Source organism: Lutjanus erythropterus, chromosome 20 (assembly GCF_056507025.1).
Source record: "Lutjanus erythropterus isolate fLutEry1 chromosome 20, fLutEry1.hap2, whole genome shotgun sequence".
Classification (NCBI taxonomy): domain Eukaryota; kingdom Metazoa; phylum Chordata; class Actinopteri; order Lutjaniformes; family Lutjanidae; genus Lutjanus; species Lutjanus erythropterus.
The window spans coordinates 18,292,691-18,581,048 of record NC_139336.1 but is presented as its reverse complement, the minus strand read 5'-3'; the positions used below and the strand labels follow the sequence as shown (position 1 = coordinate 18,581,048).

At 38.8% G+C, this 288,358-nt stretch overlaps 9 protein-coding genes and 1 non-coding gene across 13 annotated transcripts; 5 read left to right on the top strand and 5 right to left on the bottom strand.

Annotated features, from left to right (window-relative positions):
* Nucleotides 1-4,492: 4,492 nt before the first annotated feature.
* Nucleotides 4,493-10,878, bottom strand: oaz1b (ornithine decarboxylase antizyme 1b). Its single transcript, XM_084746104.1, is given in 6 exon segments — nucleotides 4,493-5,628; nucleotides 5,752-5,837; nucleotides 6,863-7,035; nucleotides 7,493-7,579; nucleotides 7,581-7,632; nucleotides 10,677-10,878. Coding segments are annotated over 6 exon segments (654 nt in total). The 5' UTR covers nucleotides 10,802-10,878; the 3' UTR covers nucleotides 4,493-5,497.
* Nucleotides 10,879-14,845: 3,967 nt separating this feature from the next.
* ermp1 (endoplasmic reticulum metallopeptidase 1) lies at nucleotides 14,846-44,276 on the top strand. Its single transcript, XM_084746130.1, has 15 exons — nucleotides 14,846-15,171; nucleotides 19,061-19,365; nucleotides 23,368-23,495; nucleotides 23,648-23,753; nucleotides 25,500-25,646; nucleotides 25,746-25,838; nucleotides 29,608-29,820; nucleotides 30,042-30,262; nucleotides 35,635-35,809; nucleotides 36,846-37,036; nucleotides 37,284-37,436; nucleotides 37,668-37,870; nucleotides 37,988-38,103; nucleotides 39,561-39,724; nucleotides 41,982-44,276. Exons 1-15 carry the CDS (start codon nucleotides 14,897-14,899, stop codon nucleotides 42,156-42,158), a joined length of 2,667 nt encoding a protein of 888 aa, XP_084602256.1. The 5' UTR covers nucleotides 14,846-14,896; the 3' UTR covers nucleotides 42,159-44,276.
* A 7,828-nt stretch (nucleotides 44,277-52,104) lies between these two features.
* ric1 (RIC1 homolog, RAB6A GEF complex partner 1) lies at nucleotides 52,105-95,500 on the bottom strand. Its single transcript, XM_084746195.1, has 27 exons — nucleotides 94,850-95,500; nucleotides 87,623-87,730; nucleotides 73,444-73,523; nucleotides 70,989-71,096; nucleotides 68,116-68,261; nucleotides 67,764-67,900; nucleotides 66,558-66,649; nucleotides 64,957-65,045; nucleotides 63,734-63,878; nucleotides 63,533-63,581; nucleotides 62,710-62,886; nucleotides 62,399-62,611; nucleotides 61,296-61,334; nucleotides 60,714-60,824; nucleotides 60,541-60,630; nucleotides 60,261-60,421; nucleotides 58,541-58,679; nucleotides 58,302-58,418; nucleotides 56,638-57,045; nucleotides 56,166-56,477; nucleotides 55,844-56,002; nucleotides 54,925-55,061; nucleotides 54,513-54,793; nucleotides 53,922-54,134; nucleotides 53,638-53,815; nucleotides 52,760-52,948; nucleotides 52,105-52,535 (listed from the first exon to the last, which is right to left on the bottom strand). The coding sequence occupies exons 1-27, from the start codon at nucleotides 94,988-94,990 to the stop codon at nucleotides 52,217-52,219; spliced, it is 4,338 nt and encodes a 1,445-aa protein (XP_084602321.1). The 5' UTR covers nucleotides 94,991-95,500; the 3' UTR covers nucleotides 52,105-52,216.
* Nucleotides 95,501-96,916: 1,416 nt separating this feature from the next.
* On the top strand, nucleotides 96,917-101,322 carry exosc2 (exosome component 2). The gene is made up of 9 exons (XM_084745810.1): nucleotides 96,917-97,148; nucleotides 98,135-98,236; nucleotides 98,381-98,426; nucleotides 98,994-99,083; nucleotides 99,186-99,251; nucleotides 99,344-99,412; nucleotides 99,578-99,754; nucleotides 100,020-100,148; nucleotides 100,914-101,322. The coding sequence occupies exons 1-9, from the start codon at nucleotides 97,027-97,029 to the stop codon at nucleotides 100,992-100,994; spliced, it is 882 nt and encodes a 293-aa protein (XP_084601936.1). The 5' UTR covers nucleotides 96,917-97,026; the 3' UTR covers nucleotides 100,995-101,322.
* A 507-nt stretch (nucleotides 101,323-101,829) lies between these two features.
* Nucleotides 101,830-148,249, top strand: abl1 (abl oncogene 1, non-receptor tyrosine kinase). Of its 4 annotated transcripts, none has more exons than XM_084745417.1 (12): nucleotides 101,830-103,271; nucleotides 105,633-106,016; nucleotides 134,876-135,040; nucleotides 136,868-137,163; nucleotides 141,201-141,473; nucleotides 142,434-142,518; nucleotides 142,955-143,132; nucleotides 144,097-144,281; nucleotides 144,510-144,662; nucleotides 144,758-144,847; nucleotides 145,082-145,210; nucleotides 146,081-148,249. In XM_084745417.1, the coding sequence occupies exons 2-12, from the start codon at nucleotides 105,890-105,892 to the stop codon at nucleotides 147,763-147,765; spliced, it is 3,366 nt and encodes a 1,121-aa protein (XP_084601543.1). In that variant the 5' UTR covers nucleotides 101,830-103,271; nucleotides 105,633-105,889; the 3' UTR covers nucleotides 147,766-148,249. The 4 variants fall into 4 exon arrangements, with proteins under 4 accessions (XP_084601543.1, XP_084601542.1, XP_084601544.1 ...); XM_084745416.1 differs by having other exon boundaries at nucleotides 141,183-141,473; XM_084745418.1 differs by lacking the exons at nucleotides 101,830-103,271; nucleotides 105,633-106,016 and adding an exon at nucleotides 125,968-126,624 and having other exon boundaries at nucleotides 141,183-141,473.
* A 3,426-nt stretch (nucleotides 148,250-151,675) lies between these two features.
* Nucleotides 151,676-169,564, bottom strand: rab14l (RAB14, member RAS oncogene family, like). Its single transcript, XM_084745667.1, has 8 exons — nucleotides 169,416-169,564; nucleotides 163,123-163,181; nucleotides 161,010-161,063; nucleotides 159,330-159,507; nucleotides 157,420-157,486; nucleotides 155,258-155,345; nucleotides 154,298-154,328; nucleotides 151,676-154,174 (listed from the first exon to the last, which is right to left on the bottom strand). Exons 2-8 carry the CDS (start codon nucleotides 163,172-163,174, stop codon nucleotides 153,997-153,999), a joined length of 648 nt encoding a protein of 215 aa, XP_084601793.1. The 5' UTR covers nucleotides 163,175-163,181; nucleotides 169,416-169,564; the 3' UTR covers nucleotides 151,676-153,996.
* Nucleotides 169,565-171,427: 1,863 nt separating this feature from the next.
* On the bottom strand, nucleotides 171,428-181,074 carry LOC146308359 (uncharacterized). The gene is made up of 3 exons (XM_084746174.1): nucleotides 180,074-181,074; nucleotides 175,542-175,682; nucleotides 171,428-172,233 (listed from the first exon to the last, which is right to left on the bottom strand). Exons 1-3 carry the CDS (start codon nucleotides 180,141-180,143, stop codon nucleotides 172,046-172,048), a joined length of 399 nt encoding a protein of 132 aa, XP_084602300.1. The 5' UTR covers nucleotides 180,144-181,074; the 3' UTR covers nucleotides 171,428-172,045.
* A 12,141-nt stretch (nucleotides 181,075-193,215) lies between these two features.
* ddx54 (DEAD (Asp-Glu-Ala-Asp) box polypeptide 54) lies at nucleotides 193,216-203,016 on the top strand. Its single transcript, XM_084746158.1, has 20 exons — nucleotides 193,216-193,483; nucleotides 194,681-194,807; nucleotides 194,962-195,032; nucleotides 195,127-195,315; nucleotides 195,422-195,471; nucleotides 195,552-195,593; nucleotides 195,690-195,785; nucleotides 195,875-195,996; nucleotides 196,139-196,200; nucleotides 196,742-196,873; nucleotides 197,003-197,213; nucleotides 197,328-197,459; nucleotides 197,565-197,786; nucleotides 197,875-197,948; nucleotides 198,044-198,241; nucleotides 200,029-200,177; nucleotides 200,272-200,385; nucleotides 200,497-200,613; nucleotides 200,732-200,823; nucleotides 202,391-203,016. Exons 1-20 carry the CDS (start codon nucleotides 193,361-193,363, stop codon nucleotides 202,678-202,680), a joined length of 2,613 nt encoding a protein of 870 aa, XP_084602284.1. The 5' UTR covers nucleotides 193,216-193,360; the 3' UTR covers nucleotides 202,681-203,016.
* On the top strand, nucleotides 193,615-193,686 carry trnac-gca (transfer RNA cysteine (anticodon GCA)). The gene has a single exon. It is a non-coding gene; the product is annotated as a tRNA-Cys (tRNA).
* A 47,250-nt stretch (nucleotides 203,017-250,266) lies between the features above and the next one.
* Nucleotides 250,267-275,817, bottom strand: tbx5a (T-box transcription factor 5a). Its single transcript, XM_084745698.1, has 9 exons — nucleotides 275,368-275,817; nucleotides 274,071-274,255; nucleotides 273,001-273,095; nucleotides 271,108-271,227; nucleotides 269,790-269,937; nucleotides 259,250-259,402; nucleotides 254,555-254,646; nucleotides 252,498-252,730; nucleotides 250,267-251,512 (listed from the first exon to the last, which is right to left on the bottom strand). The coding sequence occupies exons 2-9, from the start codon at nucleotides 274,212-274,214 to the stop codon at nucleotides 250,920-250,922; spliced, it is 1,578 nt and encodes a 525-aa protein (XP_084601824.1). The 5' UTR covers nucleotides 274,215-274,255; nucleotides 275,368-275,817; the 3' UTR covers nucleotides 250,267-250,919.
* Nucleotides 275,818-288,358: the final 12,541 nt, after the last annotated feature.

Below are 288,358 nucleotides of genomic sequence, written 5' to 3'. Positions count from 1 at the left end.
CATACATTAGCAGGCTAATTTGCCTAGTCTTTACAGGTATTTAAATTGCAGTGGCAATGCAGAGGACAACACACAGGAAGTATTTTGTCATTCCTTGACAAGTAGTTTCTGGGACTAAAAGGTACTTTTGCATGGAAACGTAGCTATATTCTTGCAGAATACGACTGCATCATTTATTCTTCACACTTTTTCTACAAGACCTTTGTTATATATTGTTCCCTAGATAGTTTTATGATCTTGAGACTTTTTTTTGGATATTTTTTAAGTTTTATCGCTACCTTGTAGTGATGCATACTGTACCCATATGTGTTCAGTTGTCTTCCTGTTTCTTATGTTAGATCTAACACATCATCACATATAAAATTAAGCCTGAGTAAATTCATTTTTCAAGAGTTTAAAATGTTTTTTTCTTTTTTCTATCCTGAGCAGCTGACAGGGATTTGCATCTTTTCCAGTGCTGATATGGTACTTTAAAATGTCCAGGGTTGGCAGGTCTGATAGGAACTAAAACGAAAACGTCCCACGGAGCAAATTCCTCTGCACTGATCTGGTGCTGAATTTCAGAGGATTTATCTGAAACAGTTTCAACTCTGTCTTGAGTTGGTTTTGTGGGAAAATGTAGCCCCTCGTTCACTGACATCATCACGCTCATCTGTAACACCCTTTGGGACACAGCCATGTTCAGTGTAGAGCTGAGCTGAGACAACATGCTGCTGCAGTAGACATCACTTTCTTACTGCTCTGTTCAGGTCAGAAGTGAAAGCCGTCTGGCTGACCTCCCCACCACGGTTGTTACCATCACTTCCTCCCCTCTCATTGGCCGGCTGTTTGTTTGTTTGTGGTGATGTCCTTGTTTCTCTTCAATCATTCAGGATTTTTCTTTTTTTTTTTTTTGTTACTCTACAACATGCAAGTACAAATGCTACTATGGTCTTTAAAGCTAACTGTGATGTGCATTACTTCCACTGTTGCTCAATCTTGTTCAAGGATTATTTTCTTTCCTGCATTGACTGGCGAGCTAATAGCCCTTGTTTCTTTCTCTGCTGTGACCTTCCGCACCCTCTCCTCTCCTCTCCGCTGTCTTCTGCCCTCCGTGAACCTACAGTACTAACAATTTTTAGACGTCTTGTGGACGCTTGGCTTCAGTGCTGTGTTGTTTTTTATTTTTATTGCACTCTATTGAAGAAAAAAGTTTGAAAAGTCGCATTTAATTTTTTTCCTAGAATGCTTACTATTATCTATGTCTGTACGCCATTTTTTCTACCATTTTAGTTGCTTCTCTTCTATTTTAATCATTAGTCATTTTTATGTGGCGACCTCAAACATTTGCAGCATTATGCCAGTCTGAGGAGTTTCATTGCTTCATATTGTGATCTGAAATTTTATACATGTCATAATAATACTTGATATGTACCTATTAAATATTTGGATTCCAGAAAACAGATGCTTCTCTTCTTTTTGTCCTGTATTTGACAGATTTCATGACGCTAATGACTTATTATAGCGAGTGACGCTAATGTCTGCACCATGAAATTAATATCTAAAGTGCTCAAGCGAACCAGTTCCACTCCCCAATTAATTTACAGTGATGTTAATCACAGCTCCCTAACATTAAGGTCAACTAATTAAGTGATGTATATTTTAAGATTTTTTTTTTATGTTTTGGCAGTGGATACTTTGTTCTGACGGTCATTTTTCAGGATAGTTTCAGGATTTTTTTCTTGATACAAATGATGGTGGTTCATTTTCATTGTTTCATTGCTAAATTGAAAATGTGTGAATTTTTAGGCCTTTTTTTAAAATGAGCATTTCATCACTTATCCTTAGTAAGTAAATAGTATAAATAACATTTCAAATAAAGCAACTTTATCCTGCTAGATTCAATCCAGTCTGTGCCAATTAAAGGGGTATAGTACACAAATGTTTTTTGACTGAAACTGAAATATTACTGTAATGTGATAAAACACAGCACAGTACCAAATTCATAAAAATCCAGATGACCTGAACCTTTCAAAGTCAATACTTATATGAGTCGACTGTTTGGGATTAATTTACATCCTGAAATTTAGATATTAAAAAACATCAGAGGTGGGTGTCCCACCTCAAGCAACCCCTGCCTCTGTCCTCAGTCGAAATCGCAATTGCCATTTTATAACAATAGACATTTGAAAAGCATAGGTGGCTGAGTTCCATTTAGTTGCTCCAGTTTTAAGGTCCTGTTGTGCATGCTGGCTCACTATCATGACTTTGTTGGAACCCTACATAGAACAGAGTGATCGTTAACGTTAACCTGTGCTTTCCCTGTGACAAACAAAAATGGCTGCTGACGGGGAAAAGGGCCTGTAAATGGAACAGTTTCATCCAATCAGCTGAACTAGGTGTTACCTCTGCACCCTCACAGGTGCTCTGAGTTATACCTCTTGATTAGACCTCTGCTCAGGGTGAAGGTCGGCAGAGCCATGCTGGAAAAATCAGGGTCCTTCCTATGTTCCCCAGATTTATACGGCATATAATGAGAGGTCCTTTTAGGTCCTGGTATAGAATTTCAGACCCTAGGAAGACAGATGCACTCTCAAAAAATAATTGCAGACTACTGTACTAATCATAAATATTTAAGTTAGTTGAGTAGATACACCCTGCCTGTTCAATTACTTCTTTAGAATGGACAGATTTGAAAAAAGTAAAGTACCAAGAGGGCAGATGTTTAGATTTCCTGTTACACAATTCACTTTTTTTGTTTTTCTTTCTCCGCTTTATTAGTTTTCACAATTGAAAAAAAAAAAAACATGTACAAAAGTGAATGGACCTTTGTAATCCTCACTTAGAAGTAGGTTGTTGTTTTGACTTTGACTCTCCTTTGCTTAAACAGCCTGAGTTAGAGTTTTTCAAATTAAGTGTCTCAGTTCTTAACAACAGACAAAACCAATGAATGGGCTCATTGGCCTACTAATAAAATGATGATCTACTAATAAACAATGTGAACACCTCTAAAATTAGAATGTCAGCTGCTTTTTTTAAAAAAATCACAAAGATATATTTTTTCGTTGTATTTATAAATGATCAATTGTTAACAACAATTGGTTGTTAAAGGGCCAAATTCAGCCCATGGATCATCGATTGAATAGGTCTGAGTTAGGGTGAAGTGTTAGATATAGAACACAGGACCCTAGGAACACACATGCACTCCAGAAAAATCATAAGGTCACCAAGCTACTGTACTAATTATAAGGATTTATACTGGTAGAGCAGGTAGACCATCTATCAAGTCTGACACAGTCTGTGCACATCCAAAAAGGTCTAATAAGCAAAATTGAGTGAAATCATCTGTGTGGGTGCACTATGACCCTGAGCTCATGGTAATAAATTGCACAGTTAGCAGTTGTTCCACAGGATCCCTCTCTGGTGTATCAATGTATTATTATTATTGTTATATTACATTACATTACCAAATTGGGTAACACTTTACACTTCACTTAAGTTATGCTTAACAAATGCATGATTCATGATGATTTAATACATGAATTAATGCAGGATGTATCATCGAATTCTGCAGATCACCACTAACAAATGATCAAGTCACTATGAAATTATGTGCTATCAAATTGGCTGGATTACAATTACATAAATCCTTATTTCAGATCCGTGTATTTACTCAGCTTGTTCTTCATAGAAATATGAAGCATTGTTTTTAATCAAACTGGTTGTCAGATGCAAAAATGTAGTAATTAGCAAATACTCTTACATTAACTTTGAATTAACTTCTGCAACTGAGAATTTACACCACCTGAGTGTGAACTAATTATAAGTCATAATGACTTGATCATTTGTTATTGGTGAGCAGCAGGATTTCATGATACATTCATGCATTAGTTAAGCATTACTTAAATATTTGATTTATACCCTTATTGTAAAGTGTTATTCTGCACATCACACAGTATAGTGATGTATGCTGCAAATGTCACTTTAAAATTAGCTGTTGCATAGGTCATGTGTAGTTCAGTGTCCTGTGGAGCCTCCTGGTGGTATGAAGACACAGGACAGCAGGGCTCTGGATTTCTGCCCTGCTGCTCTTTTGTAACTGACCTGATTTTCTGCTGTTTGTGCAGACTGAGCAGCACAGATAACATGATGTTCAAGTATGACCAGGCACCATTAAATATGCTTTATATTGTACACTGATAGGTAATAAGAATGCATATAAATAACACTTTTTTAAAAAAAAAATCCATGATTATGTTTAACATAGATTTTATTATAATAAATGCATGCTCTATTCCAACTACCATGTAGAAGTGTATTATTTACTGCACCTCCAGCTGTTACATCAGGCAGAAAAATGAACAACCCCAGGCTTCCATCAGGATACTAAATTAAAAAAAGAAAAAAGAAAAACCTCTGCGAATGGAGCTATTAATAATGTATTTACTAACCCAAAGTAAATACGATTTTGTTTAATTGTGCTGGTGAACAAATAGACCCAACAAGCTCAGGCTTGTTTTTGTTTATTTTATTATCACAGAAGCACAACAGGTACCACTATGCAGGTGAACAACAAACTCAATACTATCATGAAAAAAAAGTTAAAAGGAATGCTAATCCAGAAAAAAAAAAACAATCATAACATCACAGCATTTTTTCAACCTCCAGAACAAAATACTACAATACAGTCAGATATACATGGCATAAAGAAGCAAAAGCACTTTGGATTATTCACTTTCCTTTCACTTTTGTACCAATTCACTCATTGTAGGATCTTTAACTTTAAACCGAAGCACCTACATCAGACATGCACTCATCTTTTCTTGTCACTCCGGCTCTAAACTAAATAAATGGATTCACTATTCGGCTATTAAGTACCACTTCTTGGGGCTGTCGCTCAAAAGTAACGTTTTTAAATAATCCTAATACTTTTAAGAAGATATTAGTGCTACAAAATAAACCTGGTCCCACTGAAATGTCAATTGTAATTTAATTCAGTCAAGAAATAAAATATGGGACAAATTTAAAGTCATTTAGCCAATTCAAAATAGAGCTAGAATACCCAAGTGTAAACCTGATGACCTTTTTTATTTATTGTACATTCAAGAAATGAAGAATCCTCCACCTTAAATCTATCATAAAAGGAAATATCAATAAAAACAAAGACTTAACAGGAAATGGAAACTTAACTTAATGCTATGACAACTGACTGCAATATGATTTTAAGTCCAAAAAACACAAAGGTTCCCTCCTTTTTAGGTGACAACACCGATTAATCTTTAATGAAAACAGTAGAATAAAACACACAATGACAGATTGTGGAAACAGGAGATGCACATCTGACTTACTTATTCCCTTGAACACAAAAGCATGGGGAAATGAACGCATACAGAGAGCTACCGCCGAAGGTTGAACACAGAAGACGGTGGTGTGTATGAGTACGCTGGGTCAGGATGGACAAACATACAATGGGAAGAAAAGGGGGAGTAAGCAGAGGGCGGAGGGGCTGTCCAGAGGGCTACTCCTCATCCGAGGAGTCCCTGTCAAAATTGTAGGCCATGAAGAAAACGTCGGGGCGAGGCGGGACGAGGGCATGGCCCGGTTTCACAATCTCAAAGCCCAGGAAACTGAATGTACGAACCAGTTTAGCTGCAAGAAGAATAATGTTAAGACTCAGAACAGTCAGAACACAGAAGGCAAAATAATTATGCAATCAGAGTTGTCTGAATGAAAAAGGTGTGCTGGGAAAAAAACAGGGCTGTTAGCACATACCACGATCATCTCTGTTCTTGTAAAAGCAGACAAACACGCTAACAACTTTCAGATGTTCTTCAGCATACTCCAAGAGAGCCGCAAAACTGGGGGGAGAACAGAGGGAAGTTTATGTTAGAAAACAACCTCCTGACATGCAAACACAAAAACGCAACTGGCTGAATCGCATGCAAATCCTATAAAAATAGGAGTGTGTGTTTATTCATTATTTTAAAGGCTCGACTGCGGGCTGTCTTTCATTGGGACCGATTAAAAAACTGAGGGGAATCTATGGTAACTGGTGGTCCCGTCAGTTGCACCAAGGGGGAAAGATCACCTTAAACCATATAAAAGATGAAGTAATCTTTAGCCAAATAATCACAAACTCACTACAGGGAAATCATTGAAGTAAAAAATTTTTTTTTAATAAATCCACAAGGGAGAGAGAAGCTCAAACAAACTGAATTCTGAAGGAAACAGTGAGAGAAGCTCAAAACTGCCTGCTCTGCACGCCACACCTGACTGTCTGTGCACAGTGCAGGAGGAAGAAGAGACCCTGACACAGTTGCCATGCGTGGGAATTACATAATATCTGAATATATTTCTTGCCTTTTCCCTGATGGTTTGAATAAGTCCCTAATTTGTCTCTTGTTGCTAAGAGGGTCTGAAATATTGCTAAACATAGGGAGAAATTTGCCAGGATGGCAACACTGAGTCCAATAATTATGATGAGGTTGATAATAGGGTAAACAAAAAAAAAAAGATGGACTGATACTAAGGAGGATGAAGGACATGCAAATTACTAAAACTATCTTTATCAGCCAGCTCCAGTGCTTTGTATTGTTAGCTGACCTCCACTGTTTACATGAAAAGTGACTACATGGTTGGCATCTCTGTTCATCTTTTCTCTCCATGCGCTTATGAATGCATACTCTATATGTTTTTGAAAATGAAATTATCTTAAACAGGCTATGTCTCATTATCATTAACAAATGAAAAGAAGAAGGTCTAACATCACCACTGATTTTTTTCTTGTTTTATTTTGTGTAACATGGCTCCTATGTGCCACTGTAAAGATCTCAGGCTATAATCCACTTGAGGTCTTGTCCTGATGCTAACAGTCTGGCCTCACCTCTCTTTGCTGCCTTCAGGAAGAGGGTCAAGAGGTATCTCCACATAGAGTGCGCTGCTGCTCAGGACAGCATCCCACTGTATTGTCTTGGTAACGGTGGGACGACTTTGGAAGTGGAGTATCCTGGGGCGACCATTCCCTGCTGGCTCCTCTGTTACAGTCAACTTTCGGTCCTAGAAACACAAATACTAGTAAGGCATCTGAAAACAGCAATGGAGAACATTAAATATGTCAAGTAGATAGTATATTTCTCTCTAATGTCCAATAACCATTTAACAAGTGGGGCCAAAGCAATTGCACACACATGGGCCTTGTTATGCTGACTGCAACTGAGCCTATAAATAAACTGAACTCTAAGGGAAATAGAAATTAAATGAAATGTCACTGCTGAACGTGGATGATTGAATCAAGTAAACCCTGGTGTGCCTTCTTCTGCTGTGTAAACAGACCGACACTGCATCATGTGACAGGAAATTTTACAGAGAGAAGGAGCTCCTATTCTTGACACATTTCTTCCTGTGAAAAAAAAAATGCTTTGCCTCTGATGACATTTCAGCCATTAGACTGTGTGTGTGTGTGTGTGTGTGTGTGTGTGTGTGTGTGTGTGTGTGTGTGTTTTTCTAGACTTACTGAGTAGAGTGGCCGAGCTGAAGGAGTGTGATCCCGTGTGCCATTCCCTCGCCCACCTGGGATCTTCAGGGGTGGGAGAGGGGCATCAGGAGCACCACAGAGGCCCTGGGCCGCGGGTACTACTACAGTGCAGGGACAGACTGGATGGGAGGACAGACAGGGGACATAATCAAAACGCTGTCACACAAAAATCACAATCCACGATGCAAATATTACAGGGTTTATGTAATTCCATGTGTTGCTTATATATTGTTTTCATATCATCTTATGTAACTACAATCTCAAAGACATGTCATGGGACTCAAACACAGACAAATATGGGCTTTAACCAAGTTTGCCAAGAAGAACTGCAGCAATTTAATTTCACAAGTAACTACAGGCTCTTTATTCCTACAATTAAATTATGGAGGATGTTTGCGTCACACACTGCGCACAAGTAAAGTGATCAGAGCTCCTTTGCCAAAAAACAACACACAAACTTGCAAGGTCAAACACTTTTAGCATTATGATACTGTTCTAAAATAATGTTATCTAGACAAAAGGTATGCTCCCCTTTTCTGATACTGTTTTACATGCAGCTCACTGTAATGTTTTGAACAGCTTTCAACTGAGTCTGTGCATTTTCAGACTACACCTTGACAATCCACACTACCACTTACATCTGGTTTCTGATCACATTTTCAATTGCGCCTCCACATTATGGCCTAGCTTTTGTTCCTATCAGGGTTGAAATCACTTGACACTATGGATAAAAGCACTTACAAATGCAGCCTAATGCAATGCAATATTAACTTTAAAAAAAACCCAACATCTTTGGAAATAGAAATGTTACACGTTTTACGTTTGGTGTTATTCGCAATCAATGTAACATTATCCAATACTGATAATCAAAATTTGTTTTTGAACGTTATCAGCTGAGTTTAAGTGCTCAACCCACCACAACATGTGTTACACAAGCAGGCCTCGATGTTCTTTCAAACCATTTGCAGTTTGTGTTCCCCAAAACAATGGCACTGTGTTTACAGTGTTGTTAACATAACTTTTTAAGAGTGGTGTGCCAACACAGCAGGATGCGGTGGGAGTCAACAAACCAAAAATATTTGTTGCTTAAAAACCCAAACCCAGACTCAACTCAAATTTCAGTGTGGTTAGCTGAAACAGTCAACGTGAGTTAAGATGTTATCAGAGTCCCTAACATCTACTGAACGTCCACAAACAAAATCTTTGTTATGCCAGAGTTTACCAAACTGCTGTGTAAATATGTAAGTATCTTGTGACTTCTGCACAGTTAAAAACATGGTAGTGGCAGAGCTGGACATCTATTGTCTCAATTAATGGATTATTTGTTAAGTACATAAAATGACAATGAAAATGTGAAAAAATACCCATAAAATTTTCCTAATGTCCTGTCATTGACCCAGTCTTACAGACATTGTGTACCGTCTCATATGACAAGAAGAAAAGCAGCCAATCCTCACAAGCGATAAATCAAAATGTTTGGCATTTTTTCATAAATGATTTGAACCCTAACCCATTGTCAAAATTAGAACTACAACTAATTATAATTATTTTCAGCATTGGCATTTCCAATAATTTTCTTTTTACTTCTGTCTAGAATATGTCAGATAATAGTGAAAATTTCATTGAAATTTTATGCAGTTTTAATGCAACTAAGACTTCTCAACCCAAACATATTCAGTCTAGCATTATATCTGATGAAGAAAAGCATCAAATCCTAATGTCTAAGAACCAGGAAATAAGCAACAAAAATATAAATTAAATAATCGGTTTGATTGATAATTAATTTTCTGTTGATCGCTAAATCAATTAATGGACACATTTGCTCTACTTGTGGATGATAATGACTAATTAATGATCAACTGATCATTACATTCACTGGACTGACTGATGTCAAAGTCACCAATGACTGATTAGTGCTTACGAATTGCAACCATAGCTCCGGTTCATATACAATAAAAAACAAACGGCATCAGGCTCAAATTATCTTTCTTGTTTTTTCCTGTTGTTGTTGTTGTTGTATTTTTCAATTAAACCACAGCAAATGTGACTTTATTACTGGGTTATAAATGACTATTAATGACTCTTTAGTCTATATTACAACATAGATCTTTCAAATGATAAGGCCTTCTGTAAATTAATTCACCTCTAATACCTTTGCTGTGTAAAGGTTATAAAACTATATACCACTGTAAAAGCAATAAATCAACTACAATAGTCTGTTCCTTCCCGATGGCGATTTATCCCTTCACATGTACCACTGCAACGCCTTGTACATAAACTTGGTCCTGCCGTCAGTAGGCTACTGCAGTCAGCTGTCAGTTGCGTAATTGTCAACCTGACTCCACTGTCAGCTCACGAGATCAACGTGGCCTGAAACATGTGTTCACCTGACGACTTAACACGCAGATATTCAGCCTCAAGTCATCTGTCTCCTGTCTTTCCTGATACCACCAAATTTTATAACCTTAGGGTTAAGTAATAACAGGAGCTAAGTCTAAGTTGTTCCCTCCTGAACGTTATGTGGTAAATCCGTATATTGTTTAACAGGGTTTTCGGCAGTAAATTACCATTATCAATTATTAGACGTCATATTCGTTATCAACAGTTGCTGACCGTAAACTGTATTTTTCTAGCACGTCGAAGTCGGGTAGATTTTTGAATAACATTAGGCTAAAGTGAGAAGTCTGACGGTCTTCTTAAATCCCTTGTCGGTTAACTTTCTACAATGCCTTACACGACAAATTAAACCATTAGCTAATATTATTCCCTAGAAAGACAATTAACTTATTGTTAACAGCATCAAAATTTTGATGCTAATTTGTTAGCTAGCTGTCGCAGTTCCCTACAGTGACGTACCTAAGTTCGACGGTAGCTAACATTAGCTAATGCTAATCAAGTTCTCTCGGCCAGCAAGCGAATGTCCGTACTGTGCGGCAATTTTAAAAAGACAAAATTTAAAATAACGATATAACTACAACTGCCATAAAATGTAACACTGGGATATTTGTGGTGTTGTGTGTATTAAGTACAAACTGGACATTTAAAAGTTAAACGCATTCTACTTCCGCCTTCCGTGGATGCTATCTAGGTTAGCTTAGCTACCCCTCCCCCACTGTACGGTTAGCAGTTCGCTAGGTGAGGTATTTCTCATCGTTTTACTTACTTCCCAATCATGTCACAGATACCGCTACTCAAGTCCGCCATGGTAGTAATAGACTGCTGTTTTCCTTCTTTCTCGCGAGCAAAGCAATGACTGTTTAGGATCCGCTGGAGGTTGGATTTTACCATCCGGCCTCGGGTAGAGACACGACGGGCTGACTGCTCTCGGCTATGCTCAGCTGGGTAGTGAACGGACGGAGAGTCGCGAGCTAGTAGAAAAGACAACTGTCAAATCACCTGCAACAAAAACGAGACATTTCCGTTTGAGTTTTTCTTCAACTTCAAAATAAAAGTCGACTGGCTCGGAATTTGTCATACACGGTTAGAAGTGTACATTTCGAATCACTAACATATATCATATTAATAACATTAGAAAAATTGCAAAAGATTTTTCATGATCAATTATATCATCAGTACCTATGGCTGCATTAACCAAAAATGCTTATACAATTCAACCATTCTATCTATTCTAAAGCTTTTCTGTTTATAAGGAAAATAATTAGGTTTATAGATAATATGGATTTAATAAACCCCAGGAGTAAAATGTAAACATATTTCTTGGGGAAAAAAATACTGCTCATAAAATATTTACCAAATGGTATATTTTTAATTGTGGACTGTAAACTTCCTTGGGTTGATAAAATTCTCAAATTCAGGCAATGCTCATAAATCATATGAAACAAAATTGTTTGTTAGTGTGGTTATACCACAGCTTAGTTGTATTGCTTAAATGTCATACAATGTTTTGACAAAATAATCTTAACTACTAACGGTCTTCATCAACAGATAGAGTTTGCTAAGAAGGCCTTGAGATGAGATTGAAAGATACGAAGAAGATAGTAAGTGGACTGAGTTAAGATGATTTTGTTGTATACTGAATTACTTTCCAAGGTCAAAAAATGCCCCAGTGATACAGCGTGTTTTCTAGTGACATAATATTATTTATCTTTCTGAAGTTCGCAACTTTTCAAAACTAGAAAGAGCAGTTTCTTTTTATAACCTTCTGTTTAATTTCGCTTAAATTATTACGACAACGAAGCGTCAATCGTTGTATTTTCCCGTTAACAAAAGAATAAAAATCCAGACTTTTATTTTGACATAGGAAGACATGGTCACATCTAAGCTATCTGATCGAGATTCACACACCTGCTAACAAGCTAGCGCTAAACAGAAATGCTAAACGCTAAAAGATGCTAGTGTAGAACATGACCGTAACTTCACCTGGCCCTGACCTGTGACAACTGTTAAAATGGCTATAAAATATCGGATATTATCGCAAGTGTCCTTGCGAAAATGTGTTTGACGTAATTAAATTTAATGTTAAAACTAAGTTCGTGTCCTGATTATTCTTCTCTTTAGTGAGCCGATGCCGAGCTGAGAAAACAAATACGTACGTTGTGTTAGCTACTGCTAGCTGCCGTTAGGCTAGCGGCTATGTATTTACATGGGAGCGTCTAATGGAAAAGTACCAAGGACAGAGGAAAACTTAAAACAAAAATACCAAAGGCGGTTGATTTTCATATAGCTATTTAACAACCTCTGTCGATAGATTATACCTCATTTTGTCACTTCGGTCGGAAAAACGGGTTGTTAATTACTTTAGAGGAGCCTATGTACTTGGGTGTATAGCAGAGGAAAGTACATTAAGTACTCCACCTAAGTACAATTTTGAAATATTTGCACTTTAATTTATTATTTCCATTTTATCCTACTTACATACAAACTTATACTCCACTTCATTTCAAAGGAAAATATTGTGCATAATATTACATTTATTCGACACTATATAATTAGTTACCTTGCTGATTAATCATTAAACAACACATCAGTGTGTGACGCAATCCAGCTGAACTTCACCTTGACCCACTCCAACATTAAAGTACTGTATAAGTGCTATTGCACCAATAAAGTCATATAATAATTAACACAGTGTGCAGCTGCCTTGGGATGAACTGGATGCTGTACAGTGAAATCATCTTGTCTGTTAGTCCCATGTCGCCCACACGATGGCGACAAAGCAGCAGCAGAGGCCAACCATGTAAAATCACATCATTCTCTCAGTTTAGCACCAATAAAATTACTCCGTGCCAATTAGATAATAAATAATTCCATTGTTACATTGTATAATACTGATTAATTATCAGATAAAAGTTAGGGAAATGTTTATAAGAAATTTTAACAGTAAAATGTGCGTTTACATCCCCATATTTTATTTCTTATTTTATTTCTTATGTGGCTAAGGCCAGTCTACTCACTGAATCAGCATATTAACTCAGTACTTTTATTAATAAGTGCACTTTTTAAAACAAAAAAGTGCACCCCGTGGTTGCTAAAAATTTAACATGTGGAAAAGGTATTTCTAATAATTTTTTGGCAACATAATATAAACACCTTTCAACAAAATGTACCACACAGCTACACACAGAGTGCAGCAAAAAAGAAAAAAAAAAAGTCTGTAGGGTAGTTGAGAATCATCTCCTCCAAAATAAAAAGGTTATAATGTGATATGTCAAGTATGTTATTACAGTGCTGTAATAACTTCTGAGGGTACTTGTTTTTAACTTGTGTATTTCCATTCATGTACTTCACATCACTACAGTTGAAAATAGAAGTATTTCTTTGACAGCTACAGTTATTACTTTACAGATAAATATTTTAGACGCAGAACATACACTAGTGAGCTACAACCAGCATTAAAATGTTGCTTATATGGTAATAACTGTGACAATAATGCAGTAATATAATTTAAACCACTGCTCTAACCACCTATTTGAACCATTCCGCTAAGGTAAAAGACAAACACAATGATTTTTATTTTCAAGGGATTAAACACTAATGAAAATATGCATATGAATATTATATTCCATTACTGCCATACTCTGCCAATAAATCCCCCCTAAATCTTCTTACACACATCCTACACACTGGTCCTTTAAGTAAATAATCTAAATACTGGTTATAAGTCTTAGAAATGTAGGATTTATAGCAGGGCTTTTCTGTTGGATTGTATTACATATAAGGGGGTTCATTGAGTTCATATTAAAGGAACAGTTCATCATTTTGGTAGGTGCGTTTATGTAATAATAACACTACTACTACTGATATAATAATAATAATAATAATAATAATAATAATAATAATAATAATTTATGTATTTATTTATTCACTGTTAAGGACCACCCCAGGGTTCAGCATTAATTTGCCTGGTCAGGCAAGCTCAAAGTCAATTTTTACTTGCCCCTGTTCAAACTATTGTATTTATTAGAGGTCCTCAAATAATTGCCATGTTTAATCTAGGAGCTAAGTGCCTATAAAATGTCAGAAAATAGTGAATGTCCATCCAAGTTTTTCAGACTCTAAGGAGATGTCTTTAAATGTCTCGTTTTGTCAGTCTAAAACCATACATATTCAGTTTAATATGATCATTAATGAAGGAAAGTGGGGCATCTATGCATGAAGAATCTCTTTGTTGATTCATCAAGTACCAAATAGTTTAACAGCTTGATCAGCTGCCCTAGCCTAACATGGCATTTAATTTGCTCTAGGCAATTCTTATTATTGAGCCCTGCACTCTGATAAAGCAAATATTTTCCAAAATATTAGGAAAAAACAGTGATTCATATTAAATATTAATACAATTTATTCAAATGCTTTTGAGCAATTTCTGTTTTTTCTCTGTTTTATATCATTATAATTTGAATATCTTTGGGTTGTGGGCACTTTGGGCGAAAACAAGCAATTTAAAGAAATCAACTTGGACTCTGAAAACTTGCAATCGGCATTTCTTACTATCTTCTGTCAATTTCTGGATTAAATAATTAGTTAGGCTAAAAAAATCCCCTATGACAACAACAACAACAACAACAACAACAACAACAACAACAACAACAAAAACAACAATATGATAAATCTAACAACAAAATATAATATAGTATAATATAATATAATCATAAATGTTGAACCGTTCAAGTTAAGTGTTTACAAAATCTGCCAGTATTTTGCTGACATATTAGCTCGTTAATTTTGTCTTATTTTCTTGTGGGAGTTGTTATGTCATTCTGTTTAATCCCCTCTCCTCCCCTGCTTCTCATTTTTCAACCGCCTCTGCTGCCCGCCCTCTTAGAACCAAGTTTGTCCCTCAGCGCGCTCCGTCGGTCGACTAGAGCAGAAAAAAAAGCGACGCCTGAGAGCGACGCTTGCAGCTGATGTACCGCTGGCTCAAAAATGGAGAGCGACACCACTGTCCGGAGAATAAAACCCTTCGGGACACAGAATTATGTAGCGGTAGATAACGACGGTCGCCGGGAGCGGTGCGGGAATAACGGCTACAGCGGTGACCCGAAGAGGAAGCCCGAAGTGAGCCTGTACTTGCTGCGGGAAGGGCTGGCAGCTTCTCTGGTCTCTGTGTTTATTTTGGTGCTGTGGGGACTCGTTCATTTGTCGTTACAGCAGCTCGTCATTGGAAAGCCGAGCGGCGACTTCAACGCAGTCAGAGCCAGGTGAGTTTTGTCCCGTTGTTTAATACAACACTCTCATCTTTTGTCTTGAAATGTGGGCTAGCGGTCTCGAAGCAGCAGAGCCTGTGCTAACCTTTCCTCTAGTTTGGCAACAGACCCGCCTAGAAACCACTACCGGGTGTCCCCTCCTCCTCCCCTCCACCTCCACCTTTACCTCCACCTCCAAGGTAGACAGACAGGTGTTTTTTAACGGCGTCTAACGGTTAGATCAGGTGACAAGCCTCTAGGACTGATCTTTCAAATGATAAAGCCTCCAACAGTCAAGATCTCATGCTCTGAAAATGACCAGAGATAATAACACAGGAATATTTCAGAATCCAGACATACAAACTTGTAAAAGGCTTAAAAGTAGACGTTTTGTCATGTAAGATGACACTTGACAAGTTTGTTTGTATACCACATCTCACACATCTCTCACACACAGGAATAGGTATCAGGAAGTTACTAATACTGATCCTGGAACTGATACTGCTTATTGATGATGATACTTATTGATTTATTAATACTACTCGCCATTTTTTGGTGCAAAATTAATGACGTGACAAAAATGCGAAAAATATTCATCAGTAATTTTATTATCACTTTCGTAGAAGTAACAAGTTAAATTGTTTCCTGAGTTAATGGATTGTGCTGCTTTTTCATTAAATTTAATGAAGTGAGCCCACACTATTGAATATTTTGCCCTGGTGGCTTATGCTTATTTATGCTTAAAGTACTAGGAAGATACAGGGCAAATCCCTACAGTTTCTTCTTTAAAATAAAACGTTTCATAAAAGATGGCAGTTTCGTTTGTCCGAGGACTTGTCAGTGTTTCAGAATTGACCATCCAGGAACCACTACCATTTTACTACTCGTTCTTGATATCTACCCATAGTCCCTGACATGATGCATAAATAGAGCATGAAACATTGAAACTGACATGTAGAAGTGGGCAAAATCGTTTGAGTCATTTCATATAAATAAAATTATAAAGATGTACTAAAGGCTCCATATAAACATTGCAGTTACATCCACATACAGTCATTTCATAATGTCATTAGTCATTTCATTTTAATATCACACAAAAAATCAATGTTTGTGGGCAATTTCTGTTTACTTCTGTTTTACATCATTGTAATTGGAGTATCTCTGGGTTATCTGCCCTTTAGTTGTGGAAAAAAATAGGGCTACAACTAATAATTATTTTCATTATTGATTTATCATGAAAATAATTGTCAGTATTCTTACAATTAAACATTTAGTCTATAAAATGTCAAAAAATTGTAAGCAATACTTGGCCAACAACATCTTAAAATTGCTTCTTTTATACATATCTGGGTATCAGACCCTGAAGTGGGCAAAAACGAGCAATTTGAAGACATGAACTTGTGATGAGCATTTCTTAGGGTCTTATGACATTTTATAGACTGAATGATTAATCAGTTATTTAAAAAAAATCACCATATCAGTCGAATAATTGATGATTGAATTTAGTGGCAATAAAATGTGACAATTATGAAAATCCATTATTGTATAAAAGCTAAATTAGGACATCACAAATGGTGAGAAAAGTAGGGTTGAACCAACACCAGAATCGGAAATGCTTAGGAGCAGTAGACTATAGTTTACTCACTTCTGCATTTGCGCAGTATTTATTAAAAACCTCATTTTTGTGTTTCATATAATTGTCACTTGAATGCCTTTTGGTTTTTTACAAATGTTTTTCTGAAGTACTTTTCATCCCTGACATTTTGTAGAACATGAATATGAACAAACAAAAAAAACAATCTGACAAATATTGGACAGATTCATCAACAATCAAACACAGCCTGAGTGACTATAGAAAACATTACAGGCAACATCCTGTTCATTTCCAGATAAAACGATCTCCTGAGTTTCACAGTGCAGCAGCTTTTATCAGATTTTCAGTCCCTGAGAGAAGCAGAGACAGGGATTATGGCAGTGAGTCTGAGGTCCGCAGGGCTGCGGTTGAGCTCTTGAAAGTGCTGGGCGACGGGATTTGCCATCATTTGGCTGGTCTATGCTGCTCTATAAATGAGTCAGGCGTGCTGCATTTGAACTGATTAGGGCTCTGAGCTTCTTTGGTCACAATCATGGCTTTCACATGAGTCCATGCCCTGCCAATCCAGATTTGAATTGTGAGCCTGACCATAAAGCACTGCCTCAGAGGCCGCTATAAAAATTAAATTAAATCTTTAATGTCACTTGGTGCCACTTTCTTACTGCAAGAAAGCTGCATGGAGCAAAATAAAAGGATAAACAAACATCTGTTATATTTGATACATGCTTGTAACATCTGGACAACAACACATGGCTTCACCCACTATGCTTACATGACCGATTATTTTTGGGTGGCTGTGAGCATCAGCCAGCACAGCATCACCTCTGCTGGTGTGGGCAGCGAAGCTAACATTGGCCTTTCTGGAACAGCTGCAGCAAACAGCAGCACCATCAGCAACAGCTTTTTAAAAGAAAAACACAAGGAAACACATCTGTTTTTCTTTTATTCTGTACAGTATGAGTTGCTTGGCTTCATTTCCTGCTTTCATCTCCTGGGGGAGTCTGTGCAATGACAAGGAAGACCAGGTCAAAGTAATACAGATGCATGGCATACTGTAACCTGACTGAGTCAGGGCAGTGGTCCAAACTCAGGACTCAGCTGACATAACAAAGATAAGCTAAACCCTGTTTGGTTTATAAAATGAATGAAAAATAATTTTATTTTAGTTCCAGGTAGGGATGCACAATATTGGATTTCTGCCGATATCCTTTATGCTGATATTTTCCAACTCATTTTGTTTGAATGCTGATGCTGATATATTTTTTTCCAGCTGATTGCAGAGAACATTAAGTCTCTCTTGTAGTGACATTGACATTATAATGCTCACTCTTATCATAATGGCCCAATGGCAGATGCAGAAATAAAATATAACGCTTTTCAACATGTACACATTCACTGGGAAAAATAAGAAAAGTACTCCTGACAGGTTTTTCTGCGTGTGCCTGATTGTCTTTGTTCTTTACAATTCATTGTGCTGATTGGGATGGTGGCTCTTATGGGCAATTAAATTTGTATCATTGAAAGAATGCGTTTTGACTCCTCCTCGTATTACTGACACTGACTAATCATTGCAAATAGTAACCTTGCTATCTGTTTTGGATACTCCAAAAAACCTCCACACTGCAGACACAGCTGCATCATAGGGACATAATGAAAGCATTATCTTTGTCATTTATCGGCTTGTCGTATTGGAAGAAATGTTAATTTCAATATTTCAGATATTTCCTTTTAAAGCCTTTACTGGCCCATAACAGTGACACGTCAGTATTATCATGCATCCCTAGTTTCAGGCCTTTCTTGTGTGTGATCACCTTTATCATATATTGGTTCTGTCACATCAGTTTTGCGCTCACTAAATGTTGTGTGGTTATTTGTGGTCAGACCACAACAGTGGTTAACAATCACGGCTGTTGTTTGAAAGTGCAAGCCAACACTATTTGGGTAAAATACAGTCATCACCTTCATTGTCCGATGGAAATGAATATAAGAAGTGTGTATTTTTTCCTCTGAAATGAGTCTGTAGAGAGATATCTGAACTTGGACCTGGTTTCACTTCAGCTAATCATGTAAGTGTCAGCAAGTAGTGACCATTTTCGAATGCGTCAACTCTCCTGCCTGGTGCATCTGTAATATTTAGAAGAGGAGTTTCTCTCACAAACACACTCATACAAACTGTGTGTGTGTGTGAGCTGCAGGAAATTAATGAAATGTGTTGTACTGTTGTGAATGAACAAATAAGCTTGGTTTATTGCCCCAGCACCACAATATTCTCTTTATCTCTCTTCACTCTTCCTTCACCTTACTGTCTAGACGGCACTTGGAGCAGATCACCAGTGTCGGCCCTCGGCCAGTGGGCAGCCAGGAGAATGAAATCCTGACAGTGGACTACCTGTTGGAGCAGATTGAGAACATCCGGGCTGAGACCGCTGCAGGCCCTCATCAGCTCACAGTGGATGTGCAGCGCCCCACTGGCACTTTCTCCATTGACTTTCTTGGAGGTTTCACTAGTTTCTATGACCGTGTCACCAACATTGCTGTCAGGTTGGAGCCTAAGGGTGGAACACAACATTTTATGCTAGCTAACTGCCACTTTGACACAGTGGCCAACAGTCCAGGTATGAAAACACTCCTCCTTCTTGAACTTTAGATGAACACGTTAGCACAAAGCTTGCATGCAGGCACATGCAGAATAACACACATCTTTGTGATAAACTAGAATTACAGGAAGGGAAAGGAATGCCAAAAATCAATCTTTGAATAAATGTAAAATCTGTACTCTGTATATGTGATCACATCATCTCAATTCCAACTTCTTGTGACTGATTTAAAGAGCACTTTAAAGCAAATTCTTTAATGTTTTTTCATATTATTTTCATATTTTAATTGTAATATATCTGCATGGTTTTAAGGATGGCAGTGTCTGCCTAGGGGCCGGTCCATCGCTTTGGGCCAGACTGAAATATCTCAACAAGTATTAACAAAATTGCACAGACATTCATGTTCCCCAGAGGATGAAGCATACTGATTTGGTGAACCTCTGACTTTTCCTGTAGTGCCACCATGAGGTTCTCATTAGTGGCTCAGAATGAAATATTTTGACAAGTGGGTGGGTTGCAATGAAATTCCTGCTCCCCGGAAAATGATCTTGATGAACTTTGATTCCCTCACTTTACATCTAACACCATCATTAGCTCAACATTTCAAGTTGTCCAGTACTTTGGCATTGCAAAGTAATGACCCTCTCAGAGGCCTCAGTTGTGCCATGTGTTTAGTGCTAATTAGCATGCTACACACTAAGCTGGTGAATATGGTGAACTTTTGAATTAGCAGGCTAAACACAGTTACAGATGAAGATAAAATTATTAGCCCCCCATGAATTTTTAACACAGCTTTTCCAAACATCATAGTTTTATTTTGGATGCTTACATTATTTTACTTTGTACACAGAAACAAAATTATTTCACAAAAACCAAAAACTACTGGGGTCAAAATTATTATTATTATTATAATATTGACCGTCGTAATTTTTGTTTTTTTCTGATATAATTCTGTTATTGTATGCAAATAGAAATAATTTATGCTTTCTAAAGAAAACTAGTGCGTTTAGAAATGCTATGTTGAAAATTTCTTGCTCTGTTGAAAAAGTACTTGGGAATATTATGAAAAAAAACTTTAAATTTCATAGGGGAGCTAATAATTTTGTCCACAACTGTACTATCAATTATGCTAATTAAGTTCCCATTCCATTCAGGTCAAACAGAGTCAGAATGCTAACTATCAACATATCAGCACTATCATTCTTAGCATATTAGCATGCTTATGTGTGCAATTAGCTTTAAACAGTGATTTAGGTATCTGTCATCCTGGACTGTATTTTTCTACATTTTGTGTCTAAGTGACTAATGGGAGTGGCGATTTTTGAAGCTGGTCCAGTATTGAGGGAGAGCGCTGCAGCTGGCAGAAGCAAAAATGAGCTGCAATGCAATCCCACACAACAACATACCATCAAATTACATGCACTAGATTATTATTGTCTGTGGTAAAAAAAAACACTTTTAGTGGATTTACTTTGTCACTGCACAGTTGCCCAGAGGGATTACAGTACAGCTTAATTTCGCCTCTGCCAGGTGCAGTGGGCTCTTTCGATACTGGACCAATTTAAAAAATTGTTGTTCTCATTAGTCCGTTAGATTAAAAAACATAGGACAATAGACAGAAAAATGCAGAAGGTAACCTTTAATCATCTCTTTGCCACAGTCCAGCTTCACAGAGCCTGTAGCACGGCTGTGGATGTCAAATTTCTGCAGCTCTTTTCCTCATAGTATGTACATGCCATAGGACTCCAGCATTCAAGTCCTCTTTTTTATGATGATAATTGCCTCATTTATGTTCCAGGTTTTGTACTGTAGTCATGTGGAAATTTAGACAGCCGTAGCAAGCAGTCCAGAAAATTTGGATTGGCATACTTCCTGTAAATTACTCCAAACAGCCATATGATGCTTCAGGAGGAAACTGCTTGAAACAATCAGAGGATATCATATCTAGACCACACAATAAGAATAACAGTTTTTGTTAATGATAGGGAAGCTCATAGGTACTGTATGTAGCCATTCTTTGTCTTGCTTCACTTGAGGAATTTTCACTGTTTCACTCCACACCCTTTAGACTGTTGGAGAGACATGTTTTCCTACTGAACACGTACACGCACAGCTTCACGGGCAAAAGGAAATTGATCCAAGAGGTGTGGACCAGGAAGATACACATACATTTTCATGGCCACTGCTGCCTGCCAAGCCTTTGATATCTTGGAATTCTAAACACTTGTCCATACAAAAAATAAAAATTGGAAAAAAAAGATTTCAGAGGCTGTGCTTTGTCTGGTACACATATATATATATGTGTATATATACCATACTTTTTTCCACTTTAAATGTTCACAGGTGGACTACAACCCCAGTTCCAAAAAAGTAGATGAGTGGATGTTGTGTAAAACATGAATAAAACCAACATTGAATGTATGTGACCTTTGACCCTGCAAGCAGCACTATATTAAAAACTGCATTAGAAACCCATATTATTGTGTAAAGGATACTACATTGGCTCAGAAACACGTCAGCAAACCCTTGTCAGTAAACAGAGTTTGTCGCTGCATCTATAAATAAAGTTAAGACTTTAATATGCAAAGTGAAAGCCATATATCAACAACAGAAACTGCGCCAGCACCATCTGTAATGGATACAGTGGGAAAGTGTGCTGTGGCCTGACAAGTCCAGATTTTAGATTAGAAATCATGTGACCTCCAGTCTAAAGAGAAAAAAGACCATCCAGATTATGACTAGCAGTAACTTCAAAAGCCAGCGTCTGTGATGGTATGAGGCTGCCTGTGGCATCATGGGTAACTTGCACATCTGTGAAGGCCCTATAGATCCTGAAAAACAGTTTTTGAGCAACATATGCTACCATCCAGAAAATTTCTTTTTCAGAGACACTCATGCTTATTTCAGCAAGACAATGCCAAGACACATTCTGCATGTGTTACAGCAGCGGGGCTTCATAGAAAAAGAGTATGGGCACTAGACTGACCTTCCTCCCACTGAAAATTTGTGGTTCATTATGAAGCAAAAAATATGATAACAGAGACCCTGGACTACTGAGCACCTGTAACTGTAACAAGCAACAATTAGTGTCCTCAGTTCCCAAATGCTTACTGGTATTGTTGCAAGAAAAGGTGACAGTGGTAAACATGCCCCTGTACCAACTGTCTTGCAACATATTACAGGCGTCACGTTCAGAATTAATAAATTAAAAAATAAAAATTTTTCAGTTTGAACATTGAATATTTTGTCTTTGCACAGTGCTTAATTGAATATAGGCTGAAAATATTTACAAATCCTTGCAATATGGTTTTATTTATGTTTTACACAGGGTTCCAATTGGATTTGTACTCAGACTTTGCTTTGTACTGTACTTGCCATCTGCTGAGCACTTTCATGACTTTTAAGGACAAGGATTAATATGTACCTGACACAAGTGGCAGCGACAGAGGCCTGAAGGGTACACAGATAGACAGCGAAAAGGCTCATACACCTTCCTCACTCCAGAAAGCCAGAGCACATGATGTCTCACTTTAACTCTCTGATCTTTGGACATTTTCCCCCCTTTTTTCACATTTATTCTCAGTAAATCACCACTAACATGTCTAATCTTTATGCGTCACATGCCCTGTTCACATGGTCTTTTCTTCTCATTATTACCCCTTTTTCTTTGTGCTCTCGCCATTATACAAGCAGTGGGAGCTGGGTTTTTTTTACCAGCTTGCTGCATTCTTCACATGTTTGCACACAGAGCCTACACCCTTCTATTCTCATGTGTTTGTGAATCTGTGTTATTCCGATGCACTTCAAAGTTAAAATCATCTGTATGTGTCCTAAAGCAAAACTGACCCCCTGTGTCAGGACTGTTGGGTGATCTGGGTGAACAATTGCTTGACTCAGTGTGTACATGCCAGGCCAAGCTTCTGTTGTCTAATACAAATGCAAAAGGCAAGACGGAGCTCCCATTACCCTGTGCAGCTTTTTAGTATTTTTGACACACACACACTGGTTTCCTTGTCTTAGGTGCCAGTGATGACGCAGTGAGCTGTGCAGTGATGTTGGAAGTCCTCCATTCGCTGGCCAACCAGTCTACCCCTCTTCATCATGGAGTTATCTTCCTCTTTAATGGTGCAGAGGAAAATATCTTGCAGGTAAAATAAAGTGACACAGACACATATTTTACACTTTGGACGTCAGAGCTAGCTTTTAAAATTGTCTTCTCTCTTTCTGTCTTTCTGAATGTCTCAGTTACTTCTTACTTTTCTCTCACTTTTTCTTCATTTCTCTTTTTTCTCTCCATCAGGCCAGTCACGGTTTCATTACTCAGCATCCATGGGCCAAGCAGGTGCGGGCCTTCATTAACTTGGAGGCTGCAGGTGTTGGGGGCAAGGAGGTTGTTTTTCAGACAGGTGCTGTACCATTGGTCTAGTTTGTTTAAGGGCATGTTTTTTTCTGTTTGTTTTGCATGTTTGTGCGCTCAGTAATTGTGACAGCTTGCAAATAAATGCAATCCTGTTTTTGCTGTTATAGAGGTATGGAGTGTAGAGGCCATTTCGCAGATGCAGTCCATGCCTGAAATGTTCAGAAACATTTCCTGCAGGAATCGCGTGAATGTATGAGAGAACGGATTGATACTCAGGGAAAATCTGTACCACCAATTTCCCACCTCAAGGCTGAGTAATGTTTTAGGGAAAATGCCAGTGCGGCTGTTTTGTGAATGGAAGCAGTAACATTACAGGGACAAGCGTGTAAGGGGGTGCATCTCTCTGACAAAAGACGCTTTACATAGAGTGAGCAAACAAATCACAAGACTCCAACAACGAATAGAGTCACAGTGACTCCAGACATCCAATGCTCTTTTTAAGTCTTTGTAAAGCAATAATAAATGAGCTCTGAATTTGTCACACCACAGAAGAATGTGTTCTTAACCACCCAGCCAAATTTGAGTTATTAAAAATTCATTAAAGATCCAAAATTAGGATTCAAAATCGTGAAAAATTAACAGTTTTATTTGTTCTGAAATGCTGGGCAGGTGGCCACTGTCTCAAGTGTCAAAAAATGGATGCTCTGTCCACTTTATTAAACATGTACATATGTTATCAGAGCCAGGAGACAGTGACCTACCCCTACCTACTTCTCAATCTGCAACAAGATGGTACTTTTTAAAATTCCGAGTCAGGTCGTTGGAACAGACGTGAGCAGTAACTGTCATTAAAGTGTTGTGTTAACGAATCCTTGTCACTTACACAATGCCAAATGCTGATGCACTTTAGTTTATATAGTGTTAGGAGACTATGACTTTGTTGTATCATCAAGCTCTGATTTCAGGCTCAGCACTACATATTTCTCAGTCTGTTCATTTGTTATCAGCAGTTTTTTAACATGTATGATGTGTTTACAAGAAAATCTCTGAATTTCCTTTACACAGACATCAATGTGCCTTTTAATGTATCAAGTGTGTGTTTCTGATTAAAGTAGATCACACAAAAGCATTGCTTGTCTTGCAAACTTATTGATTATTAAGTACATTACAAAATCACTGGACAAAATGGCCCCTCGCTCGCTCTCAAAAGAAAAAAAAATCTTTCACGACATGCAAATATGTCTAGCCTAGCCCCACCTTCTTCTGTTGCAGCATTAAAATTGGATGTGGGAAAAGGCACAAAATGGAAATGTTCCTGAATGTAGTTGCATGTGAGAATAGTGAAAATCACCAGCAGTGCCTGAAGGTTTATCCCAGTAATTTACCTGGAACTACGTGTGAAAAAGGTCTAGTTTTGTATTTCATACTGGACCTGCAGTATGCCATACAGTATATGTTTGCTTGTTACATCCTTTTACCTTCTGGCAGCTGCCACTGTTCCATACTTGTATGGATTAGTACCTGATTATGGTTCCTGAGGTGGCTGCAACACTACATTTATAATTTAGATATTATCTGATGCACTTATTCTGCACAACTGATATGTGCTATACATTTAAATGCCTATGGCACTAAAACAACTGCTGGTAAAGAGTCCAAGGGGCAATGTTTAAAAGCCCTGCTGATATACCCTTTCTACAGAATGATTATTCTTCATGCCAAAATGTAGAAAAGTAAGATAACTTTATAATATTAAATATCCTGGAAACTTTCTTTTGTTCCTCCTCAAAAGGTCCAGAGAACCCGTGGCTGGTACAGGCCTACGTTCATGCGGCCAAACACCCGTTTGCCTCTGTGGTCGGCCAGGAAGTGTTTCAGAGTGGCATCATTCCCTCTGACACCGACTTCCGCATCTACAGGGACTTTGGTAACATCCCAGGTAATGTTGAATGATCCTCAGAGTGAAGTGTAGAAATTAGTCATGTATCGTTAGTGTATTTTTAAAATCATATTCTGTATGTTTATTTCATTTTTTCAGGTATTGACCTGGCTTTCATTGAAAACGGTTTCATCTACCACACCAAGTATGACACTGCTGACAGGATCTTGACAGACTCAATACAGAGAGCCGGTAAGCAAATGAACTCACATGCATCCAGGTATACCAACAGTTAATCTGACTCACTGGATGCACACTGCAAGTATGGAGCCTGTCATTGGTTGCTTGGTTTCAGTTGGCATTGCGGCATTCACTATCTACATTTTCAAAGTCCCCAGGAAGCAACAACAAGAGATAGACAGAAGATAGAAACCTACATGCTGAAAATGGTTAATTAGCACCTGGGTTGCTAATGGAACAAATGTAAATAGGCTAGCAGCTGTTACCTATTCTTTTGTGGGATTCACTGCCCTATGTGCAAATGTTTCACCAAAACAAATTTCCCTTGGCACTGTTTTGCAGGGAAACTGGTAGCTGCACCCTTGGCTTAGCTCTGCCCAACTTGTCTGTGATTGGTTTGAGAAATACAAACAAGGTTTTTTTCCTTATAGCAGAATATCAATGTGTGGAGCCTGACCTTTGTTCAGCGCTGAGGGCTGCGGAGAGAGGTCTGGCTATGCGGGACTAACCTACTGTACATTAGGGGTGGATGGTATAAATAGTATAAAAAAATACTACCCTATGAATTTGCCCTGTGGTATGATTTTTTTCTTATAATGTGTCAACCGTAGAGTCCTCACTTTGATTGACTAATTATCAGCTAATTATCTGGAAAGAGTGAGAGCCCATGCTGCTTTGTTTTGAAATAAGGAAACGGCTTAACATGCTGTAAAGTCAAGTTAGCGTGCTATGCTTGTGTGAAACAAAGCACCAGTGTTTACCTCTACTATACGTCTACTATGTTATGTGAAATATGTTGTAGTAGTATTCCTAAGAGTCCAGTACTACTATAGCAGTGCTTGTCCCCTTCAGAAGCATTTGTATTGAAATTTTTAGAAAAAGAAATATTTGTGGTGATTTATACTGTGATATGAATTTCAGGCCATACTCCCCAGCCCTATGCAAAACCTTCTGCCTGTCTATCTGCTCCGCTAAGTCTCTCCCACCAAACCCACAAGTTTGAATTGCAATAGGAGTCAGTTGCCTTGCGAAAACAGCCAATAGGAACGCCCTCTGTCTAAAATGACATATGATTGGTCAAAGTCTCCTGTCACAAGTTAGATTAGACCACTTTAATTCCAATTTGCTGAACCGTTATTATGGAATTTTGCCAAATTATGCCAAAAATAAACTTCCTACCCCAGGCTTAACAAATAGATTCAGCTGGTGGGTGTGTATGTCCGTCTCTGAAGGAGAAATCGGTCACTGCTGCAGTAGGCTGGTGTGATAAAAAACAGCTGCTAACATTGTTTTTCTGTCGCAGACTCAAATGCACGCTGTCCAGTTGTGCTTTATCCCCCGGTTTCAGAATGGTCAGCACTCTGCTGACCTCATTATTTCTCCGAGAACTAAGAAATGCATGCATACATCGCAGACACAGACATCTACTGTTGCACTTGCCCTCGTTTATCTTGGGCATCTGTGTTGGTGAATTATTTTGCTTTGCTTAGCAGAGAATCCAGTCATTCAGCACTAAAAACCTGGGACAGTTGGCATCTTTCCTCTCTCCCTCAGCAGCTACTGGACATCTCCCTCCTCTTCTTCTGTGTACAGTAACTCACCGTGAAAGGCATGAATTATTAGAGAGAGAAAGTGAGATTTCAGAGGGAGGTAGAAGGTATTTTTAGTCTGTAGAGATGAACAGTTTTGTAAGGTGGAGAGTAGGTACAGCACAGGGGCAGTGGATACAGATGCACCAGTAGCTCTGCTCTGTTGGTGCCTGTGATGATGAACAGCAGATTTTTTGGCCTCCTTCACATCTCTTACTTCACATATCTGCCTTTGAGCAAATTGGGGGAAAGGTGCAAGGCTAGCATTGCTCAGTTTTGTTCAAATGTAGCCTGGATCTGTTTGCAAAGATGACGTTATGTAGATTTATTTAACAAGAGCATGGCAATATACCTCTAATAAATGTGGAATAAAATGATTGCATATGTTTTTTCCGTATGATCTTATCATTACTTATGTTTCGTCATAATTAAGTTCAGACAAGTTGTGGATGAATCACAAACTGGCTCTATGTAGCTAAGTGGTGAAGCCAACATGAACAAGTAGATATTGTACACTCACATAGTTGTTTACACTTTTAGGCCACAGTGAGCCTACCAGGCGGAAGAACAATGGAGCTTTGTCTCGTCTGTGTGTTTGTGTGTGCGCTGTGCAGACAAGCGGGCAGCAGTACATAGAGCAGCAGCAGCAGATAAAAGAAACTTAGCCTCAGGCTGCAGCACCCAACACGGTGACCTCTTACCGATCCTTCATGTTGCCAGATTTCTCATCTACATTCAACATCATGATTGTAGCCAAATTCATGGAAAGCCCTGTACATGTCCTATATAAAGACATTAAACAGTTGTGTAACTACAAGAGGCCCTTAGGTCATAAATTACACTTGCCCTCACACACATATTCACCACCATACTCTTTTATACACACACACGCTTGGGACATGAATTATATTTGCTCACACACATCATAGTATTTCACAAGTACCATTGCTCACTGGTAGTGCTGTATGTAAGAAAGAACAGTGTGTGTGTGGATGAGATTGTGCATCTTCTCTGACATGTCCTGTCATGCAAAAAGCTTGGTATAATACAATTATAAACCTGTTTCCACCACAAGAATTTTTCCCAGGGTCAAGGAACTCTTTGGAAGAACTCAGTGCAATCCGACCACAGAGACCAGTGTCTGAATTAAGTTACAGGGACATTATTTATCCCCTAAAAAGTCCCTGCTTTGGGGTTTATTAAGCTGCATTTTCTCCAAAAGAACATTCTCAAGGGTCTAGGAGCTTTTGGAAGACCTCAGTGTATTCCCACTGCAGGGATCAGGGTCTGAATTATGTTCCTGAAAGTTACTTTCCTCTCAATAAAGTCCCTGCTTGGGGGGTACTACTTCCAAATAGTAGGGGCAGGGTTTGCAGTGCTGCTTGATTAAGAAATTGCAGAATTTAATTCCAGCCACCATTTTATAATGCATCTTTGTTGTATAGTCTTGTGCAAAAAATACTTGCAAAAACAACTGTCACCTTTTCATAAATTGAAAGAAGAAAGCATATACCAGATACGGTCACTTTTTCATATGTCACTTGACTAATTTGCCTAATCTTTGGGTCTTTAGACTGCAGTGGGAACGCAAATAACAACAAGCTGAAGAAGACTTTTCAGTTCCTGGGACTAAAGTTTCTGGGTGCTTTGGCTTCAGTTGTGTGTTGGAGTGTATGTAGTTTGCAGGATAATGCTGTTTTTTTAAAGCAAGTATAATTTGCAGCACAAACCATTATGTAACTGATAAAGCAGTGATTGTATTGTTCAGTACACATTAACAGGCTACTATCAAATTTGTTTAATTACTGACAAGGCGTTGATATGCACACAGTTTTATTGCTGCAGAAAATACTGTCTGGGTGGACTGACAGCATAGCCTGTCCCTGCTGGTCAGATGGTCATACTGAGTCATCAATAAACTCCACCTGCTGCATATGATGTGTCAGCTCTATAAAAGATGATCCTTTTTGTCATATGATAGTGAATTTAACACTTTCACATTGAGTTATGTGAACCATTTTCTTCCTCTAATTGTGGGCATAGAATTACAAATACTGGAAACTGAAAACCACAACAGAATAAACTCTCTAGTTTGTCCATTTCCAAGAATTCACATGGTTTAACTTAAAAGAGTTTGTTGTGTTGCACTTCAGCTTTGAACTTCTTCACCTTGATACACTTCCTGTTTTCAGGTGACAACATCCTGGCTGTCCTGAGGTACCTGGTCATGTCCGAGAAGTTGGCAGATTCCTCCGAGTATCGGCATGGCAACATGGTATTTTTTGACCTGTTGGGCGTAGTTGTGGTGGCTTACCCTGCCCGTGTTGGCACCATCCTCAACTACATGGTAGCCACAGCCACATTCCTCTATCTGGCCAAGAAAGCTTCACTGCCAGGCAATGGAGGTAGGTCGCCGTTTCCTTTGGTGGGTGTATGTTACGTCATTTCCTGTGCTGGCTGTGGGATGTGTGTTTTCCTCTTTGTGGCTTATTCAAGTGTTTTTCTTGTGGCATGTGAGTTAAGAGTTAAATACACCCAAATTGTGGGGCCAAATACAAATTTTTAAACTAATTTGATTTTAGTGGAGAAGAGTCGGATGTTTACCATTTGTCTCCATCTCTGTCAGGTGGTCGCTATGTTCGAGATCTGGCCTGTGCCACAGGTGTAGCGGTCCTGAGCTGGTTCGTCACCCTGCTGTCAGTGCTGATTGTAGCTCTGATTGTCACTCTCCTGGGCTGCTCCATGTTTTGGTACAACCACTTCTATGCCTCCATCTGCCTGTATGGGACTGCTGCTACGGGCAAGATGATCCTTATTCACACACTCGCCAAGAACCTGTACTTTGGAGTGAGTGGAATTTTTAATGTTAGAATTCCTTTAATGGTGTAGCTCGACATTTTGAGAAATGCATTTTAGGATTGGGCAATATGTTAGCACAAGTGTATTTTTCAGTCAAGAAAAATATAACCATACACCTTCCCAGTTCAAGTTCCTTGCTTTTACCAAACTAGCTTAATTGCCTTGGTAACTCATCGTAAAGCCTACGTCACTCAAATGCGACAGAAACAGAACAAAACTCACCAGTGTTGTCTTGGTTAGTCTTTCCACTTTCACCACACTGATTTGATCAAAATAAACCCTTAATACACCAAGTTAGATGTGAAAATATTCTGGCTCTACACAGTTTTTCCCTGCTGCCCCTTTCTTTATTTTTTATGTCTTGTTTTGTGCTACTGGGTTGACTTGCTGAATTAGACACTCACTTGTTCTTCAGAAGCAGACCATTAAAAATTAGCAAAATAAATAACCCAACCTTAATGCTTGTATTTGCTTTCTTGCAACCAAATTGTTTTACTGCCACTTAGGGTGTTGCTGCTTTCAGTGTTTATGCTAAGCTAAGCTAGCCATCTCCTGGCTGCAGCTTCATATTGAAGGGACAGCTATGAGAATGACATTAATCATCTCATCTAAGCAAAAAAAGCAAATAAGTGTATTTCCCAATTTAACTGTCCAAATTTGGAAAGTGACTTTAAAGGTCAGACTGTGTGTACGTGCATAATTTTAAATACAGCCAACAGTAAATGGGTACAAAATGCTTTGTAATTTTGCACATTAAAATGAAAATATATCAAGGGCACTATCTACCAGAGGTGGGACCAAGTCAGTATTTTGCAGGTCACAAGTATGTCTTAAGTCTTTGCACTCAAGTCCCAAGTCCTGCATCAAAACAAACAAGAACCAAGTCAAGTCCCAAGCCCTAAACTTTGAGTTTCAAGTTCTAAACAAGTCATGATGTGTTTTTCACCAAATATTGTCATTTTAACAACAGAACCTCAACTTGCTGTTCTTTGTGCAGCGTCAAATATCGAATGAAGTTGGAAATTGTTGCCTTTGGTCTAATTTTTTTCAGTGCCCCTTCAGAAACTTTGGGATGGGAATTTAAGCGATTTTGGCTCACAAGTTAAGTCATGAGTCATTGCAGTTAAAGTCTAAGTCGTGTTTTAAGTTTTTATTTTCTTGAGTTCAAGTCCACATGTCTGCGGTTAACTTGATGGCTTTCCACCTGGGTTTCATAGTAATGTATTTTTGAGTTTAGTTTGAGCTTTGAGTCCAAATTATAGACTACTTTGTAAACAGCACAAACAACATTATGCAGCACTTTAGACAATGTCACTTCTTTCTAAAACACAGTTGTACTGCAAAGTTGAATGAGAAAATGATGTTTATCACAAGTCTAGGCTAAGGCTGCTGTTGAAAATTTTTCTCAGTTGAAGCTGAAAGAATGTTAACCAGCTTGACTTAGATTGATATCTTTAACGATATGTCACGTACAGTGAGGTCAAATTCTGCTCCAACTCCACTCCTCAGTGCAGTTTTACGTACTGTTTTATATAAAGAGGAGGTCACATTATTTCCTAGAATATCTCATGATGAGTGGCTGACCTCACTTTTAACTGAGACTAAAGTGCGGAGAGGAGAAGCCAGACAGTTCCTCTTCCTCCATGGTGATTACAGGACAGCAGATCTTTGTGTGCGTTTGGGTGTGTGTCATGAAACCGTAGAGGTGTCAGAGTGGCACTCAGCTGTCGTACTCATTCACTTAAGTATTGTCTACTGCTGAGAGACAATTGACCTGTCTCACTGTGGTTTTTGAGGAGGGAGTATCTCATGACTTTCCAGCTATCAAATGTTAGCATGTCTGCCTGCTAATAGCAAAGCCTAATCTTGTATTTCCAGCGGCAGCAGAGACTTGGTACACACAGCTAGTTGCAGTGCAACTTTTTATGTCTGACATTTTGTAAATTTTCAGAAAATTTTTATCACAGAAAATTGTTTTTTTATCTGGAGCTAATCACTTTACGAACTTGAGCTTCTCATGACCACCACACAGACAAACCACTTAAGGCTTCATCTCGAAAATCTCACTTTATATGGGACCTTCTTTGATAGAACAGTCTAGATATGTCTGGCAAGTTTCATTTAACAGAGCAAACAGAAATTATTCAAGTAAATGAAATGAACAATGCCTGTATAACAACTCTACAAATTGCTACAAAATTCTTTGCCCCAGATAATTTGATATTCTGGTTCAGTGGGAGACTTTTTTCTTTTTTATTTATATTCATTTATTTGGTTGTTATTATTCTTATTCATGTATAAGTACTGAAGTTGAATCATTTTAATAGATTTTTTTATAAACAGACTTTGTTATTTTTTATTGCCTCAGATACACTACCGGTCAAAAGTTTTAGATCACCCCAATTTTTCCAGGTTTTTATTGAGAATTATGCAATTTAATGTCTCATTGTACTCTGAAATGAAAGCAGAGAACAAATAAACAATTGAAGTTAAAAAATAAATCATGGAATCAATTTATAAACCAAAATGTATTCTAAACTTTTGATTCATCAAAGTAGCCACCTTTGGCAGATATAACAGCTGAACGCGCTCGTGGCATTTTTTTCTACAATGGAAATCAAAGTTCTTCCCAACTCTGTTGCAGAAGTTCCCATAAATGTGTGGCACTTGTAGGTTTCTTTGCTTTCACTCTTCTGTCCAGTTCATCCCAAACCAGCTCGATGGGGTTTAAGTCTGAAGACTGTGTTGGCCACTCCATGTTTTCAGGCTTACCATCTTGTTCTTTTTTCCTAAGGTAGTTCTGGTATAGCTTGGACTTGTGTTTTGGGTCATTATCTTGCTGTAGGATGAATTCCTGACCAACTAGGTGCATACCAGAGAGTACTGCATAGCGCTGCAGAATGCTGTGGTAGCCGTTTTGGTTCAGGGTGCCTCTCACTCTGTACAAGTCACCGACCCTGGATCCAGCAAAACAGCCCCAGACCATCACGCTTCCTCCTCCATGTTCAACAGTTGAGGAACACTGATGAACCATCCTTTTCGCCTACTTGACGGCGTACAAAAATCCTGTGTGATGAACCAAAGATTTAAAATTTTGATTCATCAGTCCATAACACCTTCTTCCAGTCTTCAGTAGTCCAGTGTTTCATGGCCCAGGCAAGCCTCTTTTTCTTATTCTGACGTCATAACAATGGCTTTCTTGCTGCAACTTGACCTGTCAACCTGCAACCCGAAGTCTTCTCTTCACAGTTGAAACTGAGTCTTGTTTACTGACCACTATTAAGCCGTGCTTGAAGCCGTTGTCCTGTGAGCTGCCTATCAAACAAACTTGACTCTCAGAAACTTGTCTTCTGATTCTGTTGTGGCTTTGGGGTCTGCCAGACCTCTTCCTGTGAGAGTTTCCTGGAAACTGTACTCACTGACACCTTGACTGTCTTCGCTATTTCTCTGTAGGAATGACCTACATTTTTAAGTGTTATGATGGTCTGTCTCTCTGCCATTGTTAATTGCCTTTTTCTCGCCATTTTTATAGCAACACACTACTTTCTGCAGTACAATACTGTTCAAATAATGCTCATGAGGGTATGGTACCATAGTGTGTTCAAATACTACTTTTATGCAGACAGAGTGAGTTGTAAGGAATCAAGAAAAGTTGGGACACCTGTAGGAATTGGTAGCACCAGCTTTCAAGGCTTGATCAACCTCCATTGCTGCAGAACACCTTTCAGTTGTTCACCCATTTCTTGTTCCCTGAAAACGGTCTTATTGTATAATTCTGAAATGTACATTATTTTTCAGTTTTGGGTAGCCTTACCATTTTTTTTTACCTCTGGCAGTTCACCACTTACCATTCAAGCTATTCATTGGACTTGAACTGCTTGAATTTCAATAAAAAACTGGGGTGCTCTAAAACTTTTGACCGGTAGTGTATGTTCAGATTTAATGTATCCACCAGGTTCTCACCCTGTGTACCCAACTCCTGTATAGATAGGAGAAAATGTAAGCGCCAGTGTTTTCAGACAAACAGTTTATTTTGTGGCATGTGTCGAGAACACAGAATAACGGAGTCAGATCTATCTAGATAAAATATGATGATGGGAGTGTACTCACATTAGGGCTCATCTCAACTTAATTCAGCTTAAACTTTATTTGTCCCTTTAGGGCAATTGGTTATGCAGCTAGGCATAAGTAAAACTCACAATAGCAGGAGTATGTGATAATGTAAAAATCAATCACAACTCTGCTCCTTGGGACCAACTTGGTTTTGTTGTGCCTTTGAGACTTGGAAATAAAACCCAATTCACATAGAACTGCGTTGTTCAGGTGTTATAGCTGACTCTATATAGATATTTTCTTTTATAATTAAAACATAAATTATATTTTTTCATATTAGCTATTCCACAGTATTTCCACAGACTCCTTGGCAATTACTGAAATATTTCCTAAGGTACAAGTACCCCTGTTTGGGAGTCACTGTTTTGGTTTAACCAGAAGGTAGCACTTAAATCTTAAGCTTTTGCCTACAAAAGTACATGAAGAGAGATTTGGCTTAGTAATGATGATCTCTGTGTGGCTGTATTCCCATATGAATCAATCCCAGAATCTGTTGTACAAAGGTCCCTGTAGACACTGAGGCTTCATTTATGTGGTGTTGATGGGAGACCAAACACTGCTGTATAGATTTGTTATGTGTAAGTCTGTGTGTGTGGATTCAACTGAAAGCCAATGTGAGAAAAGAGCTGGGTGAGTGTCTCTCAGTGAAGCCGTGATCTTGATGTTCATTTTGATCGAACAATACTGCCTTCTGTACTTGTGTGCAACCCTCTCAATCATCCTACAGTAATGCATAGTAAATCAGGTCAGTGAATTCTTCCTGCAATAGAAGAGTTTTTCTCAAAAACTATTTTCATTGGTTTTGTGTTCATTTTTTGCTGTATAGTTTGAGTTTCAGGGTATGACAGTGGTCGTTGTGAAGAGTTCCTCTTGAACTGGGAAGTTCCAAATCATATCATCGATTATTTGTTCCTGTTTAGAGTTTGTCCAAAACAGTCACGAGATTGTCTTATTACTGTGATACACTGGTTATTTTTGTCTACATTATGATTATAAAAGCTAAGAAATAAAACGGAAACCCTTTGTTCAAAAAATATTATACATTATTTTGTACTGAAATCTGAAATAAACACAAATAAACATGGATCTGTCAGCAAAATTGTATATAGAGAAAAATCTGTTCTTATGAAGATGATGAAATATTTGCATCACATCAAGATAAATGACGACAGTAATCTGGCCAGTCTCTGAGAGAGCCTTGATCTTCTTTCATGTATGTTGAGCTGCTGTGTGTGTTTTCCATGCAGGGTGTGCGTTTGGTGGAGCTGGGTGATCTCTACTTTGACGTGAGCTTGTTGCTGTGGTGCTGCAGCCTGGTGTGGTTGACCCAGCAGGGCCTGTGTTCAGCCTATGTGCCCATGCTAATGGTGGCCTTCCCCCTCGCCACCAGACTACTGCTGGCAAAAGAATTTAAAAACAGAGGTAAATACTCAACATCAGCTCAACTTTATTCACAATGAATGTTTGAAGGTGATAGTAAGGACTTGGTAGATGGATGCTTTGGTTAATTATGAATGCCTTCTGGTATAGCTAACGACAAGAGATAAAAGTATTGCTATTCCAAAACCTGCTTCATGAAATGCTCTTAGCATTAAGATTTAAGTAGGTCAGTGTAAGCCATTGTTAGATAATCTTATTGAGGCTTCATTAGTTTAAGAAACTGGTGCTTGCTCAGTACAAGAGTAATAGTTAAGTATTTTCTCTAACTACAGTAATTGCTGGTAGAAAACAGAGGTTAACCTACTGTTGTTTGCTATGGCTAGTTTCTGTTGTCCACTTGACCAAAGGCCCCAGTATGCTTCAAACAATGTAAATGTCAGATCTGAAAACCCCTTTCCAGCTGAAATCAGGGGAGCTGTGTCTGACAGGTTTTGTAACTGTCCAAAGCAGGTGATCCACCAATCAAGCCCACTTTATTCAGTATTTGCCCAAGTGTACAGAAACATAAGAATAGGCAGGCTTTTTTCTGAAAGTCAAATTGAACTGAAAATGCCTTTTTGATTCTGTCAGATCACATTCTGATTCAAATTGTGCATTTAACAATATAATAAAAGATCGATTTCTTTGTATTCTTACATCAAAATCCAGTCATGTTTTCTTCCTGTAAAAAAAAGTATGACATGGGCTTATTCAGACTTGGAACCAACCAGATTCAACCAATAATATCATGACGTCCATCCATCACTCAGTGTTCAACTTTTAGCAGCACAGACCTCAAGGTTCATTAGTTAGCTAGCCAGCAACAGCATGGGTACATCGTTGTGTCAAATCAAACTCATCCCAGCCTTATTTCCAGCCTGCCTATCCTGTTTCACCTGGAAATATGTCATGATATTGGAAGCTACAAGCTCTCAAAATGCAGTTTAATCTCCTATCCCCATAGTTATTGAAGAGAGATCAGGGAGGTCATGGGGTGCAGTTTGATCTGACTAACAGTAACCTCTCCGTCTTTCTGCAGGAGCATCAGTCAAGTACAGTGTGCTCTATCTGTTGGGCCTCGCCTTGCCATATGTCCACTTCATGTTCCTCATCTGGGTGGTGTTTGAGATTTTCACGCCCATCATGGGTCGCAGTGGCACAGAGATACCTCCTGAGGTGGTGCTGGCCTCCTTGGTCACCCTGGCAACCATCTTTCTCTCCTCCTTTTTTGTGAGTATTTCTATGTTATGTACAGCAATGAACAACAAATCTAGATTGTATGTAGGTCAGCAGAATTACCTTGACACATTGGGTGTGAAGATGCAGTTTTATGGTTTTGGTCAATCAGTTTTGTTTGAGTAGTTTATTGACATTATCTATTTGACTTCAGATCAGTAAAACAACCAAAATCTAATGTAAAACTCTAGATTGTGCAGATTGTTTATCCAGTAACATTATATTTTTCTGTCTGTCTCAGCTGCATTTCATCTACTTGGTGCGCAGCACTAAGTGGATCCTGGCTGGTCTGGGCTCAGTCTTTGTCGTCATGTTGCTGTTGGTGTCCTGTGGCCTCTTCTTCCCCTATTCAGGCAGTCCAGACAGCCCACGGCCAAAAAGAGTCTTCCTGCAGGTTCAAAGTCACAACACACACACACAAGCACAAATATGTACACACATACACAAAGCACAAAGCACCACATTTTTGCCAGTCCTTCACTTCACAAGAAAAAATTCTGTTCATTTGTCTTTTCCACTTCATGAGTCTGTCCACTGAATGAGAAATGTCCTTAAGCATTAGTTTTAAAATTATGATTTAAACCAAATTGCTTTTTTTTTCTTTTTTTTTTCCATCACCCTGCAGCACACGACACGGACCTTCCACAATCTCCAGGGCCAGGTGGAGAGCCGGGACTCGGGTCTGTGGATCAACAGTTTCGATTACACGGCAATACAGCACATCACTCCTCACGTCCCTGAGATCAACGACAGTGTTCGCACCCACTGTCGTGAGGACCGACCCTTCTGTGGTTACCCCTGGTTCCTGCCTGTGAAGTTCCTCAGCAAGTCAGTAACACGGCCCCCGTAGATTTGTTTTCATTTGTTTAATGTTACTGACTTAATGTGTATGTTTTTCATACTCTGTATTCTTCCTCACCTAAAGTATTATGCTGTATGCTGCAGGAAGAACTGGTACCTTCCTGCTCCAGAAGTGTCCCCCAGCTCTCCAGTTGAGTTCAGCCTGGTGTCCAAAGAGGAGACCAGCTGGGGGACGATCAAGATGACCTTCAGAGTAAAAGGTCAGGAGCACTTCATGTGGCCAACACAAATCTAGATAAGTTATCTGCCAAAGGGTTATATGCAGAGATAAGAGACCAAATAATAAAAAAAAGATTAACCTAGACTTAAACACCATGTGACCAATACAGGAGAATCTTGGCTGCATGTTCACTGATAGAACAGCAGGCCAAGCTGATTGGATAATAAAGAAAATATTCAGCTTACAGTCAGCACTTTATGACTGGAGTGATTTTTGAGTTTTTGAAACAACATTAAACGCTTGCTTCATTTTTGATCTTGAAAACATTAATGGACAAAATATCCCTACCACGAGGTCAGTTTGGTAGCTGTTCAGAAGCTTTCAAGGCCTCAAACGCAGTCGGATGCATATGTTTTGAAGTGCGCCTCTTGTTTTCGATGGCTGAACGCACACCAAAAGTATGACGCAGGTCAGACTGCCTTGACACCCCTACTCTGACCTTGTCTCGATTTTGGAACATCAGATGAGGGTCATGATAGATGGCTATGGACAGAAGAGTCATTGTAATGTAAAAACTTGTTTTGATCGTCAATCCTAATTTTATTGTACAGTCCTGTGGTTTATCAGTGAAGTATGAACTACAGTGCAGACTGGAGTCTCTATTCCAGTGACACAGACAGATCTGCATTTTATATGCTTGTCTCTTCTATGAAATGTTCGTCACTGTGCAGCATTATTATGAACTATGATAACTGTCCAGATGCTGTCTCTCCCTCTTCACCTCCTTGTTATATTTTCATGTTCAAGTTTGCTGTCTGCTGTAGTGCAAAACATTTGAAGTTCAGAATAGCTTCTTTGCTGAGGCTGCGAGTCTTGTCAATTCATCTTCTGCACTCCACCATAAACAAGAGTTTATTTATGACTTATTATTTATTCAAAGATTGAAAAAGGCAGAGAACAAAGGATGTGAAGGTCCCCATGCCCGTGTTTGCCTTAGGCGCCAAAATGACTAAATCTGTTCCGGCTCTGTGGTGGTGGAATTTCAAATCTGATGCAGTGCACCGTAGGAGCATCAATTGACGTGCGACAGTCATCGCTTTCACTGTGTTTTGTCTTTCAATCATATCAGATGATCATCCAGAGCAGGAGTTTGTTCAGTTGTCACAAGAATGTAGATGTTCAAGTTTTTGAGCACTGTAATAATATCTTAACTCTTTTGTATTGGCTTAAGAAAATCTGAAAAAAAAAAGGAAATTCGAACAATGCGTCAACAATGAATCTGCAATTCCATCACAGCTGGACATACTTCATCTGCTGAGGAAAACCATGTGATGCTCAGAAAGAACCGCTACATCAATCTTACATTTCTTGCACATATTACACAGAAAAATGTCCAAATTTTTAAAGAAGATGTTTATTATGGTGTATTAAGTTTCTGTTAGAATGTCAGCACATTCAGTTTTGGGTCGTCTCCTGTCTTGTCCTTGACCTCTTCAGGTCCCAGCCACATGTCTCTGTATCTGATGCCTCACCGGGGAGCCAGCCTCTCCACCTGGTCCTTCGGTGACGGGACGCCTCAGTTCGACCTGAGTGGAGAATATTTCATCTTCTATTCCCATGGGCTTGACGCCCCCACATGGACCTTCTGGTTTGAAATACAGGTACTGTGTGCAGCTAAAGGAGCAGTCTGTATCTTTTGTACGTATTAACATTTCATATCTCAGCTGCTCTGTTGTGTATTTTTTTTTTTTTTTGTGAATTATTCAAACTGCCTTCTGTTTTCAGTGAGAGGAGGTAATGTGTGAAAGCATCAGTGTTAGTCATTGTCACCTGGAAGACAAACTATGATGGGAAAAAAACTTTTGAAAGTGGTTGTTTATTTACAAACCTTTAGTCAATATAAAATGTTGAAAGTGTCACTCAGTGATGAAGATTTGTGCATTTAGATCTACGTTTTTGGAAATATACTTATTCACTAACGTGTAAATTAGTAGCAGTGTTTTCCATCCAAATTGAATTTCAAGTAAATCAGCAAAAGAAAACTCAAATGAATGCCTGCTTCCATCCACTACCGTTATGTGATTATTAGAAGGTGATTCATTGAGGTAAACAATAGGTGCCGCCAGTTCTCGTATCGAAAAAACATTATGCCATTGCAGAAGAAGAGGGTGCAACAAGATGACAAAATTAAGAGTGCCAGTTGAACCTTAAATGGCGATAGACAATGTAGAAAACAGGATGTTACATTTCTGTTTGTTTCATGTATTAATGCAATGAAAGTTACATCAGATCTGTGTGGACCAATCATGGATGTATTATAGAGTAGGGCTGTACCCAAATGTTGAAGATTCAAATCATTAGTTGGAGACCCCTCAGTTGACTGCAATTCTTCCAGTTGAACATTTGTTTTTTTTTTCCTTCCTTCCTCTGTCAGCCAGTGTGCATTACAATAACAGGATAAAACAAATAAAGGCTTACAAAAAAGCACAAGAGACCATTTCAATGAGGAACAAAGAGAAATCAGAAATATATTTTTATATTTGCTGTTGCACTTTTTAAAAACATCTGACCAGGTGACAATGCATTGTGGCTGCAATGCTGCTGCAGCCTGGAGAGAAAGGCTCCGCAGGTCCACTGATTTTATGACTGAACTATAGGAGGATGCACACTTTTACTTTGTCTGACTCTCACAGATGATGAAGACAAAACACACAAGTAAATCACAAGTCTTACTGGTAAAACATACTCATGTAGGCTGATATAGGAATTTAGTGTGGCACACTGAACTGAAAAAAAAAGACCAAATCGTTCAGTATTTGTATTGTGCAGCTAAATCTGATTAAACTGAAAAAAATCTTGGTTGTGTATTGCCCTATTGTAGAGTCATGTGACCAATGAGGAGACAGAAACAGCTGATCAGTCATGTGAGTCAAATGTTTGCAAGTCGAAACTTATTTTGAAAAAGTATGTTCATCTCCCATTAAGTGAATTAATTATTTTTCAAAAAAAGCAAACACCAAAACTGAGGATGTTTTTCCAATTTTTCTGTTTCCTTCAAACTTTTGTGATAAAAAAAAAAAAAGTTTGTAGCTTTAGGGATGGTGATAGGTGAATTGTACTGTTTACCTCTATTTTTACATCTATTATTTATTTTTCATATACACACATATATATATATTTTTGGACCTTTATGCCTTTAATCACAGGACAGCTGAAGATATGACAGGAAATGGGGAGAGAGACTGAGGGAATGCAGCAAAGGGCCATAGGCGGGAATCATACCCACAGCCACTGCACGCGACTCACAGCCTCACTACATGGGGCAAATGCTCTACCAACTGAGCTACCAGGCCACCTCTATTTCCAGTCTTTCTGCTAAGATAAGCTAAGCTAACAGCTATCTTTGCTCCAACTTCATATTTAACATACAGACACGAGAGCAGTATCAATCTTCTTACATAAATCTTGGCAAGAAAGCAAATAAGCACGTTCCCCAGCATGTCGAATTATTCCTTTTTGTCCTTGCCCATAATGTTGTATAAATCATAAGGTACTGCTGCACCATTGACAGCCTGAAATCCATCACAGATGATCTTTTTTTTTTCTGTGTCATTCTTTTCATTCCTCACATTTCTAGATTTCTGCCAAACACTACTTCAGGGCCCCAGTCAGTGATTGTTTGCAGGAGATAAGCTCCTGCTAGGACACAGTTGTACTGTGTCATGTGAAAACCTTTTAACTCCAATTATGGAGATTAAAATTTTTTGAATGGCATTAACAACTTCATGGGTTTACACCAACTCTGTGACCTTTTAAAATTCATTGCATAAGCTAAAACACATGCAGCATGATCAAGCTATAGATGAGGTGATTTTTCTCTCCTTCTCATGCTTTTCTTTCTTTCTGTCCCTCTGCTAGCCTCCTAGAGACCCGGACCCATCAGGCCCCGAGGGGATGATCTCCGTCGCCATCTCCACTCACTATTTCTTCGGGCAAGACCAGAGGACTGCTCAGCTGGAGGAAATCCTCCGCAGGTTCCCCACATGGGCCTTTCCTTCGTCTTGGGTCAGCACCTACGACATGTACCGTTACTGAGGACGCTGCACATCACTACAGAGGCTGACGCTGAGAGGAGCCGAGGGCTGCAGGGAGCCCCATGAGACAGACAGAGGATTTCAAGGAACGATACTGAGGAGCAGTCTTGCTGCCTTTTCACTCTGACACAAAAACACACAGTCTAACACACACTCACGCTCCCTCCCAGCCTGCCTGAGAGACCCCCATCACTGTGTCAGTAGGCTTTAGTAGCTAACCAAGCAGGATGAGACACGCCGAGACACGCCAGAGGTAAGCTGGGTGGACAGCTTACGGCCTGACTAACTCACCGTCCGACGCACTGGCCGCCACAAGCCTCGTGCTCCCTCCTGGGTTAGTGAAATGAAGGGGTTAAGATTTTTTTTTTTTTTTTTTTGTACTCAAACTGTCGTGCCTTTGCTTTTACTCACGCCATCTCCGTCCTGCTCACTTCCTCCCGTTCTTTGTCTCCCGTGCAAACACTCCTCCTGAATGAATACTGTCGCATGGCTGCCTCCCCTGCTCTCTCTTTATCAACAAACCACTCGAGTAGACGCGTCTCTGACTTCCTCTGCAAAAATAACACCACTCCTGTCTCCACTGTAGGTGTAGTAACATACTGATGGATCTGTTTGGGAAGAGCTGTCTTTGTTTGACCCCTCTTGGGACTTTAACTGGAAGCTTTGATATTTTAAAAAGTCTCTTTTCATCAACATGCACTTGTTTTATTACGAGCGAATAGCTTTTGTATTAGCTAATCAGTTAACTCATGATCATTCCTCACTAACGCCACTGATTTGCAGCAAGTCGTAACACTGCGTTTCATTGAGGAATGCCAACAATCTGCTTTAATTGTCAGAGAATCTGACATGCAGATGCAGAAAACTGTGCCTGTTAAATGAAAACAGCTGGCTAAAATCAAAATGTCAAGGTGTCCTTTAAAAGTAGTAGCCTTTCTGAAGATTTTGCATCAAGGGCACATGTTGAGGTTTTGGCCCCGATTTGTTCGCGCAAAGGTGTACTTTAGATTTTGATGAGAGCAGAACTCATGGGGAAACAAGGACTTGTGGGAGACAGAGTAAATGTCCTGTGATTTATTCCCCGAGTCTTGTGGGTGACTGGGTGAAAAACCAGCAATGCAACTCCACACTCATTAACATCATCATTGTCAGTTGGCTTGTTTCATGTCTCATGTGGGAGTGTTGATTATTTCCATCTGCCGTTACTGTAGTAGTGTTTTTCAAACTTGACTTTGGCTCTGTGCTACAAGCTGTCTCCAGCAGCAGCACTGAATATCTATTGGCAATGTAGAAAAGCTGCAACGATTAGTTGGTCAATCAACCAGTCGAATGAAAGACTGCAGCTGGTTTGTTGATCAAATAATAGTTTGAATTATTTTTCAAGCAAAAATACCAGACATATGCTGGTTCCAGTTCATCAAACATGAAGCTTTGCTGCTTTTCTTTGTCATATATGACAGCAAAAGAAATATCTTTTACAAAACTCTTTTGTAAAAGACTTGATTCTGGGAAGCTGGATGGGTGTTTCTTTTACTCCTTACTGTCATTTCATAGTCTGAACCATTAACAAGAAAATAATTGTAAGCTTACTTGATATTGAAAATTATCATTAGTTGCCGCCCTTAAAGAAAATGATCTAGTAACTGTACATATTGGATGCAGATGAGATGTTGACACATCTTTAGTGAATTGAACCACTAAAATCAAATAAAAACAAAACATGGCATTGTGTAACTTCATTTGAATCCACTTAAATACCACAACTGTGCAGATTTTCAGAAAATGAATCAGTATACCAGTCTAACACATTAAAATGAGTGATGCTTTGTTTTATGGGTCTGTAATTTCTGAATAATTTAATGCATTTTCTGTAAAGAACAGAAACACTGTTCAGTAGGTATACTTCCAATATGTTGCTAATTTAATGTAAGAAAATTCAATCAGTCTGCAAGCAAGCAGATATGAAGGATTCCAGTAATAAAATAAAAAGACCTATAAAATAAAGTATTAATCGTTACCAAAAGCAGTTTTATACAGACAGTTTTAGGTAAAGTTAAATTCAGTTACCATAAATAATCTCTGCTGTACAGAGACAAGAAAGAAATATAACAATGTGAGAGATGTCCGGCTGATTCTTGACCTCATGAGGAGTTGCACTGAGCTAAAATGTTAATTTGATTTCTCTCTTCTTTAAGTTGTGCTGAAATTTGTCCAAGAAATGTATAATGTGTACATTGGTGTTTCTGCAGACAGCTCTTTGTGTTATCCAACTGTTCTCCACTCATTTTTGTGGTTTGTGCAGCTAATATTTCACTCGTCTCATGAGGAGCTGCATCTTTTTTTTTCTGTCTAGAGCCGAAGTATCACAACCTCAGTCTAGTTACTGTGACCTGTTTCACACATTGTCTGCTTCACGTGGACCCCATCTGACAGTCAGGCCCCCGGTTACGCTAGAAACAAAGCTGTTCGTTTCACAAGTAGTTTGGGGAGACTCCGAATCATTAAAATACAGGGATAACAGCGCGTATTTTCAGACAGGTGGGCATTTATGGCGTGAAGAGGGTGTGAATGTTGGATTGCCGGTTTTTGGGAAGTTACCGAAGTCAAAGGTTGGAAGGTGTCGGGGAGAGGGGCTTTTTAAGTCCCCACTGTCTCCACAATGATGAAAATCTAGTTTTCGACACCGAGATAACAGTTACTAATGTTCTCGTTAAGACTGGTTGGGATGTTTTGTAACTGGAGATTTGAGATTGAGAGGTTTATCTGAAGAGGTCTGTTTCCATTGTGTTTTGATCTTTGAATCACACTCCTGTGTTATCAAAAAAATCAGAGCGACTGTCCCGTACCTGCCTTCAGTCCCACACCTTGATGAAATTTGTTAAAACACAGACAAATGTCACATAGTTGCTGTTGGCAGTTCGACTCCTCTGAAATGTAATCACAGGTGGAATCAGCTTGTAAAGACTTGGGAGATCGTCTTTTTCTTTTTGCACTCTGGAGATCAGCTGAGCAAAACTCGTCTTTTGTCCACTTTTTACACGTTTTACACCCAGTGATGACGTGTCGTTGTGATCCATGTTGTCTTGTTTGGCTTCACTCAATCTAAGTAATGCTGACATGAAGGAGGCCTTAATATTTTGCTTCCAAAGACGCACAAAATGTTTACTGTTGTGGACACAAACGTCTCAGTGGTCTTAAAAGCTATCAGGTGCTGCACTGTACAGTTTTTATGTTGTCTGTCGGAAAGTTTTTAAACCCATCACAGCCTTTTATCAGCACTTGGCAAGTTGAAAACAGATTGTCCTACTATGCTTCTTTCATTTATGCACAATCTCATAACAACATCCACCCAGTAGCTATTCCAGAGCTTTTGATCGATCATCTGGAGCTTTGAATTGAGCAACGCGATCTTCCCCAGCAGATGGAGTTTGCTCGGTTATCATGGAAATGTAGATATTCACATTTTTGTCCCTTCTCGTCCACGTTGGCTTAAAAGTTGAGAGTACATTCTTTCAGCTGAGTGAACTTTCAGTCTCAACTTTTAAGCCCCACAAGAACAAGAACTCCATCTGCTGAGGAAGATGGTGTGATGCAGCTGAACACTGCAGAGCAAAGCTACTGATATCACATCTGTCAGACATCTGCTGTGACGAGTTTGACTTGGACTGTAAAGAAGAATTGCATTTGATTGGCTGGTGAAATTGTTGGTCAACAATGTAGAGGTTTTACACTTTTTTGGGTAACACTTTATAATAATCACCATTAATAAATGGCAAATTGATAGTTTAGCAGTAAATGAATTACTAACTAAATTCAATGACAAATAATAAATAATGTGTACCAAGTATTAGCAATGCTTTAATTTCTGCTGTTTTATCTGCTGTTTGTGTAATAGAAAATAAAAATAATATTTTGTATTACAGTTGATAGGAGACAAAAACAGTAATTCTAATTACATTAGTAAAATATTTTATTGTTGCACACATAACAAAAACATTATTCCAATTATAGCATTACTAATATTTCGTAAGCATTAAATATTATGTTAAAATTTAATAACTAAAGTTTAATTAACTCTCAATTTACCATTAATTAATGATAGTTATTATAAAGTGTTACCATTATTTGTTCTCCATAAAGAACCATATTGTGTTTTTTGTATGTTTTAGCCATTTGCGACAGATATCCTCGACATAACCCTACTGTAACTTTACTGTTCATATAAAGACTGTAAAATAACGGCCTGTGATGTAAATGTGCTAAAACGAGGAGAAGAAACACCACTATGGTTCATTTTGAATATACTGAACAGACGCTGTCGCATTAACTCTTAGTAATGGAGTCAGCGTGAGCCGTAGCAGAAACAGAAACACTAACTGACTGATCAGATGTGTCTCCTTCACTCTGCACAGCTGGCCAGGTGTGTCCTGAACTGTGATCAATCAATCACTCTCTGAGGTTTCAGCTCACATTGTATTTAAGCTGTGTAGTCTGTCAGTCTGTAATGGTTAATCAACTATGAATGTGCTTTTTTTTTTTTTTTTTTTTCTCACAAAACGAGTTTTACTGTGGACACCGAAAAGCAACCAGGGCTTCTGAAATAGCTCTTTATCTTCTTGTCTTTTTTTTTTTTTGACTTAACATCTAATGATGAGAACCTGCAAATAACAAACTGACACTAGAGTTCAGTGATTGCAGCTGAAGTAAGCCATGTGTTTGAATGAACACACACTGCTCGTCGGTGTGTAGATGTCTGTCAGTGCTGTGCAGCGACACAGACACGCAGAAGATCTAAATCTGTTTCATTGCAAGTGTTGAAGTCATACCTGTGGGAGAAAAAGCTTTATTAACAATGTAAATGAATATTTTTCTAGAAATCTGTTGTAAAGTGGCAGAGTGTTTGGTTTTTGTCTGAGGCTGAAGGAAAGCATGGAAACAGAGATTAAATATATTCAGCTTGTTCATATTTCTGACCACCAACAGTTTGTTAGTTCCTGATTATTTCAAGTTGTGGCAGAAATCAGAGCTTTGTTGGAGTTGTAAGATTATATGGGCTGGTGAATAAGAAGAGTTTTGGTTTTCTAAAAGCAAGAACACATGGGAGGAACTGCTGTAAATGTGGGATGGAGCCGCGAGATGTTTAAACGCTGTGAATTGGCTCATCCGACGCCGTTGGTGCTCCCACTGTCAGACTAAAGCTCACACCGAGCGCTGCTAGAGAGCTTAACATAGAAAAAAATATATAGGATTAAGTGAATTTAAATAGTCACTTTGCGACAGAATCTAATGTATTAATGTGACAAAGCGCTGCACAGTGTGTTTTTGTTGTTCAGTGTAAACTCACACTTGGATGTAGCTTTATCTTCATCACATGTAACAGTCGAGGAAAATCTAACACAAATGTTCATATCTGTTTAAGTGAAATCTATTCTGGGATACATGTTAAAATGTCTTAATGCCTGTTGTTGAAGGATGTCCTGTATTTTTTTTATGTTTAATATGTTAACGGTTTTGTTATCGTTACCTGAACTGTGTTTTTTTTTTTTGTCCAACATCTTGACCTTTCACTATGCCTATTTCTCTAACTTTTCAGTTTTTGTTCTGAAAGTTAAATTAAGATTAGTTTTTTATTAAACAAGACTGATCATTTTATTCTTTTTTTTGTGATTGATTTGACACTTTAAATAACTGTAACAGTTACATTTCTCCTTTGAACTGCTGTTTTGCTTTTTTTTAAATTGCATATTTGTCTGTTAGTTGGAATTCAGTGATCGATACGACTGTTTGCGATTGGGATTATTGGGATTGATCTGGTTACAGGGTATCCATCTGTTGGATGGAGGGGATGATTTTACATTATGCAAAAAGCTTGAATTAAATTAGCACTTGTACAGTAATTAAAATGCTTATTACGTTCATGTTTATTGTGTTATCCTCTATTTACAACATTGGTGTCATTTCACTACATGTACACACAAGGGGAGAGTATTAGGGCCAGGGATAAGGGGAGGAAGAATTTTTAGACAAGAAAGAATTTATTTTGCATTTTAAGAATAAAATGGAAAGGCCAACAATTTTAGGGCCACGCGTAAGAAAAAATAAAAAAGAAGCGGAAGTTGAAATGTTGTGAATCTCAAGTGCAGTTTTGACTTTTTTCTCAAAATCTGGCGTTAAAAACAACATTGATTTTATTCTTAAAAATGCAAGATTAAAAAAAAAAGATTTGAACTTAATTCTTGACATTTCGGCCTTTATTCTCTACATTTCAAGCTCATTTTCAACATTTTGACTTGATTCTCTCTCTGTTCTTAGGCCTGCACTAATAATGAAAGTTCAACTTTGACATTTCAACTTTCCTCTTGACATTCTGACTTTGTCCTCAACATTTCTACTTTATTCTCAGCGTTTTGACTTTTTTCTCAATATTTCTAGTTTATTCTCATAATGCAAAATTTGAAACAAAAAAATCCTCCTCGCTGATTGATTTTTTCTCCCTCATGCCTGGCACTAATGACGAAAGTTAGATTTTATTCTTCACATTTACACTTTATTCATATTCCATGTTCTCCTTAACATTTCCCCTTTGGCCTCACCATTTCGAGTTTGTGCTCAACATTTGGATTTTACACTTTTCAAATCATTCTCTTGGCCCTAATACTTCTCCATCACACACAAACCAGCTGATCACATTATAATTCAAAATAAAGTGAAAAACAGTAACAGCTGTACTCAATGAAGCAAACTACGCAGTTTTAAAAATAATTTATTGGTCTGTATGTACAAGGAAAAAATGAAGTAGAAAACCAAACATGAGTAGAAAAGGCAAATGTACAAGAGAGTATCTTTACACTGCATTGAGGATGTTTGCTGCTCCTGCGCCAGACAAAAAAACTTTACTCTGAGTCAGGAAACAGACAATACTTTTACAACTGTACACAGGAGGGAGGGAGCGCTGACACACCTGACCGACCGACCGCTCCTCGCCCGCAGAGAAGGAAACCAGAAAAGATCTGCAATATTCATTTCCGTAGGAAATTGTCTTGTATGCTGTCAGCATTAGTTTAGTTTGGAGCATCAGCGGTTATATTTCTGATGAGAGGGATGGGGTATGGATGTGTGTGTTTGTGTGTGAGGTTTTTTTTTCCCTCTGCATAATGCTTGATCGAAGCAACCAGTTAAAACAGAAGGCCTCTGGACGTTAAGTCTTTGGTTCATCATGTTTTCCATTTTCAAGTCAAGTAAAGCTTACAGCGCAGCAGCGTAGTGTAGCTGTAGGCTTGTTCAGAGTGGAGGGTGCAACAGGATTCATGTTGACAGTAAATCAGCGACAGCAACACTTTGTTGTGTAGTCATTTTTGCCCTTTTCATGAATAGTGTTCTAACTATACAGGCAATTCATAAAACAGAAACTGCTGAAGAGTCTTAATTTTCAACACACCCAACTCGTCTTGTACCGACAAGAGAGCAAAAATGAATCCGAAAAATATGATTTGGTCTATCATGAAAAGTAAAAGCAAACAGTTGGGGAGAAAAAAAACAACAACAAAATAAGTAGAGAACACAAAAAATAAAGCTGAGTAACATTTCAATACATTGCACAATATAATACTGACATATCTGTGATGAACCTTTTAGTGCTTGTGGTAGAGAGCCAATACACGACTTTGATTAACTAAAAGGTGGGGAAACGTCTTGTTATCAGTCATAAAAACAAACCGAGCATCAAGTCAGCAATTACCACTCAGCTACAATGCCAATAAATAATGTAATAATGCAGACTAATACAATTAAAATAAATTGCATGTGATTAAAGTCACCAAACATGTCAATACAATGTGGTACACACACTCAGAAATCCAAAGAAGACCACACAATATCATTGTCTCAAGCGGTTCAGGGATGTGATATGCATGTTGAACTGGACGAAATATATAAGTCCTTATCAGAAGATGAGGGTCACATTACACAACCAGCGAAGAAATCTCATCCTCACTTTCAAATGATACTGACGCGTCACTGTTAACACTACTGACGAGGGAATCAAATTATGCTCTTTCGACAAAGTATAGGTACAAAATCTACAGAGTAGGATGGCTTTAATAACACAATATGAAATTATCTGCCTCGCTGATGATAGGAAACACATTTTGACACCCAAATGTGTGTTTAAAAGCTGGATAAAGCATCACATAATTTGGTTTTTATAGCGTCTGTTTTGCCCAAGCCCCTCACTGCACTACAGTCTTAAATCTGCTCGCTGCTCTGGCTGGTTGTCTAAAATCTGGGCCACATTAAAGAAAAGCAGACGGCTGATTCTCGAGCATTTTGGGCCTGGACTTGAGCAAAGTCGGGAGCGTCGGCGCATGAAAAATACATGAATAAGAGGTACTGATAAGTGGTAAGAAACTAGTCTGCACTCGCAACAGTGGATTCTTCTCAGAGATCATTTTCTTAGAAATCTTTAAAGGTCGTCACTTCTCAAGAATTACATAGAATTCATACCATGAGCGTTTTTTTTTTTCTTTTCTTGTACAGGGAGACTCAAGTGGGACAAGGTGTAGTTGATAGAAAAATAATGTTATCTTGTACACTGTTACATTATTGAAAAAGGTATCACAAAATATTTTAAAATCATATGAGGTATGAAAGTATGAAACACCTCTTTCTGCACAAACAGACCTGCACACTTACTGTCGGCTCAGACACACTTCGGTGCATCTTGTAAATGGTTCATGACTAGAGCTTTGTTCTACATTTCTACATTTAGCGACGTAGCATGATGTTGTGATACATGATCAAAATGTTTTGCTCTGTTTGTATTTATGGGACAGTGTAGATCATTTGTTGAGGTGGGGCTGTATGTGGTTCTTATCAATAGTCAGTGTATTAGTTACAATAGATGGTGGTCAGCACATCCCCAGTTCCCAGTTTAGGGAAGCAGAGATGATTACCAGCATGGAACCAACCAGTTACATAAACCGAATATTGCTCTCTCCAAATTAACCAGACTCCACTAATTTTACCTCACAGAACCCAGGAGTTGATGGTGTACTGCTGACTCAATGTGTTAGTTATAGTGTTATTGTGTGACTTTGGTGTTTTAAAAGGACAGTTCAGATTCACCGAGTCACACAATCACACAAATAAACTTACAGAGTGAGGCAGCGGTAGACCAGCAACTCGCATCTCTGCAAGGTTAAATGACGGATTTCTCCTGTGGAGTTTGGTTGGTTTGGAGACAGTGATATTTGGCGTATTTATGTATAAACTGATATTGATTTTTTTAGGTGGCTACAATACATTTGCAGCACATCCTGTCCACAGCCTGACCTCAGTGGTGGTACTCCTCTCTGCTTCCCTAAACTGGAGGCATGCTGACCACCATCTACTGTAGCTAATGCTCTCTACTATAAGCGCCTCATAGGACCCCACTTCAAATAACCCAAACTATTCCTTGAAACCAAAGGAAACAATGGAGCTTTTTGTCTGGACAGGGGAAAAAAAAACATTTCAAAGTCTCTAGTTGCACTTGATTGAGTGCCAAAGAAAAGCTACACACACAAAACATCTGTCTCAGAATTAAAAAAAAAAAAAATCCTGGTGCTTTCCTGTGCTGGTCTACAGCTTCCAAACACCACAACCTGATGTAGAAACACACTAACTGACACACGTGGCTTCTTGTCGAACAGCACATTTTGGTAAAACGAGACCGGTTAGAAATTAACCATCAGACTGAACCCTGTCTATGGTTGTGCTGTGACACGTTTGTGCCAGTCAGGCTGTCTGTCGCTCTGTCTGTTAGCTCAGTATCCACAGGGAGTCTAGTTGAGATGAAGGGCAAATCTGAAGAGTGGATAATACTGACTGACGTAAGAACCTGCAGGAGAGGTACTTTCTGTGCACACACACACACATGCACACAGACACACAGACACACAGGGACACACGCATACGCGCACACACACACACACAAAAGTCTGTTCAAGCCACTGCTGCTCCCTCCTCTTTCCCTCCGGGGTCTAAAGTTCACAGGTTAGAGTTCAGAGGAGGCTCCTGGCTTCAGGACAACGTGCAGTCGTAGGCTCCCTCCTCGTCCCCCTGCTCCTCTGTCTGTTCAGGAGGACAGTCCTCAGAAGGGGGACGGGAAAAGCCTCCTGCAGGTTCGAGGGAGGTCAGGGCCAGGCCCAGCGGAGCCGCTACTCCTCTACTGTCCTCCGCCCGTGGCACCGCAGCGCCTCCGAGACCTTCTGGGCCGCCGAGCTTGGAGCTCTGGCTGGAGGGCTGGAAGGCCTCAGGCTGCACCTGCTCACCTGCTGCTGAATCCATCAGCCGCTGCAGCTGCGGCTGGATCAGGTTGAGAAATGGTTTGTATCCCAGGCTGGAAAAAAGATGAGAGGAGGAGAGATCAGACTATAAATTCTAATTCTGATAATTTGCTAATCCTTTTTGAGTCAATTTAAAACAGTTCAAATATATTTAATGTTTTTTAGCATTTCATAGACCAAACAATTAATCTATTAATCGAGAAAATTATCAACAGATGAATCTATAATGAAAGTAACTGTTAGTTGCAGCAGTAATAAATGCACATGCTCTACCCACCAGTCGCTGGAGGCCCACGTGTCAACAGCCAATAAGCCGCTTCGGACACTCTGCACAGTTTCTTGAGGAACCTCGGGGCTGTCCAGGAAGCCGATCACCTGCTTTATGACGTTCGCATCCCGCAGGATCAGACCGATCACGATGCACCACTCCAGACAGCCCGCCTCCATGAACACATGAAGGAGATACCTGAGGGACACAGACAGACATTCTGTTTTACATCATAGACCTTTGTCTTCTTTATTCTTTACTCATATTTTTATGTTTATGCAAATATATAAGCACAAATAAAGAGAAAAGCAAACCTAAATATTCAAACCAAAGTAAAAGACAAAAGCAAACAATACAAAAGAAACAAACAAACAAACAAAAAAAATCACTTGACAAACACAAAACCTTCACATTATTTGATTTCCTTTAAATGCCAATGGTAGGGAAATAATTTAGTCCACTGTTTACACCCGAAAAGTTATAAAATAAAATAAAAATCTGCTCACTTCAAGCTTTAAAAAAAAGGTCAATTTCTCCATTAATATATAAGATAAATATCCTGCATAATCCTGCCAGGCGGGTCTGGCTGTAACCATTTTCTAGTTAGTTTTCTTACTTTCAGCTAAAATGTTTAATTATTTAAAGTCATGTTTTCAGGTAATTATATCAGTCTTCAATGCACTCTTAATACAAAGTACGTTAAACTTATGTAGTCCCAAAAAATATGAGAAAGATAAGCATTCGCAAAACCACATTGCCTCCAGCACCATGAGTCCTGTAAGAAAATTTATTTTTTTCGTTTTAATTGGAGCTGGTCTCATGAAAAAGCGTTTCACATTCTTCCTGTCAAAAGACAGACAGTTGTTTGCCTAATGAGAGTATCTCACCTGAGCTGCACCTGTGACTTGTGCGGGCCTTTGTTGGCCAGCTCCATGGAGATGTGCTCCAACTCCGCCTGGCTCAGGCTCAGAGTGGACGAGTTCTCGTCAACCATCGTCCAGTCACCATCCACCACCGAGCTGGTCTCTGTCAGATCTGTGGCCGAGCCGACGCTGTACTCCTCCACTAGAGGGGCGAGAAGTAAGAGAATGTTTAAACAGGAACAACGGAGAAAAAGACGAGGTTAGAATGTTAATAAGTAGACAGGGGTTTACTGTTTAAGCTTTATTACCTTTGTTGGTGAGCAGGGACAGGAATGCATCATGTGTCTGTGGTGAGTGTTGATTGGAGTGAGCAGACGAGGCCGTGTCCATGTCTTTGGCCCTCTGCCCGATCCCGTCCAGCCAGGTGTGGTTGGTGGGAGCCGCCTGAGGAGGTGCTGTGTCCATGTCGCTGTTCAACAGGCTGTCAGCTGACTGCGACTTCAACAGCCGTGTGCTCAGCACTGTGAGTAACAACAACAACAACAAAAACAACAACAGCAGCATGAAATACTGGGACAGAGACAAAATTATTGAAACTTAAACCTGCACATTCCTGCAGAAACTGTGCGGCACTTTCATTTAAATAAAGTATTTTTTGTACATACTTTCCTCTACTGTTTTTACGTTTTTTTTCATGTTACTGCCAATTTTCTATTTTCTATTTATACATACTGACTTTCAGTACTTGCTTTAATCTTAATTTATATTTTTCTTGTACTGTTTATTGTTATGCACCAACATACCACAGTAATTTCCTTGTATGTGAAAACCTACTTGACAATTAATCCAGATTCTGATTCTGAAATTGAATTATGTGAGATTTGGTCAGTGTCGCTCACCATTGCGACACCGTCCATTCTTCAGCGGCGAGCTGAGGCTTCCCACAGGGATGACAGGAAAAGGCCAGAGAAAATCCTTATGGAGTCTCTTCAACGCCGAAACAAAGTCATCAACACGGGCCACGCGGTTTCGTTCGCGACACAACCAGCCGATGAGCTCGAAGCCCAGCTGCGCAGAGAAGCATCCCAGGTCGCGGAGGCGTACCTGCTCCAGCAGGTGGCGGGCGTGGCGCCAGAGCATCATGTCAATATACATGTTCTCTGCACACTCCACATCCCGACTGACAGAAATGAATGCAGGAGAGAAAGTGGAAACATTTAGATGTTAGAGTGAGAACATTTTGAACAAAACATAATGAAATTATTCACAATGCATGTTACTGTACTTGTGTGTTTGTGTGAGTGTGCATACCCTTTAACAGAGGGTCCAGAGGGCATACTGAAGGTCTTCTGCAGGTTGAACTTTCCTGTACTGATGGAGTCTGCAGACTGTGACAAACTGATGCTGCGATTTCTGAAGAACTCAAAACCTCCAGTTGAGCTGGGTTCCTAGAGACGGACATACACAGGCCATCATTTCATGTTTACAGTTTAATGTTTGTATAAAGTACAAAAGTCATCTCTTTATGCCAATCATCAATTACACACATTGTTTGGTCTCACAGAAGGAATTTTCACTTCAAATAGATCAGTTTTTCTCACTCCAACTCACACGCACAAAAGTGACACAACTGAGGTAAATAAACAAAACAATGAATAGTTGTCTGAAAATGTTCATACAAATATATTTAAATTAAGTATTAATTTAGTTTGTGTCATGTCTCACATACATATTTTTCCGGTTATTTTTAAAACTATTCTCTCTCAGCTTGCTTACTTAATATTTCTAAGACACATCATAAGGCAAGTATTCGGGATTCCATATCTCCAAAAATAGTTTCAACTGCTTGATGCTTCCACAGATCTTCCAACAGTGTTGTTGTGCTGCTCTTCAAATGGATAACAAATAAATGACTGATTTTGTACCATATTATTTACTTACATGCCCATTTTTGGTCAATTTTGGCCCTCATCCACACTAAGCCACCAAAAGCAGATAGTCTGAAAACACTCCAATGTTGATATATTTGAAAATGCCAGTCATTTATGATGGTGTGGACAGGAAGAAAGGAAAAATAGAAACACTGATCGTTTCATTTAACAATAATGAAAGAATTATTCCACCTTCATGGCCTGAAATTTGAGACCCTTTGCCTGTAACTTTTCCTTGACTGATATCTGCAGATTAAATGTGTATAGAAATTATTTCTTTACTTTCTGTCCTTCTTTACCTGAGTGGTGGGTGTTGGGGGCGGAGTTTCCATTTCCCCAGAGCCAATGGCTTTGAGGAATCGGATCATGTGCCGGCAGAGGTCCCACTTGCCCTGCTCAAGCGCCGTGTTGAAGAGTAGAGTGGCGTGCTGCCTGCTCACCGCTGGAACCTCCATGTTCTTTACAGAGAGGAACGAAAACAGAAGAACAGACAGATTTAAACAAATTTAGTGTGGAATCCACAGTGAAACCTGGTTTTAAATCTATTTGTCTTTGATCATCTCTGCATTATGTTAGGAAAAGATAACTGAACATGTGCCTTTGGTGTCAGCGTGTCCCCACCTGCAGTATGATCAGATAGGACGCTGCTGTGTCCAGGTCTTGAGCCATTAGACACTCCTCAAACAGATCTTTGGGGTTTCCCACAGCGGCGAACAGGTAGTTCCACAGGGCGTACTCTGTCTTCCTGGCACAGTGGACGATGGTCTGGAGGAAGAGGGGGAACTCGGTGATGAACTTGGCCACAGTGGGCAGCAGAGGGTCTGGGATGGGCTCCCGTGATGTTGCCTCCTCTTCCAGCACGACGTGCACCATCAGCTCCATGACGTGGGGGAAGTAGGGGAGAGAGGCACATGACTGAGCCAGCATCAAAGCCTGCAGTGAGATAAAGAGGAAAGGAGAGGAAAGAACAAATGGGAGTCATCATGATATCGAACTGTTTGTATTATCATGTACATGCTCTGTAGAATGCCAACATTAAGACTAAAGTTTGTCTGAATAAAGCGTATTTGTGTTGATTTTTTAGGCCACATACCTGTTCACCCAGGTTGCGAACCAGCAGCTGCCTCAGGATGTGATGGAGGTAGATCTGGGAGGTCCTCTCTACGGTGCAGAAGGGGAACAGTGCCTCCAGTGGCTCAGAGGATCCCTGCAGCCCATCATAGAGGACGGTCTCATTGGTTGCCCCGAGTACCAGGGCATCCTCGAACAGCACAGCCAGAGGGTAGATATTGATGTGGAAGGGTAGCATGATGCGCCTGGAGAGGAAGGAGTGGGGCTTGCGGTGGTCCCGGGGAAACAGCGGCAGCCAGACTTTCATGCCCGCTTCACCGCAGGACAACCACAGGGCTTCCAGCAGGTGGCGCTTCTTCCTGTTGGAGCGACAGGTGGTCCACACGTTTTCCACACACTGAGCCAGCACCACCGGTGGACAAAATGGTAGCTAGGGGAGAATGAAAAAGTGTTAGTTAGATAGACAGATGTACTTCATTTATCCCAAGCTGGGACATTCTTATGTTACAGCAGCAAGTTATCAGCCATTGCTCAGGGATAGTAACACAGAGTAAACATACATGTCGACACTAAAAGAGAGTATATAAGAAGTATAAATATAGTAAAAACGTATTAAATGATTATGTGTACTTTTTGCAGGGACCTGTGTTTTCTTAAGTCTGTAGAATATGAGGTGTAGGACAGGAAATTTTCGCAAATTATATTTAATTTGAAATGGTATTTCGACACATATTTAGCCTTTAAAAAACTGTGCTTCCCATCATTTGAAAATTGCAGTAGGCTATATTGCAATGTCGCTAAAATTTCAGCCCCATCCTCAGGTCACATTATCTTTTTTAAAAAAAACTGATCTCCGGTTACTGCTTAAACATTACCAACTTTTTAGTCAACAATATGAAGAGCCACACATGATTTACTAGTGTCTGAGATTGTTATAAAGTTGTAGAACTAATAAAACTGGCACCTCCAGTTAAGATCATTTGCCAGCAATAAGATCACCTGCCAACCATTGCTAAATACACCAGTGATGCTGTTCATAAAACTGATATAAACGCTAGTGAGCTGTAAGCAAATTGTACACATAAGCTGGGCAGCTTGCATACAGAGTAAAATGTATTATCGGTATCAGTCACTCCTTTTTCCTGCATTTTGGTGTTGCAAAATCACAGGAAAAAAACCAACATCAAGCTCTTGGTGCACTGGTTCAGAACACATACTGTAAGTAACTTTGAATCACTGCATTGCTTATTAAATTACATTCATGACTAAATATGTACCAAATCCACAAAACTAATTAAAATGTCATTACTGATTATTTGTATGAACATTATAGAATCTGCTGCAAAGCAAGGGATAAAATTTTACTTGTAATCATAAGTTTCTACACACAGATCCACGCAGCAGGAAGCTTCCACTGCAAGGATTTTTTTTTTTGCAAGGAAGCACCAAGGCTCTTCCTCAGACTTCTGAGAGCCTGGGTGCTTGAAGCGTTTCTTAATGTGCATGATAAATCCTTGTAACAAGAGCATCTTGGTGTGCGGATCTGTTTCTTTCAACGTTTGATATGCTTTTTGATCCGGCACCCATCCAAGCAGATTTAAGGATGTGTGTGTCTTTTTCAACATTTTCTTTTTTGTTTTTGACATATATATTTCATGGAAAGTTCAGTGAGGTGATTGGACTCACCAGCTTCTTGTTGTTGGCAGGTGTCTCCTTCTCTCGTACCTGTGGTCCTGACCGGTCCCTCTGCAGCATGATCAACTGACCAGCCAGATTCAACATGATGCTCTCTGCCATGCAGGCCTGACACGCACACACACACACACACACACACACACACACATAAAACATGAATGCACATGAAGCTATAGAGACAGTACAGATCAGTACGTGTGTGTGTGAGCATGTTACTGTGTTTTTGTTACCTGCTGCGGGGCTTTCAATGTGATGCCAGTCTCTGTACGCACAGAGGTGAGGGTGACAGAGACCACAAGGGCGGGGTGAGGGATGTAGCGAGACATTGATACCTCCTGCAACAACTCCACGCTGGCTGTTGGGTGTGGACTGGAACATCAAATAGAAATAAACATATTCATAATGTATACTCGTAACTTCCAGGTAAAAACGAATGCAAACGAAAAAAGACAAGGACTTAAAGGACTTTAACTCTTCAGTATTTGAAAAAACTTTCAGTATAGAAGGTGACAGCATTTGAATGAACAAACTCTCATTTTCTTTGAATGTCTTCCAAGCCAACTGACAAAGAACTTGATGCAGCACACTGAAATATTTTATTCAGGTAGCTTCCCTGATTAAATTTACATAATGTCACTGAAAGAAACAAAAAGTCACAAAAATATTTATGGAAGAAGAAATCTTCCCAATTCTTACATAGGGTTGTGAGGCTGGTCGAACACTGTTCAATAAAAACAATGTGTAGCCTCAGACAGACATAAAGCTGAGGCCAGGTTCTGTCATGTGATGGGTTTTAGGTCAATAGCTTTTACTGAAAGCCTCTTTTCCCGAGGGAAAATGTGGCTGAATAACACAATTACCTAACACTATTATGACTGGTGCCAGGGATTTCCCTGCTGCTGGAGTGTGTGAAAGGAAGAGACTGTTGAACATTAAGAACAGTGTCCAGATGCTGTTACAACTTCTGTTGACAGGTAATGTTAAATTACATCCAGGTTCTGCCACTGTTCTCTGTGACTGCCCTACTTGATTCTGCAACAGGTGGTGAAGATGTTTTGACAGCATTTCAATATGCTGCTGCAAGAAATAATGACTGTGCTTAAGATCAAAACAAACACCCTCTTCATCATACAGCACATGGGTATTAATTTCACTGAAATACTGCTGCAAATTATCATTTGTAATAAGCCTAGAATTAGACTGAGTAAACCGAAGTACTTCATCAAGGCTAAAGTTCAGCTGTTCTACCCTTCAGAAGAACTCAATGGTTCTTCAACTTCTCTTCCACACAATAATAACTCATTTTCTCATACAGCAATTTATTCTCTCTCACGCTTAAACAGTCCTTCAGCATCTCTTACTTAAATTCGTTTCATCGTGCAACTGTCTTTGGTCCAGTTCACACGCTTAGTACTTGAATTTGTTTGCACTGTTCAGAATTTGCTTTTGTGATGTGAAAAATTTTGGGCAAATCTCACTTAAGCGATCAGGCACATCATCCCTACTGTTACAAGGAAAAAAAACCAAATGTGTTCAACATAAAAACTACAGGATAAAGTTGGACAAAGACAGGCCTGACTGAATGGGAAAACAATTAGATGATCATTGGGATAAGATTAACGTCAGATATGCTTTTGCTGTAACCTTCTGAAGTTAAGAATTTTTGCTACATAATGTTGGTATGACTATTATAAAATACTAACACAAGACATTTGATTAATAATCATCAGTAATGTGGATATAATTACTAAGTATGTAAAGGCAAATAAACGAACAGCAAGAATAGTCTGGTAAGGTCAGAATATTGCATAACTTGATCCTTGAAATCCCAGAAGAGCTAACACATATGTCATACCACGATGTTAATAATGATATCTGAAATCTAAGATATCTATTCTCATCTCATAATTTGCTGCACTGGATTTGTAACATATGTACAGACGAGCCCACCTGTCGCTCCTCCTCTCTATGCTGTAGAGGCAGATGGAGCAGTCAGCTCTGAACAGGATGACCATGTCTCTGAAGACGTTGAGCAGCAGAGTGTCTGAGTGCAGCTTGGTGACAGATGCAAAGGCGTTGTCCAGGTTGGTTGAGCGTTGATAGAGCCTCAACTAGTGTCAACAGAGGAAAATGTCATGAAGAGACTAACATAACTAGAATCACAATAAATAGAAGGAAACAGTGGGAATCTTAATCAAATATGGTGTCGTGAGCAGTACGTCAGCCTCACCTGCTCTTGCTGGTCTATGAAATTGTAACAGGCCACCACCACAAAGTCATTCCACCAAGCCAGACCTCCTGTCACTGTCATGTTCTGCTCCTACAGAGAAAAAACACTTTCCAGTCACCACTTGTTTGCTGCCGATTACACTTATTTATCTTCCAGTCTACAATGACACGTACCTGAGTGATATTTCCAAACAGCTTCCATTTCCTTGTGAATAAGGAGTAGTGTGCAAAGCCCCGCCTCCCTGCTACAGCCATGCACTGGCCTGCTGTGTCTATGGCTGCAAACTGTACACACATACACAGCCGACCATAAGGCAAACTATATAACATGAAGTGTTGACAGAATACAAACACACATACAAAACTAAACAGTTTTAGAGACATTTTTGCTGACTACTAGTGCACCGACATATTAACAAGTCAAGTATGTTTGTATACAGAAGCCATCTATAATCAAAATAGGGTGGGAGTCAGAAAAAAAACTTGTATAACAATAATTCTTCTTATGCACACACAATTATGACAGCAGCGTAATTTGTTTATTTTGTTAGCATTACTGCTTTGCAAATTAAAAAATATCAAAGCCTGTAGAGTCTGAGAACACATGTGGCCTGAGGAAAATGTGGCACCAGATGCCTCTGTGTCCCTCACATAACACCACATTCGAAGCCAGAAGGTTCAGATGTCAAAATACTTCAAAGGTGATTTAATACACGTTTTTGTGAAAATTACAAACACACACATTCCCACACTTACCCGTATGGGCCAGTTGCTCTCTAGGTATGTGCTGTGAATCTAGAGGAATACAAAAATAGAAATTCAAGAAGATCAACTTAACTTCACATCCACTGAACTGTGCATACTGCCGCTATCCAATAAAAAACACTCATCAAAAAATGTTAACTTTTCTTGAACTAAGACCAGACATGTTTTCAGCTTTATGGTCATGCTCTTTTCAGATAACCCAGTTTATTAACAGCTTACAAACATCTTGACAGTCTTAACAAAGGTACTTGTTTCATAAATCTCCCTGGTGGTGTGAGTAGTGTCAGCATTATAAGCTGTTAACAGTATTTACTGTTGCTTTGTATCTGTTAGCATCATCATGAGGTTCTCCCTTTTTTCTTTGTCTTTTATGATCCAGAAAAGACAACTATGATATGGAGAAAATTAATCACCAACTTGATGAATCATTGAACAACAATGCCAAACAAGACATTTGGTGACATCATTATGGGCTGTATGAAAAAAGGTGCATCTTATTACGTGTTGTGTTAACCAACTGACTAATCACTTAATAAAAAAATAAATAAATTGGCAAACACTGGTGACATTTTGGACACTCGAATACCAAGACATATTTTAAAAGACTGGCCCCTCTTTGACCTCACACAGGTTTTCACACTGGAATCAATACTGCAGTATTGAGGCACATATATACATATATTTTTTTTTTTACATACTTCTTCTATCTATTTCCTTATCATATTTCTGTTCTTATATATATGGTACCAGTCAAAACTTTGGACACACTTCTCACGTTGCTTTTTCTTTTTTTTTATAGTGTGCAAAGCTGTCATCAAAGCAAAATGTGGCTACTATGAAGAATCTAAAATATTAAAGAGCAACAAAATTTTGCACACTTGTAGGTCAACTGGTGTGTAGGAGAAACAAAAAGCGAAAAGACACAGCAGAAGCATATGGTCTTCTGCACTTGTAATCACAGATTAAATAACAATGATGTTATTAAACCTCTGATTACAAGTGCAGAAGACATGTGCGTAAGTCTTTTAGATTCTTAAAAGCCAAAAACTTCTTTTGCCTTCTGATAACCAGGTGTGATGACTGTGTGTCCTTACCTGGACCACGTGCCAGTGCTTGTGTCCCAGTAAAGTGCTGAGTCCCTGAGAGAGAGAGGAGTCGGGGTTGGGGGGGTGGTGCAGTGGGCTGCCATCGCGCGGGTGTAAGTGTGTGTGCGGGTGTGTGTCAGAGGTGCTGTTGACCTGCGTGGGGTCACCACAGGTCAGGTAGAGGCGGTCTTCACCGTGGAGCAACACCTGCTCCTGGTTACTCTGTGCAGCCGAGAGAGGAGGAAACAGAACATGAATGTTAAATGTTTGTGTGTATGTGAGCGTACGTATTCATAAAACTTTATTATGTTTCCTCTCACCGTGCAGGGGTTGACTGTGAGGGCACTCTTGATGAAGTGGAACTGCAGAATGCCGGCCTGCAGGGAGGAGGGAGGAGGTGTGACCATCTCCTCCTCCTCCTGCTGCTGCTCCTCCTGCCGTCTCCTCTCCTGTTTGTTAGGGAGCACCCACAGGTGATAGCCCTCTGCTCCCCAGCTCTGGAAAGGATGAGTTGGTCAGTGTGCACAGTGGGTGTAAAAACAAATTTTATATGCAAAAGACAAACTTTGGGTTAACTGATGGTCACTCAGCCTGTGTGTTACTTCTGTTCCACTTCAATGAATAGAAAACTGCTTGTAAATAACAGTGTTAAATAGGTGCTGAATCTTAACTTAACCATAACATATGTGATTTTCACTGGAGCCTGACAGATATATCATCCAACCAATATTATCAACCAGGTATTGACCTATCACGTCTATCTAGGTCTATATTGGTATCATATTTATGTTTTCTGATATGAAAACGTTACATATCTTTGTCATGTGTTTCAGAAAGACTTTTAAGAGAATTGTTGCAAAAAAGTGTCTTAAGACTATCGGCTGAAACATCACCAGAGTTATTTTACTCCTAAAATCGGTATTGACAGCAGCCACAAAAGTCCAGTAACTGTCGGGCTCCACTCTTTACTTTACTAACCAATTCTCTGTCATTATTTCTAATTTTTTCAATTAGTTTAATAATCTCGGTTACTTTAAATCTCTTAAATATTTGTCACAAAGGAAGAGTATTAGTTTTATATTTCCTTTTTATGTTAAAATGTAGGAGTTGGGACTACTGGGAGCACGAAATGAATTCACTTACCATAGAGCTGATTTTAATAGGGTCCTTCTTGGTACCATCAGAACGATACCTGAGGGGAAGACACAAAAAGACAATGATATAAAAAAAAGGTTGCTAGTACGTCGCATTAAATGAAGTGTGAAGGGTGTATGACTGCACACAGTGTGTGTGTGTATGTGTGTATGTGTGTGTGTGTGTGTGTGTGTGTGTGTGTCCACCTACGCAAAGTCCTCTCCCAGAGTGCAGATGAGGTGAGCACCAAACACACTCCACAGTGATAGGCCGCCACACTCCCATGTAACCATGGCAACGCTGTAGTCAGGTGACCAGCAGATCAGCTTGACTGGGCCCGTCTTGTTATAAATGTCTGAACAGGCAAAGAATGAAGAGAAGATAAAATGGTTCAGAAGGCTTTATTTATAGCTTTTATTCATTTTCTTTTTATACTTTGGTAAAAAGTGCATTTTAAGTATTAGACACTGAACCATATTATAATACTATACTCATCTTCTTTACAGGATAACTATTGGATTAATTGTGAAACATTTAATCTATGTTTAATATTGTCTTCTTCATTGGTACTGAGCTTATTAATTTTTGGTCGTGGTTTTTATCAGCAGTAAAAAGTCTGAATGAAAGCAAATTAGAAGAAAACTCAGTAGCAGTAGAGAGCAAAGGTAAAATGTACAAATGTACAACAGAAAACCAGAAAGGATAATATGGCCTCAAATTATTTATTATTCTAGCAAAATTTTTCATAATTCTCAGCAATGTTCTTATAAGTAAAATCAAATGATGTAATTAATTAAATCAATACAACATGAACCTGGACAAGCAGCAGGAAATGGATGGATGGAATAAACAGTTCCAAACAGTTTCCGCTTAAATCAGCACTAGCCCATTCTGAGACGATGAGCTTCCTAGCTATTATAACTTGTAGGAGCTGCCAGCAGTGTTTGCTAAATGTCTGAAGAGTGAAACTAACGTCTCCTGACATCCCACAATAAGTTAGAAAAACATTTAACAAACATTACAGCATACAGAAGGCAAGAGAACATATTTCAGACTTTCATAAATTAAATTTAAGTCTAAGGACATGTTTGACAAAATAAATTCAGTGCTTTAAATATTATTCAAGACCTACAGATACACTGTAAACAGGCAGATTAATTGTGCAAGTGGCAATAGGCCTACATGGCAGTTCCCCCACTAGGGGGAGCTGTGGCCTTAGACAGACTACAGGAGTCTGACTCGAACAGATGTGCACTGAGGGGAAACACAGGCATGTGCACCCAAGAGAGAGACAGCTGAAAGAATGCAAGTTATCTTAACAATGAAATTGTGTTGCCAGGGTATGACGCAGATGAAGAGGAGAAAAGAGAGAGAGAGAGAGGCGAAGACAAGGGAAGGAGGAAAGAGACAGACAGGGAACATATGGGTGATACCTGGGTAGTGTTTTGGGGTGAGCTCCAGTTTGTGAGAGAGCTGCATGGATCCTGTTGTGGTGTCTATCATGTATACCAGCACTGAGCCGCTGTAGAGAGAGAGAGAAAAAAAAAAACTTTAACAGCCATAACTTGTTGAGTGTGGAAGAATGAGAAGTGTAGTAACACACATCATCAGAAAGAAACAGAACCTTTAAAGATCAGAACTCTTTTTCAGTGCAGGTCACCTCTAGCCATAACTTTTAAGAAACAGCTCCAAGCTACACTACTATGCTTTGAACTACTCCTAGTCTGCATGTCTGTGCAGGTGACTGCACGTTCATATGAACATACACATACCTCTATGACAACAACACAATCAAGGTCATTATTTGTCTTGTGTGTGACTGCAATTGATTTCTTACAGATGCTTAATGGGATAATTTGTTTTTTTTGAAGTGAGGTTGAATGGGGTTTGTCAGTGTATTACCTATAGTAGAGCAAAGCAATATACTGCTGTGGACAGCGTCAGCGGCAAAATGTATTTTAGCCACTTACAAAAGGTCCAGCTAACAAAAGAAATCAATGTAAGTTTAAATGTGCGCTGTATTTAGAACACTGTCACTATTTTACCTTGCTGTCAGAAAGGCTTTTCCAATGTTTGTTGGTTACAAAAAACAAATATTGCTCTCTTCAAACCAACCTTCCCCTTTTTGCAAGGACAATAATTTTACTTGCAGAACATAAGAACTGCTGGTCTACTGCTGCCTCGGTGAGTTTAGTTCGGTTGTTGTTGAGTGACCAAAGACACAAGATAAAGCAAAAATAATCTAAATATAGCGTACACTTAAACTAATACTGATTATTTTAGGAGACCTTTTGAAGTGGCTATAATACATTCTGCTGCTGACCCTGTCCGATGCAGTATATTACTTAGCTTCCTATAGTTATACTCCTGCTGCACCTTCAAACTAGGGGCATACCAGCGACCATCTGTTGTAGGCAGATGGTGACTAATACCTCATACAATCCAACTTATAATAAATAAAATATTTTAAGTTAATACAAAATAATTCAAACTTCCAAATTGTCATTTTAAATCTGCCTACTGACATGTTAGTTAAGTTCTTGCTTAAAATCTCCAAAATCTACATCAGAGTGACAAACACTTTCCAACAATGTTCAAAACACTCAATTTTACATGTTTTTTAACATGGTTAATGAGTTTTACACAATTTTACAGCCAGGGAGTCTGATTTTAGGCTCTTCTTTCTCTACTTTATCTGCAAAGGGCTGTTTAAACAATAATTACATAAAGAACTGTGACACTGTGTGTGTGTGTGTGTCCATGTTTGTCAGTGAGGTACAACCAGAAAAAGAAGATAAAGGAGAGTAGGGAGCAACAACGAAAAGAAATTCCTGCCAACCTGGCAGATTGCACAAGCAAACACTACGTTGGCCTTGGCAAACACAAACTGACAGATTCTCACACTGGACACACACACCACACATGGACAACAATCAATCTCTGTAACACATGGACGCAAACAAACACACACCTGGGTCTTCTTCCCATTACTGCTTGTAAAGATTTGGTCAGAGAGACAGTTGCAGACACATACCTGGCACAGCCAAAGGCCATCAGTCTGTACTTGTTGTTGACAGCCACGCAGGTACCATCAGTCACGTCTGCTGCCCAGACGCCCTGCAGCTGCTACACACACACACACACACACACAGACACACAGACACACACACACACACACACACACACACACACACACACACACACACACACACACACACACACACACACACACACACACAACCTTTATGAATCATGAATAAATTATGTGTGTTTTAACTGCTGTTTTCTTTACATAAATCACTTTTTTGAAAAGTCTAAATGAGACTCTACAGCAGAGAATGTTATTGTATATTATCGGCAGACGGCTTGGTCACGATTTTAACATTTTATATCTGGACACATTTATATCTTGATGATGACCTCAACACCCACTTTCCAATTACAAGAAGATCATTTCTAGCCAAAATCTAGTCATTGCTGTTTAAACCCTGCCAAGATAAAGTATTAGCTGCAAGCCCTGTATTGATTTAAATTATCATGATATTATTAAAAAAAATACTGTGCTGCCCTATTTATAAAATCTCCAAACCTGCTGACCTGAACATGCTGCATCACTGGTTTGGATAATTGTTCTCTAAAGAGTGCTGTGCATCTTTGTGTCTGGTTTGAGAAAATGGAGAAAACTGTTGCTCGTTAACAGCAGCTCTCTCACTCATCTTAAAACTTATTTAACACTCACAGAAAACTGTTCGCTTCTATTGCTCTACTACTTATACTGTAAGCCTTTATAGCTCTTCCTTAATTGATACCCAAAGAGATTTTTCTTTGTGCAAATATCCTACAATATGAATAGATAATGGATTTCATTATCTGCTCAAAAGCTGAGCAGAGCATTTAGTTTCTTTGCAGGAACAGCCAATACCTGCACTTTCAAGGCAGATCAACCTGCTCTCTAAATATCAGCACAGAAAAACCCATATAAGAGGACCACTAGTGATCAGTTTATAATTGGGGGATTTTTCAGATTTAAATAAGTCATAGTGGTTCCCCTATCATGGGGTCAGATGATGTCATATGATCATTTGCATACTGATGGCATAAAGACTTTCATCAGATTTTCAGTGACACAGCTAATAAACATCTTTCATATTCTAGGTTTGGATCCTGTTTTTGTCCTTTAGTAAACTATGTGCCTGTGTTTTTCAGTCAGCAGTGTGTGTCTGACTATGAGTATTCTTACATCTGCAGTGATTGTGTTGCTGAGCGGTGTGATAAAGCCCAGGCGTCCGTCACTCAGTACCACAGCGAAGCCATCCAGGGTCACACAGTACTCCATACAACGGATATACACTCCCTCCAGGTCCAGGGAAGGACCACCTACACACACAAATGAAGAGGTTCAAATATTCTAGCCAACAAAAAGAATGAATCCAGAATTGAATTAAGCAAAACATGGGACAAGATGTGAAATCACTGTGGCCAAATAGTGTTTTTATGAGTGATTTTTTAAAAAGGATTTTTCCCCCATATTAGAAAGTGATTGGAAACTTCTGTTTACAGCCAACTAGAATCGCTAGAAAGTCTCGTCTAACCTCGAGCAGACTGCAGGTCTAGCGAGAAGGGGATTGTAGTGAGGCAGATGGCCTTGCGTCCGTTGCTGCCTAGCCCGTCCCAGTGCAGCACATGGAGGTAGCCGTCTGCAGTGCACACCAATATATCCTCTTGGAGAGACTGCAGACTGGTGAGAAGGAGAAATGCCAATATGAGTATCAAGGTTCAAACCAAAAAAACAGAGGAGGTAGTAAAAGAAAACAGGCAAGGGCGGTAGGTAGGAAGGGTGGGAACAAGATAACAAACGGCAGAGTGTTAGAACAGTGGACTAGTCATCATCCAGCTGTGTCCTCTGGGTGAAGCCTGAAACTTTCACTGGCCAGCTGTGATGAGGTCACATAGCTGCCAGTGCCAAGTCTCATTGTCATCTAATACACAAGGAGACAAAGTGTGTTTGCGTTTTTGTATGTGTGTGTGTGTGTGTGTGTGTGTGTGTGTGTGTGTGTGTGTGTGTGTAAAGTGCTTCATTGTCTTGTCTAAAAAGTACGAGAGGTCTAAGACTGAGGATAACACAATGGGACAATCAGAAGCAGAAAAGAGTCAGAAAGAGAGAAATAAATGGAAGTTAAGCACAGTAGACTTTAGTTGTGGAGGTGGCGACGACTTCTACTGTAGTTTCACAGCAGGAGACGCCCACTCATCTCCTGCACAATCAAGCTGCGCCTGTGAAATGCCAGTGGAGCGCTCTCATTCAGATGACTACCCTGTAATCTCTGTTGAGTGCAGACAGTGGAGGAGATGTGACAGATGAACACAAGGACATGAAAGACGCAGACAATACAAACACAAGATAAACAAAAATATGAACCAAAAGAGTCGAGCAGGAGACTGGTGGAGTGACAGTTCTGATCACTCAGCAAACAAAGACGTCAAGCTGGAGGATGTGGAGGAGATAATGGGGAAGGTGAAAAACTAGAAGAGGGAAGAAACTAAAAAAGAACTGAAATCAGCAAAGACTGAAGCACCACCCAGGAGAAAACAAGGAGGTAGCAGACACTGGCTTTTATCTATCAAACTCTAGTGTTTGTTCCTTTTTGCCTGTGGTTTTTGAAATCTAAACCACCACCTTATATGGTGACAATGAACAAGGGATCTTTTGGTCATGTTTTTACAGGGCACATTAAATAGACAGTTCATCCCTCTTACCTGTAGTGTTATTTATCCATCTAGGTTGTTTTTGTGTGAGTTGCAGAGTTTTAGAGATGCAGGATGTAGAGGTGTCTGTCTTATCTCATATATAATGAAACTAGATGGCACTTGGCTTGTGGTGCTTAAACCCTCAACAGCAGTAACACTTTCCACAAATAATGACCCTGTTACTCAAGGTAATTGTTGTGAGCAGTTTCATGTAGGAACCATTTTCTTTCTACTGAACTACACTTGCAAACCAAATCACCGTGCAGTAGAAAGCATGCATCTGCTCATGGAAGAGAAGCTCATACTCATAGGATGTACACATTAATGGCATCCTCCTTGGCTGAGCAGTAATCATGAGTAGATGCATGCTTGCATCTGCACCATGATTTGGTTGGTGTGTGTAGTTCAGTAGAAGGAAAACAGTTCCTACATGGAAATGCTCACTACAAAGTCTGTGGATTATCTTGTCTGTGGAAATGCATTTTGCCGCTTTGAGCACCACAAACTGCGTCCATCTAGTTCTATTATATTTGAGAGAAGGCAGATATCTCTACGACTGTTATCTCCAGAACTCAGCAACTCATACCAAAACAATCCAGATGGATTAATAGCTCTACAGGCCAGAGGAAAAAGACATACTTCTGATTTTGTGGTGAACAGTATTAATTTGCTCTCTGAAGAAACTTCATGTTTAAAATCTGGACCACCCAAAGAAGAGCAGACAGCTGATTCTGAAAATGAAAATATGTCTTTTTAATATTGGGGTGGAGCATAAAATGACTCTACATGAAAATAAGATTTTTCACTGTCTTTCACTGTCTTCATACAGATGATACCGATTTAAAAATGAAAATGAAAATGGTGACAAGCCTTTTCAGAAAAAGTAAAGGAGCAAATTTATTTCAAACACCTTATTTAGAATGTGTGACAAGCAAGCATAGTTATGAGACAGCGTGACAAGCAATCAATCTCATTAAACTGATAACTGAGATGGACATAGAGTGATGGAATCTGGTCAGGAATTCTAAATACCCCAAATGCCTTGTTAGCATGTGAATACTGTCCACAAAACATATGAGGCATATTTGAATGCTTCAGGTAACACCCAGTTCCATCCAGCAAACACTGAAATCAGAAATGTTCCTTCTGTCATCCTTTCATCAATCATCACTAAACCCTTCCACCCACCTCTATTCATCTGTCCATCACTCTCCTCTCTCAACACACCCCTCCATCTCTGCAGATTCATGCATTTCTCTCTGTAGGCCTCTCTGTTTACAACTGACACAGTGGAGGAGCTCACTGCCAATGCTGACTTTCCATGAGAGGAAGAAGAGAATTTTTCAGGCCACTACTCTGAGCCAAATGCCCTTCACAGACGCACAAAGAGCAGGGCAGAGTTTTAACAGCTACAGCAATGGTGGATATTCTTTAAATATCCACAAAAACAACAAAAATGTAGTTTAAATCACAAGGTCAGTGTTGGCTACATACAAAATGTATAAATCCACAACTGTTATTATTATTTTAAAAGAGAAACCTTTTGTGCATGAAAATGTACATAGTAGTGAAGTTATGCACAAGGAGAGAAGGAAAAAAACAAAAAACAAAACCACTGTGTGAATATGAGCTGGAGTCTACATGAGGGAGAGATAGACAAGCAGACACAACAAAGAGAAACACAAAGAGATAAAAGGAGAATAAGACTCCGTCCTACCTGGTGATGGGGGCCTCCAGATCCACAGGCTTTTTCATCTCTAAAGACAGAGCAGGGGCACATTGCTCCTCCTTATAACCTGGGGTCACTTTCACGCGAGTACTTCCTCTGGGCAAACAAATACATAATTACAGATATTTATGTCAGTGTTACTAAGGCATGTGGAAAACTCCCAAAATGGGAATACTCTAACTCAGAACTGAAAAAGATCATTTGAAACAGGCCCTGACTTGCCCTGACCTCTGCTGGTAGGCTCTCAAGAATGTGAAACACACAGACACACACAGACACACACACACAACAGATGCTTGATACAAAGCACAGAAGCGGAAGGATTTGTAAAGGAGGGGAGAAAAGCATGCAGACACCCCTGTGATTTTCGACATGGGCTGTTTGCAAAGATGTCCCAGAGGAGTGGAGGCTGTGCCTGAGGTTTTGGAATCAGGCATTCACACAACACATAGCGAGGTATAGTCCCTCCCCTTCCAGTGGACCATCACGGGACCGCATTTCAGAGAAAATGCATATGGTAGTTAGCGACTACTAGTTTTGCAAGTCAAGAAACTTGCAGTTTGTCATAGACTGCACACCCCAGAAGTTGCCGCAGTGTCATCATAACCTTGTAGAGCTGGTCCTGCATGCTAGCTCTTACAGAACCAGCTAACTCTCCTTTCACAAAGCAGCAGCTCTCAACATGGCCAGACTTGCAGTGATTTTCACCTCTTTTAATACTTTTTCCCTTATTTTGGAAGAATAACCATGTTGGTGTGGGTGATGTATATTGTGCAAGATGAGAGATGGAACTTTTTGTGGTGATATAAACTGACAAACATCATTTGCGTAGTTGATATCACAATTCAAATGGAATCAAAAAATGTATTTGTCTCTTGCTGTTGACTACCATACATATTTTTTTTTTCCTGAAATAAGGTCCCATATATCAGACGGACACTTCACCATAATGTCATGGTCATGCCCCCTGTTGGGGGATAGAAACCTGAAGATCACATCGACAACAATCTAAATTTATATGTTTTTGAAATAAAGTTTTAGAAGGTTTGTATGAATTCATGGCAATTTAAACAAACCTTTGTTTTCAAGACATGTCTAATAATTATCTCATGACCTTGCCTGAACCTGTATAGTATTTGCAATACCTTAATAAAATAATGTTTATTAGTCAGCAGCCATGCTCCTTAAAGCTTCCCTGATCCAAGTGGATCAATGAGCTAACAGCGGCCAGACACTGATTATGTTGAATTAGCAGGTATCGTTGGCTAATTGTTATCCATAAATGACAAAACCTATTCAAAGATAACTTTAGGATTTAGTTAGAGGCAACAGTTCAATGCTGCTGTACTGTAAAGTTATGTTATGAGTGAACTGAACAGCAGCACTCAAGCTACCATTATCTCTCCATCAGCGATAACTGTCACCAACATAGTTTAGCTTTTGACCATACTGAAAGAATATCCATGTATCTTATGTACCTGAAAGCCACAGTTAATAAAACAGTTGTTTCCACTTTCATATTCAGCATAAATTAGCTGATTGGTATTCACAACATAGAATTTCTGTTCTCTAGAGGCTTAAACATTTTTACTACTCTCTTTTTGTAATCCCTTTCCTTTACAGAAAGGATGTGGAACCAGATATCATGATTGATCCGTATGTTTAGTTGTTTTACAACCTGCTACACAACAGCTTTTTGGCATTTTCTTATCTCTCCCATCACATGAAGTTGTGATCATTCCTGCAGAAGGGGGTGTGGCCTTAGTGATAGGGGCTCGATGACATATTGTTGGTCTAATGTATGGGTGTTATTGTTGGGGTGTCCACATACTTATGGCCATGCAGTGCATTTGTCACATTAAAAGTAGTAGTGATACCTGCAGAAAGTATCAGCTAAAATTTCACTACCATAAACCACAGCAAATTATTCTGTATAACATGTTTGGCAATGAGCAAACACAACATTACATAAGAGGATTTAATAGTAAAGCACTCATGCATTCCTACTAGTATTGTTTGCCAGCTGCGCTGACAGACAGCTGCTGGCTACTTGCTAACAAGACTCAGCTGGTTTCACACTATAACGAGGACCTGACACTCTTCTTTTAAGACAAACTACAGCAAGCAAATAATGCCAAAAGGAAAAAAAAATAGTTGAAACATAGAATAAGCATATTAGCAGGGCTAATATTGGCATATCCACTATTTGAACAATCAAACAGCATTTGTATATGCAATATTGTAATTTCACAGCAGACACGGGTGACATTCAAGACTGATATAACATGGATAAATATGTTGGTTAAATAGTTCTTCAAGGGACAAATGGTTAGTTGATGGTGTAGCCTCTGCAAGCTGCAGTCTGGCACTTTCTGCTGACTTTCCCTAAACATGTGTATGTTAATGTGTGTGAGAGTTTGTACAGTATGTGCACTGAACTCACCTTGGGTAGACAGGCTCATAGAGGTACTTGTCATCCCCTCCTCCCAGTACATCAAACAAGAGGATGTAGCCTTGGGCAGTCTGAAAACAGAAAGAAAAGACTGTCATTAAACACACACACACACACACACACACACACACACACACACACACACACACACACACACACACTCAGAAAGTGAAGAGAAACTGTAAAAATGGACAAGGAATGTGAATTTAAAAGTAAAATGTGTCATTATTTGAATGTCATCACAAAGTCACACAATGTCTTTTTAGGCAGCAAGAAAGGGGAATTACGTGAGGACAGGAGGGAAGAAAATAGGTTTATCAGTAAACAAAAACATCGTCTGCTGCCATCACAGAGAAGACAGGGAGACTGAGAGTGAGCTTATGGCCGCATATGGTGTAGCATTCAGACTGAAAATAGCACTTAAATATGCACTTACACGTAAACATTTGGCCAGCCAGATGCATATGTAGGTCTAAACTACTGATGCTGTTACTTCAGTTGATTATAGGTGGTGCAGGTTTGACTGAAGCTGCAGGTCCAGATCTCCAGGTCTGAAACTGCAGTCACTTTAATTTGCTTATATTTGTCTTAAGCTTCAGATCAATTAGACTACAGTTAAAACCGGACCTTCTAATCTGATCTAATGCTGATTATCTCAAGAAAACAAAATCCACACCTATGTCATTTGATGTAGAGGTGTCTGCCATGGCTGAGTCCATATGAATCATTTCATAAGCAATTGCTGTGAGCCCAGGATTATTTGTGTTTATGTTTTTCCTATATTACCTTGAAACAAGCTAAAAAAGACAATATTTGCAACAGAACTACTGTCATAGTTACACAGGAAATTATGCTTATTATTCTCCTGCAGTTGATCATTTTGGAAACTGAAATTACATAGGCTACAAAAATGCATTTATACATGTCTATTTAGCCTATTATTGTGTGCCAACATCAGCTCATTTACTATTTATGCAGGTCTAAACCGCTGCTGTTACTGATAGTGGCACTCAAAAACTAATTTGTCAGCATTTTAAAACAGTTGAAACACACATGCTCCAGGCTCTATTCTGTAGAGAAGCTAGCACCATCTATAAAAGTCAAAATATGATTATACTGTATATTACTGTGTGAGTACAATATCGCAACAGAGCTTTTTCCACAACTACACACTCACACATGCAGACACAGTGCTGTCAGGGAAACTGCTGAAATTGAGCCTGTAGACTGAAACACAACACGAAACCTGATCTGAACTCCACTGTCAGCAGCAATGTGCCATGGGTTTGTAATGAGTGTGCATAAAAACATGTACTACAGAACCACCTAGAACCAGAATGCGTTCACAACACAAACCATGATTCTACTATTTATACTGTTTTTATACTGTTCATTATTGGTGGCTACGCACTGAAGTCACCCTTGACTTTTCGAGAGTGGCAACAGTGTTGTATTAGCAGGCCAATAAATCACCATAGCAATGAGAAAACCCAAACCAGAGCGAGGGTTAAGCCAGCAGCAACATGAAGCTTGACGAGAAAAGAGCAGCCACAGCCAGAGAGACAACAGAGCCAAACTGAGGCCTGCTAAACCCATCAACAGCCTCAGAGCTCCACAAAGCCGCTGATAAGCTACAAAAGAAAAACTGCTGAACAACAACACAATGTCAGCTGTCAATGAGGAGTGCAGACTTTGAACATAAAGCTGCTTAAATGGACTTTTGAGCCTTCAAATACAGCATTCTGAATGTGAAAAGAAACACTTAAAATCTTAAAACTCCTAACAATCTACATAGTGTAAAATGAAATAAAAACAGAATGCAATGATTTACAAACCTTTTTTGAACTTTTTAGGCATCAACGAATACAAGTTAAGACTCATACCATACAACGCCAAATCAAGGATTGAATGCAGCTATAATTTGACTGGAGAAAGTTTGATGCAACTCAGAACTGGCTTACTTCAATTGATGCTTTAAAATGATTCAAGTAGCATTACCTAGACATAATTGTGGCACAAGATTTGAAGCTTCTTCCAACACAAAACTTTTATGCAAACATTGCTGTTCAAATGTTTGTTGAGGCATGATGACAGGGTCAACATATATCAGCCAACCATCCGCCGTTCAGGCCCAGATATGATGAATGACATTGACTTGACGTCAAACGACATGAAGTTATCTAGATTTACAGTGGAAAGTGTACAATTACAAAAATGCACAAAAGATTCCATGTTATTTTTCAACTGATAAACAACACACACAACACACACATACACAAAATCACCATCTATGAATTACATTATTATATAATTACAAAAAAAGATGTTTGCAAAGATGTCTGTGACACAAACCACTGATTACAATCTGCCCGTATCATGACTTTTAAAGAGTTCAATTTACTATGTAAAAGTGAGAGAGGACTTTGAGGAGACACATTCAATGTTATACTGACTTTAGTTTGTTAAGAAAAGTCATTGTGTGCGCACTGAGACAAAATAGCAACTTCATCACATTTGTGTTCAGCACTATATATAGTTTAAGATGATCACAGTAGGACACAGTCTCATTACAATGACCTAGTTAGTTTTTATAGCCCAACATGCTGATGACGTCCACGTACAAATACGAGTGCACATTAAGAGAGCAAGTTCCTCCACCATGGCTCTGAATTTGCCATTTCAATAACAGGAAATGTTTCGGATATTTTACACTTCATGTGGTTCCAGTTCTGCATCAAAAGAGACATTGCGACATATTTAGACACAAAATCTCTTACAGATGTACGGACATTTGCACAACAAACAATAAAACTAAATATAGACATTAAAACTATGAAATTTAGTAGAATTAGGATACAACAATGTTTTTACTCCTCTCTGATGGGCTGCAACAAGGATGGAATCTAAAAAGTTATACTGCAAAATTTATCTCCATTGTTTAATTGTAGTGGGCAAAGAAGTACCAACACAACAATGCAGAATACTCCATTCAAAGTAAGTCCTGCATTCAAAAACCCTGCTTAGGCAAAGATACAGAAGTAGCGAATGAGCAAAATATACTTAAAGTATCAAAAATAAAATCATTGGTCCAGAAAAAAATGTGCTGTTACTAATTTATTGTTATATATGACATGAGATAGTTAATAATTATTCAACAATGTGTGAGTAGCATTTTACTCTTGTAGCAGTGAAACAGTTTAGTTTATCTTCTTTTGATACACTTTATAGAGGAGAGGAAAGAACAAAAAAACAAACGTCTTGCTACACAAATCTGTTTTCCTATTCTTTGTTGTTTTTTGAGAAATATCAGGTGGTTTTACCAGGTGAGCCAGAGCCACCTGAGAAGTTTAGAGGCAAAATCACATTTCTATCATTGTTTTTAATGTAGAATCTTAATCCCTAACTAGTTACTATATCTCTCAAAAAAATGCAGTGCTGTAAAAAGTTCAATATTCTGAAATATAATGTAGAGTATAAGTAGAGAAGAGTATAAAGTAACATGAAATGGGTATACTCAAGTAAAAAAAACAAAAGAACCTCACAATTTTACTTAGACCAGCACAGTTCTTAGATAAATCTACATATACTTTCCACCACTATTTAATTGTCAAAGATTGTCAACACTGTGTGGACTTTTGCCCCCGTCTTTTAACAGAAATTAAATAGTAAAAGCATCAGAGCATATGCCTGCTGATATACTGTATCTTGCATATATCCAGTTGTAACAGGGATTTAAAGTTCACATTGTAACTTTTAAGTCCTGTCAGTGTAAAGTTTAAATTCCCAGGAGCTCCCATTCAACAAATGTATTCACAAATTCAGACAAGGCTTCTTTCCCAAGGGGGGTGGCCACGTGGGCTCAGAAAGGAAGTGTGAGTGTGACAGGACTGCTACTGTACTTCAAAAGCACATCAATTACAGGAGGCAGGGAATCTCAGTGAAGTATCAAAGATGGGAGGGGGAGGGGCAGGAAAACTATTTGGCAACCTACGACTAACTTCAGCAGTGTCTCCCACTCTCAACATCTCACCCCTTTCATCTGTAGCTTGATCACACGAGTTACATGAAAGCATTCACTCAGCCATTCATCTTTTCATGGGACTATGATTAGGTCTGCTTCAGCTCATCTCATCAGATACGTGAAAACTGTGGATGAAAGGGATGGGAGAAAAAGCTAATAAGACGACAGCTGAGTGTGTCTCCAGGGACTCTTGCTGCTCTTGATACCTTCTCATATGGAGAGATAATGATGCAGGAAGAGACAGGACAGGTCATTGTCAACTGAAGACTCAATAAATGTGCAGACACTGAGATTCAAAAGGCATAATACACCCAGTGGCTCAGTGTGTGCAGCTACTGAACCAGTTGCTGGTGCTCCCAAGAGTCTTTCATGAGCCTGCATCTACAAATAAGTGATGTCTGGACCAGCACAGTTTCGACTGCAGATACAGGACTATAACATCAATCAGACTTTCCCAAACTGTAAAAGGCCTATACAAGTGCTTAATTCACTGATTTATGTCTGTCTCCTCCTCATAGTGTCAACATTAGAAAGACAACACATGCGCACAGTAAAGAAGCACTCTCAGAACATCCTGTTCTCTCAGTAGTCAAAAGACTGACAGAGTAACTCTAATTCCTAAAAAGTTGGGATGCTGTGTAAAATATTAATAAAAACAGAATGCAATGATTTGCAGATCTTTTCCAACCTATAATTAATTGAATACAATACAAAGACAAGATATTTAATGTTCAAACTGATAAACTTTATTATTTTTTGTAAATACATAGAACTGAAGAAAGGGCTTCAGATTTTGTCATGTATCACTTCCCCTTTTCAGTTGGCACTTTTCACTATTGAAACCAACTATTTTGATGTGATGAATGCATTTGAAAAAGGGGAACATGAAAGGATTGATTTAATGCTGCTGTAAAGATGCAAACAAATAGAGATGAAGAGGAACAAGCTGACTTCATAACTATTCTAGTTCAGGCTTGCAAGTAGAATGAAGATGGTGGTTTTTGCAGAGAAGGTGGCAAGTCAGCAAAAAACTGCACACCATGTAATAGTGTACTAAGGCCTCTCCTCTTCATGTTTAAACAAGCTCCAGAGGTCCATACACTCACACAGGCTTGTGGATATCTGCAGCGGTTCACTTAACTTAGGTGCACTTTAAAAAAAAAAAAAAGAAATGTGACCACTCACACAATTCAGATGTTAGATGTCAGTGGCTGTCATTGAAATTCATCCTAAATAGAAACATGCAAAATTCCTCACTGAACATACAGCAGGTCTGACCTGTTTTGCTGAGGAACAGTAGCTACAAGCATGGACTTTACACTAATATAAACACTGCGCAAGCAAGCAATAGAACACGCAGATGTGTGCATCTGTAACTGCAGTTTAATCAAATGTGGCTTGAAAGCACACAGCTGTTAGACAGTCCTAAAGACTAAAGACATCTGATCCATCTATCCATCAGTTTATTCTTCTTTACAGTTGATAACTGTCCAAGGAACCAGATGAATCTGTCAAGCTCATGTTTTCATTTGTTCTGGCATTTTAAATTTTGTGAAGTAGCCAGATGCCAGACTAGTTGATTACAGGAGTGGAGTGGAGAGGAGAGCAACAGTTAAATCACTCACTAGTGTGCCATTATTATTATATGCTGTATCTTTCCAAACAGGGAAGAAATTATGTTTAATTAATAGCCAACTCTTGTTCATCCCTGAGTAAATTGGTATATCATTGGGAAGCATATGGCCAAAATAAACGTTTAAAAAACTATATTATAGTCAGGGCACAAAATAAGCATTAGCCACCAGCCAAATGCTAATAAAACATGCAAGCGGCTGGTAGAGTTGCTTCTCTCACAAGCCAAAAAACACATTATTAAATCTAATTGTAAAAGACCATTGTAGTCAAGAATACTTAGAGCTGCAATAACTCTATTCATCGATGAGGTGTCAAAAATAAACTTCTCAAATGTGAATATGTTGTGGTATCTCTACTCCTCTCTATGACACTAAATGGAATATCTTTGGGTTCTGGACATTTGACAATGTCACCTTGGGCTTTGGGAAACAGTGATCAACATCTTTCACCATTTTCTAGCATTTTATGGACCAAACAACTACTTAATTAATGGAGAAAATCATCAAAACATTATACCATACTTAAAATAATCTTTGGCTGCAGCACTAGAACATTCACTAGTCGTTTGACCGGCGGACAAAAAAAAATCAAGTTTGTAGTACTGAAAAACATAACAAAGGATGGTAATACAACATGTACTGGACCTTCAAACTTCAGATGGAATTAAAACTAATATTTTCTTCTTTAGGCAATAAGCACAGAAATTTTAAATCTTCCAAAACCAGATCAACTCATCAGATAAAACATTACTGTCCCTTTCCAAATAAACAGAATTCAGCAACTCTGTGTGATCAAGGAGGGGATACCGTAAAGAAAACACCTAAACCAGTACAACGACAACACACCTCTCTGATACACTCTCAACAAAATGATGTCTATGGCAGAGCTAATGTATGCTCCTGTTATTCTATCCACATCCTGAAAGTGTGTGTACAGTATGTACTAGACATATGAAAGGAATTTGAGGGTTGCATTTGTTTAAAAATACATAAATTGCTGCAGCAAATCTGTCTAGTCCTTACTTTTGAATGTACTTTCACCCTGTTGACTCCTACTGAACCATAGCTAAGTACAAGCAAAAGTACCAGTTAAGTATCTGAAAACCTTCATTTTTTATTAATTTACCTTAAACCTTTTTCTATTTCTCTTACAATTCTTGTGTGTAGTTGCGTACATGTGGAAATATATCTGTGCCATTGAAAAACACACCAAGTAAATCTTCGGTGGAAACACTTCCCTGAGCACTGACCAAGAGTCTAAAAACAGAGAGGGAACATTTTGGCCTCGGACAGATCCCAAAACACACACGAGAGGAGCTAAATGCTAAAAAGTATTTCCCCTGTTTGAAGAACTTCATCCTTTCTCTACTCCTGCCACATGAGAAAAGTCCATCCCTCTCACTCTGTAAATTGCTTTAGCTGGTTTTCTCGCACTCTCGCCCTCATACACACTGGCACACACACATACACAGGCACACACACACACAAACACACACTAAGCTAAAGATAGTCCTAGCCATGGTTTAGGAGGGCGATTACGTTAGCCTCGAGGTCTGCAGGGTGTGTGAGCAGCCAAACATCTGGGAAACAGCTGGTAGTTGAATTGAGGACTACTGGCTGGGCAATGCTGGCCTTTATTGTTTTGCAGCCCCCAACTTCTCCAAGTCTGCCTACCCTGTAATTAAACTACAATACTTATAAGGGTGAGAAAAGTTACGGCTTGCTGAGATAAAAGCTAGTTAAGACACCACATAGCCTGTGGATAAGTGTATATGTCATCATAACCTTCTGTGTGCTTGGATGGAAAATGAAAAACATTTCAGCAAAAATTAATAATAGCCAACAATTATTACCTTGTCACCAGCTTGCCTGGTTAACATTATTGTGGGTATGTTCAGTTTAATTATTCAGTGTCTATGTTCATTCAGTGATGAACATGTGATTTGGTGGTTGCACTGGCACTGTGTTTTGGAGCCACAAACAAAATCTTGTTTAGGGCCACCAAAATCCTAGGGCTGGCCCTGCTCATTTCAGTGTGGAATACTGTACTGCTTTGTCACTCAATGTGTTTTCTTAAGAGATAAATGAAAAATTGAAATGGCTGGTCTACAACACAACACCTCAAGTTACTTCTTGGCACAGATGTTGACCTCAATTTCATTTTCAGGAAGTTTGACAGGAGCAGTTTCTAGGCAGTAGATCTCATTATGACTCGACTTCCACTGAGTTACAGCCACTTGCATCTAAACTGTTGCTTAACAGTTAGAAAGCACTTGCCCTGAACATTTCCTGTTTGTCTGTGCAAATGCAAGTGGCAACAAGAATAAACCAGAAAAAAGGAAGGTGAAAAGGCCACACAAAATAAAAATGCCATGCCAAATGAAATGATTAAAGTTGATTTAATCACCAGGGACTTAAGTATAACGAGAGTAGGAAAGCTTCATTACAATCAGCTCATATTTAGGGAGCAACACTGTTGACATTAAAGAGGGATTTCTGTTGCAAATTACACACAGTTCGTGGTTATGTGGTCGTGACTGTGATTTGACATTTTTCACCTGTCATCAAACTGTTTGGTTGAGGAGCCTAGGAAGTGAGTGAACGAGTATGCCCTGGTATTTTTAACTCCCCCACCTGCTCCCTGTTGTGTTTGGCTGGGTGGTCATGGTTGGGACTGAGCCTGACTTACTGTTTTCCCAGACACATTCACAGCATTCATTCATGTGTACTTTGGCTTCAGCAAAAGAGGCAGTGATAGAAGGAAACATTGAGAGAAAGGGGGGCAGAGATGGACACCTAGAGGTCTAAAGGTCATTGTGCTAATATTTTCTAACAAGTTATGTTATGCCTTCAATGTTTTAAATCAATCTTACATTTCCTTGCTAAAGCATTTACATGACACCATTACCTCTTCATTGACATTTTTTTTAGTTGGTTCTCTGCTTTAAGACTGAAACATTCAGTTTAACAATAAACCACTTGGTGTGTGTGAGTGTGTGAGTAACGCCTGATACAGTGTGTTCAGCAGAGTAACTTCAAGGACAAGTGCTGGTGTTATGGGAAAACATGCACTGTCCTCTGCCACACTGACTCGAAAACAGCCACTTGGGGCCTTGACAGTGTTTCTAGGCAGTGTTTAAAAAAGATGCAGGATTAGCTGAACTTGGAAACAGAGCTACAACAATTAATTTACATCAATTTATATTGTTTTGTTTTTTAAAGCTTAGATTACTTTATTTTATTGATTTTGAAGGTCCCTGTAGTGTTACCACAGTAACAACTATAACCCATAACTTCAAAAATAACATTATCCAAATAAAAATTTCCTCCTGCTTCTTTTTAACTGGCTTACATACTACTCACTGTAACTCTCCTTGGGAAAATTTTAATACAGGCTTACTTCATCTGATTTCACGTAAAATCCAACCTATTGGCAGACATTAAGAAACACAAAAATGCTCAATCTTCTTGGTGATGCAGATTTGCTTACGTAGGTCATATAAAGGCATGAGTAATAAAATTAAGACCATTTCATAGCCAGTTAAAACTCCTTGAAGTGGCTAAATCATATGATACATCTCCAACTGAGTGTATGAGGAACTAAAAAGAAACCAAATATGATGTCTCGTCTGTAGTGACATTGCTAAATCATAGAACACAAACATTTATACAGGATATATCCTGGTCCTGAAATGAGGATGACTGCAATACTAAACCCCACATTACTTGAGAAAGATTATCCCGCTAATTAGACAGTGATGATTACTTGGTGAGGATTGCGATGTATTATTTTGTTATTAATCACAGCAAAACTACTATTCTCAGATGATAGCATACACAAGTTTAAATCCTAACAGAGCTGCATTCATTTGTTAAAGTTGTACTTTGGTTAAAATTATGCTTTTCGAAAAATGGAAGTTTTCTAACACTTTTATACCCCAGGCCACACACTCAGTTGTACGGATGAATACAAGCACAAACACAAAGCAGCACATTTATCCAGTGGGCACTAATGATTCTAATGAATCAATTCTGTGTGCGGTTTGTTTTGATGCCGTCTGCTTCTTGGCGGCCGTCCTTGTGTATTGCTGATCACATGGCCTTTGGACACCAATTGAGTCATCTGCTGACTCGGGCACTCGCCTTGTGTGAGATTACTCAACAAGACACTTCCTTCACAGAGCTACCTTCTCTGCAGAGCGCTCAGCTAACAATCATAAGTGATGAGTAATGGTAACAAGAACAGAAAATGTCAGAGAATGATAGATCTTGAAATTCAGTCCAAATTTCATAAGTGGAGCTTGCTGGTTTTTCCATTGTATTACACTGATATACATCTAGTTTTCATTATCAGTGCCTGACACTGTCAAAATACTCTTTCTCAGATAATTTTCAACAAGACAGCAAGATTCGAGTGTAACGTAAATGCTGAGCTGCTTCTGTTTTATTGAAACTAGATGATAATCATTATGGGAAACATTGTCAAACAAAGGCATGGGACCACAAGCAACACCAACCAGCAGAATTGGTGCTTCTATCACACACTTATCCTTGTAAGCTCCCTGTTTATTTACATGACCATCCTCAGATAAATCGTCTGATTCCACTACCACTGCTCAGATTTCTTTGTCTGCTTAAATGTTTGACACAGCAGATGCAGCATCCGTCTGTTCAGTTGATGAATTCACAGTACGTATCAAGACGTTAGTTCAACACAGACAGGGCTCATTATCGGGGATTATAAGAGGGACTAACAAGCCATCCTGAAAATAAAAAACAACTCAATAAATCCAGCTGACCCATGACCCATGATGCAGTCTGTTGCCTTAAGGAACACTCTGCTCTCTGAGGGTATCAAAATCTGTTGTGTCTCTGAAAAACAAGGCCATTGTTTGTGCCATCTAATGTCTAAACTATACCTAGTTTTGCTCTTGACATCAATGAAGCCTGTGTTGTAAAGAGTAACCACAACAGGGCAAGTGCAGCTGTCAAGTACTTTATGCTTCAAAGCAATGAAAGTATGTTGATTTTCAGTCAGTGCTGCTTCAAAAAAGGCATAAAACCAGCTGACTGAAAATTATAATAATGGTTATCTTACATAAGATGCACATAAACTTAGTAATGAACAAATAATATTGATGGTCAAGGAACTGAGCTGCAAAACATTTGATGATCCTACTGGAGGCATGACAGTGGAGGAAAGGTCTAGCTAAACCCAACATCAGTGAGCTTGTGTGTGGGCTTACATACAGAAACATGCTGGCAAGAACAAAGTCATTTCATCTCCATGGAAATGAGCATATGAATTTTTAAAATCACGTCTTTTAAGCTTTGTGGGCTGATAATTTGCATATTTTTTGTTTTTGTGGGTTGTTCTCCAGAGTTTACCTTAGGTAGGGCTTTAATGACGGGAAGGAAGATCCCAAGGGAGATATTTCATGATTATTTCAACAGATTAAAAAGCAGGCTGACACAAGCTGTGTATCCTCCTCTCATCAGATTGAGCATACAGGTAAATTTGTATTGACTGGCAAAACACACAAAAATTGAGGCCCTCTTCATCCCCCAAAACAGCTGAGGTAGGCAGATCCTTTTAGACAGCGATAATTTGTTCCCAGTATAGAGCGAGCCTCACCCACAAGCCTGACCTGTTAAGAATGAGAGCAAGATTCAAGGGCAAAGTTGATTGATGCCCACCTTATAATCAAAGAACAGATCAAAAGAGACTCTCCAGTTGCTGTAATAATAATGTTAATACATGAAAGTTGAAATGCAAACATTTGTGATCAATAAACTACAGAGCAACAGCTCATTTCATAGAGAACTCCTGTTTGGCTTTGATAGAGATTAAACTACTGTTTCACTTTAAGTTGATTAACTTACAGTCAGATAGAAAGTACAGTGATCAGCACAGGACAAAGTATGACAACACCGTACTTCAGATAGAGGGCAAAGTGTAACTGAAGCACTCAAATATTATCTCAAAATGTTAAAGGCCAGTTTGTTCAGTGATCATTATCTACTACAGATAATTTCAGGATGTTACTGTCAAATCCCTTTATTTTACTTGAATCCTCTTCATCCCCTGTGGGACATAAGGAGACAGTGAGTTTCCTCCATCATTCCCAACTTCATCTTGACTGGCTTGTTTGTCACAGTTCGGCACAAAGTCATTTTCCTTATGCCTGGAGGAGTCTCTTGTTGAACTCTAACTGGCAGTAAGTTAAAAAGCCTGCAGTACACCTTCAAATATTGAAGTAATCACCTAATGCACCACATGTGAGGCTTTAATTGTTTCTGCAAGTGGCCACTTATATTGTGGAGGCATTAAGCCTGAAACTATTTACAGCCTTAAGTGATGAACATCAGAATCAAAGTGTGTCTAGTCTCAGTAATAATACATGCACATTTCTTTTCTTACACACCTAAAACATTATGCTTTCTTTTTCTTATCTTCGTAAGAGTGCTCTTGACCACTGGTAAGATTTTCTCTTATTAAAGAGAAGAGCAAAAGTAAGAAAACACTGGAGAATCCCAGAAATCACACGGTACTGACAAAATAAGAACAAATCATGGAAACAACAAAAATAAGAGAAAATCTGTTAATATATTGCTTCCTGCACAAGGCCCAAAGTTTCCCAGATTTCAAACTTTTTCTGCATATTCAAAAAATGCACTACAGAGTTATTTCCTTGGAGTATATATGGGTATATGCATATAAATAACTATATATATTGCTTTGAATTTATTTTATATTTTCTCCTATTCTACTGTACAAGTAATTATCTGTACATATTTTCTGTCTGTCAACTATAACATGCATTTTGCTGTAAAACCCTGTGTTGTGTAAAAAATAAATTTCCTTGATAACTTGATAAATAAAACACACAGCAAATGCAAGGAATCGTTGTAAAATACTGCTTAACCAGTGTGCCTAGTGTTCATTAATAGTCAGATCATATGGCCACCACTTACTTCAAGTTGCTCATGTTCCTCCCACATGACAGTGACACTGTGAATTTACAAGATTTTTTGTGCTGAATCAGTTGAGAATTCTCTCTCATCTTATTCTCTGACATTTTGTTATTTTCCTTTACTTTTCATTACCTGTACAGCTATTTTGTGGCACCTAAAAATCCTACCATCACTCGAATGTAACACCATTGTGTGATGTGTGTGGGTGATTGAAGTTAAGTTGAAACATGATGAGCTCAGGGAGTGTGTTCAGTTCCGCTCTCACTGCCATGGGAATACCTTCCTTGTATCTGGAACTCAGCATAACAGCAAAAAAATAGGACAAACTCTGCCGTTTAGCGCAGCCACACTTTCATTTTCCTCTTTCTAGCATTTGTCATGTTCATTCTACTGTGGATCCCAACAGTTACAATGAAGCAGCTTCTGTGTTTTTCTTGGACAGAGGGATCCTGATAACATCCTATTGTCGGTGATCGATTACTGAAGCATCTTCAGACTACTGACTGAAACTTTATATGCAATAAATCAAAGTGTTATCAAACAATAGAAGGCATAAAAAACACCAAACAGGTAAGACAGAGGAGAGTATGAGAATAGAAGAGAATAAGAGGTGATTACAGGTGACAGCCGACCACACATGGCCCAACAGCACCTGATGACCCACTTTACAGAGGCAGCTTGTTATGCAGCTGTTTACATTTCAACTGCACTGAGGGCTGCAGCTGCTTTGGGGATGGTATGGATGTGGGTTGTTCATGTTTTTCCCCCAGTATACAGCGTGTGGATAACAAGGACAATGACAATCCATCATTTTAACAGTGAAGTGATGGCACCACAGCTCAAGTTTCATAGGCAGAAATTCTCATAACTGTTCAGTTGTCCAAGAACGTATTAAAAATGGGTGCAATTAGAGATGGGACTGATCTAATCCAAAATCAGTATCGGGGCTAATACTACTACTACTACTACTACTACTACTACTATTACTACTACTAATAATAATAATAATATATCATGAACATAAAGAAAAAAGAGCGCCATATTGGTATCTGCAGATATCCCAATTCACATATCTGAATTAGATCGGAACTGAAAAAAAGTGGATTGGTACATCTCTACGTGCACTGTTTAATGTAATAATTTTATCCATCATGATTTTGACTTAACAAAAACAAGACATTTTACTCCCGGGCAATTTTGAGAATCATCTAACATTAACATTGCAATTACATGACACATAATCATGGTAATCATTTGATGGTTTAATCAGGATATAATGTTGAAATTCTATTGATGTATAATAATTGAGAGCAGAATTTCTCAACATATGTGTCAGCACTTCATGTGGAGTGAACAACAAAGTGACACTCTTACTGAAATCCAGAGAATAGCAGCCAAATCTCCAGTCATAAGTTTCCTATTTTTACAGTGCTATTTTTGTAGTAAGTATGTTAGATACAAGGACATGATGCCAAACATGGACCAGTGGGGATCTATCAAACTGCAAATATGAGATGAGATGGTGGAGAGGTGTACTTACTGCCACAGCTATCATGGAGTCGTCTGGTTTCCATTCTGCTTTCTGGTAGAAGCCAAACTGGGCCGCCGCCTTTGCAGACTCGATATAGCTGACTATCAAAACACTGGGCTGTGGTTGGGGAAAAGGGATATGGGAAAGAAAATGAGCACTTTAATCCCGCATGTCCCAGACATCTGATATAGACATATGATAACCAAAAACAACAAAAAAATCCACACAACAGACGAGAGTATGTAGTTTGATTACTAAAAATGTCAAACCAAGGTTTGAGGCCTGAATGTAAGTGTGACAACTGTTTATTAATCCAGCTCAGATGTGAGAAAAAACAGCATGGTGAAAACACAGATCTATAATCGGACATCTTCAGTGACTTTGTCTCACATTTAAAGAACGTGGATCACTACTTGTTTTCCTATAGTGCTGCAATGATAATCAATTTTCAAATGTGATTAACTGCAACTTTTTTTAACATTATAGCAAACATAATATATTTGGTTTTGAACGTTTAGTTAAACAAAACAAGATATAATGACATGAGCTTAGATTCTGAAAAAAATATCAGGGGCGTTTTTTGATTTTCTTTGGGCTCTCATTTAAACTGTAATCTTACATAAAACCAAAAAATATAACTAAAAGCCACTAATTGCTCTAATAATAGGCTATTAAAAGAAGGACTGAATGATATAGCTGAAAATTTGAAACAAATAAAAACAGCTGCCATACTGGTAAGTTGACTTTTCCTCTTCTATTATCAACTTCTTCACCTTCCTCATTTTTTCACTCTTACCGTTTCTGTTTTTGTATCACATGTCAATGGTGAAACCAAACAACACACCTGTTAAATGATTGGCTATTTACATATCACTCATAACTTACTCCATTATCAGGAAGTGAAGTATCTATTGATGGTACATATCAATATTGTTTTTAGGCCTAAATGAGAGCAAACTGAAAGCAATTAGACAGAAACCCAGCTGAATTATATCTTTAACATGTAGAAATCACAATAACGTTTTCAATGATTTGTTGCCATTTCTTTTATTGCCACAAAATTTGAGTTTTATGCAAAGAAGCAATACAGATACAACTCTGTCCTCTAAGATTTGTATGGCTATGACACCTCACACCCTACCTTGTTTGGCTCAATTCATCTTAAAAATAATTTTCAGCCCAGTAAACAAATGCACGCTCAGGCTACTGTTTATACCATGCAACACAGACAGACATTGCTAGAGGCTGTTGCCCTTAATTTGCCTCTACCCATGAATCACTACAGCAGATATCTGTCTGGATTACAGAATAATCATCGCTAGCAGTGCATTCCAATACCCTAATATAACACCACAAACAATGCAAATGGTACCTACAGTCAAATGGAAACATTGAGTAACTTATGATTTATCAATGTGTAACATCAACCAACAAATCAAGTGAAGAGGAGCACTGGTACTGAAGTCAGGTTCAAACACCTGGCAAACCTTAATTCAGTCACAGGCATTATTTAACAACCAGTGGAAACCCTCTGTAGATAATTTATAGATCATTCATGTTACAAACCTGTATAGCTTTACTTAATACAGCCTAATGGCATAGATGAAACTGAATCTGCATCAATACTGAGCCATGCTGTAAATGTAACTGAAGGAGTTATATGACTCCTCATTTATTTTTTAGCATAGTAGCATTGCCAGTGAAACTGGTAAACATGTTTTTAGCCAGTGCTGCTACCTCTTTTGATTCAGACGATCCTGTATCATTCCAGACACAGAAATAGGAAGTAAGAAATTAGAAACTACAGCATCAAAAATACATGGTGGCCCTGTAACTTATAAAGTAAGGCAGCTAATTCTGTTTCCAGGGAGACACGTAACAGTCCATGCACAGGAAAATCAGGACACTGTACACTGAATGGGGATAGTCACTTAACAAAAGCTTGTGACATTAGACTTCCTACCCAGTCATGGTAATGAGAGAGAGAAGGTTTTAAGTATTTCCAAGATACAGTGTCCCTTTCATAATATGAAATCTAAATAGTGCCAGCGATACCTGTGCTGGTGAAGCTTGCTCAGTGGGAAACAGAACCAGGCACCTCTCTCCTCATTAGGAGGAGAGAGGTGTTGCAATAATAGGAGTTGCAATAATATCAGATCACAATCAGAACAAACTCATTAGGTGCTCTGCAATCTAAAGGGGAGAAAAAAATCACACTAGATGTAGCCTGTGTGATTACATTTGGGACCTGGGGATGAAAACAGTCCAACATTATGGCAGCTCAATGGAATCACATGTGGTGCAGTCTGTAGCCTAAGAAAAATTCTGCATCTGTGCTCCAGTCCTCCAAAATAAATTACATTACATTCATGTGGTGATTTTTTTTACAATTTTTACTGTATCTGATAAACTGCAGAAACATCTAACCTCACATGGAGATGCTTCACTGGACAATACACTTTTTTTTTTTTTACTTTTCAAGATATTGTTCAAGTTTGGAAAAGGCACTCATAGTATCACCCAGGCCTGCAGGTAGGGAAGTATACTGCGTACTAACACACAGGCAGACCTGCCAAAATTAGAAACTGGCCCTGAAGGACCTGAGTTTGCATGACAACATCCAAAACAACAAGTATACAATATTCTGCCTGCGCTACAGCTGAAAGTTTGTAAAGTAGTTGTGACTTGAGCTTCTCCTGCATTGCCATTTCCCATGTTCCACCACAATTACATGCAGCTAGTAGTTGTAATTGAAGAAATCCCAGGGGAGCATAAAGGTTTACACACACACACACACACACACACACACACACACACACACACACACACACACACACACACACACACACACACACACACACACCATGAAAACCATACGTGTGCAGCGTGGCATCCAAAGACAACTATGGTGCCAGTATTGCATAACAGTGGTGCCACACCGACAAACCCCATCCCTCTATTCCTAGACATCCTGAGCAGTACCATACAGCTGTAGCAGGGTGGTAGAACAGAACGACTACAAGGCTAAGCTACTGTGCTACACACGGATTAAGTAATAGTGCCTCGAATAAGCTAGTCAGGCTCAGGCTGCACTGACCGGGGTCGAGGATAGATGGGATTAAAGAGAATAGGCTTGGTGGCAAAATGAGGCGGAGAGCAATCCCAATCTGGGAGGTGAAAGGGCAGATTTACAATCACCTTGATTCCCCAAATAACCTGAGCAATGTACTAAATTGTTTATGAAATGAAACAAGCAGCAGAACATAGTATATGTATTAGGGTTGCAAAGTGTAAGCAGAGTTTTTCCTCCCTCAATCAAGACTTTATTTCCGCAACAACATGCTGCACAGTCTCTAATAGCCGGTGTTTTGCCTTCAATTCTTATAACTCCATTTTTTTAAACATATTTTATTGTTCTTAGTATACCTGATTTTGCCTTTTGCTACCGCTTTACTTTTATCATTTACGATCAAATGCTATACAAATAATAAAGTCAATTATTATGTTCAAAAACATTTCTATGTTAAGAGTAGGCCTGCAAAATTAACTGCAATCAAAATCACAATATGGCCGGGTGCAATATTCAAATCACAGAACCAGAGCCAAATCACTATTTTTTTGAAAAAGTAAATATGGGTAAAAAACAGCATTATAATAAAATACTGCAGAGATGCATAGGCATAATATTGTTGTCCAGATGAAAGAAAACATGTTTGTTTGATACACACCCCAACAAATATCACGTCATCATGAATGAATTTAATTTATGATACTTTTTTCAGTAAAAATTAACTTGTCATATCGCAATTTCAGTCAATATACTCGCAATATCACTTTTTTACCTACTCGTGCAGCCCTAGTTTATAGATTTTAATAATATACATTTTTTTCACCATTACAGTCAGCAACAAAAGTCAAATAAACTAAGAAATGTGTATCACCTAACTGTAACAGATAGGATTGGTAGAGGACATTATGCAAGCTAATTTAATATTAGAAACCTGATATTATCTTGATAAACAAGTTTGCCATATGTGTTTGCTTTAAGAAATGTATTTAAATTCATTTAGAAAATATAGCACTCGAGAAAATTGTGTAAACAAAACCTTCCCTGTGTGTGGAGTTGGGCTACATAAACAAATGAAATGTTATAATGGACAAAACAGATGTGAAAGGTGCATGTCAAAAGGAAGAGGTTGCTCCAATCGACATTCCTGACACGATCCTTTTCCTGGACGCCTCATTGATACTCACAGGCAGTCAAACTTCTTGAGAAAGAGGGGAAGGAAAACATGGTCACATCCTGTGGGGGACTCAGGAAATCAACAGTGACCCTGATCCATTGTTGCTATAACTCAATAATGTACAAACTGTGTGGAACACTGATTGCTGCAAACAATGTGAATATCAGAATATCAGAATGGCAAAATCTGATGTATACAAACAAGCAAGGAGAGGATAGAGTTTACACTGCTCACAGCACAGGGCTTCAAGGGACTTTTCGACTACTTCAGTTACTGATGCTGGGATTTGAACCAGTGCTTAAGGAGGAAATCACCTAACATTTCATGGGTCATTTGGCATTTCAGTTAAACTTTAAGCTGAACTTTAACTTTAAGTGGACTTTGGTACAAAAATTCCCTTGTAACAAACAGTGTTGTCTTCAACTTAAAATATGCTGTGAGCAAATTAATAAATAGACAATAGAGAAAGTAGGATCCCATCTGTGGTAGCTGCTGCAGCCTCGCACATCACCTCAATGCCCAAGACAGTGCTTAAAAAAGGATCAAGATTCAGTAAGGAGACTGGTTTTATTTTTTTAAATTTTTTGGAAGCTACTATGCCTTTAATTTAGAGGACAGCTGAAAATATGTCAGGAGAGGAGAAGAGAGAGTGGGGGAATGAAATGCAGCAAAGGGCCGTAGGCGGGAGTGGAACCCACGGCTGCTGCAGAGGACTCACAGACTCAGTACATGGAAGGAACACTCTACCAGCTGAGCTACCAGGCCAGCAGGACTATTTCTTGTGATGACATATCTGTTAAAATCATGACTCACATTCTACTGATAGAAGCTTTGGCTCAAGATTACCTTTACAAACCTACATTCTTGCTGAAAGGACTGTCAAATAAATACAAAAAGAGTGCAAGCCCACATTGGCCTTCAACTACACAGAGGCTATTTAGAAAAATATAACCCATCAGTACACAAGATGTCACTGACAACTTTATTTTCAAGCCACTATGAAATGTTCTTTCTGTATTATGCTGCTGTGCAGGAAAAAATGAAGAGTAGAAGAGTCAAATTATGTGCTGACATGATTGTTTATATTACACATTTAAGTCTGGCAGCCTAAAAGATGTTGGATTAATGTTGAGCTGCTGCAGACAGAACATACTGCAACATGTGGTTAAGTGAGTGTTTGTTTTGAGCACTATCGGAAATCCCAGGCTGATAATACTTTAAAGGGACAGTTCACTCAAAAAACAATTCATATTTCCCCTCCTACCTATAGTCTTATTTATCCATCTAGACTGTTTTGGTAGGACTTGTGGAGTTTTGGAGATATGTACTGAAAAAAAGTCTACTTTCTCTCAAATATAATAGAACTCGATAGCACTCTACTTGTGGTGCTCAAAGCACCACAAAATATTCCTTTGAAAAACTCAGCAATGGAACTATTTGCTTTCTACCAAACTATGCCCACCAACCATATCACAGTGCAGAAGGGAGCAAGCATCTACTTATGGACATCAGCTGTGGAAAATTACATTAATGTTTACATGCCTTGCTGTCACTAGCAGGAGTCCATGAGTTGATCCATTCTGCGTGGTGATACAGTTGGCAGACAGCAGAAAGAAAATAGTTCTTTCATGAAACTATTCACTACAAGGTCTGTGAATTATCTTGAGTAACCGGAACGTGATTTCTGGAAAGAGACATTGCTGTTTAGTATTTAAAATGCATTTTTTGGCACTATGAGCACCACAAGTCAACTGCCATCTATTTTCTTTTAGGACATGACTGATAATGGATTTTTGGAGGAGTAAAAAAAGAAGCATATACATATACATAAACAGACATTTTTGCAATGATCCCCTAAAGGAGACTATACTTGACAAAGATATGTAATGGAGAGAGAATATTATATATTATATATTATAATATTAAATTATATCAGGGAACTGAAACAGGATACTTTCACCAGTATTCATAAATAACTATAAATATGAAAACACAATAGAGCAAAAATATGTATATATTAAGCTTGACTTAAGAAAATGATCAAATATATACAGAATGCTCTCTATAAAGCTGACAAATAAAAACAATCTGCATTATGCTTTGTTGATAAAAAAAATACATATTGGCACATATCAGACAACATATATGGTTATACATATATAGACCAATGTCAGGCTGGTAATATCAGTTGACCAATATCTCAGTCAGGCTCTGCTTCAATTATATTTGAGAGAAAGCAAACATCTCTATGGCCCATATGTCTAAAATTAAGTAACTAAGACCAAAACAATCCAGATGAATAAACATCACTACAGGTGGAGGGAAAAAAATATTATATTTAATTTTGGTGTGAACGGTGTCATTAAACTTTGAACTCGAATAGCCTTTGAGGCAGGTGATAAAAATAGGTAATTCAACCAAAAGTGCTGAATGTACCCGAGAAACTCAGCCAGTTTACTGCCCTCTGCCTGACACAAAGCATTCATCAGGTAAAGCGTTCAGTTCCTGAGGCTGGGAGGATGAAAAGCCACTATGCCTTTGTCATGAATGAGTAAATGAGCACGTGAAAAAAGCCACACAGGTACAACGTGGTGATAAACTGTACTGGTATGCCTTCGAAAGTGTCACACGTATGCGGATATACTCACACGGTTATGATGTGCAATAATGTCACCTGTCATTTATGTAATGGGTAAGTAGGTGGCACCGATTATCATGCATTAAGGCGAATACCACCAGATCACACAGCACTATCTACAACACTCTTACTGCCCATGTTTGTGAAGTATCATTTTAAGAAACATGAAGGGCAGACAGCCAGATTGCCACGCAGCACTGCAGATTTTGCTTGAAAATAAAAGATAGCACGGGTAATCCCGTATATTGTGTGCAACATGCGCACATTATCCGAAATGTCAGGAGCATCACACGCATTGTTTTTGTCCGGAGTCAGCTGAGTTCATGAGCCTGACTGAACCGGGCTTTAACTTACCCGACTGAACCAGATGCTGAGCTGAGTCTCTGACAGCACGGCGAAGTAAAACCTCTGGGAGCTGGGCTGGATGTGGAAGGGCTCCTCTTCACTTCTCAGCGGACAAAGCAGCCTCCGGGGCCAGCCGGTGAGAAAATACATGACGGCAAACTCACTCCGGTTCGACACTCCAAACAGTATCGCAATGCCAGATCGTCGGTGCCCCGTATTCCTCCCACAGTGCTTTTAATCCAACTGAGTCATGGGTGCGATTTCCGAAAATAAAAATAGAACTTTAAGTATGCAGTCCAGCGTAAACACTGGTCAGGCTATCAATCTACGGACGCCGTAGAGGAAGATCCCAGCAGCCGATGGGGCTACACAGCTAGCCGTGGGCTAGCATTGGCTCTCCAACTTGAAGCTAATGAGCTGTCCAAAGCAACGACAAACCGAAAACAAAAGCAGCCAGGCCCGCAGGGACACCATTCAGCACCGAACAGCGCACTGCGGCTGACAAACGGGTCGATTAACTGTCGTTCCCGCCGCCGTGTCAATTCCAACGGTGTCTGGACCAGCGGTGTTTAATAACGGTTAAGCGTCTACTTTTCACTCCTCTGTGCTTCGTCGTCGCCATCTTTACAAGAATCTGCCCGTCTCAAAGCTGATTGGCGAGGATGGAGACGTTTGCGTAGTGTTGACATCTGACGTCACCCCTCCGTTATGTGAAACCATTGGTTGAAACGTAGCTGCGTTGAAGGCAACATGGCTCGATGCTGACATCTGGTGGTAGAAAGCAAACCCTGCAGGAAAAACACGTATGAGCAATATCCACTATCACAGTACGCATCCAAACTGCAAGCAGTGCAACTGATCGTGAAAAGAAATAAATAAATTAACTGATTAAAATAAATCAAATTTAAAATAATAGTAATCATTCATTTATGTAACATTTTTCAAAATAGAGTTACAAAGTGCTGTACATACACAAAACAGAGCAAAGAAATAAAATAATATAAAAAGAAAGTGTTAGTTTGCAAGGCAGGCACTACAGGGTCAACTTCAAATGTAAAATAAAACAAAAACTAAAAGTAAAAATCTAAAATCTAAAAACTTAACTAAAAAAAGCACCCTACTTAGTCAGCAGAACCTCATGATTAAGTTGGACATAACAGAAATTGATGTGCAAATTCTCTTTAATAAATGGCATTAAATTTACACTGACTGGCACCATTTAAAAATATATTTATTCCTGCCACCACTGACAGATTATGAGACAACATGCCCTTGGCACAGACATGTGAAAGACCCCCTCACTCCACATTTAAGAGGAGCACACTCATATTGAAAGAGACACGGTGTCTCTTTGTAGTTGTGTGATTGATTTTCACAAAGAAATGTTAACTGTCACTTCAAACAGATGCTCTGGCCCTCTGACACCTTGGGCCCCCTGGGCCTGTGCTAAGTAGGCCCCATCAGTAATCCCTCCATGCATGTCACACAAACCATGTTCTGGATAAATAGCTAAAATTATCAAAACAAGCTGTCTAAGAACTAGTGCACATATGTGAACTCGGTGATGTTTTCCTCTTAACGTTTGCAGAATTGTTCTAATGATCCTTCATTTCCAAACCACACTACTATTAGTGTTAAGAGAAAGATGAGGTCATTGTTACAAATTAATGTTTTCCAATGCAACATCCAAGACAGTCACGAGAAATTAAGGATTAAAGACCAGAATTAACCATTCTGTACTGTCTTAGGTATCATGAATTGTCACACGTTATCTTTTTTTTTTTTTTTTTAATAATTGTATTTATTCATTATTTTAGAAGTGAAAAACTAGATAAGAGTGATAGGATGCTGGAATCTGTGGTACACTTTTCAGACCAGCAGGTGGCGGCACTACCGTTAGAAACCAAGAAGAGAAAAACGTAGAAGAAGAAAAAAAAAAATCATTTGTACCGAGTAGAGCAAACTAGCCGATCAATGCTGGAGCACTACACCAGTGTTGTATTCCCCATTTCATACAGGTTGATAGATTTATTAAGTTGTTCTAAAACTACCGGTAACGTTATTTAGGAAAAAAAATAAAAATAAACTCATACTTCAGTAGGTGGCGGTACAACACGTATAGTTTGGTAACTGCCAGAGAGGGAAGTGGAAGAAGAAGAAAAACACGAAGCAGCACCAGCAGAAGCATGGCCGCTGACATGAGATTACCAACTATTCGAAAAGCAGTATCTCTATCCGGTTCTGCTTTTGACCGAAAAGATCTGGTGGTTCCCGGCGATGTTATCACTTCAGACACTGGTTTCATGAGGTGAGTAGTGGCTGTTTGACCGGTGCTGTGATCAGCTGCTGTCTGTGGTGGCCTCACCATGTTGGAAGGAAATCAATGAAAAGGGTCCTGATGATCAGTGGTATTGGTTCTTGTATTGCTATATTGCCTTTAAAGCTTATTGTTAAAAGTTACTCCCAGTTACAGTTAATGCCCAGTAAAAAAAAAAAAGAGAAATAATCACTTGGGGAAAAATCAATAGATAGCTCAATAGATAGATGGTGACATGACCATAGTCAGCAGAGGCACCAAATCAAATCAAATGGCTTTGTTGGCATGAACAAAAATATGTTGTTGCCAAAGCAGTTTACACAAAATTCCATATTACATGCATATAAACAAATATTGCACTAACTTTAAGTTGCCTCCCTAAGAGGGCATTTGATTGTTCTCCCAAATTAACCTAATAGTGTTTGTTTAACTGTACCATTTATGTAGATTTAGACCCTGTTGAGGCTGACATAAAATATCTAATGTAAGTGAAATTTTTATAGGAACTCTGAACAGGAGCAAAATTATAATTGTTTCGTCACTATTATCATAATTGCAGAAATACCCTGTCTGTCATGATTTTATTGTAGGGGCATATCGCCCATCCTTAATTCTCATTTTATCATTTTCATTGAAAAACATACCGAAATGATTATGGTGTGATTTTTGCATTTACCTGTACCAAACAAAGATCTTTCTTAAGTATGTAGAATATGATGGGATGGCCAGAAATCAATGCAGTACAACAATATTTAATTTAAAATGGTATTTTCACACACTTCTAGCCTTTAACAAACATTGCGCCTCCTGCAGTTTTAAAAATGCAGTAGGACATGTTGCGATTTCGATTAATAGTTCAACCCAACTGTGTTGTCTGTGAACACTTTCTGGTGGGTCATAGTTAAGTCAGCTTTTTCTGCTGTGTTGCTGTTTGGCTGTGTTCCTCATTGTCACTGCTATACACCAATTATCCTCAGGGGTCATGGTACCTATGTTGATGAAGACAAACTGACGGCTTCAGTTGCTGGAGAGGTGCAGAGAGTAGACAAGCTGATCTGTGTTAGACCGCTTAAGACCAGGTACGTAATTAAATTGAATTTCCTTAACATTTACAGTCAAAGTCAAGTGGGCATGGAAGTGCTGAACTGACGTGTGCACAGAGGTTAATGGGTTTATGTGCTCTTGTTTTTGAGTAAATTATAATCGTTGTTGTTGAATTGCAGGTTCAACGGTGAGGTTGGAGACGTGGTCGTTGGCAGAATCACAGAGGTAAGGCACTGACTTTTTAATATGTGATGTCTGACATTTTAAACGTATACCAAAACTATATGGTTACAATAGGTGTTGGGAAGGTTAGTTTTGAAATGTAATAGATTACTAGTTACTCTGTTAAAACTTACATTTAAACCAGGCAGTTTAAACTTAACAACTTTATTTTATGTGACATGTTTTGGTTACATTAACTTACCTGTAGATGTTGCCACAGGTTTGACATCAGGCATTTCAAACAATCTATTTTTACACTGTACAGTAATGTTCAGTAATGTCAGAGTGTTGGGGAGAATAGTGTTCTACTGAAATTTGTCCCAATGGCTTTTCTGACCCACATTGTCCACACCTGCATGGCAAAAAGATGTAAAGCAACAAAATGTTAAATTCTCTATATTAAGCTTTTTACTGAAAATAATATATTTGCATGTAATGCCTTTGTAATCATCAGCATTTTGATGAGTAACTAAGAGATTGCAGTTTATTTACAGGCAGGTAGTTACTCCTGAGCTCTGATTACTGTTGTCATTTTTGATAGGAAGAAAGTTTTCCTTTTACTGTGTGTAGGTTCAGCAGAAACGGTGGAAAGTGGAGACAAACTCTCGGCTGGACTCTGTCCTTTTATTGTCTTCAGTCAATCTGCCTGGAGGAGAGCTGGTATGTATGAAACTGATAGCTGAACTAGTATTATCCCATAGGATGGGGAAGTTTGTTAAAATCCAACTTTTATTTATTGCTTAAAGTGGTTTCTATTTTTAGAGGAGACGATCAGCAGAAGACGAGCTCACCATGAGAGAATACCTTCAGGAGGGCGATCTCATCAGTGTAAGTCACAGTTTATTATAACCTTTCATTGGCTGCTCTGTCTTATTATTCTCACTTATGATGTTGTTGTTGCTCTTTCCCTGTGCTTCCAGGCAGAGGTGCAGTCCGTCTTCTCGGATGGAGCCCTATCACTTCACACCCGAAGTTTAAAGTATGGAAAGGTAAGTTATGCCAGTGTACACAAGTAGTGATTTTACTCCTTGATAATAACATTACATTCTTGCTTTACATGATGCAGCTTCAATTATGTCACAGAACAAAGTAATACTTTATTGTCTTTCCTTATTTGACTATCTTAACTTGTTTCTATTTTCTCTGACCATCAGTTGGGTCAAGGAGTGCTGGTACAGCTTTCTCCATCTCTGATCAAGAGGCAGAAAACACATTTCCACAACCTGCCATGTGGTGCATCCATCATCCTCGGGAATAACGGCTTTGTGTGGTTGTATCCCACACCGGAAAGACAGGAGGAGGAGGCTGGGGGTTTCTACACCAGCCTAGAGGTGGGAACAGAACCCACAAAGAGCAGAAGACACACTTTATATGAAGAAGTTAACAGTGAAGTTTGGATGTAGGAATAGAAATGTTATTAAAATACTGACATCCTCAGTTTGTCTCAGAAATGCACCTGTGTCGTTCAATATCCAAGCAATCTGCAAAGAGGGCTAATGTGGTTTTAGTTGACTGGAATCTACTGTACCTAAATTGTATGTCTATGTGTACATGTTGAACTCACTTGTTTGTGCGTCTTTGTCTCTTCCCTTTCAGCCTGTCAGTCTGGCAGATCGAGAGGTGATTTCCCGGTTGAGAAACTGCCTTCTGGCTTTGGCTGCACACAAGGTCCTTTTGTACGACACCAGCGTTCTCTATTGCTATGAATCTTCGGTTCAACACCAGGTAGGAAGCAGACAGATAAAAATGTCATGCACTGTAAAAAACAAACAAACACTTATGTCAGTTTTCTGCAGCAAGTGATTGTTTTTGAATTGCACTCACTGTCTCACAAATGGCAATGAAAAGATAAAAAAAGTGTCTGAGATGTATTGTGCCATCTGGTGGCCATATTGAAAACCTACAGAAGTGATTGATTGCAGCTCACAACTTTGTAACACAGTGTGGAACACACATAGTTGATTTCATTGCTCTTTTGGGCGGGGAACTGATGACTTAATCACTAATGCTTCTCATAAATACGGCTTATATAATATTGGTATATTAGCTCATATGCTATTAATATATTGCTGTTAACACATCTACGTGGCACACTTCATTGTTTGTGTGGATCTTAATTTCCAAATGTTTTTCTCTTGCTAATAACTCGAGGTAACCAAACCCAACCCAGCTGTTTTATGGGTTACTGAGCAGTCTGCTCTTAAGCTGCAACTTGTCGTACACTGAAGCAGACATTATTGCTAAAAACTGTGTCTATGGTTTGACTTAGTAACAAAAAACAAAAGTATATTCACTATTAATGCTAAAATAATCCGAAAGTGTGAGAGCAAATCTACATTATGCGTCGTTCTGCTGGTTTGTTTTTATTGAGGAATTTATGCCAGTAAAACTTTTAATATATAAATATTGTTTATCCATGCAATATTTGTGGTGTTTAAGTCAGACATTTTTCACTGATATATAATTATCTGCTTTTTGTTGTCTCTTTAGGTCAAGGACATCCTGAAACCAGAAGTGATGGAGGAGATTATAATGTTGACGCAACAGAAGCTGTTGGAACAGGAAGGTTAAAGAGCACAAAGCCTAACTGTGACCGCGTCGCAAAAGCGAGATCCCATCAAGCGGCGATGTCAGGGACTGACCACCTGTATCAGAGGACTGAACCGGCCTTTTTTCAAAGCACCCTCCCTACTGTGACAGTCTGTTGAACAGCTCTAGGTGTATTTTATCTAACATAATGACTGATTATTGTTGGGTAACTTTTTGAATTGTGTAACATTCAGACATCACAAGAGCAGCTGTTGTTAATCTTTACAGAGGATAGAGGTATAATGTATGGTGTTATACAAAAACTGTTTTATATAATACATTTTCTATCATTTTTGGTACTTCTCAGTGTGGCGTGTCTTGTTGAATAATGATGAAACAAAGAAAAAACATGTCTGGAAACGTATGTCTTCATAAAGGGTTTTAGTTCATATGTTAAAGCAATCCTTTCCAATCAGAAATAACTATATTGCAGAATTGTGGCACATCATCCAAATGTTTATTTTTGTGAGAGACTGTCAACACTTATTAAATACTGAATGAACTAATCTGGTGAAATTGGTAAGTCCAACCAGAATATTTTTTTAATACATTGATTATATCAGTTTGTTATCTGTGGATGCCTGTATGAATAAAAAGATCTTGTAAGTCATGAAAATGTGAAACATTCTCAAGATAATGAGTTAAGTATTTGAAAATAATGTGCTAGTATCTCAAAATAATGACTTGGGGGGTCTGACTTACTGATATTATGAAGCAAAAAAAAATCCAGTATTTATTGATGGATTTATTCCTATATATGTGTGTGTGTGTGTGTGTGTGTGTGTGTGTGTGTGTGTGTGTGTGTGTGTGTGTGTACAAAAATTCAAAAAGACACCAGGGCTATAAATAATAGCTAACAAAACACACAAATAGAAGAACTTGAATTAAGAAAGGAATCTAATATACATGAAGTGCCTATGAAATGTAAAACAGATGCATTATCTTCTGTAAGAACAATATCAGACAACATATAGGGCCAATACAGATATAGACCAATATAGCCATGCTAGGCCAATATTTGGCTGATGATTGGCCGACCGGTATATTGGTCTAGCTCTGCTTAGTAGCTTGACAAACTGTATCAAAAATAATAACTTAGTATCTCAAAATAATGACTTTAACAAAGTTTGTCATGTTGAAGCACTTGTTATTTTGACATATTCAATATTTTGAGAAAGGTTCTTATTATCTTGATATACCAGGTCATTATTTTGAGATACTAACTCATTCTGAAACAGTAAGTCATTATTTGAGAAAGTTTCACATTATAATGACTTACAGACTTTACTTAAATATCACACCGGCGTCCATAGTTGTTAGTGTACATAATGAAAAAAGGCCCTCAGTATACTTTACAGTATCATCATCGTATTACATATGATTCCCACATTTTTTTTTTTACAAGATGTGAGGTGGGGGTCCAGAGAACAAAATGAAGCTTTTTCACCCTTTCTAAACACTATCATTTTGTATTTAGTTACCTTTAATAACAGCCAGCAGACAGTAAAAACAAGTAAATCCTGTGAATTGAAAAAGCATGTAGTGTTGTTGTGTTTTCCAGTTATCTTTCCCTCACTGTGTAGTTGCAGTAACTCTGTCCTCCTGCTCTCCCAGCATAATAAAACCTTTGCTCTGGTCCCCTGTATGTACTAGCCCACGCACGCACGTGACGTCACACGTCGCCCCACCCACATATTTCTGTAAACCACCTTGCGTATGGAAGTATGGCGGCACCAGCGACACTACTACTACCACTCGGCCAAAGTTTATTGCTGAGATTTTCACGTGAAAGCGATGAATAAGTACGCGAACCGAGGGGTCGCTAACGAAGAGCTCGCAGACTGCAAACAGAGGAGAGTGTCCGCAGAAAGAGTCGTCGCTGTCCGGCCGGCTGAGTTTCCTCGATCTCTCTTCACCTCCTTGATTGAAGTGCCTTTAGTTCGGGTACCACAGGGGAAGAAACTCCGCAAGACGGGAAGAGTGGACACGGAAGTTTGAAACTAACTCTTGGCTTTGGAAAGACTACCTGCACGACATTAAATCGTGGTGACAAGGGATGTTTTTTCGAGACAGTTAAGTGCACTTGTCCGAACGTGTGAACAGCGACCCAGCAAGATCCAACTGTTGAGTGCTCGATGTGCATTTAAGGGTCTAGCGCTGCTGCATACCACCAGCTAACGTTAGTTAGCTTCCATGGCTACCTCCAACGTTAGCTTGAGGTCGCCTGCTAACCAACAACATACTTGTTTCTATGGCCGTGTAAGTTTCCACGTACACTTGTCTTTTCTCTATAAGTTTGTAACTACAGTGCAAGTTTGGGAAATGTGGTCGAAGTCTGCCATTTTCACTTTAGTGCTTGTTGGTGATGGTTTAAAGGGACAGTTCACCCCCAAATCAAAAGTGCATTTTTTTTCCTCTGGCTTGTAGTGCTATTTTTCCAGTTTGATTTGGTGTGAGATGCTGAGATTTCGAGAGGTAGAGCTGCAGAGCAGTCTACCCTCTCTTGAATATAAGGGAACAAGATGGCACTTGGCTTGTGGTGCTCAAAGTGCCAAAAAATATATTTAAAAAGGTCAGCATTAATGTCTTTCTCCAGAGAGCATGACCTGGTTATACTCAATATAATCCACAGACTGTGGCTGCATCCAAAATGTCATACCAACATATTATTTCTGCTAAAACAGTAAGCAGTTTTTAGTTTGTATGAAACCAATAGTATGCAAGCTGCATACTGTTTCAGAGGAAATATTACTGTATGCAAGCACTGGACACTGCATTGGCATAAATGTCTTGCAATGCAATTGTGAGGACAACAATAGTAACATAACAGGCAAAGACAGACAGTGAACAAGACATCTCTGGTATCATGTTAGAATGGCTTCAATTTAAATTTAGGTAAGGTTTAATTTGCTATGCAGAATATTTTATATCAGTTAGTTTATTGTGGGCATGGGTTGCCACGGTTACGCATCTCCACCTGGCAAGGAGGCTCTCAGGAAGTGATGTGACATGAAAAAAATATGCTACTGTTTATTTATGCAAAAGTATGTTCAATAGTAGACATTTTGGGTATGTAGTATATAGTATTTGATTTCATACGCAGCCCTTGTTGTGAGCAGTTTCTTGTAGGAACTAGGTTCTCTCTATGTTGTAAAGGCTAGTTCCATTATACCGGAAAGAAGGCAGGCATCTATGGGTGATATCTCCAAAAATCAGCTACTTGCACCAAAACAAACTAGACGGATAAATAGCTCTACAGGCTAGAGTAGAAATATGCATTTTGATTTTGGGGTGAACTGTCCCTTTAATGTTTTTGACATTGTGTTAGTAATACAAATAAATTGTCTTGGGACAATAAGATTCATTATAACAGTAATGCTCTGCTGCACCCACAATTTTGTATGTGTTCAAAGTAATTTGTTTTTGTATCAAGCACTTTGTTGTTTATATGCTGTTTAGTTATAACAGGGGAATTGGGTTGTATACAGAAGGAAGCTCAGGGAATGCGGGTATACTGACAATATAGTTAAAGGGCCAGTTCACCACAAAATCAGAAATACATATTTTTTCTCTTACTTGCCATGCTTTTTATCCATCTAAATTGTTTTAATGGGAGTTGCAGTGGTTTAGAGATGTCTAATTTCTATTGCTACAATAGTAGTATAATATTGTATATATTAATCCACAGACCTTGTTGTGAGCAATTTGATGTAGGAACTACTTTCTTTTTATCGAATGCCGGCCATATTACAACACAGAAGGGAGCATGTATCTATTCATGGAGGAGAGGTTACAGCTAAGTCCAGAGATATACTTGCTGTTTAACCATGTGTTTGTGTTTGCGTATGCATACCGTTAATTTCTGAGGACGCGCACAACCATCGCTCCAAATGGACGCAGGATACGGGAGGCAGCCATGAAGCGTAGGGATGCATCAGGGTGCGTATGTGAACGCATAGTTAAAAGCAAGTATATTTCCAGCTTAAGGCAAGGAGGATGCTATTATTGGTTACATCCCATACTGACACAAGCATGGGCATCTTGTCCGTGGGTAGAATCACTTCCTCGGGATATCGCTGTTGAGATGGTGTTTTTTGGTGCACCACAAGCAGAGTCCCATCTAGGTCCATAATATTCAAGAAAATTCAAACATCTCTACAACTGATAACTCCAAAACTCAGAAACTCACACCAAAACAATTTAGATAGATGAAGAGCACTAGGGATATGAGGGAAAATAAGTATATTTGATTTTGGGGTCAAGTGTGTTCAGAAGTGTTATGTGGACTAAAATACTAAACTTGACCCTAAGTCGACATGAGGGGGAGTAGATAATGACTGAATTTTCATTTTTGATTGAACTATCCCTTTAAATCAAACAAGAGCATACTTTTAGCATGTTTAGCACATAGAGAGCTGTTTGTCACAGAAACTTATCAGACATGTTTCAACTCAAGGATGGACATGTTTAACTCATCTCTACTTCATTGTGAGTGTGTTGCAGTCAAAGTGCAGGCCACAATCATTTGTACACTTTTTAAGGTGTCTGAATGCAGTTTTTCCATTTGAAAGAACCAGATTGCACTTAATGAATTGATACTTGATGTTTTTTTCTCTCTAGGTTACTTTGAAATCCCCTTTCATTGACCTGTGAAGCACTCAGGTTCCATTAATGCACGATAAAAGGAGACATTTTGGAGTAAAACGGATCTGCATAGGTGGCCTGCATCATCCATACCCCAGGAGAGGACAGACTGAGGCAGGGAAAGGGACTCCTGTCTTCTCCCAATCCCTTCCCTGCCTGGTGGCCCACTGTTGGACAGTGAGCAACTGAGTCCAGTTTGGAGAGTCCCGGCTGCGGCCTGGCACCCTGCCCTTATGGGGCAGCAGCCGGGGAAGTTTGTAGGGGAACAGAGGAGACCCAGTCTGCCGGCCTTCATCAAAGGTGGGAAGAGAGAGTCTTCACGCCATGGAACGCAGCCCTGTAATGTTTTTGCTGTGCACGGTAAGAATCAATGGTTCTGATAAGAGCTTTGTAAGGTTGGTTTTCATCGACAGCAGATTTGTTTGTTGAACTATTATCAGTTTGTTGTTTAGGCCTGTTTAATAAGAATGTCAGGGGTTAGCATTACAGCCTTTTCAAGCATCAGGTGCCCAACTGTCCCAGGTCAAGAACTACTGAAGCCATTCTGTCTTGTGCTTCCCTTTGTCTGTCTGCCACTTTACTTAATAATGTTATAATGATATAATAATGAATAATGTTATAATGATATGATGAATGTTGCATGTCAGTCACTTTACATGGAGTTATTGTTATTGTGTAGTCATGTGCAAATATGACATGCAAAAGCAGCTGTTGTTTTTTTCATAAGTCAGCGGACTAATTTGCCTAATCTTCATGGGTCTTTGGACTTAAAATCAAAATGCTGACAACAATGAGCTGAAGGAACCTTTTAGCTGAAAAGTATTTCCTGGAGCTAAAAGTTTCAGATACTTGAGGTGGAAAAGCATATTTATGTAATGAAAATGAGTAGAGTGGTCTGACCATTGTATGTATAAGGGAAAAAGGTGGATGGTATTCACAAAAACAAGAATCCAAGATGTCAAAGATGTTACCATGCATAAATAGAAATCACAGGAATGTACAGATCAACATTACTGTGGTTGCATCATTGAGAATGCAGATTGCCAGCAGAACAACAGACTCGCTTGCACAACCTGGAGAAGTTGAAGTGGGTTCATTTCAAAGCATGCAATAATACATTTTAACTGCTTATAATCAAACTTACCACACACCAATAGTATTAATAATATAAGCAGCTCATGAAGCTGCTCTTTGCTGTCAGATTTGCCCCCTGGAGATGGCATGATAAATTTGCACCTTTGACTTGGTCTTTGTTGTGATCGGTTGTCTGCCTCTTGACCAAAACAGAGTATGATTTGTTTTGTAATGCTACACAATCACTTATGCACAGCCACCTTTAATCAAGCACATACTGGGTGATAAGCCTTAACCAGTATGGTGTAATCTTGGCTCACTTGGTGTCTCTGGTATACTAAACTGATCAACAAATGAGGTACTCTCAGTGTAATGAAGCAGTAAGGGTCTTGCAGACTTAGAGTGGTCTGTAGTGGTGCATCCACTAAAAAATAGATGTTTTGAACTGACACACTGACAGAGTAGCAAGTTTCTGTTACCTGTTAAATGTTACAAAACACCAAATCTATGCATCTGTAAAGCCTGTTATTTGAAGTAGCATGCTGTTACATCAACATTTTAACATTACAGTTAACAGAACAAGCATTTTCTCATTAACTTTTGATTTACATTTAATTCCCATTTTCATCTGGAAATTTGTTCACAGCTGTGGTGACAGTAGCACCTCATATTGTAAGTTTAAAAAAAGCTTTTGATTTGTACATTTAGAACTTCTAATAATTATATTTATATTGCCAGTATGATTTAACGTTTCTCATTCAACACTTTATCATTTCCAAAATCCCAGTTACAATTAAACTACTGTGCAGCTGCGTATAAAGTATATCGTATCGTATTGTACTGTGCAGTATTTTATATTATTTCATTGTATTTCATGTTAAAGGAAATGTTTTATACATAATGAATTCTTTAAAAAAAAAAAAAAAGTTCCATAATAATCTTTCACCGTAAAGTCGTTCAAGTGGTCTGAGAGAAAACTAGATTTGTACACCTCTTATTGTTTTCAGGCTTTATAAAATTTAACTGATAACAGGAGATTTTCATCAATCAATCACAGGTTGGTAAGACAGTTTATTATTACTTCTCAGGCCGTCAAATACTGTTACTCAACAATAAACGGTCTCTTTCCAGAATCGCTTACTGGATCTTTAAATGTGAGCTGAGAAAAAATTTGTGTTGGTATGAAAATAACAAAACAAATATTAGATATTCTATTAAAATATTATGAAATATAAAATGCCAAATAGACTGTGGAGGTTTTAAACAAAGAAATACAACCGTTCACCTTCTGAATTCAAGTTTCTCTCTTTTACCAAACTAAGACGACCTTAATTGGCTCGTTAACTCCTCAGAAAACACACTTCATTTAAACTTAACAAAAAAAGTGTAAAACTCACCAAAACTGTCTTTGCAAGTCTGTCCACTCTTCCAACAATCACCAACTCTGGTTTGGTCAAAATAAATCCTCGTGAAAAGAGCATAAAAAGTCTGTTTTCCTCTCACTCGTCTCCCAGCTCAGTGCACTCATGGTCGGCTGAGTGGATGTGTACTGCGCTGCTGGATGAGAGCGCGGTGCAGAGCAGACGCTGTCACTCTGCAGACTATTACATTAGCGAAATAAAAAGACGCCACAAAAATCAGCCACAAAAATCAGCCACAAAAAAGCAATCGGTGAAGGATTCAGCCCATCGTCAATAGACGATATATTCTTCCGATCGTCCAACCCTATTGCAGGGGAAAGTGCACTAAAACTGAGTACTTTGGCCTGAGGATGCTATGGGACAGCTTTAAGCATAGGGCACACAGTAAAAGACGGGTCTGTCCCCATCCGTTCCCCTGCTCTTGGTAAGCCTGTCTTGACCGAATAACAGATTGAGAAGCAATCAGAAACAGGCATTTAAGAACATCACCACATTTGTAATGTCAAGGAGCTTTTGTAATGTGGCAGAGCTCAACATTGCCTCCTCCTGTGTTTGTACAGGATGGTGTGCAGTGTGTACTGCAAAGTGAAGTAAGATATCCTGGACATGGCAGATGATTAAGGCTTCAAGTAACAACTAGTTGCATTAACAATTAATCTGCAGGTTATTTTTTTACACACATTCTGAAATGTACAGCATAACTCAATTTATTTTTCTGTTTGCAACATGTTACTGGCTCAGATAAACACATATATTAGATTGTAAAGTGCATGAAATGATGGAATTATAGATGAGTTTTCATTGTTTTGGTATTTGCATTATATAGTCGCCATCGGCCACCCTGCTCTCTAAATATTACCACTGTTACCCAGAGTTGTTCGCCCTGTATAGTGGATTCAAATGATTCCATAATGCATCTTGAAAAGGACTGTTCAGTTGATTGTCAGGGAGCTAACTGAGAGCTAACTACCATCATTGCACAAACAGGGATAAAAGGCAAGTTTAAATACCTGGAATTATTAGTGAATGAGTAAGTGAAATGACACAGCCATAGTAGCCAAAGTTGTAGCTGAAACATGGCCCTGTCTGAATGAGCTGCTCACGCCCATGCTGCATGAGAAAAGCTTTGTCATTGCACACCTTCCTCAGGGAGCCTCTTTTGCCTCTGGGGAAGGCTAGTCTGCTGCTGGCACAGAGCCTCACCATGCTTTGCAAAACAATGACACTATATCCACTGTGATAGATGTAATGATGATGTTTCTTCTTAACATGTAGTCCATAAATACAAAGCAGTGTGTCTGTTTCCTGGTTTACTTTCCTGATAAGACTATTACGTTTTGCTCTGTCTAATGCCACATTAGATGCTGTTTTTTAAAGCATGGCAGTGGACAGAAAATAGGCTTTTGTAGCTCCAATCATAACCCATTGAAACCATGGCATCATCAGTTACTTCACCTTTTGTTTCTATAGTGAATGGTTTGTTATTTACTAGTTTTGGCTCATAAAAATGCCTTCATGGTGGGCTATGTCTTGATATATTTTCCAGAATAGTATAACACACAATATAATACAGAGGGGCCATAAATCAAAATAAAATTGTGAATAGTTTTTTTTTTGTACATGTATGCCTATAGGGTTTGTCTTTTAACTGCCCCAGCTTTGATGCTTAATAATGTAATGAATATTCGATGTGAGGTTTGGACAATGAAGAAATAAAATTTAGAAGTGGATCATGACATTTCTATCATTCTATTTCTATTGGTGAGGTAAACAATTTATTTGAATGCAGAACAAAATTGTCATCAGCTCAGAAAAATGGAACGCTTCACTTGAAAGATGAATCTAAACAATTTTAACTTTTTAAAATGATCACTTGCCATATAACCAGATGCATGCCATGCATCCAGCTAACTGATAAGTTTACCAAATGTGTCTGTAGGGCTGTGATTGCCTCAGCAGGAATACTTTCCACTGACTCTAAGTCTTGCATAACGCAGAGGGGGACAGGACAGGGAAGGTCAGAAAAACAGAATGAAAGCCTTTGCCGGTAAATGGATCGAATTTGGCAAAGGGTCAGTGACATGGAGCGTGCTTGTTTTCTCTCTCTGCCCCTTTTCCTCCTGTGATGAGCAGGTTCGACTCTGAGAGGGGGAATTGAGTCACAGTGCAGGAGGAGGGCAATATCAACACATGATTTTACATTGATGTTTTTCTTTTTCTTCCTGATGAGCCCTAGCTAGTTAACACTGGGCTAGCCAGCGCCATGCTGATTCTCAGCAGGCAGGTTCAGACCTCTGCATGCAGCTGCCTGGGAGAGAGACGGAGGCAGTGGAGGGCAAGCAAAGACCTGTCTCTGCTCTTGGCACCCAGTGTGTACTGTACAGCAGGGAGGTATGATCTCACTGGCTAGCTAGCACAGATTATAAGGATTGAGCAGGTTAGTGGATTTTTGGAACCATAACTCGCACACTGTGCTTCCAGCAGTTTTTCTGTGTGTGGTTCAGATAAACTGAGTATCCCCTTAAGTTGTATGTAGACCTTGATGAATCATGGTCTAGATTACAAGCTGAAGTGGGTTACCAGGCCTGTTTTAAAAAACAGGTCTGAGCACAACACAAGAGTGTGCTTGATCACTTCTTTGTAGTCTAATTTCCTCTTATGTAGTATGTTTACTTATAGATACAAAAATACATCTGGGATAGATGATAAGTGTGTTCAACTGTGGTCATTGCTGAATTTCAGCCACTTATCTCTGCAAAAATTTGTTTTACAGATTTGTAGCCATCCATAACTACTTGAGCTCATGTGATATGTCACTTTTGAGACAGTTACTGATCTTAAAGGGAGAAAATTTACCTATTACCAATGGTGGCTAATAAAGTGAATTTTTGAGCTACAATGAAAAAAGACTGTTCCTATATGGATTTCCTGTGTGGTACTCAGAAGGCAGCTTTCTTACATAAAGAACTTAATAAATTAATAGAATAAAATAATAATAAAAACAATAGCTACGTAAACTTCAGTACTGTTCAGTATTGGTCAATTGCTGAATATTTTAATATTACCAGTCATTTAGGAGCAGGTGATGAAACAAGAAGCATAACCTCTCAACATCTGCACCTGCCAGGGAGCGTGTGTGTGTGTGTGTGTGTGTGTGTGTGTGTGTGTGTGTGTGTGTGTGTATATATATATATATATATATATATATATATGTATATATATATATATATATATATATGTGTGTGTGTGTGTGTATATATGTATATGTATATATATATAAAAGTTTACATATTGGTGCATATCAGATAACATATACTTTGAAAATATATCTGTGATTGGCCCATATCAGGCCGATCTATCCATCTAATTATTACTATATCTGTTTGCTTTCTACTGCAGCTTGTTCCTGCCACACCAGTGCAATTGTCTGTGTGACTCCAAAACTAATTTAACTGAAATAAAACAATTAGAACCAGGGTGATGGGATCATAATTGGTGTCAACATAAGCGTTGAGATTGTTCTTGGGACCACTGTTCTTATACTCCCATCACATATGCATCTCCGTCCCTCCTCCTGTAATTTGAGTGTCAGTTACAGTGCATAGCACAACAATATGTGACGGCTGACCAGTCTGGAATGTTTTTGACCGGCTGCAGGAAGTGGAATTGCTGTGTGAGAGTATTCAACAAAGGAATGATGCCTCTCAATTGTTTTCCTGCCATTCCCTGAAAAGGGCTGACAGGAAAGAGGAAAGCAGAGCGGAATTTGAAGGTTTTAGGGTTCAAAGGAAAGAGGATCTCACAACAATATTGTCTGATTTGGAGGTAACATAGTAATTGCTGTGCCCACATTTGATGGTTAAAGGGAAATTTGCCCCCTGGTGGTAACATTTATTTATGAGGTTAATGTGTTTTTGTGGGAAACATTGCAGTTGTGACCTAGATATAATTTCTGTTGAAAAATAATTATTTTATATATTATATTTCATTAAGCCCCCCCAAGAGCATTCACCTTATGTATTGTCATGATAACACAGTATAATTAGAGCTTGTAAATTGTTCAGAAATTAGCTGTGGCCCACTTTTGCTGTCTATGGCTCATGCTGTCTAGCTTGTTTTTTTTTTTTTTAATCTCGATCATTCGTCCAATATTCCCATATCAAAACATTAAACAGTGTGTTTTCTGATCAGCTCTCATATTAGTAAAAAAAAAACAAAACACACACACACACACACACACACACACACACACACACACACACACACACACACACACACACACACACACACACAATTACTAACTGGATCACTTAGATATAAACTATTAGCTCGAGTACAAATTTGAAAGCCACCTAGAGCTTTAATTTTAAGAGATTATTTTGGGTCCATTTCTGTTTGTGGAGAGACAGTCAAAACTTTTTTGACTCGAGGCCCAAAGGTAGTGAAAGCGGTAATAATAATGTAATAAAAATTAATTTCTTGCATAAAATTTTGTCCCCTGGGGAAAAAAAAAATCCTTGCCTTTTTTCAGGTTGGTCTGTACAATAACGTCATACTAAATGGTGCTTGATATGAGGTTTTTTGTATTCATTTTAAGGACAAGGATACAGCTATTTACAACAATTAAAAAAAGTTTTATGCTACAGCGATCAGCAGACTTGATCAGCTTAATGCACCCAGGAGATAAAGAAGCAAAGACGGTGTCAGGACAGTTCCTCATAGTTCAAAATAATAAAGCACAATGACAGATATTTGATAGAGGAGACAAGCATATATGACATATGTCTGTCTGTTTCTCTGTGTTAACAGAGGCACCATTCTGCAGTGTAGTTTGAACTCCACTGATAATCCACAGAACTGTACAGTAACATTAGGATTCATGATCAAAAAAGTTTGTATCGCATAAACTTTTATTGAATTCCTTTGTTTTAATGCATGAGTGGTTAGATCAAAATCTGCAGGCCACAAGACACACATTAAACCTCAAACGTATAATAAAAATAATCTGTTTGTTACCATACAATCCCTGTTATGTGGAGTACCACATCATAGACTATAATCATGGATGCATATCATGTCACGGGTATCTCAACTGAATGGAAGTTTAACATGCAGGGAGTGCATTAATTAAATTCTGTTGCCTCAAAGCAAATGCGTTGTGCAAGATTCAGTAATGCAGTTTTAGTATAAACCATGCAGCAAGGCTCTGAAGTAATTTTGTTCATTAAAATGCACATTTGTATAAAGCTTAACCTATTAGCTTTAAATCCCCCAAAAACGTCTGGACTACTGGAAAACAAAAACAGCTGGAAACCCTGTAGGGGTTTAACAGACAGCGGTTTTGGCATGTGATTGGCTACCGATTGCCCTCACATTTAGCTAGGTTTCCTTCATAGACAACAAAGAGAGAACAGTGCCAACATATGGTCATCAGCCAGACGAGTAAGGTTACAGAAAATGTAGGGATCTCTGGTGTTACTTCTTGCTTGGATAGCTTTCAGTAAAGGGCACAACAGGGCTTTTCTTCTTACTCATAAGCTTCATCCAACAATTTTTCCCTGTTTGACGCTTGCAGAATAGCCTGGCAAAGCTTCAAGTATGTTCAAGGCAGACTGTAATATGGGAATGAAGGAAGATGACACCCCACTTGTTCATTGTCTTTATTTGCTCATTTCTACTCACGGTCATTGGTTGCCAGAGCAGCATGAACGGGGCAGAAAACTGTAAAAAAAAAAAACAAAAAAAAAACAAAACAGCATGCTAACACTCATCTATGGGCAACTAAGTAACAAACCATTTGACTGCTGTGTCTGCGGAGGACATTAAAGGGAAAACTGGAAAATATGTTAACATGGGGAGGCGCTTTGGTGACTTACAGGTTAAGTAGGGTCCGTGACCCACTGCGTTTATGGTTCAAGTGTGGCGAGGGACCTTTTTTGCATGTTATCATCTCTTGCCACTCATTTTCTGTCATCTGTCTATTTTTGTCTATCAAAAAAGAAGTGACCATGGAAACTTGATACAGATAAGCCAGAAATCAGGCAAAATAACATAGCAGTATTACATCAATATGGTGATATGAGACTAGATATTGTATCAATAGATTTTGGATATTGGACAATTTATCCCATTGTGTTAATATTCTTGAAAGCACCTGTAGTCATCCCTGCAACTTAAATTTTATCCATATCTCCCACCCCCAGACAGAAGCAAATATAAGGCCTGAACAATTAATCAAAATATTATGCAAATCGCAGGAGCTGCTATTTTTGATGAAGGTAAAATGTGTCACAAGATATCACTATAAATGAAGAGATGCCCGGGCATACTAATCATATTTTTCAGATCAGGGGTGTCATGGTTTCTTTTCTAATTGTAAATCAATAGAAATGACATTTAATTTCAATAATCAAAATAAAAAGCAGGATTGGCCATTCTCCCCAAGATTGTTTTTACCTTTACCGTGTCAGTTGTGAAAAATGGTGCAGCAGCCCTATCAGAGGAGTCATTACATTTAGCTAATAAGACTATGGGAGTGTGTCACTAGTGTGTCCCAGCAGCATACAAATATCTATGTTTGAGGCCGGACTTGTAATCATGAATCTTGATCTACTGTAAAGGTTTTGTTAATAATCATATGAATAGGCTTTAATTTTTAAGTGATTGTGTTTAATGTATTTTTAATGGTTGTCTTTTAGGCCTGTCTGTCCCCTCCTGGTGTGTAGCTTTTCGGTGACATCATTTGATTTCTGTGTGTGCGTTTTTCCTGCAGCAGCTGCGTTCAGCAAGCGCATCCACTTCTCTTTTCGTCTGTCACTGATTGGAACTTGAGGAATCTTTACAGTCTACACACCAAATCTCCTCCCATGATCCCTTTGGGTCTTGAAGATTTTGGGGGGGGGGGGGAGTGTATGTGTGTGTGTGCTTGTGTGTGCATGTACACCCACGTACGTACCCACACAGCAGGCGCCTCCTAGCAATGCTCATTCAGCCCAGCTGTTGGGCTCCTGGTGGTTTGTCCCTCACTGTGGCTGGCTATGTCTCCACAATAGTGTGTGTGTGTGTGTGTGTGTGTGTGTGTGTTTGTGTGTGTTTGCACATTTGTCCCTTACCGGATGACACATTGCTGATTAGTGACTGTTTTCCCCTCTCATCAAGTCTCGTCCACCTGGAAAGGAGTCCACTTTATTACCACCCTGTCCGATGACTAGTCAAAACAGCTGTGTGTATAAATCAAGGTAGTCTGTGCCTCGCAAGTTCCCTCTTTTTAACTGTTGTAATCGGTGTCCACATGGACCTGAATTCAAGACACTAATGGCAGCCATGTGCTGGTGCACAAAGCATGACAAATATACAGTATTTTATCATGTTTAGATCTAAAGTGGTACACGTGTGAATGATAAAGTCAAGGTAGTTCTCCACAAATTCAGACATTTCCCACAGAAACAGACCTCAAGGTTAGTAACTTGTTAAGTATTTGTTGAAAATTGTGTTTGGAAAAGGTATTATATGAACCAGAATAATCTATTTTGTCTATCTAATGATAAGTCAGACTCCACACAAGTATTTATCGTGGTTTTAGAACTATGCTAATCACATTTCAGGCAATCACTGGAGTGTTTTCAGCAAGCTCACAGTCAGAGGTGAGGTAATGGGTTAAACATTAGCCTATTAGTATTTCCATTGACTTCCATAGGAAAGAATCGTGACTTTGTTTACTTGCGCAATATACCACCGTTTTTGCCCTTATTCCCCAAGAAGACAATATATTCCTACTAACTCTTCCACTAATATTCCCACGTACATGCAGCTGTGCATACTCTGACTTATGTTTAGAGTTGCTTGAGCCATCTTGCTTCTTTGCATCAAATTAATATTTTTTCACTGGTGGTGGACTTGTTTGACCATGCAAACAGCCTCCCTGTTTCAACCACCCTCTTGAAAAGGTCGCTGTCCAAAAACATGTTGAAGTCCAGAAGAAAGCCTAATTGTTTATGACCTACATCAAATTTTGAATATTCTCTTATTCTGAATAATAGTGGACAATTAGTTTGCCTACAAATATAGGCCGTGTAATATAAGACTGGAATGGACAGGTGCAAGTTTCTGTTGTTAATAGGTGTCGTTCACAACAAGTATTTTCACTTGTTATAGTAAGAAAATGGCAGGTGTTACTAATAGCATTAACAGTGGTTCTGTTATATCCAAGAGTCCCAGGTATCTTGGACAGTGTGACAACGTCACGACCTTGAAACTGAATCAGCTACAAATGGAATTCAGCCATAATGAATTTAATTATTTACACTTGTATTTTTTTTTTTTTACTGTCATGTCAAAAAAGGCCCGTTGTATAACTCAGTGACTGACCTGACTGATATAAATACTTACAATATATTACTAATGGATTGCTAACTTTGGCCTTTTGAGCCAGTGAATCCCATATGTTTGTATGTGATCTGTTGCACCAGAGGTGTATTGAGTAATATTGCCTATTTTACACAGAGAAAAAGACTGAGAGAGAGTTGAACATAAGGCAAGCCACAGCAGTGGAGTGAAGAATGTGACCTCTTGTGCATTCCTCTCTCAAATAACTGGTGCAATCCCCCTCCCTCCCTCCCCCCTCCTTTCTTTTCTTTTTCTCCCTTCCTCTTTTTGTCTTTCTCTTCCTTTTGTCATTGTCTCTCTCTGTCTTTTTTTTTTAGTTTTTATTAAGTGGATTTTACATTTCCGAGAACACTTTTATAGACTTGGAGAACAATAACAAAAACACGTAAACAGACAGGCTAAATTAATGAAAATCAGCAGACGACAAGGAGCACACAACCAAATCACAGCAAAATGTTCGTGTGGGCACGCTTTACTAAATTTGAAATAAATACAGCTAAATGCAGTAATTTTGGAAACAATTTAACTTTTTTCCCACCAACTTATGGTGAGTAGTATCAGTATAAGTATTAATAAGCTATGTATCAGTATTAATAAAATCTTAATGATACCTTTCCCGAATGCATGAAATTATGTCTACACTTAGATACCTGTCATTTGTTAGTTCATAAAATGTAAAACATTGCATCATAGTTGACTGGTTTGATTGTATATTACATTTTTCAAGTCTATGACTTGCATCACTGAAAAACAATTGAACTGCTAAAACTGAGAAATGATAAGCTACTTGTAATGGAGTTAATTTGAAGGGGGAAAAAAATCCTGAATGCAAACAAAGGAAGGAAAAATCACAAAGGCACAAACCAAAGCTTCAACCAAAGCTTTTTCCATATACAGAAGGTACTCAGTGTTTTGTGCAGAACAATTGAAGTGTAAGCATGTCGGTTTAGCACAAACAGTCCTGTTGAGTCATTGACTCTCACTCTGGCTTTTGTTATTTGGATTCACTTCAGCATCTCAGCAGTATTCGTTATGAAATCTGCTCTTGTGATTGCTCAGTTTCTGACAAGAAAGTAATTATTTACTGAAATATCTGGTTGTTTATTGAAAACTCATGTATAAGTTGCATATTTAGACTTTATGTGCTTATACATTGCTTGAAATTTGGTTGGCTTGTTGTAATGTTAATTATGTCTTGATAGGTTTATGTAGGAATCAACTGATTGATTTCATCTGTTCTCTCAAGTCATAGGGCAGCATTTGCTTCATCTAGTTATTACATCTAGTTATCGATCTTAAAGCTACTACAAGGAGTTTTTAACTGGTTATGAAACTGTCTCAAATTATTACTTATGCCACTATATGACCTACATAAGGTAACAAGACCATATGCATAAAGATTGGCTGCTTCTGTGGAGCTGTTCTTGATGCCTACCACAAGCTTGGAGTCTCCTTGAAATCAGATGAAACAAGCCTCTGTTTACATTTTCCCAGGCAAAGTCAGTGTGAGTCGTGCATTAGCCAGTTTAAAAGAAACAGGTGGAGATTTTTATTTATATAATTTTATTTTTGACATTGTTGGGGCTCCAAAATAATTAAAATATATGAAAGTTCTTCATACTAGCTTTAAGTTTCAGTCAGAACAGTAAGAGACCACCAGTACTGAGTGTTTCCTTTTCTTCTCTTTGCTGGTTATCCTTCCATTGTACACACATACATGTACATACAGTATATACAACACTCACATGCATACCAAGAACCTCCAAGTTGGGTTAGGAATGTAGCGTGGGAGCTCTGCGACACCCAGGTCCACGCACACACTCGCATGCAGAAAAAAAACCACCCCCTGTTCCCTGCTCCATGCCCGAGCAGGCAGCCCCAGCTCCAGACGCAGCTGTTGTTTTCTCTGCAGACAACCTGCTACCTAGGATGTCAGCTCTGTCTTTTTGTTAAAGTTTCAGCCATTTATGAGCCCTCTTGGTCAGGAAGCGCCTGTCCGTGTGCAGATTATGGGATAAAAGTCCATGAGGGCACAATTTGACTTGAGCACTTTGGCCTTCCTCCTTCTAGAGTATCTCCGATTCTGAAGTTAAGTATTTTGTAAAAAAAAAAGTAAATAAATAAATAAATAAAAAAATTTCCTTTAAAATTTGATTCATTTGTGCACAAATGACCAAAATCCTATCCACTGTCGAAGATACATTATTGTCTGATCTGTGCTTTTTCTTTTAACCTCACCAGTCCCATCCATACATTATTGGTATGTTGTCCTGTCCCTTTGTGTTGTGCTAAGCTCCTCTTCATAGTGCTAAAAGAGGGGGCCTGCTATGCTTGCTGCATCTGGATCCACTTAGACACAAAGAAGAGCCCAAGCAGCTCCACTGCTGCAGCCTGACACTGAGCCTCGTAGCTGGAGTCACTCTTCTATGTATCTGTTTCTGTTTTTACCCCAATGGACACACAGACAAATGGGGTCTTTCCCCAGGCGTCTTGATAACATCTCAAAAGACATTTACGGTTGATAGTCTGTAAAAACAGACACGGCATCTACTGGCTCTGTTTACTGTGTCTGTCTGCTCTTATCAAAGTGTTGTCTTTTTATGCTGTTGAATTAATAAATTAGTTCCAAAGTAATAGCAGAGGCTTTAGCTTTTTCCTTCAGTTGCATTAGAACAGCAGTCCTCCCACTCATATGTATGCACACCCTTTTCTGCTTTCTCTCTCCCTCCTGAGTTTGGCTCTGCTAGTCTGCACACTCGTAAAACAATGGACTATAAAAAGTTGTGCTTGCAATCCAGCACTCTGGGTCAAATTGAGTAGTTTAGCTCGATTCTGAAAATGACTGGATTAGCACCCTGTCCGTGCAGGTTGCTATTTCGGGGCAGAGCTCATACGTTTGGCCTCTCTTTTGCCCTCTTAATTTTACCAGACCTCTTTAACACAGATGATTAGCGCAGCATTTTACCCCTGACAAGTGATGAATAGTTGTGTGCATTTGACCTGGGTTTCTGTTTGCTCAAAGTATGAAATTTTAACTCTTGGCTGGAGTGCATACATTTCCATTCTCTGCAGGTTTGCATATTTTTGGCACTACATAGTTTCGTCTGGGCCTACAGCAGTCTTTCGTGTGGAGAAATGAGCAAAAGTTCTGCCTAGTCACCTGGGTTGTGTTGCCCTATTTTGCGTCTGTCATCATGATAAAATGGTTCATGTTCCACTAAATCAGCTGGCTGTTATGGGTCTGCTTGGCCCCGTCCATGTTGAAGATTGTTGTAAAGCTGAGCGGACAGTGGACTCTTAATGGGTCATCTCAAATGAGAGGGGTTTGGCTGGAGGGAGAGTTTGTGTGTGAGCAGATCCACAAGAGCATACACATAAAGTGGATTTCATCATAAAATGTGTTTAATGACCTCTGGGTCAGTTTCACTGTTTCCATGTAAAATACAATGGGAAAACAGCCTCTTAAAAAGCCCAGAGAGACTCAACATAAAGCACATTGCTTTCCTTTTATTCACTGAGTGCATATGGGGATTTCTGCACATCAGACACTTAAGCAAACAGATTACAATATTTTCTTATGTGCTTCTGTATGTTCAGTTTTACAGTTGCCAATGTTGGTAAGTTACGGGGCTGCCCCCAGCTAAAGATTTTCCTAGTCAACTAGTATCTGTTAATTGAAGCCTTTTGTCAACTATGCATTTCGTGTTTATGACATTAATTGAATTATTATTATTAGGTTTAGATTTTTTATATATTATATTTTTGGGACATGAAGTGAGTCACCTGTTAAATACTAACACTAATGATGCTACTGAATGTGTTGGAACAATCAGCAAGGAGACTGAACATTTTGTTAATTTATCTCTTTCTCATAAGCCTTATTCAGAAAAGCCCAATCAGTTGCAGACTTATCAAAACAATGGATAATGTCTACTTAAAAATAAACTTGCTAAGTTATAGATTGTTCCTCGATTGCTTCATGCCCCCCTGTCCCCACCTGAGCCACCGTCTCCTGAGGTACTGTAATCCCTGTCAGCCGGCCGTTGACTTCAAAAAGTATATTTACTACTTTTATACGTAGGGAAGAATTAATCAAGATATACAGTCTCTAGAAGTGTATGAATTCACTTTTTCTCATGATCTAGTGTTAAAAAAGCAAACAGAAATTGCTGTAAATAGTCAAATGGAATCGCAATACATATAATTTCAAACAACTGTCGTTATAGTATTGAATCAGAAGAAAAGTGTATTATCCCATCCCTATTCTGTGTATTCAGTTTGTCCACATTGGTAACTTGTTACCACCACAGGCTGATGCTACAGCTCTTAACCTTGAACCACAGCGGCCACTGTGTCATTCCTAAGTGTCCATTCTCCCTGTGGACAATACTGAGTGGAGAATTATGTGGAACTCTAAACCCCTTAACCTCATCTGCTGGTCTGCAAGCCTCAGACACTCTGGCTGCATTCTCCAGAGGGCCCTGAGTAAACAGCCACATGCGCGCACACACATCCATACACTACATACCTGCTTCTTGAGTGTCTGATATTTAAGTACACTTGGCTGTTACAGATTGCTGTGACTGTGGGGGTTAGGTATTGTGGTGGAATGATGAACCATGTGCAGCGCAGAATCACTATTGGGTACGGACTTGGCTTTGTCTCTGTCCCCGTGCTCCCACCCTTTTCCTCCTCTGTAATTAGAGAGCTCACTCGGTTTAAAAGTGTAATAACTCTTGTTCCATGACTTAGATGGACAGGATTTATGCCAAGTGTTGGCTGGCTCACATTTCTGACATTGTTAGACAGTGTGATTATGTTTGTGTATGTGTGCCCTCATGCATAGAGTGACAGAAATCAAGACCTCCTCAAATGTCATAGTAGTATTGTAACATATAAAGACAGTATCCTCTTACCATCTATTTAATTTGTCTGTTATTTTAGCATCAACATGACGACAAGTATTAATTTATCATACAAGTTAATGACCTACGTCTGCCTTCACCCCCTTGCCACATGTCAAAACACTCAATAGCAAATGTCAGTAGAATTTAATCATGCATTGGTTTGAATTATTGAAGTGCATCCTTGCTTGGTACATTATGGTTAAAAAGTATTAAGTGTCAAAGTAATGCCTAGTTCATCATCGATATTTAGGATATGAAATTAGACATTGTATTAGACATTGACTGTAACATTATCTAAATGCCGTACCACCAGTATAGTTTGAATTGTAATGCAGTTACTGCCTCCGCCTTTGGGAATACAACCTGTTCTTTGCTTGAAGGTTTAAGTAACGGAATCAGGAAAGCAGGAGGGGGGTATATGAGAAGAAAAACGGGCCAAAAACCATCCCATGGGTGGATGTACGTCAGCTAACTGTTAACATACACGGCCCCGATTATAAAACGCGAGCGAGTGATTCTCCTATGAGCTCACGTCCAAACAATGTGCTTCATGTTTCTCCATCTGCAACCTTTTTTCCCTCTTTCCTCCTCCATTTTTATAGCCCCTCTCTTCTTCCCTTCATCCTCTCATCTCTCCAACACTCTGTGACTGCGGTAAGTTAATGGGCCTTCCTCAGAGCTTGAGGAAGCCTGCGTTTCTTCTTAATTGGTGTTTGGGGTGGTGCATGAGAGGAACACAAATGTTTGCCATACCAGTATTGCAGCGATGATGTGTTCGGCCCTGTGCCATGTGACTGGATGTTCAGGGTACTGAGGTCATTGCTTGCAAAGCCACTGAGACTGAGCCATGTTTAAGAATACCCATAGATGCTAACGAGAGCGTTGCTGCCCGCACCAAACAGACAAGTATGCAGCAACTAAACGTATGGAGACTAGTGGATGTGCTGTGTTAGGCTAGACCATGTCAAATCTGTTATATTGGTGTAATTATTTTGACCTCACCTGATTTTGTATTGTTTGAATTCGCCCCAGTTCAATATTAATTTTAATCTTGGCTTCACTTACTGTTGATCATTGAAGTAGTTTAACAACTTCATGCCGTCCTCACATCTCTGGTCATCACCATTAATGAATTAATTAGTTGATTCACTGAAAAATGACAGGCAAAGATGTGAAAGGATTCTACAGTCTTTAAACTGGGGTAACTGATAACTGGAGGTAAGGGCTGTGGTCGTCTCCCAAGCAAAGGAAGAGCAGCATGTCACTAAAATGAGAATAGCAGGCTTGGTTTACATTAAAGTTCAGTCCACCTTAAGTGAGCTTGTACTTAAGTTGTCGCTAATTTTAGGGCTAACCCCTGGGTTCTTGAGGAGTTGTAGCATTTATTAATCGACAAATAGCCTAAACTGTAGTCACTCTGCACTGCTACATTCACAGCTGAGCAAAACTTGTAGGAGCGGCTTGTCAAGAAAATAGGAGCGATGGCTATGTTAAGAGTGAATTAACATTATGTAAATTCCGGAGCTGTCCAGGAGTTTATCATTATTTTGGTACTGATGGATCAGGAACGATTCCAATACCCATCCTTGGTTGTTTGTATTGATTTGGCTAAGTTGGCCAGGTTAAGGGATCTGTTTATACATGCTTCAAAGTTCTTTTTAAACTCTCTCAAAACCTATTGTCATGAATCATTGATTCTGGATGACCCACAACTGCAAATATGTTGGAGGTTTTAAGAGCCTCTGAAGCAATCAATCAATCAGTGTGAAGCAGCTTACCGAGCATATCAATACATCAGTACAACAGTCCATCCACTTTTTTGAGGCAGTGCATTTCCAATGTATTTTTATTGTATTTGGAGAAAGTCTTTTCTGAACTTTATGCCTTCACACACCTGAAGGATTTTTCTAACTGTCACAAGTCTCTTATGAAGCGTATTTGCATGCCCAAGCATTAACACACTTAGAAACACAGACAATAGTAGCCTGCAGTGCATAATGTCTTATAGGACTAAACCATTTCTCTCTGGATTTCTTCTGTTTTTCTCTGTTCTCCTCACATTTCTCCTTGTCTTCTATATTGCACATGAATCTGTTTCATCTTCAGAAACATCTGTTTGTTGTTCTTCTCTCTCTTTGTTATACTTGCCAAGTGGGCCAGTCAACCTGTCTTCCTGTAACTGTTTAAAATCTGTCCAACAAAGGTCCACACAAGTTAGCTTATACTTTGAGTAGTTAGAATCCGTACTTGACTGTTATCCTTTCCTTGTTCTCAAAATGACCACCAAACCATTTGAGAGGCATTGATTCAATGGCATTGCATTGTGCTAAGTTTCTGTTGTTTCTAATATTTAGTCTAGCCTCATTGATATAAATGGAGTGGACAAGCTATTAAAAGATTTTCACATTCAGAAGTGGATTATATTACTAACTAGGCATTGTGATTGACAATAAGGTACTCAATTACCAACAGACAAAGACTTAGATGTCAGTGCGTTCATTTTATCTTTGTAAGCCAAAAATTAAAGCTGTTAAATATTTTGTCTGTATGGATCATATGTTTCACTCAGTACTTTTGCCTTCTGATTGGTAATTCCAGTGACCGGGTCAATTAGTTAACTTGTTTGGCACTCATGCTATGTGCTGTGGTCAGAATGGTGTCATCAAGCTAGCTTCCCACCAGTATGTAATCACCCTCTTGACTGCACTTCTTATCTCTGACGGGATGTTTGTCATGTAAATGGAAAAATATTTGCCAGACATAGTCAGTAGGTTACAGCTGCTCTTGTGTCCTTTGTGGTTTCAATCTCCAGTATAATGACGATCAATAATCATTTTAGCCCATTTTACAAGAGTGGACCAAATAACAGAAATGCATATCCTGCAATAAAACAGAAAGTACGCCTCAGCAATTATTAAATAGATCGATGATCTCTCTGACAATAAAAATATGAGCCAATGATAATAAAAGCATAGCATGGCTTTTGTTTTGGATTGCATTAAGTTACGTTGATTTTAATGATGGTTTCACCCTTTGTAAATGGCCTTCTATAATTTTGTCAAAGAAATACACTACATACTTGTCTTTTTTCTGTAATAATGAATGGGAGAGGAAATTGTATAGTAGAACTTGAACATAAGATGAGCAGGTATATATGCAGTGATGAACTGAAGAAAATTTCAGTGAAAAGTACAAGGATTGGAGAAAAGTGTGGGAACCTATATTTTGTTAGGAAGTTTGCATTGTTGAGTTAGATCAGTTGTTTTCAAATTTTTTGTGCCCAATTCACACCAAAAGGCAAATCAAAATCTCAAGGCACGCCTGTATTCATATAACTGTGGAACAGTGAAAACTGGGGTTTGCCTTGACAGAAGGTTTTAAAGGATTTTTTAGGGTATAGGCTAGAATTTCCCTTTGTATTGGGAAATTGAGGCAAGTAAAAATTTGACTTTGAACAAGTAGATTTATAACTCACTTTCCTTACCAGGCAAATGAAAAATAACATTAATGTTGAAACTTGAAAGGAATTATGTAGTAAATTAAAAATGTATTCTTAACTTTTTGTATAGTTGTAAATTGCAAAATAATGTATGGTTATTAGAAAATCCCAAGGCACATCTGGACTTGGCTCACAGTACACCATTTTGAAGCCACTGAGTTAGATGAACAAACAATTGACAATCAAGCACAGACGCTGTGAAACATTAATTAGTTTTCCTAAATGCATTTATGGTGGTACAGCTATGGTGTTACTCCTGTGTTGGTTGCTTCTATCACATTCTCACCCTTTTCTAGATCTACTTCCACTGGATTTAGTCAGAAGTATGACTAAACCTCTGAATGAGCTGTTTATCTCTACACTTTGAGACAGCTGAGAAAAGGCAGAGAAGTTGTGTTGCAAGACACCTTTCCCTCTGCCAAGGATTATTCGTTTCTACCAAATATGACCAGTGCTGCTGTCCAAAAATCCCATGATCAGACATGTTTTTCTAAAGATCAATGATGAATTAAAATATGTTGCTTACTTCATCCTCATTTGAAATTACCTGTGGCAAATGAGCCTTGTTTGAGTGGGTGTGTGAGGTCCAGAGACTAGGCCTTTATTGGTAAGGGTTATACTTTCCTCCCTGGAAGCTGCTCTTCTTGATTGAGAGCTTTAGCTCTGTCTTTAACAACCCAGTCCCGTTTCCAGAAGTGATTCTTCAACCTGTAAACATTTCAGAAAGGAGAGAGAGAAAAAGCATAGCTGAGAAGAAGACAGTGAGGGGGGGGGGGGTTAAAAAGTTGGAGGAGGAGCTTCTTGTAATCATCTCATGACCTCAACAGAAGGGAAGAATTATTTGAGGTCTATACTGAATCTAAATGTAAAGCAGAGTTTTAAATGAGACCTTTGCAGCTTTTGTCTCACATTTTGGCATGGATTTTGGGTGATGGTGTGTTGTTTGTATTCCTCTTGCTGTGTGTTTATGTATGTGTGTGGTGGCGGTCTCTCCCTCTCATTGTGTGTTTGCTGCTGGAGGTGGGAGGGCTCAGCTGATGTCACTGAGTGCAGCAGGCTGAGCCTGAAAGAGGCCCTTTGTTGGCAGCTGTAGCACGAGTAGTCCCTGTGCCTCAGATACACACTCACACAAGGGACAGGAGAGAGGAATGGCACCGCTCAGACTGCCCTACTGCCCACTCAACTGACACATCTACACGTCTGACAAGATTTTGGACCAAACCTGCACTTTTGGATAGTTGTTCTGTCTTACAAAAGTGGAGCTAACCAAAAGCGCAAAAGCAAGAGAGGGAAAAAAACATGGAGCCGCTCAGAAGAGAAAGTTGATGGACTTTGCTGGACAGCAAGCTCTGCTTTTTCTGTTTCGGAAAGGAGTGAGGAGAAAAAGAGGATTTACAACAACTGAAAGGACACAGGAAAAGAAAATCAGTATATTTCAACACCTAATTTTGGCTTTGTGCTGTTTCTCCTTTTTGTCAGTTTTTTTTCTTGTGTTTGAATTTTTCTCCTGCTGGACACATGTAGAAGGGAAACGTTCGAGGGACGCCTGATTTGAACCAGCTACAGAATTTTCCAGCAGGAAGGGGAAAGAAAGCAAATGAAAATGTTGGAGATATGCCTGAAATTGGTGGGGTGTAAATCTAAGAAAGGCCTCTCGTCCTCCTCCAGCTGTTACTTGGAAGGTAGGAATATTTTGTGATGGCTGTAGTGTTGTGGTTTTAAAGTTTACTTCAGAGAAATATAAATAACAATTAAAGCAGATATGTCAGAAAGGAGAAGTATCAGTGGCTTGGGAGATACGTTGAGAAGGATAAAAGATAAAATATCACAGTGTAAAAGGCTCAACAATGATTTCTGCAATGTGGAAACAGAAAGAATGGGGAGGGGAAGGCAGAGAGTAAGCACAGGGGAGGGTGAGGGAGGCCAGACACACTGGCTAGCTGAGGAGGAAAGAAGTGGAAAAAGAGACGGCAAAGAGAATACAAGGAAATCTGACTCCTGGTCGTGTCCCACTTAACTCTTGTTTATGAGGAGAGGGGATCTAATCTCAGGCTGTGCTCAACTTTTTAAGTTCTCTGCTATGTTCCAGTAGGTAGATGCAGCTTAACTACTTCTATAGAAAATGTATATGATAATGTGGAACTGTATATTTCACACACTTTTTGTTGTATGGGCACTAGCGACTGCTTCTTTTCTGTTACTTCTAATTAGACCATTCTGGTCACAGTTAAAGTGGGTAATTGATTTGCTCATGATGTATGATGGGGGCACATTGAGTCTCTGCATTATCAACACAGTAATTGATTTGCAATGGAAGACTCAAGGAAGTCTCATGTGTGCCAAAGATTGTGCAACAAAGTGATTTAATAGAGTTAATAGTCCTGGTACGCTCCCCACTGAAGTGGATGACAGTGATAAAGAGTCTCTAATTTCCAGACCATGTGGTCCAGGGCACATCAAATCTCATGCTCAGATGTTCCACCCCACATTAAACTTTCAATAGAGCCAGAGGCCTTATTTGTATTTTGCTCCAAGTAATAAGCTGTTTGACATCATTTGAACGAAGATGGGAGAAATGCAATTTGATTATCATATAACCCAGTCATTCTTAATGACACAAGTTGCCCAAGTTGGGCATTTACTGTATGATTTGAACCCATGTCTGGCTCAGTTTTCGATCCCCGCAATTCATTGTAGAGTTGGAATGAATTTCGAGTTTGTTGGGTGTTGTTTGCAGTGTGGTGTACAGGAGAAACGCCTCAAGCAACTGCTCCCGGATGGACAATGAAAATTTCTGATCTTTCAAAAAAATTTGGGTTGGCTTTTGTCAGGCTCGTTGACAAGCCACGAGTCACTTCTCAAAGGCAGTGCCCTTTTTCTCACTGTATCTGCATAAAGTGGCAAACTGTCTGAAATTGCCATGGCGACAGAACATGTTGTGTGGATGGAAAATATGGATGGTAAAACATAGCTAGCTTCCTAGCCACCTATGGATCCACACATGCCAGTGCCTCCTTTTTTCAGCACACGGGATGGCACATATGATCATGGTAACATGTATCTGTTAACATTATTGCCAGCAAACAAACTTTTCATGTTATGTTATTCAAGTACAGTGTGAGCACTCAGGTCATGGCTTGACGATGGCACTATACAGTGTGAATTGTGAGCTTTGGCTTTACATTGCAGGCAATTTACTCGTGCAATCAGTGGTGGAATTCAACAGCAAGATTTCTGAAACTGTACAGTTTATTTCCAGCTTTATTGTCCCTTGGTATTCCCTGCTGTCCTCCATTGGGCTCTGGTCTGAACGTCCTCTCATCAACGTAATATCTCCCATAGTGAGGAGAATCGTATCAAACGTATGATCTGAATCGAATCAGATGATGGAAAATAAATTTGTAAGATATTTAACCTCTCTCAGTTCTCAGAAATATGTGGTTTGGAAGCAGGGCCAGCTTCATGGAAGTGAATTACAATGTTACGTAGATTCATGGTTTTTGGACCCATAGTTCTGCTGGTTTCTATTGTGCCAGGCATTTTTCTTTCATCCAGTGTGTAATTCAGCTCATTTAAGATGACTGGAATCAAAACTAGAACTATGGCTCTCACAGACTTGATCACCAAGACCAACTGGAACCAGACATGTTTTTTTTAAGCAGTCTAGTCTTTGAAGAAATTTCTGTCTTGCGTCAGTGTTTGAGTTTGGATGGATTCCTATTGCTCATAGCAGTGCAGTCATAGCTATGAATTCTTTACAAGTTCCACACACATTTAATCATTTCGAGTGTCATCTCAGTAATGCAGCCAGGACATGCTGCAATTTCTCCCACTGCATGACTCTAGTTTCTTTCTCACTCACCTGAATTTCCTTTTCCATGTCTCTCATTTTATTCTCTCTTTGAGCTTGTGTTGTCATCTGCCATGTGTCAGTGTGCTGTCACCCTCTCACAAAGAGATGTGGTATTTGGAGCCATAAAGTGGACATGTGTGGCATGGGCTGCTCACATGCGCTGCCCACACACTTTATGACCAGGCCAAACTCTGGACATATGGTATGTCTTACTTACTGTCAGATCTGCACCCTGCTTAGAGGTGCTCTTTTTCTATCTTGCTTGATCTCTGGTCTCAGCTTAAAAGGAGTTTTTGAGGTGGGGTTGTATAAGGTTCATATTCATAGCCAGTGTGTTACGTACATTAGATGGCGGTTTGGATGCTCCCAGTTTGGAGAAGCAGCAGGAGTACTGGTGTAAGAAGCAAGGCAATGTACTGTGACTGCAGGAAAACATATTTTACTCACCTAAAAAAACAAAAACAAAATTGGTTAAAATCTACACTATATTTAGAATATGTTCACTGCTTTATCTTGTCGTTAGACAGCCTTTTCCGATGGGAAACTACCGTTATGTAAGCTAAATATTGCTTTCTCCGTAGCAACCAGATTCCTGTCACAAAAACAGTGACAGAGTAAAATGGGACTTGTTGGTTTACCACTGGCTCAATCTGTTGGTGTGTTTGTGTTATTGTGTGATTTATGTGAATGTGGAAAAGGAAGTCTTTGGCAGCTTGTCACTTACTCAAAATTTAGACATAATATTCTAATCACCTGTATAATGCAATTCAACACCGTATCAATTCACATAACATAAGTGTTAACATTTGTTAACACTGTGTCCAGAGAGGTGTTGATTTTATATATTATATATTGTTGATATATTCATGCATGTGTGTGTGTGTGTGCCTTAAAAGGTATGAAAAACACAAGCTTTTCAGTTGCTAGACAGATGTATTTTAATTACAAGTATCATGATCATGTATTTTGTCTACATTTTCAGGCTTAAATCTACTACTTCATGAAAAGTGGTATATTATGCTGTAGGGAAGGGATTGCTTTCCTAAAGGGCCTTTTGATGTGATAGTCTGTTTTTATGTTTGCATGAGACACATACCTGTACATTCTCCAGGTGAGGGAAGCACCCCGATTGCTGGTCCAAAATGCAACACATCTGTCTCTTTGGGATTGGAACCCACCAAAATATTAAGTGTAGTACGAGCCATGCAGTGTGCTCCAGATGAAATTGAATCTGGCATGTTCTCACACAAAATGGCAGGTTTGTGACCTAAAAGAAGCACCACATTTGGCTTTGATTGTCTCAGTGTGTTTGGGCTGGTGAGCCAAACTTGGCAGAAGAGGCAGTGTGAAAGTCTTTCACTAGTTTCCCAACAGTGATGCCTGCAACTTGTCAACAATATCATGTGACTGGTTGTGGGACACACATGTTCTGTTAACTTGTTCAGGGTTAGCTGATACTAGTTTTAGTCATGTATGCTGCAAATTCTTTACTTCTTACATTGAGGAACTCAAAAGTCATATCGTCTCCAACCATGTCTTCAAAGCGCAGTCACCTGGGACGGACACAATCATACAAACTTACTTGAGGTTGGACACCAATGCCAAGAAGCAGGGTTTGGACTTCATGATTCTGTTCTGATAACAAGATGTACTCAACTAATTTTTTTATAAAATTTTATATCAGGTCCTTGTCACCCACAGTATGTCTTCAGTCCTGTCACAAAACACTTTTAATTGTAATGCATACTAAAAGTAGTTTTTACTCATTAGGTCTTTGGCAGGCAAATAATTTTTAATTAATGATTTAATTATCGAGCGCAATCCTGGTTTTATGTTTGTCTTTTCAAACTTGATTTGACCAAGATAACATAGACTTTTTTAGCAGGACTTTTTAGTCAACCCCTCCCATCATTTTATGAGCAAAGCTAGAGTGCATAAGAAAGTAGGGGGAGTTTCCATTTTGTTCAGTAATTCTACCAGTGCAAACAGATGTCTTTTGGGAAATTATTTTTTTTAATACGTTGCTCTTCAGTTGAATTCATTCGGATGATAGACAGAAGTTCTGCAGTGTCTGATGTTCATACGTGCTCTTTCAGATAACTGTCTGTTGGGTAGTTGAATCTACAGCAGCGCATCATATTCCATATGATCATATGTTTGTAGCCACAAAATATCGAGACATTATTTACAAGCCCTACTATACAAATTTTTAATCCAAGTTAATCAGAAAGCGGTATATCAAGTGAATTATTCATTCAGGCTGTCTCTTCCCCACCATCCAGTGATTTTTGTAAACAATTTGTGCTCTAAAATTACGAATGTAGTTGATGATATTACCTGGGCTAAGCTTAAGGTAGTCCCTAACACCATGCAGAAATGCTACACTGGTAAATTTGCAAAGGATTGTGATGAAAAGCTGAACACAGGTACAAAAACAACTCTCAAGGTACATTATAACATGTACATTATTATGATTTACTCTGTTTGATTTGCCTTACCCCATTTTAGCTTATTTCTGTCTTTTTTATTGTGCTTTACCCTTTTCTAAATCATATTTGTGCGTATTTACTGTCTTGTGTTTCTTTTCTATCTTTCAAAAACCTGCCTTGCTTTGTATTTAGTGTATCCATAGTTGCTTGTTGCATATTTCAGTCTAAATCAGGCAAAGAGGCTGTATGTGGCTCTTCTCCTCAACCCTTACTTTGCCACGAAGTATTCTCTTTGCTGCATGCTCAATCAGCTCTCTGCTCTGTTTCCACCAAATCCAGCTGCGCCTTGATCACTTAGTACACATTGTCCTTTTTCCCAAGTCCAGGCAAAGATCCGTATATTGTTAATAAGTCACAGTTGTGTTACAGGACACAGGTTCTGGATGATTTTGTCTGTTTTTACACCTCGTTCTCCATCAGACCAGACAGACATTAGGACTCCTTCTACAGGCATAACGTCTGCAAAAGAGACATCAGATGATCTCACTCCATATTTTGTGCAGAAACACACTGTGGATCTGTGGAATTTTTCTCAACTAACATCCACTTATGCAATAAATGTGGTGAGCAAGTCGTAATCTGCTACATTTTGCAGCTGGGGGACTTGGTTTTGCTCCAGCGCTTTCCAGTGTACGATGAAAAGCTTGAATCTCCAAAATATTACGTTTTCAACACCCATGACAATGACACGTCTTTGACATAATCATGTGAAGAACCTTTTAAAGGATCTTAAGTCAGAAATGTAGAGGAAACTTAAAAATATTTTTTTTAAAAAACCTAAAGATTTATGGTTTTTGAAGGAGAGATAATACAGTGGAGAACTGTTCCATCTCGTTTTCTTGTGCGTGCGTGTGTGTGTGTGTGTGTGTGTGTGTGTGTGTGTGTGTGTGTGTGTGTGTGTGTGTGTGTGTGTGTGTGTGTGTGTGTGTGTGTGTGTGTGTGTGTGTGTGTGAGTGAGTGAGTGAGTGAGTGAGTGAGAGATTGGGAAATGCTTTAAGTTGGCCACAATTTTCCTGCCTGCGGCACTAATTGCATAATATAATACACTAATTAAAAACTGTCATTGACAGCTGGTTTTATGTTTTTATCAGACTGTCACAAGCATTTCAGAGATGTCTGCTTCTATAGGTTACTGAGGTATCCTGAACAAAAGCCTTATTTTGATTCACTGAGCTGTGAAATTTAACCTAAAACTACGGCCAGTATCTTTCTGAATGACAAAATTTAGGTCATAGATGTGCAGAGGAACAAATACTCAGCTGGTGGTGTGAGTTAAACCATCTGTCACTGGAGCCAGTCAGTGTATTTAACTGCCAGTAAGCATGACAATCAAATATGTCTTCAATTTCATCCTTTTTATGTAATTTAGCCTTGAAGAGAAGCCATAAACTTCCTCCCATAGTATATATCATAATTACTATGTTCTCTGGAGCAAAACCTTCCCCTCAGACCATTGTTCTACTTTGAAAGACTTGTCAGTGTTGAAGTAGTTTACTTCTTAGGTCAATTCTGTATTTCTATTGCAGGATGTATTTGAGTTAAAGAAAACCTTTTTGTTTTTGATATTTATGCCTACAGGATGCACAGATTTATTGTCTGAATGTTGGTATCAGCTTAGATTTGCCTTTGTTGGCTGCATTGGCCCCATCAGCAAATAAGATGATATTCACCGATGGCAGTGGGCAATGTTTATCTGTTGTGTTGAATCGTTTTTGCGCTTACTAGATGTTGTGTTGGTTAATTGTGGCTGGACTTGGACAACAGTAGCTAGCGTACCCAGCTGCTGTTTAGGAGAAGACGCCGCTGGGTGGACACGAGGGTTGGGTGACGTCTATGGATTTGTTATATGACGATGTTCACAGTGAAACATCACAATGGATGGTGATATCATTGTTGGCTCTAAAAGTGTCTTCATCTCAGCACCACATGTTCGTAACTTAGTTGTGTTTAATAAGAAAATAATACGCAGGACATGGAGTCATAGTGCCATGAACAGCGACAACAGTTTCCTTTTATTTTCTCTCCCACATGTCAAAAACAGAACTTTGGCACCAACTCTATGGTAATTCTGAGCAGACACACCATCTCAAATGCAGAAGACTTTTAAGTCACAGTGTTGTGTTGGTAGAGGGCTCAGCGGTTGACGACAAGTCAGCCATCACAATGGACAATGACAACCTGGTGGAAACAACTCTGGCATGAGTTTGGCGATGGGTGCTGTCTGTTTTTTGTTTTTTTTTAAACGAAGATTTTTATGTTTTCCTTGCACAAAGAAGGGGAAAAAAATAACTAAAGCGAAATAAACAACCCTGAAAAAAAAATAGTAGAACATTTGGATAGTTTGCTGTTGTAGAAGGGCATACTTGCCAGATTTCTACAGTATCAACTTACAAGTCAGAATTTTTTTGTGGGCAGGTCAGGTGTTAATCACATCTTAAGACTAGGCCACCAGGTGTTTTGTTCAGTTTTTTGTCTTTCTGTCTTTTGCTGTTTAAACCACCATTTCCTTATACTGCTGAAAAATAGCAAATAATTTTGATGAAATGCAGAGGAATGAAAATGATGTAGTATCCAAAAGCTAATTTATCATTAAATATATAAGTAGGAATTATACTATAGTTTATCACGTTTGTAGCTGGTCACCAGTCATAATGTGATTGTGGAGAATTTGAAGATGTTTTGTTTCAGTGTTTTGTCATTTATTGAGGGTTTAGTTAGTTACTAATCTTACTGTGTACTATGTGCCATAGCTGTTTTCTTACAATTTAATTTAAAAAATATTTCCTATTACTACTGTTTTACTGAGTCGATGGTGAAAACCTAGTGCAGCTCTAGCCTGTTGTCTCAGTTGGAAAGATGTGGGTGTTTGTGAGCTGCGGGGATGAAACGTAAGATGCCTCTTAAACATGTGTGACAACAGCTGAGGGAGCCACACAATCAAGCTCATGTTTGAGCCAAACTGAAGTTAAACGTTCTCTCCTCACTTCACCTCACTTTTCGCTGCATTCTTTCCATTTTCCACATTTTGTAATTCAGCCATCAGTTTTACTGCTCTAAAATTGCTATAATTCAAGCTGTCTGTAATTAACATAACTGTGAGTTAAAGCACTTTGAACTGGGGCTCATTACCTGTGAGTGCATCCATTTTGCAGTTACAGTGAAGATTCATGCTGGGACACATTCTCACGGTCCGATGTGTGCTAGTTGTCTAGGTATTCAAGAAAATGAAAACTAAGCAGGGATAATCCAGGAAATGAAAAGTTATAAAGACAGCAAGGACACAGTGGGTCACATGATCAGGTTTATTGCTCTAATCCCATGTTGGGATCACAGCTGATGACCTGCTTGTTGGAACAAGACCCGGTAGAAGGGGATGTAGAAGAATTTGAAATGACACATGGAGAGGCAGGAGTTAACATTGTTGCTGAATCATCCTACATGTGTGAGGCTGTATGGGAAAACTGCTTCACTGCATACCAAACACACGCCTACAGATCTCCCTCAGTCTCCCCTCAGCAATGCATTGTTTAATGTTTTCTCTCACATAGTTAACTACATGTGGCTGATTCTCTTTTTTCCTGTTTTTTTCAGAAGCTCTCCAGAGACCAGACTTTGAGAGTCAGGGTCTGACAGAAGCGGCCCGCTGGAACTCCAAAGAGAACCTGTTGGCTGGACCCAGTGAGAATGACCCCAACCTGTTTGTCGCACTCTATGACTTTGTCGCCAGTGGTGACAACACACTCAGCATCACTAAAGGTCAGCAAAAGAGGAAAATAAGGACATTAATTATCATATTTAATTTATGTCTGACTGGATATGTGAAGCATTTTAAAATAGGGTTAACCAGTGTAGTTTAATCAATTTGACAATAACCCCAACAAATTTTTCAACCTTTTTTGAGAAATGTTCTGGTGGTCAAGGGTTTTGTCTATATAAGTATGGAAAAAAGAAATTAGATTACGGAGCTATTTGTTTTTCCAGACTATTACTGCTATTCTGTTTTCTAAAATTTTAAATTCAGACTTTCTAAAAACACATTGATCATACAATCAGAGGGTTTTTCATGCCGTGTAGAGCAGTCAAATCATGCAGCCAAAATGTCTACCACTACATGAGGGAACATGGGCCACAGTGTGCTTGATGTAGTCAAAAGCAAGGCAAGAAGTATGGCACGCATCTGACTGCACAATCCTACACAGAGCTGCCTCTATGCTGGTATGTCATAGCCTGCAAAACAAAAATGTGCATAGCATCAAAAATAACCTCATATGAACATTTATGATGTAGGCGTTGAAGTAGTTATTGGAAAAATAAAAGTCTGTGGACAGTGAATAAACAAGGCTGCTCAGACAGCATGAAAATTAAGTTATTTAACCTTTTCAACTAGTTTTTGGTTGTTATTTTAAAAAAGACACGAAACAAATAGGGGGTATAATATACTATAATATTATTTACTCAATATGTTAGGAAAAATAAGGGAAAATAATAGGAGCATAGGTAGCACCAGTAAATTTACTTCCTGTTTGGGCAGAGATGTGTAACAGAGGCACGTCATCTAACTTTCTGTGTGGGAATGTGGACCAAAGAGCTGCAGTCGGCAAGTGCAAGTTTTTCAAGGGCTGGCTTGATAATCCCAAATATACAGTACCTACAGTACCACTAGATAGTAGTAGATACATACTAGATAATCAGAACGTAACACATATGTTAACAGTTGGATTTTAAAGTTATTTACATAATAAACATCAAGGTATTCATACTCAAATGTCAAATGTGGTCTGAAAACATGGAATGTCTGGAAAAGTATGGAAATTTGAAATAGAAGACGTGTAGGAACTCTGTAAGTCTTACGGGGAATCTACGTATTTGCTTCCTGTCTCTCTTGCTCTCTGTCTTCATTCCCATCTGACTCTCACTTCCTGACGATGGTCTCACACGTGGGTTGTTTTCTTCCTCTGAAGCGACTGTAAAACAATACCACAGATGGATCATACAGACAAACAGAGGAAGGAAGGGGGGAACATATGCACCGGAATAAACAAGAAAATGTCCCGTGCAATATTACTTTCCAGTCCATTCTAAGATGAGCCATTGCACAAAACTGGTTTATTTTACTTTGGCTCTATTTTGCCAAGTAACATTATTACTTGAATTTTAATTTTGGCCAACAATATTTGATCATTTTTAGGAATTAAATGTTTAATTTGTAGTCAGTTTTTTCTTGTTGCATGCAAAACTAAAGGCAAGAAATAGATTTCTTTAGTCAAGCTCTCCAAATGACTGGTGGAAAACAAAAACCCCTGCTTCCTGATCTGAGGAAACATGACATTAGATACAGTGAATTCCTGCATGTCTGACTTAAAACATGCTGAGTTCAGTTTTAGTACAGCGTTCATACCATGGTATCCTGTTCTTAATGCAAAGAATATGGAAGATTCACAATGCTCCCACCTGTGGAAATACTCTTTCCAAGATCACAGGAATGAGCTGCAACCATTAAACATAATATCAAAGTATAGGTATGCAGCCAACAAGACACTTGTGTGGATAATTCTTCAAATTTTAATCTCATATGATGTCTAGGAGAGAAGCTGCGTGTGCTGGGTTACAACCACAACGGCGAGTGGTGTGAAGCACAGACCAAGAATGGCCAGGGTTGGGTGCCGTCCAACTACATCACCCCCGTCAACAGCCTGGAGAAGCACAGCTGGTACCATGGGCCTGTGTCACGCAACGCGGCAGAGTACCTGCTCAGCTCGGGCATTAACGGGAGCTTTCTGGTCCGCGAGAGCGAGAGCAGCCCCGGCCAGAGGTCCATTTCTCTGCGGTACGAGGGGAGAGTCTACCATTACAGGATTAACACTGCATCTGACGGAAAGGTGGGCATCAGGAAACACATAAACACATACCATATAAAGTACTTAATTTTGTCAGCTTTTTTATTTGGTCTTAGTTCTGTGTCCAATGTCCTTGTTAGTTTTTATCACATTTAGTAAAACCCATTGTGGTTTTTTTTTGTCACTTTTAAATTGACTAAAAGTTTGTCATGTCTTAGTCCAAAAAATATTTTAGTCTAATTTTAGTCAATGAAAACTGTTTACATTTTAGTTTAATGACGGTGGTGCTATTTTGTCATTGTCTTGTGTTGAAAAAAGAAGTTTGTTGTTGAACATAGTAATTGTTTTCAGTAATGAAATTAACACTAACATACATACTAAGACTGTCTTCTATCCAGTTCATCATAAACATGTAATTACGGTATGTTCACAACTGAAAAAAATAATGGTGACATTTTACAAATGAGCCTCAACACATCTTCCCAAACAACTCAAGTTTTCACATATGAATGAATATAATAGCTAAACTTCATTGTTAGATGTGGTTTTGTGGGTTATTATTTATTTATCTGCACACGGCGGGATCTACCACATTGTTCTATATCAGCTGTAGCAGGAATGTAATGACTGATTTAAAGTAAAGATAGCAGCCAGGTGCAGTAACCACGGGAATTGTTTTTGATCCAGAGCAGCACTTTGTGAAATGGGAAAACACTCCCGCTGATGTCTGCCAGAGCAGATCAGTGCATTGTTCTGTTCTCTCTCAAAGCTGGTCAGGGCACAGGTTTCCACTGCAACTTGAGATTGTAATTTTATTATTTTAGTGCCTCTAAAGTGATTAAAAATAATGAATAATTGAATAATGTATTACTTGAAATCATAAATGTCAAGAACTTGAGGTTGGGCAAAGAAGGCAGGGTATGTGGAGGACATGGTTATAGCTGCATCTCCAATTCAGAAACTTTCCCCTCTAGGAACCTTTGGAAGAACTCTACTGCAGGGACCAGCAACAAAATTAAATTCTGGGGACATTATCAGATCCTCCCATTCGGGGGTTAGTACTTTTCAAAAGTACAAGAACTCTGGGGTGGGGCCTGCAGCTGCAAAACAGTTTATTTCATGTTCATTGTGCTTCAGCACATCAACATGGAGTTACAGAAGAAAGCATATGACACATGGACTGACAACGAAGAACTTACGAAGTTTAAAAGTCGATCTTGTCCAGTCAGTCAGGGAATCTGGTCCAGCTGCTGCATAGCTGATGAGTGACCAGCTTTGGTAAACACATGATGAGAAGATTTGTGAAGCAATCCAGGAGAAATGTTGGTTGTTGGTGTTGGTAGATGATCTGTGGACGACTGGCAGTGATAAATTAAACATTTACAAGGGATTAAAATGGCCTTATGTGTTTTTAGCAAGCTGAGCGTACTCTGATAGAGACTCCTTTACACTCCTGCTCTTCTGTCTCAATGATGGATATTGAATGGGAATTGAATTGTTGTGCGAACCGGGAATTAATCGGTGAGTGGATCGTGGATGGGTGTGCAAGTGGGCTTTTACGGGCGAGTGCCCAGCTGTATAAAGCAGGTGCTAAAAAATCAAGGTTGACACAGCGTGCATTTTCAGGTCAGCTGACTAATTTGCCTAATCTTCATGGGTCTGTAGACCATGGTGGAAACGCAAACAACAACTGGCTGAAGGAACTTTTCACTCCCTGGGATTAAAAGTTCTGGGTGCTTGGGGTGCTCCTGTAGCTCAGTTGGTAGAACATGCGCCCCATGTACTGAGGCAGTCCTCTGCAGCAGCCGCCGGTTGGACTCCTGCTTGTGGCCTATTTGCTGCATGTCATCCCCTCACTCTCAAACCCCTTTTCCTGTCATATCTTCAACTGTCATGTATTAAATAAAGGCAAAAGACTAAAAAATTATTTCAAAAAAAGGTAGAGACATGACTTAAGTCCGATCTTGGAAACAAGGTGCAGGATACCATATCCTGATGTTAATGGTGAATAAGTTTTGGCCGTATTTCAATGTGTGTGCGGCTCCATTTCTTCTGTGGGATTCCCCCAATATGCTATGTCAATCGAGAAGCTGCTGCCATTTTGGCTGTCACCCTGCTGTCTGTGATGCAGCGAGGTGAGCTCGCTCAGGGAACGCTAGCTATGACAAGAATGCCTCTAACCACCACTGTGCTGCTCATAATGGCCAGCAGACGTGAGGCCTGGCCAGACACTGACGCCCATGCTAAGACATGCATTAGCACAGACAGATGCAGCCAAGTATGCACACACACACACGAAACAAATGGACGAACACACATACACACATGGTTCCCCATCTCATATTGTTTTCCATACTCCCACTGAGCTCCAACTCAGGAGTCTGGTATGATAGACTTCTCCCATAATTTGAGATTACCTCAGCAGCTCTCCCCCGCTGCAGCTTTGTTTCACACTGACTCTGTGATTAACGCTGCTCTGAATAACTAAAGGGTTTTATGTTAGTAAATAGATTTTTTTTCTTCCCCTTGATTTAGTAAATGGTCAATGGTTTAAGCCAGGAGAGCAGCCAACTGACCATTAAATCCTCTTTAGATTTCAAAGGTCTTTTTACTGCAGTCAAGGTTCTTCTTTTTTCCTTTTTCCCTCCACATGCCTTCAGCTCCCTCAAAGAGCTCGTTCACAAGTAACGAAATGCACAGTGCAGATTGTACAGCAAATCATTTTTGGGGTTATGTAAGACTTGGACAATGGAAAAGACTGTGTCCACTGAGCCCTGACCAATATCCTTCCTACACCAGCTTTCCTGACTAATGCCTTGTGAGGTTTGAATGGCCTAAGACCGTTTCTTTATGAAGGAAATATTTTACTGTTGTTTTGTTGAGACTTAGTAGATTATTTCATGCTGTGTTGCTGGCACTTTGCCACTTATTTCTGGTCTTATATGTTCCCCTAATTTCTCTTATTGTTTCCAGACAGGATGTGTAAGCACTTCTATTTTAATGAAGTTTAAAACAAGTAGTCATCATGTAATGAAAACATTTGGTAGTATTTCAACATCTTTGCTTATTAGAAACTTAACAGCTGTGTTGCAATGTTTTAATACTCTTTTGACTTTTTTTTTAATTAAACAAAACATGACATAAATTAACAGAAAACAAACAAAAGAATAAACACAGAACAAACAGTTATTAATTGATTCAAAGATTTTTTAAAATTTTGTTTATACTCGAGATTATTTAGGGGCCACTGTCATTTACAATGACTCTGAGTCAATTACAGAAGCAAACAACAGAGACAGACAATACCACAATTAGCTGGTAAAAACTGTTAAAACTTAGCCTTTTATGGAAGAAAATTTGATAGATGTGAAAAATTACATTGTAAATTAAAATACACTTTTTTAGAAAAAAAAAGGTTAAGTCTGATGCCATTAGTCTGATAGATAAATTTACATGTAAAATTAATTACAAGTAGGGGCTGGTAGGTTTAAATTCTAAAATGTCCAAAAAGGTGTAGTTACTTTAAGGTAAAACAGATCAAAATACAAAATCAAGCCTATACGTCCTGATAAAGACACACACAAGATATATCATAATAACTAATGCCAGCCGGCCCAACAACCTAAATAAGTAGCAAAGCATAAAAGATATGAAAAAGGAAATGCTTAGTCATACTTCATATTTACAAATGTAGATATGATGTATGATGTCTGGACTGTGAGTCTTAACTTCTGGGGAAAAAAAATTACCCAAACTAAGTAAAAGCTAAACTGAAACTAAACACTTAAAAGTAGAAGACAAACCTGAATGAGCAATCCCATTCTGGAAAGTACCTGAAACTAAACTGAACTGAAAACAAAGTTAAAAGTGAAATAAAAGTAAATACTAATGAAAAATACAAAACTAGTATGCCTACTTAAGGACATGGTTGATAAAAAGGGTAACCATATTGAGCTACACTGTCTAGATTCATGTATTCATATAAAGTGCTTTTTAAGTTAAAAATTATGTGGCTATCAAACCCAAACTGACCTCTCACATGTGCATCTACTCAAATGTAGAATCTCTTTCTCCTGCAGCTATACGTCTCGTCAGAAAGTCGTTTCAACACACTGGCGGAGCTGGTGCACCACCACTCCACGGTGGCCGACGGCCTCATCACCACGCTGCACTATCCGGCGCCGAAGCGCAACAAGCCCACCATCTACGGAGTCTCTCCCAACTACGACAAATGGGAGATGGAGCGCACTGACATCACCATGAAGCACAAGCTGGGTGGGGGCCAGTACGGGGAGGTGTACGAGGGGGTTTGGAAAAAGTACAACCTCACTGTGGCCGTCAAGACACTAAAGGTAAGAAGACAAAAAACTGAAAAAGAGTCATCTATGTCAGAGAAAGGTTATTGTTATTTCAACATGTCTACTGCTCCCAAACTCTTAAATTTGATTTTATGAGGAAAGGACGTATGTAATTATCCATCCAGTCAAGTGGACTTGTACGAGGTACTACTATCTACAGTCAATGTATTACCTGCCAATGTGTTTACCAATGTATTACCTACATGGTGGTCAACAGGCTCCCAGTTTGTAGAAGCCGAGGAGAGGAGAGAGGAGTACCAACCTAGAAGATAAGCATTGAACTGTTGTGGACTGGTCAGCAACTAAAGGTGTTTTAACCACTTAAAAAAGGTTCACTGGGGGAAAAAAATGTATCAGTTTAAGTGTGTGCTATATTAGAATATTTTCACAGCTTTACCTCGTTTTCAGACAGCCTTATACAGCAGGAAACCACTTTTAAAAAAGCCAAATATTGCTCTCTCCAAACTGAAATCAGAAATTTTACCTCAAAGAAAATGGGAGTTGCTGGTCTGCCGCACAAACGAACTAAGCAACTCCAATGTTCTCTGAGGTAAAATAAATGATTTCACCTGTTGAAATCATCTTTCTTTGACTGGGAGAGAGCAATATTTGGCTTATATAACAGTGGTTTCTCATCTGAAAAGGCTGTCTGACAGCATACAAAAGGGATGAAAATGTTTAAATATATAGTACACTACCCTGTGCTCAGCTTCTGTGCTGGTGCTCTCTCTGTTTCTCCTAAGTGAGGACACACCAACTGGCGTCCACTAATCTACTGACTATTGATAAGTACCTCATACGACCCCACATTAAATAATCTGAACTATCCCTTTATCAACATTTCAGCTATAAATCTTTAATTTGGCTGAATAATGCTACCATCTGCTGTTGTCTGAATGCAACTGCAACCAGCCTATAGTTTTGCTCACTTTTTTTGCCAACAATCCTGTCCAGGAGGACACGATGGAGGTGGAGGAGTTTCTCAAGGAGGCCGCTGTCATGAAAGAGATCAAACACCCCAACCTGGTACAACTGTTAGGTATGTTAAGAGCCCTTGTTTTCTGAAAGTCGTCACTCCTGAACAGGACAAAAACTACTGGCTAAACGTATGACCTCTTCTGAACTATTTACCAGTCTTTTGCAGACATGCAAGACTCTTGCATGCTCATGTTCTTTACAAAGGCTAATGAAAGAAAGACATAATGTTGTCAGTACAATATCCATTAGTTATAGTATCGAAAGTACTGAAGCTGTGACAAACAAAAGATATAAGTGCTCATTCAAGACATTAGTTATATTCAGTTATTATTGTCCTGCCTGAAAACTGGCTTGTAGCAAAACCAGACAGTGTTCAGTGATTTTTTTTTCTGTACCAGCCTGGTGTGCAAATCCAATTTCCTGTATTGTGTGCCCATGACTTTTTTTCTTTATTTAATATTGATGTGTTTTGTTTTGCAAACCTGTTTCCTTGGCAGGCGTGTGCACACGGGAGCCACCGTTCTACATTATCACAGAGTTCATGACACACGGGAACCTACTAGACTACCTGAGAGAGTGCAACAGAGAGGAGGTCAATGCAGTGGTGCTGCTCCACATGGCCACTCAGATCTCCTCTGCCATGGAGTACCTGGAGAAAAAAAACTTTATACACAGGTGAGTGTAAAGATCTTACTCTTTCTTTTGTGAAGTATTCTAACTGAAAGGATCAGACAGTACTGAGTGAATTGATTTCGGCCTGATTCCCTATCCTTAGTAGTGTGAGCTCAGTCAGGGCTGCCAAGAATACTCGAGAAGTAAAAACATTTTTTCCCTTAAATCTTATTTTCTCTTTTCTTCTCATTCCTGAGCTGTTCTCTTCTCACTCTCCCATCTGTTCTTAGACAAGTCGATGTTGTAACATAGCTAGTTTGTTCTGGCACGTTTAACAAGGTCCTTTAGAAGAGATGAGATGATTTATGCCTTTCCTATTTGCCAAAGTGCATTTTAATTTTTAAACCTGACAAGACGCAGCTTGTGACCCTGATTCACACAAAACATCTGTAGAAAACTGCAACACTGCAGTGGATGTTGTAACGGCACACTATTGATATTTGTTTTCGTACTTTCTCTTTTTTTTGTGTGTTCTTCCTCTTTCTCTGTTCTTTTGTTCTTGCTAATGGGTGTCAGCTTGTGCATTTTAGGACTACATTATTGTCTGTTTCTGATTGTAGAAAGTCAGGATTCCACCATGGCCCTCTGTTCATCACTCATTCACTAGAGACTGTCACAGCAGGCGATTTTCAGTCCTGTACCATCCCATTCACACAAAAGTACACCCGTTCTGTCCTTTACTTAACTCTATTTGATAGCACACATTAATGAACTTAAGTATGGAAATACAAGATTTAAACAAATATGCTACTGCTGATGGTTATAGCAAAAATCTTCATTTTCATCTGCAGGCAGGTAGCAAAAAATAGAGAAATTACATATAACAGTGTACAATGTACTTTTGACTTTTTTTTCCCCCGTCCTGTCCCAGTCACATGATAAATGGTGAAACTGACTCCCAATCCGGGGGAATTCCACATTCCCAAAAAGTCTATCATTCATCTCTTGTCTTTATTGTCTCCTTCAGGGACTTGGCTGCCCGTAACTGTCTGGTTGGGGAGAACCACCTGGTAAAGGTTGCAGACTTCGGCCTCAGCAGGCTAATGACTGGAGACACCTATACAGCTCATGCTGGGGCCAAGTTCCCCATCAAGTGGACCGCTCCGGAGAGTCTGGCCTACAACAAGTTCTCTATTAAGTCTGATGTCTGGGGTAAGTTTGATTTAATTCAGACAACACTAAAATGTATTCCTGATGTGCTTGCTTGAGTAGCTAATTTCTTTCAGGACCTATTCAACAAGAGGAAACAATTTTACTCATTATAGTATTTCACATAATCCCACCATGACTTCATGTTCCAGTCATTTAGTTCTCGACATTTTTCTGTTGTTCATTGTTGTGTGAGTCACGCAGCTAACTGTCTTGTGCCCACATCTCCAGCATTTGGCGTGCTGCTCTGGGAGATCGCCACATACGGCATGTCCCCCTACCCTGGCATTGACCTGTCCCAAGTGTATGAGCTGCTGGAGAAAGATTACCGTATGGACCGACCAGAGGGCTGCCCCGAGAAGGTCTATGAGCTCATGACAGCCTGTGAGAAGCACAACTCATCTATGCAGAATATGATTGGAGGCACTCACTTCTATTAGAAGGACTTTTCTAATCATACGTTTTTGTCTTCCTGTCAGGTTGGAGGTGGAACCCTTCAGAACGTCCATCTTTTGCTGAAACACACCAAGCCTTTGAGACAATGTTCCAGGAGTCCAGCATCTCTGACGGTCAGCGTTACTTTCCTTTATGCCCAAAGCACCTTTACATGTGGGTGTTAAAGGCATAGTTTGTGTTTTTTGAGGAGGGGCTGTGTGACGTACTTATTGATAGTCAGTGTGTTACCTACTTTAGATGACAGTCGACCTCATCCAACCCTACATCAAATAATCCTAACTATCCCTTAAGTTATGGAAAGTCATGTTTGGTTTCTTGTTAAATCTCAACTGTGTTTATATTTTTAGAGGTGGAAAAGGAATTGGGAAAGAAAGGGAAGAAGGCGACATTAGGCTCCATCCAGCAGGCCCCAGAGCTGCCCACCAAAACCAGAACTCTCCGCAAAAACCCGGACAACCGAGATGGAGATAGTCCAGGTGAAACACACTCACGCCTGCTGCACCTCCTGCCCTTATTGCTACAACTTGTTATAGAATAGTCCATCACAATTATTATTATTATACTTCAAGAAATATATGGAATATGGGAATAATTGTTACTCAGATTACAATTAAAAAATACTTGATAAAATGTTCTCTGAAAACTGAATCTTTATACTAAAAGGTTAAAAAAAGAAACCAAAAAAAAAAAAGTTTTTCAGTTCCTCCAGATGGTGGTTTGTTAAAGTTACCATCTTGATGGTGTCTTATCTTATTTCCTTTCAGTTCCTGTTTGAGTTAAGACAGTCTGAGCTTTTAACACCCAGTAAGATCAAGTACAGTCTGAGATCTTTGGCTGTAACCACAGAGCTAAGAGCTGTGGCTGCTGGAGTTTACTCTTCTAGCTCTGGAAACCAGAGGTTGTGTTAGACTTTCTTTTTGTCAGTCATTTTGACGGATAGGCTTGTTAAAATTCTGTCAAAATCTATTTTCACATGTCATTTAAAATTTTTAACGATACTTAGACATAGACTGTTTATGTAGAGCATTTAATAAAAAAACAGCTTGATCTCTATAGCATTTAATACACAGAAAAAAACTTACAGATTATGATTATTAGTATTAGCCACCACGTCCTTCATCCCTCTTTTTTCAGCTTGTTTATCAACCACATCATAATTATTGGGTTTAGTGCTGCCAATTTGACAACTTTCTCACCAGATTTAGTCACTTTTCAGCCCCTTTTTGCCACTTTATGTTTAAAAAGTAACTTTTTTCTGGTCTGTCAAAGTATTTTGTTGTTGTAGTTTAGTGATTAGTGAAAGTATTTTATGCCTCATTGCTCATGATTCCCTGGTTCTTCCTCAGACCTGGTGGAGCCAGAGGCAGCTGTGTCATCACCCATGCTCCCCAGGAAAGAGCGCCCCCTCCTGGACAGCAACCTGAATGAGGATGACCGTTTGCTACCCAAAGACAAGGACAAGACACGTGGCAGTGGCTTTCTCAGTCTTATCAAAAAAAAGAAGAAGAACGCACCAGCTCCGCCCAAACGCAGCTCCTCTTTCAGAGAGATGGACGTCCACCCTGACAGGAGGGGCGTCACTCCAGACCCTCGAGACAGTGACAGCTTCAACAACGGAGCATCTTTGGCCATTAATGATGTCACACATGGCCTTGACAATGCAAAGTTCCTGGGTACTAACAATAACGGAGGAGGGGGCATCACAAACGGGGCTCCCACCTACCCCGGACCTTTGTTTCCCAGGAAGAAGGGAGCTCCTGCGGTGCCTGGACCCAAAGCAGCTACAACACCGCCCAGTGAGGAGGAGTCCATGTCTAACTCAAAGCGTTTCCTCTGGTCCTCCAGCCTGCCCAGTGGTGCAGACGGCACTGAATGGAAGTCTGTCACACTGCCGCGAGACCTCGGCCAGCGCCACTTTGACTCAGGCACCTTCGGGGGGAAGCCAGCTCTGCCACGCAAGAGAACCAGCGAGCAAAAAGGGGAGAACGCCCCACGAATGGGCACCCTGACTCCCCCGCCACGTTTGAACACCTCATCAGATGTTTCGTCTTCCTTCTTAGGAAAAGACTCTGACCCCAGTCCTGGATCCAGCCCCCAGGCATTAACACCAAAGGTGGTGCGGAGACCAGGGGTGCCGGCGCTGGAGAACTCCAAGACCAGTGCCCTCCACGCTGAGCTCCTCAAGCCCAACGTGTTTCCTGCTTTAGGGGCGGCCGGAGAAGAGTGCCGGGCTCGCAGGAACAAGCACACTGCAGACTCTTCATCTGTCAGAGAAAGAGGGAAGTTACAAAAACCCAAGCCAGCTCCACCTCCTCCACCCACCAACGCCAAAACTGGCAAGATCTCTCGCAGCCCTACTCAAGAACCCCCATCCCCCTCCTCTTCCACCTCAGACGTCAAAGCTAAGGGCCTCCCCTCTGTCTCTGAGCCCCACCACACAACCACTGCCAGTGACCAAGCCCGCTCACCCATCAGCGAGGGCGCCAAGAAGCTGCCCCTGGGCTCCACATCCAAACCTCAACCGTTAAAGACCTCCACCTCTGCCACTTCAGTGACCACCTCCCTCTCCAGCCAAAGCCTGGGAGGCTTCTCCTCCTCCCTATCTGCCCCCAGCGAACAGAGCTCCCCCACCGCTTTCATCCCCTTAGTGAATACGCGACGCTCCCTCCGCAAGACTGCACCCCGCCAGGCCTCTGAGCGCACGCCCAACTCAGCCGTGACGCGCGAGATGGTGCTGGAGGGCACTGAGCTGCTACGTGCGGCCATTTTCCGCAACTCGGAGCAGACGGGCAGCCACAGCGCCGTGCTGGAGGCCGGCAAGAACCTGTCCAAGTACTGCATGAGCTATGTCGACTCCATACAGCAGATGAGGAACAAGTTCGCCTTCCGTGAGGCCATTAACAAGCTCGAGAGCAACCTGCGCGAGCTGCAAATCTGCCCCACCGCCAACGCAGGGGGTGCCAACGCACAGCAGGACTTCAGCAAGCTGCTGTCGTCTCTCAAAGAGATCAGTGACATTGTTCAGAGGTAGCGCCATAAAATCTGAAACTATCAAGAGATAAAACTGATATGAACTCTGTCCTACACCACCCTTTTTTCTGAGCATGTGGTTCATCTTGAACTAATGTTGGAGATCTGAGGGTAATGCCTGCGGGAGAGCAGCAGCAGAGTGTAGGTTTCACACTACAGTACACTCTGAAACACTTCAGCCTGTGATTATTGTGGATGGAATCAAAGGAACCTTTCTGTCAGAAAGAGTTTGCAATATTGAAAAGCCTTAACCATGAATGAACAATGTCTTTAGGCCTTAATGGGAAGCTAGGGGCCAATTCTTTATCAACATGACTTTTCACCAATCATTTTTGAAATGATCATGTCTTACGTACTTTAGTTGTGTTTTCCCCTTTACCGATGACACTAGTAGAAAACAGGCCTGTGATATTTGTTTCCATCACTGTTCCAAGTGTTTGATTTTTCATCCATGCCAGTGACAATGAGCAAAATTAAAATGCCTAACCTCATCTTGTGCTAGGATGCCTTCTAACACTTAAAGGGATGGTTTGGATTATTTGAAGTGGGGTTGCATGAGTTACTTAAAAATAGTCAGTATATTACCTACTGTAGATGGCGGGCTGCACACCCCCAGTTTGAAGAAGCGGAGAGGAGTACCAGCACAGCAAAAAAAGCAATGACTGCTGTGGACAGGGTCAGCAACATAAGCTATTTTAGCAACTTAAAGATCCACCTAAAAAAAATGTATGCTACATTTAAAATATTTTCACTGCTTGACCATGTTGTCAGAAAGCTTTTGTATAAGCCAAATATCCCTCTCTCTCAAATGAACCAAACTCCATAGATGAACTCAATCATTTTACCTCGCAGAAAATGGGAGTGACTGATTTACCGCTGCCTCAATCAGTTTGTTTGTTTGTTTGTTTGTGTTATTGAATGACTTCTGTGACTCCAAACTATCCTTTTAAAACACTGAAGTCACACAATAACACAATAACACAAACAAACTAATTGATCGAGGCAGGAGTAGACCAGCAGCTCCTGTGTCCTGTGAGGTAAAATTACTGATTTCACTAATGGAGTTTGGTTGGTCAGAACAGAGTGATATTTGGCTTTTATAACAACGGTTTCCTGTCAGAAAAGGCTGTCTGGCAGCAAAGTAACGTGGTGAAAATATTCGAAATTTAGCGTACATTTACTGATATTAATTTTCTGAGGTGGACCTTTTTTTAAAGTAACTAAAATACCTTTTATTGATGACCCTGTCCACAGCAGTACACTGCTTGGCTTTCTTGCTGGTGTCCATCTCTGCTTCACCAAACTGGGGGCGTTCACTATAATCTATTGTAACTAATACACTGACTGTCAAGTACCTTATACAATCCTACATCAAACAACCTAAACTATCCCTTTAAACGACTGATTTTCACGTTCAGTGTTCACCTGTCAAAATTAGGGAGCGTCTGGAATCACAGTGTTTGATAACTTAATGCATCTGTCCAACTCAACCGAATATTTCCCGTTGCTTTTTACCCTGTCATCAGTGATTGGCTGTGTGATGAAAATGTGTCAGTGTTTGTTCTGTATGAATGCTTTTTTTTTTTTTTTTTTTTTTTTTGCAGTATTTGCAACCATGTGCCATAAGTTAATAGTGGGAGCAAACAAATGAGGCAGAATGAGCCTTCACTTTTTTGCTTCACTGCACACATTGGTAACAAATAGTGCCTTAAACACTATTGGCAGAGCTGTTTAAGACTTGCCACTTTACAGGTGCAGAAATATGGTTAGGAATAGTTTTATTGTTTGATTACCATACCAAATATACCTTTGTCTCCAGTCTGTACTGGAGAGGGACCAGGGTGCGCGATCTGCAACTTAGTGGATCTGACTGTTTTATGTTGTCCTTAGACTGGACCTTTTTTTTTTTTTTTTTAATACAAGTTTGATTCAACTTTCTCTACATGCCAGTCACAAAAGCCATCAGTAGCAGCTTGGCCTTGTAGCAGCAGCATGCTGTTTTATCTGTTAAGAGGGATCACAGACTGAAACAGCGTTTCTTTGACCACTGAAGAAAGAATTAGCTTTGATGGAGGGTTTGTCACGTGGTCTAAATGCTGTTTCAGAGGCCTTTCCACCCCAGCAAAAAAATATATATCCTGGGGGAAACACTGGACTGAAATGTTTATGGATTTGTCACTTGCTGTCTTACAAAATAATGTATAAGTGAGAAGATGACCATTATAGACTAAAAGGACCCATGAAATTCCACTCTAACATCATACGTTCCTTTATACTCGTCTGCAAACTCTTGGACATTCTCAGTATTTGTGCTGTAGTCGTCGTCTCACCCCACGTGCCCTGTCTGACTGCGATGCCTTGAGGACACAAGTCAACCGCAAGCTGCCTTGACTTCAACATGGTACTGTTAATGTTGGCTCTTGTCTTTTTTTAATTTTTTAATTATTCCTCCCCTTTACCAACCATACCACTACGCTACTTTTGTGTCTAAGCCTCCTCACCAATTTTGTAGACAAACTTTTGCTTTCCTATGTAAATATGTTTTCTTTTTCCTATTTGTTTCTCCCTCTAGCCTTTGTGCAATTTTTGTTGCAATAAAATACAAAGCAGTTGTGCTACTTGAAATCCATTACTGAGTCTTCTGGTTTTTTTTTCCCCATATGTGACCTTTTTCCTGAAAAACAAACAACAATCTTGTGATAAGATTGTAGATTGCAGTCAACATCTCACCTTACCGTCCTGTTCCAAGCATAGACATATATGTGTAGACGCCCAATTGGAATTTGGATCTTATATCAACATCGCTGCTGTATTGGACATGGCAAGGCATGCCTGTACACAAATACAAGTAAACAGGGAAGCTGTGTTTTGTCAGTATAAAAAGCATGTAATGTTTCCATTTCTCAACCAGTTTTAGTGAGTCATTTTCATATTCAAGGGTTTATATTCTACATCAGACCTGGGTGAAATATGGCTCAGACGCCCACTGAAAGATTCCATGTGGCCCTCAAGGCCATTATTAGCGCCATTATAAATATTGCAGTTAAAATCTAAGATGGACAGTCAATATTTTTCTTACTGTTAAACCTTCATTGGGCCTTAATTCTGAAAGGGCTCAGCACTGTGGTCGTTGGTAATGATGACCAGCTGTGTCTTTTATATTGAACTGTGACGTTATTCACTCAATGTCACACTGTAAAACTTTTAAGTTTTGAACCTTGCCAACAAAATTAATTAGTCCATAATTCCATCACATGGCAGTTCAGAAAGGCTGAACAAATACAATTGCATTGTGCCCTCTATTAGCCAGCTATTAGCTTATAAACCTTTATGTGCCAGTGTGTCCTAATACTTCCGTTATTAGAGATTCTGGCATTACTGGGTCCTTAAATCACGTTTTTGTTTGGCCACAGCAGCTTTATCAATTTTTCATGTGCATCCTCGTGAAAAATAATATCTCACTCCTGATCCACATGGAGTAAGTTAGATAAAAAAAACATGACTCATTGAAATCAGTTAAAAACTAAACATTTTGGTGCATTTTATCCAGAGGCTCACAAATCATATTTTGGGTTGTTTACAGTTCAAAAACATTTGATTTAATGTATATAGGCATGTAATTTACCACAGCTGTAAGGTGCAGGAAATTTTTTTTTAAAGTTCCTCAATTTGACTTTGGTGGTTTGACACGGAAGAGAACCCGTGGTTCATTCTAAGGTAACATTTCTTTACACTAATGAAAACATACATATGAATACTGTATTCCATAGCCGCCAGATTCTCCCAATAAATCCTTGTAAATCTTACACACTGGACCTTCAATTTTCAACCTGAGCAAAGCTTTTCTCCATTTTAATCTTGGACTAATGTGAACGCCTTCCTCTGTGCAACAAAAAACACAGACACAGGAACAGGTTATGTATAATTTATTTTTTCTGTCTAGAGTATTTTGTCATTAAAATCAAAATGTCAACATTTTAAAATCATATACACTCAAGAACGCATTTAAATGTTAGCACAGCTCCTTAAAAATTTATACATATGTACTTTTTTTTTGTACTTGTGGACAGACAAAAGCAGGAAGTGGTCACTCAGACTGCAAAAGAGGTGGGACATAGGAAAAAGGAAGACCCAGCCCACCGACTTCCCACAATAACAAACCAATCCCCACTCCCCAAAAAGTTAAGACAGCGATGCAGGCCCCTCCCCCACGTGGAGGAGCAAAGATGGGGTGGAAAAAGAAAAAAACAAAACAACAGAATATAAACATAAAAGTGCCCCATTCTCCACTCCATACAGAAATGAGAGAAGTTTGCAGACATAAATACTAAAGTTTGCACATCATCTCAATCCACTTCCTCTCCCCTCAACCGATCGACAGGTTCAGTAGTGTGCAGACGGGGTGGTTGGGGGGGCGGGGTGTCTAAGGTGTCTGTCCTTTACATACATTTATTAATAGAAACTATGTTACAGAATTTCCCAAGCATGAATTACAGGCAACCCACTAGCACGTCAACTGTACAGATCTTGGCAGAGCCAGCAAATAAAGTTCTAAATCCCAAGTAGCAAGGTCATCACCAATAGTTAAGAAGCAAATATATACAGCTGTCCAATCAGGGAATCACTCTATGGTACAGAAAAATTGTACTTGGAAACAAAAACAAGAGAGCATAATTGGATTTCTGACAATTTCACTGTGTTTCGGAGGGGAGGGGGGCATGCTGCTTGGTGTTGTATTATACAAGGCAGAGGAACAACTGCCCAAAAATGAACAGATCAGCTCTTCAGTGCAGCACTTTAGAGATAAAGGAGTGTTGTTTTAGTTGTGGGCTTAAGACCATGCTGCTGATACATATTTTAACCACGTGAGCCACCGTATGTCTACGTTTTCTCTTATTCTCCAGTAAAATGCGATAATTATTCTAAAAAAGGAGTTGATTTATTGAATTGGGGTGGGTCCGAGAGCGATGTGAAGAGCAAGTGCAGCAAAAAATGATAAAGATTAAAGAGTAATAACATTAATTATAATAATAAGGCAACAAACAATGACAAAGAAAATGCTGGTAAAGACAGAATCTGTTGATATGACCTAGGGGGAGAGTTTTTTGAGGGGTCAGACGGGGTGTAGAGAGGGAGAGCTGGTGCAAAGAAACAAGATGTGGATGACTCTTAAAACAGAAATGCCATTTTTTTTGTGTGTTAAAGACTCTTTTTTTTAACTGTAGTCAAAGGAAACTCCCATTCAACTTTTTAACACACAGACACTCACAAACACGCACACAGACAAGCAGGAAAACACTCAGTATTTCTTCCTCTGATATCTCAAGAGATAAGACAGACTGAGGAATCACCCACGAGGGATTTGTGGGCAATTCCTGTTTTTCTTTTTTTAATGTTTTTCCCCATCTCTTGTTAGACCAAAGGAACTCACTTCATGCCGAGCAGCAGAAACAGAAAGCCACGAGCAGGGTTGAATCCTGCGGAAAAAGCTTGCTCGGCTACACATTCTTCGACACACACTTAAAGAGCCTCGACCTGTGTGGCTGCATGATACACTACTTCATAGGCTTTGCAATCAGACAAAAATGATCAGAGAGTGAAATATCGCACCCGCACTGGATTGGTATACCAGCCAGGAGAGGCATCAGGAGTTTAATAATTTAGATTGGATTCATAAAGAACTGATCAATGATGGAGACGTGATGCAGTGTTTACATGTCGTATATAGCTATAAAACCAAACATAAAAAACAGTCTCGGTTTATCATTATCGTATGAACGTTACATCTATCTAAAGTGTCAGTAACCCGTGTAATGCGTGGTGGCGACGTCTACGATTCTATGATGGAGGGGGGGGGGGGGGGCTACATTGAATGGTGCATGAAGAGTGGAGGGGAGCGAAAGAGGAGAGTTATGGGACGACAACACACTGACAGTTTAAAGAGGGTGAGTGAGGAGGAAGAAGAGGAGGAGGAGGAGGAGGGGAGAGATGTAGTCCACACAGCTCAGCTCAGTCTGGCCCAAGTTGCTATCCGTCCCCCGTTCCTTCCCTCCGCGGCCCTGCTCTCATGCAGCTCCTGGTGCAGTGAAGGAGGAGGAGGAGGGTGGATGGACGTATGGAGGTGGAGGAATGGATGGAAGTGAGGGGGGGTAGTTGATGGTTGGGGCGGGCAGGATATAGACGGAGCGAGACAGAGAGAGGAAGGGATGATGAAGGGGGTTTTGCTTGGTCATTAGCAGCCGCAGCCTTCCCTCTGGGGCTGTGGTTCGCTGGTTAGCCGGCCGCCCTGAGGGGCCGACGGCTTGTGCTGGACCCCCGATTCAGCGGCATTCAGGTCCAGGCTGCCATCTTGGATGTTCTGGTAGATCTTCTTAGCTGCTTCCAGGAAGGCATCCTCAACATTTTCACCTCTGAATACAGAACATAAACATGAATGTGAGACAGGAGGCAATTTGAAGTTTAAAGGGAAAAACTGACTGAAGTATTCCTTTGCTTACAAAGTCACTGAAATGGCTGAAGTTGTGCACACTTACGTTTTTGCACTGGCTTCCAGAAACAAGAGACCTGTAGGACATAAACAGACACAACAGTCAGTAAAACTTAGTTTCAAGCTTACATGCTTCAAATACCGAGATCTAACTGAACTAATACATCTGCTCGCTTAGTCTTTCCTCAAGTCATCTTCTTCTAATTTCTGTCTTAGCAATATAAATACAAAAGCATATTAATCTTCTCTTTTGTCTCTTGAAATCGACCGTGAGGGCTTCTATTATAAACATTCTGTGGACATTTTGTTTGGATTCCTGTGATTATTGTTTTGTTGGAACTGAGGATGGAATAGTCACTGTTTTGGAAGATGCTTTCTTCAGTTTGAGTGTAATAAGATTAGTTAATAGTTTACAGAGTTGAAGAGAGATTGTCCAACAGCACGGTTAAACATACTTTATGTAATTTCCCTTAAAAAAAAAGATGAACAGAATTCTTGATTTGAATAAAGTAATTCATCATATTAATTTGGTTGGTCTTTTTTAATTAAATGAACTTTCTTTAATGAACACAACTCCCCAGTTCTGTAAGTTAAGTTCTGTTAAGATTGCTGCTAACCCGCCCCATTAATACAGGTGCATACCTTTGTGTGTACCAAGTGGGAGTTTTTTTGGTTTTTTTTTATACCACATTGAAAATGTTTTTGAAAGGCTAAAAACCAGCAACTACCTATTCAAGAAGATTACTTTGTTTGATAAAACATGTTGTGATTTTTTGGAAATGATTACATCAGTCTTTTTCTACTAAATTTTGACTTTTGGACATAACAACACTCTAGAGTTATCAGAATTTTTGGCTCACACAAATCGGAAACAATCCTATGCAGCCACCGCTGAAATCTAATTCTACAAATACTAATAATATTAGTGTAGCCTAACCATTTCCTCCCCTTAAAACCCCTTTTTCCTGTCTTCCCAGCATGCTGTGCTGTTTGGTGTCTGGCTCACCATTCTCCTCAGCAAACTGCTTTGCCTCCTCATACGTGACGTCCCTCTGGGCCTCCAGGTCTGCTTTGTTTCCTATGAGAATGATCACCTGAGAATACGGAGACAAAACAGGAAGAATGAGACAACAGTCCAGACAATATGATGATCTTTCAAAAGGAAATCTGCTTTCCAAGCCTGCAAGAGCTCAGAAAACTGAAGGCTTCAGGAAGACTGCTCCTAAAGCAGCTGTTAGACTGTGGAGTTGTCTGTTGTCTGTGTTAAGAAATCAATTGAGGCACTGAGGAGCTGAAACCCCCGTCTGAGCAACCTAGACAGTGCACCTAGCAACTGTGATGCAATTATAGCTGTAATGTACTGATGTAATGTAATGAACTTCCTTGTCTTAGCAGTAACAGACTACTGTGAGACTCCTCTGGAAATGTGGCATGTTCAACATAAACCATTCAGTTTTCACTATTTTTTTTCTGCTCTATTTCAGAATTTCTTATAGTTATCCTCACCATGTCAGCAACTAATCATCACCAGTGTTGTGGTAAAAAAATCTCTGTGCTCTGGCTGTGAGTTTCTAACCTCTTTGCATCAAAGTAAACCGTGATTAGAGACATACTGGGAAAACTGGCACGACAAAATCATGCACAGGTATTATACACCAATTAAACTTCAAAGAATGGGACTTACTGGAATATAATTATTGCTAGATGTGTTAAAAGGAAGCCCTTCTTTTCCGTTGACTGTGGGATTGCTCACACACGTCAAATATATTGTAGAATGGCTGCATGAAGTACTGCCAAAATCTCCTCAGTTGTGCTTATTAGGAGATGGGTCTCTCTTACCACCAGGTACATCTAAACAGAACTTTGGACTTTCGTTGGCAGGCTTTACTGGTGATACAAGGATTGTTCTTTGCCATTGAAAGAGTCAGAGGAGACTGTTTATGATAAATGGATTAAGTTAGTGTCAGGAACTGCCTCTTTTGAATCATTTATTGCAAGTACTAATAATTGTAACAGGGAACTTTTGAAGTCTGGTGTAAACTTTTAATGTACAAAAGGAAAGAGACATCAAGTAATGAAAAAGCGGTATTTACCATTTACTTATTTAATAAAAGTATGCTACTTGGTTTGTATTTTACTTATGGTATTTTAGGTTATTTACACTTTGTATTCCTTTTCTTTTAGAAATGTGCTTTGAACTCCCCTTTTTTCCTCTCTTTTCTTCTTTTAGACTGTGTGTCAAGATCTGTTTTGTTACATTTGTTTTGTCGATTGTTCTGATTGACTTAAATTTTACACTGTTAAAAAGTTAAATGTTAAATTACTGGCAGTTACTTGGAAAACTGAGATGATTTTCAGAAGCTCTTGCTAAATTACAAGAGGTCTTGCATAACTCCTATTTACATTCAGATGACGGCAATCCAGCCAGTCAAGTGATCAGATAATGTGTTCATTATATTGCCTAATCTCAAACAACAGCAGCCAAATAAACATCTTTTGAAGCAGTAACACATGTTGACACTTAAAGCAGAAACCATAACTAGTTTATAACACTACCAACACATGGCCAACACAAGATATTTCAATGAAAAACAACTTAGGTTAATAGGCTTCTTTTGATTTTTTTCTATAAACTCTTTATAACTGAGGTGATAAAGAACACCACAAAACTTATCATGAAAATAATATTCATAACAGCATGTTGTTTATATTTATCAATAAAAAATTAATTAAAGAAAATCGAGTAACCCATACATGTGTATGAATATAGCTTGCTATAAATACACCTCTGTTGTTTGTACACCAGGAAACATTTTTCACTTGATTTTAAAAACCGGGAGTGGAAGTGGCATATTGAAGGAAACAAGCACAGTATGATTTAGAGCTAATCATATTTACCAAGAAATCCAATTTAAGAAATGGACAGGGCTCTGGCTTCAAACAGACTCAGGGGAGGGGAGAATGACACAGAGGAAATGAAGCAACGGAAGTGACAACAGGGGGTATACTTGAAAGCAATAAGAAGAATGACACAGGAGGAAAGAAGACTGCACAGTAAAAAAAATATACAGAGAGTGGTAGGCATGGAGAAGGAAATCTGTACTGTGCAGAGATGCAAAAGACAATTCCACTACACAAAATAAAAAGCATGTCAATCTGTGTACTTACAGTATTGGGGTTGGTGAGGTTTCTGGCATCAGTCAGCCAGCTGCTGAGGTGGTTGTACGTGCTTCTCCTGCATGACATCAACAGCGGGACAGAGGTTACTATGACAACAGGCAAAGACTTAACATCGTGCCATCTCTGAGGAAGGATCAGAAAAGACTGCAGCTGCTACATCATAAGGATAGTGTAACAATGAGAGTAGGACAACATCATTACAGAATAAAGAATCTGGGGATTATATCCCTTACATATATATATGAAATTGACATTTGTGTAGTTTCTCAAAGGTGAAACACACAAACTCCTGTTCAGACAAACTGCTTTATGTCTTAATTGATGATATTATAACTAGTTCCATCGCCAGGTAATTTCTGTCATTTGTTCCAAGTTACTGTAAGTGCTGTTGCATAAATACTGTTTTTATGATTGTCTGATTATTGATTCATGAGTGACATCACAATTCCATGCAAAAAGTAAGTAAATAAATAATTAATATCATGTAAGGTAAAAAATGAACATAGATAACAAAAATTGTTCAGTTTACATTACATATTTCTTCATTTTCATTCTTTTTTACGGTTCCACTTTAGTGAAATTCAATTAGTCATGTCTCACAAGAACATTTATATTCATTTGAGTTATGTTGACATCTGATGCTAGACAGTAAGAGAAACTTCCAAAGGACTTTCAAGGACTTGTTCCTCTTTTCACAATAAGCAGCCAACAAGGCATTTGTTCAACTTATAAAATATCTTTTGTTTAATGACATTGTTGAGCGTTATTTTGTATTTTCATTTGTTGTCATCCTTACAGCATTTATTTATTTGCAGTGCGGCTAAGGTGAGGATGCATCAGACAAACAAGACGCATCCAAGCAATAAATACCTGTTTCAAAGAACAGACCTGTGTCTGTGTTGTCGTGAAGAGAGCTACAGTTACAGCCCAATCTAAAATACTCTTTTTTCAATAAGAAGCATTTTTTCAACATTACAGCTTGATTCTGATGACAACCATCACGTCAATGTGTAAAACTAATAGAAGAACCACCAAACAGGTTTCAGTCACTTTGAGGTCTGGTCAAGTGTTTTTTCAGCATGCTATGACAGAAACACAGAAAAACACCTCGACTTCACTGCAATGACACACTCTTAACTGGAATAAGCCAAATATAAAAACAGTCATTAAATCACCAGCATTGATATACAGGATATGGAACTGTCAGCTGTGTTCCACATGCATGACACAACTCTTTTTTGGTTCCTATTATTGTCCCGTAGTTCAACAGAAGCTGTGGTGACCACATTAACAGTGATGTAAACAGTTAGTTATCAGTTTTTCCAGTTGAAGCACGTGCCCATTTTTTCTTTTAGGTTTTTATATCATTCTACAGCTTTCAAGTAGAGTTCCTTATGTTTTCAAATCTAAACATTATTTTTTTGTTGTTGTTCTTTGAAGTGCGTATGTCTTAGCATCAAAATGCAATTTTCCCACCTCTTCTAAAAACGTCTTCCCTCAATGATGTAGATTTTTACATGATGATGTTGGTAGATATAAACTGCCCCCAGTTGTGGGAGGGGAGGGCTTCAGTGCCCTTCTGGAGCCCTAATGGCCCTCACTGGAGTTGGGTGTGGTGTACACATACATTCCACATGTTGAACTGTGTTTCTTTGGCCAACCTCTGATACCATCTAACAGTTTGGGCAAGAATGTCAGACACGAGCTGTGACACAAATTGTTGAAATGTTTGTTCAGGAGGGAGTGTGTAGGACTAGGCATTTATCAGATGCTTTTGCCTCCATTAACCTTCCTCTTACAAACAAAACACTCTGAAGTGTTTGCTTTGGTGTAAATTGAGACCATGTTGAGACCATGACTGTATCTCCCGCACACAGTGACATGTAAGCATCCTGTACCTGGTGATATCGTAGACCATGAGTGCCCCTGCGGCTCCACGATAGTAGGAGCGGGTGACGGCCCTGAAGCGCTCTTGTCCTGCTGTGTCCCAAATCTGCAGCTTGATCTTCTGACCGCTCACCTCAATTATCCTTGTACCAAACTCCACGCCAATCGTATGGGGGCAGTCCGCCATGACTAAGGAGAAGAAATGAGGTTATTGTGACTTCTGTCCAATTCTTTGCATCAGTCGGTTTTACTGTAGCTATTTTATATCCTCAATGTTCAGCCTTTTTTGTTTTGCTACATGCATTTCTATGCTCATCATTCACTATGCTTCAATTTAATTCTTTTATTGTCCTTACTGTTTTTCTAACCAAGGTTCAATCTAAAGTCGAATTTAAATATGCATTAAGTATGAGAAATTAGTTTTACTCCCAATTCAAAATAGTCATTTAAGTTTTTGTACATTTTTCTGCATTTTGGTTTGAATTGTGCATGCTTACGCTCCGAGAATTAGTAGGAAAATTTGGCATTTAATTTTGGTGAACCAATAAAAAAAAATCCACGTCAGTTGTCCTACCAAATGGATGAATCAAAACCTCTCTGCTCAGTCCTGCTTCATCTGTGTCTTTAGGTCTGAGTGAACTGAACAGGGAACTTCAGCAGTTATATTGCTCCTTTGACAAAACTGTACTTTTACCTTTAGAACACAGGAGTGGACTACCACTCCCTCAATCTGCAGCAGGTAACGTAAGTTATGATCTGAACTAACCGAAGTCTCACAATCACACAAACAAACTAACTGTTTGAGGCAGGGGAATTCCAGCAACTCCTGATGTGATATGTTGTGTTTTTAAATCTACCTGTTTTTCTGTACATGTAAGCAAATTTCTACCATTTGCACACAAATCGTAGACATTTAAGTATTTTCTATTCTAAAATTAATGCTTCTCTCAATTGAGTCTGATGGTATCTGGTGGTTTTCTAATAGTTATGGATGTTTATTTTCACCCAGATTTTTGTGGATGCTTAACAAGACATTTAACTTTGAAATCTTATATGCACTTTTACTAATGCATAAGCCATACTTTCAGAGCTATAAACTGAAGAACAGTACAGTTAGTGTGATGGGAGCTGTGTTGAAGTTTTTGTTCCTTTAGGTTGATGAAAGCTCTAACTTGTGCCCAAATTTAAACTTACAATGATAATGTAATATAGTTTGTGAAAATGTGTGCAGTCTCTCAGTCTTCTGAATTGTAAGCCAGCAGCAGGTGCATCGATAATAAGTCTTTAGTCATTATACTCACAGTTGTTTTAAGTATCAACATCCAGAAAGTGTCAGATTTCTTAAAAAAACAAAAACCTGACACTTAAAACCTTTTCTAAATCCCCCAGTGTGTAAGTGTGAGTACACAGGATGTGATGGTGGTGAGTGAATGAGGAACACAGCATCTGGCTTGTTAATAGTAGCACCAAACAAAACGGAGCTGAATGGTAATGGGAGGCTGCAGCTGACTCACACACAGAAGAAGAGTCTCTCACTGTTGAGCTCACACTCGACTTCTATGTCACTGACTTCCTCTGGCATATAAAGAAATCTAAAGCGATTTAGGCACTCCAGTTGAACCTGGCAACCTAACATACACCGAGGCACGAGCAATGATGAAAAAGGAGTCAAAATCAGGGCAAGCACTTACATTTCTTTTCTGTGAACTGGTGAAGCAAACATGACTTCCCTACCCCCATGTCCCCTGTGGAGAGAGAGAGACAGAGGCACAGAGAGAAACTCAGGTCAACCAAGGAAATAACAGAAGAACAATAATTCTCTATTCAAGCCTGCAGTGTTGCCTCTATGCATGATGTAGCAGCCCCTCTGGGACAGTCAGTGATGATGCTGAAAATTTCATGTGGGATGGTAAGAGATAGACAGACAATGACTCCAATACAATCTTAGCTGTCCTACAAACTTTGACAATGTTTTCAATCATTTTAACACACACTAATAGTATGTTTTTTTGTGCCTTATGATCCTGTTTGTTTCGTCATCTGTGACTCCTACGTCCTTCATTTGCAACTCAACAAATAATGCTGCAAGCAAGGAAAAAAAAAACTGATTTTTCTGTGTTGGGGTGGATAATAATTACAAAATCAATACTTTTGACTGAATAGGCTATTTGATATTAGACGTTTCTGAGGGGGATACCCTCACGGGAGAAAATGCTTAAAAACAGGAATGTAACAATATATTGAATATAGCGATAAAAACATGTCTCAGTGCCATAGTATGACAATATCTACTGTGATATACATAGTTTATAATTTAATTATTTTTATTTTATGTTCTAAAAGGATTGCTACTGACTGCTGCATTGTTTTTGTTTCACAATTGTACATACATAATTCAAACATTCATTGCCACAGACATCTCATTCCAGATTTTTGCAAGTTTTGCTCATGGCTGGCCACTTATTTATTAAAGAAAGAAAACAGAAACACTTTAAGTTCAAATAATATACATCTAAATCATCTTTTAATCCCAATTTGAAAAATTGTCATTTAACTTTCCTCATATTGGGTTTCAACTGGCCTGGGGTCTATGAAGAGAGCATGGACGGCGGCTCCAGGTCCCCCATCAAAAAAGTCTGTCTGATTGCGAAGCAGTGAAAACGCTGTAAATATACACCTAAACTGATATTGATTTTTTAAGTTGCTAAAATATGTTTTGCTGCTGCCCCCATCATCAGTGGTCCACACACAGCAGTTTATTGCTTAGCTGCTGTGTCAAATCTCCTGAGGGGAATATCAATCAAAGGTGATCTGCCATACCTATTAATTCTTGATGAATGGTCTGAACAGCAAAATGTTCTGTTTGAACTAGGTTTTCTGATAGTTGTGAAATTTTTTGTGGGTGATTAATAAAAAACTAAATTTTTAAATATATGTATTTTACTATTTACATTTATAGAGGCTTTAACTTTTCAAAAATGAACTGTGAAAGTTTCTTCTACAGTTCTAGAGAAGAGAAAAAAAAAATGCATACATGCATAAGTAAAAAGTGAAAGTAGCAAGCCACTATCTCTCCAGGCTGACTCATCCACACACTCCAAGATCCAAGCTGAATGTTACTGTAGCTTTGAGGCAGGGCGTTTTAGGTTTCACAGACGAGAAGGATAAATAGCCTGGGGCTATGGGTGTGTTTATGCATACATCTCTCTGTAAATGTATGTACAAGCAAAAGTAGCAATATTTTCATCTAGAGCCCTCACATTACGAAGCATGTCAGCAAGAGTGGATTATAATTTCAATAGAGGAAAGGCGTTTAAAAATTAATTACACATTTATAGTATAAGCTAAACTGCTAATTGATAAGCGGCAGAGAGAAGCACTACATTTGACTATTAGCAATTGATTTTGAAAACAGGCAGCTAAAGTGATATTTTATTACACTACAGGCCACTAACAACAGACAATCTGAGTGGACTAACAGTCAGAGGCTTTCCTTGACTCATGTATTTGATGATTTTACTGATCTGTCAAATTGTTTGTTACTCTGCAGATGAAAGCAGTCATTCAGAATCTCTTAAAATCTCTTGCTTCAGTAACAATCAAAGCAAAAAAGACTATAATAGACATAATGAGACATGCTGGATCCACTCAGTGTATGGGGTAGCATACAGTATGCCGAAAATTGATTTAGGTGGGCTTCCTTTGGAAGTTGGATATAGCAGTGGCTGACTGTGAACTACTCCCACAAGCTTATCAACATGGCTCACTGGAGACCCTATACACCGATTGGCATTACTCACTTACCGATAATGATGTATTTGAAAATGTAGGAGTAGTTGTACGGTGCGGTGGCCATTGTGGCTCTGAAAGAGAAAAACAGAGGGGAAAGTTTAGGCATATAAATGGTCCGTTTTTCTACTTAAAGATTTTCAGGTAATGGAAACGAGCGATAATTTAATGTAGAATACAATATTTTCAAATAAAAAAAAAAGAAAAACTTTCTTACAAAAATGACTAGTCTCCTGTATCACTAAAACTCAACACTATTCATTCATATAACACTGTTCATGCTGAAATATTCAGTATCAGCATGAGGACTTATTCTGGTTTAATTAAGTTTCTCTGTCCACATAAATAAAATACCACTACTATAGCAGAAGAGAAGCCAAAATAAGGTAACATTTGAGAATGTCTGTGTGAAAATAAAAACAAAGTAAGTACTGTACACACATGGATTCAAATCAATCATATAAGGGACAGTGCTATTCTGCAAAGCCATAATCCTGCCAAAGCAATAGGACCTTAATGATGGGAGCCCAAGCAAGGCCAGTTCATTCAATGCACACTAGAATATAGCAATAAAAATGGTATACTTATGTAAAAAAAAAAAAAATCAGTTACACCATTTCAGTAATTACTTAATTATACTATGCAATTTTAAATGACCAGACTAGAAATATAGTGCTCTTCACTATCAGTGAGTCTGACCTTGATTGTAACCATAAATAACATAGCTGCCTGTTTCTCATGATCACATGATAAATACTTCCTTGGTAAATTCCTATGATGCAACAGCTGAGACTGTACAAGTAACCAAAAATTAAACTGAACACTAATATTTTTTTGTTTGATTGGTCAACTAGGAGGTAATATGACTGCACTTCCCACACACACACTTCATATTTCTGGTTACATAAATAAATGCAGTAACATTTTGGCAGCCAGTGAAAAACAGCCTGACATTTAGTCTATAAAACATAAATGCATCCTGACCACTTGTGTCAACCCGGCTGTTCATCCGTACATATGTTCAACATATTGTACTCATCAGCAAATGTAAACATGAGCACAGATTTTTTTTTCCACTGAATCCTTTCTACGGGTACAAGATTTTATTGAAGGGCACTTTTAACAGTTTCCCGTTAATGATCCTTAATGATCCCTTACCCCTTTATTTTTTTTGTATTGCTTGCCTACTACAGAAGTAACAAAACTGATCTCTTTGTGGAGTCTATGTCGAGACACTTTTTAACTTGAAGAGTACCACCTGTTAGTTGACTGATATAGTACTTTCCGGTTTTTGCAGGTTTTAACAAGTTAATTTTAAAATTTTCTAAGATATCTGAAGACCCATTTCATGTCCATATTGGCAAAAAGTACATGCACAGTTTATATTTGTGGTTATTGGTCTGTACATTTTGTAGTTGCTACAGTGTGATCAACTGCCTACAACCTTTCCCCATAAACATTTAAAAGTGAGACTGAAATAAAATCCAACTTTATAACAATAATGTTAAGATCATAAATAACAGGTCTTAAACCTGCCAAAACCGCATTTAAGACATTTTAATGCCTAAAATTCAAATGATTGGATTTTAGACTTTCTAACAACCTTGATAAACCCTGACTCTAGACCAGGATATACATCAATACTTGTACTAGATAGTACAAGTTAAGTGCATTATCTACTAGAGGATGTATGACAATATCAGTATGTCATTAGTATCAGCCAATAAAGGCTTTAAAATGGTATATAAAACCAAATATAAATTACAATGTGACATGTACATATTAAATATACTGGATGTAGTGCCTTTGCTTGCTCTACCCACATGCCAGAGGCGGTATTCATATAGTCACAATAACGTAAGGTAGGCATGTTGACAAGTGAGAAGCTGGATCATTTTTAACAAGCAGCGATGAAGAAATCTCCTCTGTGGTCAGTAAGCTAGCATTTCTCTACAGCAGCAAATCCTACTGTCCTAACTGCCTGTCTCATAATGACAGAGACACTGTCAGTGACACTGGCTAATTTTGATGGTACTGGACACAGTCTTTCTACAAGTAAACACTGACACTTACGTGTACACAAGAACACCCCTAGCATCATGGTCTCAGAGCTACGCTAAAAATAGCCCTGACACCTATCTGATACCCAGTGATGCTTCATTGTTCACACTCCACTCACAGCACATTGGCAAAGCCTGTAGGGGAAAGCCTCAAGATTTAACACACAATATCACCACTACTGGTTAAAAAAAAAAACAAACAAAAAAACATTCATTCACACATTGGTTTGACAGCCAAGGGGAAATGCTCTTTTGGCACATTCAATATGCACAGATTTGTTCATAAATAAATGATCAGGTTATGTATAACATCAATGAAACTGCTTTAGAAAGCAGACAGTTTTTCTCATGGACAGTTTCACCGTAAAAGTCTGTTTGCAATGTCATCTCCTCACATAAAGGCTAATTTGTAGCTGTGCTGATAAAGGCTGCTCTACAATTCTGTATCAAGGTGCTGCCGTACCATGTAACTGCTGTGGAGAGGTAAATAATTCAGGCTTAACAATCAGGGGCATAATCATTCAGCGGCCTGATGTTTTGCATGTCCCTGACAAAGACAGTCTGCCTTAAACCACTGCCTTTCTCCGATCTGCAGCTCAGTAAAAAATGTGGTGCATTTAAAGCAGTTCCTGGAAACTGAAATCACCGTGCCACATCAGAGGCTGGTGCTACTGTTATGCTCTCATACTTCTGCAACGGCAGTTCAGTGATCATGTTTGACTGGTCCGGATTAATGCTGACACAACCAGAAGAAATGTGGAAGGGTTCTGATATGAGAATTCAAGAGAAACAATGAAAGTAGTGCAAGCAAGAAAAACTTTAGAAACGGGCTGAAAAAACAGGTAGTTAAAAAGAGTAGACTTTCAGTAGCATAGGAAAATGGAATAAGTGGGTCAAATACAGAAGACTGGAGATGCTTATTTGATAGACAGGAAAATAAGAGGGCATGCAAGGCTACTTAATTCAGTTTAATTCAGGTCAAGGTATCACCAAAACATTTGCTTTAATAAAAAAGAAGTCAAATTTCTCTCTTTCCAGTTTCTTAAATGTGAATATTTTCTAGTTTCTTTTGTCCTCTATGACAACAAATATGACTGAGTTGTGGACAAAACAAGACATCTGAGAACATCACCTAGGGCTTTGTGAAACACTGATTGACATTTTTATCCATTTTCAGCTATTTTATAAATTAAATCAATGTTAATCAGTTAATCGAGGAACTAATCTGCAGATTAATCGCCAATGAATAGAGTTATTAGTTAGTATTAGCTTCCTGAAAACATAAAAGAAGAGTATACTTATTTACAGACAAATTATATGAAAATAATAAAGACAGCTCAAAGTATGTTTCAGTTTTTCTACCTGCCTAAAGAAAATATAACTTTTTTATAATAACAGAAGCAGTTTGATGTTATCAGTTGAAACTATGTAAACAACTTGCAGGGACATCAGAGCAGACTGTTACTGTGTTTTTGTTGGTGCTCCCAGAAAAGACTTGGCTCCCACTCACAGTCCCCTACAAACTCTGCAACCTGACCTGCCATTTGGTAACACCAACTAGCAGTCTCTATGAACTTGCTATTTGATCAGAATTTTGGTATACCGTACTAAAACTATGGCAATCTGGAGTACATGTACCCCGAGTGGTATGAAAAGTGATGTCGGTGCTACGCAAAAAAATGTCAGTTGCAAAATAGAAACACCAACTGTGTGTGGAAAACTTAGGCTCTCAAATTCAGCCAAACATTGCAGCAGTATGTGTGTCCTCTCAAGCACATCCTCCTCATTAACCTGTGTTGAGTATTTCACAGTCTCAAGTAGGGCTGCAACTAACGATTTTTCTCACACTAAATTAATTGGCCAATTATGTTCTTGTTTAATCGATTAAAAGTTGTTGGCATAAAAAATGTCAGAAAATTGTGAAAAATGTTGATCAGTGTTTCCCAAAGATAACATCCTCACACATTTTGTTTTCTTCACAGCCCAAAGATATACTGTCAGAGAGGAATAAAGAAACTAGAAAATATTCACATTTAAGAAACTGAAATTAGAGAATTTTGATATTTTCCCTGGAAAATTACCTAAACTGATTAATTCATTATCAAAATGGTTGGCAGTCAATTACTGATTAATCAATTAATCGTTACAGCTCTAGTTTCAAGGGTATTTTATATGTGAAGGCCGTATATATACGTATGTGTGGAATCATATATGAGTAGGTAGGTGGGATACACAGGTGGAAATTGAGTGTCTGAAGGGGTACAGGACTGTAAAAAGTTTGAGAAACAGTGACATAATGCATTAGACTAAATCTACGTGAACTGAGTTTTGGTTACATATCACTTTGTTTAAAACCATGACTTCCACATAGACTGAATGATATTTCTGAAGGAAACTGAATGGTTCTACTGAACTGAGCAAGATTCAAAGCAAAAAGAAGCCATGAACAAATCACAATTACATCACTACTATCCTTTAAAATTCCAGAGTAAAAGATCTGAAGGCCTTTTCCAGGCTGCCTCCTGTCACATGACCCTCATGTGGCATCTCTAAACCAGTGATGTTTACACTTTGGAAGGTAAGCTATAAGAGAGGATATCCCCAGCCTGAGTAAAAACAATACCAAACCCCACTTTTTGCTTAAGATATAGAAATAAACCCCATGAGTATCCATCAAGGCTGAAGGCAAGTCAAGACCATGTGACCAGACTGCAGTCTCAGCACTTCTCCTTTACTCTTTACACTTACTGAATCCTTCTCCAGAGAAAAACTGTCACTGCCTTTCCCCCACTCAACAGCCACTTCCCGTCAAGGATGCACGACTCATGAGTAACAAATCACAGGAAAACATGACACATATACACTGTAACCACAGTGCCTCCATGGTGGTCAGGATCACTACTCAAATCATGTGACTACTTTCAAGTCCTAAATACAATATAATGAGATCATCACTGCTGTTTACAGGCGAGGCAGACACACTTTAACAATGCATAAAATTCGAATCTATGATTAACTCCATCTATAGGATTAAAGATGATCAATAATACAAAATAACAAGTAGTAACATTGTTATTAATGCTTCAGACCAAGTGTGCATGTACACAGTGTATTGGCACAACAAACAGAAATGATGCAGCATTTTGTGTTACATAAAGGTAGATCTATACATATTTGCAACACGGTGAGACATAAAGGGTCTACTTGGTCGCCAACTTGGGCTTATTAATTATACACATCCGTTGTTTGGAAAAGTAAGAGTCGAAGAGGAGGTTAAACACACTGTTGGCTTAGGAATTATTGGAGCTTCTGGCTAAGGCTGCACAACAAATGATCAAAGTATCACTTTAACGCAAAACAAAACAAAAAAACAGAGAGAAAGAAACTGTACACAAAGAAACACGACTGGACTACATGATACTGACCATTTAATATGACACTGTAACGTCATGCCTGCTCCCCGACAACAGTGCCCAACGTTAGCTTAGCACATCAGCCGGCAAAGTGATAGTGTCGGTTTAGTTAATTTTCTGCAGTCAGTCAGCACAGTAAAACTATACAACGCTACTGAGCGGGAGTGAGCATTAAACCCGACATTTAATTGGTTAGCAGCTACACCATCGTGTCTGATAACAACCACGGCCCTAGATTAACGCTAGCTGTTTTGACAGCTAAGTTTGGGTTAGCTAGTTAGCTAGCTACCTGGTTGCTGAGATCCATGGATGTATCTTGACAACAAATCGCGTTAATCACAGCATTTAGGTCTGTTGCATCCACCGACACACAGACAACCAAATCAATGTGGTTTTATTAGTATAACAACGTAAGAAGGCTTCTGAATATTTTTACAGAACCGACCACAGTCCCAACTAACGACAGCTAGCGATAGCTTTGGCATGCTAGTTTTCCAGCTAGCTGCAGCGGTTGGATTAACGTTAGATATGTAGCTTAGTTAGCTTGTCAACCCATATTTAGTCACCGTCGAGCAAGCAATTTCTGGCCTAAAATAGTATCTTTTAACAGTTTAGCTGTTAATTTCTCCTATTCTAGGAAGCTACAAAGACAAACACACCAACCTAGCCTGTTAGCTAGTGTCGTTAGCTTTCCTATTAGCCGACTCCTGACTACCACAGGCTGGGTAAACTGTTCCAACTGCTTAATAATTTCAATATCAGTGTCTCTATGTTTATCAGATATTATGAACATGTGTATGAGTGTGTTCAAATGTTTCTTCTTTTCTGTCCTTACCAGAATTTAAGTCTTTTGAGCTTTGTGTTCTTGAGCTGTTCAGAAGAGGAATGCAGGTTATCCTGGCTCAAGTATGATCTGTCTATCCAAGATGGCTGTTCACGGCACAGGGTTTCCTCCGCTGTATACAATGGGCTTCTGGGACAAAGAGCATCATATGCGGCGATTTGCGGTTTGTGCACCAATAGTGTGCACTGTTCTGTGGAAGGCAACCTCACCTGCACAGGTATATTCATGTATATTGTATTGGTATATCATAGTACTGATTAAGTGCAGTATCAGATTATGAAAACATCAGGTGAATTTATGAGATTCAAGATTGAGGCATTGATCTTCGACCTGATTGATTTGTGTCCAGGTACTTTCCACCTGAGCTGCTGTTTCACTGTCCTATTTTTCCTTTAATGTAGACTGTAGAAACCTATATCAATCTGATTCAGAGATGTGAGGTTTAGCCTAATATGCAGGGTTCACAAACTTTTTCATCTCAAGACCCCCTCAATATTAGACCACAGACCCCCAACTTGAGAGGATTTTTTCTAAAGGGAAATACTCAGAGTATTTTTTCAGTTTTTATATTTGATCATGAAGAAGTTTTGTATTCAATCAGTGATCAAACTAGGATAACTTGCAATCAATCAAAACAGCCAGGCGATCAAAGATCACAATAAATTACAATCAATCAAAACAGCAAACTATTATTCCAAGTTACAAAAAAAAGTAATAATAGTTAAAAGCTCAAATATTCCTCTTTTGCTAGGGACGTCCTACAACCCACACAAGGATTTTAGTTTGAAAACTACTGGCCTAGCAGATTCATCCAACCTACAATATTATATGGCCTAAAAATAATATTGCTCTTAATAATAACAGCCTTAATATAATAATATCGCCTTTCGTTGTTACCTCCTGGAACAACTAATACTCCTGGGGTCCATATTTGAGAAAATACATAAAGTTAATGAATGGTTATATGTAGGCACTTCATATTCAAGTCAAGTTTTGTTTATGTAAGGCCAAATTATACAGAAGTTATTTCACTTTTCATATAAAGCAGGTCTTGACCGTAGCCTCCTGACAACCTACCTCACAACAAAACCCAGTTCAGTTGAATGATACTGCATAAAACATCAGTGGTTAAAAAGTAAATAATACTCAGAGTAGTTTTGGGGAAGAATGCTTTGTACTTAAGGGGACAGTTGATTTAAAATTCAAAAATATATTCCTCTTACCTGTACTGCGATAGATAGTTTTGGTGTGAATTGCTGGGTTTTAGAGATATCAGACGTAGAGATGTCCTTCCTCACTCCAATGTAATGGAACTAGATGGGACTGCCTGCTTACTCTTTAGTAAGCAGATAGAAAAAGAGGAAAAAATATTTCCTACATGAAACTGCTCACAACAAGGTCTTTGGATTATTTTGAGTAACAGAGTCATGATTTCTGGAAAGAAGTGCAGATGTTGAACTCTTGAAACCTTTTCATTTTTGCACTTTGAGCACGTCGAGTACCACTTAGTTCCATTAGATTCGAGATAAGACATATTTTCAAAATTGTAACTGACACCTAGATGGATAAATAGTAAAACAGGTAAGAGGAAAAATATCTATTTTGGTTTTAGGGAGGTGTGTCCCTTTAAACATTTTAACACCTGTAGGTTTACCTTATTTTGCAACATGTGCTCTTGACCTAATGCCTACTAAGTTATTCAGAAATGTTTTTAGCTGTTTGGTGGAGGATGTCCTTGAGATGTCCTGGGTCTACATTTGATATACTGGAACATAAATGTGATATTAGTGGCTGTCCTGTAATGTCACCAAGCAGACACAGGAAGTGAAAATGAACTCCTTCCTGCAGTTTCATTCTCACATGTCAAGTAAACTTAGATTGCTCTGAAATTGTGTAGATGTAACGGTGCCTCTTGGTTTAACAAAAATCACACAGTTCAAAGCATTTTCTTTTGAAAAATATGAAACATTTTAATACAGTAATTCACAACATTACATGCTTCCACTGTTCAATATTTCTTATAATCCTACACAGAACCACATGCAGTGTGCTTTCCCAAGCTTAGCCTGGAGAACTGGAGAGCAAACTAAAAAAAATATCTTTAATTTTCAAATTAAATGGCCTATAAACATACTGCACACAGAGATTTGAGAAAGATGATGAACTCCTTAACAGATAACATGGATATATGTCTTACAGTACAAGTGGATGTAAGCCTTTATAAAAAAAAAAATGAATTCAGTGTGTATCCGCATTGCTGATTTTTACACAAAGCTTTTAATGAACTGACAAACAAAGATCTTTCTTTCAGGGCAACAAATGTCCCATAATATCCTATAAACTGTACTACATCTGAGTGAGTGGATGTGCACAATAAATTCACTGATGTCTTCATCAGTTTATTTTCATCATTATTTTGATCAGATTCAGAGTTGTTTTGCCACTGGTCTGACTAAGTGACAAAAACTACGATTTCAAGGTGCTTTCCAGTAACATCACACTGATTCAAACTCTCATTCAGCCCTAAACATGAGCAGCTAAGGGAGGAAATGAGAGTTATAATACAAAATGTTTCTCCCATAGTCCACTGGTGTTATGTTCCACTCCAGATTGACTCCATATCACAACCACATCCTCAGCAGCAAGAGGCTGAAAAGTGCACCGATGTAGTGGAGTGTGTTTAGATTCCAGGAGGGGGCGCTGTTACATAGGTCTGAGTCACAGCAGTGGATACGAACCCCTGGCAGCTCCTGCTGTTGGCAGTGTCTGGATGTGGCACAACCACTGGTCAGGACGATACCCAGGGCCGCTAGAGGGACAGGAGGAGGGAGACAGACAGTCAGAGAAGAGTGACGAGCTGTTGTTTGGCTCAGCAAGAAAAAAAAAGCATAAATAAGCACCAAATACTGCAAGCGTGTAATGAGGAAGACATTTAGAGATCTTACAGGCACAGCCCACAGGATGTCTTCACAGCTAAGAAACCAAGCTGCTGACAAACAGTACATTTTGTGCTGCATGGGGAAGCACTGACGGAGAATTCAGATTTAAAATCTGCATTATTTTAATCCAAATTTATGTGAGAGCTACAAATCCACTGGAGACTGTCATTTCTGGTTGTCACGCAGCCTTGAAGAAAAAACGCTGTACTGATAACGGGCCTCCAATAATTACTGCAACACTGTTTGTGTCATATTTTGATTGTCCAGAGTGCATACAGCAGATCTATTTAATTACTTTATTGGAAAGGCCAGATGAACAAAGTGAAGGGCTGATGGGGTGGATGCAAAGAGCCAACAGTACACCTTATTTTTTCACTTTATTCCTTTTGCACAATTTGAGAGCAAGCATGTTCAAAAATATAGAAAAAGCAATGCACAATTTTAATGCTAAGTTAGAAGCAGCTTGTTGTTTTAATGAACCTAATGTTGTATTTAGTATCTTTTTTTCATTCACTTTGACTCTTCTAAATTCTGTCTGCTTAAACAACCGGAATTAAAACGTACAATAATCTGATTTATAAATAATAAGGTCTCTGTGCAGGCAGAACCAATGAATGGGATAATTACCCAACTAATAAAATAATGATCTTCCAATAAACAGTGTCAACACCCATAAACTTAGAATACCGATGGATAATTTATCTTTAACTTATGAGTACAGGGAAGTGGAGAATGACTCTATGACCATAATTGTACAAAAAGTCGGGAAACAAAGCAATAATAGAAGGAAATAGTATTGATTTAAGAGCATACAATATGTACATGATATTATCATATGTGAATTATTAACATGATATCAGTATTTAATTTTTTAAATATCACAGTTATTGTCAGTATCGGTATACCCCTAATTTGAATCTAAGAGCAGCAATTCTTATCATGAGTAAATTCTAAATAAATAAAAGTTGTAGCCCTACTCCAGTTCAGTTCAGTTAAAGTCATTTCTATAATAAGATTTTACTGATGACCTTCTCGCACTCAATTACCACCTGACAACATCTCTGTCATTTTCAATCCCCTTGACAAATGACTGTCATTTTAAAATCCAAGCTGAAAATGAAGAGTGAGGAAGTTTTCTAGGTGAGAGCAGCAGGGCCAACTTGAAAAGATAAGCCCAGTTTATTCATTTAAATTATAATGATTCTTATTATAGACCAGCGGTTCTCAACCATTTCGAGTCGCCAGAATATTCAAGTCAATCAGTCTATTATGAAGAAAAAACACAAAGCAATAATAATAAAATATGGTCCTCATACCCCATCATGCCAAGTGCTGGACTGAATAGTTAGCACGACTAAGCCAGTCGTAAACCTGGAGAGGATCATGCGATTGCTTGTGTGAGTATGTGTGTATGTGAATGACCAACAGACCTGAAGCTTGTCCCCAGCTTCAGCCTGTTATTTTCCTCACATATATGTATATATATGCTGAAGAATCACTGTGATTCACAATTTTCGGAAAACCTTTATTTATGGCTCCACGCTGGCGACAGGGGTGGCCACAGGCATGATGTTTTTGGAGCATCTCACTGTTATGAACATGACATGTCAAAAACGCCTTGAGGGGATTTCTTAAAATTTGCTACGAACATCTCCTTGGACTCAAGTATGAACTGATACAATTTTTGTGGTCAAAGTTCATCAGTGACCTCATGTCCATCCCATTCTTATGAACACAATATCTCAAGAACACCTTGGGGGAATTTCGTCAAACTTGGCTCAAATTGCCAGTTGGACGTAACGTTGAGCTGATTAGATTGTGTTGGTCAAAGATGAAATGTCACTGTAACTTTACAGTATCTCAGGAACGCTCAGTGTGATTTTCCTCAAATTTGGTACAAACATCTACTTGTACTCAAGGATGAAGTGTTTCTATTTTGGTGGTCAAAAGTCACTGTGGCCTCACAAAACATGTTTTTGATCATAACACAATTCACTTATGTTGACAAAATCAATTAAAATGTTGGTCTTTACAAAGGTGTTACATCCAAATATTCTTTTCGAGATGCCTGGTGAAGATCTGTACTCTAATAAGTGCACTTTTCTAGTCAGTGTTTGCATCTGCTCAGAGAATGGTGGATTTGGTTAGTAATTTCTGGTTTATGGTTCTAACATTTCTTGAAGTATTTTTGAAGCAGTAGTCCCTGATTTCACTGAGAGCTGTTTACTGGCTCACATGCCGAGCTGCTTGCCACATTATGTTTTTTTTTTTATCCTTCACAACCATCTGGTGACCCCTGGAAATGATCTTGCGACCCTTATGGTTGAGAAACACTGATCTACCCTGTCTAGACATTTTTGGCCACGCTTAAATATAGGTTGGAGACAGCGAAGGAGTGAGAGGACATTATGTTTAGGAGAGAAGGGTTTTGGATTGGCTAGGGACAAAGGACAGAATGTCATGTAACTGAGGACAAAGGGAACTAGAACTCTATAAAACTCTTATGGAGCTCCAGCATCTGTTAGATTTGGGTTTGGCGGGGTCACATGAAGATTAACAGGCTGACTGGCCACAGATTAATACCAAGACACTGCTTCAAGATTTTGACAAAGTGCTTGTCACACTGTGTCTGATGAGCTCTTGTCAGTCCTTGTCTGAGCTTTCCGTTCCTGTGAGCTGATGGAAAAGGTGCCTCATCAGCCCTTTTCAAAGCGGGCGAACTGAGTTTAGACATCAAGCGAAGGAACAGCTGGATCGTCCACGCTTCCATGGATATCAGCAGAACTACTCATCTGGCCATCACTACCCTGTCGAGGCTGTCCACATCCTCCATTTGACTTCACATCAAACAATGAATGACTTATAATTTACTCAGCAAAGCACACCAAAGTAGGGTTATGTAACTCTCCTCAGTGCAATAGAATATTCACATCAGCGGACAAAGAACGTTTACATGAAAGTATGATTAAAAATGATTATGCCAATGTCCAGTGGCACGCCAGAGGGAATTCATCGTGATTTTATAATCTTCTACCTCACCATTAATATTCTTCAAATAAGTATCACACTCAGATTCATTAGCTCGCTGAGTTAGAGGATGAAGAGAAGAGAATAAAAAGGCGAATATGATTTAAGTTTATTAGTCGTTAAATATTGCTCATCATGGAGGTTTACTCACTGCTCTCTGTCTTGATGCAAAAGCGGTGTTTGAAGCCTTTATGTGAGTGGGCGCAGGTGATGACCTCTGGGTTGGAGCAGCCCACGTCCACGTACCTCTGGCCCTGGATGATGTTGCAGCCATAGCACTGCAGCCCCTTGACTGCAGGGGACAGATAGAACAGGACACGTCAACTTGTTAAGGCACAATTTAAGATGATGTGCTTGTTAGTGTAAAACCACAAGAAATGCCAAGAGATTATGCCAAGAAATTTGTGTTCTTAAAATGATGGGAACACCGTCAAGTGTGAATCATGCTGTACCTGCCTATGCACTACAGACAGAGCATCCACACAGAATCTACGGTCAGCCCTGGGAGATGCTCACATCTGCTGCCATGATTGTGTATATTAAGATTTAGAGATTTCATTTTCAAATATTAAGAGGAAAGATTTGAAAAATTAACAGATTAGCCAAAGACCTGTCTGGCACAGAATTGTTCTACATCCAGGAAAAGATTGACACCTCAAGGGACAGGATATTTGAAAATATTCAGTGTAGAGAGAACAACTTGAAGTGATACTTCGGATTGGGGTTGTATGAGGACAGCAGATGACAGTCAGCACGTCCCAAGTTTGGAGAAGCGGCAGGGTCAGGGTCAGCAGCAAAATGTATTTTAGCTGCCTTAAAGATTGATGAGTTTGCGTTATTGTGTGACTGTGGTGTTTTAAAGGGTTAGTTCAGAGTCACATAATCACACAGTAACACAAACAAACTAAGCCAGAGATCAAGATAGCAGTGTACAGGCAACTTCTGTGGTCGGCAAGGTAAAATGACTGGTTGTTTTAAAGGTATAACAACAGCATCCCATCAAAAAATGCTGTCAGACATCAAGGTTATGCTCTGCACACCCTGTCCACGGCAGTACATTGCTTAGCTCCTCCAAACTTGGGGTGTGCCAACCATCATCTACTATAGTTAATGCACTATGGATAACTACAATTCCACTTTAAAAAAAAATACTGACTATCCCTTTTTTTGCCAGGTTGGTCACAGTAGGTTGCATGACAACAAACTTTGCTATGTTGACAACCTTATCTCCTGCAACATCTTATACCATATACTACTAATTTGTTAATAATTTTAGCAAACTATTCCCTTTATTTTTTTTTCTGAGGCACATTCAATTTTTTTTTTTTTTTGGCTGGTGCATCAAAATATTTGGCATCACAGAATCTGGTCCTTTTGGATTTCAGGTAATTACAACTTGTGCGACACATTGGTTTGAAAAGTCAAAGTGTTAACTGCCAGACTCTTTTCGGTGTGGTAGACATCTAACCTCGACCAACCTTTTGTTTGGCCATTTGTCATTTTGTCCTCAGCATATATGCTCACTAAGGTTGACTCTGTCCTCATTTTTGACCTCCATGGTAAAAAAAACTAACTGGTTCGTGGCTGCAGATTTTTTAGATCAGTTGGTAGAGCATACACCCCATGTGCTGAGGCTTTTAGTCCTCTCCAGGACAGGCTGTGGGTTCAGTTCCCTCCTACAGCTCTTTGCTGTGTGTCATTCCCCCACTGTCTCTCCCCATAAAATGACCATGATACGTCATCAGAGATTAAGGAAGCTTGCTAGCTTGAAATACTGGCTTCCCCAACAAAAATGCTACAGCCAGCATTTTCTCCTTTGACATTTACATTTCAGTCCAGAACCTATTTAATATACAATCAATTGCTCCAACTCATTACTTGGACCACGTGGGTCATTTTTGAATGCTGGGGTCCTACATATTGCTCCTTTAATTCAGACCCTGGTCCCTGCAGTGGAAACACACTGAGTTCCTCCAAAGGTTTCTAGTCCCTTGGGAAAGTTCATATGGTGTTAACGCAAATAGTCCTTTTTTTCAGGAGCTAAGCAGCACATGAACAGTGCAAATTAGCTCATTTTTAAAAATCCTGCATCTCAAAAGTGTCAAGATTTCCGGTCTCAGTGAGGAACATTGCTTTGGAGTCTGGTATTTGTTCTTATCTTGATGATAATTGACTCTTCTCTTCTCTTCTCTTCTCTTCTCTTCTCTTCTCTTCTCTTCTCTTCTCTTCTCTTCTCTTCTCTTCTCTTCTCTTCTCTTCTCTTCTTCTCCAGCTTCTTCTTAAGGGTGACTCACCCTCCAGTAGTACACCCCATCCCAAGCCGTCTGCCTGCCAGCTCCAGCTTGTGATCTCAAAGCTATGTCTCTACCACTCAGCACCCTGTAAGTGGAGGAAGCTACAGAGCTGAGGAGGACTTGAGAGGAACTAAATCAACATGCAGCTAGACTCTGGTGTTTATTTTTCCTCTCAACTGAGGCCTAAAATTGATAGATTCAGTTAACATGATATTTTGCCAAAAAAGATTTGCTTCCTGTACATCGGATCATGATACAATTGAACTTTCAGAAATGAAATGCCCCAAAGACTTCTTTCATCTTCAGCTCCCTCTTCTCCTGAGCCACTTGCCTCACTTCCCAAATGTCCAACTCTCTCAAGAAAGTAGAAGGCTAAGCCCAAACAGAACAAATCCACCAGAGCTTAAAAGGATTGTCCGTGAATTCAGACCACTCACACACCTGTGCCTGACCTCCAAAATCCCACACACACAAGATGGAAGATCAGCTTTGGCTGAAACCAATCCTCCCTCTTTATCTGTGCAAACCTGTGGACTCAGTGTGAGGGCACAGAGCGGACGTGAGCCTCTCGCTGCCTCGGCTCTGTTAAATAGCCCACCAAAAGCTCTGATGGAGCTTTCGGGAGCAAACTAATCCCGGGCAAATGCTCTTACAAAAATCACTTTAGAAATCTGCTGGAATCAATGTAAAGCCTCACAGGGACAGTGAGCACATGCCAGCCTTTAGGGGGATGTGTCATATTCCCCTGCTGGTGATACACCAGGCAGTCAAAGCTCTCATAAATATTAGAAGAGTTCATTAGAGCTGGGAAATGGCTGTGGAAATTAAAAAGAAAAATGTGGAGTGGTCGTTTACCTTTGGCTAACAATCCGATTTATCAGTTCACTGTGAGGTGACATTGTTACACACTGAAAAACTGCCCAGTGTGAGCATTTGTCAACATAATGAGGACATATTGGCAAGAAATTCAGCTTTCATGGCACAGTGCCATTTATAATAACCAGATCCTCTCCCAGTATGCATTGCAAATGTTAATTAATTCTGTATATATCAAAATATATCGTGACCTAAATCTGATTTAATCAATAATGGGTTTTGAGCATGTTTAACATGCATGCAAATCTGCTTGGAAAGCTCATCTGCATTTCAGAATTGAGCCAATTATTTTCATAATGCTATTATATGGTTTATACATTTTATAAGAAACATTTTAAGAGGAAAGAAAGGAAAAATAAGCAACATAAGCTGACAGACAAGAAGGATTTTAACAATTATCATGGGAACATTAGGATTTCATTTTATTACTGAATTTCTGTCTCATTATATTTTAATATGTTTTGCTTTTGCGGTAAGATTTAGAGTAAAGTGATGCTCAAAATTAGGTTTTAAGGCACCTTAAACATAGTAGACACTAATTATTAATGCAAGATTATTGCTGTAATCAAGAATCATGTGATACATAATAGGTATGCTAATGTGGTATTAAGCTCAGTGTCCTCAGACAGTTTGTTCTTTGGTTATGACTCATTAAAACCTCTCGATATGATCACTACCACCTTTTCTAAAAAATTTTCTATTTTCTATATTAACTATATTGCACTGCAATTATATCTATGTCCAGCTATTTGTTGCCTCATTCCCCGCCTTTCATGGATGTTGCCCTATTTATGAACGCCACATCATTAATCGGTCCAGGAGCTCACTTCACCCTCTGGTCTGGATTTGGGATCAGAGGTGATCTGACTCAGACCAAAACACCGAGATACAAATTGAGCAAAGCGCACAACATCACTCCCCCTATTCTTCTTCTTCTTCTGCTGTGGTCTCTGTGCTGAAACAAAGGTTGCAGCCAAGCCAAGTCAGGTCAATTGTTATTGCTCTGTAGGGAAATTTAGTGTGCCACCTATGGATATAACCTATTGTTAGGAGGCATAGCTTTGAACTCCCAAGTCAATTACATGCAGCACAAAGGTATATATATTGGACTCATCTTTCAGCATGCATGTTCATTGTATTGATGTGATTCATTCAGTTGGTTTCGCCAGCCTTTTTCTACTGCTGTGCTATTTTAATATTGATTTTTACAATATTTTTACTGTATTTATATCCTGTACCGCATGTGATATATCACCTGTATGGATGTACAGTATGTTTTAATTATGTTCCCTGCAAAAGGCTGTAGTAAGTGAGGATTACTGTGATATCATTAGAGCTCAGCTGACTTTTTCTTGTCTGTCACATACAAATCTCCACATGCACGTGCGCACACACACCCACACACAAACACACATGTACACACACACAACCTTTTCATATGTCTCCATGCTTTGCAAAATACATTTCAATACATTTTTCCAAATATTTCAATACCAAAATCCATCCTACTCACCCTGTGTCAAGCAGAGTGCCCAAACCAAGATAAATCCAAGTCCATACACCAGCCAGGTATGTAAAGTCATGGATGCAGCACAGTGGTGATGGTCAGAGGTCAGTGCTGGAGGAGCGAGAGCCAGATATTTCCCTCTGCTCTCATCTAATAGTCCACAGAAACAGACAGAAAGAGAAATCTAGCAGAGCTCCCACTTCCCCAAAGCCTGAGCAAGCCCGACTGTGCCTCTCTCCCTCCACCCCAGCCTCCTCAGCGAAGCTCAACGCAGTGTGTGTGAGTGAAGTGGCAGTGAGAGTCCAATGAGAGGGGGAGCCAACCATCCAGGCAGGCAGTCAGTCAGCCCAGCAGCCAGCCAGCCAGCCAGTCAGGCAGGCAGGCGGGCAGGCAGGCAGGCAGAGAGATGAGGGGGAGGAAGAGGAACTAAATAAATGAGTGTCTTCCTCAGTGGTCTTCTCACGTCCTGAGTAGGTGAAGCTGGTTTGATCACTAAAATCCTCTCTCATGTCAGCCCCTGAAGATAAAAAAGAGGAAGAACCACCTTCTCTCATCACACAGATGAAAACAAACAGTGTAGCAGTGAGTGTGGTCCCAAACACATCAATCAGGATTAATTCCTGATTGATAATCCATCTCTTCTAATAATAGCCCTATCACAATGTGTTAAAAGCCCAGGCACTAAATGGGATGGCACACTGGTGGGGAGGGCCCAGGTTGGCGTGTATGTGGAGGGAGCATTGCCAAAGGACAAACACAGACAAACACACACACACTTTCCCAATGGGGCAGGTTATCTCTGCGCGGTGTATCACTGCGCTCGCACACTGGGGAGAAAATTCTATCTAATCAAGAATTAAAGAGTAAATCCTTTCTTAGAGACTGTAATGCCAGAGGATAAGGCAGGCTTTGCGGTAAGCCCTCATTCCCTCCCCACCCAAAGCAACATATGGTCCAGCCTGATAGATGGCTGCCAATGATCGCTGTCATTCATATTAAGACATATTTACAGAGGCGAGTGCAGATTTTTGCACATATGTTTTGATTACAGCTATTTTTTTCATGGCCTCTCATCATGACTTCCAGTTCATATTTTTGATGTTTCTGCACACACACACACACACACACACACACACACACACACACACACACACACACACACACACACACACACACACTCATATAGGTGCCTCCTTTTATTTGTAAGTGTGTGCAGCTGCGTGTGTTCTCTCTCCTCTCTGTGCTTTTTATTCATGACTCATTGTTTATGTGTGTGAGTGTGTGAAAGAAAAAACAGGGCGAGAGGACAGAAATGCCAGCAGTGTGTACTATCTGTGTGAAGCATATGGTAGGTAGAAACTGTCATGTGGACAGTTGTGTGTGTGTGCTTGCATGAAGAGGTGAGGGAGGAAAAGATGCTGTTTTAAGCTTGGCTTTAATCAATAGTCATGTGTGTGTGTGTGTGTGTGTGTGTGTGTGTGTGTGTGTGTGTGTGTGTGTGTGTGTGTGTGTGTGTGTGTGTGTGTATGTGTGAATTGTAACCTTAAAGGGCAGATCCATATTTTTTGTTTTTTAATTAGGTCTTTATATCATTCTGTGGCTTCTCAGCAGTGTTCCTTAAATATTCAAATCCGAACGTTCAAATTTTGGAGCTCTGTATATTTTAGCGTCACAAATTTCCTTTTGACCCGACGCAGGTCTCTGCATGATGGTGTTGATACATACAAAACCCTGAGGTTAAAGGAGGGAAGGACACGAGGGCTCTAACCTACACCTCTGCTTTTTGCTAATGGTTGAGTGGGCGTTTCCATTAGAAAAACCTGGGAGAGAACTCAGATTAAATAGTTTGACATCTGATAAAATACACTTAATTTGCTTAAGTGTAAATGAGAAGATCGATGTTTCATAAATATGAAGGGTCATCTGTATCCAGACTCATCCACTTCACTACACAACACACCGTACAGCACAACAAATACACCAAGCCATGATCTTTTCCTAAGCCTGCCCAAATTGTTTTTGTGCCTAACATTAGTTGTAGTTTTGCCTAACTCCAACAATTTTAGGTGTGTGTCTTGTAGGCATGTCCTGTAGTACTCTTTACCTGTAGACAGACCTCTTTGAATTAAATATGAGGAATCCAGGGAATGTTTTGCTTATTTTAGCACAAAAATTGGAAATGGAGAAAACAACTAGCTTGGCTCTGTCTAAAAATCCGGCTACCAGCGCCAAAAGCTCATTAATTAATACATTATATCTTGTTTGCTTAAAGGTGAAATATGCAACACCCTAGCCTTCAAAAAGGGGAACTGCAGTCCAAATTCAAACTATTGAAGTAAGTTGTTTTCTCCTCCTCCCAATGCTTGAAGTTCAGGCAGGTCGCCTGCAGGTGACGACGACGAGTCCTGAACTGCAAGCTGATCAGCTTTTCATAACTCTGTCAGTTGTCTGTCAATGTAAAGTTAAAGCTGTTACTCCAGAAACAAAAGCCCACTGCTCTGAAAACACACTCTTATGTTAGAGATGGAGTTGGAGTACTTCTCACAGATTCTTAATGATTTCTCATGACACTAACTCAGTCTGCAAACATTCTGCATTAATTTTAGCTCCATGTAAAGTGAATAAACATGAACTCAGCAAAACATGAGATGTCTGCCAAATTTGCAGATCATGTTTATATTACATTGGCTGGTCCTGAACCATATTTGTATGCCTGCATGACATGCAAGTCAGGTTCAATATCTGGATGTCTGACTATGATGCCTCTTGGACGTTGACATGTAATTCAATATTTGAATGTCTGGCGAGGAGATTTTTGGATGTCTGTGGCTGTGCAAGACAGGTGTAGGAAATCAACACAAAATCAATGAAATATCTTTTATTTGTGACAACAAATAAATAGTATTTATAATTTATTAACATTTTTGTTATTGTTACTGGATATACAGACTGCAACATTAAAAGCTTTATGTACTAAATTAGAGCCCCCTTTGTAGAGGTGACATTGGATGTTATGAAAAGACATCATAAATACTGAAATTTGAGCTCTTCTTCAATGCACAGCAAGATGTTCAAAAGATGTCTTTTGGGCATATTTTTGCTCAGTGTGTAACGGGCAGTGTGCTGAATCACACAGACCAAAACAAAAACAGACCGCACTTGAATGGAAATTTCAATGGAGAACAGCTGCAGCACTGCTTTTAGAGAAGCTTGTATTTCAATTTATTATGTTTGCTTAATCATCATGATGACATGTCATCTTCATTTTATGATTTAGGCAGTGAATACTTTACAATATAGTCATTTCTCCTTCAATTATACAAAAATTTAAGTGTAAAATCTTAAAATCACTGTTTCAGGGAGGGTTAGGTGCTTGACTATTTCTTGTCTGGGTGTATTATCCTCCTGGAGTCTCTGCTTGTAGCCAAGCCACTGCTGAGCATGTCCCAAAAAGAGATCATTTTTCCACAGTTTTAAAGTTTAAACAAATGAAACGTAGTATGTTAATCTGTGATTTTCAGAGGTACTAGTGGGTGGACTTTGTTACCTTAGAACGAAGTGTGACTGTTTCCTTATTTCCAGTCTTGTGGCTAAGCTAACCAGCTGCTGGCTGTATATAGGCTATTTAATATACAGACAAGAGAGTGGTATCAATCCTCTTATCTAACTCGCAAAGTCTAAAGTGAAAAATAATCATCTATCAGAGGATGTCAAACGTTTGCTTCAACTTTGTTACAATAAAAGCCTTATCTATTCAAAAAGTAACAATACACTTGGCACTTGCACACTCATAAAAGCACACACCCACGCACACACACAACTCAGCATCCCGAGATTCCCATTTGTCATGGACACGGTGATGAATCTGTAATGTGAAATTTTCATATTGCATCAACACATCCGAACTGAGTGGTGTGAAGCATAAAAGAGCAGTGCTTGTAAAGTCCCAACGCTGATGTGCACATGCAATTTTAGTCTCAACCTTTTCCCTCTTTCCCCCATCTTACAGCCCTTATTCATTTATATTCTGCTGAGCTGCTTGAGCCTTTGAGTGATAAAGCCATGAAAGAGAGAGAGGGAGAGAAGCATGGATTCGGGGGGGGGGGGGGGAGAGGAGGTCCGGCAGTACCACAATGATGAAAGTGAGTCTTCCCCAAGCTGCTCCTGACTTATCTTATGACACACAATAGCTGCTTTAAATACCCTTGAAGTCCCCTGCGGTGGCTAGTTTGGAGTGACAGTGACAAGAATGGGGAAGGCTACATGGCTTTAAATTCTTGATGAAATTGCAATTAAGACACCAGAAGAAGAAGTGAGCCCCAGGCCGTGCAAGCAACAACCAAAAAGAAACAACAAGGATGTGAGGAGGAAATACATGAAAAGTTAATTCTGCTCTGTGGGCTTTAATTCTGGGCATCTGTCATCACGCATAACCCTCCCCTAAAAGTGTAGAGGAGATGAAACTGGAAATGGCCATTAAGTCTTGTGTATTAAACACAGCCCAGTGGGTTCTCTGCAGAGTTAATGAGCAGTAATCCAGTAGTGTTTGACCACAATACGCTACAACATGGAAAGAAATTCTGCAGGCTATGTGCAGCTAAAGCAAAACAAAAGTCCAGAAACTACATGGAGAGCAGCAGTGAGGTTTGAGACTTCATTTTCAGGGCCTTTGATGGCTGCTTGGTTGGAGAAAAATCCTCAGGGGTCTCCTACGCCTCCCTTTGGGGCTAGTTTTTGTGCTTTTGTCACATGTCCCCTGATTATCGCCTTAATGCTGGCACTAGCTATAAGATTAACTGCAGAAGCCTTGAAGGGAAACTGCCTTTTAGCACCCAGAATATCAAGTAATTGAAAGTTTGACCGGATGTATGTGCCTCTGCAGTTTTACACTAAAGGCAGCGCAAAGCCGGATTCTCCTTATACAGCAAAGGAGACGTCTCAGCAAAAGGCTTAGCTCCATTTGTGGAAAAGTAAGCACTTCTGAATTTTGCCCTTTAAATTATGGCCCCCAGCATTTTTGTAAGAATTATACATCCAGGTTTGAATGGGCCTGTTTAATAGATAGATATACTATAATTTTTTGTTCTTAATTATAATACTTATAATTTTTTATAATAGCATTATAAGTGTTTAACTAATTTACCTATTATGTCATTGTTAAGCCTTTGTAAGCTTTGGTTGTTTCTTTATTAGGATTTCTATATGCTTTATTAAGCATTTATTAGCAGTTAACCATGCACTTATTACCAGTTAATTATGCATTCTGATAGTACCAGATTATTGACATTATCAACCTTGACAACATGTACAGTAGTGCTCAATCCAGATACGGAAGCAGTGAAAAGCAAAATGAATCATGCCTGATAAAGGATTTCTTAACCCTTGTCAGCACTGTTTGTGCAACAGATGTGGTAGCCCTAAAATGTGTATTAACTGTTAATCGGTACATAGTTAACTGCTATAAATACACAGTAAAATATGTAGAAATCTTAATAAATCAACAACACAAACTAAGTAAAGGAATAATGGCATAAGTTAGTTAATGCAATAAATTGTTATTATTAACTTATTTCATCATGTTATGTTATTAAACATCCTATAAGGGCCTTATTACCTATTAAATAACATTTATGACAGGCATCTTGATATTAAGTGTCTGTGAAGAGAGTAATAATGGCTTAAAAACAGGATGAAGAACAAATCAGAGATTAGGAGAGTCGTATGAATAAATAAATAAATAAATGTGCCAATAAAAAGTACCACGCAGTCCTTGGGATTATTGCACAGAAAAGGCTTATTGCACACATGTCCACACAAGTCCACATGAATACAAGAATTCACAAAATCTGATCTTTCTGTTTGAGGAGTTCATGTACTCAGAATCAAAGCAATGCATTATTTTTCCTTTGCATGAATTAATAATGCATACTGTAATTGATACATTCCCATAATTTATTAAAATGCTTGTTGCTTTGCATGTGAGGAATCATGTAAGAGCACAGTTTATTTCAGGATTCTCCATATCTCTTGTGCGTATTGTGATCTTGTACATCAAAAATTCTTAAAGTCAGTCTTGCTGACACCTCCCACAGCCACTACCCTAGTGAGACTTCCCATTTACTGACCTAATAAGCCACAATGTCTGCCCTGATGGACAAGTGAAGGGGTCCAGAGAAACTACCGGGTTAACATAATTATACGTCTTCTCAAGCATGTAAGCGCTGCTCCTCTCAGCGTCTTATCAGCCTGTGGCGTCTTAAGAGGCACGGTCCAATCAGTGGCCTTGTATTTTGTGCATGGCTGCTCTGTCTCCGTGCCCGCGGGAGCCCTGAGGGTAAAGCCAGGGGCCCGCTCACCATCTGCTGCTGTCACTGGGGGTGGCACCATCACGTTCGCAGTGCCATGCCAGCCCAGTGAGCCCAAGACCAGGCTCTGACCCTCTCTCTGACCGCCCTAAGACCTACTTCCTGTCTTCCTCGCCAGGTTATTCACAGCTGTATTATGCACACTAGTTGCTGATCCAGAGGCAGAGTATTTCAGTTGAATGCATTTAAAATTCCTATGTAATTACTTTCTGTATTTTGTAATTTGTGTTTTGCTGAGCAGAAAAAAAAGATGCAATTTATAGAAAATACTTGAGATAAGAGCTTGTATTTATATATTTAAATACAAGCAAATCAGGTTACATGCTCGATTTGGTCCAGCAATGTGCTCATCGTGAACTATTGTATTTCATTTGTGTTCCTTGTGATGAGAACTTAGGAAAGAAGCTGCTTTGGTGTTTGGTGCACATTTACCCTCAAAATATTGTCAGATAATGCAGACAAGATAAGCTCAATGAATGACACTAAAATACAACAGTAGAAAAGAGCAATTAGGAAACACGTGCTGGCAAATACTGGATATTTACAAGATAGAAACGATTAACCAATAGGTTGATTGCCAATGACTCCCACAATGACATATATGAGTCTTTGAGAGTATCAGCAACCTTACATCACATTGAATGCATAGTTAACATTTAGCCATCAAAACTACTTGAGAAAAATCTTGGTTTGGCTTAACATAAGTATGTTACGTAACTTAGGTAACTAAAATTTGAATCTAGAACCCGAAAAGAATATTTACATGTAGCTCCTTTGGAATTGCCATCATTCTGATAGTAGCTGTAATTTAATTGCATATTGTTAGCAAGTTTCAGCAGTTTTCACATTTTCAGCACTCACAGAAAATCTCACAATATCATCATTTCGTGGGATGCAACTCCGGCGCTGATATTTCCCCTCTCATGCAGCCATTTTAAACTTTTTGAGGAGCTGTTATCAGATTTGCGAGATTAATTTGCCCCTTGGATGCACAGCGTCTGGCATGGAAAATCAAACCAGCATTTGAAGGCTCGCTGGAGGGGACACGCCTGCCTGATATGCTGCTGCAACACATCACTCGCAATGCTAATTGGATGTTTGGACTATTTTTAAAAGGTCCACTGAACCCGTGGCCGGCCCTTTACAGAGTGGCTGATAAATAATTAAATCGACACAGATAGAGTGGAAGAATATTTAACTGCTACCCCCATTTAAAAGCTTAGCTTTACAAACCATCAGCTCAATAATCTCTTAATTTAAACATTCCTCTCAATCTCTGAGGCTTAGAGGCGGCATCTGCTGCACACATACACACTCTGCTGGAGAGCATCTTTATAAAAATCCAACCTGAGACATGGTGACATCTATTTTCCTAATGACTTTCATTTAGTGCCCATTTACTCACTGACTGTTTCATGATCTGATGTATTTGTATACCATCTAAATCATCCTACTCAAGTTACACTGCAGATTTTTGAGGTCAGTAAGTCCATTATAGCTCAGGATGCAGCTTAGGTTGTGCCTACATTAAGTCCTCATAAATCTATGTATGTTTGTCATTTATAGATCTTATCGTTATGCTTGAAATCAATGGCAGGGCTCTCAGGAGATTTCTAAGAGGTGGGCATTATTTAGCCATGCTCCCTGTAACAAAATTAAAACATGCTGCTTTATTTTCTTTCACAGACTGACTATATAAACTATATGAACTGTTAACAAGTTTCTTGAGAGAATTTATAAATGTCTTACAATCTAACAATAAATGTGTTTATTATCCTATTATTAACACTTATATAGTCATATTAACACATGTTCAAAGGCTTACTGAAAGAGCCGTATTACCTATTAGTAATGTTTATTACAGGCACCTTAATATAAAGTGTTACCAAAGAGGGAAATAATGTGTTAAATTTACAGTAAAAAACGGTAAAATGGCTTAAAATAGGGGGTAATAACAAATCAAACATTACTGAGAGAGAGAGAGAGTCACAAATAAACAGATTGATAAAGGTATCAGTCATGCTGCTTTATTTTCTTTAATAATCTATGATACGCATCTACAGAGGCATAAAATGCTCTGCCTCATGAATAAGAAAGCATGATCAGGAAATAAACTGCCGGAACCACATCATGTGGAGATGAAGCAGTGATGCGGGAACATGTTTTCAACATGGGGCATGACATAGTGAGGAAATTGAGATTTAAGACACTGCCAGGAGCTTTGGAGGCAGACCTGATGGCACACTGATGCCAACACCCAGTTTGTTCCCTTGCCAAGTTGAAGCCACCGTAACCTTCTCATCCCTGCAGGCTTCATATCTTAATCCCCTCAGGCTTTATCACTTAAATCACCTTTAAGAACAAAAGCGGATCCTATAGGTGGCTTCCTGCACTTATTGCCCACGTATCGAGCCCCGCATCCCTCTCTTCTTGTGCAGCTCCCTGAACAGATTTGGCTTCGGGCCACCACAGCCAGCAGGCTCTGTGAGGGAATGTGAATGGCATTAGCTCCAGGCTGTTGCCATGGTGTTGACTTATTTACTGTACATCAGCCCACTGACTTCAAACAGCGCAGTACATGTTTTGGCTGCCATATTAGTGTCAGTGTTATCATCCAAAGGACACATTTCCACTGGGTGATTTAAAAAATTAAACTGTGGCTGCTTATAAACAACAAAAAGTTATGAGCAAAAGCAAAAAATCCTGTAAGCTGTAGATATACTGACCAATAGAAAATGTGCCAAAGTCAAATCCACACTTTATATATTGGTTTTCATTAATGATGCACATCATAAAAAAACAAATGCATTCCAATGAGTTCAAAACAGAAATAATGTTTATTAAAAATAGGCATAACAAAACAGTTTAGATCTTTCTCTGTATGATATTGGCTCATAATGAATAACATACTTTACATCTCACACTGTTCATTTGGGTTTTTGATGTCTTAGGCAGCTGTTTTCTTCAGCAGCATCTGGCCTCACTCACATTTTAATGAAACCAGATGTGCTTTGACATTTAAACTGCCCAATAATCAATGTGCAGAAGAAGAATTCAATGCATGGATTACTGGAGGCTCCAAATAACAAAATTTGGACATAATTACTTATCCTTTATCCTTATTTATATGTTTAAAATACATTTGCTACTTTTGAGGAATTCTGAGTTCAATTTCCACAGACACAATTTTTATCAGATTATGCATTTATTTGCATGAGTGTGTGTGTGTACATGATCAGCTTGTCTGCATCTTGAGTACTACTGGACTGATTAGCCTAATGTTGTTCTGTGCACATTCATGACTGTATACTGAAGAACCACTGGAATTCACATTATGTTTTCAGGTCATCCCATTTTCATCAACATGATATCACAAGAATGCCTTGAGGTAATTTCTTCAAACTTGGCACAAATGTCCATTTGGATGGACATGTTAGATTTTGGTGGTCAAAGGTCAAGGTAATGGTGACGTCATGTCTGTCCTCTTCTCGCAAATGCTATATCTCAGGAACACTTGGATAGGATTTCACAAAACCTGGTACAGGCATCCACTTGGACTCCAGGACTGATTAGATTTTGGTGGTCAAAGGTGTAAAGTCAAAGTCACAGTGACCTCACAAAACGCATTTTTGGTCATAACTCTTTTCCACACACGTGTTGGCTTGGCTTGACTTGGTTCGACTCGGCTGACAGCTGAATTCTCACTCTTCTTAACTGGCCAGTAGAGGCCACAAGTGATCAACAACTCAACATCAAGTTTGAAATCTTTTTTCAGCTTGGGACAACGCATGTGATAATATTGGCAAATGATGACAAACCTCCACCGGTTGCATTTGACAATTGTGGTGGCATTGCAGTAGGCGCTGCACCATTTTTGCCTGGTGGGGATATGCACTCCTCTGGTTTTTACAGAGTTGGCATTGCATCCGTACCTATCTTCCCGATAAAGTACTCTAAAAGGTCTTTTTTTATGTTTATGTTTTGTGTCTTTTTGCCTTTATTTGACAGTGACTGCTGAAGAGAAGACAGGAAAGGGGATTGAGAGAGGGGATGACATGCAGCAAAGGGCCACAGATGGAGGTCAAACTGGCAGCTACTGCTAGCCTGAGAACATGGGGCGCATGCTCCACCAGCTGAGCTACAGGAATTCCCCAAAAGGTACCTTGACAATAGAGACAAACCGTCTTTCTACAGATTACTTCATTAAGCAACATAAATCCTCATATGAAGAGAAACTGGAAGATATAGAGGTGCTCAAAAGGGTACACACCTCCTCTGTGTTTGGCACAGACTTCTAAAATGTCAACTTATAGGGTAATATAATATAATATAATATAATATAATATAATATAATATAATATAATATAATATAATATATAATATTCTTTGTCACTTTTGTTGATGAGACATTTAATTTTTGTAGAAAGTCTTCTGCACCCATTTCCCAGCCTCTTTGGATTAAAGCCATTTTAAATGGCATAAAACTGCAAGGTCAGCACACACATAAAGGGTCTATGAGCACATTTTCTGTAATGTAGAATATACATATTTTTGTTACACATCTGCTGTTGTATTGCAGTATTGTTTCTGATGTGGTACTTATATACTTTTAGGCTACCAAATAACTTACTGTGGAATAATTCTGTAAAAGTTGCTTTACTTGAAAATCCAATAAAAAAAATTGTAAAAAGAAAGAATACTTATCTTAAACCATTTTAGACAAAAGCAAATTGAGATTTTAAGTAAGAGACTCATATTTGATCCCCTTACAGATTCAACTGGTTGTGCGAGATTAATTTTAAGTCAAGGCTGTCATTGGAGGATATTAGATATAAGCTCTGGCAGGGCAATATTTATGAATGGAGCGAGGGCTCTGTTTTGTTATGTCATCAGCACTGACATGGTATTATTTGATGAGGAAGGATAAAATACGGCTTTGTGTTAAATACTAACACTTTTTTCCAAACAATGACTAGTTTATTGTGTGTGTGATAAATATGACATGTAAGGACAGAATGCTAAAATTAGAACAGTGCATAATGCCTGCTGAAATCTCGTAGCGTATTTCAGGATTCCAGCAGCAGAAGTGTGACAGTTGTTGCATGGATGGGTAGGCTTTGCCTGCCAAATTGTCCTATGCAGTTGCTTCATGAAAAGTTATGCAACAAAAAGAAAAGCTCTTATTGTCTTTTTAGACCCCATTAGTTTTGAGTTCTATAAATATATAGTCATCACAATAAATGCAGATTAGTGCATTAGTCCTTACTTTTTTACTCTTCTCAAACATACATGCCCAAAAAAGATAATACTTCATCAACTTCCAGGGACTATAGAAGAAGATATATCCAGTTCTAGGTCAAAAAAACATCAAATAGAAAAAATAAATAAATAAATAAATCATGGGAAGTAGCAAGGTCCCTTTTCGGGGTTAATAAATTGGGCAGTATTGGATTGAAACAACCCTAATTCTTATTCTCAAATGTGGATAAAGATGTTAATAAAGAAAATAATCCCAGTCAAAGTTAATTCAGTTAATTTAATTGATAAGACAAATAAAATTTATTGTGTTATTTGCTTGAAGGTGACTTGATTTGTCCCTGTTTTATTCAGTTGTATAGCTTCAAAGAGTGTTCAGTCTTTGGCTCAAAAGAAACTGAAAAGAAAATGATCGTCTAGTGGAACAGCTGTTTTGAATTTATGTATACTGACTGAAGAGGAGAGATAAATCTGTAGCCCAATGACACACACACACACACACACACACACACACACACACACACACACACACACACACACTGATATATTTAATATTTACTGATATTTGTTTTGTTTTGTAGTATTCTTTTCTGTAATATATATTTTTTGTAATATGTGATTTGTTATAGTCTGTTTTTAATGTGTTTAGCCTTTTCAGAAATGAGTTATGTCATGCCAATAATACAATTTGAATTGAAAAAAAGCTAAGAGACATTTGTGTCAGCATTTAAAGTGAAAACACTGAAATGCCAACACAGTATAAGGTGAGGATGCTATATGTGTATTTTCTGTCATAACTCAAGTGGAAAGCCAGCAAAAAATTGTATCGTCTTTAGAATTATTATGCAAAAAAAAAAAATCTCTTTGGTTTTATTTGTGTAATAAATGGCTGAACAATGTGTGAAGTAATTCAGAGATTATTACCACTGCACTCTTGCAAAAAATGAAATAAAAAAATATGGGATCTTAAATGAGTTATTCTAAATTAACCAAAGGCGAACCAATTTAACCAAAAGGCAAGACAAGGCAAGTTTATTTGTAAAACCGTTCAGACACAAGGCAATTTAAAGTGCTTTACATAGACACTGAAATACATTAAAAATAAGACATTAAGACTGCAATTAAAAGTCAAAAGCGAAAAACAAATAAATATAAAATTGAGGAGCTTGAATCTGGAAATTAGAAGCTGGGATAGTGCTCGCTGCTTCACCAAGGCTTATAAATTTCAAACAAAATATAACTTTTAACAAAATAATTAGATATGTCTTCTCCACTGTATAATTATATTAGTTTGGGATTTAAAGCTGCAGTAAATGAGATGTTGTTACATCAGACACTGGGTTGTAAGGCGCTGTAAGGAGTTAATAGAAATTACACAATTTACAACATAATAGCCTTAGAGGACGTGGAGATGGAATAAAATACACATTACATAATTATACTGTAAAATAGTGAATACTCAGTGGTCAATAGGTGGCGGTGTTGAGCAGTCACACAAAACGGAAGGAGAAGAAGAAGTAGAAGAAGAAGAAGCTCACACGTGTTTCTAACATGTCTGCCCACCGTGTTGTTGTGTGTTGAGATGACATGATTTGAGTTTAGCACTGGTTTGATGCCGTTTTGTTTCACAATCTGTACAGTAAATTAATTTTGAGAGCGGTAAAACTTCACGATGGCACAGAGGAAGAAGAAACTGACGAAGAAGAAGAGACACACAGCCAGCAGAGAGGCACAGGAGGCGGACTCTGACAGCGGAGACTTTGAGCTGGCTGCTGAAGTTAAAGACGATGATTCGGTAAGGAAAAAATATTTAAAACTTTAATGCAACGCGTGTTTTATAATAACAGCTTAATCCAAGTATTCATGGTACATGACACCAACAGCTGTGTTTTACCAGATGTTTTTATTGGACTTCAATGATGGGACGGGGGTATAGCTCAGTGGTAGAGCATTTGACTGCAGATCAAGAGGTCTCCGGTTCAAATCCGGATGCCCCCTCAACTCTTTATACTTGTTTAACATCCATGAATAAGCAAGTAATTAACTTGGTAAACCCACATATATCTAACTTGTAGAATGATTGTCTCCACGTCTTGTACAAAGCACAATCCAACTTGTAGTCACTTCTTAGACATGAACATTAGTACAGTGAAACACTGAAGCAGTTGCAGTGTATGCGAACACCCACCCGTCCTTTCCAGCTATTCAAGCAAAATGTTTTCAAGCAGAATTTGCTGGTTTCATTTTCTTAAATGTAAGGTTTTGCTGCTTTCCATGCCCTTCATATATAGTAAATGAATATTCTTTGGGTTCTGGATAGTTTGTTTGACAAAAAAAGCAATTTGAAGACTTCATTTTGGGATATGGAATATTGCAGTGAACAATTTCACTTTTCTTTACATTTTTAGACTAAAAGATTATTCAATTAATTGTGAAAAGAATGTAAGTCATCATTAGTTGGTGGTATGTACACATACTGTTTTTATTCCCACCCTATGATACAGTTGGCTAAAACAGTTAATCTGTTAATTGATTAGTCAGTCAGCAGAAAATCAATCAGTTCCTTAAAGTTCTCCAGAAATGTCTTTTGCTTATTATTAATTCACTTGGATGGTGAACCGTCACAATGCAGCCTGATGTATCTGTGGTTTGATACACAAAGGCTTCACAGTCTTTTGCTGAGGAGGGAAAGTTTGTCTGTGTTTGGCTGCTTTGCTGCCTCCAGTGAAACTTCCAGTGTAGTTCCACTGAAAAAGTGCTTTTCACCAAAGTAGGAGACATCCTACTTCCTTGAAATATTATGTAATCTTGTCAGACTTATCCTTGGAAAAATCCTCTGAAAGAACAGGACAGAAGAAAGCTGTTGCGTTACCCGACATCCGAAATAAATTCAGAGTAAATATTTTGCATTGATGAAATTGGTGTGTGGGTTTTTGGTAAAATTGTCATGTTGCTAATAAGATATTGTGATGCTTTGTTATTGGTCTCACAGCCAGGGAGGAAACTGCCGAGGTTCCCCGCCACGTCGGACTGCCTGTCAGATGTTGAACCTGACACCAGGCAGCTGGTCAGAGCCCAAAACAAGAAGAAGAAGAAGTCTGGAGGCTTTCAGTCCATGGGTAAGACTGAGTGAAGAGCGTACAGACAGGGCTGCATGTCCACTGGTTACTCACAGTATTGAATATCTACCTGGAAAGAAAATCTATAAGTAAAGTCTGATCCACTTTTCCATATTCAGGCCATATTGTTTAACGACTTCACGTCTGATTTCAGGTCTCAGTTACCCTGTATATAAAGGCATCATGAAGAAGGGTTATAAAGTCCCTACTCCGATCCAAAGAAAAGTAAGTCTGCTCTGCTTCAGGATCCTGAAATCAAACACCTGTGACTTCTAACTGCATAATATTTAACACCTGACCCTTTTTTTCACGACCTCAGACTATCCCAGTGATTTTGGATGGTAAAGATATCGTAGCCATGGCGAGGACCGGCAGTGGTAAGACAGCTGCCTTCTTGGTGCCCATGTTTGAGAAGCTGAAGGCCCCTCAAGCCCAAACAGGAGCCAGGGCCCTCATCCTGACCCCAACCAGAGAGTTGGCCCTGCAGACCATGAAGTTCACAAAAGAGGTCAGACTGACAAACATGTTGCTGCATTTTTCTGGGTTATTGAAATCTTAAATTATCATTTAATTTATCTGCTCTTTTTTTTTTTTATTGCATTGTGGTATTATAGTTGGGGAAATTCACTGGCCTCAAGACTGCCTTGATCCTTGGTGGAGACAGGTAGGTAACTTCTCGATATTTTGTGTTTTCTGATGCACTTTAACTCTGGAATGACTGTAGACGTCTCTGCTCTTTTCCAGTATGGATAATCAGTTTGCTGCTCTTCATGAAAACCCTGACATGTGAGTGTTTTGTTGTAATACATACAGATAAATATAGCTTCTCCCTATCCGCGTACTGTAGGTTTTAGTCCTGATCTCTGTGACTTCCCCCCTCAGAATCATCGGTACCCCTGGTCGTCTTATGCACGTTATCTCGGAGATGAACCTGAAGTTGCACAATGTGGAGTACGTGGTTTTTGATGAGGCTGACAGGTGAGAAACGAGTTATCTTTTCATGTCACAGCTTGGATTCATTTGTGTGCATGAATGTGTGAACAGGCTGGTGCTCTTCCTCCACTCAGGCTGTTTGAAATGGGTTTTGCCGAGCAGCTTCAGGAGATCATCCGCAGGCTTCCAGACACCAGACAGACTCTGCTGTTCTCTGCCACATTGCCCAAACTGCTGGTGGAGTTCGCCAGAGCTGGTGAGATTAATAATCCGTTCTGTTTCACATATGTCCACCATCATCATCAGGATGTTTTTTGAAGTTTATCATAACTATGCACAATAACATATTGCTGCTCAAGAAACAAATTTAACTAAATACATATTTTTAATATTTCCAGGGCTGACTGAACCAGTATTGATCCGTTTGGATGTGGACTCAAAGCTCAGTGACCAGATCAAGGTACAGAAAGGACATCGTTTATTAAAATGCATTTAGTGCTTGATTGAAGCCCGTTGAATGGAGCAAATTTGAAGGCTTCAGCGCAAGAAATACTCAAATTAGAAACTGTGGGGACATTGTAGTTGCATGGGACGTCAAGAAAACATAAAGCTGCTGTTAAAACCCACCAGCTGCTATCACACAGTATTGTTCTGTATTCACATCAAGAGTGTCACCACAGTCAGGTCACAGTGTGACCTGTCTGCACTAACAACATTCACTTCTGCAGCTTGGTAAGAACCCTCTGGCAGCCTGTTGAAAAAGTTCAATATTTGCCTCATCATCGTGCAGTGTTCCCCCTCGCACAAAGTCCCTGTTGCGTTCCATCTGGGCTGTAAAAATGTTATGATCTTTGCAAGCTCTTAACTTACTTAATGGATGAGAAAGTCATAAATAACTTGTTTATTCATTACTCAGAAATGACTGTTAAAGGTGCACAATGCATTTAAAATCTTCATGTTCATGTACTTACAAACTCATATCTTCTACTGCCTTCCCTCAGCTGTCATTTTTCCATCTGCGTGTGGACGACAAGCCGGCGTTTCTGCTTCACCTGCTGAGAAACGTAGTGAAGCCGCAGGAGCAGACGGTGGTTTTTGTAGCCACCAAACACCACGTAGAGTACCTGAAGGAGGTAAGATACAAACAGCAGAATAGCTCGGTCGTGTCTCTTTTTCCTCTGTGAACCTTCACACGCTCTTTCCCCATATTTTTAAAAACATCAGCTGTGGTTGAGTGTAAATTTGTTTTGTTTGATCCGCAGCTGCTGTCTTCAGAAGGTGTGGACTGTGCCTACATCTACAGCTCTCTCGATCAGACCGCCAGGAAGATTAACATCGGAAAGTTTGTGCATCGGAAAGCCATGGTGCTAATTGTGACGGATGTTGCTGCTCGTGGTATAGACATCCCCCTGCTGGACAATGTCATCAACTACAACTTCCCCTCCAAGGCCAAGCTCTTCCTACACAGAGTTGGTGAGTGGCTTATATGCTGAATTAAGATCTCTATTTGCCCCTAATTAAAGATTTCTTTAGCAAATTGACATTGAAATGAGGATTATTTGGTCATCACCTGTCTGTTCCCATCAGGCCGTGTGGGACGTGCTGGTCGTAGTGGCACAGCCTACAGTATGATTTGTCAAGACGAGACGCCTTTTGTGTTTGACCTTCACCTCTTCCTTGGAAGGCCTGTTCACTTCGCCACACCTGAACACACACAAGGTAGATTTGCACTAAAAAAAAGAACTCATCTGAGGCTGCTAGTAGCGTTGTTTCTCGGCGCGATCATTGCCTCTCTGCTGACACTGTCTCCTCGTCCTCCTCCAGATTCAGAGGGTGTGTTCGGTCGGGTCCCTCAAAGTATCCTGGATGACGAAAGTTCCCATCTGATTACGGCTCATGAAAACTCCCTGGACCTGCAGAACCTGCACCGCGTCTCAGAGAACGCCTACAAGCAGTATCTCAAGTCCCGACCGAACCCCTCAGCTGAGTCCATCAGACGGGTCAAAAGCACAGACTTGTCCAGCATGGCCGTCCATCCACTACTAGGTGAGTCTGGAGAAGGATGAACTGTGAGGAGAACAGTGACGATATTCAGTTATTAGTTGTTAACAGCGTTTGATTGATCTTGTTTCAGGGTCAGGTTTGGAGAAAATGGAACTGGAGCGCCTTCAGATAGTTGATGCCATCAAAGGCTACAAATCCAAATCAGTGAGTTACTGTAGATGATGACACACATCTTACATGGACTCCTTTCCTTCTTTTTTTAACCTGCTAAAGCCTAAACTCCTTCTGTCTTCTTGTAGACAATCTTTGAAATCAACTCAAGCAGTAAGACACAGGCTAGTGAGGTGATGCGGACCAAGCGCTCCAAAGACACACATCTGGTGGACAAGTTCAGCAAACAGAAAGACAGCATGGCTGCAGAACGCCAGCTGCAGCGGCCCACCACCTCTGCTGATGATTACACACCCTCTAATGATAACGAGGACGACGATCTAAAGGCAAGAAACTCTCATTTCTCTGTAATAATATGATTTGAAACCAAGTATGTATGGTGTGCTGTTTTTCTTTTTTTGTAAGATCTGAATGTGGAGGACTTAAAATATAGCGTAGACACAAAAGAGTGAAGAGAGTTTGTGGTTTCTTTTAACAACGATACTCGACAGCAGTCATCTGTAATTCATTCAGGTGGAAGAAATGTTCAGGGCAGCCCCAAAAAGTCATCAGTCAAGAATATACGAATACCTTTATAGTCATTGTACATATACTTTGAGATTCAGTGTACCAAAGCTGCAAAGAGAAATGAATAGAAGTATAAAATATAACCATTGCAAGCATTTAAACATCAAATATTAAGATCTTCCATAGTATAATAATATCAAATATAAATATGGGCCATAGTAAGAGTTATAAATATGCTACAATTGTGTGTGCATATCACACAGTCTTAAATGTCTCAGGCTGAGTGTAGTCCATGTACTGCAGGGTGGAGAGACTACACTTTAAAATATAACCTTAGAGTTCCCAGTCAGTCATCCTAGACAGACTGATGCAGGAGACATATTGCTCTGTGATAGAAAATGCTCCTCAATCTGGCGATGTGGGCCCTGGTGCACCTGTAGCGCAGTCCGGAGGGCGGGAGAGTGAAAAGGTGATGGCAGGGCTGTGTTGGATCATTGCAGATGGTGGCAGCTCTAAGGAGACAGCGGGAACTGTAGACGGCGTGAAGAGGTGGTAGTTGGGCTCTGATGATTCTCTGGGCGCAGTTAATGACCCTGAGTCTTCTCGCAAGTTGTCAGTCGAATCTCTGCACTTTTGGTTTTTAGCTGCGTCATTGTACACTGCAATGCAGGAGCAACAGCATGGCAGACTTTACAAAATAACTCAAATTGAGTCAAATGTCTGAAATCTGGAATCTGTCTTCATAGTTGTGGTTTGGATGGCACCATCCACTTGAGTTAGAACAATTTCTACAGTGATATGTCTATAGTATTCTTGGTGTGAACGGCCATTAAGGCTGCAAAAAATTATTTTCACTATCAATTGCTGCTGATTATTTTCTTGATTAATAGTTATTTTTAAAATGACAGAAATACAGAAAAAATAAATGTTCTCATGTCACAATTTCCCAAAGCTCAAATAGATGCCCTCAAATGTCCAGCGTTTTTATAATCTTAGATTAAGATAAGCAAAAACACCAGATCCTTGCAACTGAGGTGCTAAAAGGATGGCACATTTTGCCATCTTTTTTAAAATTCAAAATTGGTCCCCTTAATCAATAAATTGGCTAATCTTTTCAGCTCTAAATGACATTTTATAAAACTGTAAAAAGTTGTGCATACACTTTGAACAGTTTCCATACTGCTGCTCTGTAGAAAAAAATGCACATCTGCAGCTCAGTCATGTTAAGTCCATATTTCAGTGCCTATTAAATTTAAATATATATACTTTTAAATTTAAATATATATACTTTTTTCCCGCAACATAAATCTGCATATTTTAGAGTGGCCTCTATATGCCACACCTGCCAGGTGGATGGATTATCTTAATAAGGGAGAAGGGCTCATTAACATGAGCTTTAACAAATCTGTGCATAACACTGGAGAGAAATTAAACTCTTGTTTGTATGGAAGGAGTATGTGTGGAGGAGCAAAAACAGAAGGGCTACGTTTCTAATTTAATTGAGTGTATATGTTAAATATAGTTGCAAATCATCATTTTGTACACATCACTTTAAATATGAACCTTATGTGAGGATTTCATGTGTAATTCTTCATGTTTCCACCAGGGGGTGTTCTCTGCAGTGGTAGGTGGAAAAAGAAGAGGCCATCAGGAAGATGGAGAGGAACGACCAAAGAACAAGAAAAGCAGACAGTCGGGCAAAGATGAGGAGTATTACATCCCCTACAGACCCAAAGACTTCGACTCTGAGCGAGGGTGAGGAAGAAACCACAAAAAAATGACATTAGACATGATTAAAACGTATCCGCTGTCTGTTCTGACCTGTGGCTCGTGTTCTGTGTGGTGTTAGGTTAAGTATCGGCGGGGAGGGCAGTGCTTTTGAGCAGCAGGCCTCCTCGGCTGTCCTGGATCTCATGGGAGATGAGGGAGACCGACTCAACCAGCACAAAGCGATGATGAAATGGTAAAAAAATGAGTTTGTTCTAAATATGTCTCTTTCCTCCTCTTTCTGACACCTCATGGTTCTTATTTAGCCGTTTCATCCCATAAATCGGTGTGTCTCTGTCTCTTATAGGGACCGTAAGAGGAAGCGCTTTGTGAGAGAAACCGGTAAGGACGATCAGCAGAAGAAGAAGAAGATCAGAACAGACGGTGGTCAGGTCATCGAAAACAAGAAGAACAGGAAGAACTTGTATCCTTCCAACAAAATCTCTCTGTACTTGTGTACTGTCACTACTGTGGCTGATCTCTCTTACTCTGACAATATTTAGCTGCTTGATGAGACGTTTTATCACTTAACGACATGTCAGCTACGAGGAGTGGAAGAAAAAATACAGGGTTGATGACGCAGGATCCGGCTCAGACGGAGAGACAGGAGGAGGAGGGAGGAGGCCAGGAGGAGGTAGGAGGGCATCTGTAGTCTCACAACATTTTAGAACTAATCCATTACATCTGATGTATTGTTAAAAGGTTACTTTTATTAATAATTTTTATTAATTGTTTGATTAATTCAGAAGGATAATATTTAAGAATTATTTATTCAGAGGCATGCATTATTAAGCAAAAGTTTGACATTTTGCAAAATACACTTATTTGTTTTTTGGTGTAGAGATAATATTGATGCTACTGTCATAATTTGTGTGCTGAATATAGGATTAAACCCAGCAGCTGGTTACCTTAGCTTAGCACGAAGGCTAGAAGCAGGGAGAAAATGCAGGCCTGGATTTAAGAAAATCCGCCTCCCTGCACCTCTAAAACTCTAATTAACACCTTAATTCTTGTTTGTTTTGGATCTGTAACAAACCTGAAGTGTAAAAATGACAAATCACCTTTGTTAAAAGGGGGTTATATGACTATTTCCTGGCTCTGAGCAGTTCCCAGAGACTCCGGGAAGTTGCTGGTTGTGGCCAAGACGTAGACTTGCACATAATCTCCTTTAATTAGACATTACAGGGTTTGTGTACAGATTAAACCAAAAGCTGTAGTGTGTTAATTATGGAGATTTATGGATGTTACAAGGTGGATTTTGTTACCTTTAATCAGAGACAGGGTAGCTGTTTTCCCTTTGTATCTAGTCTTTGTGCTAAGTTAACCGGCATTATATTTAAAGGCACATTATACAGGATTTTCCTAAAAACAAACAAAAAATCTAAATCACCATCACTTATGATCCACTAGAAGTGTGTGGTGGTGTCTACATCTGCAGAGACCCTGTCCTCTGCCTGTATTTTCTTATTTTCATTTTGTTTGGGGTGTTTCTGGGCGTCAGACTTCTGGCAGCGGTGTGTAGCCCTCAGCCAGTGCCACATGCAGGTTATGAGGTTGAGACTATATAAAAAGATAATGACCGACTGTTAAGTCATTGTGTCAGTCTCACTCCTCTGCTCTATGTTTGAGGGCTGTAGAGAGAGAGCGATAAACACACACAGAAATACAACACACACAGGCAGAGCAGATTGAGGACATAGCAACAGGATGAAGGTTTGCATCGGGCGTATTCATTCAAAATCTGGGCTGGCGCAGAGATGTAGGCCTGTTTCCTTCTGCTTTAGATCTTGGATGTTTAAGTGGTTGCATTTACAAAGTCTTCTGCAATCTACCTTTAATGGAAATATATTACAGTGGTGTCAGTATTTACTGATATGTCAAACTATTCCTTTAAATCCCAGTCTATACTACATGAATACATTTTTTTCAGTTCATGTACCCTTATGAAATGCAACTAATGGAAATGTATTTAATTTAATTTTGTTACTTTGTTACTTACTGAGGTTGTTGGGCCTGTTCCTTTATCAGTTGTGATGACATGTGTTGTGTGTTTGTGTTTATCAGGATGTATAGGCTTGATTGTGTATTTTGGTTCCTTTAGTGTGATTTTGTGTTTATTGTTTTGTTTGTCCTCTGTTAAATGAAAAGACAAGCAAAAGCAATATTTCTTAATCTTTGTTTCTGTATTGTCTGTCTCCCAGGTCGTGGCCGTGGTCGTGGCCGTGGTCCGCGAGGTCTTAACCCCCAGAGCCCTAACCTCCAGAGGCCTGCAGGACAGCAGCTGACGCCTGGTGGCCGCAAAATCCGCTCGGAGCTGAAGACAAAACAGCAGATCCTGAAGCAGCGCAAGAAGACGCAGAAGCACCAGTTCCTGCAGAGTGGAGGTCTGAAGAATCTCAAAGCCAAAAACAAACGGTGGCTTGGAGAAGTGAAGAAGTCTGGTTTTGGACGTGGTGGTCAGAAGAAGGGTAAGATGAGGAAGAAACTCTGAGGAAGATGCTGAGAACTATCACGGAGGGACGATGGTTTGAGATGGAGGGCACCATGACGGACTGGATGGTGACTATTCTTACCTTCTCAAACCACCTTAAACAATTTCGCACAGACTGTAATGACTGTGGATTAAAAGAAGTGAAGTTCATGTCTAGACTGTAGAAATGAGCTTCACATTTTTTCCATCATTGCCTACTGAACTCTAAATTTGATATATATAAAAATAATCCAGTGTACGGGATTTTTAGTGTGTTGGCAGAAGAAATGTTTTTCAGTACTGAAATATGTCTATACATTAATAACTGTTGGAAAAATACAGATACCAGTGACTCAATATTCTGTGTCGTCGTCTTTTGCAGTCAGTTACATGTCAATTCAACAAACGAGTGTTTATTATATGATATGTAGGTTGGTACATTTATATGACAAATACACAATTTTCCTGAAATTAATCTTATTATAGAGAGACTTGAAAGAGGCCATTTGAAAATATTATCTTTTCATCTTCATTTCTTTCTTTCTTTAAATCCTCTGAAAACACACAGTGGGAAAACCCTAAGTTACAATGATGCTGAGGTACAAAAGAAAACACTAAAATCATCAATTAAAATAGGTGGAATTGTCTCAGTGGTATTTAATGAAGACATCTTAAAGTTATTTTTTAAAGTAAATTCTAGGTATGTGGGGCACAATAACAAAAAGTATTTGCAGCTACTAGTATGAGCGGTTTTAGTGTTGAACTGGCCACCTGCCCATAAATAACATCCATGTAATCCATTTTTTTGTGTGAATAAAGGAAAATACATTTTATGTCTATAGAATAAAATTAGTTTTGCTCTCAGCTTTGATAACAGCATGTCAGAATGGCATTTCAAAAAACTGTGGTATTGTGTTAGCAAAATGGGAATCAACAGCACCATAATTAAAATTTATTAGACTTGTAAACATCTGTTTTGTGTTTTCACAGTTTAGGACCAATTATAAGTTATCAAGATGTTTTTGGAGAAGGTTAAATGACAGAATATATTTAGGGTGGCAGCATGAATATTGTTTGCACACGTATAAATGATGATGTCACTGGCATAAAGATGGACATGGCAATTGTACAGTGAAGAATTAGCTATAATAAAGCAGCAGAGGTCGGCATATCTTTACGTTAACTTCTCAGTATGGGTCAGGCATGATCCTACAATAATATTTATGTAATTACAGTATCCTTTCTGATGAATCTTCCTGTTTCCATCAGAGAAAAGCGAGGGCGTCCCAGAGCTTGCCTGTTTATTTTATACCCTCCCATTAATTAAGAGACTCAGTCCCAAACTAAGGCAATCCTCTGATGCCATCATCAGGGTCATATTCTCTGAGAAGTGCCTCTCATGATAGTTTTTGGGAGGTTTATTTATTGTAGGTTATTTAAAATGTTTGAGGGACTTTGTTGAGGGATCAAACAATCCCCTTGACTGTTTACTTTTTGTCATACATCTAAATGCAGAAAAGGGTTCACTCCTCCAGGTAGTGTATGATGTAACGTTCGTGTGCAGGAAAGCTGCAGTGATGTGACACATACAGGATGTTGGAAGTCTCCTCTCTCTGTTTAATGATGAGAATCTTGTGTCTAGAAGAAAGAATCTCCGGCTACATATGGGATGACAATATAGCTGCATTAAACAGGAGTTATATTATCAGGAGGCCTATAGTCTGACTCTCTTTATCTGGTATTCTTTTGTACATTTTGTCGCTCTTTTAATGAAAGCCCAGTCCGGGTAACCACAGGCTTTGGAAAGCTGTTTGATGTCACTTTGTTCCCTGTCCTCAGCCTTCATATTTGTCGATATGTCGTTTCTTCCTGCTGGTGTAAAGTCTGGATTTCTCCCAGTTTAAGCCCCAGTGAATGGTGTGAATGGAAAAATGAGGTACTGGTTTGTGTGAGTGGGTTTTCTGTGAACCTCAAAATTGAGTTCAGCCACTTCTTTAGGGAGTCTTCTTGGTCCAAAATGTTCAGCTTCTCATTATTCAGCTTAAAAAAAAAAATTATGTTGGTATCCACCAAAGAGGACACCACTTCTGTGACATATATGCCTCAGATGTTCTACTTTTCATCACTTTAATATGATTAAAACAGTGCAGCATCTGTATGAGGTACAATGCTGCACTCTTTTGGTGGAAAATTACCAATGCAGTTGTATCAGGGAGTCCCAGATGTTTTCAGGACTAGTTATAATAGGTTATTTGCAGAGATGGCAAGAGAAGAAAGACACAAAATGGAAAACTATCTGGAAATGCACTGATCGAAACACAACAATCTCAGCTTTGTAACACTATATCGCATGAGAATATGTGTACATAGTAGTTTAATACTTTGACCGCCTATGTCACTTAATGCTCTGACCCCTGCCAAAGCAAGAGCAGACTGCTAGAAATAATATTAAGAAAAAAAAATCTATTGTAGTATTCAACATGAATTAAGTGTGTTGTAAAATTATTATAATTAATTATTTTAAAATGAACAACCACCAAGTCTTGCTTTTGACATACACCCCAGCTTTACTAATTTTTATGTCTTACATGTGATATTTCCCTTAATATTTTCTTCAAGTCAAAGTGTTTAAATTTTCACCATATTAAAACAAGCTAAATTAAACTAAAATCAAGCCAAAGTAAATAAGTTGTGCTGTTGATTTGATTTGCATTGAGTCACAAATTGTTGTAGTTTAATTTTTTTAAATTAAACTTAAAAAACATCTGTATTATACTAAACTTTCTGTCATTAATAATGGACTGGTCTTCTCACATCTGTCAAGCTTCACAACTGGTTGTTTTTTTTCTGCACGTCAAACGATGGCGTAATTTATTTCCTGCAGAAGATCGGACAGTCGATCATCTGGCAAAGCAAAGCTCTCTCTCCTTTCTTCAGCTGCTTGGAAGGTGCAAAACATGACCACATGCACAGAAGCCTGAGAGGGAAGAGCAGCACTGCACCGCTGAATGTGAGACAGACAAGTGGCTCATTCCATCTGGATGTGGTTACAGTGCGAGCTGTTTGCTGACGATATGTGCACATGCTATCACAGGTTATTCATGGCTGCAGAGGCTCTTCAGCGAAGATTTGTGCCTTCCAGTCGTCTGTGTGAATGCTGCTAAAGATGGAAGAAAATGGGTGGTAGACGCAGTAGGTAATGTATTTGGTCCAAACACGGCGGAGTCACCATGGAGATTGTCACCGGACACACAGCAGAGCGCTGTCATTTTTCAGAGCGGAGGGATCTTCCAAGTAACATCCATTCATAAAACACAGCAGCTCCTCGGGGTAGGGGGTAAAACAAGCAAAGTTTCAGTTTGTGGTGCAATTTATGAGAAGCTACAACTACATCAATATTCATTATAGTAAAACAAATCCAAAGTATGTTTATATCTTATCAGTGTCAGATATTATTGATATCTTTTTCTAAAGAAAACAAAGCTACATATTATTATCAAAACTAATAATAATAAAGTTTAGTCAAATTTTAATTATATAGACCAATATGTCAAATCACAGTTTGACACAGGGGGCTTTGCAATCTGTGCCCCGAAAAACCCTTTTTACAGGGAAAATAATGGAAGAAACCTCAGGGAGAGCCATATATTTAATACAATTTTAATATAATATTAAAACACTAAAAACAGATCTAAAAAATATACTAGCACAAATATAATATAAACTTATTGTGTTTTCTGTGCATACAGTGTGGTACACTGTAAAAAAAAAATTCCTGCATTAATTTAACAGAATCAACTTATCTTTTCTCATTACTATGCAAATATCCAAGTTTTATTTATACAGTTTAATTCAGCTCTGTATTTATTTTCAGAACACTTCTGAACTTATTTACATGAGTTCTTCTGGTTGAAAGATTTCAAAATGATGACAGTGTTACAAAAACACTTTCATGTATTAAGTATTCATATACATGTATATATAGTACATGCAACAGAAACACACTTATGTATGAATACATTATTACAGTATGCAGAGTGTAACGCCAGATAAGGGCTATTACAAAATCAAAGTTTTCACAATTATTGTGGCCAAATGAATTCACAGTGTCAATATTAGAGTGATATATATATATAAAATGAATAATAATAGTATCGCTATCAATGAACTTTGTTTATTGTGCATCTTTTTTAGCAAATAAATTACTCTCAAAATACAAGTGAAGGGAGGTGAAGAGAGTCTGCAACATAAATATACTGAAGCATGCAAAAAGTGCAATAACGTTATTATATTAGTGTAATATGTGTATTATTAACATGATTTGTCATTTTTTTTAATGCAATATCAGCTTATTCCAATAAATAATCCATGGATTTAGTTTTTTAATGGACAGATTTGCTTAAATAGGCTGCAGAATGTACTTTGCTTTACTTTGTATTCATGATATTAACTGACTCTTTGACATCTTCATGTTGATCTCTTTTAATGAGCATATTGTGCCTACACACAGCCATAGATTTGATATGGGTTAAAAGACAATTCACACCTGCAAAAAAGTTAAGTGACATCATAGTGTCCAGATCTAAAATTTTTTAAAGGAGGTAATCCCACTGAAAGTCGTTAATGAAGTGGCTAATTTCTTTTCATTTCTGAAGTATTCATTCATCTTAAAAACTCTTTGCACAGCAGCCATTTGGATATGAAATCACAGAGTTAACACAGATGTTACCAGTGATGCTAATTAAAGTTCTGTTCCATTCAGGTCAAACAGAGTCAGGGTGCTGCAGTTGTGCATGGTGGCTCACCAGAAAGACTCTGCTACACTAAATGGAATGGGACCTTAATTAGTATCATTGGTAACACCTGTGGTTATTCTACTATTTCATCTCAAAACGGCAGCCATGAATAACGTCTGATAGAGTATAGTTCGCTTAAAGTTATGGGGCAAAATAGGATTGTTGTGGGACAATGTTTACTAATTCAGCAACATTAAAAATATTTTATGATAAATTCAGGCAAGAGACAAATAAACCAAGTGTGTGTGTGTGTAGGAGTGAAGGAGGTAATGGGGGGCTGTACATGAAATGATTCATGAAACACACACCTGAGCAAACCACGAGCTAGCTATAAAAAGTAATTTGTAGAGAACAACATCCAGATAGGGCATTTGTACTTCTTGTCCCCTGGCTATCTGGGGCCAGAACAAACTGGAGTGAAGGAGGTTACGTTGATATCAGTAAATCCTCACACAGAGATACTGAGCTGCAGCCTGCCTCTACCTCATACGCGGTCTTCTGTGAAACCATCCCTCGCCCTCCCCGTCTATCTGATGGCCCCTCTCCCCCGTCCCGGCGCTCTCTAGTGCTACAGCAGCTCTCCAGTCCACAGGAACGGCAGCTTTATCTTTGTTTAGGGTTCCCAGGACTGACACAGCATCCACTCGAGATAAGCCAAAGAGCCTGAGCATCAGAGTACTGCTGCTCTCATGAGAGTGGGACAGAAATGCTGTAGGCAGTGGTTACAGCAGCACTGCTGTCTCTGTGTATACAGCTGTAGAGGACATTCAATAACCACTAAATATAGATTTTTGGTGCATCAGTTACAATTCTGCATTACTAATGATCGACTCATTCCACGCCCCATTTGAAATATGGCTTCACAAGGAAAGTTTCAAAACAGTTGCTGCTTGCCGCTACATCAATAATATTTCAATTTTCTTTACAAATTGAAATTAAATATGACTAAAAGTCATATGACTATAAAATGTTATAGTATTGTATTGTAGTATTATTTGGACAAATGAACAGAGAATAGAAAGTGTGCATCTAAAACCTTCAAAACAGACAAACAAACAAACAAAAAAACATGCGCATGTGTGCACACACTGTTCTGATAACTCCCAGTAAATTTAATTTAACAGAGCAAACATTTTGGTCCAGCAAAGAGTTTTTTTTTATCACTTAAGTGATACTCAATTGGTCCAAGCAGAGCGGATAACACGTCCTGATACTCTCATATGGGGGATAAAATTGAATAAACGTACTTATGTATTGAATCTGATGGTTGAATCTAATTTTGTGCTGTGGAAAAATGTCAGCAGTCACGCCAAACATATACATACATGATGTGTTGTTAATTGGCTAAAACGTGGGCATTTAAATCTAGTACACATATGGAACCCCTGAGACAAGTGAGAAAAAAAAAAATCTAGTAATCCATTTCTGATATAAATTGTTTTCTCTCTTGTGTATATGACTTAAGAACTGAAAACAGTACCTTTATTTTTTCATCACATGCAACCAGGTTTAAAAAAAAGGTTTTGGCAGGTGTCTTTTGGTCAGTTCTTGTTGTCGGGCATCATTTGTTGTTTTGTCTGTGTGTATCCTGACAGTAGTATATGAGACAGAAAATAAGTTAAAACATCAGGTTCTTCTGGCTCCTCCCGGGGCTTCTAGTAGCAAATATGACCACAAATCATTTTTATAAAAGTTACCAACTGTAACTTTAATTTCTCCCACCACTCTAAAACATCAGGAAGTCTACATATAGTGCACCTTAACAAGTTATGCAACTTTACTATCATGTCTTTCCACAATGCTGAAAATGGGTGAAAAATGATCCTACCAAAAAAAAAAGCAACCTTTTTTTCACTTGTTCTTAAGTCAAAGTCAGACACGTGACAGAAAGTAATTTAGATCAGGGTTTCTGTGTACAAACCCAGTAACTTTGTGCTCTAGATGCCAATGAACAACACATGCAGATTTTTCCCCACATGTCAGTAATGTTAATCTTTTATCAAAACAATTATCTGTTTGCAGATATGTGAGTGTGTTGTGTGTTTTTCCCGAGCAGCCGTCCCTGCAGTCTGGCTCTCCTCTCTGTGTGCTCTCTCCGATGATAAGATTGCTGCCCTTTCTCAGGCTATCGCTTACGAGGCAAAAGGCCACTTGAGGAATGACAGGGCCAACATGACTGACATTAGCCGCTGTCGCCTCAGCAGTTTCGTTCTCTTGCGTAGGAAACTGCTGACGACTCATTAACTGATGAATATGTTCAGTGGGACTCTCTTTTTTTTGTTTGTTTTCATGCAGGTCACACAGGGCTGTTCTCTCCGACTGGGTGGAGCTGAGATGTTGTTGGGTCAACTGCTGGTTAGCTCGGTTTATTGTCATATTGTAATTACAGTGCTGTGGCTTTGTTTTGGAAACAGGCGGCTCATGAAGATGCTTGGAACAACCTGCCATGCAGACGCTTAAAGGGAACCTTAAATTAGCTTGATCACAAGGGAAGAACTGTAGTCAGTGGGACTGTCTCGGGGCCAGAAATGTCCTAATTAGAAATAGAAAATGTCTGTTGGGGTTGTGTTGGCTGCAGGCCATCATTACAGTATGTTGAATAGGAACCAGATTGGCAAACTGATCACACAGATCTGAAAGCCTTTGAAAATGTGAAGTTTCTGTGATGAAGTGTGACAAGCTGGAGTTCAGGAACGGGACTAACAGCTATACTGTGAATGAAAATATACTTCTAGAGATGTGATCTGCTTACTTAACTTTTTCTATATACCAAAACAAACAAAAATCCCCATGGTAAATCAGAATTATAAGATAAAAATGGACTTTTATCTCATAATTATGACTTATTATAGCATAATTATGACTTTTTGGCCCATAATCATGACTTGTCATGAGGAATTTTTTGAAAGTGGCAGAAATGGGCTTTCATATGTGTAAGTACAATGTTGAGGTAATTGTACTTGTACTTTACTCTTTACTCTTTTTTACTTTTACTTTTTTCTTTTACTTTGCTCAGCTACATCACAGAGAAAAATTAAGAAATATTACTTCATAAAAAAACAAATATACATTTGCTAATTTAATTTTGTACTGGTTGGTTGATTAATGGAGAAAATAATCAGCAGATTAATTGATCCTGCCCTTGAAATGCATGAGTAAAGATAATCTAATGACATACTGGACATTTTCTTCACTGAGTACCTTTAATACTTTAAGTACATTTACCTGATTGTATTTACATACTTGTACTTCAGTAAATTTTCAATGCAAAAGTTGTATTTAACATAACAGAGTATTCTTATAGGTCGGTAAAAGTACTTTGACTTAAGTAAAGGATCCTTCCAGGACTTTTTGGTAAGTTTCAATGATTCTTGATAATTGGGAACCTCCTGACCCCCAGCAGGCCCCTCACCAGGCTAAACAAACTACTTGTGCACTGCTTGACATGTCCTTTACTTATATGCCTCAAATGACCCTCTCATTTGTAATAATTACTTTGGGATGTTCGGCAAAAGGGTGAGATGCCAAAAAATTCTCGTGCCAGTGACTTACTATGGGTTTCAAAGTGTCTGGGACAATTTAAGATGACTTAAGATTTACAGATGTATGACATAAATGTTCTGCTGTCTCATTATAATCCCCTTCTTACATTTTCAAGTATCCAACAGTATGATTTCTGATTAAACAATGCGGCCTGAAACCACCACCTGCCAATCGTAATGTAAAGAACATCCTTCACTGCCAGAGAGCTGCGTCTCTGCTATGATCTGTTACCGCTGTCAAGCTGTAAATCTGGATGCACCCTCTGAGAAAGGAAAGAGGCTTTTCAGCGGGGACTATTACGTCTAAAGCAAGCTGCAAGACAGTATTTCCGCTGCTTGCCTTTGTGCCATGAAAATGAAATACAGTCAGCACGCAAAGGCCTCTGTTTTTTTCTTGTTTTTGCACCTCTTTTTCTTTTTTTTATTACCCTCAGCATCTTCCCACACTTTCTATATTTTGTGTCATTGTAACCACAAACCCTGAAAATAGAGGTTGTTGGGACTGATGTGTGTATTCTAAAGCAGGAAAATGGACCTATCACTGGGACTGCACATGAATGTATATGTGTTGAAACTGTGTAAAGAACAGAGTTCGACAAAGTCTCTTGAAAGTTGACAGTTTGATCCTGTGTGTTTACTGGTAACACATGAAATTTGACATTTCTTTTATTTTTTTCTGCTCCATACATGAATCCACAATTAAGAAAGCCAGCATTAACGGGATAGTTTGAATTTTTTGAAGTGTGGTTGTGTCTACAGTAGATGGTGGTCAGCATGCCCCAGTTTGGAGAAGCAGCAGGAGTACCAGTACAGGAAGCAGAACTACTGTGGATGAGATCAGCAGCAAGAGGTATTTTAGCCACCTCAAAAAGGCCCCACCTAAAAACAATAAATATCACTGTACGTGTATCTGTGTAGCTATATCTAGAGTATTTTAATCACTTTACCCTTCCTTTAGATACCCTTTTCTGACATGAAAGCATGCTTATATAAGTCAAACACTGCTCTCCTCAAAGAGACCAGACTCCACTGACAAAAACATAAACTTTTCCTTGTACAACATGGCAGTTGCAGGTCTACCACTGCCTTGATAAGTTAGTTCATTTTTGTATTTGTATGACTTTGGTGTTTTAAGAGGTTAGTTTGGACACACCAAAGTCACACAATAACACAAACAACCTAACTCGCAGCAGTGGTAGACTAGAGATGGCCATGGTCTGCAAAGAAAAATGACTGTTTTTGCCAAAGGACTTTGGTTGGTTTGGACAGAGTGATATTTCATTTACATAATAGTGATTTTCCATCAGAAAAGGCTGTCTGATGGCAAGGTGAAGATATTCTAAATATAGTGTACACTTAAACTGATATAGATTTTTTGGTTCAGGTGACTAAAAAATGTTTTGCTGCTTATCTGTCCACACTTTGCCAAACTTCCTACAGCAGTACTCCTGCTGCTTCTCCAAACTGGTTGTGTGCTGACTGCCATCTACTGTAGGTAATAAACTGACTATGGATAAATACTGCATACAACCGTACTTCAAAAATTCTGAACTGTTCCTTTAATATGAGAGGACTTATTTGTGTGGCTGACTGAGGGTACAAGAAAGACTAGCGTGTGTTGTGCTGTTGGCATGGAGCCATGCAGCACTGCATCAGGACTCAGAGAAGGTTATTTTTGGGGATGTTCAGGTGCCTGGGGCCCCATCAGAAAGCCCTTATAAAGAGGTCCTCTCTGGGTGGGTGGAAACTGGGTTATCAGCTCCACTGTCGCTCCTCGATGGGGCCAACTCGTTTGCATCTAGTCAACACCTTCCTCCTCTCTCTGGCACCGATCCGACCCCCGGCTCCCTAAAGTGACCTGTGGACTTACTGAGAAATTTGAGTACATCTCTTTCCACCACATTTCCTCTGTCACGCTACCACTTCTTATACAATCCAAATTATAAACATGTTAAAATCAAACACAGTTATGGCACTAAATCTTTTTAAATATTATATGATGTAAAAAACAAACAAACAGGAATTTAGTGCAATTATTTTTTTCTCACTCATATTAACAAACATACAAGTTTCACTAATTTAAATTAATTCAACTTAAACTTTTCTAGTAATTATTTTCAGAACACTTCAGAATATATAAACATGAGTTCTTCTAAACTGAAGTCTTTTAACTTGAATGAATGTGCTGTACAGAGTTCAATCAACTCTTTGAATTAGGTTTCTAGAGACATGATCAGCGTATTAGCAGACTTCCCAGCATGCCTTGTGTCAAAGTTAAAACTCTCCTGAGACCCCTCTAGACTGTAGAAAACATATATGATGAAAACTTGCTGTGTGTCTCTAATACACTTTAAGATCACTCATAGTTGCTGAAATATAATGTTCAGTGAGACTGACCAGTTGTTGGTTCAACTTAATTTTAAATTTATTAATATCAATTACTCCTGAATTAATGTCAAGTTTTGTTTTGAATTATTACAAAATAACCTCAACTTCTCCTTTCATATTCAGTCAACTTAAAATTTGAAGAAGTCAAAAGTCTTCAGTTGCACAGCTGAGAACAGGAATCCTTCTAAAAACATGTGTTTGAATCACATTTTCTCCTGTGTTGTCCTTAATATTATGTGAGTGAAGAATACCTGTAATAAATTAACTGTTTAAAATCCAGAAGTGTTCTGGTGCACTGAAGATGACAGAATGGTTGTTTAATTTTAATAAAGTTGGCTACCTTTGGCTCTAAAGCTTGGAAAAAAACCATCAGGATTATTTATTTCCTTAATATTATTTCTAACACATGTTCTTACTCTGGTGTCTGGTCTATTTTTCTAAATAATGGTGTCTTGTTTGGGTTGGGCATGCTATATGTGGATCAGTTATATCAGTCAATCAAAATCAAGTTAGTTAATTCAAATTCACACTACTGTATTTTTTAAAATTTTGTCACCCACGATGTCCTCAACCCTTTCAAAGCCCGATCTATCCCCCCTTTTTCATCTGTTTTTCATTATTGATGAGCAGAGGTGTGTTATGCTTTGACCGTATCATGCAAATGTTTTGGGGATAATGGGGTTTCAGTGTAAAGCTGAACTAGAATCGCTCATTTAGTGTGAGTGTGATTTTGTACAGTGTCAAACCTCTGATTGTACACAACAGCAATCAGTGTTAGCTCATGCATTAACAATGCAGTGAAAGCTAAACAAGCTGGATTATAGGGTATTTAAATTGATTTGTTTTTCTTAATACTTAATTAAACTTCATGCCACTGCATCCTGGGTTGTAAAATTTTCATTTGATATTTTACAAGACTGAGCATATTGAAAAATGTTATTACCACATCTTTCCGTTCTTCTTCTTCCTTTTCTTCCCCTTCTCTCTTTTTCTTCTCTAAGGAATGTTTTCCCAGACTCTCTTTTCACCCTCTGCGAGCGCTCTGTCTCTCTGTGGTTACACACTTCATTTGTCTTCCCCAGGATCAGAGAAAAAAAAAAAATCAAAATAATCACTGGACATTGAAGTAGGAGAAAGCCAAAGACAAACCCGGGATAACAAGATGACAAAGCTTGTTAAGACAGAGCTGCTGAGAAGCTTGCCACTCCATCCAAACAATTATTTTATTAGTCTGATTTAATACCAGTATTTCAGAGTGCTTTAAAAACTTTAAACACTTTTGATTATTTTCACACAATTGATAATTTATGTTTGATATTGTAAGACTGAATTATTTAATTGTTGACTGAAAATGTAAGTGCAGCATTTAATTTCATCCACAGTGGTTAACATGAATTTATTAAAAAAAAATATCCCCATAAAGAACTGAAATTATGAATCAAGAAGTTGTAATCATGAGATAAAAAGTCATAATTATGAGATAAGTAAAATTATGAAATAACATGTTAAAATTATGAGATAAAAGTTGGAAATGCAATATAAAAAGGCATAATAATGAGATAAAGAGTCAAAATTATGAGATAAAAGAATAAATCTCTGACACAGAAGGTAAAAATATAATTTAAAAAGGTATAATTATGATATAAAAAGTCATTTCATCTCATTATTTTGACTTTTTACTGCAAAAGGATGACATAGCATGGGAATAGCTTTTTTTAACTAGCAAGAACAGGGCTTCCATATGAATTTAAAACACATAAATTAAATAAAAACAGAGTAAAACATTAGTCATGAACATTTGCAGCTGATAAAAGCTTTTGATGCATAACTGTGGCCACATAATCCCCTGTTACCTTTTTAAACATTAAGTACTATTGTCATACTTTGATTTATTTCCAGCTAATATGATCTTCGTTGTATTATTTTTCAAAGACTTTCAAAATGATATCTAAAAATGCCTTTTTCACGCGTCCTCATTTAGTGCTGCACTTCACTTACCTACCAAAAGATGGAGCTATAGCCATGGTCCAAGGTCACACAGAGAAGGTTGAGAGCCTGGGAGCTTCTCTGGGCCTCCCATCGCGGTTTGAGTCCTGGATGTTTGGAAAGCAAGTTTGAAGTGATCGTACAGTGTCAGGGCCTGCAAACTGGACAGTGTGGAAAAGTTTGCGTACAAAGAGTCATTCATCAGGAATCACTCAAAGTTACACACATTACGCAGCATCTCTGAAAAGTGGCCACTACTTTTCAGTGACATTGAGCACAGTTGAGTGGTGGTAGGATTCCCTTGAAGACTAATATATACACAGCCAGGTGCAGCAGAGCCAACAGGTTATATACTCTACATCTGGTGTGTTAAGTAATATAGATGTGAAAGACAGAATGACCTAAAATTACAGTTAGAGTGACTGGAGACGGGGAGGAGGAGTGCTGTAACCTTTTCCATAAGGAGAACTGAGGGTTGTGATTGGTTGAAGACTATTTTCCCATCTCTCTCACCCCTCATGCTTCCTCCCCTCCCCCTCACACCAGACCCTGGATGGCACGCAAGGCCCTGACCACCGCCGCAGCATGGCGCCAAGGGGGTACGGAGCTTGTGAGTGTGTGTGTATATGTGTGTGTAAGTTGTGCGCTTGGAGGGCCGAGACCCCGGATATGTTGTGGAAGTGTGCAGTGGACAGGGGCCAGACAGGACGTGACCTTCTGGAGGAAGCTTGGGCGGCCCTATAGGCCAAGTGGCTATCAATCAACACCCTTTGTCCCGCCCCCTCATTCAACTGACCACTTCAAACGCACAAGAGGATTAAACCTTTGGTCAGCTCTTTTTTTATTTATCTCCACCAAATTATCGAATCAGTCATGGTCAAGAAGACTCTGATAGAGTTTTAGTGAACCAAACCCTTCCTCGATGAGAAAAGAAAAAATCACAGAAAGGTCACAGAAAAGAAACAACATCTTGCTATTTTAATTATACAGAGCAGCCAAAGGGACATCGCAGAGTAAAGAAACAGATACACACACACACAGAGAGATTTCAGTGCTACAGTCAACCAGAAACTGTGTTTTACATGAAACATGGAGTTGGATTACTTTGCAAAGCAGCTGGAGCCGCAAGATCACGAAATAACAAACCCTCCTACATATCAGGTTAGGAGTTGGATGCTGTACAGTGAATGTGCAAAAGAAAACTCTCAACCCTCAGATGCATAGGTGGTCAAAACTGCTTATGGTGGGTTCATTTTCTTGCAATATCTTTGTAACAAAAACAAGTTTTACGTAATATCTATGTTGATGTTTATCACTGCCAACATTAATGTTGATTAGTGCCAATTTGGCATCATGAATATGTTGAAAGTATATAGAAGTGTTATTTTAAGTGATATGTAAATAATTCTGAACCCTTTTCTCTCATTCAGAACCCACTGAGGACAGAAAATCCACTGAGTTTGTTTATGCTGCAATTTGGGTAAGGTTGACCCACACTATTGGGTAATATGCCTGAACTATTGGATGAAATATGTTTGATGTATACCACTTTGGTGCAGATAATGACCATTTTTGCTGACTTTTTGTGATAAATTTAATATCTATTGATCCATCATAATGTCTATTGATCCATTAGCAATCATCTTTACTATTTAATTACAGAATGTGACCTAGATTGTAGCCGTCACCTGTAGCTGGTGGACATGATTATTTATTAGTCTTTTGAACCCCACTGTAATTTAGCAAGGGCACTTTCATTACTCCCAATCCATGGCAGCAGATCAAAGCTGCAGCTTGATTCTCCTCCTCTGCAGGCTGTCCAGAATCTAACCTGCGCTTCGGACAAATGGCCGACAGGTCAGGAACTCAGTTCCGCTGAGGGTAGAGGCCAAGAGCCCTGGACTGACCCTGGACTGATGCCACTGTGCTGCCATGAACTGCGTCTTGTGGCCTTCAGTTTCAGATAAAGCAAATCTTTGGTTCAGTGGTGATGATAATGATGAGATGAAGGATTTATAATGACTCAAGTTTTTATTGTTATCATTATGTCAGTGTTAGTATCCAAATATCTGCTAATCATATCTTTGTTAAAGTTGACAATAAAGAGATCAAAGAATTTCCACGGATTCAACATTTTCCCTCTATTGTTATTGATAACAACAAACATCTGGAGGTAATGGAAAATTAGTTTCAAGAAAATTTATTTCAAGTGTGTTACAGGACTAATTTGCATAAGCTTCTGCATTGCTTAAACATCCTATCTTAAAAATAGAAGAAATTTATTAATTGTAGCCCTGACTTTTTAAACCAAAATTACACTTTATTTGCACATATTAGGAATTCACCTGAATCGAAATGTGTTATTTGGGAAAGCACAAATAATACCACTTAAACAGATATTTCTCATTCTGTGCAACTCTAGAACATTAATTTATTCCTGATCTCTTTCAACAACCTACCCAGAAATATGCTGTTAAATATGGGAGAAATTGTTGTCATTCTCCACTAATTTGGGTTTTATCATAAAAAGCCAACAAGCTAAATATGTGTGGAAGAAGAGGGAGTTAATAGACATATGAATATCTTAGATTTGTCCATGTCTGGGAAAAAAAGGGGCTAAAGGTGCTAATTAACAGAGCTGTCAGTGGTTCCTTGAAGTGAAGTGAACTTGCCGATAAGCAGAGTGGCTGGTGGAGGGAAAATGACGGGGCCCCCGAGCCATCTGGACCTTGTTCTCCCAGAGTGAGTGGAGCCGTGGCACAAAAAGGGTATCAACAGTCAAATCTGCAGACTATACATGAAAATATGGCTTGATTTTTGTTTTTAAACCAACAAAACCAGTGTCAGGTGAAAGTGTTGACAGGTGTTGAAGGTAAACAGGTGATAAACTTCAGTAAAGTAAAGGTTTTGGTAGCATTAACAGTTTCATTCATTCACATTTATTTGTGGGAATTTACAGATGAAAATTAAATGTTTGTGATTTTCAAACGTGGCCTCAGATATTTGGTCATTTCATTTGCTGGCTTACACATTTTGGGGTCAAATCAGTTTCTTTAAGCATTTTTTTCCCTCTCAGAAATGACTATATGCGAACTCAAAGGTACAAAGATAATATTATGAAATCCTGCTTTAAATCAGTTTAGAATGACATTGCAGACTGACATGAGTTCATTTAAATGTGTGAGGTCTTATTTTCTGCACAATTCTTGGAAACCTCCCCCCCCACAAAGATGGATTTTCTGCTTCTTCTTTTCTCAAGTCATCCTCAACCGTGCAGCTCTGCAGCGTTAATGTGCTGTCCTGTGACTCCGGAGGGCCCGCGCAGCTCATCTCCTGCAGGTAATCAACCATCATTCTTTCATGAGGCTGTGAGTGTTCAGGAGAGACTCTGGATCTCCCCTGCTGCTTCTGCCAGCAATACATCCTGCTACACGTTAGGGAACATGACAACCGCACTCCCTCCCAGCTCATTGCACCTGAACACACTCCTCTATCTCATGACATGATAGGTCAAATTGGATCTCTCGCTGCTGCTACGCTTTGGTAAGTCAGCCTCTGCTTCAAGGGAGCTGAGGCAGGAGCTGTATAGATTATTGATTTCTGTGAAATTACACCATGTATGTACATAACGAGCTTCACATACTAGAAAATAATTGTGTTTCACTGATTCCATTCTTCAGTATGTTTGGTTTTTGTAGTTTTCCCACACAAAACAAATTTGATTGTTATTTTAAAGTTGTAGTTCACCCAGAAATTAAATTCAGCCATTATCTACTCACCCTCATGCTGACTGAAGGTTGAATTTAGTTTTGTAATCCACAAAACACTGCTGGAGTTTCACAGGAAAACAGTGTTGCATTATCTTCCAAATAATGCAAGTGAATTGTGACCAGCTTTCAAACGTTACAAAAATAACAGAATAAAAACAAAATGCCTCCATACTGCTAGTCGGGTGTAATCCAAGCCTCCTAAAGCCCCAACATGCCAAGTTGACCAAAAAATGTTATTTACACCATGTTTTTAGCCTGAATCTTCACTGTAGATCCTTAGCTTGGAGCCTCGTTCATGTGCACATGCACACTGTCTGAAGTGAGTGTGTGTGGCGCGACAGTGTGAAAACAGCATGTCAGGACTTTAGGGGACTCCAATCCAGATAAGGATTATGGTGGCATTTTTTTCGGGTTTCTTTAGTTGCTTTTCACATTTGAAAACTGGTCACCATTCACTTCCATTGTTTGGGAGATTCTGCAATGCTGTTTTCCAGTGAAACTCCAGCAGTGTTTTGTAGACTAACAAAATAAACCCGACCCTCAATCGGCATGAGGATGAGTAGATAATGACTGAATTTTCATTTTTGGGTGAACTATCCCTTTAAGCAAAGTGAATACCTCCAACTACCAGGTGGTTGTGCTCTGTGTTGCAAAAATCCTTAATAATTATCATAGAAAATAAAAATATCTGTATAATTTGTGTATCCGAATGTAAATAGCACTGCCACCATAAGGTTGTAAAATATTAAAATGCTGCAAAATGTACAGGACAATTCAAAAATTTATGACAAAATTAAATGAAGTCTCATACCAACTTATGTAACAGGGACTCCTTGTAAAAAAATAAAATAAAAAAAAATATATAAAAAAACCCCACAAATTTCTAAGAACACTCTTAGTTATGTAATTAGTGTCAACAGAAGGGAAAAAAAAGATGAAAAAAAGATTTCCTCATTTGTCACTGCTGAGCGAGGCACATAAATACACAACTGACCAACACATTAAACTGCAGCTGGGTTGCATTGTGTGACACTACATTGTGTGACACTACTGCTGCTGCTTTCTCATAACACATTTAGTCGAAAGGAAACATATTTCATTAATTCTGTATGTAGTTACTATACCTAGCTTCCACTGAATTTTTATCAGATCCTGTGCAAATCCAAATTTGATTAAGATTTGCAAAATAGGAGTTAAAATAAACACTTAATTCTATTAATTTACCATGTCTGATGGTGCGTCTGAAATCAGAAACTATGCACTACATACCCACATGCTTTTGTGTAAATAAACAGAAGTATGTGTCTTTTTGGATGCACTGCTCAGCATGTGTAACATCATTTCCTGAGAGCCTCCTTAATGGTTTGCGACACATAACCATGGTAACCCATGTCAACAATTAACTAATTTTAAAGAACATATTATACCCAACAAAGTGAAACCTTACTAACATTTAAACTGAAGCATTACTGACATTACACAGAGCTGACTTGATCGCTGTCTGATGTGTTGTTGCTGTTGTCGACACACTGTGGGATATATTAACCAGCAGACTGTCTAGTGCTTGCATAGCAGGAAAAAGCATGCACCTCGTGTGTTATTGGTATCACCCAAAGGTTTCAGACGTACTTAAAAAACCTCCCATGTACTGTTTTAGCGTACTGAATGGTTAGTATGAAATTTCTGATGCAGCCTGGGTGCGGGAAAAAGTGGTAAAACAAATTACTGTGATGTCCAGATGCGATGAAAGGAGACTTGCATGAACCATAAGCAATTTGTCATCAAGGTCTATGCTTTTCTATGTAAATGTCATATCTAGTACATCATATTACATTAAGTCTTTTTTAGGATACTTAACATTATTTTTTTTAACTGTGTCTCAAACTGAGAGCTGCACAGAACAGTGAACAAGTTTCATGACATATTGCCTACTGTTTTTAGGCTTTCTGTGTATGAAGACTTACTGCAGTCTCTTTTCCCTTTTCCCTCATGTTATCCCTCTGTCTCAATATTGTTTTTATTACTAAGTGTATATATATTGTGCCTGTCTGTGTGCGTCAGTGTATATATGTGTTTGTGTGTATGCCTGTGTTCGTGAGACAAGGTATTATCAGAGTGGTTCACTGACTCAACGCAAATGGTTGAAATGATATCCAGAGCTCAGACATCAAACACCAGAGGCCAGTTGAGTTATGGTGCATCGATCGACTGCAAGAACAAAGGGAGCGATGGTTAAGGGGATGGAAATCGTGGAAGAAAGAGATAGATGAAGCAGACAGAAGAGGGTCTGCAGCGAATTCTGTTTTGGGGTCTGAGGCTCTGGGGTTTATGTCAGTCAGGATCTGGAGGAAAAGTTGCTCCCTTGAGAAAAAGAGTGGAGAGCGAAGGAGGGAGCGATGCAAGGGGATGTGTGGGGCACTAAGGGTCTGGATGATAGGTGAAATTAACCAGGTGCCCTCCTGAACCAGCTGTCAATCCACCGCTTTCCCTCCCGCTCCTTTACAGTATAACTCTGTGTAGTGGTTGTTTTTTTTCTTTAAAAACAGGGCCCAAAGTCAGGTGCTGCTCTCGAGTGTGCATGGCTGGTGAGTTTCCGTCTGTCTGTGTCTGTTTTTCTAAAGAGTTACAGTTGTGTACGGGCACATGTCTGGATGGTGATGAATAACCAGACCCTCCTTGGTTATCTTGACTTCCTTTAGAGTTTCAAGTGAGAGCCAGATGTAGCTATTCATCTTAATCTTTCCTCTCATTTAGTCGAGATGTAGTTGGAGGCCATTTCACTTTTCATTACGTTATCAAACATCAGAAGGACGTCTTGTTATGAGAAAATAATCTGGATGTGTTGACGAAATTATCAGCGTTACATACACAATTAGAAAAATACTAGAAAAATCTGTGCATTAATGGCTGTAATTGAGTCTAGACAGTGTATGACAAAAGATGTTTGACCCGAGGAAGCCTCTTCATGTACACATGAAGATTTAATTTCCTGTAGTCGTATTAATGCTAATGCATTTGAGATGTACTGGAATAAAAAGCTTTTGAGACAAAGACTCCCTGAGTGTTGACTCACAGGAGATGGGACTTCTCACACTGGTGTAAATGTCACACCATTAAATATTCAACACATTTGACTGATCTGTGGTCTTTTGTGACTCCATAAATATAGATCTAAAATCTGAACCTTTGATAAGTCTGACAAACCTTATTAAAATTTTATGTATCTCTATTAATAAAAGAAAAACGGAGACAAAATTGAGAAAATAATGACAAGGAATGTACAGCATGAGGAAGGAAAGAAGCAGAAGGCAGCCCACTTACTGCAAGAAGTTATAAATTTGCCTCTCGCACCACAGATTGTCAGCGTGCACACTTGTGTTTACAATTAACAGATTTTAAACGATGTCATCCTCAGTGATGACAGACCACGAGCTGAGAAACGTCTGCCAAACCATGGCCAGGAACACGCTTCAGATATGGATTTACACACAGCTCATGCCTGCAGTTTCTGTGATACAAGATGATATAAACCATGCCTTGATTAAAGAGTGGTGAAGGAGTGTCCGTGAGCGGTGTCATCTCTTACCATGTGTTTTTCACTTCATCCATAAATGGCTGCTGGGAAAGAAAATGCTCATTTAGAGAAGTGACCCACCACAGAAAGAAAACGGTCTGCTAACAAGCACCTACATTTTCTTTGCCTTGGTCAACATACTAATGACCACTGTCGGGGAAAGCTCTTTGAAACTACAGTTTACTAAACTACTCACTACTTTACAATGAAAAGTAGTTAAAATACATATTAAAAACTCATATCGTTACACAGAAGTGAAACAGAACGGACACTGTGTAAAGTGTCGGTGTGTTTGTGTTTTCAGGGATTTGGGCAAGCTGATCCTCACTTATGCAGCCCGAGGATGTATTTTAAGCAGAGCACAGGGAGCACTTGTTGAGGTGGAATAAGAAAAAAAGAGATGGACATAGACGTCATTATCTAAATCTGTATCTGTACCTGTATGTGTATCTGTTCAACCAACAAAAATATCTGTCTCTGTATCTGTATTTGGATAGAGGACCAGACGTGGGTGTGGTTTATACAGGAGATTAAACCTGGCAAATGTTGTATTTTGTAATCTAATATTCATTGGCAATGCAATTGTTTTAACTTTACTGAATCAAGTGGATTTAATATAGGCATATAATTATTTAAATATATTTCCACATCCTCATACTGTACTTTTTATCTCTCTTTTATATTTTATTTTTAACTAAAGTAAGTTTTGTGAGTCAAATTGAATATTATAATAATATTATAATATCAAAATTTTGTACTTGTGTAAAAATTTACCTAAATAAAAGTATAAAGTAGTCCTCTTAATGTCATTGTGTTACATTTTCAAAATATTTATTCCCAAGCAATTTCAGGTAGAAGAAATATCTTTTTCTTGTGCTTTCCTGAAGCAGCAGGTGATTGTCAGTGAATGACCATCCAACAACTGACTTTTGATGATCTTATAAATCATGATATGCAATGTACACATTCATGTAGCAGTAATATTAATCCAAAAACATCATATATAAAAGTAAAGCATTGACAGGGACAATTTTACTGCGTCAATACTTTGGATATTTTGCAGATAAGGCTTTGAATTGAGGATTTTTACTTGTAAAAGAGTGTTTTCACAGAGTAGGATTTGTAAAGGGCCTAAGTATTTCTTCCACCACTTAATTTGACTAAAGAATTTGAACACCTTTATAATTCTGTGTTGTTTGGCAACCACTTAAGTTCACCTCTCTGGGATGATGACTCTGTTTCATTTATCCCTTCTTCCAAACTGATACTTAAAACACAGGCATTTTGGACATTGCTCTCAACAATGCTGCCTTTCACAGGACATTAAACATTGAACCATGTAACCGAGAGCTTTGTAGAAAGCAGCAGAGGTGTGTCCAGACAGCAGTAATGAACCAAGCGAATGAAGAAGAAGAAGAAGAAGAAGAAGAAGAAGAAGAAGAAGAAGAAGAAGAAGAAGAAGAGAGGGCTCTGTGTGCACCGACCGTGCATGTGTGCACATGGCATGCAATCCTTGCAGAGAGGCACATGGCTGCAGCACATGTACGTAAGTTCACAGTGTGGCTGTATTGTGCCGCAGTAATTGATAATAAACAGGTCTTGTAGCAGGGATTTTATAGCTTTTCCAGTCTTGTTAATTCAGAAAAGAAATGCATTGGTTCTTTCCTCCCTGATTTAACGGAGGCTTTCATTGGCTGGCTCCATGAACATAGCTTTGTTATGGGCGCTGGTGGCCAGGCTGCTTTAAACGGCTGTGTCAATACCAGAGACGGAAATCAGGTGGCTGCCATGTCAGGGCCAACACTGGACAGAGTGTTCGATAGGGGACGGTTGTGTGCCTGGTAACAGACGTGTGTAGTAGTTTCCTTTTCCGACAGCCAGTTGGTGTTGTGTATTTTATGATATGATACAGTAATAAATTATATTTTGCTGCAGGGAGGCCATAAACAACATGTGAGTCCTCATGTTTTAGATGACATCATGGGCAAAATGTAGCTTATTTGAGACAAAACAAAACAATATTTCTAATTGAAGATTTTTGTGAACTGCCCCATTTCATGCAAACGGACAAGTGAGTTTTGTATTCTTTCAATTAAGCATGTAACAGTCATTATCATATACTTTGCAGCTTGAATGATTTGAGTTGCATGCATGAATAAATTTTAACAATTCAGGGCGATCACACGCATTTTCACATGCTGATTTTTAAGCCCAGTGTGGCTCAGTGATATAAAAACCTACTAGCTAGTTCTTTATGAAACATGTGCAGTTATAGGCAACCAGCAGGGGGCATTTATTCTTTGCAGTAGCCAACTATTTTGAGTGAAATCAAGCATCCAGATTACAGTCTAACCTAGCCCTTTGTGTGGGGGATAGAGGTTGAACGGTGGTGAGTGGGGCGGCAGGAGGAGGGAGGGCTGGGAGCGAATTCTTGTCCAAACATTCTGCACGCGGATTTGTATTCATTGCACCCCTGCTGCTATTGATATCATTACGCGGGGTGCTCATGCTGCGAGGAGGGGGCTGGGACTGGCAACGGGGAGGTCATGGAGCTGCAGGCCCTAACGAGAAGTGACACTGGCTCCAGGTCGGCCAAGCATCCACCGGATTTCAATGGGAGCCGCACTTTCCCAGTCAGCGCATTAGATCAAAGATCATTACCTGCTAATCAAAACACATGAACGTAAGGGGCTTCCCTTCTTCCCCGCTCCTCTCTTTCGCTTCTCTTTGCTTAGATGGAAGAGAAGACAAAGGAGGAGGCTGCACCAGCTACCAGACTGGATGGACTTCCATGGCCTCATGAGAATGGAGGACCCCCACCCTTATCGCATTCTGGACTCATTCAGTCAACTCAGCTGTTCCTGCAGCCACAAACTAATTTTGTGATAAAATACTACAGGTGTTTTTGTCTAAAATGTTCCTCTTCCAAAAAACATTGTAATCCCATTTGATGTCATAGTTTAAATCATGTTTTAACTTTAAATTATGTTGTATTAAACTTTTAAAATATCTTAAAATAAAGAAGATTAAATATAAACCTCTCTTTAAACTTATGGTTAGTTTTTACTCTAAACATAGATTAAATTGAATTATGTTGCACCAATACTTAAACTAAAATTTAAAATATGATCCAGTCTTAACTTTAAACTTACATTTGAGGGGGTACGATTTGAGATGGACTGAGCAGAATTCTCGAAAAAAAAAAATTTTCTCAAAGAAAATTAAGGGACAGACTCAACCCACTGGAGTTTGAAATATGATCAAGCTGATCTGTTAAAACACTCGGCCAGTTGCTGCCAGCCAGTATTGGAAATTAACAAGCTGCCATTGCTGCGGCGGTATCTCCCTACAGTATGAGCGCAAATGAAGGCGAACCAACATAATAAATTTACAATTGTCAATACAAACCTGAAGTTGACCTCTAGTTTTGATCCCCAGTCTGTCAGAATTTCTGAGCTGCTCCTTACCACAAGACATGATCAGATCGCGTGGGTGTTGTCTTCTCTAGCTACTGACAGAACTTCTGGAAACAGCCATGAAACCCAGTTTAAATGCAGATAAGTTGTGTATTTGCCTGTCAAGCTCAAAACAATGTCAGTAAATTGAGGACAGTAAATATAAATGCACGAATCTATCTGTATTAAACCTCTCTCCTTTGGTGCACAAGGTTCTTCTGAGTTGTTTGCAGTACTTATGTCGTGTTGTCCACTTAATTCAGCTCAGGGATCTCAGTAGATTTGGGGTAAAGGGGTGGCAGAAATATGTCGCCTCAGTGCAGGGGCCTGGGTCTTGAAATGTCGAACCCCCTTGGCCCACATGGGACAGAGCGAGAAGCGAGGGAGTACAGAGAGCGGGGGGAGCAGCGGTGGGTATTTTGCTGCTGTACTGAAGGCTCCATGGCCCATTAATCGTTTGTTTGAGTTTCCGCCCCGGCGAGCATGTCATGTCTCCATTAGAGAGGGTTTGTTTCTTCTTCCTGTCCGCCTCTTGGCAGCAGGGGGCTCTCACACATCTCATTTGGCCGTGCACTGCTGTCTGGTGCCAGGCAGACTGTCCTGCGTTTTGTGTGTGTGTGCACATGCATGTGTGTGTACGTGTGTGTGCAAATGTGCATGGTGAATTTCATGTTTTTGGGCTACTCATTTCCTAGAGGTGAACGTTAATGCTAATCGAGTTAGGAGGGTGCTGATTCCAATGTGATCTGTTGTACAAACCAAATCCCTCCTAAAGACTGTTGTCAGTTACTTAAGCCCCTCTGACTACTACAATTCATGGATTACTCATAATTGGATTACTTTAGTTATGTTTGTCTGACTTTGCTTCTGTAACGTACAGAATAATGAGTAAAATCAACAATTTCTTACAAATCAGCAGCTCTACCTTGAACCTGAATTTGCACTGCTGCTTTTTATTCACTGCAATACATACATCTATATTATATGTACATATTATAATTATTTTAATCAGATTGAACAGTAAACATCTTAACAGCTCCCTACATCCCACAGGGTTACAATTAAAAACCTTGTAAATATTGTGTGGTGTGTATGTTTTGCTGAGCCTTAGACACGGATTAATCTTTGTCTACCAGATAGAAGAATAATTCTAAAGATGGGCTCATAACACTGCAAAAAAACTAAAAATCTTACCAAATATATTTGTCCAATTTTTATACATTACATTACACAGTGAACAATATGTAAATACCAGGGGTCTCACTCACATTAAAAAAATAGAAAAAGATGTAGTTTGATGATGTGAAGAAGCAGGGATCATGGTAGTTGTTTTCTTCATTTAAAAAAAATTATAGTTAAGTAAAAAGGTCCAAAATGTTGCAAAAATATGAAAAAAACAGTGCAAACATAGTCCTCATGGTAATTAATGAAAACAGTGCAAACAGGCAGTCTGTATATTTATGAAAGTTAGAAAATGTGTAAAAGAAAGCAACAAAAAGTAGTGAAAACAGTCTCCAAAGTAGTTGAAAGTCTGACATGACTCAGGCAGAAATTGTATTAATGGATGAGCAATATTAATATTTTATTCACATTATGTTTGGTCGGGTTTGACTTATTTCCTCACTCCTTGATGTGTCTGACATATCCTATTTTTTCTTGAAGTTATAGCAAGTAGCTAGCAATGCCTAACAGGACACTAACCATTACATTGAATAAATTACAGATTTCTAAGAAACATTTGGGATAATGTAAACACACAACTTGACAACATGTGTGACATATATCTAGCTTTGTAGACATTTTAACGTGGAAATATTACATATTTTAGCCTTAATATAAGACACAATTACCTAACAAGTATCATTTCAGTGATTTGTTTTTGGACAATGCATTTTGAATATCTTTATTAACAAACAAATATTCAATCGTTCCAATGGCAGATTATTTTACTTCTAATAAGCAAAAGATTTATTTTTTAAACTCATATTTGAAGTGACTTTTTTTTTTTTTTTCCAGTGGAGGGAAGACTGAAGACTGATTTTCTAAATCTCATGGATTTTGTTATGGTTTTTAGAATGATTATCACATTGAAGGATAATAATGATATAATCTTTTCAAGTTATTTAATTCTGTAATTGAATATAAAATGTTATTGACAATGACTGACATTTCTAAAATATTAAAGGTGAAATCTGTAATGTTTTAATTTGTCAGTGCGATTAAAATGTATATTACCCGACTCTTCCTTCAGAAATCAAATATTAAGAGTCAAAACTGTAGCTCAAAAGTTTTTTTAAATAGTGTATTAAATGCAATTAATTACCTCACAGCATTTGCAAAGATATTCTTGGTAAAATATCTAAGATACAACATTCCAGTCAGTCTGCCGACTTACTTACTGGGCTCTTCGATGTAGGAGCTGACCCACAATGCCACGGCCTATCTTGATGTTAGTTTGACCTTCGACCCAAGACTATGCTGTAGACATCAGCCTGCTGACCTGTCAAATGGGCCCCTTTATTCCCGTGACCCATGGAGCCTTCCCCTTTAAACTGAAATATGGCCGCCAAGCCTACAGAAGCCAGCCAATTAGGAAGTAGAGAGAAATCAGAGTGGCACAATGAGCCGAGACTAATAGAGTCGTCTTTATCTGCCGCCCGCCCGTCTGCCTGCCGGCCTGCCTGCTGCCTTAATGCCCCCACTGCTTCTGCCATTCTGCTGCTCGCATGTGTGTAGCACGATGAAAATATCTGTAACTTGTGATTGATTACACCGTCTTTACATTTAAGCTATTCTTGACAACTTCATGTGCAGAAACTTAATAAATACTTAAGATTCTTCAGGGAAAAATGAGTTGAGTGAAGAGAGTTCTGTCAATTACAGTTACAAGCACTGCTTCATGGGAATGGGTTTAATGTCAATTTGTCTGCTGTAAAACAGGTTGTAACCAGTTAGATATGAGTTTTCAAGGTAGGTGAGACAAACCAAACTGAAGATCGCAAATTCAAACCAACAGACACAAATGCTGATAATTGGCCTGCATGGTCTGTTTTTGAAGTGGTGATTGAAGATTGATTTGAAGGTGATTAAGTAAATTTAAAATCCTTTCCTTTTCATTAAATGTTCACTAAAATATTTGTTTCTGTCAAAGTTTTTTTGATGGTATTACTATTGTTGTTCTGAAAATCTGTTACCCCCATTATTTCTGGTATTGTCAATTTTGACATTTTCATTTGAAACTTTATGAACTGTTTTTTTTTTAATTTTCTTCCCCTGTAACTGCTGGTAACTAAGCCACCTCCAATTACATTATAAAGAAAACAAAGTAAAATCATGCCAGAAGAGCGTGATAAGATATGAGTAAAAATAATGTCACAACTTATGATGGTAAATTTTCCAAAAAAAAAAAAAAAGTACAATGTATCAGAAGTATTTTAACTTAACAGAGAAGCAAAGCCCCTCCTATTGATTGACAAAAATCAGATGTGTAATTCATGGCATGATACAAACATTCATATTTTTCTGAAAAAAGGACCCAGCGGAGACAGTGGAAGTGGAGGGACTTTGCCTCCCTATCAAAACTACTCATGAAGATAAACCCACAGTTTTAGGGTGATATTTCATTTCCATGATGGTGCCTGCACGTGTAAATATGTCTTGTTAATTCAATAATTTTATATACTATATATATAAATTGATGACTTACATAAATTTGCAAAACTTTTTAACACTTCAGACATTCAGGTAGCTGCAGAAAGTTGTCTGGCTGTTGTGTTGTGACATGTTGGCTGCTTCAGTGCTTCTCTGTGTGACGTGACTGATCTTTGTCCCCCCTGTCCTCCATCCGTACTTTTCACATGTCACTGACTGTCCCTGATGTGTGTTTGTGGATATACAAGGTGCACTTACTGCATTTTTCATTTTCCTCACGCCAGTCCTATTTGTTTTCTGGTCCTTGTCTCTTTCTCTTTGCACTTGACCGACTCGGAGCAAGTGTTCGCATCCCTAAGCAGCTTAGGGATGCGGCAGCAAACAAAGATGGCTATTGTCTCCATTTAAAAAAAACGTCAGCCATCTCTGGAGGTGTGTTCCCTGAATGATTCGCCACACATCTTAGTAACTTGTTCATTGGCGGCGTCCTTTTATCCTGCATCCCAAAGGAGAGCCAAAGAGTGCCACCAAAAGCTGCGGAGTGTCCGGAGCCCGAGAAAAACTGGGGACAAAATCAATAGCTCACTAGAGTGGAACTATTGTAGACTGTGAGCTGCAATTTCTCACCTTGTCATTCTGAAACACAGCTAATGTTTCCCCTTGTCCCCTCCCTGTGCTGGATTGATATCTGTTGCACTTCAAAGATGGAGATGGTTGTTCCTATTTACCCTTTCACTTTGTCTGTCAGGCACGCAAATAAACTTTCTCCTGACCCCATTTGTTTCTGTCACAGTTAGTATTGCACATAGAAGTAAAAAACATAGATAATAAGTCTTTTTTTTAATAATTTGACATCATTCTTAAACATTACAGATTCTACAGAAATGTATATTTCTATTCAAACAAGATGTCATAAAAGAAATTAGTAAGAAAATAGGGCTGAACTTTCAGCTGTCAGCTCTGATCCTCTTTAACCATTTTTTAAATTTCTTAAACTGAGTTTCTGGTATAATTTTATATCTCTAAATATAATAATTGATGGCACCAGGTAGAGACAAAGACTTGAATTAAGCCTAAATGCATTATAAACCATGTGTCATGCTAAAGAACCACATCTAAAACACAACTTTTTAACTTTTAGCTCAGCACTCATAGTATGACTAAAGTGCAACATTTTGTGCATTTTTGTCTCTTTGGTTTTCTAGATTGTATCAGTACAAATGTGAGAAATTGTTTCTATAATTTACAGACAGTTTGAGCGATTATAACATATATTTAATATAAACTTATTCATAACAGTCATGTAAAAATGTAGTGGACAAATCTCAGGCTCCATACATTGTGCACTCGCTCATCCTGCTGAATGTATTTCAAATGTCAGATAAGAGCATCACATTGATGAGAAGCAGGCTTTGGTATTTTTACCTCAGGATCCACTTCTGTCCATTGACCGAGATAATAAAGATGGACTCGAGCAAAGATTACCAACCCCTCTCATTTTTCACAGCACTCTCACTGAGCAGGAGGTACTTTGTTAAGTACTTGTTAAGTGTGTTATTCTTTGTACACAAACATCACCCTGGTAATAGCACATCTACACAGCACTTGAGTGGGTGTTACTCTGTGTATTTGTATAAAAGACTTCTGTGTCCAGACATTGTATTAAATGTTGCTATAGGACACTTTGTGGAAGACACAACGCTGGTTTACTTCTACACAGTTTCCTGAGTTCATTTGGGTTTTCGTGCTACATTATGATTTCATAGCATTTAAATCCTAACTATTATTTTGCTTTTTATTCATTCTGTTCAAAGTACTATTGTACATGCACTTATAAAGTGTAAAATGACTATACACTGATCCACGCAAAGCTGACTCATCTTGGTAGTCAGCTTGACAGCTGACATGCTAATGAGATTATTCGGCAGTCTGAATGCACAAATTTGACATTGACATCAGGCATAAAGTTAACCCAGAATGTGACTACAAAACAGATTAGTGAGGAAATTCAGCACTCATACAATTTTAAGTGAAAATGTGACCTTCTTGCCCAGTTTTCAATGAATCATAAATAGGAGGAAGGAAAAGAGATAAAGGTTATTACTGATACTGCAGTGTTTTTCTTTTCCTTGTAGTGCTTTTGGAGAATTTTAGCCTTAATCTGTGGCCATATATTTAAATCCTGATCTGTTTATTTATGTTGTCGTGAACTACTTCTCACAATCTTTGAGCACAAAGCCAAATATTTGGTCACTTGATGATTATGTCCATTTATACTTAAAGCCACAATCTGTGGTTATATCCTCTGCCATTTTTGTCCATGTGGACTGCACTACAAATACTAGTTAACATACATTACAGTAAATGTATCCTAACATAATAGTGAACACCAGACGTTTCCATATAGTGAAGATGTGCTAACCTGCTCTGTGTGTCAGCGGACAGGCTAAGAAACGTGTCAATTGTTTGAAAAAGCAGTTTCACACACTTGTTTCACTTCCAATTTATTTTCTTTAGTGAAAATCAACACTGTCATCCTAGACGTTTCAAATTCCCTTCATCAATGAGGTCAACAGGGATGACAAGAACTGGGTTTGGGACAAAAATGGGGAACAGTTGGGAGTTACAAGTAAACAAACTGTCCCCCGATTTTAGAAACAATTCTGATGTCAGATAATTACATTAGTTCTAAATAAACATTTTAGACACTTAACTTACTTATCTGTAGAGGGAGAAATCACAAGCAGCACTGCTGCAACATCGCTTGGAGCATATCTGGATGATTCTTCATCCTCTAAGCGTGCTCTATTCACTAATTTGTTGTATGTATGTTTTGTCACGGCCTCTTGGTGTCCCATATAGATGTGCACAGTGCCTGTTAGCAGCTGAAACAAATGCATCAGGCTTTTAAGTGACTTCAGTGTAGGAGAGAAACAGGTCACATCTAGTGGTGGTGGGACGGATAGAAGAGTCAAACAACACAGCACTTCCACTTAGGAGACCCGGGCTTGCGTCCAATTTGAAAACTAAAATGTTACTAAAAGCTTTAAGGTACATAACATTACATGTTTCATGGGACTTGTGTTATGTGATTTTTACATCATGAATGGCCTTATTGATGTCACGTGATGTATGTAATATAATGTAGTTATTGTAACTACAAACATGGTTTTTGTGCCTAAATGTACCCAAACTACGACCATTTCACAACATTAACTATGTGTCATAAGCGGCTTTCTGTATGAGACACCAAGGAGTGGTGACAAAATGCCAGTGTCTGATGAGTTCGGATGAGAACAGGTTGAGACTCTGTGAAATGTAATGTTTAGTGGAAATGGGACTGGACACTAACTTTGGAAAATTTTCTTTGGATGAATATAGTTCCATCTTCATTTTCTAAAAATCAGTCATTAAGATGAAATAAGATCAATCACATAAATGAGGACGCTCATATGACAGACTTGCATCACCAGAATCACACTTCCAGTGTCCAGTGTTTTACATCACAGCAGTTATACGAAGAATTCTCCACATTTATTCATTTTTACCCCATGCACTTGAGATACATATGAATTAGCTTATGCTCCAAACACCTGCCTCCCTGTTTCTTTCATGTTTCTAAATGATAACTTTTTTTGGGGGGGTGGGGGTGGGGGGGTGGGGTGGGGTGTCCAGCTGTACCACCGCTCTGCACCACCAGCTCTCTGCACTGTTTCTCTTTTGTCAAGGCGGCCCATGTTTCAGCACCCAAACTCCAGATCCTGCAGATCCAACGGCAAGACAGTCGGGTCAAGAGGGAAAGTGAGCCTTGAAAGAGTGTACCGCTTAACCTTGACCTTGGGCTTGCATTTCTCTAAATGTGTGTGTGTGCAACCACAGCTGCCCCGCTCGCCACTTCAGAGAGTGTTTACATTTTAGGAGAGGTCTTTATCTCCCACAGGCCTGGGGTCCCTCTGGGTGAGTTTATACAGCCAGTATGCACACACACAGACACACACACACTGTGTGGCTGAGTGCGAACCTCCCATAGAAAGAGTAAAGGGAGAGTGCTGTCATACACTCATCCATCTCAGCTACATTCTGGACCAACGCCGGCCGTAGCAGTTCTCTCCCTGAGAGCCCAAACACTGCAGAAGTAGGTTACCTACAGTCAGGATCTTGGAAGGAGAGAAAAAAAGATTATATAAACAACACCAGCAAGGGTATACATAGACATAGCAGCGACTATGATGGGAATTTTTGTAACATCATATCATTTCACAGACTTTAATGGCAGTAACTGACTTCATAAATCACTAGATTCTTTATCTATTGCACCTAATTTGTCAAAATTCTTCCAAAAGACTTCAGGTTCGGTCACTTCTGGTGTCAAAACTAGTGGCTCATGCATCAACAAGACCCGACTAGTATAATCTAAATTACATTTAGAGATTACTGTTATGTTTGTGTGCAGCATTTAGAGACGAGCCTATCATGGCTGGAGTATATCAGTCTGTTGTCCTATCAGTCTGTTTAGCCATTTAGTGTCCCTTCAGACCCATCTGTCTTGATAGGGTGCTCTGTTAAGATATGAGACCACAGGGTGTCTTCCATACTGTTACTGTCAACTTTCAAGTGTTACCTTCACATTGCTGACCATTAAAAGGGCACAGAGTATTTATTGATAATCAGTGTATTATAGTAGATGGTGGTACACAGTCCCAGTTTGGAAAAGCAGACAGGAGTACTAGCATAGAAGCTAAGCAATGAGCTACTGTGGAAGGGGCCAGCAGCAAAAGGTATTTTAGCCATTTAAAGAAGGTCCACCTGAAAGACAGAAATATCAGTTTAAGTGTATGTTATATTTAGAATATATTCACCACTTTACTATGCCATCAGACAGCATTTTCTGACAGAAAACCAAATATTGCTGTATCCAAACCAACTACACTCCATAGGCAAAATCAGTGATTTACTTTGCAGAATACGGTAGTTGTTGGAGCTGGAGCTAAAACACTGAATATCAGAAAGTTCCACATGCAGCCCCACTTATAATATTCCAAACTGTTCCTAACACATTCAACATGCAAATGAATTCTACTGACTATAAAAAGCAGTTCTTCCTTCTTCCCAGTTTGATTTGTGTCCACGTTTGCTGTTAGAAAGAAAAATGTGTCTCACGTGTCATATAAATCTTTTTTCAGACTTGTACAACAAATACTACATCTTCTCACAGGAGAGCATAAGTTGCAAAATCTGCTCATGTGGAATCTTGAAGCTTGATCTTGTGAAAGTGGAAATGAGTCTTTTGCAGATCAAGGATTTATCTATAGCCAAAGTTTATTTTTCAAGTATGAGAAAGAAAAAGACCACCAGCATGATATCACTGGCTCTCCCAGACTCTCTCTCTCTCTCTCTCTCTCTCTCTCACTCTCTCTCTCTCTATCTCTCTCTCTCTCTCTCTCTCTCACACACACACACACACACACACACACACACACACACACACACACACACACACACACACAATTACAAAAGTGTGACCTTTTTCACACATGTAGATAATAAGCTGTTACAAAAACCAAACAACCTGTCAGGGATAAGATAAAAGCAGAACAGCTGATTCACAGACACAGAAAGCTTGGTAATCATCAGTCCTGCAATGCATATTTACTCTCAGCTGAGTGACTAAGGCCCTTTCCTCACTCTTAAAATGTCTTAAATTCACATTTACTCATAAAAGGCCTCATATATTTAGTCACTGAATGCTGTGCGCATGGTCTTGAATACACAATGCATTTACATTTAAGCTTTGGCAATATCAACAAAACAGGAATTCAAATTAATCTGTCATCATGTTACTAGCTTTTGAAGAAATTCCCTCCAAGCGTTCCTGAGATATTGCATTCACAAGAATGGGATGACACAAAAACTGATGGGTCCAGTAGTATGTCAGATAAGCTGCAGACAATCTCCCGGTCCAGTGGTCATGGATACAACCACGCACGCGCACACACATGCATGCACGCACACATGCACGCATGCATGCACCAAACACACACAAGTGATTGCATGATCCCCTCTAGGCTTAATAATGAGACATGATGGTATTTACCAATTTATTCATAGTCCATGTATAAACTATAATGCAGAGAAACAATCTAAATAATAATAATAAATACAGAGGTCTAAATGACTTGTATTTTGTACTTGTATTGTATTGACAGTATAGAAATGTGTATTTTTTTTTGTCTCTGGCTGTTGGACAATGGGAGTGATTACATTAATATCATGAAGGACAAATATATATTATTTTCACACTAAGACATTGTATTTGGACAAATGCTATTTAACTCAACCAACTGACATTTGCTGTTTAGTTTTAGTGCCTTAAATTTCATTAAGCGGTGGCCTTAAAAAGTGGCCTTACATTTGTACATATACATGTAGATATCTTGCTTACAACAGCATGCTTTCAAATTCTACAGTACACAAAAATGAATGGCCTTCATCAGCTGTTTCAGTTTTTAAATACTTCATTCGCAACATTGCAGACATCCAGTTTTCTTCCATAGTTGATCGTCTTAGCTGTCCTCTCTGCTTGACTTTTCCATGTCAGTCATCCACTGCTCACTTTAAACTATAAACACTTTTCAAGCCCACTGCTGTTGAGCACTGTTGCTGACTAACCCAGAACCCTAAAGACCCAGAACACAGAGCAGAAAAAAAGCAGAAACATGAACTGGTATGGATTTGAGAAAACCTACTGGTGAGATATTGAGTGCTAGTCTCCTGGAGGGCCTGCCTCTATCAAGGTGATTCATCGCAGAGGGCCTGACTAACTGTGCGGGGCACGATGGAAGCCCATCTCAGATGATGGTTTTATTGATGGCATCAAGTCACACATCGGCCTCTGTGGAGGTGCTACGCTGACTGCTTAGCCCGGGTGGCGAGAGAGAGACAGGGAGTGAAAGCAAAGGGCAAAGGGGGTGGGGGTGGTGTGGGTTTGGGGGTACACTGGCACAGAAAGAGGCCACAGTGTCTCTCCAAGAGCAACATGCAGACACCTGCATTTAGGGAGATCAATACCATGCCACAGACAGCTCAGAGTGCCTCTGGAGGATAACATTTATTGATTTGGGACTCGTGTTAATAGAGGGAGCCAATATTTTTGATATTCTCCACTCAAGTCAGCTCTTTTTATGTTTCTAAAACAAAACTGTTGTGATCCCATATGAGACTCATCCATTGTTATTACCTTGTAATATAATAGTTACACTGTCAACGCGATGAAAGACAATATATTAACTTGATGCATTTAGATCAAGAGATTAAAAGTCTTGACATCTAATATGAATAAAGCACATACTACAGCAATTTGAACCCTCTGATAAAACAGAATACAATGATTTTCTTTTTTTTAAACCTATGTTCAATTAAATGCAATACAAAGAGGGTATTTAATGTTCAAAGTGATTAACTTTATTGTTTTTTGTAAATATGTAGTCATTCTGAATTTGATGCCTGCAACAGGTTCCAAAAAAGTTAGGACAGGAGCATGTTTATCACTGTGTTACAGCATCTTTTCTTTGAACAACACTCAGAAAGCATTTGGGAACTGAGGACACAAATTGTTAAAGTTTTGAGAGTGGAATTCTTTCCCATTCTTGCTTGATATATGACTTAATTTGCTCAACAGTCTGCGTTTCATAATGCACCACACATTTTCTATGAGAGACAGGTCGGCACTACAGACAGGTCAGTCCAGCACTGGAACCCTTTTACTATGAAACTGTGCTGTTATAATACATGCAGAATGTATCTTTCCATTATCTTACTGAAATAAGCAGGGACCAGATGTTGTCTGGATGGCCACATATGTTGTTCAATAACCTGTACCTACCTTTCAGCATTAATAGGACTTTCACAGATGTGACAATTACCCATGAAGCCATGGGCACTAACACACCCCAATACCATCACAGATGCTGGCTTTTGAACTTTGCCTGATAATAATCTGGATAGTCTTTTTCCTTTTTAGCCCACAGGACACAATGGGTGTGATTTCCAACAACAATCTGAAATGTGCTAGAACACACTTTGCATCGGCATTTCTGGATGTTGCAGCTATTCATGGCGTTTCCAAGTTCATGTAGCATCCTTTACAGAATTATCTGAGTTTTTAAATGCAGTGATGCCTGAAGGGTTGCAGGTTACAGGCATTCAATGTTAGTTTTCAGCCTTTCCCCTTTCATGCAGAGATTAGAATCAGATATTCTCTGATTCTTTTAATGATATCATGAACTGTAGATGGTGAAAGGTTTTTTGGGGCATTCTGCAACTTTCCCATTCTTTTGCTCCAGCTGTTCCAACTTTTTTGTGTTGCAGGCATTAAATTCAGGATGGGTGTTTATTTACAAAAAACAATAAACTGTATCAATCAAGACTAAATATCTTGTCTTTGTGCTCGGTTGTACCTTGTATTCAGTTGAATATAAGTCAAAAAGTATTTGTAAATCATTGCATTCTGTTTTTATTTGTTTTACGCAACTTCCCAACCTTTTCAGAATTGGGATTGTAATTTGAATGAACCACAGCTGTACAGTAGCTGTGGCACGCATGATAAGTCAACTTACTGTTCCAAAATGTGATGGCCCCATACTGCTGCTTCTAGACGTATTGACCAGCTGTGTTGGCACATTGTCTCTGAAGGCACAGAGGGGTCAGGCAGGGTTGCTGCCTCACTACCCTTGGGTTCAGTTACTCTGTAGGCACAGTATTGATCCCCCAGCAGTTACAGAGCTCCCTGTTGCGTATTCCCCTAGAGGGCTGTGGTCACGGCCAAGGTATCCCAGAGCTAGTCCATAACATGCAGCAGGGTTTTTGCACAAGGGCGTGGTACAGTACTGTACACACACAAGGCTACTCAATCGACAACTTTGTTTGACCAGATTATTTACGCCCTCTGTGTCGTGCTGCTATTGGATTAGATGTGATCAGTGTTCACATGACCTTGTAAAACCAGGATCAACTAACAATTTAAACATTTATAATGTGACCATTTCCATCGGCTTAATGAACAAAGTGACTGCCAAAGTAACAGGAATACAACTGTATCCAAATATAATAACATTTTTCTAAGTTGATACAACATTATACAGTCTTAGCTAACCTTTGTTTTGCTTATCTTTGTCATTTCTACTTTTTAAGTGCCTCTGTGGTAGCTGCTACTCTCCTGGTGGTATATAGAAAATACATTATACATATAATTTATAAAACACTGGACAATCCAACTATAACCAAATAAAATATGAGTTAGAGCACATTTGGATCATCAGTTAAAGGCAATTAAACTAAAGGATAATTCATTTTTATTGCAATTTGCATCTTATGTTCGTAGGTTTTTTTATGTCAACAAAGTAATTGCTGAGATCTGGGAACACGCCTACATTGCGAGGATGCTTGAAGTAGGGGGTCCACATAAAATGGTAAAAATACTTACATTTTAATCCAAGCAAAGAGTGAATACTTAATCTACCTTTCTGTTTCCTGTTATTTCCTTGCTAATCATGACTCCAGTAACATTAACACAAAGATGTGGAAGCATGCAAACCAGTTTCTCTGTTGTTGGCTGCAAGAACTGACACAAAAGTCTACTCCCACCATCCAAGGAAGATCCAGTGGATTAATTTTATTTTGGACTGAAATTTCCCCACAACAACAGAAAAACTGCGCTAACCACATCACTTTGGACCGCTTTCTCAACATGGGCCAGTACTGTGACTCATTACAAAACTGAAGCCGAAGGATCGATGAATACTGACCTCAAACTTGGAAGCTGTAATTTCTTTGCCATTTATATGTTGCTTTATTGTTTATTTTATGTGTTAGCCTGTTGAGCCTGGCATTAGTGCATTCCATGGCTTATGTGGCTAGTGTCTGTTGTTCACACACTGGAGCAATGTTGGAGTATTTAATATATAGAGACAGCGAAGGGGATCTGCATGAATGTTATTCCTCACTTGAAGCCATTTACCAGAGTAGTAGGTTGTGTTTCACGTTGCTTTTTGTGGATTTCATACTGCAGTGCAAGCTCAGCTGGCTTTGTTGTTAGACAAATTAGTTCGTGTTAAGTCTTTGGTCTATCTACTGCTACACAAACACATGCAAAACCAAAAGATTATAACTGGCTTTTCTGCCAAAATATCAGTAATAATCCCTCATTGCACAAGAAAACCATCTGTGTGCAAAACAACAGCAGCAGAGTAGGTTGAAACAGAAAAGTATGAAAACTGTGATGGATGACAAACATACAATACATACAACATACAAATATATAATATAATGTTTGGGCAATCATTTCATTTCACCATTGTTTTTTCTCATATAAGATGTCTGAGTAATCTGAAGGTTTGTTTAAAGCCTGTATAATCACCTGACTTCTTCCTTGCCCAGTTGGAATATTGTTGCATTTCCAGATCTTAGCAATAAGTTTTGAATACAACGTTGTTATCTGCAATAGAAATGATGGGTCAACTTACAAAAATTTGCCATATAAATCAGAATTCTCCTTTTATTTTTAAAAACAATTGCTGTCAGAAGGCTACTGCATCATTCTATGGCTGTTTCTATTGTTACATTTGTTCTGATTCATGCGCAATGAAACAAATATGACACATTAATTTTTTCCCAGGACAAAGCAGATAAAGTTATTTAGATTGAAACAAACCAGCATGCTCAAGATCTCAAAGGACTGACACAAATGTGTTCCATATGTTGAAACTATGACCCAGGTGGATAATAGAAAGAGCTGTTTTCGACTCGCTGGTACCTACAGTTTGTACCTGTACTTCCCACAGACTGAGCGAGGAATGAAGGGAGCCGGGCCGCGGTGCCTTATCAGCTCTAATGATGAGACAGCTGGAGGCCATTTTCCAGCTGCGCCCAGCTTTGACATAGAAACACTTATGGTCTTCCCTGCTTGGTCTCTCCGTGACAAGGATGAATGAGACTTCTGCAATGTTAACCATTCATTCAAATCTGATATGATGGCTTTACTGAGCAAATGCTATAATTTCACTCACTCTTGGTTATCTTCCACGGAGAGCTGAAGTTGAGAGCAGCCTTTTGGTTAAAAATGGTCTGTCATTGCAGGACAGTGGATCATTTTGTTTGATGAAAACATTATGTTAAAATCAAATCCTGATTAATGTGGGCTGTGATTAAAAAGAGTCTCCACCAAGATGTCATTGTGTACTTGATGAATAGATGTGTGTTCTTTGCACTAAACCGGATAGCATGGTTGGTACAGCACAATATTTCACTCGACTGAGCTGGCTTTGGGGATTAGAAATGTTACATAGTCATAATTTACCTGTCATACAAAGACCTCTCATCAGTTACTGTAAATTGATTTGGCCCAGAATCACACAGGGTTCCTCAATATTCTTTTACATGATAAAAACAATTTTTCTCACCAGTTCCTAAATCTGTTTCTTGTCAGATGAAATTGCATTGAGACTCTTCCCCCCTTTCCTTTCTGCATTCATATTGGTCTATTTTTTAATGTGTCGGTCTCAAAATTAGTTTGTTAATTATGCTTAATTTCTTCAGATATTTATTTAGTATTGATTTATTCAGATATTTACTAAGATCTGGATTACTCATTAAAACAATCACTTAAGATCACTTAATAAAGGCAGGAGGCTTAGGAAGGTATTTCAGACGTCCTTTGCCTGAGCAACAGTTTCCAGTGCCTCTTGGGGAATCTCAATGTGTTCCCAGGCCAGATGGAATATGTAACCCCTCCAGCAAGTTCTAGGTCTACCCAGAGTCTCTGCACCGTTCTACATGCCAGTAAAACTTCCAAAACAAGGCATCCACCTCAGCTGTCTCCATCTGACATGAAGGAGGAGCGTCTCTATTCTGAGCCCCCTGAAGATGTCTGAGCTCTTTTTGGTTGAACCAACCACCCTATGGAGGAAAATCCTATATCCACAGTCTCATTCTTTTGGTCACAACCCAAAGCTCATGACCATAGGTGACGGTTAGAACGTAGGTTGACTGGTAAATCCAAAGCTTTGCCTTTCAGGTCAGCTACTTTTTGATAGCAATGGCCTGGTACAATGTCGGCATTACTGCCAATGCCTGTCCATATCACAGTCTGATTTTCTGTCACTCATGAACAAGATACCTCAGAGGAATTTATGTCTTTTACACTTATGTTCAGAAGGAACTTGCATAAAACTGGAAACCAGTCCTCTCCAGATCAGAACTGATATGAGAAACTTTTATAGCTAACCCAAATGAACTCAGCTAAGGACATACACAATTAGGCAATAAAAACACAGGAAGGCTGATGGCAGATATCTTGAGCAATAAATTGAATGGGATTAAAATAAGTGGCTTCCACTTGTTTAAGAGTAATGGCAACAGCATGAGCATACAGGATATATCCCTGTATCAGTGTATGCATAGTTAAAATTGTGGATTGTATAGTGGTTCTTCTGTTGTGAAAGAAAGAGGTGATCTGTCTAACTCAATGCTATACTTTATCAACTTGATCTCAATGAGAGCATGGATCAAAGCAGAGATGTAAAAGGTTCATGCTTCTGTGTAACTGAGATAATAAGACGAGTGTGACGATCATCAGAACCAGACTGTATGCTCTGTAGTTTGTGAGAATGCATACAAGATTGAATCATCAGCATAAAAATTCATATTGCATTGTTCTGTTGGAAATCAATGTTATTTGAATAGGTTTGTATAATTAAGTAAATTATGTCTCTAAATATATTTTTACAAAAATGATATTTTTTTAGAGAGTAAATAGCAGGAGGCTTGATATTGATTCTTGTGGGACACCTATTATTGTCTGTCTATGGACTTGATTTGAAACTATCAGTAACAATCTGAGCCAGCTGATTTTGAAACAACTTTAAGCAAAATCATCAGAACCCATAAAAGCAGTTTATTGACCAAAATCAATGTCCTTCACAACAAGTGGTCGCTGCAGTTACTGTACTATGACTACATATAAAGACTGCTTGCAATGGTTGAATGATATTATTATCCATCAAAAAGGTCATGGTTGTGAGTTGACCAGTGATTCCAGGATTTAACCATAACTGACAGAACAGCTAAGACAGAGGCCAATGTTTTTTACTCATATGCAAAATCTCACAGCTAGCAGTTCTAGTTGAAAGTTCCCCGCTACTGTATGGCCACAGCTTAACAGGTATTTGCACTGTTTTCTACCTCTGAGACAGTCTCCAGTTCTCATCCTATCAACACAATACCATCCCCGTCTGCTTCTCTCAGAGGATGCTCCCTGCCCTCCCCCTTCTCCTCCCACTCTCTCACCAGGACTCTGGCCAGGAGTGGTGCTGAAAGACTGAATGGTGGGAGATGGAAGGGTCTGTGCTCCCATTTCAGCGCTCCCGTCCCACGACTTGTCTCGGCCGTCTGTGGAGGCAAAAACCTGCCCGCTGTGCAGATGCAGATTTTCACATTATGGTGATGCATGTCTCTGTTGATATGCTGGACGTCTTTACATGAACCAGAAAATGTGTTATCTGATGGAGGACTCTCCTAATTCCAGACCAACCCCCACTGCCATCTCACCAGAAGCCTCAGGCCAGGCATCAAACATCTGCCCTGGGAGTGTGCCAAGAAAAGTGTGCTAGACTTTATTTTATCTGCCAGTAAGAGCAATATTAGCATTTGCCTCCTTATGCGGATGGCCCAGATGCTCTGTCGATTGAGGCCTCTTTATTAAAATCACATGGAGAAACACAACCTTCTGGTTATCAGGAGAACTCACCTCTTTGTCCCTTTCTCTCTTTGTCTTTTTAAGCTTCGACAGAGCCCTTTGACATTGATGTCTTAGCTTGTTGTCCAAAGGTTTCAAAAGGAGGCTCCCAGCTTCTAATGAAAGACCTAAAGTTGCAACACTTTGACTTTTCAAACAGATGTTTGTGACTCCTGCACGAGATGGATTTGATTCTCTCAAAACCCTCTTTGTGCGAGGCGCTCATCCATCTGTGGTGATCTGTGTTTCAGTACATCTTAATAAAGTAATCCCCTCCCTCGTTTTTCTACCCCTAGGAATGCTCTTGTTCTTGCACTCTTCTCCTTTGTCATGCGGGGCACCCAGACTATGATTTGTTTGGGTTTCAGATTTAAGGTTGACTGAGGCCATGACTCATCATTACTCTGAGATGACTTGTTTTAATTTCTCTCTGCTAAAGTAACAAAAAGATGTAGGGTTTACTGAAAGATACTTGATGTAGACACAAGGAATTCAGTGCTGTTTCATTGTGCTTGTGCATATTTTAAGTGTCAGCATATCATAATAAACAATCCTCCTAAGATGCACATTTACCCTTGATTTCATCATATTCAATCAGTCAGGAGATAAAAGCATTGTTTCTTTTAATCCTATCAGCCTAGGTATGGCAAAGATATACACTCATAATCCAAATAAACCAGCAGTGTACCAGTGTGAAGCTTCATTCATCATCCAGGCTTTCCATTCATTAGACATTCATTTGTTTTCCTTCTGACATATCACCAGACTTTCAACCACTGACCATGATAACTGAAGCAGTGGCCAAAGGTTCCAGCTCCCCCCTTTGAAAAGCTGACCCGTTCTTTAAATGTTTAAAGAGCCTATTGCATCATCGGTCCTCGCCCACACATGCATGTTTGGGTGAATCAGAGCGGGGGATGCATGGGGGTTGGTGTTGTGATACATCATGTGTTTAAGCAGTGGAGGGGAGGCCCAGGTTGTACGGGGTTAATGACTGGCCCTCTCTGTGGGCTGTGCCGGCTCTCGGAGAGGATAAGACTGGCGGTGTAGGGGCATCTGGAGCGCAGGGGTCACATCGCTCACATCAAAGGAGGCTGGGAGTCTAGGTCACTGTGTTTGGCCATGGGGCGGTGGAGAGAGTGGAGGGGTGGTTAGAGGGATTGGGAAGAGGAGTAAAAGAGATGAAGAGGCAGCGAGATGGGCAGAGACAGTGAAAGATGAACAGGAGCAAAACCAAGACACTGTGAGGGTCAAGTGAATGGGGGAAGGGAATTAGACAGTGCACGGTCTGTCATTTTATAATTTCCTGTAAACACTTCAATTTCATGTGTGACCTACTTTCAAAAAGCAAAAAATTAATAATAGTTTATTTCCTCACTTGTACCTAAACAAATACTGTATCTAAGGTATATTATGAAACAGCTTTAGCAGATCATCTAAATCATCCTCAAAGAGAAGACTGTCACATATTGGGCAATTTATGATATTGTAAAGTACAGTATTGTTAAAGGAGAAATATGTAATAATGTGAAGCAAATGACATGTATTAATAATTTGTTTTGCCAATATGTGAACAGATTTTAACATAACTTAGAGAAATCCAAAGGATGTGATATTTATGCATGCTCCGATCACTCATCCAGATCCCTTAATCCGTATTCTTTTGTTTTTTCTTACTGCAAAGCATTACTCCGGCAAATAGTTGCGCCACACCTCCACTTAGTTTACATCTGCTTCTCCATGAGATGGCTAAATCACATTCCCCATGAGATCTTTCTGCAGTGTGTGATGCACCATTATTTCAAAATTGGTGAGGATTTTAAAACTCCTGTAGTCTAAGCACAACATAGGACTGCCGCTCTTTGTGACTTGATTTTTTAGCATGTCGCACTTGTGGCTGCTAAATGGTTTCAGTAAATGTATGAACAAACCTTTACAGACAATCTTCAGACTAAACTTTCTATACTGAATCACTACTGTCGCTGACTCAATCAGTCATGTTTAGCAGAGGAGCTGCTCAGCCATGATACACAGTACATTACTTTGGTGTTAAAAGCATATTAAAAGACCACGTAAGCCACAGGAACAATCATGATGTGATAACTGTCATAAACAGCTGGCTGTTAGGCTTATATATATTTTTGTACTGAACTGAATTAAGTATCTTAAACTAGCGATCAACTGAATGGACTGAACTGAAGACAGAGTCAGAGTTGAATATCCAAATATGAAGTCACTTGAATCAGCACCGTGATTTGTAATTTCCACCTCAATTGGCAATGAAACAGCAGGTGTTTTCCATCAGCTATCAAAAGCAGTGGCATCATTAATTAAGTTGAGACCACAAATGCGACATGATTCAGAGCTTCAATACAAAAACCTTTGTTTAACACACACTTGTGCACACACACACACACACACACACACACACACAATCGGGGGCTGTAACTCTCAAAGAGTACAGGGTGGGTGAGGGGGGCGTCCAGACAGCAGACATTTAATCCCTTGGATTATCTACTGAGTAAATCTACTGGGACCAGTGAAGTGTAATGATGCTGACTCATGCCCTGCAGTGTCCCTGTCATAGGCAAATAATGTTTAATTTATAGACACCATTTGTACAGTTTAAAAACCCTACACACTGGGGATGTCACAATACCAGAATTTTAGAAGTTGATACCAATACTGGTGAAATTCCTTGATTCTTGAGACCCAATTCGAAACCACATAAAAAACAAAAACAGCCACTGTTATTTTTCTTTGCTGCCTGAAATAAAAACTCTTATAGGACAAAAGACCGAGATGAATATTTACAAAGTGTGAGGCAAACCACTGTCAGGAGAGCATGTTGCTCATGTCGGGAAAGTAAAAGAGTGCACGAGTTATTTCTGCTGCTGAACTTTGAACATAAGTTTAATTCAGAGAGCAGATGTAGTTTAAATGTACTGACACGGTGAAGGAAATATTAATGTAAAATGCAAATGTTATATTTTGATGACAGATGACACAGACTGAACGGTAAAGAGTCAGGACAGTAGTCTACTATTATGAGCTATTTTTACATTACATTAGCCTAAACACAGTAGCCATTAGCATTTAGCTGGTGCAGATGTGGAACATAGTAATGCCAGCTGTCTCAAAAAAAGAAAAAAAAAGAAAAAAAAAAAAGATTAAAATTATGTGAGGTCACCAGACTCCAGGTACTAATGAAAATGATCAAGATGCAATTTGTCCCACCTTGGAAGGTGCAGCAAGGCAAACAAGAGAATAGGTAAGATGTCAGTCAAATTCAGCAGTATATGCCAACTGAAAAAATCGAAATCAGCTGTGAGGGGTTTACCTTTACAAACATATCTGGAAAAAAATGGAAACAGAATTTAGCAATAACAGGCAAAAACACTGCTTTATTTTTTTTTAATTTATTGCAGGTATTCTGTTATGTACATGTTTATTTACAAAGTTACCCATGTGTTTCAATCTTATTTTGATACTTTTTGACAGCTGTATAGTAATCTCCTGTTTTCTATATAAGTATGATTAGAAAATCCTATAAACAATCATAAAAAACAGGCTATAAAAAAAAGAAATGGGACCATCTATCTCTGATACATGCAGAAGCAAGCTGATTTACATAGTTGAAAAATAAATACTATTGACAAATAGCATTCTATCAACTACAAGCATTTAAAAATTAGCCTTTGTCCACATGTAAAACATACTTCTAACATACACTCATTTGTAGGGTGAAACTGAGCTTTGCTTCATAATATGTGTCAAGTAAATTTTGTTTGCGTTTTCAAATTTACATTCTATGTGGTGCCCAACTGCTACTTTACATGCTGATTCAGTTCGATTGTCAGAGAAGTGCCATTTTGGGGATTAATACAAAATATTGTAGAGACATCACATTCACTGAGTACAGCATGAGGCTGCATGAGACACACAGCTCAGACTTAGACAGAGAGGTAAAGATCTCCTTCAAACTTTGAAGGGTTGTTATGTCAGAAAGAAGACAAACAGTGTTTTAGATGCAAAAACCTCAAACTATCTTAAATTGCATTGTAATACAATACTATTGTAATACAGTGCTGTTTGTCTGTGTATTTGAAAATGATTGATCTTTCCTCAGTCCTGTCCTCCTTTGCTCTGTACTCAAGTTAACACCTGAGCTAGCTTGGTACCTTGGTCAACCTTTTCTTCTCTGGTTTCCTGTACTTACATGATATGTGCTTGGCTTGTCTACAAGGAAAACAAGAAAAAATATTTTGAAGAAACACTAGCTAACTAGCTGGCTAAGGATTCATTTAGATTACCTAGCTAGTTAGCCAGCATTTTGCTAACATTAGCTATCAGATGTAATTAGTTGGCTAACCATTGGTGTAGAGTAGCTAGGTAGTTAGCCAGCATTTGACTAACATTAGCTATCAGATATAATTAGTTAGCTAACCATTGGTGTAGATTACAGTTTTGCTACAGACCAAAACATCAGCTAACTAGCTAGCTAACAATTAATGTAGATTAACTAACTAGTTTGCTAGTGTTTTATTAACATTAGCTAACTTAAGATTGGACTATATGTACTGTATAAGTTGCTTCCACAGCACCCCTAGCAAAATATCTTTTAACCATCTTCAAATTTTGTTTTTCTTTTCAACATAGACTAGCACATAGCTTATCTCTGTACAGGAAACAGGAAAGAAGTTGACAGAGGTTTCCAAAGGGTTGGGACTTAGGAAGGGTGAATTCAGATGTGGATGAAGCAGAATCATCATGGAGAGTGTGTACATTATGCAGTTTAGTCCAAATAAAAACACTTATGAACAATTCAGACTGTGGCAAGGTTTTGCAGCATAACAACCTACATTTGACTGATGGCACTTTTTCTCTGATTTTGTTGGAAGTGTTGAAATAATGGCATGAAGAATACATTTTATCACACAGACATCATACAACGACATGTAGAGGTAAAACCACTTTTGTTGCCTCTGCTCACAACATAAAAAAATTTCATTTGTCTTCACTCGTGCCAGTTCATTAACTGGTAATAAAAACAGTCATGAGGTGCCAACAGGAAAAGTTCAACTATGATTGATTTAATGTACGTAAGAATCTTTGTGGGTTGCAATACTGGAACAAGAGCTGTATAAAAATACTCACTTATAAGCCCCTTACACTGTGAATTAAAGCTAATGTCAATTGTTGCTCTACTCCACAAGCTGTGGCTAAAAATGAAATGAGTTTGGGCAACTGTGACTATTAATTGCAACTAAGCATGTTTTAATGGTGATCCTCAAAAGTGATTTAATTGCAATATTAATGTCATTAACCCAAATCAAAGTGACAATTTCTTGAATAAATATATTTTAAATCTGCAGTTTATTATCCAAAATGCTACACTTCTGATCTGATTTTCATCAGTTCCTCTATTGTAGAGCTAACTACCTCTCCATCACTGCTCCCATTACTGTCCAGTAAAACCTAAGTCAAACTGAAACAGTGATCAACACATGCCCTTTCAACTTAATGACAGTCACACTCCAGCTGCTAATCTTTATATAGCTGTGATCTAGTAATGACATCAATTAAAGCTGCATTAATGACTTTTTTGGCCACTTGGGGGCAATAGAAGGCCATACACAAGGTGGCAAACCCACAACTCCTGACATATTATCACCTTATAAAGTTGTAATGTGTTAGCAACCCATTGCCTAATTACATCCAGTAGACACACACAGACATTAACATTCACTGGGTGTTGTTTTCCTTGCCACACAAACTCTTGAGGTCCTGTATTTTCACTGGTAATTTGATTCACTGTTATTTTTTTTTTTTTTCACGAAACACTTAGATAGTGATATTGAATATTGATAGTGGAGCTTTAAGTTCTGACAGTCCATTTGTTTTGTTTTTATCATTGCCCACAAATTTCCTGATTTACTTTGCTGGCTGCCAGTTTTCTTCTTCCATACTGGAAACCCATGGTAATGTTGTGTGTTGAACATGTTGAAATGTTCACATCCAACAGTAATCTGCATGTATCAATCTCAAATCAAACAAAAAATATGAGGTATTTTTAAAAAAGGATTTTGGAAATGGTGTCATTGCAAAGTCAAGCCAAACTTTATTGAAATAGCCCAATATTACAAATCGCACTTTGCCTCAGGGGGCTTTACAATCCATCCTATAGATCCTCGATTGGGATCTTCAGGACGGGTCACACTATAGGCGTCTATGGTGTTGATTTGAGATCAATACATATGTGTTATGGTGCCGAAAAGAATGTTTTATTATTTCTTCTGGTTTTGAGTGATATCGCCACATCTAAGTATAAAGGTGTAGGCACAAAAGTATCTGAAAAACTGGGAAAATAATGTTAAAAATCCTGCTTATTCCTGTTTAACATTCCTCTTTAACATTATGTTAATGTAATTGCTACATTGTTGCATTTTATCTTGTGACTGGTTGTAGCACTGTTACCAGTTTGAACACTGAGGAAGGGCGTTTACCTCAAATATCTGTGTCTGATTAAACAATTTAAATGAAGTGCTGTCCTACTAGTGATTTTTACTGTCATGTTCTCATGATGGTATTAAAATTCTGGACGTGCATGTAAATGTACCCAGCAAGAGGAAAAGAAAAGTCGCCCTCTGGACAAATTTAAGAGCAAGCAAATTCATCAAAGAGCCACAACAAAAGCTCCCATCTGCTTCTTCATTTTTTAACTTATAGCAATTTGACTACAAAGTAAGTTGTTAACTACAAAAAGTTAAAAGAAAATGAGAACAGAAGACATAACGTCCTTTTTACACAAATTTGGGACATGAATACAAAACAAGAGTTTTGTACTTGTTTAAAAAAAAGATGAAGACATAATTCACTTGTCTCTGAAACACTGACATCCATAAAACACCACCGCACAAGAACACCATCAACTTGGGGACTGCTGGCGAAGCATCTGAAGTATTTTTGTTCTTCTGGTCAGTGTCTGAATTACCACTGTGTTCACCGTCTCTGCACTTTAGCAGTCTTTGTTCTGATCCAGCTCCTTTTTGTTCATGTTTATGATATTTGCTTATAAGTGCAGATGCTGTCACAACAAATTAAGTGATAAGATACTTTCTTTTCTTCATAACACCATCTTACAAATATCCACTGCTGTCAGTGAAGCAACACTGATCTCATTAAGATGATCAGCAACATGTCCTCTAATAAAAATATAAATATAGATTCATCTAAACCCTGCCTTATTTGGTCCTTTTTTGTTCTTTTCCTTTTAATACTTTTATCTGTTGCATGTGAAAAAGCTCTTTTAGCTGTTCTCGTTCCACTCTGGCATGATGCTGACACTATGTACAGTGTGGTACTGGTGTGGCGATAGTGTACGTGGTATGCCGTGTGTATAGAGGTACTCGTTTCCCTGTAGGCTGGCTGTTGGCGACTGGATCCCAGCCCCAGGACTGCACTGGCGCCCCAGAGTCTGGTGGGTCATGGAGCTCTGGTACATGGCAGCGTGGTGGCCATCGCCCAGCTGCGGAGAGGCGTGGCCCCCGACCCCGCCAAGTCTGGACACCAGAGACCCTGAGGTGAAGTGAGCGGAGAAGTGCTGGTAGGGCAGCCGTTCCATTGGCTGCATGGTGGTGACGGAGCAACTCCCATAGGGTGAAACGCTGGCCCAAGTATTGCAGCTGATGTCCTCCAAACTAGGAACGGGTTCCGCGCCCTGCGAGGCGCTGGCGTACATGCAGGCCTGCCGCTGGCTGGATTCACTGCGGTAGGGCCCTCCGGCCAGGCCGAGACTCTGGGCGTAGCCAACGGGACGGTAGTAATGGTCCTCCTCACTGGACGAGCTCTCCAGATACGCCTTTTTATAGCTGTGCTCACCTGAGTGACAGTCGTCCTCCACTGTAGGTAGAAAAACAGAGTTATACACCAACAGTGTTATATATAAGTTATATTTCTTTGTATTTATTAACTCAGTGATTCCAAAACTTTTTTTAACATCAAGGGCCCTGTACAATACAAGCATATTAGACCATGGACCCCAGTCTGAGAGGACTTTATCCTGCGCAATCCTCTCTTAGTATTATTTTTATTTTTTTTAGGTTTTAAGACAATAGAGAAGAGAGAACTTCCACACTCTGTTCTTGATTTGCCACTTATTTATTTGTTCTGCTTTTTGCTGGGGACTGCCTACAACCCACTCAAGGACCCCAGTTGGTCCCCAGGCCTCAGTTTGACAACCTCTGTATTAACTGACACAGAAAAAAAATCATTATTTTCCACTGTTCTACTACTAGTTATATGGTCATCATAAAAAACAAACTTAAGTGTTATAAAAAGTAAAAGTATTTTTTTTTGTTTGGATGATTGTTGGACCTTTTATGTGCATACGTTGTATATGCTGGTTTATTACCACATGTGTTTTGTGTAGTAGTAGCATGCACTAAACTGGACAGTAGATGGAAGGCAGATGGCAGGCATATTTACAGTGTAATTCTTTTTGATTAATATGTGCTGTTCCTGAAAATAAATACACATGAATCAGTAATCTGTGAGCATGACAGTGAAATATAATAGAAATCTGCATACATAGTGTGTCCATATATAAAGAATTATTAAAGTAATTACATAATTTACAACAAATGTGACTCTAAATAATCACTGGAGGTGAATAAATGGATCATTAGTGCACATTTTTCTTTGTGAATCACTCAGAATCTACAAGAATATGTTAATTGATTCAAAGGAGGTCATCTTGCAAAGTCATTAACATCAGTGGATATAAATATTATGGAAATGTTAACTGATGTAAAAACTCTTTTCCCATATTAAATAAAATGCCTCACATGGCAGCACTTTCTCATGTCACCAAAGCAGTTTCTCCTACCTTTCCTCTTGATGCAGTGGTACTCCTGGCCGTGCTCATGTGGCAGTGGGTAGGAGCCTGACTGAGGCAGCATGTCCTGTGAGGTGCTTGTGACCCCATTCTCACACTGGGAGTACTGGGAGCTCAGGGTGCTCGGGGTGGCCAAGCCCTGGACCTCCCCGCTGAACGGGCTCTGGCTGGAGCCCACTCTCTGGCGCACTGTACTGCGAGGCACAACTGGATACTCTTTGGTACTATGTACACACACACAAACACCCAAATACAGTTGTTAGTAATTATCTGCAGCTGACCCGCTAAAATATAATTATATACACACAGCACGTAAAAACAACATTATTAATAGTCTAATTCTGTATAGTTTGATTCATCATAAGATCTGGTCTCAACAACATTCACCATCAATGAATCACACACATTTCACTGTAAAGTACATACAGAAATGTAGTGGAATCAGTTAATGTTCTCTCATTAACTTAATGTCAATATGCATATTTATTTATTTAGTCCACATGAGTTCTTCTAATGTGAAGTCTTTTGACTTGAAATGAGTTGAATGAATGTTCTGTACAGAGTTACACCAACTCATTAAATTAAAGTTTCTGAAGAAATCAGAATATTAGCAAACTTCCCAGTAAACTCTTTCCTTGTTATGTTTGCCAATATGCCTCAAGAGCTGTTCATTTTAATTAATATATTAAGCTTATTGAACAGGTTTCTCAAGTACAACTAAATTAATATCAAGTTTATTTGACCAGAGAAGTTTGCTTGATTTGAATCCTAAAAAAAATACCTGTTTTTTCAAATTCAGTCAACTTAAAATTTTAAGAGAGCACTAAGTTTTTTTTTTTTTTAAGTTAAAACTAATTTTTTTTTGTTTTGTTTTTTACAGTGCAAGGAGAAACTCCCCTGTGGAAAAATGCCAACATGTATTTCAGCCCTGCTAAATCCACAGGAACCATCAATAGATCATTTTGCTACTTTTGCTTCTTTGATTTCAGGGATCTCCTCAGTTGAAACAGTGACCTGGTTTTGCAATAAGCTCTCCCTTCAAAAATGTAACCAAGAGCAGACGCGGATAGCTTACTGTACTCGGCAGGATTGGACAACAGCATGCAAGATTGATGTTGTGGTTTGGACTCTTACTTTGCTCTGTACATTTAGAAGTTTTGATAGGTGAAATGCACTCAAAATGTCGTATTAAATTGTGGCACGCACCTACTTAAAGTAACTTAACGTGTGTCTGATACAATCGAGCATGCAATTCTTAAAAATTACTTGGAAGTACAGAAAACTATCCCTTGATTTCCGGGGATTTTCGTCCACAGTATAAACCATGACATTAATCTGAAATGCTTAATTACAAAGAACTTTATTCTGGGGCTCAGAATAAAGGTCATGGGAAGGAGGTAGGATTTTAGCACCTTGTGGAAAAGCCAAACAGCTTTTCCAGTTTTTTTTTTTCCTCTTGATTTGGGATTTTCTACATGTCTGTATCAGCTGCCCAGTGGGGGTGGGTGGGCTGTGAGTTTCAAAACCAGATTTTCTCCTTTGAAAATGTGTTTTCCACGCATTATGGACGCATGCTCCATCCCTCATCTGGACTGAATAATGCAGAGAGAGCAATGTGGTCGTGTTCTGCCTTGGCTGCTGGACCAAGCGATACCATTAGTTCAACACACACAAGCAGTTGTTGGAACATCCTGGTGGAGAGAGCTGTGTGGAAGGGAGATGTTGCAGTCGTGTTTCAGAGGTTCTGCCAGATCAGCCATAAAAGTCTTCAGCATGAAAACTGGCCGAAGATCAAGAACTACACTTACATCACCGAGAATAACACTCACTGAAAATAACACTCATAACTGGCTTGCATTTAGATGATTGAAGGATTAAAGTGGGGCTTGTTAAGTGACAGTGTGACCAGGATGTCAGTAATCCATGCAACATTTATCTGCTCATTTGACATCATTCAATTTGTGTCAGTGTTTCCATGTATCAGAGAGACTGACATGACAACAAAATGAACAAAAGTCAAGTTTTAAAAACTTTTTTTCTATAGCTACCTTTGCATTCTGGACATCCGGTGCAGCTCCATGTCATCACTTCCACGAAAGCCTTTTGCGAACGGATTGTTCTCAATCTTCAGCTGAGTTATCTAGAGCGGCAAAAACACTTAATTAGTAACATATTGTGCAATAAAAGCCATTTGTTGCACTTCATTACAAGAACTTCAAGTATTTTAAAAAGTCACATGGGCCCAAATAAAAATCAACACACACGTGCATCCACTTTTTTGTCCTAAATAAGAGCTATTTAAATCAAGACCTGAAAAGACTAGAAAATGTTAAATTCCAGCTGTGGTGGAATGTGACTAAGTACTGTACTTAAGTACAAATTTGAGGTACTTCTACTTTATTTGGGTATTTCAGTGTTACTCATACTTCCACTCTAATAAATTTGAGAGGGAAACATGATACTTTTTACTTCTCTAGATTTATTTGATAACTTAAATTATTATGCAGATTCAGTTTATCATACAAAATATGAATAGATAACAAATCATGATGAATTATTATAGATTTAAATACCCAGCCATATATAAAGCCATTAAAATTAGCTCCACCTTTACCAGATGCAACAATCAAGTGATGAACACAATAATGCATAAATAATTATAATAGTAAATAATGTATATTATTCTGAAATGGGACATTATGCCTACAAGGTACTGTCACTTTTGATATTTTAAGAATATCTGATGATGTGCTTTTAGAGTTTGAATCACTGTAAAAAAAATGTAACTTGAAAAAAGTTAGTGTCTGGGCTGCCTTAAAAATTTAAGTTGACTTAATTTGCAAAGACAGTTGAAGTATTGTTTCAAATAAAATTGAAATAATTCAGTTTTACTTGAGAAACATTTTCAGTTGATTGAACTCTGTACAGAACATTCATTCAACTCATCATTTCAAAACACTGAAAGTAAGGAGAACTTTTTTTTATAAGTTCTCAAGTGTTCTGAAAATAAATAATATAAATTTTAGGCTTAATTAACTTGAACAAATAAAAGTACTATATTATGTTACATTAACAAGAAAGAACAGTTGATTAATTACCAATAATTAAAGCCAAGTGTGTGTGTGTTTTTATAGTGATTGCAGGACTTTTACTTGTATTGGATATTTTCACAGTGTGGTATCAGTACTTTTACTTGCATAAACCACTGATGCTGTGGTTATGGGGTGGGATGGCATGGGAGGGATATACAGTCACTATAAAGTTGTTTGATAACAGTTTCCATCTTTTTGAGAAGTAACTATTGTAAGAGACCACAAATGAATAGATATAGAGTATAAGAAAGTAAACCACTGCATTTCAGTATCTGCAGTACTCTCACATAGACAAGTCTTCTTCAGCTTGAGGCTCATACGATGACAGAATTACAACATGTTTGGAGTTTTGAAGCTTTTTTGGATGCATCTGACTGCTCACAAGTTACCCAAGAGAAAGAAATAATAGATCACATTTCCAGAAACCTAAGATGCTTTTAGGGATCCAAAGCTAAACAGTTCAACAAAAGCATGTCTCAATAAGACATATTGTCGTTGCATAATTTATTATGTTACATCTGATGGTCTCTGGCTTAACAGATAGTTGGCGCATTGCTTGACAGATGCAAATGATGTGATTTATTATATGACTTTATGTAAATATCAAACAAAAAAAGTGCAGAGAACCATCCCAAAATAGTAAGTTAATCCCTTAAGAGGTTAAACACAATCCAGGGATATCCCTCTCATGAGCAGTGGTTTCTGGCAGGTAATTAGTTGGCAGCTCTTGTGTGCTTCCAGCTTTCTGACAAGACTGGAGGTTTGTCTGCACGCTGGCTGACACTTTCACCAAACCTTGTAAAATCTCTCGTGTGACACTTTGCTAGCTTCTTGTTAATATACACGCAGGCTGGCAGAGCATTTATATATTGTTTCATCTCTTTTAAAAGTTTGGAATTAAAAAAAAAAAAAGTTCATAGTCCTCTTGAACTTTTGTTACCCTCTGAGGGCATTCCAGCTAGACAAATAATTACCCATTCCAAAGTGATAGCCTGAGTTCAGTTTACAGTAAAAGAAAATAATTTATTTTTGCAAAAACACGTGAGTTCTCCTACTGACTGGGCTCAGAGGATGGAAATAAATCCGAGCAAAGAATATCAATATTGTTAAAAATAATTTGCACAAAATTCATTCACAACCTCAAAGACTGTAGACTGTATCCAAACTATGCTCATTAAAATAACTGAGGCCTACATAAACATATTTCCAGATGCTTTAGGCTATTTTAGCTTAAAGCAGTGAATTACTTAAAATAAGATCTATTAAATATCACAAAAATATAAGTTATGGCTACTTATTTTTTCACTTTTTATTATTGACGAAAATATATTATTTCAGTTTGGAGACATTTTTAATTACATCTGTGACAGGAAAGGCTTGAAACCAGAAACTTTGACCACTTTCATTAGCTGAAAGTCTAACAGGTGAATTGGACACATGCCTGCAGCAGCACATATTGCTTTGGCAGATGTTAAAGAGTGTTTGATTAGACATTTGTGGAGTCTGGAAATCAGAAATGCAGCTTGTTTTTCTGCAGGTCTGGAAAGCCCCAATAATTAGCCCGGGGGTTACGATCTCAGCCCCCAATAAGACGTTTGGAAATAATGAATGGTTTCTACAGCATGTCGGTCATTTGTGCTTCCTGTTCCCAGAAGCGCGGAGACTTGGGATTGGCTGCAGGGACATTATGAGTTTTCGCCCCTTTTCTCCCATATTCCCCAAACTGAAAACATATAGGCCTACATGGTTAAAAGATGTTAAACAGACGCTGTTTACACATATCTGTACTCCCAAGACTTTTTTTTTTCACGCAGAAATTTGCGCAGAGTAAATATTTAATTGTATTTCTGTTTCTTTCCTCAAGTCTTAACACGCAAATAACTAAAGTAATAAACAATCATGAGGCTGCCTGGTCTGAAAAGGCAGATTAATTCAACTCTCATTTAATGTTATTAAAGGCTGCTTTTTTCTAAGTTGTGTGAAAAACAACAACAACAAAAAGAAATATTCCATTTTTAGGTTTTACACACACTTCTTTTAATTTAGACTACGTTACAAAATTGTTCCGTCAACTGACTGCAACCCTTGTCGTTAGCCTTTTCCAGTCCCTCTGCGCTCTGGGTAACAATTTCTCTTCATGCTCTTCTTTTTTTCTTCTTTTAATCAAAACCAAAGACAGTACAGTACACCCAACTTCATCCTCTCGGGGTTCACAGCAGGCTTCTCACGTTACTGCTGCACATTGCACTGTTTGACTCATACCTGTCCCTCCTAAACACGTAGGAACTAACTAAGTCATAATCAAAGAGACACGAAGAAGCAACTTTAATAATACACATTAAAATATTTAAATTACAGTTAACAGTTTAAGTGCCATAAATTAAATAATAACGAAGTATTTAATAGTCAGCTTAATTCTGCAAGTGCGTGATAAAGAAGAAGTAGAATTATTCCCACTTAAATGTATATAAACTGCTTAATAAGAAACGTAATAAAATAAGTCAAATATGTAATGTAACGATTGCAAAACTATCAGAAAGCGGCGAAAAAAGAAGATATAAAGCGGAGATTTAAAAGGATTAATGATTATATATATATATATATATATATATATATATATATATATATATATATATATATATATATATATATATTATATTTATATTATAATTTATTTTAAATCAACTTAAATCAACTTTCCCGTTTAAACGAAGTTTTTGCTGCGCATCTGTCACCAACACGTAAATGGCTGTTTTGATAAATTAAGTATATAAGTAACAGCCAAGAGTTTATGTATTAATCTGGTAACTAAGTTAATGTTCCCGAGTTTTTCTGCCACTGTGAAATCGGTAACAAAAAACAAACACTGTAACTAAATAACTGTCTCTAACAAACTCAAAGTCTTTACAAAGAAGCTTAAGTTCGCAAATAAGCTTAGATGTATAATGATGAATATTATTTATTTAGTTAACTAATAACGACCCAGACATAATAATAATAATAATAATAATAATAATAATAATAATAATAATAATAATAATAATAATATACGTCGTATTCTGTCGTCAGGTTAGGTTTTCTAAGGTCGCCTCCTAAAGAACTTGGAAAATCACGCCGGAGGTTTATCCGGTTTATCTGCAGCTTGTCTCTCTACAAAGCGCTGCAGGTCTGTAACTTGGAAAAAGTCTCTTGAGGTCAGACGTCGTCTAGTCGGATATCTGAAGTTTTCCCTCGTCTGTCAGTGGCTCAACGTGATATCAGAGATTTTCAGCTGACAGCAGCGAGGCTTTACTTGAACCTTACAAAGAACCATGCCTTTCACTTCCCTCCTGCCATCAAAGGGGTCCAGGAAGTCCGTAAAAATGTAGTCAACAAAATGCAATAGAACTCTTGTGTGTAAAATAAATATTCTTTTTTTCTTTTTGGAAAAAAAGGTAAATCAGTCGTTTACATAATTCTTCATTTTGGCTTGACGTGCATATGTGGATCGTTTGTATTTCTGTTTCTCGGTCTGTTTCTGTTTGCCATGTTTAAAACAGAATAACATCGACTCGTAAAATTCGCCGTGAATTTAAAGTTTTCGATTTACTATCTCAAAGAATGCAATAAAACACAAAGTTGATCCAAAAGCATATCCCGTGCAGGACTCACCTTATGGTTCTGATAGGACGTGACCGCAATGAAGGCAGTCTCGGGGAAGACGTGGGTGCAGAAGGCCGTGTTTTTGGAGCCAAAGCCGTTATTTTCATCTGCCTTCACAATGTGGATCCTCGGCTGGTACTTGTGCATCGAGTTTAGGATGATCTGGAAGTAAAGAATAAGTGTTGCAGCCTGGCGTTAGATACTTGATTGCATGTTTTCCTAGGAAACTATGTTAACACCCTTTCTAAAAATAAAACGTGCAGAAGAGACATAATTAGACACACTAACACACTCGGAGCTGCCCAGAGTGAAAACATCCAAAAAAAGTAAAGCTCTAGTTGCTTTGACAACATTTGGATAAGTTTGAGAATGCAACACAAAAAACACCTTAAATTTCCCCTTAAATTCTGTTTTGCTGGTATTAATCTTAATTATATTTTTTATTGCTTTGTTGGTTTGGAGATTTGTCATGTGTTGCCCAACGACCACATTTTCTACATTTGCATTTGACATCTAGACACGCTGGTACAAAAACCCATAAGCTAAGAACGCTGACCATTTTAAAACACATTTCAAGGATCAGTTCCAGCACTAAACAATTATAACATGAACAAAATAAAATGCTAATTTATGCACAAAATAAAAGCATAGAAAATTGAAATTTTATTGCCACAATTTGTATAAATTCAGACATTAGAAGAAGCCAAGTAGATTAAACTAAGATGAACTTTTTTCAGCCAAAGTTGTGTAAATATACTTTTTTGGTTAAATAACTTCACTGTAAAAAACAAACAAACAAACAAACAAACAAACAAACAAACAAACTCCAACATAATTTGTTTAAACTTAAAAAAGTTAGTGGCCAGTGCTGCCTTAAAAATTTAAGTTGACTGAATTTGAAGTGAAACTTTTCTAGTCAAATAAAGCTGACACTAACTTAGTTGCACTTGAGAAACATGTTCAATAAATTTCAGATATTAAGTTGAACCAACAACTTTTAATTCATACTGATGAACATTACAAGAGAAGAGTTTGCTGAGGAGTCTGTTGATATATTGATCATGTTTATTTAGTTGACTGAACTCTGCAGGGTGCATTCATTTAACTCAAAGTCAAATACTTTAGAAGAACTCACGTCTGTAAATTCTGCAGTACTCTGAGAATAAATACTAGAAATGTGTAATTAACTTGAACTTATAAAACGTATATAATAAAACTTATATATTAATATTAATTTAATGAGAAAAGACTAGCTGATTCCACTAAATTCCTGTGTGATTTTTTACAGTGTTGTTTGACTGTAGGTAAAAGGGTTTTATTGCACTACAAAATCTAATGAACATTTTATTGCTTTCATAAATATTTCAAATGAAACTGGGCCGGTACACTCTTATTTTGTTATTGGAGAAGGTCTACACGAAGGTCTCTCTCTCTCTCTTTGCCCTTAATCTTATCAATGCATATGAATGTGTCTAATTTTGTAAATTATTCCATGCCCAAGGTGCATATATAGGAGAATATAGTTTTAGCCACGTTTACTCTTTCAAACGTTGGGATACATTAAAAAGAAACCACTTGTTCTAACAAATTTGAGACCAGTTTTAAGATTATTCGTAGACTACATGTAGCCCCAGCCATTCAATGTAATTATGGCCCTATGTGCTGTTCTTCATGTGTAAAATGTGGTACAAATAATCATCTTATATGGTTGTGCCCCAAAATTAAATTCCTTGGGGTGTCAGTCCAAGGTGAGATTGAAGAAAGTATTTGAGATATCTACACCACTAAATCCACATCATTTTACACTGGGATAAAAACTGTAATTATGAACACAGGTAGAAGTATATCCTCAAAATCGCTTACTGCACACCTCAAAATGTTACAGAAATGGTTCGATGAAGTGCTGCGTGATAATTTAGTGTGGTATGAAAAGAGTGGTACCACTTTACATTAAGATGATTTATAAATGAGTTATAATCATGTTATTAATTAGGTTGTAGCCACTGTATGAATTATTAACTAATTGTTACAACAGAGGAATGTTTCTCTCCTAAGAGTGAGCCCACATTAATTGTACTGTGAAGCCTCAGATCTTATTACTTACTTTGTTTTCTCATCAGCAGCATTTATACCTTTCAGCTTCACATATTTCTTAATACGTTACAACATTTATCCACTGTCAGCAAATCTTAATAGACAAAAGGTTTAATTTGGCATCAAATGAACATGTCAAATTACCAGATTCATAGACTAAGATTTTGGAAATACTGTTATTGGCATTGATATTGTTATTAGTAGTATTAGTGTATTAACTGCCAACTTGCCAAATAGTGAGCCACATTAATGTATGAAAACTATAACTTGTGTGTAATTGTTTATTAATGATTTATAAGGGGGTTACAACATGATAATAATATCCCAATTATAAACCCTTTATGATGCATTTATAGGGGTAATCTTAAAGTTAAGTGGTAAAGAAAAACATACTATTTCTACTAGAAATAAAGTAGTTCCTACACAAAACCGCTCACAAAAAGGGCACCAGAAGCTTAGTGTCATCTAGTTCCATTATATAGGAGAGAAGGGAGACATATCTACAGCTGACATCGCTAAAACTTGGCGACTCACACCAAAACAATCCAGATGGATAAACAGCACTACAGGTCACAGGAAACCCAGTATCCACCCAGTACAGTCTGACTAAATCTGCTCTAGTCAAAACTGAAACAAAACTTGTAACTCCAAACTCATCTTTGCAGAGGGCTAATAATCCACTGTGTCCCAGTAGTCACACAGATTAGATGAGCAGTCCCAGGAGACTAACCGGCTGACATAAGCATGTCCTCTCTAACCTGACTAACCCAGTTTGTGCTAAGTGATGAGTACTACCAGTGGCCAGTGGCGCAATCCACACGGCTGAACTTGAGCCTTGAACCTTTCTTTAGAGGTCCTCTCATTTGTGGTTCGTAACTCTGAGACGGACTGGGAGTCAACGGTCAACAGCCTGGAGAAAATCGAATGTTTTTTATTTTCATCATATTCAACATACATTTACAGATTAAAAAAAAACAACAGAGCCTTTTCCCTTTTTTCCCCTCCTTCTCCTCTTCACTCCCCTCCTCCTTTTTACACCCACCTCCCCCCACCTCTCTGTCCCATAGGCATTCCTCCTATCTGTTATCTTAAAGGTTGTTTTTGTACCTGCCTTTCACTGCCAGCATGAGAAGAGACGAGGGATTGCCCTGACCTCCAGTACCTGTGGGGGCATCCTGTAGCATTAAACAGACATAAGCCCCAGTCCAGTTCTAGAAAGTAAGTGCATACGTACTCAAGTAGGAGGCTATCGTACTTTTTACTGCAACACATTTATCTCAAAGTACAATTAGTTAGTGAGTTAGTTAGTTTTCAGAGTGAAGTTTTTCCATACCCTTGCTGTGCAGTGAAAAATGTACTTCCAAATGTTGTGATTTTTGATTTTTGTATAAAACTGAAGGATGAAGTGTTCCTTTATGGGTTAAGGAAATTGGCCAACTTCTTAAAGGCATAATATGCAACATAAAAAAACCCACAAACAAACAGACAAACAAAAAACACCTGTGTTGTGCTCTGGACAACGCTGGTATTCTACGTCTTGGGAATGAGACTCAAAAATCAACTATCTTTCTGGTGTGTTTACAAATAGCTTGGACAAGTCCAAATGATTCTACCATTAAGATAAATAATAAGATAAATAAAGTATTTAAAAACTCTCTTGTGTTAGCTGGAAAATGCAGCGTCAGAAAGTTGAAAACTGGGCGGCAGCCATGAAATCACAATGAAAAGTTGACTTTTTAGAGATGCGTGATTCTCACAGGACAGCGAGGCTACAAACATATGATGATCTTATAGATACACTGTTGTAGATTAAACTACTGAACAATATAGCAGTTAAAATAGTATATATAGTAATAGTTAAAATGACTCCAACCTTTGATAGTAAAACTCTGACAGGGATAATTACACTAACTAACTAACTAACTAACACTAATTAACTAACTGCACATTGACAACTTTCATATTTTAAGTATGCTTTGCTGCTAATACTTGTATACTTTTACTTAAGTAAGGTTTTGAATGCAGGACTTTTACTTATGAGTATGTTCAGTGTGGTATTAGTGCCTTTACTTAAGTTAAGAATACTTCCTCCAACACTGCCCAAGTCTTTTTCAGAGCTGAGAGGACCACAGACAGCACAGATGATGGAATAGTCAACCATCATCAGTTTTCCAGTTGAACTTGATCTCATTTAATGCTGTGGTCGGGTTTTCGAATGGGCAGAAACACTGTCTGCCACTCATGTTGTAGATGCATGATGATTTACTGACCCTGTGTAGAAAATATCAGTTGGGTGCTTCATTTTGTATGTTTCACTTAGATAAGCAGCCTGATGAAGAGTGGATGCCTTGCAGATGGAAACTCTGCTTTTGCAAATTTTACAATCTACCATAAATAAAATGATTTGCAGTAAAAAGTTTTGGGCTGCATACTTGGATCTGAGTTGAGAATAGTTTTACCAAATGGAGCCTTGCACAGGCTGAGAAATATTAACACTCTCATCTGTATTCCAGTGCGGGGATTGTACTGTGGTGTAAAGTCTGAGCTGCAATGATTGGTTGATTAATGGATTAGTTGCCAGCCATTAAATTAACCGCCAACAGTTTTATTAATCAATCACCAGTCATTTTATAAGAAAAAATGTCCACATTTTCTGATTTCAGCTTCTCAAATGTGAATATATTCTGGTTTCTTTAGACCTCTATGAGCATTAGCTGAATTATCTTTGGGTTGTGGATGAAACAAGACATTTTCTTCTGATTATTTTCACAATCTATAAAATGTCAACACATTATGAAAAATGCTCTTCATAATTTCCCAGAGCTCAAAGTGACATCTTGAAATAGCTTCTTTTGTCCAACCAATAGTCCAAAACCCAAAGACTCTTTGTAACTGACAAAGAAAAGCCACAACTCCTCACATTTAAGTAACTAGAACCAGCAAATGTTAGAGATATTTGCTTGAAAAATGACTTAAACTATTGATTGACTATCAAAATAGGTTGGCTTGGGCTTGGACTTTGGGAAACACTGATCAACATTTTACACCATTTTCTGACTTTTTAAGGACCAAACAGCTAATCAGTTAATTAAGAAACTGATCGACAGATTAATAAATAAAGAAAATAATCATTAGTTGCTGTCCAATAGTCATTTCACTATACAAATGGAAAAAAAAGACGAGTCTCAACTACATGTCCCAACTATCAAGCAGCATTACCAGTCTTTTGGGAATCATAAATGAGGCTTTAACAGTCTATGAAAGAGCTTTTCAAAACTTTTTGAGCACAGTGAAGAGAAAAAGTAGGTTAAACAAAACATTTTCCCAGCATGCATTCATTTGAGGTCTGCACAGATATAACCAAGATTGGGACAAACCACAACAACAAGCCCGTCAACGCAAACATGTCACTCAGCGCACTGCATGTGTTTTAGAAGCTAAAAATGTCTGCCACTGAGAAGACACATTATGGAAATATCTACGCACACATTTCACCCTGGAAAATAGCATGGTCCACTGACTGTGGGTTCCCAACGTCCAGTATGTGTGTGAGTGGGGGTAGGGGTGTAGCTGTGGACCACCCACTGGGGCCTCTGCACACGCCTCGTCTCCCTGGTCCCTGTATCTCTGCCCGTCCCCCCCCCCAGCCTCTGGATGATAGTATTTAATGATAGTGAGGGATCACTTTGGGTCTCGAGCCGCTGCCCTTTGCTTTCAAGTTCCACCACATCAGAGAGTTTCCCCGAGCCTCGGGATTAGCAGGCTTTGTACACCATCATCTATTGCTCATCGCACACTGCCACTCAAATATAAACAGTGCGATCCTCACACTCCACCCTCCTGGCCAAAACATGTGTGGGAAGACAGGGAGACGAGTGCAGGAGCAGATGGGGGGGTGAGGGGGGGGGGGGGGGGGGGGGAATAACACTGAGAAATATTCCAGGAGTTGAGGGGGAGATCAAAGCAGAAACTACAGCTTGGTATGAAACCTGAGACAAAAACAAATGATTTTTAGGAATTCGAATACGGCAAAACACAAATGAGGCTAAAGTAGCATCATAGTGCAATGGCTTAAGAAAAAGTACTGCATGAAAAGTTTTACTCAAGTAAAAGTACAGAAGCATTATGTCCATTGGCAATACTAATCTTAAACTGCAATGTTCATCTTACTGCAGTTCACAGTAGCAGAATCTTTTGCATCTATATTAATATTATATTATATATAGTAATTTAATAAAATTAAATCCTTATGTAAAAAAAAAAAAAAATAGATAAAAGCAACAAGTTGCACTTGAAATGTAATTGCGTTACATTTTGGAAATGATTTTTTCCAGGAAAATAATAAGCAACGACACACAGAAGAAATATCAGTTTCCATATCAGTGCATCACTATACAGTACAGTTTATACAACACTAATGAATTATTACTGGTACATTCAGTTAGCAGCATTTTAATGTTGCAGATGGTCAAAGTGAAACTAATTTTAACAACTTTTTAAGCTCCAACCCTAACACATCATATTTCATAAGATGACCACATGTTTTCTAAGTAAAAAACTAAGTATACTTAATGTAGTGGATTAAAAAAAAGGTGCATTTCCTTATGAAATACAGTGGAGTTTAAGTATAGAGGGGCATAAAATTTAAAGACGCAAGCACAAATAGCCTAAAGTTATTTTATTCAAGCACTTTTCATTGAGCAATTTATTTTGAAAAAAATATTAAATATGTAATTTCTGTCATATGATATGAATAACATATAAATAAAGATAAAAACAGATCATAATTATTTTAGGAAAGTTATAGTTAATTTACATATTGTGCAAAATGAAAACTGACAGAGCACATGAGGAAATCTGGGTGCCTTTTTTGTGTTTTTAACTGGGGTTTGAAAAGCACAAATTAAAACAAAACAATAGTATGAAGTCATGAGGAAAAAATGACTGTCAAAAACCTTGAAACTGGAATGACAGACTTAAGTAAATGTGAGATATGACAAAAGTTTACCTCTGGGGTCTGTTTGCACCTCAGTCAGTAGGATTAAGATTGTTTACAACAGTGAATACCATAAAAACACATTAACCACAACCAGACTACAACTGTCCACGAAATAAACTGTATGAAGAAACTGACCTTTACCTTAAGACTAAGATATGATTGATATTTCAAATATCCACAAATAACCAGCATAACTATAGCAATATGATCCATGATTAGTGGTAATAATCATTTTTGCCTTGCAATTTTCATTTTCACCAAAAAGAAAAACATGATATGGCATTTGTTGGGGTCTGTACCAAACAAATGTGTTTTATAACATCTGGAGAACAAGATTTTGGCAGGGGCATCTCAGCAGCACTACAGAACTTCAATATAACGCTGTTTCGGCATACATTTTCCTTTTATCAGAAGAAAGAAGCTTCTGCGATTTAGACATATCTCAATCAATTGTGGAGCTGAAAAACAAAGCTACACAAGCATCTGTATCCAAACACTCAGGTCCCATGAGGCTTTGGTTCTGTTGTTTTCTATCAGACTCCTTAACAACAGTCAATCCACTGACATTACATGTGTCTAATTACCAGACATTTCTAGAGAAAAGCAACTTCAGCTTCAGGCCCACCTCAAACTGGTCCAACCTACATGAGCAACATTGGTCTCATGTCTCACTGCTAGTAATTATAAATCGTCCACAGGTTATTTCAACCAGCTGGACCAACAAACTGATGGAGTATGTTTCTGGCCAGCCACCAGTGAGCGTTTCATTTATGAATCCCAGGGTGCTGTCCCTCAGCACGAAACAGGGCGAGCCAAGAATCACTGCAACCAATCAAAAATGTACTTTAACCCAAAAATTTACAACACTGCTCACATTCCGACAGAGCTCCAATTTCACTTCACCAGCTGGGCTTTGGCAAGGCAACGATGACTATAGGTGCCATGTGGACAGATAGAGGCTTGTGCTTGTGGAAATACACACGCATTTTTTTGCTTTGGTAAGATGATGATTTTAAAAGCTGTCATTTTAATTTCACTGTCAAACTGAGTACCTGCAGCTATGTCAACAATCATCAGTCTGCATTCAGTGAGCATGATAATATGATCAAATCATTAATTAATCAATAACCATTATCACTACATCATTTTAACAAGACTACATGTTTTAATGCTGCTTCTTAATGACATAACTTCATGCAAAACAACCTAAATCCACCCTTTTCATCCCCGACTAGAGATTTGAACTTTATTCAGTTCAGCAATAGCAGAACACGTTTTATCTTTTCATTATAATTTAATTTCTTTTGTTTTCCCTCAACCTATCCCCTGAAAACCAAAACAGCTTTTGATGTATCTAATGCCCACCTCGTAATTGTTTTTTTCCTTGAATGACTGGGCCCTATTAGTAAGAAAGCTAATTGCGTTTCTACAACAAGACATCTAATTTGGCCTCAGCGTGCCCAACAACTTATATTTTATGAAAGCCCGCTGCCAACAGACCCATTTGTTGATGAAGTAAGTGATGTTTGTGTTCTCTGTTTTGGGTAAGACAGGAATCACAAAAGCCTGGGGCCAGATAGTGAGCGTAGAATAATGAGGAGTTAAAGTTAGGAAATGGGTACCAGTCCCTCATTGGTGAGAGGGGCGGTGGGTGGGGGTGCAATTGCCTCTTTCCGTTTCGCTAAAAAGTGCCCAACTGTTCCCCTGTACTTATGAAGGCAGACTTCCAGGAGGTCTGCAACTTTAATGCATCTAGGGGGTGCTATAATAAACCTGGGCAACAAAAAGTACCAAAGTTCCACGATGCTGGGACCAAACGTGTTATTCTGCTTTACCATCAAAACTGCCAGGGTGGAATGAGTTGAAATTCAATTGATTTAGCATGCATTAAGAATTAGAATCATTAAAAGGTTTTCTCTAGACTTCACAACTACTCATCAGAAAACATTACTGTATTACATTCTTTTCATTGTGAAGATCACACTTGCACTGAAAATGTAAATTCACTTTGTCAAAGCATTTATTCATACCTAAACAACATGCACTGCAAAATCACCTCCCTGCTGTTTTTCAAAAGGAGATCAGGCATTACTGAATTACAGTTGTATTTTTTTTTAAATAGAAAATCCAAATATGCTGTCCTTTTAAATCATTTGTCTCTGGGTTTAGTTGTGTTTTCAATCAAGAATTAAGCACAATAATACAATAATTAAGACCAAATAAATTAGATCCTTTTTTGTGGCAGTAAAAAGAAAAATGGATGATATTTTCACTGAAGTTTTGGAGCTCAATTAAACAATTTAAACTAGTTTGCATGACACATTTTACTTTGAAGCAACAGCAACTTTAGTTGCAAGGAAAATGCACAAGGATAATAAACTGTATCCTTCCCTCTCCGCTGAAATACTATGAGCAAAATTCTAACTACTTTCTCCGGCCAAGTGCAAAGACATTTTTTTTGTGCTTTTTTTGCATTAAAAAAAGGGAAAAATCAGGATTCGAAAAAAATTAACATTTTGAAAGATTAAAAATTAAAAGAAGAAAGCGGTAAAGCAAATGACTAGCCTAAATGGTAAGAACTAGTTTCTGTAGTTTGATTTTAGCATGCACAAAATGTAGGCTACTTTGCATTTATTAAAAAAGACCCCATTGAATAAATAAAACTTAACAGCACAACAAAACTTTACAAGGTCAGTGAGTTTATGGGGCCTGATGCTGGAAATTTTGGTCTGTTAAATGTTTAAAGTAAATTGAACAGACAAAAATCGGCCTTAATTGTGCACAAATTACTGTTAGTTTGTTTTTTACAAGCAAGTGGGGGCAGTTGTGTGTGTTTTTTTTCTATCTTTACCTTATTTTATTTTTTAAATTATGAAGAGGGGCCAAGTGTGCACACATCCAGATAAAAATCTTCAGGTGCAAAACAAAAATATCATTATATGGTACAAAAGAGAAAATCTCTAATTATTTTTATTCTCTTTAAAAGTCTCTTTTAAAAAAAGATCATAAAAGTATAAGGAACAATAAGTGGGTAAGTGGTCAATCAATCTAGCAGTCTTAACAAAAAAGTTAAAATACACTTTAAACTTTGTATAAAAAGTACAGCCTATAAGTCGTGAATCCTCTCCAGACAAGAATAATAATAATAATAATAATAATAATAATAATAATAATAATAATAATAAATGAGGAAACAAATATCAGTCAAGGGTCGTCTGTGGAAGCCAGCACATGTGTTGTAAAAGGCATTTCCTCTCTGCTGAAGTCCCACTGAGCAACACAACAAGGCCACAAATAAATGTCCTCTGCACTTTGATCAGAGCAGCAACAGGTTATTACAGCTTTCACAGACACACACACACACACACACACACACACACACACACACACACACACACACACACACACACAGACATGAGGTCAAATAGGATATAGATGATAGGCCTAGGCACCTACGTGTCCGAACGGGTCCAGATGGTTGTTGGTCAGTTTGAGCTTCTGGAAGGAGACGAGCTGCCTCATCCAGTGTGCGCCCGTGGCGGGAGAGTCCGGGTGGACGTAGAGCCTGCCGGGCATGGCGGGCTCTGCCTTCCCGGTCACAGACCTGAGTCACAACAACACGATCAGTCATAATGTAACACCTCGGACTGACACACATATGACAACTATCAACTATGTAGGCTAGAGTAAAAATGATCATTAGACAACATTTTCCCAAACTGGATATTATTTAATTATTACGCAGAGGGATACCTGATTTAATTAAACTTATTTAGAAGGAAATCTAAAATACAATAAAATAAAATAAAATTCAGAAACAGTTAGTGGGCCAATGCTGATAACTTGAAATTTGCTTTATGCACTTAAACTCTAGGATGTTCATAATTCTTTGTGAAGATGGTTTTGGATTATAGGAGGTCAGATTAGAGCTGGTAGACATTGTTTTCCAACATCGTTAGATCAAGAAGAGAATTAGTTCCAGGACATGCTCTGGACAGGTCATTATCGGCAGTATTGGCATGTGATTATCCTCTTTGACTCTCTCTTATTGAAAGGCGCTGACCCAAACAAGACATTCCTGACCAAGGTTAGAGAGATCGACACGACACTAAACAAATAGCCATGTTTAGTGAAAGACGGCCTTGTTTAAATGCACACATAGGCTGGTATAGCTGTAGGAAAAGTCATCAACATTCGTTCAACGCTGAAAAAGTCAACTCCGACAGAAACATTTCTCCCTGCTGACCACATTTCTTGGCACGCGTCGGAAAATACACAGTTCATAATTCTCGGGGAATTAATATGTTCACTTCCGAGTCTCGTCCATCAGGACAACAATATAAAATTTCCCGTTGGAGAAAAACTCCGCAAAGAGTAGCTGCAGAGACCCCCAAAACAATGACCCCCATTATTGTGGGTAAAATTAAAGAAAAAAAAATATTTCTGCACCGAAACGTCCTTAAAGGCATAATATGAACAAGAACAAAAACAAAACAAGAACATGTATGGACTCATATAAACATAATCACACTAAATCATCACCTAAAAGTATTTCATGATGTCTGTACGTGCAGAAACTCACGGCCGTCTGCCGGTATTTCCACATTTTCTCATCATTTTTCTGGGAGCCTCTAGCAACCCAAAACGTTGTATTAGCTGTCCTGAGAACGAAACTCAGCAATCAACCATGTTCCTGGTGCGTTTAGGAACAGCTCGGACAAATCCTACTGATTTCACTAAAAGAATTCGTTGTTTGTGTTATATTTTTACTCACCATTTGTTGTCAGCGAATTTGTATCGATGGTCGTCGGCAGGAACAACATCCATCAGGAGAATATATTTAGTTTTGGGGTTTAATCCCGTGACCTTCACTTTGAAGCTGGGGAACATTCGTCTGTAAAGGAGAAAAAGACGGTTTATAGCGCAACGCTATATGGTATTTCTGTCAAACTGTGGAAAAAGGAGGCTACTACATACAGGCAAAAAATAGACTGTGGTGTGTTTTCATGGGTGTCAGCTCTGTAGAAGAAATCAACTAAATTCACATCCAATTTTAGCCATTTTAAAACGTTCAAACATCATAAGCTTTTACAAAACAGAGAATACGATTTTTTATAATGATTCCAACTTGCAAACTAAATTACAATGCTTACTGTCAGCTCATGTGTGCTTTAAAATGTAAAATAAATGTTTTTTGTTTGGTTTGGTGAGGCAACAGACTGGTGTGTTTTAATGTATGTCTGCTCTGTAGAAGAAATCAACAAAATCCAACATCCAGTTTTAGTCATTTTCAAACGACCAAACCATCTTACAAAACAAAGAATAAAGATATTTTTGATGATTCCAACTTGCAAGTTAAATTATAATGCACACATTCAGCTCATGTGTGGCTTAAAATGTCAAAATAAATGTCTTTATTTAGTTTGGAGAGGTAGAGACTATTTTCAGGAGGGACTTGCGCTTTATAAAACGCTTTTCACTTTGGGCCAGATTTTTTTTTATACTGCGTCCGCTGAGTAAATCATTTAGATATTTGGTAGCTGTCATACTGTAGAAAAAACCAGAAATGATTCAGTAAGGTTACGCAGTCTCACGAGTCAAAGGGAAGGGCTGAGGACGAGGGGGGATGCTGTGTAATATCATTTCACGCCAAAAACAGGAGTGAAATGACTGACGGGAATATAATGGAGACTTTATGCAGCTGCAGTGAGAAAACAACTTAGTGCCTCCCGCCCGCACTGCAGAGCACAATGAAATGTAGCTCTGTGTTAAACTATAAATATTCATTCATCATTTATGATGCCCACATCTGAGCCACCGTGAGCAGACACCAGCGGTCATCATGCACATATGCAACTTCACACTCAGCCGACCGACGGGCGTTATTTTGATTGGATGCGTGAGGGCAACAGACAGCGAGGCATATGTAATGTCCCTGCGTAATATGTCGCACGCACGAAGCGTCTGCGTACAATTAAACACACCACACATACACACACACACTGAAAACGCTGCAAATCACAGATCAAAAGCTCCTAAAATTACTTTATTCTCTGGATTCAACGAAATGCTGCGTAAAACAGACTCAAACTCGGCAGTAGTTTACACCGGAGGACAGTTCAGACGTGCATTTGCTCTCTCAGACTGATTTTGGTCGATGGTATTGCATTTCCCAACAGGGCCACCCAGACTAAAATGTAGGCTATGGTCTCTGGTGGTGTTGCAGAGCGCTAAATCGTCCGCCAGATGCTCTGTGTTTTCTTTCCTCACGGTGTATATTTCCAAATCTCCACGCAAGAAAAAAAATCCAGCCAGGCCTAATGGTCTACATTTTAATTCGAGGCCTAGAAAAAAAAAAATCATATAAGCAAGCCAGCAGCCATGCAGACTGCAGAGCAGGGTCTCCCCTCAGGCTGAGACTGCTAAATTCACCCTCACCAATCCTCCATGTCAAATAGTTTATTCTGTATTTTTTTTTTTTCCCGATGCAATCAATCAGTGGTGGAATTACATCAAAATCTCACTAGACAACCCTGTTGTTTAATGATAAATGAATCTCTTGCATTATGTGTGTGGTGTATGCAGTCAATAACCCACCTGGCTCTGATTAGTAATTTCCAGTCATAATAATGATAAATTTATATTTTCCAGTAGTTTGTCGTCTTACCTTCCAGCTTTGGTGATGATCATCTCCGTCCCAACTTCGTGAAACTTTGTCCAGAGTTCCCTCTCGTGCAGGTAGACTTTTATTCCCTCCATTCCCTTCAAAATAAAGCATCTTAGTGCCCATAGTGCGCACAGCATTGCTGTAATAGACCTGCTTAATTTTTTACGCGGATGTGTCAAGCTCTGTTCTGAGGCCTTCTGAGTTTAACAGCCTGCTGTCAAAAACAGCCACCAAAAGGGAAAGTAGAGATGCCAGTGGTTTGAAGTAAAATATTAATTTAAAGTATCAAGACACACTCAAAAAGAAATAAAAACAACAACTTCGGAGTTGGTGCACATTTAAGTCAAAATAATAAATAATTTGTTGGGCATGTAGTAACAAAGTAATCCCTGTGTAACTACTTAATTTAACGTGTGGGTGTACTTTATCATTCTGTTGTCTTTTACCCGCGGGGCCTTTAGCATACACTTAAACTATTTATTATTACTATGTTTTATTTATAACCTCTGTAAGACACATCGAGACCAAAGTGGTCCCATTTTCAATGGTGCTTGTTACATGTCATACATATTAATTTAAACAATAAAAACATAAACCATCAAATTATAATATGGCCAAAGTTCGTGTCTGACGAGTAACAAATTCTCCCACAGAATTTTTCGGTCTCAAACAAGTGAAAAAGTTTTTTGAACCGTTGCTGAAGTTGTTTTCACTTATCAAGAAAGTTTTGTAAAGTTTCTCTGAGCAGCACAGTGTGCAAAAGAACACTGACAAAATATCGGATCCATAAAGTTTTAAATTTGCATATACATCTATAGTTTGAAAGAAGAATCCCATTGGCAGACATTTTATTTAAGATTTCGTGTATATGTTAACAGCCACAACAACAATGTAGGCCATGTTAATACAAATATGTACATGTATTTCTTAAAACAATAAATTTGACCCCATATGTCCATGTTAGCAGCCTCGGCTCGCAGTAAGCCTAAAGCAGTGAGAGAGAGTGAGAGGCCTACACTCTCTCTCGCTCTCTCTCTCTCTCACACACACGCACACTGACCGATACTGACCTGCTGGATGTAAGTTGTCTGTGACGACGGGGATTTGCTTGAGGTCCCGTTCTGTTTCTCTGATTTATTATCATTCGGTAATTCCCTTGAATCCGAGCCACCGGGAGAGTTTTGAAGGCCAAACGTCTCCTCCTGGTCCGCCATGACCGGAGCTCTGAAAACTAGTTGCCTACTGTCCGAACGAGCTGCAAGACCCAAACAGAGGACATGTCAGTGTGTGTGGGACTCAACTGGACCTCCTTATTAGCATTGTTAGAAAGCCTCCTGAATATGTTTATATATACAGATATACACACATTAGCTCTACTTTCTTACTGCATGTATGTGACCAGAAAGTTACCAATAAGTTTTGCAAATCATATGCTATTCAGGCTAAAAACTGCAGCTCAGGGATATCAGTATTAAAAATGAAAATAATACTTAAAAGGATGCAGAAAATATAACCATATCAACTTGATTTTAAAGTGAAGCATTTCAGAGTAAAGGCACTATAAACTGGACCTATATTATGTTGTTTAAATAAAGTTTGGAAGCTTGTGTCAAGATGCTGGTCATAAACAATTTTAGACTATTAACAAAAATGTTATTTCAATAATTAAGAGAGAATCTCCCATCTAGTTCTCCTAACATAAAAAAAGTTTGATGGGTGACTTATTAGGGGAGAATTAGGCTGCACATTGAAGTGCCATATGCTATTCAGGCTAATGACTACAGCTCAGGGATATTAACATCAAAAATAATAATAATAATTAAAAAAAAACACTTAAAAGGAAAGCAGAAAATATCAACTTGATTTAAAAGTAAAGCCTTTCAAAGTAAAAGCATAATAAACGGAAACTATACTATGTTGTTTAGATAAGCTGCAAGTTTTGTATCTTCTGTCAACATGTTTTTCAGAAATATTTGAGACTACAAGCAAATGTAGTTTTAATAAATAAGAGGAAATTGCACAGTCTATAGTTTTCCTAACATTAGAAGTGTGGTGGCTGACTTATTTTGGCTGCACACTGAAGCAGCCCCTTCGCTTTTTAGGAAATACTATTTCCCATCCATGTTCTCCAAACAAAAGGGATGAGCTTTATTGTTACATCGCGACATGCTGATGTCCAGAACACAATGAAGCACACTGATGTCTCATAGAAAACAGTTTTCTCCTAAAAAAAAAAACAATCCTCATACCCGGACGGAGTCACCGCAGCAGCGAGCAGCTGTAGCCTGTAGTACTACGATGTAAATCGCTATGAAATGCAACAACAACGATTCTGCACGTAGCCGGATCAGAGCAGGATCAGCTTACCTAAAACACGAAAACGTCGCAGGCTCGAGTTGGACACCGGTGGACACAACACAACAGAGAAACACCGCCTCGTCTTTAAAACGTTAAAAGCCCTCTTCCCATATCAGATAATCCAGGCGTTTTGCTCGGTGTCGCCGCTCAGAATCTCCATGAATCCCTCTTTCCTCCTCTCGCAGTTAGTCCAGACTTCCTACAAGCCCGTGGAGACCCTGGAGGAGCTCGGTGACAGCGGCTACGGGGCGCTTCTTGGTGCCTTATTGCGCATTTTACAGCCGAAGAGCGTTTTGTGAGCCGAGCCCGCTGATAGCACCTAGCAGTGAGCTGTAGCCGAGTCCCAGAGGAGCAGGTCCGTCACCTCCTTCTTCCCTCCTCTCTCTCACAGTCTCGAGCCCTGTCAATTCTACGTCTCCCACTCTCTCTCTTTCTCTCCCGCGCGCGCTCCCTCTCCAACCCTCCACTGCGCATCAATGACCAACCGTGCGAAGCGGAAGCTGAGTCCCGCGACTTAGATCGGGGGGGGGGTGGAGGGGGTTTGGGGTGATGGGGGAGCAGTCTGTGCAGGAATAGCATTGGTTTATGCCCCAAATAATAATTCCTCCCAGGCCTCTAACCTCAGCCCAGTTCCTTTCCTTAAACCTTCCATAATCCCAGTCTGGTACTGGAGATGGAATCCATTTGATTTTGGCTGCTTCATGCGTCATATACGCACAAAGTCATCGCCTCCAGACAGTATACAGATCAAATTTAATTTGCATTTTAAAGGTGCAGGATCAGTTGTTGTAGGTCAACATGTGTCTGCTTATGGCCGAAAGCGTCATTGCAATTAATTGATTAATCGGCCGTATGTTTTTGCCCGGATCTGTTGTGTCTGAGCAATTAACAAATCCAATTAAAGGGCCGTTTGCTCCAGCAGTTTGTCTCTAAATGTTATGAATGAACCCCTCGTCATCTCCCCGCCATTTTCCACAACAAGGCACAGAACATCTTCGAGGCCAGAAAGACGCAAATAGATCAGAACTGGATATGTTTGTCACCACAGGAAAAACGGAATCCTGAGGTATAGTGTGGGTTCTTGTTTAGGCCTGTGGCTTCACACAGGTTTAGTCTGCTCACCGCGGGCCGTTTGAAACACTGGACTTCAGATTATGACATGTAAAGAGTGTATAAAGCTACGATCGCGTTGACGTCAGTCGACCTAAGAGAGAAAGATTAAACAATGCACTGCAAAAATACCTGCATTTCAATTTTGCATAGCCCGCAACGTGTTGAAAAGTTAGAATAGGAATTCAGCCTTGCCTGCGCGGTCATTTGACATTTGACCATCCCAAATATCTTTTTTTTTATTAATGTTAGTTTTGAACTATAATTTTAGTGGACATAGAGCCTAACTCCGCCTGACTTGTCTTGCATCGCCAGAAACAAACAGAACATCGAAAACTATACACTTAACACAGCCTTTAAGCAGACTGTTTGAATTTACAGAAAGATAGGAGCAGTAAACATACGACTCGTTAAAGCTGTAATTTGTTTGCTGTGTGCACAATGAAACGTTTCATTTGCATTTAGTCTGTTGTCTCATTACGCAGGCGTTACTTTTCAGTGTGATACAGTGAGACAGCACGAGCTTACTGTCCTTACTGGGTATGACAGAAAACTTTATAGTATGCAAGAATTTAATTTTTTAGACTGAAACGCAGAATAATGATGAAAGTACAGCAGTTACGATCACTTCAATTCTTGTCGTAAAAACTTCAATTCAAAAGGATCTAAATTAATTACTGAGTATGTTTAAGATATTGAGAATGCAAACTCAAAATAGCTTTTGTCCAACAAAATTCTAGAAAAAAAATTGCTTCCTAAATTATAATTACTGCATACAGTTTCGTCTGATGACAAAGCAAATGCTGAAACTTTTTGCCTTTGAAGTGGCTAAATAAGAGGACTGAGCTAAAAGAGGCCCTGAAACAAGCCTCACATAAAATTTTCCAAAGTTTTGAATATTTTGCTGAGTTTGTGAGCTATAGGAAAACTCCCCACACCCCTCCCTCTCTCTCTCTCTCTCGCTCTTTCTTACACACACACACACACACACACACACACACACACACACACACACACACACTTTGCGTGCAGACAGACAGACTTCCGACTGGCATGCCTCTCCATTACTGTATCAACACAAATAACGGAGGCTTTGCAGAACTTGGACAAGACTACAGAGACCTCCTATATTTCACTAATGTTATTTTCAGAGTTCAAATATGACTGTGGATATAGGCCCAAAACCTGGCCCGAGATCCGTGAACACGCACGATCATTGGTTGTAGCAATAATTAGCTTTACATTATCGTACGTTATCACGCTACTGCTACTGCGTGATAATGTACGATGCGATTTATTTTCGTGAAGATTGATTTTGTAGATTACCCTCTTTTTCTCTGGGTTATCTAGATAATTTACCAAATGTAAATAATTGTAACTGTCTGCTGTATACAGCACACAAATTGTATTCTGCTCCTTAATTTAGATCAGGAACTACATAATACAGTGCACCTTGCCCGTACTGTTAATAACGATTAAGCCTGGCGGAGAGATATGATGTCAGAAGTGATGCAGCACGTTTGTAGTCGTAGTTCAGTTGTCCCACTGTCGAATCGGACAGTAAAGTGGACCGGGTTACACAGACGTAGCAGTCGACGTGCTCTTATTTCACCCACAACCCCAAAGTAGTTTAATACAGTAACAAGGAACTTTATGGCCTAGTTAACGCTAAGAGTAACCAGCCTTATAATAAGACTTACCAGATAAACCTCATTGTTCAGTAAAGCCTACAATATATCAATAAATACAGCCAGAGCAAAGGAAAAACTCCATTTCTATAAAAGGAGAAACAGAGCACAGCAGTAAAAGAAAAAGGAAGCTGCCAGATCAAGAGTTTGCCCTGTGAAACAATTAAAAAGGGCACACAGTCAAGAGATATTAAAATGCGTAAATGAGATGTTAGTCTCACGAACTGAAAACTTCAGCCAGGCGCTTTAAAGTCAGTATAATATAAAGGTCAATATAATAAAACTGAAGAACTGAAGAAGTCAATTTTGGCTGTAAAGGAATTGATTTCCACACATCACTTGTGCATCGATATGTGCTTTACATCCTGCCTTCTATATTTTTAATTGTTTCGTCTCTTCCATGAAATTAAACATTAAAATAAGACATTAAAACCCATTTAGGATACATAAAGTGCATTCGCCTGCATGAGTTTTAGGTGAAAGAATACCAAATAATGAAGTGCCAATACAAAATAAAATGGCTTTCATAAAAGAAACTGCTAATAGACTTAAACATTTAGGAGGAATGGGCCACGTGGAAATAAATTAAAGGCCTAATTAGCAAGAAAAGGAAGGGGAAAAGGAGAAAACACCGTTAACAGCGGTTCACAACCCAAAATGCGATGTTTTAATGATTTTAAACAGTTAAAGGCGGCCCTCACAAACACATGACGTGGATGTGGAGGTGCAGCATGAAGGTTTCACTCAGACTATAATTAAGTGAACTTGCAGCCTCCAACAAGAGACGCGTTAACGGTGCAACACAAATTAAATCTGAGGGAGGAAACAGTTGGACAAAAGATAGAGACGTTAAAACAAAAACAAACTAATAATAAGAAATATATGATGCCTTAAGTTTTACTCCACTAAAACAGACAAACCTAGCGAGACATTAATACCAAGTTAATGATATTTATAGAAATTTCCCTGAGTGATTGTAAATAATTTCAAGATTCCATTGCGTGCATTATTAGATAAATACTACAATAAGGATAAAATGTTCTCACATTTGCACAGTTTCCTTTTTGAGTTATACTTGTATACTATACTTCAACGTGTGGCGTATAAATATCACTCGGAGTTTCTTCCTCTAATGACAAAATTCAAAAAGAAAGAACATAAACAATTCGTGTTTAATTAGTCTAAAATAAATGGCCCTTGTGTGTGATGAGTTAAAGCTCAGATGCAGCCGTTCTGCACCAGTCAACGATGACTGATCAATCACGATATGAAAAGTTTCTTACACAAAAACAGGCACATTTAACATTTAATTTTAGATCTGGAACTAAATCCCTTTTTATATAATTCGTTTAAATCATATAAAACACCATCGATTATCTGCGCATCAGTGTATACCAGTTCAAACTGAATTTATAAGAAAAGGAAGAATTTTACAGTATTTACATTAATGAGGCATTTTATCAAATTTGGTTATACATGCTGAAAGCCAGTCTAAGCCTTTGGAAATAATTACACAAATGAGCTCTAATGCTGCCTAATAAAACACGTGTAAACACAATTACACTGTGAAGTAAACCTGCAAATGAAATAAAACAAAAAAGGCACACAAAATAAATTGCTTCACAAAGCTACAGAGAACCAGGTGTCATCAGGAAAACACAATTTAAGCACTCACCTAATTTAAACATGCATCACATCTAAACACACATCACAACAAAATATACTTTTTTCCCCAACTTCAAATGACACAAAAACAATTTTTGCAGCTGTCTTACAAACTCTGAGGATTTAAAAAGTACAGGACAAAACCAACATTATGATGTTTGAAAAAGGGCAACATACTGCAGTATTTAAAATTCTTCACAATAAGTTAATAAGCTAAAAAAGTGATATAAATCAATCAAAATATATTGTTCTTTATTACTTAGTTTGCATGATAGAGCAGGTGAGTGGTTCCAAGAGTCTATTGCAGCTAAAGTTTAGCAAAAACAAATTATTATGTAAAAAGGACTTTGAGAACATTTAAAAGCATAATGATGTAACTGATATAAATGAAGGACAGAGGATAACTTTCTCCACATAAAAAAAAAGAAAAATCTGAATCAAATCCTTTGTGTGGTGGAATATAGTGAGCCTCTCAAAGAACCTGTTTATGTGTACTGTAAAGTACATAAAACCTGTCCTCACTTCTAAAAAAAATTAAATCTCTACATATTGCATGACCATGCAGACTAATTAGTATTTACTCTGAAACATAAAATCTAAATGTAGCCTGGAAGACATACAATACATCAACCACAGAAGTCAGTATAAGTAACAGTGTACTGACCAGTGGCATCTAAACGGCCTCACCGCTGCTCTTGCTGAAGCATTAAAATCAAACTACGGGATTCAAAAAGCCCATTAATGCCATATCTTCAGAAATAATCACATTGCAAGTGACCAAACACACTGTGAGACATGAAATGTTCATGTTGAAAAACTACAAATCCCACTCATCCAGGTGCAAATGACAAAATGACAAAAATTAGATCAATACAGTGAAAAAAGGTGATGAAAACAGAATATTACAAGAAAACAATGATAGGAGCAGTGTTCTTGTGAATTGTATGCTGAATAAATTGTGTGCATGTGCAACATGCGACACACATACACACTCAAACACATGCACACACACACACACACACACACACACACAGGGGTTAAATACTCCTACCTCCTGGCTGTCCAGTGCTATTGAGTGTGTGGTCTGATGTTACCGCTTGTTTAGAGTCGCTTAAAGTCTGGTGAGACTTGAGCAGGCAGGCAGTCAGGTGAAAGCGCTGGTGTGGCTAACCACCAGTCCAGCCAGGACTCCTGGATCAGGGAGGGGAGCCTGCCCAGATGCTCCGCACTAAAGACCAGCTGTGAGGTTTGTGGCTGAAAACCCATCCACAGTTTTGGCTCCCAGGAGTGGAGCCAGAGAAGAGGAGAGAGGGAGAGAAGGAAAACAAAAGCTGCAGAATTGCATTTTTGGGGGCTAGATTTTTTCCAGGTGGCACTAAGTAGTACCCTAATTTGATAGAATAAGTATGAAAGATGTATAAATATATTCATTCCTGCTTGCAGTGTGTTTTCATTTGCACTGCACAGTATTAACGGATCTAACACAAGCATGGAGTGGGTTTTATTATGACCAATTTCTAAAACACAAACAGGAATATTATGACTCATTCCTGTGTGGATAAAGTTCTGTTGCTTATAAATACTCAGCACTGGGCTGTTTGTATATTCAGCAAACATTCCTCTGTCAAAATGAGGAGATAAATGTTTCTGGAAGACAGTAGAGGCTAAATACTGTTGTATAGACTACACCTTTAAAGTCCAAGCTGCCAGAAGCATACACTGAAAAATAGCTATTTGTTTTAATTTAAAGCTACTACAATAAGTTTTTAATTGGTTATGAAACAGATGCTCATGACCTATACAGGTAAATGAGACCGTCCACAAGAAAATTTGGCTATTTCTGTACAGGTATTCTTGATGCCTGCAGTGGGTTGAATTCTCCTTGAAATAAAAACAAAACAAAAAAAACAAAAAACCTGCATTTATATTTTCCCAGCAAAAAATGTTATATTTCGTGGTCATTATGATGAAAAGACATTTGCTTACAGGGGCCTCCAAAATCATCAAAATTTGCGTTTAAAAAAAAAAGTTTGTGTCGGCGCTGCCTTAAAATTTTAATATGAAAAGACAAGTTGACATAGTTTTGTAAAAGACAAGCAAATTTGTTTGTAAGTTTAATAAGTCAGTTCTTCATTTCACACTAAAATCTTAAAGCTGCAGCTGCTTCTGTTGGAGCCACTTTGTTCCAACATTGTTATGTTGTTTATGAAACAATTTATTAACGATGCCTCTATATGAAGGTCAGATATTTTTAATGCCTGCTACCAGGTTTGATTCTCTGTGAAATCTGATGAAATGAGCTTTTGTTCATATTTTCCCAGCCAAAGTTACAGTACGTTTGCCAGTTAAAAAGAAACAGGAAGAGATTTAGATAATTTTACTTTTGACGTTATATTTTGTGGAAACATAGAAACATGACTGGTTTTTTTTTGAGTGTGGCCTCCAAAATGAACAAAACATTAAGTTCCTTGTAGTAGCTTTGATGAGGTAACTGAACTTGAATGTATTGTACAGTACATTCATTCAACTCATCATTTCAAGTCTTTAAGACTTGAAGTCTTCAAGCCTTCAAGTTAGAGGAACTTGTGCTTATAATTTCTGCAGTGTTCTGAAAAAAAAAAAAGTTTAATCAACTTGGAACAAACAAAACTTGTAAATATGTTAGGTTTATGTGAAAAGATGAGTCGATTCTACTTAATTTCTGTGCATTTTTATTTTTATTTTTTAAGATGTAACAGAAAATTAAATCTGGCATATAGCTTTGTGTTTGAGATCTCCTGTCCGGCAGCATTACATTGCTTAACTTTAAAGACTGGTGGCAAAAAACTGAGCATGGTGACAAAAGGCTGTGTAACAGACATCTTGAAAACCAAGAACATTAGAAATAATGCAGGTTATGTTATTATAATGACTGGAAAGTGATGTGTAGCGATTGATGCCTCATTTGTTGGTGAGGACACACGAACACTCCCACACCAGCCACCATCATCCTGCTCCGTCTTTCAGTTTCTCTATATAAAGATGGAGAGTTGTAAACTCCCTCATATCCAGTATGGTTTCACCCAGCATGGCCACACATGGGCCTGTGGTCTGGCTGTCTTTTTATCCACTCCACCCCCTCGATGTCGACCTCGTGAGTAAGTCTATCCTTGTTCCACTAGAAAAGGCTATGATAAGGTATCTGGGCTTTCATGGCGGTGCAGGGCAAAGAGGTATATCGTGCGTACGCAGATGAACACACATACGCTCACACGCATGCATATTCACGTACAGAGGTCTACTTTCACAACCTGAGTGGGGCTGTGAGCTCAGGGTTGGTGGTGGTGGTGGTGGTGGTGGTGCTGGGTTGGTAGCGGTGGGCTTGGGGCTGACACGTTTCTGCTAACAATCACATCACACACAGGGACCCACATTCCAACTTCCTGATGAACCCCCCCACCCTGTTTCCCTGCATGCACTACCTCTCAGTTGTCCTCCTCCCCCAACAGGTCTTGGTGGAACTGTGCAGGCATGGGTCCAACTTATGTGGTCAAGTACTCTGAGCTTAGAGAAACAGAATTATTCATAAAATGTTTACAGAAACACACAGTAATATATATAAAAACAAAAATCCCTTAAAGTATTAAATTAAACGGGTTAAGCATGATCAACACCACTTGTCCATATTTTGGAACTCTGTAGGATAAAGTCATTTGAATTAATACAATTCCAGCACATCTGGATCTAGTTCATGTTGACATATTGGCTCCTCAGTTAAATGAAGCACATGCATGTGTGGCTGTGAATTACACTGCATATCATGTCCTCTGCTGCCCTCTAGTGATATTTTAAAATAGTTCACTAATGACATGACGTGTCCCACAGCAGAGTCAAACACTCCAGTAATAATAATAATTCTTCTCAATCATCACTTATAGTACAACTGTGATGGTGTTGTGTCAACCAGCAGAGACCCTGCCCTCTGCCTGTATTTTAATTTTCCCGTTATTTTGCTGTGCAAGGGACATAATTGCCAACTCAATGAGAATGAATGACAATCAACAATCCACTATCTTTCTGGTGCATTCACAAACAGCAGTCCTGCATATTCTACCTTTAATATTTCATGAATGCATTTTACTTTTACACTGTAGTTTGGTGTACTTAGATAATTAAATCAATAAAACAGAAAATACAACACAAAAGAGCAATTCCACTACAGAAAACCATATAACATGTAAGTTCTGCCACATAGTGTCTCTCTCACATTAATATACTAACAAAAGACATATTTTATGATGTCATGAAATAACGTGGGATCATGGGACTTGTTGTTTTCATTGTTAAACAAACACCTTTGCTGCTGAAAATCTGACATGATTCGGGCAGAAATCATGTTCATGAATGAGGTAATGTAATGAAGTTTATTCACGTTACTGGTGGTCATGGTTTCCGACTTCCTTCCTCATTCTCTGATGTATCTGATGTATCATGTTTTCCCAGAAGTTATAACTAGTGGCTACCTTAATTAAATTTCATTGACCATTGTTGAAAATAATGCTCAAATGCAGGCATAATGTAAGTACACAACCCAACAAAATATATAACATATATCGAAAATTTTTAGAAATTTTAAAACAGAAATGTTACATATTATAGCTTCAGATTCAATTTTATATCTCTATACATTTTGAATTGATGAAAACTGAAAAGGAAAAGATAAAATATAAAATTCATATTATAAAAATAATTAAAACAGCAACTTTAATATCACAGTTATGTTTAAGATGTTGAGCCATAGATAGATTTCAGTTTATTAATGCTGTCACATGGTTTTCTGGCATCAACTGTGACAAAAAAGAACTGGGGAAGTGAAGTGTTGTGTTTTATGTTGTATTTGCAGATAGGTAGTTATATGTATGCTGCAGTGCCACTGCTTACGTTACAGACTAGTGCTACATCTTTTACTTTATTTTAATGACCTGTTTATGTCTATGTTTCTTATGTGTACTTGCATATGCATTAATGTAATTTTATTTTGCTTTTTAAAAATCAACATAAACACATTAAATTATTTTTTGTTATTTTCACCTGGGGACCCAAGATTAGCTGTTATGTTGGTAACCCTAACAGGACCTAACCCTCAAACCTGGAACGCAAAATATTACAATAATCCCCACAAAAGGACACAATCATGTTGGATAGTATATGCATAATAGCAAAAAAAAACAAAACAATATGAGCCTCCAGAACACAAACATATGTCCAGAGACACCCACAGACACAGACGGCCAGCCACCTACGGAGCTGCGGTAATGAGCATGGGAATCATGTGGTGTGGTCTGCTCCAGCCGTGGCCACATCCACAGACCCTGGGGGCCTGCAGGCCATCATGTCTCACTTTGGTGAGGTCAAAGCACCTTCAACTCTGACATGTTCAAATGCACAAATTATGACTCTGTAAAATCCAGAAATTATGAATTAGGTATTTCCTTTGCCTCATTGGAGTCTCTGGTATGTCCAGAGACAGTCTTTAAACCTGGGAAGTTACTTTCAGGCTCATAAACTGGATGAAACACACTGTAGTTGAAAAACACACCATGACATGCTTAAAAAAAAGAATAAACTCTAAAACTGACAGCAACTGTACATCAATACACTAGAGGAAAAAATGGTTGGACAATTTTGCCAAATCTGACCCCAGACATTATCTTGTGTGATGAAGAAAATGATATAATAGTAATGTACAAGAATGTACATTTCTTGACAGGAAAAACAAACAAAAAACCCAAAACAAAAATCTTCAAGTCTTTCATGTGAATAACTTTTTTTCAAAAGTTTCTCAAGGGTTTCTGAGATAATCAGTAATACAGTTCTGTCTGATTAAAGTCAGCAATATAATTTTGAAGTATTGTGATTACTTCTTGACCTTATCTGAATTTCATTGTGCCCATTTCCTCTTGCAAAGCCACAATAAACAGGCCAGAGAATTACGTAATCCGTGAAGTCTTATGGGAAATGAGAAAGTTCAGAAACACGCTGCTTGCTAATGAAATGTAGAAGTGAACATTAAACTTGAATAGAAGGAAATTAGCAAGTTTAATAAGACATGAAGGGAAGGCATTTTTTAATCAAAACAGGCCAACAGACCAGAGTTGCCTCTGGTACGTTTCCTGTCCCAAAGCTGCCAGAGGCTGTACCTCCGGGCTGAGGGTGAAGATGACACAGGCAGCACAGTCATTGGCACCAACCGTGGTGAGAGAGGGTGGTGGGGCTCCAGCCCTGCTCACCAGAAGTATGGACTTGCAAGAGATATGCAAGAGGGTGGCTGAAAAGATGGCAGAGACTTTCATATCCCACCATGAAGGAAACAGGCTGCCAAAAGGAAAATATCCATCCAGGAAGCTCTTACCCAGTTCCCAGAATGATCAGAGGAAATGTCGGCACATTTCTGCAATTAACTCTGTGCAGACGATGCTTGGCTGTGCAGACATGAAGGAGAAAAGCATTTACCTGATGTCCCCAGTTGAACACATGAACTCCACTCAGAGGTTGACTACGTCCTCCTCTGGCGTCTCCCTCCCTGCCAAGGCTGATTGCTGGCAGTCCTCCATGAGTGATGGAGCCCATAAGTCAGTTGCCACATTGGTGAGGGCTCTAACCATCTCCTCTTTACTCCTGGCATATCAGGCTGAACTACAGGAGCAGATGACTACTTTGCCAGCAACTAAGTTGTGGGAAGAAATTTGTGTCATCACTGACCACTGTCTTCACCTCATCAAGTGTAGTGTCCAGTCAGCTGGGAAGGCAGTGTCCATCATTGTTATCCAGGAACAGCCTCTCAGATCTGTCTGGCAAGCAAAAGTGTGAAATTGTGGATGAAAGCGTGGACCCAAAGAGGCTTTTTGACACTGCTGTTGCAACAATGCAAAAGCAATGTTAGGAGAAGGAAGACTTCCAAGGAAGACTCAGGCCAGTCCCACTCTTTGCTGCGCTTTCACACTGGCTGTGACTCAGCAGGCCAGTGACACAGTTAAAGATTCCCACGCACCCAGGTCCTCAACTCTTGACTCAAAATTTAGAACAGCCCAATCCCAAAGGGAACCTTGCATCCTTCTGCCTAGAGTGCTTACGTCATGGGCATTGTTATGCAAAGGCTTTGATGGACTGTGTGGCAACATTTCATCAGTCAAAACTCCCTTCATTTTTGATACAGGGTATCACTTTGGGGTCTGTCATGACCAGGAAGATGGTCACAGTGAACACATCACTGCAAGGGTGAGAGGCCACCCACGTGGGCAGAATAGGAAATTGCTTAGAACTCCAAGCAGTATTCCTAGCTCTGAAGTACTTTCTTCCCTTCATAAGGGTTCATCATGTGCTTGAGGTTAGACATCATGATTGTGGTAGCATACACAAACAGATAATCTGGACTGTTAGCTTGACTTTATGCAAAGGAAACTCCATCTAGAAGTCACTGAACAGGTTTTGGCACACTATGGTCACCCCACTGGCGATATATTCACTTCAACAGAGAACACTCAGTGCCCCATGTTCTTTTCCATGAGAGACCGGGATGCACCAATGGGGATATGGGCATGCACATGTGTGGTCACAAGTTCCTCTTCATGCATTTCCCCCTCTGTCCCAACCATGCTGGCCAGAATGTGAGAGAGGGGTTATTGCTTATCTTGTTAGCCCCTCGTTGTCCAGGAAGCATTGGTTGACAAACATCATCCAGCTCCTTTATGACCTGTGGCATGATACTTACTCAGAGTGGCCAGCGCTCTAAATTCAGCCCATGAGAGGCTAAACCTGGCTGCATTTGCACTTCCACAGAATGTAATTTACACCATTCAGGTGGAGGTGCCTTTCCAATTCTTGGTGCCCGTTAGCCTCAGCTTTTGCTTGACTTGTTAAGGGCAGTTAAGGTTTACTTGGCTGCTATTGCAGCATATATGGGACAACATCCTCCTGTTAGCTGTTGAAAGGTGTTTGCTGTTTGCGATCAGCAGTCAAACACCTTGTCCCATTGTGTGGGCCAATATGGCTGCATATTGGACTTCTGAGGACTATGCAGAATGCAATCTCGTGTTACCAGAGAACCAGTGTCTCCTAAAGTTTGGACTGTGTTTAATGTTATTTTTTTGTCTTGGCTTCGCAACTTGAACAAAATTAGCAAAGTAATAAACATCTTCTACACAACTATGACACACTTTTACTTCTTAATAACCTCAGAGGCAAATATTGTGCAGCCAGGTCTGCCTGTGTCAGCCAGAGGGCAGTCTGTGTGAAGTGGTGGCTTAGAAGGATGCTGCCCTTCTCTTGTGATATGTCTCATAACAAACATGTAGAATGATATAGAATGATGCTCCATTCAACAAGACTGACATCACACTTGTCCAATGATAATTTCCAAAATTCAGCTTCACCATATTCTCACTGTACTGTACATGAGTGTGGCAACCATATCAGAAAACAAATTATAATGTGCAAAATGTGGACTACTTTAAAACACAACACTTAAAAAGTACATTTTATTTAGGCCTTTTCAACAG

What these genes read in the sequence shown, in the direction of transcription:
- LOC146308359 (XM_084746174.1), bottom strand. Translation starts at nt 180,143, where the DNA reads ATGACTTTACATACCTGGCTGGTGTATGGACTTGGATTTATCTTGGTT. An exon ending in GGCACTCTGCTTGACACAGG is followed by an intron (nt 175,683 to 180,073) that starts GTGAGTAGGATG and finishes TGTCCCCTGCAG; the next exon opens with TCAAGGGGCTGCAGTGCTAT. An exon ending in TTGCATCAAGACAGAGAGCA is followed by an intron (nt 172,234 to 175,541) that starts GTGAGTAAACCT and finishes CTGTCCCTCTAG; the next exon opens with CGGCCCTGGGTATCGTCCTG.
- ermp1 (XM_084746130.1), top strand. Translation starts at nt 14,897, where the DNA reads ATGGAGAGCGACACCACTGTCCGGAGAATAAAACCCTTCGGGACACAG. An exon ending in CCTGTGAAGTTCCTCAGCAA is followed by an intron (nt 37,871 to 37,987) that starts GTCAGTAACACG and finishes TGTATGCTGCAG; the next exon opens with GAAGAACTGGTACCTTCCTG. An exon ending in CCTTCTGGTTTGAAATACAG is followed by an intron (nt 39,725 to 41,981) that starts GTACTGTGTGCA and finishes TCCCTCTGCTAG; the next exon opens with CCTCCTAGAGACCCGGACCC.
- rab14l (XM_084745667.1), bottom strand. Translation starts at nt 163,174, where the DNA reads ATGGCCACCGCACCGTACAACTACTCCTACATTTTCAAATACATCATT. An exon ending in TTTCAAATACATCATTATCG is followed by an intron (nt 161,064 to 163,122) that starts GTAAGTGAGTAA and finishes CTCTCTCCACAG; the next exon opens with GGGACATGGGGGTAGGGAAG. An exon ending in ATGGTCTACGATATCACCAG is followed by an intron (nt 157,487 to 159,329) that starts GTACAGGATGCT and finishes GATGTCATGCAG; the next exon opens with GAGAAGCACGTACAACCACC.
- tbx5a (XM_084745698.1), bottom strand. Translation starts at nt 274,214, where the DNA reads ATGGCGGACCAGGAGGAGACGTTTGGCCTTCAAAACTCTCCCGGTGGC. An exon ending in AGACAACTTACATCCAGCAG is followed by an intron (nt 273,096 to 274,070) that starts GTCAGTATCGGT and finishes TTTATTTTGAAG; the next exon opens with GGAATGGAGGGAATAAAAGT. An exon ending in CCACTGCATCAAGAGGAAAG is followed by an intron (nt 251,513 to 252,497) that starts GTAGGAGAAACT and finishes TTCTACCTACAG; the next exon opens with TGGAGGACGACTGTCACTCA.
- exosc2 (XM_084745810.1), top strand. Translation starts at nt 97,027, where the DNA reads ATGGCCGCTGACATGAGATTACCAACTATTCGAAAAGCAGTATCTCTA. An exon ending in GTTAGACCGCTTAAGACCAG is followed by an intron (nt 98,237 to 98,380) that starts GTACGTAATTAA and finishes GTTGAATTGCAG; the next exon opens with GTTCAACGGTGAGGTTGGAG. An exon ending in ATCTGCCTGGAGGAGAGCTG is followed by an intron (nt 99,084 to 99,185) that starts GTATGTATGAAA and finishes TTCTATTTTTAG; the next exon opens with AGGAGACGATCAGCAGAAGA.
- ddx54 (XM_084746158.1), top strand. Translation starts at nt 193,361, where the DNA reads ATGGCACAGAGGAAGAAGAAACTGACGAAGAAGAAGAGACACACAGCC. An exon ending in AAGTTAAAGACGATGATTCG is followed by an intron (nt 193,484 to 194,680) that starts GTAAGGAAAAAA and finishes TTGGTCTCACAG; the next exon opens with CCAGGGAGGAAACTGCCGAG. An exon ending in CTTCATGAAAACCCTGACAT is followed by an intron (nt 195,594 to 195,689) that starts GTGAGTGTTTTG and finishes TTCCCCCCTCAG; the next exon opens with AATCATCGGTACCCCTGGTC.
- abl1 (XM_084745416.1), top strand. Translation starts at nt 105,890, where the DNA reads ATGGGGCAGCAGCCGGGGAAGTTTGTAGGGGAACAGAGGAGACCCAGT. An exon ending in CACACTCAGCATCACTAAAG is followed by an intron (nt 135,041 to 136,867) that starts GTCAGCAAAAGA and finishes TATGATGTCTAG; the next exon opens with GAGAGAAGCTGCGTGTGCTG. An exon ending in ACACTGCATCTGACGGAAAG is followed by an intron (nt 137,164 to 141,182) that starts GTGGGCATCAGG and finishes ACTCAAATGTAG; the next exon opens with AATCTCTTTCTCCTGCAGCT.
- ric1 (XM_084746195.1), bottom strand. Translation starts at nt 94,990, where the DNA reads ATGTATTTTCTCACCGGCTGGCCCCGGAGGCTGCTTTGTCCGCTGAGA. An exon ending in TCAGCATCTGGTTCAGTCGG is followed by an intron (nt 87,731 to 94,849) that starts GTAAGTTAAAGC and finishes CCCCAACCACAG; the next exon opens with CCCAGTGTTTTGATAGTCAG. An exon ending in ACTCCATGATAGCTGTGGCA is followed by an intron (nt 73,524 to 87,622) that starts GTAAGTACACCT and finishes TTCTGTTTTCAG; the next exon opens with ACTGCCCAAGGCTACATCCT.